This window comes from Chroicocephalus ridibundus, chromosome 11 (genome assembly GCF_963924245.1).
Source record: "Chroicocephalus ridibundus chromosome 11, bChrRid1.1, whole genome shotgun sequence".
Taxonomy (NCBI): Eukaryota; Metazoa; Chordata; class Aves; order Charadriiformes; family Laridae; genus Chroicocephalus; species Chroicocephalus ridibundus.
The window spans coordinates 3,956,414-4,205,795 of record NC_086294.1 but is presented as its reverse complement, the minus strand read 5'-3'; the positions used below and the strand labels follow the sequence as shown (position 1 = coordinate 4,205,795).

The 249,382-nt window shown below is 42.9% G+C and overlaps 4 protein-coding genes across 6 annotated transcripts; all 4 read left to right on the top strand.

The window, feature by feature from the left end:
* The first annotated feature begins 8,722 nt into the window (after positions 1 to 8,722).
* Positions 8,723 to 20,971, top strand: LOC134521922 (kazal-type serine protease inhibitor domain-containing protein 1-like). Of its 2 annotated transcripts, none has more exons than XM_063349039.1 (5): positions 8,723 to 9,342; positions 9,562 to 10,018; positions 15,634 to 15,794; positions 17,416 to 17,560; positions 18,555 to 20,971. In XM_063349039.1, exons 1-5 carry the CDS (start codon positions 9,190 to 9,192, stop codon positions 18,683 to 18,685), a joined length of 1,047 nt encoding a protein of 348 aa, XP_063205109.1. In that variant the 5' UTR covers positions 8,723 to 9,189; the 3' UTR covers positions 18,686 to 20,971. The 2 variants fall into 2 exon arrangements, with proteins under 2 accessions (XP_063205109.1, XP_063205111.1); XM_063349041.1 differs by having other exon boundaries at positions 9,215 to 9,342; positions 9,530 to 10,018.
* Positions 20,972 to 24,328: 3,357 nt separating this feature from the next.
* On the top strand, positions 24,329 to 184,290 carry RANBP17 (RAN binding protein 17). 2 transcript variants are annotated; one of them, XM_063349133.1, is made up of 28 exons: positions 24,329 to 24,416; positions 28,273 to 28,419; positions 29,472 to 29,562; positions 30,772 to 30,938; positions 34,376 to 34,441; positions 34,975 to 35,079; positions 37,743 to 37,908; positions 39,568 to 39,641; positions 40,101 to 40,220; positions 40,480 to 40,626; positions 41,727 to 41,899; positions 44,536 to 44,729; positions 48,794 to 48,899; positions 50,470 to 50,605; positions 106,619 to 106,692; positions 115,134 to 115,214; positions 120,257 to 120,314; positions 120,399 to 120,507; positions 125,686 to 125,789; positions 132,048 to 132,136; positions 138,413 to 138,520; positions 141,181 to 141,263; positions 151,365 to 151,579; positions 152,748 to 152,886; positions 159,548 to 159,714; positions 176,626 to 176,724; positions 180,528 to 180,655; positions 183,740 to 184,290. In XM_063349133.1, the coding sequence occupies exons 1-28, from the start codon at positions 24,399 to 24,401 to the stop codon at positions 183,834 to 183,836; spliced, it is 3,261 nt and encodes a 1,086-aa protein (XP_063205203.1). In that variant the 5' UTR covers positions 24,329 to 24,398; the 3' UTR covers positions 183,837 to 184,290. The 2 variants fall into 2 exon arrangements, with proteins under 2 accessions (XP_063205203.1, XP_063205204.1); XM_063349134.1 differs by lacking the exons at positions 24,329 to 24,416; positions 28,273 to 28,419; positions 30,772 to 30,938 and adding an exon at positions 30,939 to 31,113.
* Positions 184,291 to 194,344: 10,054 nt separating this feature from the next.
* TLX3 (T cell leukemia homeobox 3) lies at positions 194,345 to 196,451 on the top strand. The gene is made up of 3 exons (XM_063349330.1): positions 194,345 to 194,771; positions 195,154 to 195,397; positions 196,241 to 196,451. Exons 1-3 carry the CDS (start codon positions 194,345 to 194,347, stop codon positions 196,449 to 196,451), a joined length of 882 nt encoding a protein of 293 aa, XP_063205400.1.
* A 37,839-nt stretch (positions 196,452 to 234,290) lies between these two features.
* NPM1 (nucleophosmin 1) lies at positions 234,291 to 247,645 on the top strand. Its single transcript, XM_063349224.1, has 11 exons — positions 234,291 to 234,476; positions 235,108 to 235,187; positions 238,175 to 238,294; positions 239,084 to 239,177; positions 239,895 to 239,998; positions 240,530 to 240,591; positions 241,102 to 241,156; positions 242,719 to 242,805; positions 243,680 to 243,781; positions 246,224 to 246,298; positions 247,285 to 247,645. Exons 1-11 carry the CDS (start codon positions 234,311 to 234,313, stop codon positions 247,321 to 247,323), a joined length of 984 nt encoding a protein of 327 aa, XP_063205294.1. The 5' UTR covers positions 234,291 to 234,310; the 3' UTR covers positions 247,324 to 247,645.
* The last annotated feature ends 1,737 nt before the right edge of the window (positions 247,646 to 249,382 follow it).

Below are 249,382 nucleotides of genomic sequence, written 5' to 3'. Positions count from 1 at the left end.
GCACTGTAGAGGAGAGATAATGCAGGCTAACACATAATACATATATGTCTAAGAGCGTAGCAGTCAGTGATAGAGAAATATCACCTCTTAGTACATCACAACATCCTCCTGTTTCCTTCTGTGCCCCCCCGTCTTGTTTTTCCGATAATTCTTCTCGTGCCCACTTCACCCCAGCACAAGCAGGAGCTGCTCCTGCTGCAGCAGCCACCAGTCTGAGCTCGGAGAGCGTTATTTTTCATTTTCAGGAGGATGAAAGGTTCAGCTCAGGAATCCTATTGTTTCAGAGCATGTGGTTTACATTATGATTTCCGAGAGGTATTTGTAAATGCAAACACTACCATCTGCTGTAAGGAATACTTTGCATTTTTAAAAGGTTAATTCCATTTCAAACCTACTGATTGAACTGGTAGCAGAAACCACTCTCATTTGCTTACTGTATTTAGTGTCACAACATGCAGCCAGCCAGCAAGTCATGTCTTTACAAGGAAGGACTGTTTAGTGTGGGTAATTGGCAGAGGTTTTCTCCAAGTTCTCACTGAAATAACTTTTCTATTCATTAATGAATAAAAGCTGTTTTAAATTACAGCCTGTTGTTACACTTGGGATCAGACAAGGGGCTTCTTGTTAATCTGAGGTGAGTGTTAAGTCCAGAATGAATAATTTGATGCATATTATTTCTTTCTGCTTCCTCTTTTGAGATCTGTGTCTCAAACAGACTGCAGTTTTCCTTAAAGTTCCTGTGGTTTGAAACAATCTACCAGGAGAATTCAATATTGAACTACAAGCTGCTTTGGTTAGGCACAAAAATCTGTTTTATGTCTTCTTTTCTTCTTCAGATTCGTGTAGGTACTTAAGCCTGCAAACAAGAAATCCATATTTTGGGACCTGAGAAGAGGAAGCAAATTTAGTTTTAGATGCGGGTTTTTTTCTCCTCCAAAAACAAAGGCTTATGTACAATGTGAGTGTATTCTACAGGGGATCCCAGATCCTAAGCAGAGATGTGCGTATACTGGCACAGTTTTGAAACTGAAGAGATGTTCAGATTCAGGGTGTACCTGCACGATGAGGTCCTGACTCCTGCCTTTACAGGGAGAAGGCTTCAGCTGGGTCTGCTGGGCAGCCGCATCTGCTTTGCACTGAACTGCCTGCAGGCATGACCTGAGAACTTGGCCCTCTGGAAGCCTGTGAATCCTGAAGTCACCTCTATTTGGTTTTTCCAGTATGTTTCACGCTGCAGAGTCCCTTCATTTATCCTCTACCAGAAGAGGAGAGATTTGGATGGAAATGGCCTGTATTTGTTTCAATGTTTTTTAGTTCTACTGAATTACAAAAATGTAGATTTTTATTAATTTGGTACTCTATTATGTTTTTGTTGGATAGAGGCCCCTAGAAAACAAATCCTCAGACTTCAGAGAACGTGGAATTAAGCTCCATGGGTAGGGTCAGACCATGCAGATGGCTGTCATCACTGCTGTAGGATCAAGTCCTCCCACCACTCCAGAATGTCACGTTTATCCAGTTTGAGACATACGCCCACCTGCAGTGCCTTGTTTTAAATATAGAGATTATTTCCCCCCCTCCCCAGCTCCCCCAGGAGACAGTAAGTTTTGGCTTTATACTCTCAGTTTAGATTTTCCCAGAGATGTCCTGCCACATTCTTTCCCTGCAGTCCACAACCCCCGTCTCTAAAGCACAAACGTGAATGGCTCTACCTTGCAATGTGCTGTAGTACAGGAGAGCAGCAAGACAGCAGCATCCTTTTGACTCTGCTGATAAAATAAGAGCAACCCACTCCCGCAGCATCAATGGATACCACTTGACTGGTATTTTCGATAAGCTGAGGTAGTCGCTTAATAGAAAGCCTCTTTAGTGCAGATTTAGATTCGTGTCAGTTGTCTTGTATTTGTCACTACATTTCGTGACCAGACCAGCTCTTCAAGACAGCTTGTGCTTCCGGACAAGTAGGTCAGCATTTAATGCAAAAACATTACGACTTTCAGTGCATCATGCAAGATGTTTGTGCTTGGTGTCTCTAGCCACACTGTGGCTGGGATAGACTGAGACTTCTAAGAGTGTTTCATCAGCCTGGACAGAGAAACAATCTGAAGCACGCCCTGCTGGACGGGGACAAAGCCATTTGCCCTGCCAACTCAAACAGAAAGCTGGCTAAGCTAAAAGCGCTGGGTGAAATCCTGAGCCCATTTAAGATAATGGGAGTCCGGCTATTGATTTAAATGGACTTAGGCCTTTACTTAACTCGTGCTCATGCAGAGTTTTCATTCATATTCCCTCACTTAATGCTGTTTCCAGCTTCCATGCCTTTTATTAGGAACAAACATGCAAAGCTAAGAGCTATCACAGATGAACAACCCACGTTACTGTGACCCCCAGAAACAGCAGGATAGTAAAAGGGCCAGGACGAACGCTGGGCTTCTAGAAATTGGCAAATCCAACCCAGAGCCCTGCCCCATCCTGAGCCCAAAAGTGTAAGCATTAATGAGAGGTAAGATTAGCAAATATTCCTAGACAAGCCTCCTTTTCCCACAGGCACAATGTGGTCTTCAGCATTTGTGATAGAGCTCCACCAATGTTCTTTTGTTTGTTTTTTAATCTCCAAGTATTTAGATGTATGATCTTGTCTGAAGATTACTCCTCTGACTGGAGGCATGAGCCCGAAAGCCGAGGAGTGCCCATCTGCAGGATTCTTTGATGCAGTCCTGTTTGCAGACAACACACAAAGTCTGGAGAACATCAAGAAATGTAACAGCAAGAGGCACTGCTTGTGCTCTCAGCCATTCTCTTAGAGGTAAGCGCTGGCCCTCTGATCTTCTTGCAAGCATTTCTTTCTGTCCTTATTCACTCTGAATCCTCCTCCTGTCCTCTCTCACAGCTTCCACCTCCTACTGCTGCATAACTCATGGGTGCCCAAACCATCCCAGAATAAAATCAGCAAAGCCTCCCCTCCCCACACACAACCTGCATGTCACCTCCCCTGACAGCGCAGTGCACCTCTTTTCAAGCTCTCTCGTCACAGATAAACATAAATGTCTATGTTAAATTCTGCAACAATTCCAACCAAAGAGCAGTGGTGGGAAGCAGATTCCTGCTCTTTTCTTCAGCTTCTTTGCTGGGTCATTTTGATCTGACCACCTTTGTCCAGGCAATAGGCTCTTTGCAAGACTTATTTGGAAGCTGTATTACCAGAGCTCACAGCCTGAACCTGTGTCTGTTGCAGACTTGTTTCCCTTTGTAACAAGGGTCAGAGCTAATTGTGTCTTTGAAGGAGATATGGGAAGAAGGGCTGGAGTCTGGTTTATGGTTTAGCCCGAGGAAAGGGACGCTTCAGCCCTGCTGGCAGCTCCAGGAGCTCCTCCTCTGCCTTTTCAGACTGTTGCAGGACTACAGGGGCCCTACCAACATCATGCAGGCTGGGGGCCTCACTGACTGCAGCCTTAGCTCTGCATGCTCCAAAGGGGCAACTGAATCATTTCAGAATATCCCATTTATACCACTGCTCTGGCACAAGACAAGAAAGACTCGCACCTTAAAAAAAAACCTTGGACGTTTCAGTGGGGGTACGAGTACCTCTTCCTTAGCCCTTCTCCTGCACAGATCTCTGAGCAATGCTGGCCTGGGCGGAGGGTCTGGCACCAGGGGGTGAATCCCATTTCCCTCGAGATAAAAGTATTTTATGCAAGATCCATGTGCAGCAGAGACAAGCTGCTGCAAGAGAGAATAATTTTGCTTTATAGCAGAAGTTTGTTTCTAGTGGCTTTTCTGGAGGATCGTTACAGTTTATCTGTACATTTGCTTTAACAGAGAACACCTCTTTATTCAGTATTGCTGTGTGAGAGAAAGCAGGTGAAGCTGAAGGAAAATCCTCCAAGTTTCCTCTCTGTGCCTGATTTCCTGGCTGCGTTTAGGGACAGGTAGTTTTTGCTAATGAGACTTTCCATTATAAAGTTTCCGTTGCTTTGAAAAATATTAACTTTGCTGGGTAGATCAAACAGGCCCTGCAGTTATAGTTAGAATATCCTAAAGATTTAGTTCCCAGTAATAACAGGGCTAAACCACAGCACTGCCAGAGGCAAAAACTATATTATTTGAAATGAAACTTCTCATAAATATCCAGCTATGAAGTCATTTTATATCAGCTGCTCTTATATAAACTGGACAAGGCAAACTGTCCTATCCATCAACATTAAGGCTGCCAAGAAAAATGACTCCATATTCATCATCTGCAAGTTTCAGAGATTTCCCTCTCTGTTAGGCTCTCCCAGGAAACACTGTGGTTTTTTTCTTTTTAAGAACTTTGCTGGTACAGGTAACTACTAGCACCACAAGTGTCATCTTCGGGCTTAAGCCTCCTCTCTGCCTCTGATGCTGGCTATTGCTTCTATATTGCACTTGTGATTAAAGCGTATAGAGAAAGGTTAAGATGAGCAACTAAGATTTGTTGGGCTGGAAATGTGGGCAGGACACATAAGGGAAATGCCCTAGTGATACTTTGTGTGCAAGTTTCCTCATTGTAACTCTCACCTCTCAAAAGAATAGCTTCAGAGAAATGCTTGATGACCTACCACTGACTCCCTAAATGCTTCCAGGTATGGGACAGGAGGCTCGGGTGTTTCTGGGTAAAACTACAAAGCTTTCAGAAAATTAGGTCTACTTAAAGGATAGCAGAGACCCAAAGCAGGTTTGAAGAGAACCCTTGAAATATCTGGCCCCTTGGAAGGCGCCCGAGAAAACGAATCAGTAAGTCTTATATTAAAATCAAACCCAGGCATTGGTGCTAAAACAGTGCTAGCAGGCCCTTCTTTTGTCTTTGCCAGGTAAATTTGAATGCCTACAGTCACCAGCAATGACGATGCTGAAACGTGAAACAGAAGAAATCTGTAGTCAGCCCCTGCTGGAGATAGATTCAAGGCGAGTCACCAAAAGCCTAGCCAAAGCCTTACATGAAAACACTCAACTTTCAGGTGGGGACAAACATTAACTCTTTTTTTAAAGCTAAAAAAAAAAAAAAAGCAAATATAATGATCCTCCATTTTAACTTTACAAAGAAAATAATTAAAATGTATATGTTATTAAAATATGCAAAATTTATAATTTCATTATATAATTACACAGCCTTATAGTCTAATAGCCCCGCTGTATTTTGCATATTAGTGAACAATTGCTTTCTTAAAGCTCACAGCAGAATCATTTACTTGATGCTGGAGAATAAGTTAATTACGGATCTCCTGCCTTTGATTAATGGATTTAATAATCACGTTACAGTAGAATTAACTTATACTTCATGTGCTTACAGCACTAATGATAAGAGTCCTGAAAGCAACGTGTCAGCAAAGAGGACTGGCACCAAGAAAGGCAATGTTTGGAGATCCCAGGACTGCCGGTGCCTGCATTGCTGCTGGTCAGCAGCTCCGTTTGGAGCTCGCAAATGGCATCCAACCATTTTTGCCTCATCTGTCATTAATCTCCACCATTTGTCACTTATTTCTACAAAACCAAATACTGTTTTCAGGTGAGCTGAGAACCTCAACTGAAGCTCCGTTCTGGATACTGCAGGAGGAAAAATTATCCTAGGAGATTGGTACAGTATCAGGTAATGCACATACCCGATAAGCACTGCCACCTGTAGTCTGCTATTACCCACTGTAACAGACTAAATATTCATTTTCTTTAATGCTTCTTTTGTACACGTAACACAAGTATAAAGTTTCTTGTATGGAAACACATTGAGTCAACCAAGATCTACTCTAAAGGAATCTCAAGAATAGGTACTTAATGCAATCTAAGAGACAGAGCACTGTAGTTTCCAAACTTGACTTAACCTGTTCAAGGAGAGGAAACATTGCAGGACAGAGAAGGTAGAAAGGGACACTTAAAAACTTCATGGGTTTTGCCATTATTCCTCCTGTGTATTTCTGTGTAAGAATCAGATCTGTGAGTCTGGCAGGAACCAGATTCAGAAACTTGTACTTAAGTAAAACTACAGACACAATGAAGACCTGAACCACATTTTGTCTGAAAAAGCAGCACCTCAGGAATCACTAGCAATAGGATTTCAAATTGCATCAGACATGTACCTTAACTATTACCATGCAAAGTAGAACAATACAATACAAGTCAGCAGCTTAGCATAACACCGGGCCTCAAGAAGGCGGCAGGAAATGAATAGGAATACAATTTCCTTAACAATTTACTTACAGGAATTACTCTGAAAGACGTTGCCCATGTCCTGGTGGAAGATGCAGTCTGAGGGTACAGGAAGAGCTGGGCCATTTTGCCATGTCCCCTCACTGCCCACCATCCAACTCGGATACTGCCCCTTCCATGAGGTGTTGGCAGAACTCCTCACGCTGATCACACCACATGGAAATATCCAGAAAAAGTCAAGGAATTGCTGCATGGCCAGCACAACCCTTCCTGCTGAGACCAGGGGGACACTAACACTGTTCAACCTGCCTGTTAAAGAAATTATTCATCAAAACATTATTTCACAGCTGATGGTAGAAAGCTCCCCTCACGCTCTGCAGCTGTGTACCTCCTCCCCTCATTGGAGGGGTTGTGGAGGCCTCGTCTGTGCCACTTGTCAGCTCTCCAGGCAGCATTTGGGGGATGGTGTCTGAAAAGCAGACAGTGTACTTTGATGCCTGTCTTGCAGCTCCACCAATGACATTAATCCACTGGGGCGTGTGTTTTGTTCTGGGAGATGCTTAGGGTTACAATAATTCAAGGTTTGTGATGAAAATCAGTATTTTTTTCCTCCAAACCCACCAAAGCAAGCTTCAGGGATTAGAGACATACTGAAATAATGCATATTTTATTACTGAACCAGGTGGGACTATGCCTTTAGATGTGCTGCTTCAAACCCATCTGCACACCCCACTCTCTGTCCTTGCTCCCCCTTTCTCCGACCCTGCCACACATTCATCCAGTGTGGAGAGTTACAGCATCACTCTTCTCAGCTTGTCACAGCTGGCTTGCTAATGAAAGCCATCTTAGAGAGCCGTCAGGCCATGTCTCCACATCACACCACAGTGCTTTAACCTCTCCCCTCCCCAGTTTGTTCCAGGTGAGCTCAGGAATCAGTGGCCAAATAACCTTCAGCTGTAGATCACCTGCCAAGGGGCAGCTGTTCAAACGAGACCACAGGCATGGCCAGTTTTTAATTTAGAGGCTCAACCCACTAAGAACTCAGATTACAGTAGTCAGATAAATGCCAAAAATGCTTTCTCGGGTATTTATGATGGGTTTCCTCAGTGCCAGGGCACAGGAGGCACTTCCTTCTGTTTTATAGCTCTCAAATCACACCTTTTCTGGAAGATGACAGGCAAAGTTCAGCCTTAACAGGGGCACTGCTGGCCTGCAGCCCCTCCCCGCTTTGGTTCCACTTTGTATATATGGTTTCACCACTATAAACATTTTTTTACTTTATATGAGCCTAGCAAATCCTTGTCCTCTAGATACACAACCCTTACAGCTGTAGGCACAAATAATAGAATAGACAGTGATGAGAACACCCTATAATGCAAAACTAAATGTCCAATTCGAATTTGATGAGGAAGTGTGAAAAAAAACACATTAAGCAGAATAAGAAGGTGGGACAAGAAATCAATTTCCCATTACATTCAGTGGTTACTTTTTTTTCCTGACTCTCAATGTTAAAAGCATCAATTACACACATAATTTACTCCTTCACAGCCTGATTCCGTGTTCAAAGCAAAAACATGCATTACAGAATATGAATTAGCCCAGCCATGACATGGAAACAGGCAGTGCCCTGTAGGTCTCTCCAGGCTGGCTTTAAGAAGCATTCCACCAACGCAGGCCAGGGGGAAATCGCTTTATATGCAGTTCGGGAGAAGAAGGTGACTTTGAAGCAGCGTGCTACTTCACTCAAAGCGAGAGGTAATCTCAATTGGTGCAGAAGGTATGATGCTGAACTTGGGAAAAGCCATGGAGCTGTTTGGGATGGAAAGTAAACATACGTCCCCAAAAGATTTGCCTTTGTGGATGTGACCAGAGGATGTAAGGCTGGTACAACAAAACACATCCTTCACTGCCCTTATGTAAGCAGCTAAGCACCATGAATATAAAAACGGTAGAAAAAGCTGCTTGTGGATGATTTCTGGACAAGTAGGCACAAGCATGATTTCTCTTTTACTTCATCTTGTTAACAGTGTCTTAGTCCTACATCTTGAAAATGCGATGCACATAGAGTTATTTTAAGCTAACAAACACAGAGAGATGTTCTATTTGTAAGGAGTGGTGATCCTTGACCCATGCTATTGAGTCATACTTGCAGGGTCTGTAAGTCCATTATGCCAGTAAGACGCATCTCCGCTGAGCTGCACGTGGTTCGCGCAGTGGTAGCAGCAGCCTATGGTCTACAGACAAGAAATCTCCCTCGGCACTGCAAGGGAGGGGAGTTTTCTGGAATGAGGTAGGATGATACGGAGCATGCCTAAATCCTGAGATGTACAAAGGAAAGCGCAACGCCTGGCAAGAAATGACCCTGCAGACCCATCTCCCTGAACTGACAGAAATTTATGCACAGAAAAAGTGGGAAGAGAAATCAGAGTTACCTCTTTCATCCTCCTTCATAAGTCACAGTTTAAGTACCTCTTAAGAAACGATGACAGGACAGTGCTATGAAAAGACGAATGATGCATCTAATATTTTAGCAAAACCTCCTTCTGGTGTGTCTAGAGATGCTGTGGCGGCTTGCTCATGTTTGTCTGTGTCCTAAACCTTCTGCACGTGGACCACATTATTTTGAGTTGCAAACCAAACTGTAAAGAAGCTAAATGTAGAGAGAACAATGGGTTCTTTAATGGGTCTAGGCACCTCTCATCTTAAATCCAAGAGTCTAAAGTCAATTCCTGGTATCTTGGATTGTCCCTTGCTTGTAAAGAGCCTGTAAGCAAACTGTTAATTCAGAACCCCCTAGCTGCGATCTCTAATGGATGAAATCTAGTGTTAAACCTTGCTCCAGTCTCTAGAGCACTGGCTCAGCTCAAGGGTACTGGTATCCTGGGTGCCACCTTGTACCCACATTTATCTTTTTGTGACCCTTTTTTTTTTCGACTGATGAGGGGAAAAAAAGAAGCTCATTACAGTTAATTTATTCATTTTACACTAATTTAGCCCTGTTCCCTTTTCTACAATAGCTGCAATATAATGTCATTTCAGCAGAGCAACGCTTCGCAAATTTGGCTCAAGGAGACACTGAGCAAACAGCTTTTCAGAGAGCTTCAACTCAGCTGTCAGAAGGGGCAGTTTGGTTTCTGTGCAAGCAATACTTGCATTCCAAACTGCATTAGAGAAAAGCCGGTGGGTTTGTATGCATTTTTATTATCAGTTCCAGATTAGGAATCTGATGCTAATTTCTTCTTAAAGCCTGTGTTTTCAGTAGAATTTATATTCTAAAACAAAAAAAGGATTGTGATGTTTTTTTCTCACTAGGTCATTCTTTTTTTTCTTTTTTTTTTTTTTTCTCCCCCTCTGGCTTTACTCCAAGGACCTTTTCTGCTTGTTTGTTACATTCTCAAGATGAAGCACTCGATGGTTACAGCAGTGCTGGTAGTACTGGTGCAGGTTTCTGAGAATTTCCCTGCCTTGTACCATCGAGGTTGGTGGAAGCTGTTACGGGAAGGAGAGAGTTGTGGAAAATGCGATTTGGCACTTTGCTCTGAGCCTAAAGACTGTCCAGCTGGGACTGTATTAGACCGTTGCGGCTGCTGTCCTGAATGTGGAAATGTGGAAGGTCAGATCTGCGACTTGGATCAGGGCAACCATTTTTACGGGCAATGTGGGGACAACCTGGAATGCAGGTTGGATGCTGATGAAGCGAGGTTTGGGGAAGTCCCTGAGCCCCAGTGTGTGTGCAAGTCTCAAGAGAGTATCTGCGGACCTGAAGGGAAAACCTATGAGAACATCTGTCAGTTCAACAAGGCTTACGCTACGAAAAGAAATATCAGCATGAAACATAAAGGACCATGTGAATCAGGTAATACGTACAGAGGCGCTTCCAAACTGAAAAAAGATCTGATTCTTATTTTCAGATTTGTTACTAGACACAGTAGTCTAACTTTATTAAACTAATACTCCATTTCTGTTATAGTGATCATTATTTTGTTAAATATGCGGTTCGGCAGCTGGTACTTAATCTTGTATGTTATAAGCCTCTATATTAGACTAGTGGATTTAAATCACATGGTGACTAATAAGCTATAGATCTACAGACCAGTTCTGCTCTGAATGAGCAGAGCATGAGATATTTGTTACAAAAATTGTATGTGTAGTTGGGAGTAGGTAACAGACAGGATAGTCTGGGAGGACTGGATAAACAATTATTATTACATGAGGACTGGCTTGATATTAAAGTGGTGATAGCAAGGCAGATCTAATTCATGTATATATATACACACACACGTACACGTATGTATGTATGTATATAAATGTGTATGCATGTGTGTATCCACCTGTGTGTATATATGCTCATCAGTGAAGTTGAGGCAATAGAAGAAGATAGGGCTTAATTAACAGGTCTATTCTTGTCACAAAAAAGTCCAAAATAATCCAATTTCATAATCATCATAAAATCTAGCTAACCCATTAAGTAGAAATCCAACGATTAGAACAAAAGCAAACTGAAAGAATTTCCCTAAAGACACTTAGAGTGCATGAACAGTTCTCTGTGATGACTGTTAGTGGAAGGATTTTTAGCTGGGTTGTGCAGGGGAATCCTGCCTCCTGCTCATACGCTGTTCTCATTCTTCACATTATTACAAGTCTTTACTCCTGGGCACCTTTCACCTAAAGTCACATGAATATAAAATGAAAAGGAAAAAGTGAACAGGCTTTTGTTTCCTGAATGAGAATTATTTATTTTTTTTAAGTTAATGAAATATTTTCTCAAATGAAGTAAACAGAAGAGGTCTCTGGGTCACAAATGGGTCACAGTTCTGAGAATCCAAAAATGCATCTCTGTCAAAGGTTCATATATGAGAGTAACTTGGGTAGATTTTACCCACTCCTTGCTAGCAATCTGTTCCCTCCAATCCCTTTTATATTGAATGAACACTGTATATTGAATACTTAAAAGGAAAAGTGATGAACAGCTAATACCAGACTTCTTTCCTCTTTCTCTAGTTGCAAGAGAAACATCCATTAAAGAATCTCTTATTTGTCATTAGGGTATTAAGCTGGGAAAACGAGGCTTGTCAGTAAAGAGACATTCAGAAAACTCAATGCGTACCAGCCCACAGTATGATTGAAAGCCTGTTAGCCCTCGGGTAGGTGTTCTTATTTGGGATTAAAATAGCCCTAGTTCTTGCGGTGTAGCCCCTTCGCGAATATTTCAGTTAGAAGTGCCACTCAAGTAGCAACTGATGTTAACTTTGCAGCAGAGGCAGCTGTTCAGGAATACAGGATTAAAGCAATGGTCTCCTCTAATCAATTAAACAGAACTGGCCGCGTACAAAAAGCTTTAATTTGGAAGTACTCCCACTTTTAATTGGCCATCCACCAGGCCTTGCAGTCACCCCCGACGTGCACAACACCGCTCATCAAGCAGGAGGAAGCTGCTCTGCATGCAGGCATCACCCCCAGCGCTTTCCCACTGCTTCCCTGGGTCCCCAGAAAGGCTGGACCCTCTCTCCAGGAATGCAGAAAAATTTCCGAGGATGGCTCAGCTTACTGAATTGCACAGAAGCCTGGAGGCAAGTTCATAGCCGTGTCAGTGCGGTGCAGAGTTTAGTTAAGAAAAATGGGGGCCCGTCTCCTTGGCTCTCACAGAGGGAAGTGCCCAGCTTGTGTATGCACCCTGCTGCAGCAGAGCCCCTGATCCTGAGGCGGGTGCTGGGCTTGCGGGGAAGGGGAGCACCAGTGCCCCCCTTCTCACCCTCTCAGAGCAGCAGCTGGCCATCCTGCGTTTGTAGCTTCTGTTTCAGACCCTGGAAGGAGCCTGGGCCTTTCAGCAAGCAGTAGGGCACAGAGGTGCTACCAGGGGGTGCCATGCCTCTGTCCCCAGTAAGAGACAACCAGTAAGCCCCCTCTCTTCCACAGCAGCTATCTGAACCAGCACAGCGGGCATGTGAAAGCGCACGGTGATTTAGACTGGTTTTTCATGGCTGCAGCTGATGACAAAAGGCAACGGGGAGTCTGGCTCTAAGAGGAGCAACCTCAGTGTGGCACTAGCTTTCTGCTGACTCCAATTTGCATGAGAAACAAACACTGAACACTGTGGGGTTTTGGTACCAAGCTATAAATATAACCTTCACTCAACTCAAAGTACTTTGTTTTGTTATTTCTCCTTCAAAGCATCTGCTGTTTCCTATTGATGCCAAATGGATTAATTGTATACAGCAACCAATGAATAAATAAATAACAATAAACTCCTTTCATCAGAAGAGTACAGCCTTTTATCTTTCGTCTGTCACCAGAAAAAGGAGAAGAAAAAGGCCTAGCTCCCTAAAGAAACACTGAAAAAGCCCTTCTTTTCCTGAAAGCTAGTTTTGATCAGTTTATCTAATAATTTACCAAGGTTACTAAGTACATTGACTATATACAGATTCTCCACGCTTAATCCATCCCCATTCACATTCAAACCTCTCTTGCTGATGATTTAACAAAGTAACAGTACAATCTAGCAGTGATTCTCTTTAAATGTAGCATATAATTTATTTTAAATGTAAATTTTGGAGTAAAAAACAATCAATCAATTCACGAAGTTTTCTGCCATTTTCATCAAATCAGACATAGATTAGCAAAAATTAGCATGAGTTAAGGGGGTGTGGGGGAGGGCATATTATCTTATTCATTAGTCTGGAGTGATACTGGGTTAATGTTGATTGTGAAAGGTGAAGCAGTATTTTGACTTTTCCTGGCTTCTGGTTTATGTAACACAAGAGGATAATTCATGACTGGGACTGTAAAAGGAAAGGAGCAACTACTGTGCATTCACCTCCAGATACTGAGCCATGAGAATGCTTTCTGTAGCTATCAAAAAAAAATTTATCTACTCCAGGAATCAAAATGACATGTTATCATAACAGTAAAGATCTGTTTCTAAAGACAAGGTTGTGCAAAAATAGTACACACAGACATGCATGGGAGAAGTTGGCTGAACACAAAATCTGAAACACTGAAAAATGAAGTTTGTAGATTTTTGTTAAAATGATACATCATTATTTCAATTTTCTTCTGTAAAATACAGCAAAATGGTGTTGTGAGACAAGTATTATTTTATTTCTGAAGGCACTTCAAGTTTGAGTAGATAATGCAAGTATTTATTGTGTGTTCAGGCTCAGAAAAGGCAGTTTGGTTAAATCAAAACTGTGGTTCTTCCTACTTGCTGTGGGCGTGACCTCTCATGATGCCAGTCCTGGTCAGCCCTGGTCTGGCAAAGCCTTAACGACCTCTGTAAAAGTACTCATCTGGGTGGGACTCAGACCATGCCTAGGCATTTCCATCCAAGCTATCATCTGGATTCTCCTTACAGTTGATGGAGAAAGGGGTATTTCCAGTGTGGAATTGCTCTTGGTGTATGGTAGACAGTGCTAGACAAATTTCTCGTATGTGAACAGCTATAATGTAGATTTGTAATTCAGACTCCCACGTCCTGGAGTCTAAGGATGTGCTTACACGGCGTTGTGAAGCCAGAGCCCTCAGCCTTGCGCGGCTGAGCCCCGTCTGTGGACGGTCACGTAAGCAGGACTCGGTTCTTAGCAATACCTCAGTGTTTTCTGTGTATCCGTAGGACACCTGTGTTAACACCAGAACAAAAGCACTAACCACTCAACATCGGCCTATTTAAAAAGGTTTTCATGCTGCCTCTGTACAGCAATAATTTAAAGAACTCATGTGAGTCAACACAGACGTGGTTTCTTTTTTACACTTTAATCTTAACTATAGTGGATGCGTTATTAAAAGGAATGTGGTTGCACTGAGATTCAATATTTCAAAGTATGTTTTAATATCAGACCCTACACGATAAGTTCATAAGCAAAAAATTTCTCATCCAAGCTATTCAGTTAATGCTGATTTAATACATGATTTTTGAAATAATATACAGGTTCTGAATGTACAGTTCTTATGAAAGAACAAGCATTTAAGGGTTTAAGTATCCTACTTCGAAAATCTTACTTTTGAAGAGTACCAGGATTGCTTAATGAGGCATTCATAAATGGGGAAGTTGAAACTTTGCTGGTAGAATTTGTTTGCAATCAGTTTTAATCAGTGTACATTTGATATTTTCTGCGCAGATATCGATTCTGAAAAACTGACAAATATATTAGAAACTTTGCTCGAAAACCTGCAACAGGCTGTTACAATTTCAAATGCTGAACCATAAACACTGTACCTACATATTGATTCAAATATTGCAAGTAAAATATATTTATTATTTACTATCAGTTTCTATTTCCAAGCATCTGGGATCTGTACAAAAATAAAAGCAATAATTAAATAAAATTTTAATTGCCCAGAACATGCATTCATTTTTAAACACTGGCATGGAAATAGAAAGAAAAGAGACTTCAGAAGGAAAAACATTTCTTGCTGAGGCCAAATAGATCAGGAAAAAAGCAGAGATCTCCAAAACAGGAAAGCTATGCTAACAGTAAAGATGTTATTTCGCTCTCTGCTGATAAGTATTATCATCTCCTGTTAACATATAGTATGTTCTTAAGTACTTACAGAGGGATATGTATTTAAATTGTATACGAATGCATCAGGTGATAGTCTACTTTTTTTTAAGTCTTCAAATCCCTAAACTGGCTCCCTCTCGTGGTTAACGTCAGCTTTTTCTTTGGGAAAAAGTCGGAGAGGATAATTCAGAAGCAATAAAGAAACAGTGGAGGGGGATGAGGCTAAGAAAACAATAGGAAACAAGTAAGTGGAAATCTAATAATTATAAAAAAATAACACAAAACCTTATAAAAATAACTGGATTTCAATCAGTTTATCACTTGTCTCGTAACAAGACCGTCAGATGAAACTGATAGCAATTGAAGATAACTGTGAAACCTATTAATGGTGTCATTCTGTAACTTGCAGCAATGGGTAAGAGGTTCCATAGGTAAGAGAAGGGGACAAAATTTAGGAAGGTCAAGGCAATAACGCACTCAGAAAACAAATTTTGACAAGCTAGTAGTCTCAGTATTTTAGCTCTTAAGCGAAATGTAACACAAATTAAGAAGCACTATCATGTACAATCAAGTTAACTCTGTGATTGTCTGCTACAGAATTTCTTGTGCTTTCCTCTGAAGGTCTAGTCGAGCACTGGCTGCTTTACTGGCGGGCCCTGAGTCTAGTCCACGATGATAGCTCATGGGACACAAATTAAACTTGGAATTTCAGTTTAGGTTTCACAATTGTGTAAGGGAAAGATGGGTCCTTTGAAAGACGCGTTTTTAAAAAGCCTGTTCACCCTTTAACGAGACACAAGTTGTTCTGAGCTTTAAAAGCTGCTTGGAATCATGTGGCTCTTCATAATGTGTGAGATGGCAAAGGGCAATCTGGTTTTATCACCTAAATTAGGAATTTATGTTAAATGCTTTTGTGTTTGTGTCGTCTTTTGCTCACTGTCTTCTAAAGCACGGTTACATTGGTTCTTTGCAGCTCCTGTTATTGCTATGCCACCTCAGGATGTCCAGAATTTCACAGGCAATGATGTCATTTTTGGCTGTGAGGTGTCAGGCTATCCTATGCCACACCTCGAATGGAAAAAAAAGGGGAATAAAATGTTTCTGCCAGGAGATGACACCCACATCTCAGTACAGGTAAAACCTGAGTTTTCCATGTCATATGGGATTTGGGATGAGGAGTAGGGGAATTAGTCAGTGAAATCCTCCCACAGGATACAATACTGTTGCAATAAATAGATTCCCAACAGGGGCCCTCTGACTATGCAAAGGATTCTGATTTCAGTCAGTGCAAGGATCGTTATTTTGGCAGTCCAAGCAGAAGAAATTGCAGGGAGGGGACCAGCCAGCCCGCTTCAGGGAAAGAAAAGATGGAAGATTCTCCTTATGTAGGTATGATTCTGGAAAAACTACATGAACATATAAATGGAACCATTTAGGCTACTACCAAAAAGAAGGTGCATGCTGGGAAGGATGGCTGTTGGCAACCATTTTTCTACTCTTGATGGAGAAGTAAATTCTGGCAGGTATCTAAACTTCTTCTTTGCAAGATGCTGTTTCTGGATACCTGCCATTTGGGTTCAGTCCCTGAGGCGTTCAAAAGAAAAGCAAAGAAACTTGTTCATTTTATGGAGCACACTGTGTTTTAATCTGAGGGGAAAGAGGAGAATGACATTAGTATCGGTTCAAGCAAATCTAGATACAGCCTGAAAGTTTGAGCTAAAATTAAATAAATGAAAATGCAAATTCTTTTAAATGGAAATAATTTTCTGGGGAAATGAACTAATAAAGCCAGATGTACAGGCAGACTGCAGTAAGGCTGAAGCCTGCATCTGCATGCCTTCTCCAATGCACAAAGAATATGAACAGAGACCATGCAGAGAAATGCATGGAAAATCTAGCTTTCTGGATACACAACCCAAAAATGAGGCGATCCAATGGCCACAGGACGTAACCTGAAGAAAAAGGCAGACAGAAAAAGCACAGGAAAAGCTAGCTAAAGTACCAAAGTACTGAAATACTGAGAGTCTAAATTATTTAGAAATATTTCCAGAGACAGGATAAATGCAGGTGGGATTAGTAGACTTAAAAGTTCCTCAGAAAAAATGGTGCGAGAAGCCACATCCAAATGCTCGTCACCTCGGAGGCTAAACTGAACCCTGTTAACCTATCTCATTAACAGAGTCAGCATGAGAGCACCTCTGCTAACATTTGTTAATGGTTTTGTGTTATTTGTTTGGAAAAGAAAGCTCGCCCCTTCAAGAGGCTTTAGCCAGAGTAAGTTGAAACTGACTGTCACAGAAGCGTGAAAGCTCATGGTATCTCATGCCAATCCATTAAAACCAGGATAAGCGCCAGCTTGGTCAGGGCCCTGGGCCCTCAACAACTCACCCAGACTTGCCGCTGTCATCCTGCAGAAATTCATGAGCTTGAGAAGAGGTGGCAATGCTTTGAAGCAGCAGCAAAAAGCGGTGCTGGGACACAGGACAGGAGTACTGGGAAGCAGAAGCACCAAAAGGACAGGGAATCGGAGCACTGTGAGGTTTAAACAGCAGAGCAGGGGAAGCATGAACTTGGAGGCACAGAGACAACAGGGTGTTAAAATATAAGGCAGTAGAATCAAAGAGAACCAAAGCATGATGGCAATAAACAAAAAAGCAAAGACTGGAACGATGTTTAATTCAGCCACAACCATTTTGAGAAGTATCATGGTGTCTCCTAGCTACTTAATTTCAACTATTTCTTTCTCTTTTCAAAGGCAAGAGGTGGGCCTCAGAAGTATGGTGTGACAGGCTGGCTGCAGATTCAAGGCCTCAAAAAATCAGATGAAGGCGTTTACATCTGCCACACCAAAAATAAGTACGGTGCAACATATGCCTCTGCAAGATTGAAAGTCATTGATGGTAATTTTTTTTTTATTTGGATGTGAAGAATATAAAAATGCATACAAGCAGGCTGCAAAGGGTGGGTTTGTCAGAATGCAAATAAAGGATATGAGAAATTACCTAAAGATGTCCATATTTTAACTTTTCTGTGTGCTTTGCTTGTATTTTATCCCCTAACAGGAGATTTAGTCCTAGGTATTTAAAAGTCAGAAGTGCTTCTGAATTTTGGGGAAAAAAATACTTACACGTTAGTATTGTAATATTTTGATGCAAATTTTACCAGCTTTCAGAAAACAGAAAGTTGTGGATTACAGCCACACAGCCGAGACACATATTATTCCACTATCCTTACCCTACAGAATTCCTTTTATGTTAGTAGGGGCTCTGCACCCAGAACAACAACTGCTGTAGCTGAGGGAGTCTTTGAACCATGGCAGTTCTGCTTAGCTGTTTGTTTTTCATAAAGTAAGGAAGGAAACAGTTGTTGCTCCTTAATGAGAGTGTTTGCAAAGACCTAAGAAATAGCTTTACTATTGTTTTGCATTAGGCCCAGTCTTGCAAAATAACATCCTTCTTCCTCTGGGGAGGACTGGGTTTCCTGGCAAACGCAGGATAAAGATGCATTGTCTTAAATTTGCCTCCTCTTCTAGGGCAGTTTGTCACCAGTCTAGTTTGTCACTGACCTTGTTTCAGCAAGTGGTTTTCACAGCTGTATTAGCTCTGGTCATATTTTCAGGTGCATAGGATCTGCAGAGAACTGAACTCATAGTTTACTAGTATTGGGAATTAAATATATTTTCAACATCTTAAAATGTGAATGATACAGAAATTTGCTCATATACCAAGAGCTTTGATGGTATGAGGTCAAGTCATTGGATAAAAACCCTCTCCTTTTAATAGATAGCTTAACAAGGATTCAGAAACACTGAGCTTGTTGTACAGATCCAAACCCATACTTTCCTCTTGTTCCTATCTACAACTAATTTAATCTGGATGCAATTATGTCTTGCAGGCTCGTCTCCTGCATCTGCATTTACTGCTGGCAGTAGAAGTGCAAGCTACAGCGTTGAATATGGGGACTATTATGATGATTCTGATGATGAAGATGAGGAAGAATATGAATCCGGGGACTATGAGAATTGAAACAACTCTGAATAATAATTGTTATACATCTGTTGTCCAACACCTTTTAGACTCTATTATATTCACTAGTAGTCTCTATGCTGTAAATGTCTCCTCTGATAACACACATTCACCTGTGTATCCACCTTCTTGAAACTGAACTTTGGCTGAAGTGTATCATGCTACTTACCAGAAATAAGAACAGTTGTAAATTCATATATTTAGACTGTTAAATAAAATTCTTAAACATGCACCTGCCTACTAAGTATACTGAAGGGATCAAATTTAATATGCATTTTTAAATGTAAATTGTAATTTCTTTCAAGCATTCTAATTTGTCTACCAAAAATGTCCATAGTTAAACAGAATTTGTACCTTGTATCAATTTCCATGCTTCTATAATGTACTAAGAAATATCAAGAGATTGTTCACATGGCAACAAGCCTAAATATGAAGGTTGCAAAAGAGACTTTAATCTCCTTAGTTCATATTTTCTTGTAAGTTTCAGCAAGATTTCTCATCTCATTTGAAATTTTCCATGGTTAGTCTCATCAAGGGCAAATTATCTGTCTTTTGGGGGGTTGTTTACAATTAATATATACATGAAGCAATCACAGTCTAAAGCAAGTAAGCTGTTTTACTAGCAATATTCCAAAACGCCCAGAAAAGAATTCTTGTGCATTCAAACAGATGAGCACACCTTTTGGCCTCTTTTTGTAACTGTTCTTGCGCTACTCCTAAGAGTGTTGGCTCCTTTCCACCAGCCAAGGCAACGGTTCAAGATTTGGGATCATTATTTTTACTCCTAACAGCATCGTGTTTGGTGAGAATTGCTGCAGTTTAAAGAAGGTGGCTGATCTGTAGCTCAGTGCATGCCCTTCAAACACACCGAGATGTGCACAACAGAGCCAGTATCTGTCCTTTGTCTCAGACTGCCCAAGACTTGCTCCTATATGTCCAAGACTTGCTCCTGTATGTCCAAGACTTGCTCCTATGTCTGACCCATCTATACTATGTCCAACTAAAACATCTTCTGCATTGCCACACTTCTGGAAAGGGCAGACAGAAAAGCAGGCATTGTTTTTCTTCGTCAAACCACCAGAACACATGCACGTTTTTTCCAATTGTCTCAACCACTTCTTGATCAGCATGAATTAGACAGCAAATGAAATGCAATTCAAAACCACAAAACTTCCAAGTAATCACCCTGTAAAATGTCTCCAATTGCTTTTGTTAACTAATTACGTGAAGGCTGGCTCACCATTAATAGGTGATGGAAGAGACCAAACTATGAAAACCACCTTTGGGAGGCAGTTACACCTACGGGTTGCCATTGGCTGAGGACAGATGAATAACAGTAAATTACTGAACGACATTAATCACAGAACGACTAAGAAAGCAAAAGTTCAGGCATCTGAATGTAAAGCCTCAGTATTTGCAGTCGTCTTTATCCCATACACTGCACACACTGTGGTAACTTTAAGTTAAATTAATGGTATTATGGAAGCTTTAAGGGTAATCTTATTGTATGCATACGCATACTGTGTAGATTTTATTAATGTATATGCAGTGCATCACAAACTCCTCCTGTAATGTTGTGCCGCTTTGTGCTTTTTGCCATTAGGCAGATTTTTCCTTTCAATTTGAATTACATTAAGAGATTGGCTATAGACTGCGTTTGCCCTGAGGTATTATTGATCTGTGTCCAGGTAGCAAACAAGCAAAGAATAATTTATTTTGTCCCAGACTTCATGGAGTACTGTGAACTTGTAAGCAGAAAGCATGCCACTGTGTCATTGAAATGGCTTCTTATTTAACTACTGATTTTGTTGTTTTGGTCTCTTCCTGGTCTTCTTAGTGATATGTCTAATAATTTTTTCTTATTATCTACTATATATTAATTTGAACATAAAATTGTCTGGTAGAAATCACTGAATTTTTTTTTAAAGTGAGAATTTCTATGGAACTATTTAATCTGCAGACATATTCAAAATCAATTGTGATCTGCATTGCAAATGAGTGAATTACATTACTAAACCAGTCACTAAATTGTGGCAATATATTGGCATAGACTAGTACATGGCACAAAAAATGATCTTGAAATCATTAGCCATTGAAATAAATTAGAATTCTTGAGGGCCTTTTGCTGTTGTTAATAAAAAATGAAAAACAGAAAGAAAAGAATGTTTGAATGAGAAAATGTGTAGCAGAACCACATCCAATATCAGTCTGCGACTGTTTGGCCTGATGGACTATGTTGATTTAAATAAAGCTAACGTTCCCAGAACAAAGGGTTCTAAATTAAAGATATTGCATTTCTCTCTGTATTTTTTATATATATATATATTTAATAATTTGTTGTAAATTATCAGCCATTCCTTTCAGTAAGAAAACTGCATGTTAGGGAAAATCCTGATGTGATGTACCCTGATCTTTGCTACTTCTTTTTGGGGGAGGGACAGAAATGGCTGGTTTTGTTTATATGCTTTAATCACATCACTTAAATAAATTTAAAAAAAATGCATGGAGAAGATTCAGCCCTCTCTAAGCAGCGTGGCAAACAAATGGATCTAATTGTGAATGCATTGCCTGGGGCAACAGATCTATTCACATAATCCAAAGTAACATCAAATTCAGGAAGTTGATTTTATTTCACCTAGCAGAAAACAAGGCAGACTTGAGCTGGAAACTGTATAATAATACTGCAGGGAGGTCTCTTGTGAGGCAGACCTAAAATCCTCCTTTAATTCAGCTTCCCTGGAACATAGCAAGAATTTTGTCGTTATCTTCCAGGGAAGCAAGTCTGAATTGCATGGCACAACTTCCTCCTGTCAATGCCCATCACATAAGCACCTTCACTGGGTCACTTCCCCCTCCCATATAAAGATAACGGAATGGCATAAAAGTTCATTAATAAATTACAGTCCTTAATGCAGCTTTGTCCTTTGGACTAGGACTCTGACATAGTCTGGGGTAGTTTCACAGTCTAACATTCTTACTTGCTGTGTTAAATCTCAGGAGTTTTGTCAAGTATTAGTCTAGGAATCCATTAATTCTTTAGCTAGACCAATTTTTTTCCCCTTAAAATAATCAGGCTATAGTTGGCAGAAATCGGATATGGAAATGCAATTGCCTGCATCTGAGAGATTAAATGATTCAATTGATGATTAAATAAGGTACAGAGAGTCACATGGCTGCACTGTGTCGCTGAGCACACAGCAGAGCCTGTGCTCCCTGCCTCCCGCGTGGTACAAGCTCTGTGTTCTCACTTCTGTCCGTGCTTATCTGCCGACACAGAAAGGAGACCCAGGTCGGAGGGGAGAGGGTGTTTCTGGCTAAGAGAAAACACACTCCCATACGCTTAGCTACCTATGCTGTCCATAGATTACGCTCAGCTCTTGAACTATTTAACTTACTAACCTCATTTATGCATGCCTTTGCATAGCTTAGTGGCACCGCCTAGGCAACGGCCCATCACCTGCAGCAGGACACGGAGTCATTGCTAGAGCTGAAACTCAGCTCACAGGGTCAAGGTCTTTGAAGGATACGCAAGAACTTCCTCTTACCTTTTTGACCTGCATTGGCAAGCTGCTTCTGGCTCTTCCGACAGTTTATAATTGTATTGCATCAGAAAGTCTCACAAAGTTTCCACACTATAATTTATGGATGACTTTTCTTACCCCCAAGTCACCATTTCATTCCCTAGTCCTCATTTCACATTTTCTTTGGGGCTACCACACTTCACATAGGAATTTCTGCAATGTGGGCAATGGAGCGGTGGGGAAACACAAATAATTGTACACAAACTGCTCAGGCCCTGTATCATCTGTTAACCGGAAAAAAAATTACATGGACTACCATGGAGCTCAAAGCAGGGGAAGTCGAGGCAAAAATTCTTCCTACTGTGTTAAAACACCAAACAACAGCGTGCCCAACAAAAATTTCAAGCTTTTTGGGTGCAATATTCATAAATGCTTTCAGCTGGCTATAGCAGCAGGCCTCGCTGCCTCTCCTCCATCACACTTCGTTTCTTGATCTTGAATCCTCCTTCCTCCCCATGCCACTGACCCCAAAAGTGTCTCGTGATGCCTAAACTAATACGCATTGCTGAGTTTTACCCTGGGCACTGTGTGGCCCTATGCCGTACAGTACCACCGCTCACCTTTAGCAGGACAAGGAATACAGACATGCTCCTCTTGCTTTGGCCTTTTTTAGGTTTCTTCATTAGTGACAAAAGCTGGTTGCTCTCCGATTGCGTATGATGCAATGTTGCAGGTGCACGCAGTCTGTGACGGGCTCTGCAACCCACGCCAGACAACCTCACCAATTTCTGCCCGAGGCAGCAGCTCACGTACCTACAGCATCACCTTTTAGGAAAGCGACCACATGGTCTAGAGACAGGGAATACCCCATCCTTTGGTGCCAGTTATTCCGGCAGAGAGTTGCCAGCACTGCTTAGTTCTGTTCCAAAGTTGTCCAGCTTCACTTCATAGTGGTTAGAATCAATTACACCTTTTTCTTTGAAGTTAAGAATCTAGCTGCATTAAAAGACATTTTTTCACATGCAGATACTCGTAGACATTGTTCAAGTCACTTTATGTCCTTAACGTGGATAATCTCAATACTGACTTTTTTCTGTCTCCCACTTACATGGTGTGTTTCTTCACTAACACTGACTTATTCCTTTAACTCTAGAAAAAGGATGTATTGGATAAGATTCTCTCTTTGCAGTGCTTGAACTTAAGAAGTGAAATATCTATGTTAATTTTGATGTCACAGACCCCATGCGTTATCTGAACCAGCGCTTAGCAAAGATGGGATTCATCTCATCCAACTGCAGACTGAGACAACTCTATTCTCTCAATTTAGTTTCTGCTCTCCTTTCTAGGCACCTGTAGAGGGGGATTTTCCCCCTTATCTGGAGTAACTGAGGCACCCGTCCCTTCAGGCGCAGCTGCAACCACCTCAGCGTCCGCTCCTTGGCCTCCTGGATTGAAGCGGAGTTCAAGGATTTTTCCACTCTCAGCAACCTTCCAGCACTTCCCAAACTGGAATCAACATCCAAGATGCTGCCCTGGTTCAAAATCCACCTCAGCACCCCAGGCTTTGGTTTGCGTCTTTTAAGAAGCACAGACAGGGAGGCATTGTGCTGGCTTGGCCCATGTTTACTGAGCTATAAATGTAGGAAATTAACACTACATTGAATCACATCCATGCAACTCGTGAATTGCTGGCTATAAATTGGGAATATTCTTACAATCTCTCATGGACTGTGTTGACCTGAAGCTCCCACGTTCACTGAGGAAAGCTTTCCCTTCACTGGTGCTGTCACAATCGGAGAGTAAATTCTTTGGAAAGGTGTATCTTAATCTGCATTGTGCAAAGCAAAATATCAATTTTCATCAGCACCTAAATGCGGTAACTAGTTAAAAACATGCCCTTTTCAGTCAGGAGAGATGCCTCTGCTTGGCTGCGGGCAGCAGGAGGGGAAGGAAAGCCCGCCGACAGCCGCTCACCGCACACCACGGCGCCCAATGGGGGCTGCAGGGACAAGATGGCGCCGCCCGCGCCCGGCGCCCCTTCGCCCCGGCCCAGGCGGGGCCGCTGCCGCGCTCCGCCCGCGGGAGGCGGCCCCGCACCGCCCCAACGGCCGCCCCCGGCAGCCGGCCGGCCCCCAGCCCCGGCCGGGCACGCCGCCCCTCCCCGCGGCCCGCTCCCGCCGCCGCTCGGGAAGATGGCGCGGCGCCTCCAGGTCAGTGCAGCGGCCGCGGCGCGGCGGGTGGAGCGGCGGGGTACCTTGGGGCACGGCCGGGCTGTTGGGGCAGAACCACGGCAGAGGATAGGGAGGTCCTGAGGGGCGTGGGGGAGCCCTGGGCGTGCTGCGGGGCGGCTGCGGCCGCGGCGGCCGAACGGGGCAGGGGACCGCGGCGTGCGGAGCTTCGCCCTGGGCGGGGGTGGCCGGGAGCGGGCGGTGTTGAGGCGAGCGGGCTCCGTCGGAGTGCTGTGGACCGCGGTGGCGGTCTCGGGTGAGCTGTGGTGAGGCGGGGGGGGATGTCGGGTTGCGGGGGGGACGTGGGTGATGCTGGCCTCGCCGTGGGAGTTGGAGCCGCGATGTCCCAGCGTGGGGGGCGTGTGGCGCCGGCAGCTGCGGGGCTGGCCGGCCGTGCATGGCTTTTCCACACTTCCCATCGCGTTGGTGTCTGTTCGCTTGGGATGCTGGGTTCGTGGCTACTCCAGGCCTGTGGGAGCTAGCCGCACCTGCTCCCCTGCGGCCACCTCTTCCCGAAGGCGTTGGTGGGCCCACAGCTCGGCCCCAGCCCTGAGGGCCAGAGGCAGCCCCTCACCGGGAGTTGTCCGGGGGGGGCATTGTCCACCGAAACGGTGCCTCAGAAAATGGAGGTGGAAAGCGGGGGCGGGAAAGCGGCCCCAGAAGACACAGCATCCTGAGGTGTCAGGTATTCACCTGGAGTCCCTTGGGGTTCCACTGGAGTGGTGGCAGCAGCTTCCACAGTGGCTGTTTAAGGCCTTTATTTAAATACTTGGGCACCAGGTGCACTATGTAAAAGGACCACTAAAATACCTTTTGTTGTCACTTCATATGGTAGCGTTTCAACGGTTATGCCTGTCCTGTTGCTCTCACGTTGAGATGGTGGAACCCTCTTCATAGCATGTTTTCAGTCAGAAAAGGCTGATTAAAATCAGAATGTCTGTGGGAATTTGTCAGTGTCAGCAAAACTTTAAGCGTGAACTTACCTGGTTTCCTGCCAGTTCGCTTGGCTCCTTGGCCGCTTGCCTGGTGGGTTGCTGCCGAGCTGGGCCCCCGGCATTTCTGGACCTTGGCTCTTTCATGGGCTAGTAGGAGAGCTGCCAGGGACTCTTGAGAGCTGGGGAGGTGGGACCAGAAGTGTCTGCAGAGCTTTATTTAGCTTATTCTTGAACATTATGAAAGTGTGACAAGCTGAAAAAAAAAATAATTGCAGTATCTAAGCTTTTTCATTAGGATGTGAATCTGCTTCTTGGGAAAAGTTGCACTTTGTGATCAAAAATGCCACTTTTTATACAGGTCTGTCTCTACTCCTGACTTGCTAAAGCAGCCAGCGGCTCACTGCTACATCCTCTTCGTCGACAGTATTGTTGTTTTCTTAGGAATCACCTTTCAGCTATTGATAAGAACTTGAGTAAAGGAGGTCTCTGAAGGCATCAGTTTCACATGTTTTGTGTCACAATAAAAAGGGATTGTGACAGTCTTCTGTTTTCTCGAAGAAAATATACATCTAATATAGAGAGCTAGTGTTTGACTTCTCATTGGTTTCTCCAAATATTTTTTTCTTAATCAAGTTGAATAATATCTCTATTGCTCATCTGAGTTGCCGTCATATACAAGATGGTTGTATTTGCTGATTTCAGCTTGTATTTTTTGGTTTCGCTATCTGAATCACGGCACGTTTTCTTGGTGTACGACACATAAAATATAACCCAGAGAACATCTAACAAGTTCCTTGGCAGTCTGAGAATTCTGAGACATCTCTGGCCGTACCTCAAGCCTACCAATAAGAAACGTGTCATAACGTTCTCTTGAGACCAAATGTCCAGATAAAGCATTTCAAAGTGCTGAAGGCCATCCGTCTCAATAGACGATAAACCAGCTTTTCTTTGAAGATCATTATCTAGTTGTTGTTCGGGCTTGCTTTAAAAATCTGTGGTGGGATTCCCTCGTCCATCAGATAAAATGCTTCACAGTTTTAACTTGTCAACAAGAAGTTAACTCTAATCCTTAGCCTAAATTTCTAAATTTTGGTGTAACCTTAACATATTGATACCGTGCATTAAAGTTTACTTGTTTTTGAAATCCGCTATCAATTCTTTGTATATAAATTATTGCTTAGACAGCTTATAAATGGTTTGATATTTTAATGCTAGTTAGTATACAGATGATTTAGGCCTTGGTGATTGGGCCGTTATCCCAGTTTTATTCTGGACTTTCTCAAACTTGTTGCTGAGGTTGGCCCAACTTGGAAGTCAAATTTCAGGTCAAATATAGAAGGGTCTTTAATTTTTGCTGGTTATGGCATGATAATTTGGTTCATGCTTCTCAGATTATATTGGAATTGTTCCATTACGGAAAGATGCATTGTAATTTATGTCTGAAGACTATCTTTGCTAGATGTCCTTATTCCCATGTTTTATCCCAATTATGTGGGGTTTGTGTTGTATTATATGTTCTCTAACGTGTATGCTTGAATTTTATGAGTCTTAATTTTCACTTGGCGTGGATCGGGCTTCATTTAGAATTGTGTTACTGGGATTGTTACCTGTTCCTTATTTTTTCTCCACTCCTTTGAACATGGAAGGGAAACAAAGGATGTCTCTGTTGAGCTCTATTTGAGGTATTAGATGCGTTCATTCCAGAAGTCAAATGTGCTATTTCTTACAATTTCTTCAAAGCAACAAGTCATGGCTACTTTTTGACTGCAAATCAGGGACTCCTGAAGTGTCATTATTACTGAAATTCTGAAAAAGCTGAACAAACCCAAGAACTCCATCTGCACAACAAGAAGAAGGAAAAATATGGGAAAAAGACCATGATTTATTTTTTTAAGATAAGAAGTGCGTCTCAGAAATTACATGCTTTGATTGACAAAATCGCATGTACTTTGGTTGTCAAAGACACTGTTACTGTCTTGGATTTTTGAAAGGCATTTGAGCTACAGCATAAGTGATGCTAGATTGTGCTGAACCAAATCTTTTATTTCAAGTACGAAACATCTGTTTGGAAGGGCTGCTGAGCAGGATTTTGACTCAAACTTTTAAATGAGACTGGTCAAATTCTGCAGGTTTCTCTCTGCGTCTTCTTTCTAAGCCAAACTCAAGTCATGAAATATTTACTGGGTACCTTCTAATGGTGTGACCAGTTATTGACAAGAATTACGTAGGCTTTGGGATGGATGCTGAAACTTCTGTTTGTGTGATGATTGCGAAACGTGCTTAAAAAGGGTTTATCTCCTGTGAGACAGTGACTAGTAGAAATAAATCATATCCCTCACACAGGAGAGAGATATTCCCCCCACACACCTTCTTACCAGAGAGACCTTTTTTTCAACTTCTAGGTGGAGAGGAATTTTAGCTCTTTTTTTGCTACTATAGCTTCTGAATTGTCCCGTCTTTCACTGGTATTTGCATCAACAGATACAGATGATGCTGGTTTTTTCCAGGTGTAGGAATTTGACGAGTAATTGCAGCTTTTAAAATGAAATTTGCTGCAAGTTTTCCAAGTAGCATAGCTCAAACTGTTCACTGTTCTCCATCTTTTCATCTCTCTTTGGAAAAGCTGTGGACTTTGCATGTGAAGACTCAGAAAACCAGATGGATTGAACCATACTGAAAATGCTTCGGTAGCTGAGAGAATAAGAAATGCCAACTTAATTTTCAGAGTTATTTTTGGCTTTTTGTCACAGAAGGCCTCCTATTTAAATGTGAATCATCTGGAAAGCTTAGGATAGGTAACAGTTCATGTTACTGGTATAGTATCTAGGTTTATAAACGCTTAAAGAAATCTTACGTGGTTGAAAAGCCTTCATGGATGTTTCAATTGTGTTCTTTCCTGACAGAGTCTGGCAGAACTGGAAGTACTATGTAACCACCTATATGAAGGAACTGATCTAGCCCAGCGAATGCAAGCTGAGAAGGTACTCTTGGAGCTTATTGATAGCCCAGAATGTCTTAGTCAATGCCAGCTTCTATTAGAACAAGGAACGGTAAGTATCTGAAAGAAGTGTTACCCATAAATATAATCACGCTGATGGAACCTCACATAGGTTTCTCAGCTTTGGGCCATTACCATGTCAGTACAATAAAAGCAAAATGCTTTTCCCTTTTTTTTTCAAAAAAGGTTGGATCAGATGATCCTTGAGGTCCCTTCCAACCTGGTATTCTATGATTTTTTTGTACATACTCTGTTTCATAAATGATTCTAGAATCTTTTTCATTTGGAGGTGTTCTTTGTAGAAGTGACGATACCTTACATTAGAGATGTCACAGACAAAAAGGGGAAGCATCTTAGCTTTCAATTGTACTACTTTCAGAAGGGTTGTAATCGGGGATTGTGTCCTCTGTAGAGCAGTGTCTGAACACAGTGTGGTATAACGCAGTGTTTGAACATCACCTTGGTCTTATTTCCAGCTATGAGCTACAATGGGGAAAAAAATGATTTAAAAAAAAAATAATCCTTTAAACTGCTTATCTGTTGTCTGTTAGTTTAAACCTTAGCATTACTCAGTTTAGTTTTGTGTGTTTAATTTCATGGTTAACTCCAGATAAAGTGATAGGGGAGTTGATCTTGATTTAATAGTCCAAGCTGAGTCCGGTATAATTCTTGCTGTGTTTTTCAAATAATTCAAAAACAGAGAGAAAGAAAAAGAGGAAACACGTTTAAAAATATCTTTTATCCAGGGCTGGACCCATGGTAATCATCTCATAGTTCTAAACTTTTTAGTGATTTTAAAAACAGGTTTCAAAATTAAAGAACTCCACTGAATAGTGAATTACTTTTAGGTGAATGGTTTCCATCCAAAGGGATGATATTTTTTGGTCTCCAGTATTTTATTAGCGTTTTGTAATTTATGTTTGTTTTTAATGAAACAAAGATATTTCTGAAATACATCCTCAAATAAATTTTTGGTACACTTAACAAACATAACCAGAACCTGATAACCAATCTGGTTTATTGATTATTTATCAGGTTTTGACTTATTGTCACTGCCTTTAATTAGCCTATTTTTGAATAATATCTTTTGATGTGTTTTTGTAGACGTCCTATGCTCAGCTTCTAGCAGCAACATGCCTGTCTAAGCTTATAAGCAGGGCATCTCCATTACCTGTTGAACAAAGGATTGACATTCGTAAGTAGCGTTCGTGGTTAAAATGTCATTATATTAGCTGGATCTAAAACTTCATGTTAGCACAGTAACAATCCAGTGGATAGTTAGTGTTTTTCTCTATTTCTCCCCATTTACCAAGCGTGTTATTCATATGGTAGTCATTGTCAGACAGTGAATGTAAAGGTGCTTGTGAGATCTTTCATTATTTCTCTGCAATTAGCTCAAAAATAACACTTCCTAGTTTCAAAATTAAAACAAATAAATATGTTAGCTCAGATTACTTAATATTTTTTAAAAAATACTAATTTTTCAAGATAGACTATTTCTCTCACAAGATGCTAAAGAGATTTAGTTCACACTTGTAAAGGATAAAAGATGCAGGTATTCCTAGTAGGCCCACCAGTCACTTACATGTAGCATTGCTTATGATCAGCTCTTAACGTTTGTAAAAGTCACTCCAGGTCAGGTTCTTACTTGCAGGGTTAAGATCCTACAGAATTTTCCTTTCTTCTTAGCATCTACGTTCAAGTCATTGCTATATCCTAAAAGAGATAAGCAATATACGTTAGGTCTTTAATAGTGAAAGGCTTTGCACGAGGAATGTATGATTCGATTTGGATTTTTAGAAAATCTGCACTGTTTTATCGGTTCTATGGGTAGTAGTACTCTGAAATGCATGGCTGAGAATCCGATGCTTCTTATCAAAGATTTCAGTGTTCTTTTAGGTAAAAATTAGCTTTCATCAACTTTCATTTTATACATTTCAACAGCTTTTGGAGCAGATTGATTTCCTTCTGGTTAGAGAGGAATTTCTGCAGCTGCAATGGGCATTACCCAAAGGGATGTTCCAAATTGAATTGAGAGCATTCAATAGGGAACATCATCTGAAAAAACTTTTGTGTATTTTGAATTGTCTGTGAGAGCTGCTGTTACCTAGTGAAATAGTCAGTGCCCAATATATAGGACCAGAATGAAAAATTACTGTTTTACCTCTTCTCTGAATTCACAAACTATTGTCATATGTATCCCAGAATACTGATTGTATATGTCATGTGCTTTGTGTTACTAAATATTTAGCTGTATTTAATGATTTAATGTAACTCAGAGTTATTGTACTAACCATAAGAATACAGTTGTATTTTAAAATCCATGCCTTAAGTTTTTATTAAACCATTTAATTAATTTTCTTTATGGAAGATGTGTTGCTGATGTTAAAATGCTTCTTTACAGGAAATTACATTCTGAACTATGTAGCATCTCAACCCAAACTGGCTCCTTTTGTCATCCAAGCTCTCGTTCAAGTCATTGCAAAAATTACAAAATTAGGATGGTTTGAGGTACTAAAAGATCAGCTCATCTTCAGAGACATTATTGCTGATGTAAAAAAATTTTTGCAGGTAGGAAACAATTGTTCACTTCTGCCATTTTTTGCTGTTTGGACCTCTTCATTTTTAGCGATTGGCATGTTACGTCACTTAGTTGTTGTACACTTGGGTGGAAAAAGTTTGAAGAGCATTGCTTAAAACAGAAGATCGCCCTACAATGAAGAACCAGGGCAGGTTTGATACCTGTGTGAGTATGTGCGTTTTGATACCTCACAGTATTCTTATGCTGTCGTGTTGGTTTTTCTGTTGGTTTTCTTTTTCCAAAGCACTTTTTCATAATTTGTCTGTAAAAAGTGAGCCCCTGTTGTCAAGCCATTCTATTTAATGCCTTAATCCTTTTTTCAATGGATGCGGAGGTACGTTTCTGATAGCGTTAGCTCCAGTTACCTGGTTAGAAACACTGGGACTGCACCATCTGAAGAGTAGGAAAGTCAAATGTTTTAAAGCATTAATCTGATTGTGATTCTTCTAATAATGACAGCTAGAATCGTACTGAACTATTCAGTTCTGGAACTAGTTCAAATTATCTTTTTTTCAAGTGCCTGTCACGGAGGGTTGATCAAAAAGGTAGCTTTATAAACTATTTGTTGGAGTGTTCACTGTTACGGTCTTACCTTGTTGATTTTTTTGTATAAGCAGTGGGACTTCACCTGCACTTTAAATCTTAGCAGAATTCACTAGATAGCCCTGTTTCTGAAGTTTCTGAGGAAAGCTTGTGTAAAGATGGAACTATGGTATCCAAAATTGCAAGATACTGTATGTATTTGTTACATGGTTGTGGTTCTTGGTTGCCCCATTCCTTTTTCACTTTGTGAGAAATTGATGATTCATATTTGTGTGCATAGGTGCTTAGATACCTGCATATAATATGTTCTCTCTCCATACATGTAAAGAGACCTGACAGAAAAAAAGAAAAGGCGTTCTGTCTCTCCTAGGATTACGGTGTAAAATATAGGGAGATAGATAATAAATATAGAGTGTTTTTATAACTTTTATCTATTTTTGCATATGTATTTAAATCTAAGAAATCACAAAAAATATGCATTCCAGGTAGGGATAGGAGGAAGTTTGGGAGGAAAGATCGCTCGCCTTCCCTCTCCAGTAATTGGATGAAGCAGGAATGTTCTTGTTTTACACTTCCTTCCATATAATTTCCTGTTCCCCCACTGCCATGGTCACTGTTCCAGAGGAGAGGAGTTACAAGATAGGGAGGTGATCCTGGCACATAGTATTTGAAAATTGGAAATAATTCCTCCTAATGTCAGAGTGCAGCCATTCACTATGGACTGTTCACCATGCAAATTTACATGTCAAATGTAGAGTCAGTACTGTCAGACACAGTAGCTAAAGATAGAGGACATCCAGCATCTTCTGTGAAATAAGTTTGGAGAGTGTAATTGGATGTCATGGGTTATTAGCCAGGCTTGGTTATTTTATACATTTAACATGTATAAAAAGGTTCTTAAAAAGTTTTATGGGAGATAGCTAAGCTGCTTAAAAACTTATTTCATATTAATCTTTCTGAGTGTCTGTGTGAATGTAAAGCCTAGTACTTATTTAGAGAAAAAATAATCAGAAAACTTAAGCTATTTGGAGATTTACTTCCAAAATGAGCCATTTTGTGTGTATGTGTTGTGATCCTGGCAACTCAGCACAAGAAAATAGGAAGTTACTGTTTATTATATTTCTTGCCACTGAGTTTCTCATTTGTTTTTCAGTCTTACTTTGTTTATAATACTGTTCAAGTTAATGTACTTTTTTATTTACATTGGGAATGTCTAATAAAAGATAAGCTGCAATATCCTGTTTATTAAAAACAAGCTCAAGTATACTTCTCCACCATCTTGCAGTTATTTTTATGAATGTACTGTAATTGGATTTTGCATTTATTATTAAAATGATTGCAGTGTGACTCTTCAGTGTGTAGTTCATTAAAAGTAGGGATTTAAATACAAAATTTAGCTTCTTAAGAGATTTCTTTAGTTAAATTAAGAATTCCTGTAGAAAAGAAAATTAAGCCATAGATCTACTTGTGAATTAAATTTTATATAAATATTGAAAAAATAATCCCTAAGCAATGCTAATATGGTAATAATTAACATACGGTAGTTTCAGATACTTATGCTTCAGCATTCCAGGTTGAAGTTCATCCAGAGTGAATGTGAGTGTGATTTAATACGGAAGGGGTGAGTGGCTAGGTCTGCAGTTCTGTTCCCAGCTCCATAATTCCCCATGCAGCTTTTTACACCTGTGGGAAAGGGGAGGTTGCATTTTCCATTTTTGTAGGTCTGTGTGATCTAAGGAACATTCATATAGACTATTTTAAGAATGTGAAACACAGAAGAAAGTTCAGTTCCAATTACAGTATGAGATGTTTAATCTTACTGAATGCAGATAGGGTAACAATATAAATTTTGCTGGAGAGTTCTCCGAAATTTTCACTTTTGATTTGCTTTGGTGTAAGTGATAACACAAAATAGATGACAGTGAAAATTCAGGCCCTTTGGTAAGCAGGCAGATTCTTCATTAGTTGAGCTTTGGATGATCTTCAGAGTTGCGAAAATAATGAGTGTGGTTGTGACAAATATCAGGAACATTTTTGGCCAGGATGGCATTACTTTTTGGATGCCAGGAGAGCTAGGGTTGCAAACTGCAGCTGTGAAAGTAGGAGTAGAGATCTTCCCCCAACTCAATGGCAAGGCCTAATTGCAGTTGATTTTAGTTGGGTTTAAAAAAGCAGACTTAATTTTTCTATAAATGCTTTGTAATAGCTCAGTGAAGACAGCTAAATTTTATTAATTAAATGCAAAATTCTGCGCTGTATCTGAATTTTGAAACGTTCCAAGGAACTTAAATACTGATGATGAGATCATACCCTCAGGTGTGAATATTTGACGCCTACTGCTTCGCTTTTTAGATACAAGTTGTCAGAGATGGAATATATTATTCAGTTCAAGCCAGTGCATTGTATACTACTGTGGAGTGAAGAGAACTCGTTTCTTTTGGTAGAGAGCATTCCAAAACTTTTTTTTTCCTGTGTGCCCTGTCATCCATCCATGGCTTACTTTTTTTTTTTAATGATCTGAATTTCATGCAGCTTGCCTTACCAGTTCTAAAATACCGAACAGACCTTTGAGAAATGTGTAATAGTGAATTTCTAGATTGCAGTTACGTAGACTTTTATTTTGAGACGGGTTTTTATTATCAAACAATTCTTAGGATTTACGATGAGGGTTTTTTTTCAGAGCTAATCGATGAGGGTTTTTTTTTCAGAGCTAATTAGGGAGTTTGAAGGTCTAGTTCTATTACTATTGATAGAAATTGGCACGAAAGCCTTCTAAACAGCTTTGGATATCTCAGCCTAAGAATTCCTCTTGGTTCTAGAAGTGTTGGAAAATATTAAATACAAGGTGCGATGTTTGAGCAATCATATCTGTTTTTTTCTGTAGGGCACTGTGGACCATTGTACAATAGGAGTAATGATTCTCTCAGAACTGACTCAGGAAATGAATCTAGTAAGCACGTTTGGTTTTTCTTTCCTTCTGCGAGGGGTGTATGTGTTGCCGATCAAGCAGTGTGTTGAATGTTTCTGCCCTTTGTAAAAATGGTTGGAAAAACATTTATTGGCCGTGAAGGGATTAACACACCTTCCTCTCCCCACCAATATATAGAGAGACAAGAAATTCTTAGTGCAGGGACTCTACCTGTACCAGACACACCATATCTGCTATGGGTAAATTTTCTCCCATTGCCGTCACTAGAACTAGTAAAGCAAAGTGAATGATCAACTTTTTCAATTGTATTTCTGCTAATGATTTACTTTTGCGTACATCTTAACATGAGGAAGTGCCTCCAACCTTTCCATCCCGAAAGAGAGACAACCTTGAAGGAAAAAAAAGGAGGCGCTTCAGGAAGCTGTCAAGATCTATATTTAGTGCTGGACCATAATTTTCATTTCTAGTGTCAAATAATTAATCTGCCAGATATACCTATCATCTAGTTTTAGCAAAGAAGGGAGCGTTGTTTACTCTGTCCTAACTTTTCTTAGGTTGATTATTCAAGACCTTCAGCAAAACACCGTAAAATAGCTACCTCGTTCCGTGACACCTTTCTAAAGGACATACTGATGCTTGCGTGCTCTCTTTTAAAGGAGGTGAGGCTCTTTATAATTGAACCTAAACTGTTAACATCATGATTGTCCCAGTTTGAGTCCTTCATATGTTCTGAGTTGATGAATTCTGTGTTTAAATGGATTACGTGACACCCAATTAAGCTCAAGTGACCAAAAATGTTCAAAGACAAAAATTCCAATATTCCTTCCTCCATTTCTCTCTTGCTCGCTCTCTCAATCTTTGTCTCTCTGCCGTCTTTCTCTCTTTTTATCTTGCCTTAAAGGATGACCTGACTAAATTCTGAGCTAGTCTTCTTTTTTGATTTTTTTCATAATTTAATTGTATCTCAGTTTTGCTGGGCCTGCCATCTCAATATTTGTTAAAATAATTATTTATTAAACTAGCGGCAACCAAACAGAAAGACGAATTCTCTTGTGGTGTGGCAGCACAGTCGAATCTGGCCAAGGGTGTTCTCTCCTTCACTAGTTCCTTTATGCTGTCTGTAACACTTTGGGGTAATTCAGGCTGCAGCCTCTCAAGAGCCTTGACAGAGGTGGTGAAGAGCAGCGTGCTGGTCTCTCAGGACCAGGTAGGGTGAACTGAGATCAGAGCTGGAATTTGCGCTTCCCATTTTGTGCTGAAGAAGGCCTTCCGTAGCAGTGGAAGGGGCACCGTGAGGTACCATTTTACTTCTCCTGAGCTCAAGCAACTCTTTGCTTTTGGGAGCAGCTTATTTTTCAAATGTTGCCTGATTTCTGTTCTTTGACTTATTTGGGAGAGCTGGTTTGTGCAATTTTCATGAAAATCCAATGAATTAGGCATTGTAATTTGGACACAGGTGTTTAAGCTAAGGATTTAAACACAGATGCCATCACAGTGGGTCAGCAGAAAATGGTAGCGATTACTTTTTGGCGCAAGCTTTAATTCTCAGGGTTGAGGTATGAGATAAACTGTGTTTGCTTATATTTCTTTCACAGTATGTTTTTAGTCTAACTAGCATGTTTTACTTCACATTGGCAATATGTTTAAAGGACACGTGGTAAGCTACCAGTGCTCAGGTGACAGGCAGAGTATTTTTTTTTAATATATATATTGCAATAAAATAACGTGTAAGCCCTCACCTCTGAAGAGGGAATGCCCTGCTAATGTACACAGGATGTTTTAAAACAGTGTTGGAATTGTATATTAATAGTGACGACATATATAATTTAAAAGAAGAATTGGATATTTTTTGAAGAATCTTCTTAGGTATAGTAAATCCTATGACACATCAAAACAATAAATGTATTTGTGAGAACCTGTATCCTGCAGCAGCCACTTCCTAGGTACTTTTTTAGTCTCTCATATGTTGAAAGGTTTGTCTGAGTGACATCACACAGGTTTCCAGAGAGAAATATAAGAAAATTGTAATTGGTATCTTTATAATGCCAATTTTAGTATAAGAAGCTGGTTTTAGAAATATTTTGTTGTCTGTAATATACTGAAAAATACACTCGACTAACAAATGTCGAATCACTGAAATAATTCCAAGAGTTTGAAAGCGACACACAGGATTAGCGGCAAAACAGGTTATGTTTATAGAAGACATACAAAAATTCAATGTTGATTTCAAAGCCAAATTAATAATTTAGTGTCTATTCTAATGTGGTGCAACAGTTGTTATCAAGTTAATGAGGCATCTGATGACACACAGTTGATTTTAATTACCGTCATCTGAATTGAAAAACTTTTTGTTGATAAATTTGAGAGATGTGACTTTGAATCTAAATAAGGAGCAGATGAACTAGATAAAATGGTTGCATTTGCATTTATTTTATTTTTTTTCCTAGACAAAATTATGTCAGTTTTCTTTTTAATGTTCATGAACTGCATCAGCGACTAATGAATTTAAGGTTTGTTTTCAGTGCCTTTATATTCTATGTGTAATCTTGAGGTAGTACTTTCATTAAGACAAAATGTTATTTAAATTATCATAATTACAGAGAGGATCGATAAACATGTGTTCTTGCTCACAGTATGTTGAGTGTAGACTTCCAGATCCCAACAGCTTGTTTTGCTTACAAAGTACCTCTTTATTCTGACACTACAGGGGTTATAAAGCAGCAGAGACACTGACAGCTGTATTTGTACAGGTGTTGTAAATAGCTACATTCAGATTACAGCCTGTTCATTTCATTGTTTTTTAATGCCAGGTTTTTCTAGACATACCAAAGGAACAGTCTTTTGAGTATACATACTGTGAAACTCTTACTGTTTAGCAGCCTGGACATCAAACTGTGAAAAATACCCGATTGTTGAGATAGTTTTTAACTATATGATGTATATGGCATATATTCCACGCTGATCTGGAGCTGAAAAATATGAATGCTTACAGTTTAATTTTTGCAGTGAACATCAGCACTGTTTTAGCAGTCAGGATCAGTGACATGCTGAGTTTTACCTAGAAGTATTTTATGAAAAAGGATTAAAAATTGTTTAGAAGTCTGTGAGCTTTAGCTTGGTGTGGAAGATGTCTCTGAGGTGGTAATGATGATTTGCCCCTTGCCTTCACGGAAAGACTATACCTTTTACTGTTGCAGGATTTCTTTCTCTCTCAGTATGTGTTCTCTTGCTCTGAACTTACATCCAAACATTTTACTTTTTCAAAGTTGTTTTTAAAGCATGTTCTATGCAGACGACCTAATGGGATTTCTTTTCTCCTTAGCTCTTGGCAAAACCTTTAACCCTTCAGGACCAACGGCAACAGAATCTAGCAATGCATCTTTTGAAGCTTGTACTAAACTGTCTTAATTTTGATTTCATTGGAAATTCAGCTGATGAATCTGCAGATGACCTGTGCACTGTACAGATTCCAACAAACTGGAGAACAAGTAAGAATGGATCATAATTGTTAGTAGTCTGAAGTCTGTAGCCTGTGGATTGTGTTACTTCTTTCGTCACAGTACTTGCAAATATAAAGTAGTTTTTAATGTGGAGTTTTTTGCTGGTGGGTTATTTTTAAACCTCTTCTGCTACTTTTATCATACTTTTGCTATTTTTATTTTTATAGGCAGAAATAATAAATGTAGTCTATAACAAAGATATTCATAGTAGATCAAATTATTCTAATTAGACGCTAAATACTGTTCTCATCCCTGACGTATGAACAGCTTGAAAGAGCTACAGCATTTGTAGCATGTCTGTTTTCTCTTGTTTTCTTCCTGATGAGAAAACTGTGTGAATTTTTTCGTAGCGTGTTTGTTTCCTCTAGTGTGTGAGCTTCTTAATGGAGACAGCAGAAGGGTTGCATCTTGGCTCTTAGACTCCAGAGGTTTGACTTGCTGGGCTTATACAGTGCAGATGGCGGACTGGTATAAATATGTCCAAGCTAGCTTTGATGAAATTACCTTGGGTAATGGACACAGTTTAGCACTAGCAGCATGGAGCTCCTTGTAGGCTAATTTATCCAGCTTCTTGGCAAAATAATGAGCCTGATTGGAAGTCTGTTACTTCTAGCTAAAGCAACTACACAGTTTCCCACACCCGAGATGGGGGGTTTAGATCTGGCTTACCTGTATAGCGTGACACTCTGTAGCGTTTGATATTCTTCCTTATTTCAATGATGCTGTTCTTCATCAGTTTCCATGCATAACTCCATTCCATCTCCATTAATGTACAGTAGCCTCTAATTGCAGTGTGAGGGATGAAGAGCAATAATATATGGCAAGCAGGGGAATACTGACAAAAGGCTGAATTTGGGCAAGTCACAGTAATTTCTCAAGACCCCCTAGGAAGGAGAAGGGGACAGGTTTTCCCAAGATTTTAGTTTAGGTAGTTTAAATTGTCCATGGAGGGATCTCTCTTTAGTTGTTAAACACAAAGAGTGCCTAAGGAAATGAACCTTTGTTATGGGATGCTTTATTTTACACAAGTCTTCATATAAAATCATGCTTATAAATGGAACAACTTTGAAATGTTACTTAATTTGTGGGATTGCTTAATTATGAATTATTGGTGAACTCTTTGTACCCTGTTGTTACCCCTTCATAAAACAGGGTAATGTTATAGTTCACTTGATGTGATTCCACAATGAATAGGTAACTCGGTGTTTAAAAGTATGATTTTCTGTTTATCAGTCTGTAGACTTCAGGATAGGCCGTAGAACTTTTGTTAAAAACTTGTGTTTCTTTAAATATAGACTAAACTAATCCTTTGTACGTGGAACTTGTCGTGTCTTAGTGTACTACTGTAGTAACCTGAAGAAATCAGTTTACCTACATCTGTTACAGACCAGCAACTGTCAAAGTATTGCATCATCTGCAGTTTAAAGGAAGGATTCTTTATGAACTATAGGATAGATTAAATGTGATAAAAGAGAATAATGCTTTGTTTAATACTGTTCAATGAACTAATGCATCTACTCATAGTTGATACTACAGCGATATGTCACTCTTATTTGTTTTTGTTAAAAAGATGATGATACTAGTGAAATAAAGATACTTAATTACTGCTTGTAGAGAGTGGTAAAACCAACTTATCTTTTTCCGTAGTTTTCCTGGAGCCAGAGACCTTGGACCTGTTTTTTGATTTGTATCATTCTCTTCCACCAATGCTGTCTCAGTTAGTAAGTGACACGCAGTGATTTGCACTCAAGTAATTACGGAAAATAGTCTTTTTACATCTATACTTTGTCCTAAAGACCCTGTTTTACTCTGTGCATTAGCATGTTGTGAGACTCCTGGCTCAGTGCCCAGTCATGATGTCTTTTCTTTGAACTTCAGCCCCAGTTTTCATTTCTGAAACTCAAAGCATTTAAATCCTTCCTCTGCCCGTTTGGCACTACTCAGCCACATAGAAAACTTCCACCCAATTGTTCTGCTGAAGTCAGAAGCTGTTCTAGAATGGCATTTTAAAACTGAGCCATAATTGTGTTCAATGATCGTATAGACATTGCTGCAAAAATAATCTTCAGCCACAGAATGTACTACAGACAGCAATATGTTGGATTGCTGCAAACGTTGAGATGATTATTCTGAAAGTTTAACTTTTCTTAATCTTATGATTTTTTTTTTTTATTCTTCAGGCACTTTCTTGTTTAGTTCAGTTTGCTTCTACAAGGAGATCTTTGTTCAGCAATCCAGAACGTGCCAAATATCTTGGTAATCTCATCAAAGGAGTGAAACAAATACTTGAAAATCCACAGGTATCTTTTTTTTTTTATTATTTTATTTATTTGAAATGCTAAAACAGGTGTGGATTTGTTTTTTCCAGTTACAGTCTTCACTAATTTACTGAATCTATCTAAACCACTTTCAGCCAGACATCTGTTTGCTTTGATTTTCTATTCAAAACAAAGCAAAACCCCTATGCAAATAGAATTGTCACCCAATTAGCAATAATGCTCATAAAATTTCTATCAGATTAAGCTGTTAACTTGTAAAAATTTGCTTCTTCAAATTTAGGGTTTATCTGATCCGGGTAATTACCATGAATTCTGTCGGTTTTTGGCTCGGCTAAAGACAAACTATCAACTGGGAGAGCTAGTAGTGGTGAAAGATTACCCTGAAGTCATCCAACTTATAGCAAATTTTACTATTACTAGCCTACAGGTAAGAATATATACACAAGTATTCTCTTTTCTTCAACTCTTGAATGACAAAGAGGACTGACCCTGCTTCTCCGTGTTGGTGTTTTTTGAGGAGGTGGTGGGGCTTTTCTTTATGTAAAAATATTTTTTTTGTCAGTGATGAAACTCAGATTATTGAGTTCTTTAGAATTACCTCACGCTCTTCCTATGAAGTTTTGTAATGGGAGCAGATTTAAAGCGAAAATGACAACTGAACTTGGAGATTGATGGATGTTAATCCTCCAGCCTTAGTCTTCACCCTTAAAAAAAATTAAAAATCCAACAAATTAAACCCTTTATCCAACCCTAAAATACTTATACCTGTGCGCCCATGTAAACTTTGAAGTGCCTACAATGACTAGGTTCTTGAGTTCTGCTTTTGCGCGTATATATATGTACACACACGCAGTTGCCTGTATGCTGAGCTGCTGAGAGCAGAAGCTACCTGGAATAACGTCTAACTTTTTGGGGGACCGATATCTGTAGGAGAAGGACACGTATCACAGGATCGAGATTCTCACAGTGTTAAAAATCTTACAGATTAATTTTTTAAGCACAGCGAGGTAAAGGCATGCACACTGTTTGAGTAATACGATTGTTATTTCAGCATTTCCTCCAAAACCTTTCTCTGCTCTTCAGAGTAACAGCTGAAGGTAGTGACCTTAAGGAGAACATTTTGACCTTTGCGTTTCTGAGTTGCCAATGGCAGCTCCATGAGTTCTGAAGAGAAAATAACGTTGAGATGCATTTCTGTTCTTTGCGTTTCCTCTTGGGTGGCTCTAGACAGTTTTCCACTCAAGGTTTAGGATTTTTTAATGGCCCTTTTCTAGCATTTGAATCTCAGCATGCACTGTGTAAGAACCTAGGCCTAGCTCTGCGTTTCGAATCGTGGATTTCACTTGAAGGAGGCGAGAGTGTCTACAGGTAATTCTGCATCTACTCTATAATGTGTGTCTCAGTTCTGACTGGGTCCTTTAGTAGTTACGTGAATGAGTAAGACTACTTAAGGTAAAAGCATCACGTTTCGCAACTGAAATTTCACACTGGGATGCTTTAACAGAAGTATGTTTTGTTTTCTTGTAGCACTGGGAGTTTGCTCCAAATAGCGTTCATTATTTGCTAACTCTGTGGCAAAGAATGGTAGCGTCTGTACCTTTTGTGAAAACGGCAGAACCCCACCTCTTAGATACATATGCACCTGAGATAACAAAAGCTTATATTACTTCTAGACTGGAATGTGTTCCTGTCGTTGTAAGGTAAACTTGTAATTGCAACTTTAAAACTGTAATATGGAATGTTTAATTTTCTGATTTGTTGGCATATTATATTTTGATTATGTTTAAAATCTAAGTACGCTGGTTCTGGTTACCATGGTGATTTCTTTAGATTATCTTAATCGGCTGATACCATTTTTCTCCTTTTGCTTATTAAATCCAGGACAAAATCAAATGTAAATTCTAATTGTTTTTCCTCTCATGGGCTTTTGTGCTTTGAAAAAAGCCTATTTCCCCCCCCCCCTTTTTTTTTTTAAGACCATCTAAATTTAACTATATTGTTCAGCTGTGATGTGTTTTCTTGATGAGTCACTTTCTAGGGCCATGGAGGGTTGAGTAATGGGGGAAAGCAGAATGAACCCCATGCACAAGAAAGGATGAGACAGAATAGAACAAGATAGAGAGTGGCAAGATTGAAATTGGCCAATTTAAAATTTCTTAGTTCAAAACTTCTTTTTAACAGTCTAAGTAAATGGCTTTACAGTCTACACTATAATATAGCAAATAAGAAAAAAATGTTTAGATTGCTGAAAGGATTTAATTTTCTCCAAGGGCTTTTATGAATTCCTGCTGGAAGGATCTCCTGTCAGACTACAGGACTGCAGAACAAGCCACATCTGCTTTTCCTTTTCAATTTTACATTACTGGGATGATGTCACTTGTTCTGTTTGTGTGAGGAAGCGCATTCCACTTCACTATTGTTTTCCTTTTGTCTCAGGCAAAATCTCACGTCTGCAAATCTTACTGTTTAGAGACTGACCCATAGTTGGTGTTATTTGCCTTATGTTCTCACCATAGGTATGTTAAAAGCTGACTTGCTAATGGCTCAAAATCACGAGCTTCTCTATCATTGTCTCAGGAACAAGAATTAAGAGTACCTAGGGGAATTTCCAGAGCTACAACAGGGAAGGACAAGCAGGTGATTGCAGGTGCAGTCAGTTCTTCTGGGCCTCCTCTCAACCAGCCTACGCTTCTTTTGGCATTTTTAAGTTTTCTTCTCTGTTCAGCTTTTCTGTAGTGGTATCTCAGGGTTGAACCCTCATGTCTCGGCTTTCTTCTCTACTGAGTGGTACATTCCATATCAGCTTCCAGACTTGAAGCACTCAGTAAGTAGGGCTAAGCTTCTGGGTCAAACCATCTGGCATGACCAGCTCCATTGAAATGTGCTGTTGTCTTCCTCAGCATCACCATCAGCACTGAAAATTCAGTTTCTGTGTTTAGCACTGATGAGAGATTCTCCTGGATGTCCTTGTTACGTTGTGAAGGAGTAAGCCTTCTAATTTTTGAAAAAGTAGGGAGAAGGTGAGGAAAGTAGTTATCTTTTCTGCCAGCACGTATCATTCTTAAGACAGTCTTGGTCATGCTGTTGGCATGTATCTGTTCCTAGCTCTAAGTGATTTGTATACCTCTGGGGTATTGTCTTATTCTCTTACGTGATGAAGGCCCTTAGTTGTGGCATTTCTGTAGACAGCAATATCAAATGTAGACTTTAATATCAAATGTCCAGACTGTTCTTGAGAAACATGGGATGTCTGGGAGCTGATTTCATAAGACTTCTTCCGTTTGCTCCAAGGAGATTAATTGATATCTTTGCAAACAAATCCTGTTTTCTGGAATGACCATTTTTCTTGCAAACCAGTATAGTCGATAACGTCACCCTCCGTTCAGGAGCCATCCAGCTGGTCCTTCAGACAAAGAAGTAGCTTGGAACAATGGAAGGAAAATAACTTTTGCCATTTTCAGGCGTTTGAGTAGCTATTCTGCTGTTTGAATAAGGCTGAGTGAAGAACTAATTATTCTTCTACAAAGGGTCTACAAGAGAGTGGTCTTCTGCAAAATAGAAGGAGAACTGCTATTTCGTATATTTGTAAATACCTGAGAAAGAGGTCTGTTTCAGCCCATCTGGAACATCAGGATTTTCAGCTGCTGTGTATCTTTCAAAGTTCGAATGTTAGCACTGTTAGCTTTGTTAGCTTTTTTGATCTTGTCTTTTTCTATAGATTGATTGTTGCCTGTGCACCAAAAGGGTAACCTTCTGATGAATAAACCTTTCCTATTGGGATTTGTGTAATGAGTATAGTTACACTTCATGGCAAGAGCTATTGGTCTCTGTTACCGGCATTCCATAGGGTCACAGCTTGTTTACAGCAGAATAAAATAAAAATTTATAAAGCAGTTGCATGGAATTTTACTGAAGCTTGCTTGTTGGCTTAATTTGATGAATATGCAAAATCCATTTCTACTAAGTATTTCATTCTTTCCTCCAATCTGAGAAAGATTCTGCTCATTGATATTTTATTCAGGGACAGCGGACCTTAATCCTTCAGGATTTACCTTTCTGTGTTCATGCTGCCAACCTCATCTCCTCTCTTCTTTGCTTTTTAAACTATGTATTATTGAGAGGAAGGCACAAACAGAATACTGTTCTGTGCTTGTATGGATGTGTATGGGCGTGTGTGTAAATAAAATGAGATCGTATGTCTGTCTGTTGTGGTCACCAGCTGCTAAGGCTTTTATAGTTCAGCAGTTCAGTGACAGTGGTTCAAGATCTGGATGGTTAAACAGCATCAGCTTTTAAGCAATAGCGGCTAAGTGCTTACTTTTTATCTCTATTCCAGAGATGGCTTAGAAGATCCACTGGATGATACAGCTACCGTTTTCCAACAGCTGGAGCAACTGTGCACAGTCAGCAGGTGTGAATACGAAAAGACCTGTACGCTTCTTGTACAGCTGTTTGACCAAAATGCACAAAACTACCAGAAACTATTGCACTCTTCTAGTAGGAATCCACTAGAAATCACAGTTCAGGAAGGTTAGTATTTAATTTAATTTTTACTTTGTGTGTTGTTTTCCAGTACCCCTATACTTGCATATGAAAAAGAGTGGTGCTCTTACGGCAGATAGACCTTGTCTCAAACAGGAATTAATGATCAAGTCACCTTGCACCACATTTTCACTAGTTGTATTAAATATGATACATTGACAGTTGATACGTTTGTTTTAACATCTTGTTACGCCTTTAGAATATAGCCATGAGAGCTGTAAAAACATCTGATTTCTAAAAATCAACGTTTTAATGCCTCATGGGAACCAGCTGCAACTTGATGAGCATTTTTTTGGAAATGAGGATGTTAACTTTTGTTCTTTTTGCATTTATCTGTCTTTAAAGTTAATGCAACATTAAAAACCTTCATTTATTTGACAGCTCTGTTAAGATGAATTACTTAATTTTCAAGAAATTCAAGTTACTTATTGTAGTGTAAGCTGTAAAAATAATAAGTACTTCTTAAATATGTTTTTTTTCATATACCTATTTTGGGTCCTCTCTGTGTCACATTTATGTTGTCTTTATAACTACTGGCTCTTTCCTGATATAGTTATCTTATGGCTGTTGCATCTTTACATGGATAAAGGGTGTTGTTTTGAAAAGGTGAGACAGGTTACTGCATAATACAGCTGTTTCTTTGCATGCTATTAAATGTTTGTGATTTATTTTGCCGTTCTTTTGTCGACAGTTTGAATATACTGGTTTTCTTCTATATAGGAGCCATTTTTCACTAATTTACATAGGACCTTCTTATCTTTTTATTAATTCCACTTTCTTCTATGCATCTATCAACTTTTTATTTGGGAGAACTTTCACTAATGACCTGACTTCATTGACCAGCTGTGGTCTGAATTTATACTGGGGTCCCCAGTCATGGGGGGCCGAAGGGAAGCAGTCGGCTGGAGTCTTTCAGTGTCAGTGCTCTGGGGATTGCCGTTATGCGTCAGAAAACATTTGATGCAGGTTAAATATTGTGTTTCTTTTCTGCAAACTAAACACTTGTGCTCATATTGAACAATAACCATTGTATCCCCTAGATATACATAGTTAAATTTAGATGTTTAATGGCTTTTAATGTTACAAAATAAGTTAATGTAATATTAAGATCTCATTTTATTATACTGTCCTGCTCTCTGTATCAATAGTGATGCAGTCATGGTTTACTAAAACAATAATCCCCAAGAAATGGGTCATTAACAGTAGTTAATGATTACTTGTGATCTATGGTAATGACTGATTTCTTTGGGATTATTGCTGTTATAAACCATAATTACAGATTATTACAGCTATAATTATTTTCTAAAAGAAAAGATGTTGTCTGCCTCAGTAATTGCAAAAGCAAATGCACTGAAAATTTTAAATAGTGAAGGTATAAAAGAGGGAAGGAAGTCATACCTATTAATTGCTATTGTGCTGAGAGAAGAGGGCTATCGGCAGGAAAATAACTACGTGCTTAAAAATGAGTTACTGCAATTTGTAAAAAGGAAGACAGGTTTTTATTTTTATAAAGATTATTGGCCTAAATGTGGCTCGGCTCTTTGAACCAACTAGCACCACTTCACAGTTGCTTTTTGGTACGTCTTCAAATGGCCGTTCTTTAGTAGCTGTTAATGCTAAACTCATTTGAGCAATGTCTGTTCTCTTGGAGGCTTCAGTTCCTTGATGTTTTGCTAATGATGGTGCAATCTCTTAGTGTCCTAAATTAACTGCTGTTGCTACTGCAATGTGTAGTGTGTCCGATGGGGTTTGCCTTGGAAGAGTCTTGTTTGTGAAGAAGCACAGGTCTTGAAACAGGGAAATATGTTGGTTGTAGGACAGTTGATACTGTCCTTCCAGGTTATTAGGAGTGGAACAGGAACAATACGAGAAGATATTTGGTAGTCTTCTTCATGTGTCGTGTCTTGTCTTGTCTCAAAAGTCATTTGTTCCCTGTCACACAGTGTTTTCTGTTATAGATCTCAAACTGTATTACATAGAATCACAGAATGGTTTAGGTTGGAAGAGACCTTAAAGCTCATCCAGTTCCAACCCCCTTGCCCTGGGCAGAGACACCTCCCAATAGACCCGGCTGCTCCAAGCCCCGTCCAACCTGGACACGTACTCATGTGGTATCTTTTTAAAAATAAGACTGAGATTTAGGATAAACCGTAATGCTTTCCCGTACTTGTGTTGAAATCATCTGCATGTTATTCCATACTCTGCACTATCTTTTCATGTATATTTGACCACAGCATCTTTTTTATGTTTAGAACATACTGAACTATATACCTTTGACAGAAACAGAAGTACTGATGATCTGTAGTCACCAGATTCAGGCCATAAGGATACTGGAAGGATACTCAGAACTGTTAATCATGGCTCGTTGAAGGAGCTTGGAAGTAGAGCATTCAGTGCTCAGTTCTGGGTTTTTCAAAATACAGCAATGCAAAACATGAGGGAAGTGAAATTTAATGTTATGTAAATGAAGACTAGTTTATCAGAGATTTGAAACAAACATGAAATAAAACCTCAAGACTTTTGGTAGATACTGTGCATGTCGTCGTATGTAGAAATATCCAAAATCACAGGTCACATAGTGACCTCATTTGTTTTTCTGTAGTTTATCCTTTATGTTCAACTTCAAAATGTGTTCAGAAGACACTTTATTCATCAGGGTATTGTCTTCACTCTTGTGAGTTACACTGTTGTCACTTGGTAAAATGCTCACCATGAGGGCAAGACTTTTTCTAGTTTATGTAAGTATCTCACTTATTGAGAAGCCTTGTTTGTAACTTGATTTAACTTACATGGAAACTATTCCGAGTTGTCTTTGCTGGGTTGTTTTTTTCAAACAATTCGTGTTAATTTATTACAAAGTCTGTTTTGCCGAAGAAAGATGGAGTCTAAAAGTAGCTTTAATGTTCTATAGTCTCAGTGCATTTCAGTTGAGGGAGAAACCTTTATCAGTATCCTGAAGTTTTAACAGGTCTCTATGTTACTTTGCTATTCGGGTCTTGGTTTTGATTTTACTTTAGGGAAAAATAATGCATCTTTCCTGAGAAACAATTAGTTACTGGATTCACAACTAAAAAAGCTGAAGTAGGAATCTGTGTGGCTTGAGTAGGTATCAGTAGGTCCAATTTAAAATATTCCACCTTAATGTGTTAGAGATTAAAATAATCCAGGTTTTGCAACATGGCAATGATTTTCCAGCAGATAAAGGCAAAAAGAATTCCCCTGAGTTCAGTGTTTATAAACTTAAGAGTTCCATTTTCATAAAGTAGGATTTTGGTATTTGAAAGTCTATACAAAATACACTACGTACATGAACTCAAGGGGTTATTTATGGAACCTTACCTTTACAGAAATTATCATCCTGACATTGTACTTTACTTGATAAGGACTTTGCCAGTGGATCCTGTAAATGCTTTAGTGGAAACTGGCAGCTGAATAATCCCCGAGATCGGAAGGCATGACAGCAGGGCTTGAAAGGGATGAGCTCTGTCTTTCAAACCCTCTTGGAAAACAGCCCGCAGAGACTTTCAAAACTCTCTGGTAGTTCACAAACTTTTCTTGAAGAATATTTATGACATAAATACTGTCTTAGATGCAGATCACTTTAGATAGCAGTTTAACATTTCAAAGAATTCTTTATTTGAAATAGAACTAAGAAACAAGTAGATTTGTAGTGAGTCTCAATTACTATGATAAGTAGATGTAGCATCCCCACTGTAGGTAAAATTGTTCCATGCCTTGAAGTAACTTGTGGCAGGCAAGTGAGGATACTAGATTAATTGCGTATCTAATCTTACCAGGCTGAGTTTGCTTAATTTGCATTTTAGGTTAATTCTTTTGTGTTTTATTTATAAGCGTGTCCAGGTTAATAGGATGTTCTTGTTAGTTGATTTGTCTGGGTGGGTTTCAGTCTGGTAAAGGGAGAAACCAAACCATTCTCTTGGCAGCATTCTGCAATCTGATACCTTATAGAACTACTGATACCTTATGGAGATGTATTGTACTAGCATCATGGTTTATAATCATTAACTGTTCTTCTTTCTTTTTAATGTTAGGACGTCTGGCATGGCTTGTCTATTTTGTGGGTACTTTTGTGGGAGGACGATTAACGTACACTAGTACTGATGAACATGATGCCATGGATGGAGAATTATCCTGTCGGTAAGTAGTGCTTGTTTTGAATTCTTTATTTTGATTATTTTTTTAATGATGTTTAGTATCAGCAGATATTCTGAATTTAAATGTTGCAGTTTTTGTCCACTTCTTGGATGGTGGGTGCTCAAAGACTGTACTTACTTTCTGTGGATTAAGACAATTTTATTGGCTTCGATCTTTCCTGGCTCATCACTGTGAGCAGTGAAGGAGTCGTTAGGGGTATCATTTCAAAACTACGTTTCAGAGGAAGGGAAGAGAATTCAAGGCAAATATGTCTCTTACTGTAAGCAGCGTTTAGATATGCCCATGTAGCCACCTGTGTTCATTTGTGTGTTATGCTTGTATCAAGTTTTAGTTTAACTAGTTGTGAGTTATGGCTATTATTTTCTGTACAACTTCCTTTATATTAATTAATGCATGTAAAGTGCAGAGGAACTGCTGGGCAACCACTGAAAATTTAAACTTATTTTTACAGTAGAGCTTGGAATAAAAAAAGAAGGCTCTAGATTTAAAAAATACATGTGCTAGAGTCTTCTTAGTGCAAGCTTTAGGGCAAGGGATGAGTTAGGGACTATTGTGAATGGCATGTATTCCTTGTGGGAAACACTTTCTTATACTTGTGGGTGCAAACAATGATTGTTAAAAATGGCGTGCATATTTGATCCTGTTATTTACATCCACTAGCTAACACAGGAAAAACAGCATAGAACTCAGAATTGGATAAAAAGCTTTATGTTCCCTCCTCTGTTTCTTGCCTTCCTAATCTACCCTGGGGCTCTGTGGTGTTAGCAGTCTTCCACTATGTTTTTATTAAAAGTGAGAGGTTTTAATATACAGGCTTACAGATGAAGTAGCTACTGACTATATATTTCACAACTGGCAAAAGGTGAGAATAATTTTTTGAATTGCTAGTGAATTAGGATTTCAAGGAATAGATAGCAGAAGAACAGGGGAAATTAAATAAGGAAATATTTCTTTCTTTTTTTAAAAAAAAAAAGGCATTAAATTTTTCTTCGCTGGTGTAGGCCGAAATTGATTCTTCGAAATTAGTCCTGGTAATATGGAGATATATATACCAAGTAAGGATTTAGGTCAGAAAATACATGTTTGCTCAGATGTTTTTGGAGAGACAGAAATGGGAAGAAGCGAGGCAGACAGTGCGTTATATACTGCATAAACTTACTTATAAGGAGAATAGTTTAAATTTCCAGGGAACTCGAACAGCTCTTATCTTGCACTTGCAGTTTGGAACCCGTGCTTCTCAGATTTCTTTGTTTCTTTCATCATGGAATTGATGCTCTAAGAAAGAAAAAAACATTTTACAAACTCACCGCAGTATAACATACGTATCTGAGAAAATTTTAAGTCACAAAGTCATTAGAAAAGCATTATGTTTAGGTTTTTAGTGGTCAATTAGCATAATTAGCATCTAAACAAAACAAAATCCTAGAAGGAACTTAGGCAAACAAAAAATGGCTGATGGGTTCCTAAAGAAATTAGCTATGACAGTATAATTTAATTGGAGAACTCTTCCTGAAAATGTTGTCGTCTTTTTTTTTTTTTTCCTGTCATTAAGAGTTTTTCAGCTGATATCTTTGATGGATGCCCAGTTACCGCAGTCCAGTAATGAAAAAGTAGAACTGGCAATTCTGTGGTTCTTGGATCAGTTCCGTAAAACATATGTGGGAGACCAGCTTCAGCACACCTCAAAGGTAAATATTTGCTATAAACCACAACGTCTGAAATAAAAAAAGCCTGTGCAGAAATTGACCTGCCAATATATCTTACACATAAAAGGTCTTGAGCTTAGCTGGTGGCTGATGGGCTAGATGGATGGAGAGAGAGAGAACTTATTCCTGCGTTGTTCATCTGAGCGGGTTCCGTATCATGTATTCTTTTGAGTTTTGGCATGCAAGGAGTTAATATTTTAACAGCTATGTTCATTAAACCATTTTAGGTTACTTTGCATTTCAATTTTTTATTTCAAACATTTAGCTGAGTTCTGCTATATTGTGTTATATTTCACAGCTGGGTACACAAGATTTATTCTTTTAATAGTTCTGTTCTTTTGACAGTTACTCATTTATGTGGTTTCCACTGTATTTCTCACATTACTTGGCTTTTCTGCATTTTAAATAGGGAAGGGGGAAAAGTAAGATGCATTTTTGAAGAAGCAGCAGTTAATTCACCTTAACTGTAGGGGACAGTCATAATATAGATGTTATAAAGAGAATGTCAGTAAGATGAGATCAATTGATCTTGAGAAAGACTGAAAGAATTCTGTTGGAGCCCCAAGCAAATCTTTAGCAAGAATTGTGACAGTGACTGAGATTTGGTTTTACTTGTGTAGTACTCTGTCCTTGCTTTCTGGTGAGCGGTCCCAATCTCGAGAATTCTTTTATCCCTTCAGGTTTGAACTGTGCTTCGACTTTATCGAATGGTTCCTCACTTAATATTAAAAATGAAGTTTTACACTATACTGAATTACTTTTTCATGAAAGCAATGTGTTCCTTTCACTTCTCAAAGCTGATTTGTTATTTTTAAATATGATGCACTGCTCTCATGCTAAGTAATAGAAGGTACACAGTAAAACGTGCTCATGCTCCTGGTATTTTCATTAGCAAAACTCCTGCTGACGGCCCTGCAAAGGCAACATGGCTGTACAGTAGTTGTAATTCCCGGATTATTTTTTCTTTCTATCCAATTTTTGAGGGTTTTGATTTCACCTTATATTCTGACTGAGGTGTAACTGTATGGAGAAGCCCTATTGATGTATACTAGCCTATAATAGATTGTTACAGGAGATCGTATACCCAAGCTTTTTATGTCCATCCTTACAGAAAGCTGGAAGAAGCGTTCGTGTGGGGGTGATGCAGTGTGCAAAAAAGTACATTATTTATACCTAATCAGCTGGAGCTCCGTTGGTAGAAAAAATGTGAAACTTGAACGCTTGCCAGCTACACAAGAATTCAATACATATGGATTTATCCAGCTCAGCGATATGTTTTGAATAACCATAAGACTGCCTCTGCAATTGCATTGTGTGTGGAAGGTTAAATGGTTAATTATTGAGAAAAATGCTGGCTGATGTGTTCATTTGATATTGGAGAGCACTTTGAACAGAAAGAATTAGCTTTTACCAAAAGGACGAGGGGCAAAACTGTAGTATGAATTTGAGAAAATGGCTTTTTGTTGTCTTGTTTTGGTTTTTTTGTGTTTTTTTTTTTTTCCCCTCACCTGGTTAAGTGGACGTGAATGAAACTCTTAATACATCATTTTCCGTATACTGCCTTTGCTTATGATGTGTGTCTTGCGTGTAACCAGACTGGGAAAGTGGGAATTTAGCAAGGCTTTCATGGTGCATAACAGTTCGAGGGGGGCTGTCTCTAAATTCTAGCTGCAGTCTAGCCACTCTGTAGTTCATTGCAAATATATTTTCAAAGTGTGCCTTTTTTTTTTTTTTGTGGTTTGATTACATTATCTATCACTATAATTTAGTTTGCAGTCAAATTACACTTCCTTTTTGGTTTTGTTCTAGTAGGCCAGATACAACGGCCTCTATTTGCATTGATAGAATCCCATGGTCCAACATTATTTTACCAGATGTTGTTACAAAAGCTGTGTGTAAAGGCATCTGTGCTCACAGTTTTGGTGGGGTTTTTTAAACTTTTAATAAAACAAAAAGAGGCGTTTGTATACGTTTTGCAGTTAAGAGAAAGGCAGAAGGCAGCACTTGTGTGACTCTTCTGTTTTATCCTGCTGTAGCAGCAAATATAGCAGCAGATGGCATTCTACCCTCACAGTTGTAAATCCTCTGATACTGTGTGTCTTGCTGGCAGCTATCTACAAATATGCAATAAAAAGGCTCACACTTGGAAGCAGAAAAATGAGACATATATCAAATGACTAAGTTAATACACATTTATATAAATATTCAGGATTGCTTGAATTGTTTTATTTACAGACTGGATAATGGAAATTCTGCATGCTTCAGCCACGTTGAAATAATTTTTTGAGACTATTTCTCTATTTGATCATATGCTTACATACAGAAAAACAGTGTTAGAGGAGGCTGAATAGTCTTAATGAAATTGTAGAACAAGTCTATATAAATATAGAAGTTTTGTTCATTAATTAACTCATATTCTTAAGTATGTGTACATAACAAAAGCAAACTCATTATAGAAAAAGAAAATTGGCTAGGTAAATTAATGCATTCTTATTAAACACTCCACTGGGGCTTGCTGACTAAGGAAGACTAGCAAAACCCTCGGAGATCTCTTCCATGACACTGTAATATACTTTTAGTACAATTACACTTATGATACAAAAATAATACATCAAGATACTGTCTTTCGCGTCAGATAGACATTTGAATGAACATATTTATTATATTTCTGTTGAATACTAGACTGGATTCTCAGGTACTGCACAACACTATTAATATCTGTTTGTCTATCGATACACATTTTGTTTAAATGCTGGTATGACTTAGCCTTCATAGAGTCATCTTTTTGTTGCATATTGCTGATTTGGATGCTGGCAGGCTAGTAGGGAACAAATTGGCTGGAAAAGCACTGCAGCGTGCTTTACTGAAATTGTAGTCTCAGCTTCTATCTGTGGTAGCTTTAGCATTACTGTAGTGTGCCGCTGTTAGCCACTACTCTACGGAGTGTAATATTGCCTTGAAATCTGATTCCTGACGTCAAACACATGTTGTTTATTAGAGGAAACATTGCTGTTTTGAACGAGACTTCTCCTTTGCAATATTCTTAACATATCAACAACTATCCAATTATTTATTTATATTTGCAAGTGGCACTAGGCTGGGAGGCAATGTGATCGCAAAGGACGGGATTTGAATCCGGAAAGGTCTTCGTAAGCTGGAGAAATAACCTGAAAGTTTAAAATGCTGGTGAAACACCATGCGTAGGAATGAAGATTCCCGCTTACATCTACCAATGGGAAATCTCTGATCAGGCAGAAGATGCTGTGGAGATGTGTTCTAAGCAGGGGTAACTCAACAGTATGTGTTGGTTTTGCACACAAGAAAAATACAACATCTTTGTGGATGTAGTAGTAGGAATATTGTGTCGGGTGCTGGAATTTCTTACTCCATTCTGGATATTTGGTTCTGACTGGGCTTCAGCTGGAATACCGTGTCTGGTTTTGGGCACCGCACTTTTAAGTAAACTGTAGACACATGAGAGAGTGCAACAACACAAATAAACCAAAGCAGTGCCTTTGTGTCTTGCTTTAGCAAATAGAATATTGGGGTGGGACAAAAAAAAAGGATGCCAAGAGTTGTTTTCGAAAAGCTGGTGATTAGATGTTTTCAGTGCCCTTCAAGGGAAAGACAGGCTGTAACTGGCTTTATTTGTTGCAAGGAGGACTTAGGAAAAGCTCTTTAACTGTACCAGTAATGGACTACTGGCGTGTACTACCCAAGATGCGATGGGGGCTTTTGATTTATGTCCAGGTATGCTTAATTCATTCTTCCGTAAAGTGCAGAATAAACCAGAAGTCCTGCTGGTCTAATCTCATGCTTCCTACTAAGACTATTATGAATGGTCATGGTTGTTTGCTATGGCTTAGCCAGTGAAAGGCATGCTTAGGGGGGCAATGAGCCCTCCTGTTTGCGTTGTGTGTTACGTCGATCAACCACCGATAAAGACTTTTTCTTTTATTTCAGGCTTTTGTTTTAGCCTGGCATGTTTCAAGTAACTCATTTCAACCATTTTAAAAGGAAAATGGGTACTGAGATGACAGGAATGACGCTATCTTTGAATATGGAGAGTTGGCAGAGGAGACTGACTCCTTTTCCAGCTCAAAACATGAGTTTGCTCCTCACTTATCCATGTTAAGGAAGATCTTGTCTTAGTTATCCAGCCACAGGTGAGACGTTCATCGGGTAGCTTGTGATTTAGAGACGATCTGGTGACATCTCCGCTAAGTTGCTAACTTCCCATGGCAAGTGCAAAAAATAAGGTGGTGTTGCTAAGAATGTATTTTACTTGCCTTTTTTTTATTTAGAGCAGATGCTTCATGAGTAACAACGCAAGATCTTTCCTTGCTGTGGCAGGTAGACCAGACCTGGAGGTCTGCTCCTCGTGCTTGAATGCTGCTTGTGTTACTGCAGAGTTGATTTGTTAACACACATGATAGACTTCAGCATGTTTGCACTCGGGATGCCAGTTTAGGCTAAACAAGGATAAAATGGCAAGACTTATTAGCCAGGACCTTTCCCTGCTACCAGCCACATCAGGGATTTGAGCAACAGGAGGGGTTCGCAGCCTTCCCTGGGGTGGTCCAAGCTGCGTCTCTTCCAAACGGCCCCCGGAGAGGCTGGATGAGCAGCTGATGGCATGGGCGGCCGCGTTTGGCTCTCCCACTGTCTCTAATTGCTAGTGAGAGACTGCCAAGAGTAAATCAAACTGCAACTTGTTGGATAAGTTTTGCCGATTAATATATCATAGGAAATTCAACTTAGCTAAGTTAATTACTAAAATTTCTTAAGTTAACTTAGAATTGTGTCTTTGACTTGAAAGAAGTTTAAGGCATCTTCATAACTTGGAGTCCTGACACTTTCAACAGTGTTCAGTTCAGCTTTTCATGTCTGTACAGCTTAGAATTATTTTATTAAAAAGATGGTTTTCGCTGAAGACTTTTCTCTTGAGGTACAATTAAGAGTTATGCTAATAGTGTGCTCCTAAAAAATGTATGCTTCCAGAAGTAAAGTTGTTTTTATTGCTAGTTCCTCTGCATCTTCAGTTTTGGGGGGGAATGCTTTTGGTTACATATGTTGTCATTGGAAATAGAAGTATTTAGTGGGCGATTACAAGTGGTTTTATACGTGAGAAATAAATTACATTAATAATATGAGTGTATTTAATAAGTCATTTGTGGGGTTTAGCATTAGGGTATAGAACTGTCTATCATGTACTTACACTCTGGTTTTTTGGTGACGTTCTGCCTGAGATGAAGGATTTTATCTTAATTTTGCGCTTGTCATGTTTACTTTCTACAGCATGTGGCGCTATTTAACTAGAGTTATCCCTTTGGTTTACCATTGCCAGTCCTGAAACAGAGCTCAAAACTGGAACCTGTTCACACGTTAGGTAAGGGCAGTGTGGGGCAAACAACATTAGAATTAGCAAGTGTTTGAGTCAGCTGTGCTCTTTAACAGAGCATGATTACAGATTATGTTCTTTTTTCAGCTCTTATAGGCAGAGCAATTTTTAAGCAATCCCACCCATAGTCTTAACCAGCATAGTTATGCTTGCAAACTCCGTGTTTGTCTCGTATATTAAAAAGAATTTATTGGTTAAAATGCATTTAGGTAAATATTTTTGCTCCGCTGTGAAGCAGTTAATGGCTCCCTGTTCTGCTCTTTCCAATCAACCAGTAGCCCTGGATGTGTTTAGAGAGGTCTGGAGGTAATTGTAATCTGTACCAGGTGGCAGTCATTTGAGGGATCCCTCCAGGAGGGAAGCTAGTGTGCAGAGTGTTCTAGTGAGCCATGCTTCTGTTTTGCCCCAGTGAAAGTGGTAGGTACCCAAGGGAGAAAAGTGGGAGTTAGAATTCTGATTCTTCTGGGAAACAGCCCCGTGTGCAAATGAAAGGATACAGTTGTCACCTTCCCGAGGTGCATCAGCTCAGGAGTCTGGGGAACCCCCTCTGGTCTGCAGTCTCGGGCAGGTGAGGGTGAAGAAGGGTGTCGAGCATAGATTGGTGTATCGTCAAGAGCCTTTACAGATACAAGAAACATGATTAGAAACTGGGGTGAGGGGATGTACATGGGATTTCTTACTGTATCCTGTACATATTTTGTTTGCTTATGTGGTCAATATAAAGAAGTTACTGTGTTAACATTCAGAGATGCATCTATATATGTTTTTAAAGCTTTTAAATTATAGACTTGACATATGAGGTAGATCTACGTTATGATAAGAAAATATTTTGAGGGTTTAGAATTTAGACTACAGTGTGTTTAGAGGGGAGGAAAAAATATTATTTCCTTGCTGTATGTTGTTTGCAGTAGCTGAAAGCTAAAACCGCACGTAAGCAGGTATCACCTAGCCTCTGAACACAGGTTTGTCTTCTAATGTGTAATGTGTATTCTGTTGACTTATGTTAGTTTTGTATTATATTTATATTTCTTCAGCATATGTATGTTTCTTTGATTACATTGCCTGCAGACACAGAAGCATGACCTAGCCAAAAAAAAAAAGGGAAAAAAAATATACATAGCAGTGCAGAATATGACTACTTTTCACCCTGCCCAATTTAAGACCCAGAGATCTGCAGCAGTCCCACTGACTTTAATGGGGATCTTTGCAAGTAAAGCTGTTGATCTGGGCGTCTCATCAAAGATTCTGGGTCCTCGCATCTTCGTGATTAATGATATCTTAACACTTATGAATGATTATCCTTCTCTGAGCTGTAAAATATATATACTGTTTTATTTCATTACAACGAGGTGAAGATCACAACACTGACAGGTGCTGGAAATTAGCAGGCAGTTTTGAAATTGTTCTGTGCACTAGAAATTAGATCTCATTTTAATTCAGCTTTTCCAAACTAGTAAATGAGGTTAATGCCATACATATTCAGCTGATATAGATGAAGAAATTGATATAAAGTAGATCAACATAGCTACAGGGCTACTTTAATTTATAGGTAAAGAGGCAGTGATAAATGAAAGTAATGTAGTAGTGGTCACTAAACTCCTCAGCCATCAGGGATTCAATAGTGTTAGCTGCTCATTAAAGGCATTGCTGGGGTACATCAAATAGAAATTTGAAAAGAAATAGCCAACTAACCCTTAATTATCAAAACATAGAAAATACTAATTATGCCTTAATTAGCTTTTCTTTTAATGTACTGAAATTGTTACTTTTTGTGTAGCACAAATGGATAGTTATATCAACAATAAATAGGTTGTTTTAATAACTTTCTTTTACCTCTGGGAAAACCACACTCCAATTTTTAATATGCAATAATGCTTCTCTCTAGCCTGTAGGAGATGAAAATTATTAAGTAGCTTTATTTTTTGAAGATTTTACAGCAGCTTTGGGAAGAATTATTTCACCATGCATCAATTATTTTTAATTGAACTGAATATTTTTCAGATTGCATGAAATGCCTCTCATTTAAGTTTAACATTTAGAGTTTGTTAAGGAAGCATCATAGTGAGAATTGGGTACAACTTATTTCTAAGGCATATTCTAGGAAGAATAAAGAACGGTTGTTTCGGAAGAAAAATATTGGCAGTGGTATTTTTCACTTCCCTGGGCCAAATCTCATTTTTCCTCTGTTTCATAGCTACTGCACCGTGCTCAGCCAATCTCCGTGCAGTTCATATAGGAAAAGAAAGTAGGGATTGACTTCAGTGGGGCTGGGATCCATCTGCTACTGATGAAAGGCTTCAACAGCTGTTGCAAAATTCTTTGCCTTTTGAGGCAGCGCGTAGCCTTCCCTCTTTGGTTATATGTGCAGGAAAGGAATGTAACAAGCAGAACTGGGGTTGTTTTATCAAACACAACAGGTATGTGTCTTTTCCAGATAAATGATGGGAGGGAAACACTGCATAGTTCTGGTCATAAAAAGCCTCCAAATTCCTGTAGCAGTCCATGTTGAATTAAATAGAATATAATTGCCAGTACAGAAATCAAAATAAGTGAGTGTTATTGTGGTGGGTGATCAGATTGTTGCAGGATTTTTCCAAATCTGTAGAACTGATACAAATATCCTAAGAAATCTTATTAATGACTTTTTTGTAAACATTTTCTTTTAAACATTTTTAGCTTTAAAACAGAGCAAGTATGATATTATGCTTACCTACAGAACTTAAGAGGTTACAAGGCACCAACTTAAATTTCCAAGAGATTTCAAGCATTTTACGTACATTCAGCATTCAGTATGGTCAAAATGCTGGGAAAGGTAAGACTGAAATGGACAAATACAGTTGTATTATTTGACACCTTTTAAAGAAAAATCCTGTTTCCAAAGCTTTAAGGAGCAAAAATGAGATGAGAACATTTAATGTTTCTTGAACGAAATATCTATCTTCCAGCATGGAGACAACCACAAAACTAGTCAAATCTGTAGCTCAGACTTTTGCGGTGCAGGATCTTTTTGTGGGATTGGAGTTGCCAGTTTGGCTTGCAGCAGCTCATTGTTTGGAATTTATCAGCTTTTTTGGACAAAAGAATTGGCAGTGTGGGGTTTACTTGTTCTAGTTCTCAGAAAAAATGTTGCTTCGTGTGTATTGCATTGGTGTTCTCCTCTTTGAGACTCTGGCTTCTCGGCTGGCTTAGCAATTTCTAGCAAGTTGAGGAGCTAGAGAAGATTTACTCAAGTAAATATTACTCAGGCAGACCTGCTTTCATGTTTTCTGTCCTAGTTCCTGTCCTGCCATAAGCAGAAAGAACTTTCAGCAAACATTCCTGAACTAATATTTGAACTTTATTTAATTGTCTAAAGGTTGTACAAGATAAGTTAGTTGTGCCATTGCTTATAAAAATGTGTAGTTATTTTTAATTCTGGGTTGTGGATTGCACTGACGACCATCTTGCTTCATGTGAAAAATAATCGGATTTCTTTTGAAGAAATCTAATACTTTGAAGAATTCTTTAAGTACTTAGTGCAGAATTTTTGGTTTTTCTGTTTTTAAATTAAAAAAAAGACAAACCAATGAACAAAAAAGAAGTGAGCTAGAATCTGTGACATTTTAGTTCATGGGACTAGACAGCAATTCTTACTTACAATGCCTTGGCAAACTTTAAATCACAATACACCGTGCCTGTTCTTTAACTACTTTTAGACATTTCTTTATTGAATTTCTCCATTACTTGGAAATTTTGTGCAGCAAAGAACCTATCAGGACATAAAGACAAACGCTAAGAACTTTGCAGAGTCATAAACATTGGTTTCCTCATGAAGTTGAGTTGTAAAGTATTCTTCATTTTCACGTGTCGTTATTTCTGGCATTTTTTGCTTGGTTCTTTTATGCAGGAATCAATATATTTTTCTTCTTAGACCATACAGCACTTTCTCTTCTGCATTTGCTTGGGGAATTTTTGTTTTGCTTTCACTTTTCCCAAATTTTACGTTGCAATGCTGTTTAAAATCTTTAAATCCTTAAAATCTCCTTTTTTTTTTTTCTTTTTTGTTGTGCAGTGTATTTGCTCCTCGTTTACCTACACCTTTATCTTACTAACTTATTGTCTTTTAGCTCATTGCTTGTGACAACTAAAACCTGCGTGAATCTTCATATAGGTATTATTTAATCGCATGTTTGCAATTAAAGCACAGGTTTAAGTGCTGTGCTATTTTATTTTAGAATTTTCTAACACAAATCAGGCAATCTTAAAAATAAATAATGAGCATAGTTCAGCTCTGCACTTGGCTGTAACTGAGCTTTATTTTGTAGCTGCTAATAAAGGCACATTATCACGTTCAGGCATTGCAATTATCATTGAAATGTGTATGTCCATTAACTGCAACATTAGGCTGAGGATATAATTACTGTCTAGAGCCAATATCTTTGTGAAGTTACGTCTATGATGCTATTAAGCTATAAGCAATATTTGTAAACTAATATTTAAACGTTTCAGAATTGATATCATCACTTCCGGACTTAAAAACTAATCCTACTTCCACTCCAAATTATTGACGACTTAAGTGTTTGGCAAATATATTATTGGGTAATTTGGATGTGAGTATAATTCGTGATTTGAGAGAGACTACAATTTTTCTAATAGCAAGTGCCCAGAACAAATTGAACTGGTAGCAGGAGAAGAGAGAAACTGGTAACAGCAAAATGCTGATAAAACACTGGTACAGCGTGTCACACAATGCTGCAAACGTGATTAATTTTTCCTGTGGTAGCGTTACATTTCAGACAATTTAGTACAGCAATTTAACTACAAAAAAGCCTGTTGCATGCTAGGAAGAGAATAAGGAAAAGACTTTGCTAATAATGTTAGAAGTATATTTTAAAGAGGAATGAGAGTGAGTCTGTTCATTGATTTACTTTCTAAAAAATTCTAGTGTGTGTGCTGACAGAAGAACCTGAAATTTCCTATGAAGTTAGGTGGATAGTTCATTTGTAAAACTAGGCGAAGTCACCTCTATGTAATTCCACACACGTGGAGACGTTTGGGTCTGTAGTAAAATGCCCTTTCTTTTCACGTTTTGTTTTTATAAGCAAAATAAGTGTGGTGGTAGTTGACTTTTAAATATTTGCATCGATTAATTTTCTGTTCTGTTCCCTTGGTGTGTGACTGTTAGCCAATAGTTTGTTTAATTTCCTTACCTGTCTCAGAAATTGAGATTTAGGGAATGCTGATGTGGGGGATACATGCTAAAGAGAATCAGTCTTCAGGCATTTTTCATCTTAGTTTGAATGCAAGTGTAGTTAAAATTTTTCTAGCACAGGGGAACTATTACATAGCTCAGTGATTTTTATCTGATACAGCCTAATATACATCCTTTTTCTGTTTTACAAAAGTAGTTTCACATTTTGCATTCCTGCTCGTCTGCTTACCTGCCTCTGCTTTGTCTTTGATAACTGGACTCGGTTGTAATGACACTACGTAGGTTTTCTGTCCATGTCACTAAATGCTACTTTGTATTTATTATATTGTTTGGATTTATTACATTGATTATGTTCTTTGTTTAATAATTCAGTTATCATTGCACCTCAAGCAGATTCTCCAAGTAACTTCTAACTGCTGGACCTTTCCACTTGTGCTGTTTATCCCATGCCAACTTAGCAAGAAGGAATAAACAGCGGATAGGGAATCTTGGGGGGGGAGGTGGGAAACAGGAAATCTTGTGACTTACTCATCTAAAATATATTGGTTTTGTTGCTGTATGTTGGCCGCATAGCCTCATTATTTAAGTGGCTTAATGAATTAATTTCCCAGACCTTGCAGTAAGTAAATTAACCATCAGAGTTCACAGCAGAGTGAATAATTCTTTAATATTAGACTACGGCAATTTTTATGAGTCAAGTTAAACTTAATTATGAAAATGCTTATTGCATATTTGTGTAATTCAGAGAGGAAAAATATGCAAAATAACACATGATAAGTACATCTGTCAAAAAAGAACAAACCAGTAAAATCCTAGGAGGTTAGATTGCTCTTGTTGGTACTGGTTGAATTGCACATCACTCAGTTTAGGTCCTGTGTTCATCGTCTGCGCTGGTCAGCAATGCTGAAAGGCTTTTTGTTTGATTTTAGCCGACCAGCTGTTTAGCATCTCCTTCAAAATTACTTAGGAACTTAGTTTAGTTACCAGCAACTAGTATATTACTAAAACAGTCCTCTAGATGATCCTTTAAATTTTCCTTCAGAATAGTGTTGTCATTTTCAATTTATATGGGGAATATGTATTTGTATAGCAGTGTTCTTAAATAGGAATTGTTCTACAGCAGTAACTCAAGTTCATTTTAAAGATAATTTTTTTTTTTTTCTAAATGAGAAGATATTTTACTCAGGTAATAATCTTTCCAGGTAGCTTTATGCACTGACGTTTTCTGTTCTTACATGGGAAACAAACGCGATTATTGAGTAGATAAAGTACAGAATTCCACTCTTTGTGACCTCAAGGTCAGCTGGCTTTGAGCTTGTCCAGTTTCTGACCTGTGCTAAACGTTGCAGATACACTGTCAGTCTCTTGGAGTATTTTCTGCTTATTTAGTTATAGGCACAAGTTCTGCCATAATCCAGAATTGCAAAGAACATTCTGTTTCTCCTTTTACCATTTCCTTTCATATCACTACTCCTGTTTTTCTAATTAAACAGGATTGGGTAGTTTGCATTCCTATTATGGTGATTTATTCATATATTTTTTTTCACGCTTTTTAGACTTATTTACAAGTATTTGTATTGAAAGATCAATGTTGACCTGACCCTTTAAAAATGAAGAAGAAAAGCATTTGCGGAGGAGCATGTACAGAAAACTTGGTCTCTTTTCATCAAGCTGTTGTCACCTAACCACGCAGTCTAACCAGCAATACATCACTCCCACTCTAGAAGAGATAAAGTCAATGGAGCTGAATTGCTAAGGACTATTTCCTGCAGAGCAGCAGCAGTCAAATCCAGGATATAGTATAAGAAACCTTTTGGGGTTTGAGATATAAATGAGGCTTCAGCTACTTCCTCTATTTTGCAGTTCCTTTGATCTGGACACTTTCCAGGTTGATGAAGTCATTAGATTTCTGAATCAAGTGGTTGGTTTTTTTTTTTTTTTTATTATTTGGACTGCCCTTGGCTTCACATGCCTTACGTAAATGGCCTGATAGTGCTTTCTGAGATTAGTGTATCGAAGAAAACACCCACGTCATTGTAAAATGCTTCTTGATGAATTAAGTGAAAGGTTTCCTCCGGGGCAGATGAGTTGTCATACCTGTGTCCCTCTTTTTGCATCTGTCTGAAAATAACTTTTACCAAGAAAGGTTTGTACAGAAATCTCTGCAGAAACTGCATTTTGCTCAGACAAGGAAAGGGCTTCCAGCATGCACTCCTGTTCCTATTTGTGTGTCAGTTCATGGCTCATACAAGCATTTTGATAATGCCTGCACTCTGTTTTCCCCAGTTGTCGTGGTTTCGGCTGAGATAGATAGTGGTTGCTGTGCTTTCAGATTTGGTATGAAAGGAATGTCAATAATGCTTATTGTTTTAGTTGTTGCCAAGTGATGTTTGTATTAGTCAAGGACTTTTTTCAGCTTCCCATAGAAACTGAGAAGGAGCATAGACAGAACAATGGAATGGCCAACAGAATATTCCGTACCATAGATGTCATGCTCGGTATAGGAATGGGGGTTGGCTGGGGGAAGAGGGGTGCTCGGCTCGGGCAACCAATTCAGTGGGAGGTGAGTGTGACTTGTGCCTCGTATATTCTTTTACTATTATTATTATTATTTTCCTTTTCCATTATTGTCTAGTAAACTGTCTTTATCTCAACCCCTGAGTGTTTTTTCCTTTCCCCTCCTTTTCTCCCTCTTCTGCCTACCCTTCTGGTGAGGGTGAGTGAGAGGCTGCGTCGTTCGAGTTGCTGGCTGGGGTTAAACCACACCACCAGTGCTTTCAGCAACTTGTAGATATACTCTAGTGAATGGTCTGTATAACTACAACAGACACTCTTATCCTTCAAGTTGATTGAAGAGATGCAAGGACACTGAAGAAACAATAGTTGCTAATTCCTAATAGGAATAGGAGACAATAAATAAAGTTGTTTGATAGCTGGTGATCAGATGACCGGTAATTCTGTGCAGGGGAATTTCCCTTTCTCAGTTGAGATGTAAAGGTTCATGCTATACTTGGAGAATCTCTGTGACAGAAAGGTTTAACTTAATTCTAATTTTTCTGCCTACTGCACTTAGTCCCTCTTTTGATGACGTGGTGGACACATGAAATCCCTAAAAAAAGAGAGAATGGACTTCCTGGGTTAAGAAGGCATGAAACCAGCAGTTCAAAAGGTCCGTCCAAACATCAATTAAGCGCAGGTTCCTTCATTACACTAGTGGGATCTTTCATTTAAGTCACTGGCTTTGGTGAGTTTCTTCTTAGGTACTATTTTAAGCTTTACTTTTTCTATAGTAAGCCCAGGGAGTTTGGAAACTGAATTTCTTCTGTTCCTGTCATTAAAAGTAATCAATGAAATGATGAGGAAAAGAAAAGCGGACATCGCTGCGGAAAAATTGTGAGTGACTTTTATGGACACCTGAATTTTAATTGGGTATTTTCAACCTATTTTTCTCATCCTTTTTAGAGTTGTTCTTGCTTCAGTGCTCATTGGAAATATTTACTGAGATTTAAGAGCAGAGTCATTCACCAGAAAAGTAGGATAGGAATGAGGGGGTTTTTCCACAGCCTTAACCGTCATAAAAATGGGGATGAAAAGAAGATGCTGAATCATTCTTAAGTCAGTTTTTTTTTCCTTGTGATGAGATAATTTTGAGTGTAAAAAAACGTGTAGAGTGATTATTCATTAGAACAGAACTATTTCTTTTTCATAAGATGCTGAAGTATGTACTCAGAAATTATCGTTTCTTCAGCAAATATGTTTCCTTACAAGCAGGTAGGAAGAATTTTAGCAGTTCAGAGAAATTTTGTCAGCTTTTGCTGAGTTGCTATTTAAGACCTTATTTTCTATTCAGTTGACCTAGTGAGTTCAGAAACTAAGGCAACTGGCGTTATCTGAAGTTTCTGTATTAGGGCTCCTGGTATGAAAGTTTGAGAGAGATATGCTGCCTGTCCTTGAAAACTTGGAGCAAAAACCAAACTTTTGGAAAGAAAAAGGAAATTGAACCCATTGCTACTGTATTATTTAATTTTTTTTGTGTTGCACAGAAGACTAGCATCTTTCTGGGAGGTCTTGTGGCAAACCAACCTACCTTGGGTAGTTCTGCTCCTTAGAGAAGATTTCGCTTGTTGCCTTCAGATGCAGGACCACTCATAAAGGTCCAGGTGACACGTCGGTGTCTTTAAGTGTGCTTTCCATCCAAGTGAAATAATCCACTGAGGATTATTTTAAGCAATGAGAGATCAGCAACTTTAGGTATCTGTGGTAGGGTTGGTATAGATGTTTTGAAGAAGCCTGTTTCCTCAAAAGTTTTTCAAGGCGTTGACATGAGCTTATTTTTTCAAGGCCAAACTGCTTAGGCTGGAAACCCTTTCACATCTATTGTTAACCATTTTGAATACATTTTACAGTATGAACTTGTCAAAGTTTAGGAATTCCCATGGTCTTCCTTAAATATACAGGCTTTTGCTCTACCCTCAAATGGACTATTGGATTCTGTAGCTTTGACTAATGAGACTCTTTTGAAGGTGTTCATAGCACGCTCTGAAATCAATGATTTCAACTGAGATCAGGACTGAAAATGATAAATCTACTTTTTCTGGTTGTGCTGTCCATGAGCTTGGCTACACAAGGCACTGCATAATTTTCCAAGTAGAATCTATGGTGATTTGTAATTTTCTTGCAGAAACTGAGTTCACAGGTAAGTTTCCACGAACTAGAAATTCCGGCACTTGTAGTAGTTGCAGCGCACATACATCATTTTTTCACATAGGCTGATGCTCTGTGCTGAACACTTTTGAATTTGATTGATGATAAAAGCTGCCTATTCCCTCACAATTATCATCTTTTAGAGAACTTGCTTGCTGAAAGTATGGAGGTATGAGAGAACTGTTTGAACTACCCAGGCTTTGCAGCTGACTTCAGTTTATACAGCCCTTCTGTATAAATGATTCCTGAGTGTCATGGTCCTGTGGCCAAGTTTAATATAGTACCAGGCCTGCTTTGTAAAGCTGCCAGTACCCTTTGAAGGTAAGGAAAAAAAGTGTTCTCCTAAACAATGGGGATTTAAATGAAGTTTGTGTTTTGCAAAGTAAATATCTAGTATCAGAGACACACTTATGACTCGTATTTATTAGTACTTGTAATCCTTTTAAAAGTAGAGAGTTTTAATTGTACGCATCCTGAAATCCACCATTTTCTTTACAAATAAATAAATAAATAGCATCTATTGGGAAAGATAGTATGTCTTACAACTAGAAAGTCAGCAGAGGGAGCACAAGTTAACAACGGAATTGTATCTGGTGGAAAGGGCTGGTGGTGGTAATGGTTGTGGGGAACGAGCAGTGAATAATCAAATACTTGCTTGTTTTGTATTCTATAAAGATTTAATCACAGTAACACTTTCATACTGCCAGCTTGAATACGCTTAGACGGTAGACTATATAATGTTTTTTCTGGAGGCATATAGAACTGTCAGCTGGAACTGAGCTGTGATGTGTAGGGGTGTTTCGATCCATGGACCTGGGATTACTCTTAGCAGTTGATTACGAGGCGGTTTGACTTTGTTCTAGTTTGCCTTTTGCTTTCTTCATTTGCCAATAAGCAAGTACCTTGTGCAAATATTCCCCTTGTGTTCCTCTCCGGAGGGCCAGGGGAGGGAAGCAGGTGGATGGAGGCTCCTTGCTCTTCAGTGTCTTCACCTACAGGTTGGTGGCATTAAGCTTCCAACTTGCCTAGATACTACTTTGGCCTAAAACAAGTGAGAAAATACTTTTTGAGAACACATGCTTCATTTTTAAGCATGCTTAACCTTAATAGTTATGACAAGTTTTTAAAAATCTGTGCATTTGAGACAGCATTAATAATTAATGTATGTTTCATTAAAAAAAGAACAAACTGTCGTGTAGGGTCATTAAATTCTTACTTGGCTAAGATCATCAAAGTTTAGATGCCCTAAAATGGTACATTGTTGGGGTCGTAATATGCTGCTTGAAAAAAAAATACCCTGTGATTTAGTTTTGATTCTGACAATACTCAAAAGGATTTGTTATGTCTTACAGACCTTTCTGCAAACTACTAATGGGATGAACACAATATATCACTTTTATAATAGTGAGCTATTAAAGGCAAACATAAAGCAGTCTGAAGCCCATAAGTGCTGCCAACAGCTCCTGCTTTAATGAATTCCCTTTTAGATGTCCATTAAATGCTCATGGCAAATGTACTCATAATGGAAATGGCAAATCTAAATGGGTAGATATGAATAATCCATGGAGTTTAAATTCTGTTTATGATCATCTTCACATTTAGTTTTCAAGACAACGCAGTTTAGTTTTCATTACAGTTTGGAATAAAGAGGACAGGGAGTAATTGATTGCTTCAAGCAGATTAAAATCAATGGGTTGCTTTTCAAAGAACCCGTTCAATGCAGTAATTTCAACTTTAAACATTGATTTAGGAAACTCAACACAAAATGTTTTGTGCCGTGTGAACTTTTATGTGGAAAGACTAATACTAATTTTATTTCTATATATCTGTATATAGAAATATATAGAGGTTGTTATCAGTATGTGCATGAGTAAATAGTGATCTATATTAAGTCATTTTGATATTATTGCGCTCATATAATGAATCAATGAGATTCCCGTCATCATTGTGATACTGTTTGTAAACCATTAGCACACAGAAATTACAGCCCATCATACATCATTACTGTGATTGAGGCTTTATTACCATATTCTCAAATTGCTTGCTTGCTATAAAACTAAATAGACACCAGACAACTATAGGTAGACGATAGACTGTGCATTATTGTACTGGAATAATGAAGGATTATTGTAGCATAATGGGGCACAACTTATGAGGAAAATAAACTTGGCAGCAAAGGAGAACTTGAGTGTTTTTAATGTTTGTTGTTACTACTTTAAAGGTCAAATATATTTGTTATGATCAAGTTACTGTTTCCTCATTTCATGAGTCACGTCCTCTTCATATTTCAAATAGGCCTTCTTTTATATTTAAGCATTTAAAATCGGGGAACTGCGCTGCAACGTTCAACCCCAGAGACAGCTTGTCCGCTGTTGAAGTCCTGGTGTGGTTGTGGAGGTGGCGGGGTGGGCGGTAGGGCGTCCATGGCAATGCATGCTTCTCTTGGGTTGCACTGGGAAGAAACACAGAAGAAAAAGTGCATCAGCAGACATCAGCTGATAAGGAGTGATTACGCTCTCCAGACAGACAGATGCAAAGCGTAGATCAGGAATTTTAGGAGCTGCAGTGAAAGAGTTCATGATACCTTGATCTTAAAAGAGGAGAAAGCACACTGAATTTGGACTTTGGGAATTAAAAAATCTCTCGTGACAGAACTGGGGGTTTTCCTGTACAACACCAGCATTCGCAGGGTACGCTCAAGGTGTTACTTCAGCTACAAGAAAAATCGGGTTTACTTCAGTTTTCTAAAGTTTGGAGTGGATTTAGGCCCATAGGTCACCCAGAGTTAATCCCAAAGAGTCAGTGGAGAGAGAACCGCAGCTCCAGGAGAAGTTTTGTGTCGCTCTCTGCAGACGCCTCAAGCCCACTCGCATACTCGCTCTCTCCCCCTTGTGTTCCCATGTCCTTCCTCAGGCCTTTCTCTCCCCGCTTGCTCGCACTCACTTTTTCTTCGTCTTTCACAATGATTTCCAACTTTGATACGTCTCTTCAGTGAATTTGAAGTGACATTTGAGTTAACTCCTTCGTAATCCTAGAGCATTTTTTTTTTTTGGTGTAGAATTCAAGATATTCCATTACAGGATTTATTCTGACTAGGCCAGGTAGGCCCTGTTTGGCTGAGGGTTAATGGAAACATTCAGAGTTTCTGAATTGCTTCCAGGTTATTGCAGTGATCAATTACTTGTGTTTCAGTAGGACCTACAAGCTTTGGTTGTGTTCGGGTACCAAACTATCAGTGTACATTTGGAGAAGGTAGGTAGAAACATCCTTTGCTGTATGTTATCAGCCATAGTGAAAACGTAATTAGTGTTTCCGAGAGCTTGTAGGCAAGCGTACAGAGAGAGACAGCAGATCCTTACAACAAAGAGAAAGTAAAATAAGACTGTGACTGTGTACCCCCATACGGTCTAGGAGCGGCATTCAATGTCTAGGAGCATTATGTTGTTACAAGACTTGAGTGATTTGCCGCTGAGTGACCATAATTCTGCAGGTTTACCCTACAGTACCTCAGTTGTGTGCTCCCAACTCTTGTTTTTATTCTCAAGTAGCAGTAGGTGTGTTGATTCTAGCGTAACTCTTATTAAAAACAGACACCTAATGTATTTCTTTTGGAGGTATTATCTAAATATAAACATAAAAATCACTTCACTGGGCAGTGCTAATACTTGCTATCATACAAGAGCTTTATTATCATCTGTCCCATTAGCTACACAGCAGACAAAGAGAATCAATCAACTTTAATTTTTAAAAACTATACTGCTGGTATAATATGGATGTATAAAGTGTGCGAGAGAATAAATATGTGTAATTATTTCCAGTTTTCTTGTGTTGGATATTGTATTTGAAAAATAGTCTAACTTTTTGGTCAGAAGGCTTAGTTACAAATAAGTGTTGACTTTTTTTCGTACAGTTTTCTGTGTATAAAAACTACAGGACAGTATGAGCAAGAGTATTTAAATGGCAATGCAATTGTTTATGTAGATATTTAACCATTTTAAGTGTACTCCAATTAGCTTTGCCAACACCGTAATTGAGCAGAAAGCCAAAGTCAGATTAGTAAGTATATAAAATAATAGAGTCAAATATATCTTTAGAGCTTTCTTACCATACACGGCTGCTTGATTTCTCTTTTTTTGTCAGACTTATTTTTGATTTTAGCGTTGTCAATCCAACAGTTTTTCTAACAATCAAGCTCAGGTAGGTACATTTTGGAGATAAATGAGATTTCGTCGGGCTTTCAGCTAAGTTTCTTTAAATAAAATAACACTTAACCTGCCAATCGCTCTGTTGTGACTCATGACTCATTTTTATTAAAAGTCAGATTTAGCAAGTGTGAATAAGGCTTTGACTGTATAAGCAAGTCTTTTACAGAAGTAAATGTTTTCTTTGTTGTTTTTTTTTTTTTTCCCCAATAATGGGAAGTTCCTGTGTAGTTGTTACGAATGTATTTATGTGTAAGTGACTAACAGATGCTACAGTGTTTTCATTAGGAACGTTTGTTGTTAAAGGGGGAAAGTATAAATAGCCTTTTAACTTCTTGCATTTCTGCATGGGTTGCTATCCTGTAAACAAATAGTAGATTCTCACCAGAAGAGTTTGTGACAGTACCTCTGCCATTACAGTCCTACAGGCAGAACATCAGTGTAGGTGTTATCACACCCTGTGTGAGTGCAAAGGCAAAATACTCTTAGCTCTATTTAAGTGCTTATTTTATACCAAAGCTTTTCTTCATGCGTTCTTTCAATTCCACCCCTGGCTTTCCCTATCACTAAAGTGTTCCAGCTTGGTAACCTCTCCTGGACTGACAACCCAAGTGGAGGCAGTTACTGTCTGCCCGTTCTGTGGGAGGCATGGCCCTTGAAATGTAAGTGCATTTTCTTTAGCACTTTTGAGATCTGCATGTCCATTAAGCGATATTCTTGCTGTGAGCAGGAAGAGAATCTTCGGGATTTTCTTCTTAGAGAAGTATTGATAAACTTTACCGTAGATAAGTGAAAAATTGAGATTAACTCTGTACTTTCAGCTTACCCAATAATGACTGTCGATCTCCTACGGAGAGACCTTGCTATTTTCTAGAAGAATCTTTCCCCATCATGACTACAATGAAGGAATAGTATTCAGGACTGTCCAAACTGCAACATGGGTGTGATTCTCCACTCTTGACATCTCTGTCTGTGTGTGCGCTCATTTATAGCGCTTCAGGTGTGGACGTCCAGGTCTCGAACTTGTCTTCCTTTGGTTACTCTCTCAAATGTCAGGTTACATCATTATGTTTAATCAGAAAAGTTTTGCTAGCTGAGTCCTAAAGTTTGAAGTATCATACTGCTTCTCCTGAAAACTTCATGGCAGGGATAGTAAGTAGGTAGCTAAGCCCCAACAGAGCCAGTCTGGGCACTGCTGATGGCAGTAGGTGTTTTAGGATGGAGATGGATGTGTTTTCACCTCTCGGGCTTGGTATGACAAGGTCAAAAAGCAAAATTAATTTCAGTCCTCTTTATTCACTGGTGACTGGTACTTAGGCCTTCCAGCCATGAGACATTCGGAGAGGGAAGCTTCTCTTTGTACCCTGTTTGTTACCATGAGATTTCAAAGATCGTTTCTGAAAAAGGAAAAGGTATAATGGTCTGTCATGGTGACAAGAAGGTGTCAACATCCTTCAGTGATGTTGTGACATCATTTTTACTAGCCTCCTCAGAAGGATCCAAGTCTTCTCACCCTTCTAAATGTGTGCTATAGTTTATCCATCACTCATCAATAATTGATACTTCCCTTCTAAACTTTTTAGAGTATTACAGCAAAACGTGGTAACTGTTTCTCATTTTAGGCGGGTAGAAATATGTTACTTCTGGAAGTTAGGAGGAGCTGAATTTTTGCATGAGCAAGGGTTGTAGGCATTTGGATGCTGAGGAGTTGGGAGAGCCGGCTCCTGAGGGCTTGGTTATCTCCATGCAGAGGTTGCTGAAAAAGGTAACAGACAGTGTTAAAACTTCACAGAGGCTATCAAAATGAAGCCTTGTCCATTTATCCCAACGCTTTCTTCCAGAGATAAATCTACATTTGTGTCCACACAGAAAAGCTTCTTCGTTCTTCTCATCTGCTGAGTGGCTTCTTGGAGCCTTCTGTAACATAAACATGAATCTCTGCGTTACTACTTGTTTTATCTCCCTGTATGAATATCCATCTGAATTATTACTAAAACAAACCAAAAAAAAAAAGAATTATTTACCAGTAAAAGGAATCCTTTAGCTGCATAGTCCAAATAGACATTTCCTTCCTCTCTGTCTTCCCTTTCTAAGCTCACCTGTCTCTAGTGCTCAGTGAAGTGGGACTGGGCATGCTTTGCATGAAATTGTCTTGTCATGCATGTAAAAGTTGGGGTTTTAAGTTTAATCTTGTGGATATGATATGTTTACCAAAGGGGGAAGGCCCCTATCCTTAAGTAATAGGCTACGTTTGCAATAGCGGTAAGACACACAAGTGGACCTTACGCTGCAGGGAGTTCTGGGTACTGGTAAGTGGCCTCGTTTGGCAAAAAAGCTAATTTTGTGCTTGAAATGCATGTATGGTAGAAATCGGATCTGTTGGAAGAGGAATCAATGTAGATGTCACAGCTCCAGAAATCACACTTAATGAAGTTTGACAATACAGTTTCATGGTCCATTTAAGTTGATATAAAACCACTTTACTGCTGAAAAGGTAATTCTGCCCTTTGCCTGTCTGTCTTGCGTTGTCGTTGCCGCTTGCGTGGCTGTGTAGTTACTAGTTTCTTCGTTTCAGGATTGGCTTTTGGTCCTGACCGCGTAATTGCTGCTGTCCATGAAAGCAAGTGGGAGCTACCATGGATGCGACTGTCTTGCTAGCAAGCAGCCTCGTGAAAAACTATGTTGATTAATCATTCTTCTTTACTATTGATTTATATTGAACTACTGTTCTCAGGCACATGGGCAGCTGTCAGAAAGGAGTTCTTACAACACATTCACTCATTTTATAACTTTCTTTGTAATTTTAATTATAGGTTTCCAATTAAAGTAACAGATTTTGATTTGGGAGTTATATTGAAAGAACTTATGCAGTTCTTCCTGTTGAATGAGCAGCTATTCCTACAAAAAATTCTTGAAATGTCCGTTTTCTGTAAAGCGTGCTACAACACCGATGCATCAGAACTTTTGTGTTTATATGGAAGTAAAAGCCTGTAAGTACAGAGTCCCATTGAGTTCTGTAAAACTCTATATTTACTGTAAGTTAATGTTCTGCTATGTACCTGACAATTCAAGTTTCAGAACATAAAATAATAGCAATATTCCATATTTCTGCATGATAGCTTCTGGACTTCTTAATAGATACCAGTGAAACCATCAGTGGAGAGTGTGCCATTACTGAAAGGCAGCGAGCGACTTGATGTGAAATCACTTTTGCCAGGGTTTTTGGAAATACGTGCCTTTTAATGAAGTACATTTGGCCTTTCTTTTGCTTCCGTTTGGCATAAATTCACAATGTCATTTCAGGTCTTAAAACAAGTAGAGGCAGTGTCTCTAAACCACAATACATTATTATATACCAGTCCAAATTGAAGGAGGTAAGGATGGGGTAGGAAATTAGGGTTTTGTTGTATTTTATAGATGTTTGACCACAAAGATGTATTTAAGATATTTTTAACTGGAGACATACAGTAAGAGCATTCCATGTTAAGGAATGGTCGCAAGATATTGCTGATATGGAATCTACATATAAAACCATGTTTGCTTCTTAGGAATGGGGTGTGTTAGACCAGGAAAACCTGAAGAAGGGCTTTTGTCTGAGGTTCACGTGAGCACCTCTTTCTTTTATTCACTGTTAAGCAGTTTTTACTCTTCAGATGCTGACAGACAATAAACGCATGCTCCATTTTCATTATGTGGATACTTAGCTCTCAGATGTTCAGCTGCAGTACTTCTCCTTTGCAGCTGTAAACCTACTTACAGCCCACCTCATTATAAAAGCAACTTCCCCGTCTCAAGGAAAAATACTTTGAAGTAATAATGATGTTCTAATATATTGATAGAAGTTTGCGTAATTCCATTATCTCTTTAATGGACATTAGTTTCGATAGAGCTTTTCCATTGTCCTCTGGTCCTTTCATCATGAATTGGTTAGCTCAGTTGTAAATGCGTCAGTATCTTATTTCTTTAAAGAGAGCTGTCTGTCAGGAGGTTTGAATATTCTGGGAGTAATCTGTGTTCGGCAATATTCTTTTCTTGAGTTTAAGACAGCTGTAATTATAAACATCTCACAAATTGTTTTTTTTAATAGACATGCTTCCTAGCAGCAAATATCTTCACATTAGGCTTGGAGAATCTACTTCTATTAATGTTTAGGCAATTCCTTCGTGTAGTTGCAGAAAGAGTCTCTAACTTTATATTGTGGTGATACCATTTTTACACAATAATGCCTTTTGTCTTATAGAATGCTACATGAAGCCATTTATTTATATTCACAGAATCACAGAATGGTTCGGGTTGGAAGGCACCTTAAAGATCATCTAGTTCCAACCCCCCTGCTATGCATGTTTGGTAATATTCTTATGTTTGTGTTTTCATTTAGTCAGCTAGTGGAAATAAAATAACTTGTTTGCTTGTTTCTTAGAAACTGCAAGGTACATTTGATTTTATATTTTTTTTAATAATTTAAATTATTATGGTTTAAATATTTTCTTAAAACATTTCATTTGGAAGTATCACTCAGGTTTTGACTATTAGATTTAACACATGATTGCATTTGGTTTGCTCATCAAAAGTGGAGAACATTTAATATTTATTCATAACAAAAGTATTAGAGAAGCTGTCAATAAATTTTCTGTCATAATTGAATCATAGGATATCTAAATTGTTGATAATATGATCTGCTCGTTAAACAAAAGTGTCTGGAGAAAATGATGGATTAATTGACTGATGGCTAAGGTTTCTCTCAAATATAATGGTTTACCCAGTTTGATTTGATTTGTGTAAAATAACTTTCTCTAATAAACAATTTGCTCAGAGGCAATAGAAGAAATGAATGGTTATCAAACCAAACTTAATTAGTCTATCCTAGATTGATATTACTTGGGGAGTCTTCGTTTTAATTGTGGAGGGCTGGATACAAAGAGTTTGGTTCATTATATTTTTCCTGTATAAACACTATTGTGTAACTACCTATGGAATATAACATGTGAATTCATTTTAATAAATGCTTGTAAAGTGAATTAGCTAATTATGCCAGGCTAAAAATGATTCCTTTAATTATTTTAGATATTTAACTAGTACTTCAATTTTATTATTGTTAGTCTGTAAACGTAATTTGTATTAGCTCTGCCAAACTAATTAGAATATATAACTTAAACTGTTTCAGCAGTTTTGTAATGCTCATAGTGGACTCTTCCCTAAAAATCACATTTCTAGTTTCAAAATATTCAAATGATGAAGAAATTCTTGGCATAGAAAGATTTTTGAAATGTGAGGTAGAATAAGTTGGGTTTTTTTTCTGAAAAACACCCTTTTGGAAAAGTTGATGTGGTTCAAGACTCCTGAGTGTCGGTCACGTGAAGGAAAAATCACTTGCTTTTCGTCAGAGGTGGGGTCAAACTAAACAGAAATCATTGAGTAACATAATTCCCTGAGGTTCCAGACCAGTAGATTATCCATGTATAATGTAAAACACAAATATAGTCAAATTCTACTGTTTTCAAAGGTTAAGCACATGCTTAATTGCATTAGTAGATGAAAATCTGCACATTCAAAGTAAGAAGAATTGGTCTTAAAGGCTTCCGGTTAATTTAGTCTAAATAATTTCCTCTTTCCCTTAAAAAAAAAAAAAAGACTTTTCAAAACATCTGTAGAAGGTTTATAAGACTTTAATATAAAATGTACATGAGAGGGCTGTTGTTTGAAGCTGAGTAAGTGTGGAAAGCAAAACATTATCAGTGAGGAGTAATTTAGATGTTCTTAATTATATTCCTTCGTGATTAATCTCTGGCTTATAAAAGCGGAAATTAATCTGTTTCATTGTTTCTTCTCACACATGAAGTTTTCATTTTTACAGGCTGTTACCTTAGTTTTCTGTAGTAGTTTAGAAGCTCGGTTTTACAGATAACTGGAAATCCAGGGAGGAAATAAGGACCATCTTTTTTGTTTTGTCTGTGTGTAGTGTTTGAATATAGGTTTGTGTTCTGACTTTGAAAAGTGAGGATTTACGTGCATAAGTTTCTGCTGTGAAGATGACTGTCCTCTCTCATCTCTTTGAGTGACAGAAAACTGCTACAAAATAGCAAGTTAGGCCTATCTTGGGAGTGGAAACAGTATCAAACAACAACTTTGGTATTATCAATTAACGTACTTTTCATGAATTCTTTCTGATCTACGGCTGCTTGACTTTTCTTTCTCTCCTCATTATCTAACCATCTAGAGAATAGTTCTTCAGCAGGTACCTGTATACTCCTCACGAGCAGGACTTGCTGTGAGTCTCAAAGAGGATTTTGAGAGCAAGATATTGAGAATAAATAGTAGTCTTTAGAGTATTGTAGATTGATGAAAACAAAATTAAAAAGTAAAGTCTAGCAAGTCCCTGGATACTTCTTACGTGTCAAACTTTTATCAGTTAAGTCTCATTGAAGTGAGTGAGAGTCTCACAACTACCTTGAGATTGAGCTGGCATTTTTCACAGCAGGATTTTGGGACCTGCTGTTATCCAGTACGTCTCCTTGTGCATGACGGCAGGAGAATTTCGCACGTCCCAGGAACTACAGGAATTCTATTCTATATTCTATATTCAAATTCTAGTTTTGGAGGTCCAGAACTAAACCTTTCTCTTCTCCTCAGATCAACAGAATTTCTTCTTTGGAAAAAATTCGCCATTACCATTGTTAAAATTTTTATTTGGTTTGATTTCTTTATAATATTGACATCAAGTATCTGCTAATTAAGAAGCGCTGAACTTTGTTCCTTGTACCCACTTGGTGGACCTCCTGCTGTGACTCAGCGGTGCACTAGAGAGACTGTGTGGTCACTGAATGAAATCCAAAAGGCAAATTCTTGGGTATGTGAACATCTTTCTGCTGCAAATACTGTGTTATGTTGCCCTGTCATGCTGGGACATTAAACCTCTTGTTAGAAGACTTGACCAGGAGCTTGAGTCTTTCCAAAAAGATAAGACTTCTCAGCCTACAGTAGCAAAAGACTTGCAAACTTCAGGGACTCTGAGAGCCAGGAAAACAAAGGAAATAGGGTGTCTTACAGTGCAGCAGTTTATTTTCATAATGAGCAGGTAGTGTAAAAATTAAGGTTGCAGTTTGACTCCTTGATCCATCCTCAGTTGATGTTTCTTTTCATTGACATCCTTGGAATATGAATTTCTTCCACGACCTTGCAGCACGTTCTATACTTCCCCTTCTGTGTATAACAGATAAGCAGCTGGAATGTTTCCCCTGGGAAGAGGAAGGCAGCTCCTCGGTTTGTGTTAAGCTTTGAGGAGGCGAGAGGGGGGTCAGGTCTGCATCTCGTACCTGGGAGGTGGGTGCCGGAACTGCTGGACTGCGACCTGCGCCGTGCTGACGTGTCTTCTGCTCTCCTTGCTCAGTCAATGCCGTTGTGCGAACAAGAATGATGGACTGGAGGGAGAGCAAGAGGCCCCTCTGCGCATAGAGGTGGTTTGGAGTGGAGGGAGGTCATCTTTGTGCTGCAGATTGTTTATCCATCTCTATTTAACACTCATTGATTTACAAATAAAATGAAGTGATGCTGAGAGTAGGGATCATAACCAGTATCCTTAACCAATCATGGAAGGCAAGGACATCAAGGAAACGAGCGCAGCGAGATTTTATAGCAGTTCCAACTAATATTTGTCATTTTAAAGATTCTTAGCAATAATTTCTTTTGTTTAGTAAATTACAACATTTTTCTGTACACAAATCGTTATGTCATTAGGCAATTTTACTCATTCTAAAACAAACAAAAAACCCCCTTGTATACAGATTTGTGCCTTAAAGGCAGGAAATAAAGATTTTTTTTTTGACTTTTTAAAAGGCTTTAAGATTCACGATAGTTAGTGATTTTTAATAAAAAAGAGAACAAGTATAAATCATAGAAGTTGTAGTTGGATCAGAAATGCAAGATTTTTCCTAAAGCATTTAGGTGTTGATATCTGACATGAGTATTTAAGAAATAATAAACACTATAGCCATTAATATAGGAAGTGATCTTGAAATATCTGAAATACTTCAGATAAAGCATGAAAATTATTTTTGTTTGAGTTCTATTACATTTTTGTTTTCCAATGTTTAATCTTTAAACAGGGGTAAATACAATTTGCAGATCAAGTTCTAAAGTTGTGATAATGAAGAGATATGCGTAATATGCTGAACTGGGGTTCTACGCCCTTTGTTACCATACTGAGTACTCTGCATAAGCATGTTTCACTTCATTGACCGACAACTTCTTAAGGTGCGATATAGGCTAAATATCGGTAATTCATATGTTTATCTAACCCTACTGTGTATAATTAGATAGCCATGTATGAAATTTCATGTTCTGTTGGTGTTGCAGATACCATACCATCCATAATGTATCGCAAAAGTAATGGTGATTTTTTTCGTTGGTTTTTATTTTTTTATTCTGATAGTTTCAACTACAGAGTTTCAACACGCGCTTAAGTAGAGTTGTGGTTCTCATTGGGCTTCCCAAGGAGTATTTTATGGGAACGTATGTAATTTCTCGTTAAATATATCACAAAACTGATGCAGATCTTAAGGGTTCTTTCATTCTCTGTTTTCTCTGTTATATCGCTGCCAGGCCACTAATCTGTCCTTGGTTTCCTCTCCGCTAAACAAAGTGTACAAAGCGAACGTCTTGTGTTAGTGTTGTATTTTACAGTCAAGGATTGTGACCCTTCATGGACATCTCTTTTCACATCAGAGTCTTGTGGGAGCAAGGTAGCACCCAAAAAAAAAAAAAAAAAAAAAAAAAATTGGCATATAACAAACCTGAATTCCCTGTGTAGTTATTTTGATTTTAAAAGCTAACCAGTTGGTTATTAATTAGAAGAGTAGCAACTTTGGTTTTACTATGCTTTGTGATTATTTTTTTTTAATGATCTGTCGTGCAAACTGATTGCATTTAATTAATATTCCTAATCTGATATTAAAGTCTATCACAGAATCATCCTTCTTCTCCATTATGACGTCCTGTCGTCTCTCAGGTCAGTAGGATTGCAGGCAGCGTGAAGGAGCTTATCAGTATCCGCAGCATGACAGGAGCTGCTCGTAAATCAGTTGTTCTTGCTGATAAGCGAGCTAACTCTTCTAAGAGTCAAGCAAACCCACGGTACTTACGCAAACGCCTGCACAATACTCTTATTTTCCTCATCAGTTTCTAGGCAGGTGCACCAAATGCATGCATAGCTATGTAGGTAAGGAGCGTGCGTAAATAAACGGAGCTCTCTCCACTGCAGACTGGGAATACTGTGTAAGTGCTTGGTGCATCAGCTCAAAGACGAGGAGACAGAACAATTCTTACCGCTTACAGACAACATTACAAAACCAAAAATGGCTTCAGTTTGGTCATGCAGAACCCACTGAGTATAAAGAGTTTTTCTTTCCTCCTCCTAACACCTGTGAATATCTCATTTATCTTGTTAATGTATTTTAAACTAGAGCAATCTTTTGGAGTTAGATTGGCAAGCCGGACCAAAACTTTAAAGTGATCTGCTTAAATAAACTCCCAGTTAGTTATACAAAACTGGTATTTTCACCCTTAGCTGTCTTTGTACCTTATTTAAGATTTCCCTTCACAGTTTATTATGTAGTTACTTGCAGGCTTCCCTGTAAGTTGGGCTCTACACGGTTGGTTTCATGCTTTTCCTCAGGATACAAGTAACTGTTTAAAAGGTTGAAGAAAGTAATTAGTTTTGGGATTGAACTTGATAAGTTTATGAATGAAGTAATATGGTCTGTTTGCCTGAAGTAGCAGCAGCCTGGATAAAAAGCCACGGGAAGCCTCTTTCAGGGCCATGTTCCGTATTCCTCTGTTCATGTATGTACATATTCAAGCATACAATGGTTTCTGGTTTAAAATACTGTCTAGATAATTAGCAATTAATTTGGTTTAGTTTTCGGGGGACCTTTGGATGTCCTTTGGTTACCTGTATACTGGCTTCGTACTCAGCAGCAGCTGTAAAAATAATACCTGCTTCCTGGCTGAAGTTCAGAATAAAATAAAAACAATCCTTGCAATACTTGAGTCATATAGTAAATGGCATTTGGGGGTAAATAGAGGAGACGACTGCGAGCTTTAATGGAAAAAGGATTTTTAAAAGGATTGTGTCAAACATAGTACAATAACTCTAAAATAAGAAAGGGGGTTAAAGATGCAAAAGTGAAAGAATGTGCTCTTACCTGTTGCCAAATGTTTTCTCATGTATGCATTATAGCTCTTTTTTGTAATGGTCAGTATTACCCTTATTGTGTACTGTTTACATGTCTGACTTCTTGTTTGGATTTTACTTGGTGATTTGGTATTAATTTTTAATGTGAAAGCACTTAGCATTAGGAGTTTGACATTTTGTCTGACCTTAATCACCAAGAGGATCATGAGAGGTTTATTCAGTGGGAAGAGAACTGTTACAGCTCTGACAGAAATGATGGGAAATAAGTAAACAGCCTTTTAAATCTTCACCAGAAATCAATAGAGTTTAAAGATGATGGACGTTGGTGTTTTTTGCTGCTTAAGGACTTCAACCTTTTACGGGAAAATATCTTCTCAAAGTGTCAGCATTTTTTCCCTTAGCCCAATGAATCACCGCTGCAAATAGAACACTCTGCATAGAACTCTTCATCATTATTATAAAGATGATGTTAGATATGTCTCTCTCTGATCATGCAGATGTTTTGTGTTTTTTACGCATCGAAGTGTGGTGCCGCTTCGTAATATTGCTAATTAATGGATGGTGCAGGTCAGCAAAATAATTGCATGTGTATTTGATAATATTTAAACTGATGAACTCGTGTCTTTATTCTGTCATTCTAATGGCTGCTGTTTATAACTTTTTCCGTTTTAGCTCTTTTCCCCACGTCGATAGAAATAGCTTCATTTAAGTGAGAGTTCTCAACTTCTTTTAATAACCGAGAATAAAAGCTGCTCTAAAGTCATTGCCTCAGCAGTCGTTTAGAAAGGATGCAGGTTTGGAGCAGTTGCACAACAAATTGTATAGTTTTGCTTTTCATGAATGATTTATTAGACGCTAGGATGGTACAGTATTTAGCAATATATCCACAAACAGCACTATTCAGACCCAAGCGTTCATACATTTGCATCATCATCAATCATTTGTTGTGCCATTTGGGTTTTTATTATACAGTATTGGATTCCATTTTAAAACAGCTAAGTATACAGTAAATTATATTCAAATATAGTAAAGTTGTTGTTAAATAGTAATTGAGAACTTGACTTTCAAGCTTTCAGTTAATTTGTTTGCATCCTTATGCAGCCATTTACTCTGAATAAAGTGAAGGGGATTTAATTTTGATTTGTAGACAACCTTTTATATTGAAAATAACTGTAGCGACTGTAGTTTTATGCTAATATCTAAGCGTGCCACATATACTCTTAGACAAAATCGTCCCTTAAGACTTCCTGATATGAAGTGATCTTTGATTTAAGGTTGCAGTACTTTGGCTACAACCGTGTTCAATGATTATTAAACTGGAGTTATTACATACAGGCTGATGGAATATTTTCAGTAGTTTATCTCAATTGATTAGCCGTATTGAGTACAGAGTGGCGAAAAACATTTAAAGCAGTTCCTCCTTCTTTCTTGCCCTGCGTTTGGCGTTGTGCTTTCCCTTGTGTCGTGCAGTGGTGGGGCTGGAATAGAGCCGCATCCCATTAGCGCATCCGTTCGCCAGCACGGTGAGAAGTCTGCCCTCCGTCAGCAGGTGGCTTAAGCGTCTGCTTATTTTTAAGCGCAGCTGTAGCTTTCCTGAAACCTCCAGGATTATTTACCTACGTGAAGAGCATGGGTGTGCGATGAGGTTTTATGTTGTCTGCTTAGCCAGCGAACGCATTGCAGAGTACCCAAATTTGACACCAGTGCATGGAAAATAAGGAAGGTCTTCCTTACAGGACAGCTCTGTAGGCGTTTTCCTACATGTATTCCAGTAGGTGGGTTTTGATGGCAGTAGGCACTCTTGCTCTCCTTTAACATAAAACTAATCTCTAACAGAAATGGCAGTGATGTTTCAGGACTGGAACCTTATTTTCGGATGACTTTGATGTGTTTAAATATAAATACTGCTTTTTAATAGCTAACAACACACAGCAAAGAAGCATAGAAAAGGGAAATATGCATATAATCTGCCAGCTCTTTAGCTCATGTTAAGTAGTTTAGCTGATCATGTTCTAGATTTGCTGCTGTTAAGTAGATAATTTTGCTTACTTTGTAGTTGATTTTTATACATTCAGGGCATTCTTGCTCTGCAACAACAGGCTGAAGTTTTGCCTTTAGTTCTTTTTCATTATTATAAGAAGAAAGGCATGGATACCTGACTCTTTCAGGGCCAGAAGTTCGGGCTTCTTTGGAGATTTTCCCTGAATAGCAAGCACTTCTCTTAATGTTTTTCAGCCCTTCAGCATCATATACATTTTAGAGTTTTAATATCTGCAATATATTAATGTTAAATATGGGTTATCATTACTAGCCTTTATTTTGATGGTTTCATGGTGTTTTACTAAAGATGAATAAGCTTTATGTGGGTTGATTAACCATTGAATGCCTCAGTAGCATATTGCAAACTTTATATTTCTTTTTTTTTTTCCTTTCTACGTCCATTTATGAAGATTGTGTTATCTTAAAAAAAAAAAAAAAAACAAACACACCAAACTCCTGTGGCCTGGAGGTTCAGAATTTTTATTTGGCTTATCTTTATCATGGTGGGAGATGACGACAAAAGATTGTGTTGGAGTGGCTTAATTGCTCGGCACCTGAGGTATAGCAATCTATTATCTGAGACTTCCTGGCCCGTTGCAAACGTGACGCAAAAAAACATGTGCGCGTTCACCACCTTTGTATGGAACGTCAGAGATTCATTTAAAAGAGAAAAAAGGCCGTAAAGGGGAAACGGAGATGGAGACCTCGTCTTGAGGCATTGGTGAGCCCCGGGGATGAGTGCTGAGATGGGAGGGGATTGATGGATTGATGGCCATGAATACGGATGGAGAAGGGAAGGGCCGGGGCCAGAAATGCTGGGGAGGGAAAAGAGCTTTTTAAACTAAGGATGCTGTTGGCACAGGAACAAATGGATATGGCTATCAATAACCTTTGGCTAGAAATTCAGAAATGGTTTCTGCTCATCCAAGGATGGAGGTTCCAGAGCAGCCTCCCAAAGGGAGTGTTATGGAAGGAAAATTATTAACAGATTCTAAAATGAAGTTTGAGCAGTTTATAAAAGGATTAAGTGATGTGGTTGCCTGTATTGGTAAGAAACTACTCGGCATCCACAAGGTCCCTTCTAAATATTTTAGGTCTTTTTCTATACTTTAACTGTTCTTTCACAATTTAATCACTTAGAAGCTAATTTTAGGTTTCCCTTTTAAAAATCTTGTGTTAATACATGCGAATCTATGAATATGGAGTATAAATAATAAGATTTTTGTCTCCTTTTTTGGTCTGAAAGCGGAACTTGAAAATAATCTCCAACTCAAAGACTGTCAGGTTGGAGAGAAAAAGAAGGCAGGGCTTCTTCAGAAAGTAGTTGTGTTTCTGCAGATGGAACGCCCTCAGTGAGTTAGCTGGGAAAATACAACTGGCTGGCATTAATTGGTTTTTTTCACTGCCTATTTTACTTTCTGTCAATGGTTGCCTTTTGCATAAGGAGTACAATACAGTAGGTCAAAAGAGGATTTTTATTAATCGGTGCTGTGTACTATAAGTGAAGTTTGAAAATACTGTTAGTGTTCTCCAGTGCACCCTGACAGGTAATCGTGGTGCTAAGGATCTCAGTGAGATGGCTGCGTTGCCTCCTCTTCAGCTTCCAAGGACAGAAAGACTAAATAAAGCACACTGTGTATCTGCAGTAAATTTCTGCTTCCTTCTTTTTTTGAGTACCGGAATTGGCCGCGTGGCCGAAGTGTGCGTTTTGGTACAGTTGCAGGGTGTTTGGTGGTTTTTCTGCCCTAGCACCTTAGATTTTTGGGAAATTGTAAGCCCCTTTCTTCTGCGCTAGAAACCGTGGTTTATGTCTGGAGGGCGTAAGAGGGTCTTATTTTTGCAGGTCTTCTGGATGAATATCATTGCTTGCCGTGTAAGTGGTTCGTTGTGGTAATTCTCAGATGTTTTTAAGATTGTGTATGTGTTTCATTAAGACTCTGAGGCTACTTTGATGCACGGTTACATTCAGTGACTGAAAAAGTAGCAAAGTTGGTCGTTCCTCATTTTAATTTTGTTGGATATTAATCAGCAGCACATTTTGGATTGACACGCCCTTACTGAGCCCTGGATTTAACAGAATAAAAAAAGCGACGCAAAAAGTATCCGAAAGGCCAAAGAGAGGGCTATATTTTCTGAATGAGAGAGCCGACAGGGTTATAAACTCTGGCGTTGACAGCTGACGGGAGGGAGGGGATGTAAATGGTTGTTGGAGGCTGGAACCCGGGCAGTACATCTTCATTAAACAGGCGGCAGCAAACGGCCTCCCGTTCCCGCGTGAGCTGTGGCTGGGCCATAATTAACCTTTTGAACCGGGATTTGTAACAGAATGTAAAATCAGCTCAGGTTATCAATTACAGTCATACTCAATTGATAGTTGCCCAAAGAGGGTTTCTTATGAAGAGAAAAGACATTATAATTTGCTCATTTCCTCAGAAAGTAACAAAAGTACTTACGATTCATTAAATAGTAAATATAAGGAATACCTAATTCATAGCTTCAATATTTTGGTGCGTTATACACAGAAGGTCACAGGCTGTGTCTGTCATTAACAGCATTCACAAATAAATTTGTTATAAACCTGAATTAAGAAATGCTTTATAAAAAGAAATCCACGTTTTTTTAAAATGAGACAATTTTATCAGTGTTTCCATATTTTAATATAAATGTTTTGATCGATGTCGCAAATGCTTAACCCTTCAGTCTGTGGAAAATCAGTTTTACATTCTTTAGGGACTTCAGAGTCCATTTATGTGTTGTAGCTTTTAAACCAAATCATGAATTAAAAACAGTATTTGAGATTATTAACCTTCGAGTCTGTTAACTGTCCTCAGATAAACTGAATTTAAATATTTATTCCGATTAGTACTCAATGATAATGCTTTATAGCTACTTTGTTACATACAGAGCAAATTATATTCTAGTTAGATTTGATTTTTTTTATTGTTACACAGTACCGTATGAATATGCAGAGTATTTTTAAACAAACTTTTTACGTTTGTTTTCCCTGTAATGTACTTCATTCATCATAAGAATGAATGAGGCTATCAGTCAAGGAGTGACTGCTTTTTCTTAGGTTGATTGCTGCTGTCACCAGTGTTTTACAGATCTGGAAGGATTTCCCTTTAAGAGTAGTTTTTCATTATTATTCTATGAATACAGACAGTAATTTATCTGTCCACCCCTGCAATATCTTATGATAGAGAAAAAAATCCTATTACATGTCCATAATATATAGAAGATTTTTAGCACGTGCTTCAATAATTCTTATTCGCCCTTTTCTCTTGTTAGTACTGAAAATCTGATTTTTAAAACCCACTTAAACAAATAAACACAGAATTACTAGAATATGTCATATTTGAAAGGCAATAAATGTTATTTTCTGTAAGTACGGATTTGTGAACTGGTTTAAAGATATTTGGGTCATATTTTTAATTAAGGCTGTCAATCAGCAAACAAAGTGAAGGGCTTTTAGGAGACCATTTGTTCTCACAAGAAAGGAGCCTTATAAAGTTGGTTTGGTTGGTTTTTTTTTTACCAGACCACACACAGCCTTATGTAAAAAATAGTATGAACCTTGTGTAAGACTAGTCTAACCATGGTCCATGAATTCAAAATGTTACGTTTCCTTCCGTATCCTTACTTGTTAGATTTGGAAAAAATAAAATTGTATTTAATTCTCTTAAAAGAAATTATAGATTCCTGGGTAGAATGTAGGGAAAACACATGTTCTATAAAATACAAATAAAAATAATGTAAGTTTTTACTTAAAAAAAAAAAAAATTAATTTTGTTTTCAGTCAGGATTTAATGATGTAGATTTGCGTGCTCCGCTATCTGCGCAGAAATTCCCTGCCCACTGGGAGTGTTATTTTTCCAACTTCAGGTCTGTCCTCGACATGCACTGGTGTCCCCTGTCCTTGTTCCGAAGACAAGTGTCAGAGTTGGCGTGAGGTACTGCAGGGTTTCTGGAGCAAACCAAGGGATGTGTTGGGAATGAGATGACAGTGGTAAATTCGGGGGGGTTGTTTTGTTTTCTTTTTTAAAGCAAACGCATTGAGCTGTGACCACACGATATATCTTGCACAACTGCTGGTTTTGAAGTCTGTTGAGGAAAATCGGTATTTGTTAGTTTAGATTTTACATGTCCGGCAAGAATTCTGAAGGGCTGTACGCAAGCACTCAGGGAATATTGCCATTACCAATTACCAGTGCGTGAAATGTCACCCAAATTCAATTCTGAATCTTTGAAAGCAATTCAAAAATATTTTATTACCTATTGAATTTCTTTGTCTGTCATTCCATTCTCCGTCTTCTCCCTCTGCCTTTCCGGTAAATGAATGGCTTCATAATATGTTTACTAAAAGATATTTTGAAGAGTTGCTTGAATGATAGTATGAAACACAGTGTTAAAATAATTATCCCTCTCAAACGCATTTGCACATAGGCGATATCTGCGTTACACAAATAAAAACCTTCCAGTTTCTTTTTTAGTTTCTGCAGACACAAGCTCAAAATCTCAGATAAACAGGATTCCTTATTGTGCTTATTTATTTTTTTTCCCACATCTTAATTGGGAAAGGGGAAGAGTTTTTCCCACAAGAATAAATGTATTAAATACAAACTAGGCTTCCAATATCTGAACAATATTTTCTTTATCACGCTTCTGTTAATATTTAAGATCCATGAATGGAAAAGCCCCTTGGCCTAATTTTTGGAAGCAATCAGTATTATTAATGCCATGGAAATCAGCAGGAATTTGACACATCTGAAAATCAGGTTGCTTAATAATAGGATCTCTTCTCTTGCATTTGGGAACCTAAAATTTCTTTAATTCTCAGAATTTATCATTTCAGGCTCTCAAAGTTCATTTCTTCCCTCCATCTGAGGGTGATTTATGGTTGCTCTGTTATAGATCAAATAGTTTCATCTTTCAAACTTGCTGCACTTTCTCTAGCATTTCTATCACTTACGACTTTGCCTCTCAAAATAAGGCAAGGTAAGATGAATGTGTGTGTATAGAAGAACGCTCAATTGGACCCACCCACAGGTATCTGAAACTTTACAGTTCTCAAAGTTTAATGAATGCTTATTGTGCTCTGCGTAGCAAATCTGAAAGGTCAAAGGAAAAACAAAGGTATTATTTCACTCCTTTTTCACTGATTTTCATCACTGCCACTAGTGATAAAAAGGGGCGGGGAGGTGGGGAGAGAAAACAAAAAGAGAAATCCTTGTGTCCAAAAATTCGTGACTGATACTGTGGGTTTGTGTTGTGTGGAACAATCTGAAGCAAGCTTTTGTCCAAAGTGGCGTTACCTGATTAAAGGTGGGGGGGAAGAAAACCCTAACCTTCAACTCAAGCATCTGTACTGTGCGTGATGATTTACTCGGCCCCTGTAATTCTGCGGGGGCAAGAGGCTTTATCCGCAGCTCAGCTCGGGGGGCTGGGCTGGGTACAACAGAGCGGTGGTCGCTCCCACTGATGGTTGGTGCTTCACAAAATGTGAGCAGGGAGCGTTGGGTGCAGATGCTTTCGTTAGGAGAACTCTGCGCTGTATTTTTTCGTTATTTGCTCCTTCACAATGGACTCTTCAAGCCGAAGTTATAATTTTTGAAGATATTTGAAGTACGCTTACTAGTGAGGTTGAAAGAATTGTGTTCCGTTGTAGAAGATAGCTGTAGAAAAGTCCTGAGAGACAGTTCTGTGTAAATTGTCCCCTTCTGGTAGTACAGCTGACTTCAGCGTGTGTTTAGCAAAACATAAACTTGGTATAACTTAAACAAAACTTAGTAGAATCAGAAGTCATATTTGAGGGTTCGGTTAGTTCTGGAGATCAGATAAAACTCCATCAGGGAGAAGATTTTGACTGAATATGCAAGTTCTCGTGTTCACAAGGTCTGCTTTCTTGTGGTTTTTATGTTAGGTGTATGTCTTCAAAGGCTGTGTAGAAGGACTTATAAATTCTTTCCCTCTGATGTTCCTGCTGTCAAAGGTATGAGGTACTGGGAGCAAGAGGACCATACGTTCTCTTATTCTCGCCTTCTGTTTGCGTATCCTGAAGCTAGTGTCTGAGATTGAAGGTGGGATTTGGTGCCAGGCCCAGGGAGCTTCCCACACCAACCGGTAGTATCTCTTCTCATCGGCAGTTTGAGCTATGAATGTTAACTCTGCCTATCTCTTTGAGTGTAAAAAATATAAATCCTAAAGCATATTTTAACCTGCATGTGCTCAGGTACCAGTAGCCCAAGGTACTGTGTATCTTTTGTTTTTTTCTAGTGAATGTTGGGTCCACTTTAAGATGTTCTTTTGCTGTCCTCTAGCCTGGATGGTGGCTTCAGTGGCCGTGTGTGTTACCCAGAATGAAACGTGGGAGTAGCTGTGGAAGACATAAACACGTACCTGATTTCCCGATTTCATCCTTTCATTATATTTCCAGTGATGTAGTGAAGGGAAAAAAAAAAAAAATCTCTTTTGTAAGAAAATGAGCGTGCTATTTCCTACATTCGCGTAGTTGGCACACCTGGGGAATGCGTGCAGGCGGAGCTGACACACCTGCAGGCCTGGGTGTGCCATTCTACCGTGGTTGTTTCCTAATTTGTGTATCCCTTCGAAGATTCCGAGATACAAATACATGCAAGTAATTATCTTAATATAAAAGAAGTGGCTGTGTGTAGGAGAAAATATCGTTTCCTTTATTGTGGTTTGATGAATTTAGTTTGTTCTAAGCAAAAGGCGAGAATCTGCAGTATGATATTTTAGTCTATTATTGTGAAACTGAGTCTGAGGGTACAGGTAGATACTGGATGCTTTAGATTTCTGGATAAAAGTGTTCTCTCTCTGTTCTGAAGGATGCTGAAAGCAGCGCTGCGTTCATGTTATATGAGGGTGACTGTTTCTTGCCTGTCTGTGCTGAATTGTGCTGAGAACGGTGTATAAGAAAGCTGTGATAATGAGCAGGAGAGTGGAGAGCGGTGATTTATGATCCCTGTTTCTGACAGCTATAGTGCGGAGATTCCCAGGGTATCCGATCACTGCATTAGCATGCTGACAGCTCAGCATTTAGGACATTATGGTAATTTATCCTGCATATGCTGTCACCTGCACTGTCAGAGTTTCTTTTTAATGATGGTATAACTATTTTGTTTGTTTGTACTGCATTCTTTTCATTTGGCTAATGTCTTCTCATTAGATTGCACCTAGTAAATGAGAGTAATTAAGTGTTTCCTATAGCTCAGATGCAATGATTAAGTTGCAGAGTTGGTGCTGATTATGTTTTGTCATTTATCTCTATTAATCTGAGAATAATCCAGATGATAAACACATGTAATTTTTTAGCTAATGTTCAATAGATGGAATTTATAGCTTCTCAATGGAGCCAAACAGTAAGTGTGTATTTATATATGAATAGTAAGTTATTGTACTTGTATTTCTGTTAAATAAACATAGAATTATCTGTGCAACTAAGGAAAAAAGCGGAACATCTACTGAATATAGAGGTTTTCACCTTCTAAAAATGCATTTTTATGTGGGAAACTGCTATTCATAATTCACAGTTAAGTGACTGTTTCTTTTTTATTCTGCTTTCTCAAGTATCTACATAAAGAATCCTGTGGCAATATTTTTGAGGATTTTTCCTACAGTTGTTTGTATTTGTTACTATTAATTCTGGAATACAAAACTCGTCTCTGGTAGCAAAATGTAGTTTTCGTATAAACACTTCCAAATTAAAGTACTCCGTTTAAAAAAGATAAAATTACAGTCATGCATCAAATTAAGCAGCCCGCAACAATTTGTAAATCTTTATTTAACTTTCAACCTGCAGACAGAGAGAGAAAAAATGCTCCAGAGTTTTTTCTTCAACGTATGAAGTTGCGATAATAAAAGGTTGATACAAATAATAATGGCAGTGCTCAATTTCAGGAGCACCCTGAGTTGCTGGATTATGTTCCTTTGTTTTCCTGGTTCTGTGAGCTTCGTGGCACGTTACTGTTTTTTCTAAATATGTAACTTAAAGAAGGTAGACAGCATGGCCCCATAATTGTTTGGGGTTTCTACATCAAAATTCTGACTGGTTTCAAAAGTTACCAGTTGTCACCAGTTAATAAACTTCTTCAAAATGCAGAACTTGCAGTTATAATAGATGCTGAAGGAAAGACTCTAGATAGGTTTTGTGTTAAATATAGTGATATATAAATAAACGAGCTGATTTTTAACATACACATACTGTACTGTATTACTGCCTAAGATAGGAATGTTGTTTCTATTCTGTCCGTGTCCGTATGGTATCCGGAACTCTGTTACGTTTTGACAAGCGTCCTTTAATCATCTGGAGGTGCAACCAGTAGCCCTTTGTAGTGTGCTTCAGTCAGTTTTGTACTTTAAGGTAGGATTACCAAACATACGATTACATTTTGATTTGGAACAGTTCCTTTGATTTGGAGAACTTCGAACGGAAATAATTGCTGACTTTTTCTGTGGAATATGTTTCATTGTGGTTATTTAAGGCTGCGTGACTCGGGGCACTGCCTGGACAGCGTAGGCACATTTCAGACCAACCCGCTTCGGCTGCTCTGCAGCTAAATCTCAGAGTTGTTTTCTGTCCGGAACGACTCTTCTCAATCCTGTGAAGACCGCTCAGTAAAATCACTCGGATTTGTCATTTGTCCCTGTTTTGAGGTGCTGCCAGCCCGCCCCAGTTGAGGAGAGGGAGGTGGTGGGTTTGGAGCTGGAGGGAGGATGTGGGCACAGAAAGTTATGATGAAATCAGGCAGGCTTGAAAAGATAGCTGAAAACGTGCTGGGACACACTTTGTGTGTGTGTCTGTGTGTATATATATATATGTGTGTGTGTGTCTGTGTGTGTATATATATATATATATATATTTTTATATATATATATAAGGGGGTATTTTTCAGTCTATGTGTGTTTGTTAGACTCGCTCAGATTTTTCCAGCGTGTCTTCTAGATGAGTACACGATTATAGAAGGAGTCCATTTTCATTTTTTAATCCATAAAACTGCCCGTCATACAACTCAGTTGACTGCTAGCTTGAAATATATGTTAATTGGATCAAATTGTTGTTTGTTGACAATTCTTTTCTGCCTGTGAACATAAATTTTGGGGCATCAGCATTCTTTCTGGAAAAGCAAATACTCTGTTCCGTTTATGTGGGTCAGTTCTAGAGTAGCTGCGTAAAATCCCACGTACTGAATTCTGTTGTCTTTTCTCTTGGGTGGATCAGGAAAACAGTTGAAGCAGCCAGTGATGGCTGCTGGGCTTTCATTTCTTTGTGACTGGTAAATGAAACACATGCAGCCTCACCAAACTACATGACTAATGACAACCTCCAGTGGCTCCTGCAATCAAAGATTAATTTGCTTTATCAAGTTTAAAGAATAGTAGGCGATAAATCATGTCAAAAAGAAATAATCAGTGGCAGGCTGATGTTCTTTTGCACAGTGGAGGACAGGTGCAATAGAGGATTCATCTGCCATAGACCGTTAATTTTGTTCTCATGCTGCTGTGTTAATCTTAATTTTTATTTAGTTGATTTTTAAGTCAAACAGGATGCATTGTCGTCTAGTATTCTTGTCTAAAATGTATAGTATTGGTGTTTAGCTCTGAAATTAAACACTTGTTTAGAGCCTTATCACTTGGCATCAAAATATTTTCAACTTAATTCCTTTAATAATTGATTGATATATTTCATTCCCGGTTTCGCTGTCTTGGAGCACAGTGTAATGGGGACAGGAATAAAAATGCGTTGTCTGTATCTAGTGCATACATAATATATTTCTTTTCCTTCCTGTTGATTCCTGTTGAGCTAGATCTCCTCTCTTTATTCTTGCGGGAGAGGTATAAGGTTAGTCCTGGCAGTTACTCCACTGCTGCCCTTGGTTCGGGTGTTGGGCTCTGAAGTGGCAAACTGGTGATGCCGGGCAATTAAGGCCCCACCTGCCACGGGACTGGTACCACGGACTCTTATCACACTAAATAGTACGGGAAACGATTGTCATGTTGCGGGATGGAGTTCTATACGGCTCTCACTAAATGAAGCGATTCAGAGCCAGCATCTCTATCACCTTTGTAATTACTGAGTATAATCATTCCAATTAAATCTGCATTTAAGTCACCATTAAGTGTGTAAGGCTATCTATAGTGTCTCATTTTAGTATTGTATTACATAGTACGACACTGACACTGACCTGCATTGGATGGTAAATTGTGTTGCACAGAAAGCAAGAATTGTAACTGTTTATTTTTCATGGAAAATACAGATATATTTTGCTGACTTAACACTAGCTACACAATCAATTGTTGACCATTTTCAGTCTATTTCAGTTAAACCATGGCCCAATAACATATTTGGCAATGACAATTTTTTTTTTTTCTGGATTTAAAAGAATTTTACTAGTGGAATAACGTGGATTCTGTGAACTTCCATCCTGCATGGAAATGATGTGATATCTTTATAATATGTGAGCCCTCTAGTGGCATTCTCCGTGTTCAAAGTTGCGATGGGTAATTGTGTATGGGAAGGTGCAGCCATGCACGTGTTCGGATGGGAGATCTTGCAGCCGAACAGAATTTCCCCTGTGGAAAGCAATCCAAGGGGAAGACCAGCCTGCCGGCCTCGGAGCAGGGATAGCAGGGAACCAGCATTCCCCTGCTGCTCTCGGGGCCACTGGGATATTTGCAAGGAATGCTTTAATACTGAGGGAGTTGCATTTTTGCAAGGGGAAAATTTGTAAAACACCGACCCAGCTCCAGTGGTTGGGTCTTGTGTGTACAGTAAATGGGCTTATTAGGACCCATCTGTCCCAATTTGGTCATATTTGGATTGAAAGATGCAACACTTACCGTGCAGATAGTAAAAGTTACAGCGCAGAAAAATTAAAAGATTAAAAGAAAAAAAAAAAAACTTCTTGTGAATAAAAGAAAAAATCGTGCACGTAGGCTGAGCTTGACAAAAGTAGATTTTAAGTAAGCCGTTAGCAATTTAATGTAGCTTCTGGGTGTCCATAGGCTACAGGCAGTGCTGTTAAATGGGCTTTCATTAGAGTGTCAGAGTTAACTACCCACCTTCCTTCCCTGCCACTGTGTGCCATCCGTCTGGGGGTTGGAAAGCCTGAGTAGTAAGAGGGAGAGCAGTATGACGGGTTGGTTGTGTGTCGTGTTGTATTAATAGGGCTGTCCTTTCACTGTGCCATTTGAAGATTAGTACCTGCCTTCGTGGGCCCTGGCACTTGGACGGCTGCCTGCTGCCGATTCCTTCCTCCCGCTAACAGCGCCGGAAGAATTAAAGCAGGGACATACAGGGGAATGCTGAAAGTACAGCTATGGAAAAAAAGGCCTCCCTCACCCTGTATTTCATTTTAATTCTTAGTAACGCAGATTTCTGAAATGGTACGGCAATACTGCTTCAATTTCTTTGTGCCATTCTGCTGGAGCTAGAAAGATGAAAATGCAGGTTAGTCCTCCAGTAAAAGCGTTAATCCTTCAGTAAAAGCTTGCTGGTTGTGAACCCACATTTAAAAGTGGGAGGGAAAAGGCTTTTTACTTTTTTTTTTATATGTATCTTCAAAAAATCATATTGACATTTTTTTCTGGCTTTCTTAATTTTTAATATAAAGCTTTAACATCTGACTTGGTGATTAAAATGATTCTCAGAGCAAAAAGTTAAAATGCAATTAAATTTGAGTTAAGATTAGTGATTTAAATTGAAAATTCATAACGGTTAAAACAGAACTACCTTAAAAGTAAGTATCGTAAGAGAATACAAGCATGTCACTAGACCGCGATGCGTCTCGTCCGTGCTGAGCAGAGGGCAGGATCCCCCTCCCTTGACCTGCTGGGGATGCTCTGCCCGACGCCCCCCAGCGCCGTTTGCTTTCTGCCATGGGGCACAGGGCTGGCTCATGTGTGGTATGGCTCATTTAAAAGATGTTCAGATATTAAGGTGAGAAATGCCTATAAAGCCACCTTAAATTACATTGCCACGCTGATGGGAAGGAGAAAAGACTTAGAAATGTTTCTTAAAAAGCACAGTCCTTTTTTAGCTGAAGGCACCCGTGCTATTGGGCATCAGCTGTACCAGTGTGGAGTATGGCACCATACCACTGGTCATTTCCACCGCTTCATATTCCATAACTTGGTGTCTTTTCGTACTCTGGGGTTTAGAGTGCAATGCAAACTTGAACATCAGGCTGGAATTGAGATAATTGTAGTTACACCTGTTTTACTGTGCTGCTACTCATGCATAAGTCAAGTCTTGGCTCCTTTTTAATACAAGGGTGGCTCTGGGAATCGATTTGGGGAGCAAGGCGAGAGGAGTCTTTGTTTATTTTGGGCCAAAAAATATCCCCTTCTCAATTTTAATCTGTGGTTCTGTAACTAAAATGGTAGAATTAAGGTATTTCATAAATTTCTTTCAACAGTCCTTAAGAATATAATCCATCCTAGCAGCACTTTCACCCTGGAAAAAATCTCTAGCTGTCTTCAGGTTGATAACAGATGAGTGAAGATAGGTAATAAATAATAGTATGGAAACTCTTCTTGTTTGAACATATTTTGCCAAAAGCACTGAATATGAAGTTGGGTGAGAGAAAGGAGAAACGTTTTCTGAGTATTACTGACATACTTTACGATGACTTAGTGGAACACCTTACGGCCAGCTGTCTCCTGTATTCACAGATGTTCTGAAGCTGTCAGAGCTCCGCTTCTTTCATACAACAAAGTCAAGAGCTAATTCGCTGTTAATTGTTGGATGTTCTTTTTTATGGTATCTAGAGCCACCACAGGAGCCAGCTGGCTTCCTTAGCTTGTGTATAATGTGTTAAAAAAATGGGAGACTGACAGCCTTGATATTTAAAGCAGTATGACTTAGTTTTGTATGTGGAGTGCTTGAAGTAGGAAGGGTTTCTTTTTTCCCTTACGAAAACGTGCATTTCGGTTAAAATAAAAATGCAAATAAACATTTTCTCCGGAGTGTCTCGTTCAGGTTTGCGTTAGACTTGGTCAGTATCTTAAATACCAGCCTGTGATTTTCGTACCTAATTGGATTAGCAGACGGCAGAACAACTAGTTCATCTTCGTGCATCTGCCCAGTGGAAGAGCAGCGATGCCGGTGTCCCACCCCGACAGCACAAGGGCTGGCACGGGGGGGGCTGCTGGCTTGTGTATAAGCATTTTCCACATCCTGAAAGCAAATTTGCAAAACATACTGCATTTAGGCTATGCTTTGTTTTTCGTTAGATACGCAGATCCTCCCAAAATTTTATTTTTATCAGACTATTTAGAACTCTTTCTGATGTTTGCGTGCTTATAGAGTAATACAGAATTGTTAGTAACGTTGTCCTGTTTCACGTACAGGAACGGATTTGTAAAGTATCCTTGTCTGACTTAAACGCACTTTTGTTAAACAGGAAGGCAAACAGTTGGCTGTCTTCTGCCACTTGCCATTTTTCTGAAGCGAGGAGTGGGAAAAAAACCCCAGTATTTCCGTGATGTGTTCCACATGGGTTTCATCTGTATCCCCTTTGTTGGGAGAGTCGGTAGTTGGCGTCACTTTGGATCAAAAGAACCGCAGTTAGGAAGGCCATGAGGAAGGTTCCGTATTATTTCTCCAGAGCATTCTCGCCACTGACGAGTTGTTTCTTGAGGCATGTAGCTCTATTGAGAAAGAAGTCTTCTGGGAACAAAAGTTTTATTTCTGAAGCAAGGGGTTTTTTATATCAATTTAAGTATTAAATGATTTGTGTAGATATCATCTACACCATAATGTGGCTCATCGCAAGATATGTAGAAACTTTTGTATGTAAGTTGATTTAAAATCATACTATTATTTCAGATTTTGTAAGAATATGCACAGGAACGGATGATTTAAGTAGCATTAATGTAATAGACCAGCTTTGAATGAATAGACCATCTCTTAGCAGCACAAGTACATCTAATTTATGCATTTTCTTTAATAACCAATTTCATTCTAATCTGCTGAATGGCAGTAACATTTAGAATATTATTTAGATTTTTATATAATCACCTAAACGTGTGTGCTGTTGGAGCTAAAACATGAGTTTTGCAATATCCCTAAGATAAGCGTGAGTCAGCACTGGATGTGCCTTCCCTGCTCCAGTGTTTCAGATTCTTCCACTGGAGAGAGGAGCCGTGTCTGACGGCGGTCTGTTATCTGTCATGTTTGCATAGATTTGATTATCTTGTTTGCTTAAGAGCTCGGCAAAACGAACCAAAATATTGCTCTCTCTATTATTAAAGACCATTACTATCAGTCATGCTGTAAAAAGATGACATGAGACGAAGGACCAGCTGCACCATGTGGATGATGCGGCCACGTTCCCGAGTCCTGGAGGACCCGTGGAGGTGGCGTGGGACGTCTGCCTCTTGGGACAGCTGCTCTTGCCTCTTCCACGAGGCTTCTCTCTTCAGATCTAGTGTGGCTAATTTAAATGTTGGATGAGATGGCCTTATTTTTATGTTCTGTATTTTTCCCTCTTGGCCTGAATGCTAGCCTGTGTTTCTCCGGCCGGAGCCAAGGCAGTATGCTTTTCTGTGCACAACTTCACGGCGTTACTTTAACATCAGAGGCTGAAGTCTGAGACTTCCCACGTTGCTGAGAATACTTATTGATGAAGATTCATGACCAATTGTGATTGATCGGTTTCATTAGTTTTTATTAGTTTTGTAAGCCTTTCAATAAATACTCAATGTAACTATACTTCTCTTCCCTGCCGGTGGTCCGGAGTTGGACCTATTTCTGTGTTACCTGTATAGTACATTTGTGTTTGGAATTCCTTAACTTATAGTATGCTCCGTCAAATTTTGGCTACATTTATAGATGCTTAATTTCAACAAAAGCTTGATATTGACAACTTTCTCTTCAAAACACACCTCTCAAGACTTTCTCTGTTCATAGGTCAGACCACGTTGCTCCCTTCTCCTAAGCTCTTCCTTGATTTCAGTGTCCTGTGTTTTAGCTTAAATTCTTGGGTGAAATTAGGAGTTGTTGAATTTTCAGTGGCTGAGTATCACTATTTCTTTTTGCATTTAAATATATGTGTAAATATATATTTATTTATATTTTTATACATACACACATATATATATATATCTCTCTCTCTCTCTCGAAGCAAACCGTTGTTTTTATAAGAGTCCTGTTAAATACTCAGCACCCTGTTAGGCAAAGGACGCACCAGGCTCCAGTCACTCCTTATTCTCTACCATCTTAAAATTGCAGCTATATTTCATCCCCACAAGTAGTCGGACTAACCTTAATTAGGAAACCATGGGCTTGGCTTTGCTTGTTGGCTTGGCTGCTTGGTTTGTTAAGCCTCCTTTTTGTCTGCTTTAGATAATGAAGATCTTTGTCTTGATATTTTAAGCCCTGATGACATGTGCAAAATACAAGAAAATACGTATTACTGAAGTGTTACCATAGGGAAAGGTGGCCCTAGGATTAAGGGAGCAGAAAAGCATCTGAAAACTCTTTTCCATCTCATTTTGCATCGAGCAACGCTCAGTCAGAGTGAAAGATCTGCCCCACAGCATCTCCATTCGCCATGATTGATGGTCGTGGCGGTGGTGGGCTTGGGGAGGAATTCGGAATCGTGCAGCGTCTTTACTAACGTGTCAGGGGTTGTTATCTTAAAATTGAACAGCAGTATTTTAAATGTTTTCATTTATTTGTAGGGAGTTCAGGTTTGGTTTCATGCTTAATTAAAGAACTGCCGTTGTGGAACTTCAGCAGTGAGAAAAAGTTGTGTGAGCAGAGCAAAACCAAAGCCCCGGATGCTATAAAAGTAACAGGGAGCGGAGGAAATGAATATGAGAACTACACATCTCAAATGTAGACGCGTGATGATATAGAGACGATTTAAAAAGCATGCAGTGCTTACTTTAATGATTTATGAGACGATCAAATGGTAAGGAACAAAAGTATGAAAATAGTTTAGCACATCAGCCTAAAAATAATGCGGTACAACAGGAAAAGACAGGGCACCTCAGCGTTCTGCGCACATTAGCTCTCATTGCTCGGCCAGCCACGAAGGGGAAATATTTTAAGAGCAGTTCAATGAGTTTAATAGATACGTATAGATTTAAAGCGTTTCTTGGAGAGAGAGACGTGATGAAAGAAGACTGCAGGTTTTTTTCATTTTAAATCTGTTTTAACCAAAAAAAAAAAAAAATGCTTTCCCAAAGCTCTGATATTTAGTTTAATTAAAAATACAAAAACTGGCTTTCATGGTATACGATGGAGCATTATTGTTTTATATTGCCTTAATATGTTGCAATTTTTACTGAAAACCTTATGTAATTTTTAGATTCAGGAGTAAATCATTGTTATCATGCAATAATTGAAAAATTGGTGATCACCCTTTTTCCTGAAGGTAGCTTGAAGGGCATACTTAAAAATGTGTTTTATTTTTCAAACACTTTGCACCTGAACTGCTGAGGCCAATTTTTTGTTACACTTTGTGTTTAATTATGTAAATCTTTAAAAAAGCCGTAAAAAGTTACCCTTTGTTTAATCTCGCGTGTAGCCCCTGTTTTGTCCTCGGCTGTTTAATAAAGGGTCAGATTTTATTTATGTGGTTAAATAGAACATAAATATAGACATTTCAGAGGATGTACCATGTAAATGTAAGCCTTTGTAGTTACAAGTTTTTGTAGCTGGAGAATTGTTTTAAAAGGCATGTAATTTATTAGCTATCAGTAGCTGCTTTATTGCCTTGCCGCGCTGCAGTAATAAATAAAAGAAAGTGAGCTGATTTTACAAATGGCACACAAGGTGCACATTTTGTGAAAAAAGTCTTTTTTTAAAGAATTGGCATTAAATCCTTTTTTTGTGATGACAAAGAGGCTAAGAGTGCAAACTGTATTTTCTGTTTATCGAAAACAGAGTCTCTTTTTCTCGGGGGCATTTTTTCCTATGATCATCAAGGGATTTCAAAAGCAATAAAGTGTGGAATCATTGTTCGACTTGAACAGTATTAAAACTTAGGTTTTAATTTCAGTGAAGTAATAAGATTTGAACCTGTCTCACATTACAGCACTGTAAGGCATTTAGCAATTGTATTTTAAAGGAGGTTTTTAAAATGCAGCTCACTTGTAAGCTAACTGTCTGTCTAGTAATTAATAGTTTCTCTTCAGCAGAGGCTGTTGTGAATCATACTAAGAAATCTCAGTTTTGTTAATAACAAATTATGATAATTGTAAGGATGTTAATTCCTAATTAGTTTAAACCTACAATCTTTTTTTGACCCTTTCTGAGATTGTTTTTCCGACGGAGACAAAAAAGTAGAGATTGAGGGTTTCAGCATGATTTTCACCTTAGAATTAAAAAGAAAATATCCACGTTTATCTGTAAATTTCAAGAAACTTTATTCTTTGGTTAAGGGTATACGTCAGCTTCCTGCTAAGAACCGGGGAAGTATTTAATCTGTAAAGATACTTTATATCATTAATGCAATTCCTCTTTCAAAATTATCCATTGAAGATAATTCCGCAGAGCTCCTCTCGTTTCTCTACTGGCAGGGTGAGCGCTGGGATGCTGGAACTTATTGGGCACGTTTTTGCATTGATATTCTCAAGGTTGAAAATGCAAATATTTCTTTGGGTCAGTAGATGAAAATCTTGGCTGATGAGGGAAGAGCAATGACTATAGGTTGAGCAGGCGTGAGCCTGGAGGAGGGACGGTGGTTGACACCCAGGTGCGTGTTCCGAGCAGCCGTCGGTGTTGGGCGTTGGAGAGGTGGGCTGTGACCCTCCATGGTGGTTCTGAACCCTAACGGCCTCCATTAGCCATCAGGTTGGGTTCTTTCTTTTAGTGGATGGCCTAGACTGTAAATATTAGAGGATCTAAAATAAATCAACATATTATCCTAAGGATACAAAAACGTAAGAGCTATTTGTGGTTAGCAACCTTTGACAGATAGTTTGGATGAGGCAGATGATTGCCCGCCTCTCGTCTCTGGCTCCCATTGCTGTGCCTGCAGGCAGTTTAGTGTTATAGTTGTATATTGATGTCAGGGTTACTACTGAGTGGCTAGCAATGACAGATGTCTATAATTACAGGCAATGCTTCCAGTATTTCAGAAGAGCCAGCCTATGTTGAACAATTATCTTATTTCTGGCTTGCCAAAGAGGGTTGTTCAAATTGCTAGTATTAGCTGGGGTGGCTGTAACACCTCTCCTTATGCCGTGGGATAAATGTGCAAAAGCACTCTCGCGTACAGCCCGGGTGCAAAAAACCTTTTCAAAATAGGTAATAGCGCTAAAAGCCGTATGCTTAAGGCTTGATCCTGAGAGGTGGGGAGCACCTGCAGCTGCGTTAGTCACTACAACAAAATAGTTTTTGATAGAGAAATTTTAGAACTACAATAAGTAGCTATGGTTTTTATTACTTGTTTTTAAGTGCCAAACTAACGTCGATGCGTTAGGATTGAGGTTTATTGCACGTGAGCGTGCTGAGTGGGCCACTCGTCTAGATAGAATCAAGCGACTGAATAAAATTAAGCTGGACACTTTTAATAGTTACAGGGGCAAGTAAAGGTCTTGATTACTGCTACTGAAGTACCTTTAATATTTATCTTTTGGAATCTTCTGACTGGCACAGATCTACTCTTGTGATCTGTACAGTATTGGGTTCGTTTCCGTCATTAGAGGATTTTAAAACAGCATTTTGGCGTCTTGTTAAACAAATACCTGACGGCACCTATGACTTGAATCTCTGCAGTGCAGTGCATAGCTCTGGTGGAGAGCGCAGCACAGAACTGTGCTTCAAAAACTAAAAATCTTCCAGATGATGTTCAAAAAGTAATAGCTGTTAATAGTATTTTTCAGTTTTCACTGTACTTTAAGCCCTGGAGGAGAACAAAAGAGACGGTGGAATTAAAAATCTCTAACGGTGCTTTACAAAAATGAAAGTCTAAACAAGAATTGTAGAGCTAAGCGCCTTTTTAACAATTGGCTAACTGAAAAGCTAGTAGATAACCAATTTTCTTTCTTTTTTTTTTTTTTTTTCTCCTTCGGAAGAATGCCTCTCATGCCGCACCGGTAATAACCACAGTTAGTTCATAGTAGGTCTCCCATGGTAAGTTCACCAGAATTTTAAATCTTTCTTTCAAGATGTTTCAGAAAACGGGAGTTAAGAAAAGGAGAAATAAATAAATAAGTAAATAAAAGCAGAGAGAAGTCGTTGAAATAGAGATCAGTTTCCGTTTAAGGGAAGGTTTGTTGCTGGCATCTTACTTTCTGGAGCAGGAGGCAGGGAGTTAATCGCTCCCACTTCCCAGAGCCCGGTGAATTTGGGCAGGGACTGGGGAAGAGAGCCTGGAAAACAGCCTTTGCGGGAACTGTTAATACCTCTGACTACCTGAACTGGTGATGACAGAGAATTTCAACAGACCAGGGAGGAAATAACGGCTGTAACAACAACTCTGAGCCACGCGGCAGATTTACCCTTTCCCCTACAACATAACGCATAGTTGTAATAACAAGACCCTAATTTTTAAATGTTATTTTTTACTAGGTCTCTTAGAATTGAGGATAACTTTGTGCAGTATTTTAATTAAGCTAGGTTTATAGGTAAGACAGTAGACAGTATATAATGTCTGTAATCGGTGCAGTTCCTCTGGTTGCTTACAAACACGTGTAGCAGTGAACGGGAGCGTCGCCTACTTTTTACGTAGCCCAAAGCCCAACTTCATCTTCGGAGGTGCTGTCGGGAACTAACTGAGGCAAATTCTTATGGCCTGTTTTGGATTTTTTTTTTCATTAGGAAGCTAATTATAAAACATCAGATTAGCCCATTCTCTTGGTTCAGACTCAGAGTTAAGATGTTTTGTGATCTTTTTAAGACAGCTGGTCAGGAGTGGAGGTGACCGAGGTTTTCCTCTGTTCTGTAGAGGACAGAAAAGCCAAAGCTTTTTAACCCTTAGTTTGGTCAGGAGGTAAAGATGGTGATCTGGCACCCTGCTACACTGATCGGGGGATTCAGATCAGATTTTCTTAAACTGGCTGTGGGATTTGGAAGCTAGATGTCTGCTGCGTTGTAATGGAGCTTTTAAGTGCCAAAAATTCAAAATACCTGATTTGGATTTAAAAAGCAGTGGAAATTACTAAATGTGTCATGGCACTGGATGCCAAGCAAGTGTGGAGTTGTACTGGGTGATGTGCAGGGGTATTCGTCAGAAGGGTGGGACGGCGGCTTCAGAAACGTGCCGTGGTCGGCCAGCATCGCGTGGATTCCCAGGGACGGAGGTGTTCTCCTTGCCCGGCCATGGATGCTCCCCACACTCCGCTTCCCGCAGCCTGGGGTGAATATGGTTAAGGGCTGGTTTTGCCCTCAATGTTCCTGACAAAATACTTTAATGTTGCAGTGATAGTTCTCTGCAGCGAGGCCTGGAGAGCTTCAAGGAAGTTATAATATCTTACGCATTTATGCTGTGCCTACGGGTAATAACTTTACTGTAATTTTCTGAAGATTCATTATCCAAAATCTTAATTCATTATAATAGCCCTTATGAAACATATAGAAACCAACATTTTCTTGTGTTTTCTTATTTGCACAGTGTGAGAGATTCATTGCTCTGTTTTAATTTGTTTCATGGGGTGCGTTTGAGTACATTCCATACAGTGCTGTTATTGAATTTCTGTGACTGTCATTATATAGCCATACAACCTTTAGGAACTCATATTCTGAGCTTCCCAGTTCTGTAATCTGCTTCACATTTAAGAATTGACATAATTAGCTTCTTCAGAGTTATAATGGTAGTACCAAAAAGAGAAGACCTCAATAGACAAAGCAAAGTTAAGCATATCTGGGGTCAAAGAGTAGAGAAGATGGGGAAATAAAGTTGTACTGTGACTAGTGAATTATTTCTTCGTTTTCTTGAACTGTATTTACATAGAAGTGCTTTGCCTTATAAAACATTGCTTTCACAATTTTATTTTCTCATCCTTCTGAAATGCAGCAGGTACAGTGCAAGTAGTTGGGAAGTATTCGGCTATGTGATTTGAACCACTGAAAAATCTGCTAGATCGTAAAATATTCCCTGGCACTGGAGCTTGTCGACCTGCTGTCTTCCTCCCACTGAGGTGGCTTTAATGGGACAAACAGGGGAGGGGGAAAAAGGAGGCTTGGATCCCTTGCCTTCACGCTTACTTTAATATGTTTGCAATTGTTATTGATTATTATTGGAGGTGTTTTGCTGGTCTCTTCTTCCTCTTCACTGCCGTGGCCATTGCTGTCACCTTTGAAGGTAGCAGTGCCGGGGGTTATTGGTTGCGGTGGTGGTACCAGCCCGAGCTTGCTTTGGGGACCTCGCCTCTGCGCTTGGACCCGAGGAGCGAATCCAACCTTGTACCCTGACGTTAGCGCTTCTGACGATTATTTTTTTTTTTCTTTCACTGATATTCATAACTGTTGTAAGAATGAGATGGTGGTGGTGGGATATTTTATTAAGAAGCTTACATCTTTGGTGATGATCGTGTTGTCGGTGCAGGATTTGGTTTGGAACTTCGAAATCCTGCAGTAGTAAGGATTAGGGAATGATGGTGTAAAGGTTTTCCAGGAGTCTTGAAGTGGTTATTTCCTACTGAAAGTTGATTATCCTGCAGCTCCTTCCTTGAAATGTCTGGAGGGAACTAAAGCCTAAGCCTGGTTTTTCCCTTGTTGGAAGTCTCAGAGGGAGGAGGTCCCGAGGCCCCCCGGAGCCCGGCTGGATGTGGGAGCGCTTCCACACGCCTTTCAGCGCCCCTTTCAACAGCCCTTTTCTCTGCCTTTTGAATATGTAGCACGGGCTTTGTTGTGGAAGTGTGTTTTATTATTATACGCCCAAAATGCTTTATCATTAATTTTTTATAGCGCTTAAAAGTCTAAGGGCGTTTCATTGTTGCGGTTGGGGGTTGTTTGCTTTTCTATTTTTACATGCCAAGAGCGCATGTCGGTTTGGAAAATGATCTTGAGGAAGGTGTTTAAAATATCACATTTATTTCGGCGTACAATTTGTCACGTTGGGGAAGGGGCGGTAGTTTTTATTACAAGCGCTGTATTCACGCTGACTTGAAATGACCCTGTCACATGTGAAAACAAATCAGATTGTTGCTGTTAATGAGCTTTTCAATTTACTATTCAGTGGATCAGATAAGTGGATTTAAGAGGTAATGATCCTGCTTAGCACTCAAGCTTGGCTGTCAGATCCTGGTAGTTGTGGGAAATCCCCAGGGACAAAAGCGTTGACACAGTTCTTGATGGGATAATGGGAGTCAAAGCTAATGGATGATAAAAGGAGTAGTAAGAGTTACAAGGATAATTGTGGATTAAAGCACTGCTCTTTGTCAACACTGACTGCTGGTTTAGTATTTTATTTGTTAAACTGTGAGGTGGGGAGGGCCCAGTTTGACAACAGAGCCCGGCGCTGCTGCCGGCGCTGCTCCCGCTGCTTTCCCGGGGCGGAAGGGAGAGCTCTGCCCAGAGATGGGATTTTCCTGACATGCTTGTGTTCCTCGCTGTCTCTTTTTCCCTTTTCCTCAAATACAGACATTCTTAAACTTTGCTAAAATTTCACCTGCTGTAGCGTTTCAGCAGCGCGCTATTTAGCAAGGTGATTTTTTTGTTGTTTTAAATCAGAAGATATTCTTTTTATATTTGAATATATTATTGCTGCTACGTTTAATTACATGATAACTTCACGCTTACAGCATGAAAATATTTTGCAACGTTTGAAGGGTCGTATTGTGTATTACAGATGGCTTTTTTCATGTTTTGATTGTCCTTTCACTACTGATTTGGAACTAGATGATGTTTAAGGTCCCTTCTGACCTAAAGCAGTCTATGATTTTGTCACGATAAATTACATTCATACAATTATAAAAGGATAAGTTAGCTTAACTTGTTAAGTTATCCTTGATCTTGGTGGAATTTCTGGTTAGAGCTGCCAGTTTATTTCCTTGTGCCTTTGTTGTGCTTGGGTTTAAAACTAAAGTCTTTGGGACATGAAAATACGATTTTTATCGTATTATTTATATTATTATTACTGACCTCTGCAGAGGTAGAATACTGCCGGTTTGGTTTTTAAGCAAAGTCGTGGGATTAGATCACTAGCAGAAGGGAAGTTGGTAGGAGCAAGTTGAGGCAGAGTAACAGAAGTATTGAGTTATCTAAAGTTGGTTGGTATTTGCGTGGAATATGGGATGTCGGCGAGCAAAATTGACAGCTAGATGGCACCAGGCTTTCACCGCTGGGTAACGGGGCGGCGTGTGCTCTGCCTGCTGCTCGCATCTCAGACCTCGGTGACGCTTGACTTGATCACATCATATGGAAGACTTACAGCTAACCCCTAATACTTATTTTAGCGTCGCTAAAGGTTAAAATGTCTGAAATGAAACGTGCTGACTGGGAGATCTGCGTTTAGCCCAGTCGTAAGCAAATAGCAGAGTTGAGCTCAGCGTAAAGCGAGTTGGCAGAGGATTGTAAAGAAATTTTGCAATACATCTCCCTTCTGATTCTCGAGTTGACTTAACCCAACTAAATGGTTTTTATCCAAACTAAATGTTAAATTACTAAAATTACCAGAAAACTTGATGAAGATTGCACAGTAAGGAAAAAAAAAATCTACTGGCTGTATCCTGTGCGTTTGTTACTGCATCGTAACAGCGGTTTGAGCTGCTAGGCAGGGTGCTGGGAAAGCTCCCTCTGATGTATGTCTTGGATCTGAAATAAAGGGGAAAAGTATACAACTAAACTTAGTTGCTGCCAAGGCCTTGGTCCTCCCTTCGAGAACACAAACGTGAATGTCTGAAGGGTACCTAATTTACCAGATTTTATGACTGGCAGTGCAAGAACTTGCAAATGCAAGCTAAAGACAGTGTTGAATCACATCCTACTGGGGACAGACACCAAGTGAAGAATGTTTTCTCCATGCCTTTGCCATTTTTTATAACGGAACAGGTTTTTTTGAATAGGGACTGCATTGTTCTGTGCACAACAAAGTGAGCTTACTGGGTTACGTCTCCTTTGCAGGAAGAAATGGATGCAAGGGCAAGTAAAAGCCTATCAGCCCCAAATTCACAAAACAACGTCGCAGAGTGTATGAGCCGTTGCTTACAAGTGCTTCAGCTGGGTTGGGTGGACAGGCATTTGTGCCTGTACTTTTCTCATGGAAAATCAAAATAGGGAAGGTTTTATACAAAATGAAAAGGTTGGTGCTTGTAATTGTCTATAATATGTTACTGTTCAAATGTTTATTTCCAGGTGTATGCCCGAATGTCAGAAGTCTTAGGAATAACAGACGACAACCATGTTCTGGAAACATTTATGACCAAAATGTGAGTGTTTACTTTGGTTCCAGTCTGTATGTATTTTGTTTTCACTTCAGTGTTTGCATAAAATCTGAGTTTTATTTTATCATTAAGTTTGCTCTTTGCTAGAAAAATGTCTTCTGTAAATTTTAAACATCTGAAGTAAGGGATAAGCGTTTTCAGAAGCACCCGTATATTGTATTCTGAAGGTGCTGCAGGCCCCTAAATAAATACTTGCAGCTAGATACGTCCTCTGCGGTGCCTGCATCACCTCTGGAAAGGGCTTGTGGGAGACCGGAGCTGAGATTTCACAGACTCTTGCTCAGTGGCAGCCTGGTGTAAGCAGTCCCTGCCCTTCCCCGCTTCCCATTCCTGCCACCCTCAGGTGTCAGCGCAATTGCCTGGAAAGCTTCGTGAAAATTTACAGTGGGGAACGGACCAAGTTAAACTAATCTCGCTTTGGTTTGGGGAGGCTCCTTTGGATTGCTTTTTGGCAAGATCTGGAAAAATTTGCTCTCTTAAAAAATACAGATTCACAGAGGAGGATTTTAAGGCCTCATACTGAAGGAGACAAGGGGCGTTATTATGAGCTGTCTTCTCATCTCTGGTGTTTGGCAGAACAAGATGGCGTGTTATTCTGGCAGATGAGCATTGCAATACTTTCTCTTAAGAATAATCCTAGAAAATTACTCTGGAGCAGCTACCTTTTTCTCATGCCTCTGCTGCAGCCGCTTTCCTTGGGTGCCAGCAAAACTACTAGGATTTTGTCTTTTTATTACTTATGTCCTTCATGAGATTTGATAGTTTCTCCTGACTCAAAAAGAGTTTCATCTAAAATCCGTTTTGCTCTTGAAGCAAAACAAAATGGTCCCTCTGAAAAATTGTGAATATCCACTAAAAAAATCTGGGAGTCCCCAGGAGACAACGAATTCCTTGTGTGCCTGGAGAAAGAGAAAGCAGTACCTTACTTCTTTATTCTACGGCGAGGAAGATGCTGCATCCTGTCATTTACTTCATGTCTTTTAAATCTGACTTATAAGACCTGTAAATACTTGCAGTAGACTTTGACTTTTACTAGAGAAACGTCTCTGCCGATGTTGCCAGGTTAGCCGTGACCTCTTTGGACAGTATTAAACGTGGCTCGTCTTTTGCTGCCATGACTACCAACCTTGAGAAATAGTAGCAATTAAGACAAGGTCATTTTGTAATATGACTTAAGTTTTCTGCGGAAGACAAGGCAGAAACGCTTTGCTTGCTCGAAACTAGAAACTGAGTGTTGTATCTTGCCATAGGGTAAGAGCAGTACCCGTCAAACCTTGATATTTGTCTGGAGTGTGCTTTGAAGACAGGTAAATGGAGGTTGACGAGTGGAAAAATATTTATGGATGCTTCTTGTACAGTTTCTGGAAGCAGTCCATGTCTTGGTACTAGACGGCTGGGCTTCATTTTGTCCTTTCAAACTACGGTGGAACTTGAACAACTCTGGAAAAAGGGGGGAAGAGGACGTGTTTGGAGACCAGGTGCATCAGCTTGCTTCTCTTTTTCTACTTGTTGCTGCTGTTGAGAGGAAATCTCTGTTGCCTTTGCCAATTGAGGAAATAACAGTTTATCACTTAAGTTGTGTGATAATTACTACGTGTGTTTAGTTTGGATAGAGCTGTATTTGCACAAGCACTGTAGATTAAGAAAAAAATATAGTTAGGGTTTTAATGTTACGTGGAAGATTTTAAAAGAAAGCCAGGTATGTAAAAAGCAAAAATCAGTGCTGCTTTTTAGATTACACACTTTATATTTTTATTTTCTTGTTCCTCATGGCTTACTGTATTTTTCTAAAAACATGCAGCATCTTTGTGAATTGTTCATTGATTAGACTGAAGATCAATTTCATTTTGCAGAATGGATGGTGCAGCCTGAAATGGACAATTCAGCCAGTAGCTTTAGGACTTAGCTGTGAAACCGCTGGATAAACACATTCATGTTTGTCAATTAGAATAAACTAGCTTCTCCCCAGTGATAGCATGCCAGTTGGAAAACTGGGGTGGGAAACCGTAACATACCGATAGATAACCCAAAAACTCAGGTCAGATGGGGCAATCTGGTCTGGTGGCATTTCTGGTGCTCTGTAACCGAGAATAACCTTAGCACCTTGGTAGCAGCGGTGGGCAGGGTACATGGCTGTGAGACCGTTCACCTTTTTCTCTTGTTTATGTAGTCAATATTTTTAACCACACTGTTATTTTATAAGGCCACTAGTCTACTGTTCTGTCTTACCCTACAGATCCATTTTTTCCTTTAAGTAGGTGAAATTTGTCACGTGTTATTCCTTAACGTGAGGTTAAAAGGAAATGCCGGGGAAGTTTTAGTGTGCACTCTCTTGTTAAAGTGGTGGAATTCTCGTATAGTAACTGCACAAAACGTTTGAAAGTGTATAGTTTCTGTTTTGTTACTGCTGAGCGTTATGTGAAATAGAGGAGTTGTGCTTGAAAGGGTATTGTTGCCTGGCTAATGGCAGGCAAATCAGTCTTTCCAATCAGGAGGTGTTGGAGAAAGTACCTTCTTGTAATCTGCCATTAGCACTGTGGGATGATCAAAAGCCAAGGTCAGGTTATTTCCTTCTGCTTTGCCATTAAGAATCCAGTGAAGGATGCGTGCAGGAAGCATTTTATAATTGGTGTGAGGAGTAAACATAGCAATTGAGTTTATGGTAGTCAAACAAGTTGTAGTCTACCAGGACATGTTAATTATTTTTTTTGTTCTGCTGTTGGAGACTTAACTTCTTTGACACATGGAGTTTCTAGTTTCCTGAAGCCTGATGTGAGCTCAATGTTTAGATGTATAAATGACATTTTTCCTTTTCTATTGAGCTGTCTTTTCCCAGATCTCTGTGTTTTCAGTAGTTCGCTTTCACATATGTAGCTTTAATCAGTTCTTTTGAATTCATTAGTAGCAGCTTTGCAATGGGGGATAGGTGATCAAACTCAGCGAGTTCTTTCCTTAACAGAAAACAATTTGAAATACTTGTCATAGCTACTAGTAGCTGCAGTAGCCACTGCTCAGTTCATGGATTAAAGGCTCTATGAAAAAGATATTCTTCGAAGTACGGAAATATTTTGAGATTTGTCAATGTAGTAGGTGTTCTTTAGCCCTTCTGACTGGAGTTTAAAGTACTGCTGTCACATCACATCCTAGACCTTTTATCACCTTTTCATTGGAAGTTAATGAATGTGCCTTTTACTGAATTCCTGTTAAACCGTTTCTGAAGGGATGGAGTTTTATGTAGTCGGAATATCCATTAATGGCTGTATTTTCATCACAGTCTTACCAGAAATTTTATAGGATGGTTCTTTTAGCACCCACTGTCTTTGCTTGCTTTGACTGTCACCTTACAGGGTGTAAGTGTGGAAGGGGAAAGGCCAACTGAAAAGATACCTAACCTCCATTGAAATTTTTCTAATATGCAAGGCATCTTCAGTCTTCTCAGCTGCGTTCAGCATCGTAGCAAGAGCCGGGTAGGTTCAAGGACCTTTGTCACCTCTTTGAGCAGCAGCTACCTACCTGCTTTGTTCCTTCCCTGTAAAGGTAAGAGGCAGGGAAATATTTCAACTGGAGCAGTTTTAGTCCCATCTGCTCCCTGAGCCCGTCCTGGGCATTTGGCCGAAAGCGTCTTGTGTTTATTGTGGCTGCAAGCACCTTTCCTTTTCTTCACTTATTCTTTGTGAGCCTCTTCTGGTTCCTTTCGGTTAGTATCCAATTCATGTGGAAGTGATTTATTCTGAGTTAGATTCACAAAATATTTGCCCAAATATGTAGTATTTTTGATCATGATAAAACAACCGACACATAAATGAAAGATGCAAACCCAAACATTGCTGTTGGATGTTTTTTTGCCTTTTTTTTTTTTTAAATGCTGTAATGATTTTGCTATGGTGGATGCACATATACATACATACAGAGATATTCCATGTGACAATATTTAAGTAATACATACATATAGGATCTTCTGAACACTCATGCTGATACAACTCCATGAATCATAGCAAACTAAAACTTGGCCCTTTATTCATGGCAGAATGTGCATTTTTGTAACTACTCACTTTTGTCCAGCTCTAATGAAAAGTATATATCCAATCACTGTCATTCAGCCACAGAGAGCTTTCGTTGTAAATGACGATAATCCACAAGGAATAATTAAAATATTACAGAGCTTTCTTGCCAACAAATCGTCATCTTTGTTATTACTGAAATTTAAGTACCACATAAGGAAGAGATTTTCCAAGTCTTTTTAGGGGATTTGGATGCCCATTTTTCTTGCACTTTAATGGAAATTGGTTAGCAGATACCTTAAACAACCTAAGTTTTGTTTAAAATGTATGATTTTTTTTTTTAATCTTAATGATTTTATAATGCAAGTGTATTTGTAATATCCTTAAGTTGAGACCAAGATCATTCTAAATTTACATGGTTCGTAAACAAAGACACCGGCACACCCAAAGTTGCTGATTTGCAGCGGTTCTCATCTCTCCTGGCCAGTAGCAGCTTATCTCTTGCAACTGCTTCTTTGCCATATTACCAGATCTCCTGTGCAGGCGAGGTACAGCCACCTGTGCGTGTGCAGGTAGTACAGCATTCCTGGCTTTCCCCAGCTTTATTGTGACACACACCTCCCATTACACTTCAGAGAAGGAGTTCAAGGCCTCCTGGAAAGAGGATGGATGAATTCTTTGGGCGCTTACAAATGGTCTGTAAGCAATATTTGAGCACTTTGGCATACGTTGTAAGTAGAGAAGGTACCACCATCCGTGTGACCAAATGGATTTTCTCTCTTCGTACGGTATATACTCGCTCTTCAGCACTCCCTTTTCAGTGCCGACTACGCTTGGCTTTTGCTCTCCTACCTTACATCCCTGATTCCGTCTCCTCCTCTAAAATTTAATTATTTTAATTGCACCGCCTGTTTTTCTCTTCTAAGCTGGACGTTCCACTCCTATGCCCCAGCGGTATCATTTCCCATCCGATATCGCCCTAAGAACTGCTGCATCTTGTACAAAAGGTTGTCCTTTGCTGTGAACCACGCAGAACTCTTAAGAGCAGTGTGTCTGAAGAGGTCTTTCCCCAAATCATAAGCTGAGGACAGGGCGGGAAATTAAGGACAATAGAATACAAACAGAAAAGTAATGAAATGGATGTAAGAGGCTGGAAGTGGATATATCTTTTGCCTTAATTCTTTCCCTGGCCAAATACCGTGATGATGTGGAATGTGCAAAGAATTTTGATTATTCTGTGGATGATATGACAAGCCTTTTCCCAGAGAACTGTAAATTAAAGTATATAATCATTATTTACCTTCCCTTTCTAGATTTTAGGTTAAAAATACAAAGCCTTTTAAAATAATACTTTGAAGTCAGTGTCTTAAGGGGAGAGACGTTTGATGTGCTGCTGGAGCTGCATTACTACGCAGGCGTCGTGACAAAGTCCCGTAGCAAGCTGGGGGGTTCGGAGGTTGGGAAGCTTCTTTGGTGCAGCTATTAGAGGCTGAGGTTTTATTCTTGTCTTCTTATTAAAGGCAAACTAAAAGCAAATATTTGAAAGTCTACTGGATTCTTACTGCTGTTTCATTTGAATTTTTAAAATTTTCGTAGCTTTTCAGCATGGATCAGTGTTACCGGTGCTCTTTGGTTTTGTGTGTGTAGTTTGGTATTTTGATACCGGTATTGTTACCAAAACTGGGAATACTCTGCCACTTTTTATTTCCACTTTTTTTTTTTGTACTTGCCTTTAAAATGTGTTCAGTGCTCACCTACCGTAGGTGTTTTGGTGACTTCAGCATTGGCGTAGCTTTTGATGGAGCTCTTATTTTCCGTGCCTCATGTGGAACTTTATGATTGGTTCCTTTGACTCTGTTTCATTTAGTTCATATTTTAAATCAATAAGCCACTTGAGAGATGAAGAGGCAAGGACACTAGCGCTTGGATTTAAGGGCTGTCTTGCCATAATTTCTCTGAGAGCTGTAAATTTTTCTCCTCTTTCATTCCTTGGCTTCTCTTCCTTACATAGTGGAAAACTGCTTTTTGTATTATGAGATTCCTCTCTAGATCTTTACAAATTTTCTCAGATACTTACAATGTTTTGTAGATGTTTCTTAAAATATTGCATTTTATGTGTCTGTCATCTTGCCTGATATTGATAAGGCAGAAACAGAAGTGGGAATTGCTGCGATTATAATTGAAATTTTTCAGCCTCTGTTCACTTGCGAGTACTTTGTAGCTTTTTTTATTATTACTCCATCTTTCAGCATCCAAATACAACCATGAACTGAAAGAAGAGATGTGTACAACAGTACCCTGAATGTTGGATGAAGAGCCTTCCTTACACAGTTTTAATTTTCTCTTCAAGCTGTCACCATGACTTCTTGTTTTTCTTTAAATGTCGTACATCTGGCTACTGAAGGACAAAGATTTTGCTCTTTTGCAAAATAGCCTTTTTATGATTTTGATATTGATGTCAAATCTGGGTAGTCCAAATTCATTTTTATTGCTTTGTGTGGTATGTACTTGTTAAGGATTTAGTGCAACTATAAACATCTCCAGAACTCCCCATAGTAGGGATAAACTGTGAATTATGGACTTGCTGGAATGGGCTATTTCTTTAAGGCAATCTGAACCTCTGTAGCTCTTCATAGAGATTTTTATAAAGTAAATCAATGTTTGTTTGTGAATCTAAATTGAGGAATGCTGCTTTGGTAATTGCATTGTTATTTGCCTTTTCCTGAGCAAATAATGCTAAACAGTTAGATGCTTTAAACTGCGTTCTTGAGTTTATAACTTCCTGAAAAAGAGATTTAGTTTATGTGGTGTAGTACATTCCTTAGCCTGTGAATATGTAAAAGCAATAATCAGTGCTGATTTTAAGGCGTTTAACGTGTCTTCTTCAAGTTCTATATTCCCAAAATTGAAACCCTCCAGAGCCAGGAAGTCGTGCTGCCTTTTCATTTGAACGGGCTGTGTTTCAAAAGGCTTCGATGGCCTGAGTTTTATTTCTCCAGATGAATCCACTATCAGAAATGCGGCCGTGAATCTCTTACACGGCATTATCGCCCTGCTGGAGGATGGGGGCTTCTGAGCAGTTAAGGGGTGACGGTGGCTGCCCCAGAAGGGCAGGGCTCAATACTTGCCTTGAAAAAAGGCGGTCAGGAGGAAAACACTTGTTATAGGCTGATCAGCCCAACTTAGATCCTCAAAGGAGTACTAGAAAAAGTTATTAGTAGTCAGTATATAATTCAGTGATAAATATATTCGAGCTACTTTGGAGGTGTTAATTTCTTCTTGGACCCACTGGCTGAAGTTTGCAGTGGAACCAGTAAATATCGGACATTGATGCTTGAGTAAGATTGTTGTTACTGGCTTACATGACATTCCCCTAAGAAAGTGAGGAAACGGCGGGCTACAAAACCAGCGACTCTTAGCTTACTCCTCCTTTGAGAAAAGTTACGTTCTTCCGCTTTCCTGGCATCAGTTTACCCCTTTCATGTGAAGGCTACTGCCACCTCTTCAACTCCTAATAAATCTGGTAGGTGAGCGCAACAGATTCCATCTGCAGGTGTCCTTGCACTGACCTACACGCGGTACAGAAGGACCTGTAGAGGGTCCCGGCTCCGTGTCTCATGCTTAACCTAGGGAAGGTCGTAGAGCAAGTCGTCATCGCCTGGTGTTGGCAGCACGATTTCACTGAAAGGCTACCTGTAAGAGTTTGCTGTCAGAAATAGTAAGTTGTTTTACGTGATGGTCCCCAAGGATTGATAATAGGTCTAGTGTTATCCTATATCATAATTTATGCATTGGTTCGTTAATCAGAGTATGCTTCCTAAATGCCTGTGTCTGAGAGGGGTTGCAGTTAGGGAAATGCAGGATCATCCCTATCCAACTGTCTTGACTCTAGTTAAGTGTTTGGTGTAGGGAAGAGGAAAAATCGGGATGAGTACAAGAACTGCAAGGTAGAGTTTCACTGGGAATTGAGTATATCAGTAGCTCTGTGAATTGGCCCTTAGTTTTTCTGTGCCCCATTTCTCCTACGGAAATTTTCTTGGGGAATTTATAGCAATTTGGTTTTATCTTGTGAAGAATCGGGTAGATAAATACTACAGAAGTGGCCAGATATTGTGTTGAAAAGTGAGTGAGAAAGATATAAGTAGGGGTAAGCTTCAGATAATCTATTTCATTATGATAGATGGTGGATTTTTTTTAAAAAAATTAATGTATTTGTTACAACATTACAAAAATGTTTGAGTCCCATGTTCAGGAAAAAGACATGACATGCCTTTAATAGTATTTTCTGTCTCATAAATGGAAAATCCTAAGACGCATTACAGAAGTACATTTGTAGTATAATGCACTGCTACTCTGAGCTTTTGCACTGCACTTCTCAAAAAGAGGAAAATGTGTTATAAAATCTCACTCTTTTGTTTATTCTAGTGTTACAAACCTTAAATACCGGGGAAGATGTGAGCCCGTGATTTCAAGAACTCTTCAGTTTCTAAATGACCTTTCTGTTGGATATCCTTTTTATTAGATTTGACATAACATATTGCTTGAAAACAATAAGGTAAAAATTAATGTGAGATTTTTGTTGTTTTGTGTGACACATTTTTAAACCAATTAGGATATTAATATTTACTCATTTACTCAATTAGGGTATCAATATTTACTCAGTTTTCAAAAGGTGGGTTCTTTTCCACCTACTTCTTACCAACGAAAGAGAAATCACATAACTAGTTGCTCATGGTCACGTATCCCATTCCTAATCTTGACGTCCGTACCATCGATGAATTCTGCAGTATCAAGAAGAGGATTCATTCTGTTGGCGCTTGAGAACAGGATTGGTTCTACTTTGAGGAAGAGCCAACTAAGATACGAAGCACGAGTTAGATTTTAAACACGAGCCTCTTCACATGTTTTATTGTTGCCTGATTCTAAGTTCCTTAGAATCTTAGAATTCCTGCCAAGCTTGTGGATTTCTGTCTGGGTTCAAGTATTTTTGTGAAATTCTTACCCAAGTCATGGATGCTGACTTGCTACCTGTTGCAAACCTTTTGTATCTTGTTCTACAGTTCACTTATTGTAAGTTGGAGAAGAATGTTTGCTCTTTGAATTTGCAGTCAATTGAGCAAGAAGATTTGAAAAAAAGTAGTAGCTGGTTTTGGTGTGACACAATATTTAAAGGTATACGACAGGTAATAAACCACCAGAGCTCATGAAAACATTCAATATTGAAATCCTTTGCTATTTCAAAATAAAAACAACTTTTCAGTAATTTTCTAGGGGAGATTGCTAGACAAGCAGAGGGGAAGGCATCTGGAATGTGACAATTGGTATCATTTTATTTCTCTGTAGAACTCTAATCGTATAAGAAGAATTTTAATATATTTCCTTGGGTTGAAAGATGAGTGTGGGTTTCCACATTCCATAAGTGAATTTTGTTTAATGAAAATCATACAATGTGTACTTCTGTATGTTTACTTGAAATACCATTAAGCAGCTAACTTGATATTTTAAGTATGCATGTGTTTATGTTCTCGTGGCATCACAGAAATAGGACTGGAAAGGACTTGAAAGTGAAACATTACTAAGGAATTTGACAAAAATAGAAGGAGAGCCCTTTATTTCATTAATAAGATTTATGAAGAGACTAATGAGCTCTCTCCTCTTTGATACTATATACTTATTGCTTCAGTAGGGTTCAAAACACTTTCAAAATCACCAAGAAATGTAACATAGTGCACCTAAAAAAAAGTGCTTGCGTGTTTATTTTTGTGTGTGTACTTGCTGACATAATCAGCCTCGTATTACTGCGAAAGCCAACAAGCAGCTAGCGTTTCCTGTCGTCTTCTGGAGGCTTTCGAAGGCGGGTATTGGCATGGTAGCTCTCAAAAACGATGGTCAGCGTATAAACTGTTGGTGCAAATAATACTTTTCCAAGGCTGCAATGTCTGGATAGTTTCAGTTTTGAATTACTCAAATTATATTTGCAATAAATGAGTTTCTGCTTGTGAAATAGATACAATAATACCAGGGCCCTGAAAGGATGAAAAAGTAAATATTTAATAACCTAAGTTCTCCTGAAGAGTAGAATTGAGATGAAATTGTGATTATTTTTTTTTCTTTGCAGAAACTTGCGAACTGTTGCAAGGGCAGTTTCAGACTGCGGGATGTAAAGCAGCACTGTCTGCGTAAATACACATCTTAACCATCGATGTGAAATGTTTAAAGACTAGTAAAAAGAGGGATTAACTACAAACAGAAATACCAAAAAAATTCATTCAATTACTTTACAACGGCAATGCTTCAGACAAATTGTGAGAACAGTAGCTTTTCTGCTTAGATGGGTGGGGTCGTACAGAGAGAGCTCTAATGCTGCTTCACTTCGCCGTGATGTTGTATTAGTTAAGTTTAAAATTGTGTTCCCTGGCAAACCATAAAAGATTTCAAAAGTATTAGACACCCACTTTTGTGCTGGAATTTAATATGCAACTTTTTATTGGAAAATAATCGTCCTTGTCTGGCAAAATCCACCATGCAATATTTCTGTTAGTAGGCATAATGCAATAAAGACAGGGAGGGCTATTTATCACTACAAATTTTGAGGATTTCAGGATTCTTTTTATTATTTTAATATATTTCTTTGGTATTAAATCAGAAAAATGATAAATTACACCTGTCGAAGCTGTTTTTCCTTTTTCCCAGAAAATGATGTACAACCCAATTTCACTGGTCATTTTGGCTTTTAAAGATATGTATTTTTTTCCTATAAAAAACTCTACCAATAGGGGTTTTTTTAATAATAATACTGAAGTACTTTTTATTTCAAACATATGAAGTAGTTTATAACTACTTCCTGGCATTGCAAACTTTGGCCTTTTCACATTGTATTAGGGTTTTTTTAAAAGGCATTAAGTATATATTGCTTTGAAAGAAATAGTGTATTGTTAAGACGCTGGATCCAGTGGATCAATTTTCAGTATTTGATATAGATTAAATTGTGGCTAGCCCGAAAGGTTAAAATAATAATTTATTTAATTTCAGGACTTTTCGTGTGCGTCAATCGGCTTCTATACAGTCTTAGAAATGGCTATTTTTCTTTTTTTATGAGTATAACAGTCTTTTTCTAAAGGATAATCTGGAATTAAAAGCAACCGTAATTCCAGCAAATGTACTATGTAACAGGGGGGAAAAAAAGGAAGAAAAAACAGAAATCAGTATTAACAGTAGAGGCAACAAATGATTGGAGCTGGTGTCATGGTTTACATTACTTTCACAATTATTCCAGGTTTGCATATTTCGAAATATATTAGCCCAATTTGATTTCAAAGCTCAGTTATTTGAATTATAAATCATTATGTCCCTCCTAGCTGATCAGTCGTGAAATATCTTTGAATTCATTTACATAATGGAATATGTTAGTCATTCCTTTATGTCTTTGAAGCCATAGTGCTCCCTCATGCATGTTTAGCTTTTTCTAATAATTAACTTTTCCACTGTATATTTTTGTAGCAAAATAACTACAGTTTCATTGTTGTTTCATACAATAACTTGAGGCAAAATATTTAGTCTCAAAAAGTCTTGATCCATGTCTTTGTTACCTTATGAGAGGCTGTCCCTTGTAACACAGGGGGGAAAACCCAACTCTGTAGCTTTGCGATATAAAACAGGTAACGCTGTGTCAAATGTTAGAGATCGACAAAGGAGCATCATCTTAAAAACTAGATTAGGAGGTTTTCCAATAGCAGCTATAAAACGTATCCTTACGTTTTTAACTGCGTAAAAAGAATTTAATCCATTTAAAATGAAACGGGAAATTGTTTATTCCCATAAAAGTAATCAAAGTCTTCAGTCAATTATGTGCAGGAATGGCGGAGTCAAGCAAGCACCCAGAAAAAAACCCCAGTAACGATAAGAAGTGTTACGGGTATTTGTTTGTAAAATCTTCTGTGTTTGTCCCTGACTAGGCACTACTGAGCAGTCTAAATTATGCAGCCCTGCTGATTATTCCTTAAAGAACCTCATCAACACCAGGGATCAACAGTGTCCAGTAAACCAACGAGTCCTGGTTTTATAATTTTCCTTGTCACATGTACAAGCCCATAAGTCATTTCATTCATTTGATGCTTCAATGTGGATGTTTCTGGGGGTTGAATTTTTCCGTGGAATTCCTGAAAAAGTATGTTACTATACTCAGATATCATAAAGCCTTTTATATCCCCATTTTACAGATGCCGAACTGAAACAGTGCTATTTAACAGACTTGCCGAAAGTCGTACAGCAGTTTTATGCCAAATGAAGGAGAAACAAGAGTGGGAAAATCCAGACCATTGCTCTGGCCGTTCCCTCGCTCCGTGTTTGCGAGCATCCCTCCTGGCAGCGGTTGCCTCTGAGTAAAAGCTCATGCCGGCGTCGGCGTGGCAATTTTTGGAATACGCAGTGTTGTCTCAACCCCAAATGTTTGAACCATCTGGGACAGGGAATCGCTGTGTCCTCATGCTATTAGAGATGTCCGTAATTCACCCAGCTGGGAGAGGATTGAAGTTGGGAAACAAGTCTTGACCATCTGAGCTTTACGGCCTTCTATAACATAGTTCTTGCAAACTCAACTTTTGATTTAATACGATTTCTCCTGCTTTTTAATAGAAACCTTCGGAAAAATACTACGTTCCATCAGGTGTAGTTGCCTAGTAAGGGATGCTGGAATAGATGCTCTGCAGAATACGTGCAGTCCAGGAAACTCTGTCATTTGATGTGCGTCTCCCAGGGAGCCTTTGATAGAGGAGGTGCAGACAGAGCCGAGCTGACCCTGCTGGGCCAGGGGGAGCCTCAGCCGCGGGCTTTGCCGGAGGGACGCGGTGACCAATCTTCAATTCTATAAAGTTGACGGAACTGGGACTTCTGTGGAAGTATGTATAGATACATCCAAAATTCCCAGCTGTACTTTGCCACAGACTTTGCTCTGAGACTTTGTATGTTCTTAAGAAATTTCCATTTAATTCTTAGACGTCTGAAATTACTTGGTTAAATGTTTAACGTAGCTTAGTACATACAAGATGCATTTTCATCTGTCGTAACTGCAAAAAAAACCTCTGTGATTTCCACCCCATTACTTCAGTGCTGCTTAGGCCTGCCAAGCGCCGGTCATCTTCAACACGGTCACTTGCAAAACCACTTTTTTTCTTTTTTTTCTTCTTTTTTTCTTTTTTACATGCTGATAACATGGGCCTATCTGGGGAAAAAACAGCACCATTTATTAGCAGAAACTCTCCGTTTAATGATAAAAGTCATTTAGTTCATTTGTCTCTTTTGTGACTAGAATATATGCCATAAAAAGTAATTGCTTTAATTAATAATAGATTGTGGTCTTTAATGTTCTAAAGAACATCTCCGTGACATATATTTCTAGATGAAATTCAGATAATTTTTTTTAACTTGCATTCGTTGTTGTTTCAGTTGAGGGTTTTTTCTCACTAAAAATTCCTGAAAGTTTGTACAACCCAGTGACACAATCGTTAACACTGCGAGGCTGATTTTTCCTTAACGCCTGCTACTTATAGTCTCCTGAAAAAGCTTGTGAAAATCGAGGCTGTGAAATTCATGCTTCAGAATCACACAGTAAGTTTCCTTACGGCGTTAAAAACATTGTGTGTAGTAGATTTTGTAGAACGCTTAACTTTTTGTACTCTGCTGTTTCCACAGAGTAAGCATTTCCCTTTCTTGGGCGTCAGCGATAATTACAGCCTCAGTGACCTTCGGTGCCGGACGGTGTTCTACACTGCTCTCACGCGGCTCCTCATGGTGGATTTAGGTAAGGTCCTTCTCCCACATCCCCCAGACACCACTGTCTTGTGTAATACTGTGAACTTTTAAGGTTATTAAGCCCATCAAACAGCAGTGTAATTGTACAGTAAATATGTTATCATTGGTATTTAAATCACTGCCTGTCAACTTTGGAGATGAAGCAATACCAATGTATTTGTTTGCCTTCTGTTGCCGAAATAAGCAAGAGGAGTTATTTTTTGCACAGAAGCACTTTTTGCATTAAGTTTGAAGATTTACAGCATTAAGTGCTTGAGTAAGTGTTTTGCATTTCCAGGTGACATACCGATTATGCCAGAACCTTCCAGCTTCTAGTAGGTTTTCTTTAATTTCAGTTCTTTGTGCGCGTTTCCAATATACAAGACCATCCAAGTTTTAATAAAAAGATTGACGAGAGTTCTGCAGTTCAGCCAGAAATACTTAAACATGCATTTGGGGTTACCTTTTGAGTTGCCCTTTGGAAACGAGGGAGGCTGGACACATGTAAAACACGGTGCACTCTTTAATAGCTAGATGTGATAAAAGACCCGGTAAATTTGAATCCAGGCACTGCCCTTGGCCACCAGAGTAAGAGGCAGAACACTGTCTGCGTGGTTAGCGCTCTGTTGGCTAAATGGGGAAGGCTGGGCTTCTCAAAATGAGCACTGAAACAAGTCCCGTGTTAAAGAAGCTGACGGTGAAGAATGCAGCGCTTCTGCAATTGCCTCTTCTGAGCAGGCTTACGTCTGCTGAGGCTCTGCCTGCCCTGAGGATGGATGCCTGTAGGTGTCGCGAGGCGGGCCGCTGGTGAGGGGCCTTCCGAAAATAAGAGAAGTCTTCTGTCTCCTGATTTCTAGCCCTCATACAAGGAGGGCTGCACACCTAGGCAATATGTGTGCAGAAGAGATCGACACAGTCGTAAGCCAACAGTAGTTGTTCCTCCCCTGTACTGTCTGCTGCTGAACGGTGCTGAAAAGAGTTAACTTCGAGGCAAGACCGAACCGTATTTATCAGCTTTTTCTTAAAGGATGGCAACTGTGAGCTGGACCTGGATTTACTTGTGGTTAAACAGCTTTCGGTACTGGCTCGGTGTTGTATAACATAAGCAAGAGGTACATTTTCTAATATAAAATGGGTTACACATGCAGTTTCAGTGACTTTTCCTGCGGGTGGGGGGGAATTTGGTAAAACCAAGATCAGAGGTTTTAAAAACTACATCTCAAAGCAGAGATTGTGTAAATATATGTCAGACAAAATGCAGGCGCGTGGCTTATGACTGGCTACGAGCTGATAGAGGTCATCGTGGTTCCTCTGGATTAGCAGCTCCACAAGATCTGAAATGATTAAGGAACATCTGGAAAAAGCATACCTCAATATTTCCTTTGTGTTTCTACTGGAATTGTTTGGGTTTGAACTGATAGAAAAGCACATCTAGAGACACAAACAGGTGTAAGTTGCTTTTAGGATCCAAATTCAAAAAGTAAGGCATACACAAACTGTGTGCAAGCATTGAATGGCAGCATTCTTGTGAATCAGAAGATGTTTTCAAACTGTGCAAAATAGCTTTTTTAGACAAAAAAAGCAGTGTACCGATTGTCTTCTCTGAGGTTTTTTTTTTCCAAATTAAATCAGCTTTATATAAAATCCTTTTACGTGAATGATAAACAATTTGCGTGGAAACAAAATTAAGATGAACTTTTATCGGCGGGGGTTGTTTTTAGTAATTGTTTGACGTAGAAGTATTTTTCGGAGATTAGTTGAATACAGTAAATTCAGAATATTTACATTTTGAACAATGTGCTGTTGGAGTGACTGGCAAAATTTAATTGTAGGGAAGAACAGCAATATATTAAATGGTGTTTGCTTCAAAATGCACTTTGGTTTCTGTTGAATTACTTTAAGGTCACATGAGTATAATTAGACTTTGAATTCCTTACGTGGCCCAGGCTGTACGTTTAATAATTTATTTTTTTTGGTCATTTAGAATTGCATCATTTTGTCCAAGATTCTTAGTCCAAGATTTCTAAAGTAAACTGGATATTTGTGTGAAGTATATAGCAACCAAAACTAATCCAAGAACACCGGTAAAAGTTACGTTTAAATCAAAGGTTTTCCTAGGATTAATAAATTTTAATTTATATTTTTCTTCCGCGCTACCAAAAGGGGTAGATCCAAGCTGTAGAATATACCTTCAGGAGCTCTTGGGCGTGATTTGTCCGGGTGCTGTGCTTACAGGTATACGCACTCATGCTCGGCGCCAAACCGCCCCAAGTGAAGCAAGTTTAAAACACTATTGCCGTAAGCCACACGCTGAGCTACTATAACTTAACACGCGAGGCATCTCTTTTCTTTCAGATGACGTAATAAGGATGCGTACGTGTAGTTTGACGTACCAAAAATGAACAATTTACCGTGGCAGGTTTGTTTAGGATAGTTTCTTCCTTTCCTTATTAATATCGTACTCTTGATGGGATGTGAATGTGGCTTGTACAGGAATGCAAAAGAATTTATAGGTGGTAGTTTGTGTTGCTTTTCCAAAAGTTACAAGTTCTTCGATTAATAGGGCAATACTATGTAGGATCCTAATTGTATGTTCTTTCTTGACTGCCTACACTGAAATTTAAAACAGAAATAGTTTTCAGATTTCCAGAACTAACGAGTTTGTCATTAAAGTGTTGGTCCCAGTCAACATTGGACATTCTGGTAGTCCTTTGGACTGCTGTCCTGGTTTAACAAAGCACGCTTGAGATTCTACCTTCTGGGAGGGTTCATCTCGAATTTGGATGTGTGCATAGTATCCTCGTGGAGATTATCTTCTAATGACGCGCAGCAGCCTAGATGAGAGGGAGTATTATTTTTGCGATGTTGTGACAACTCCAGTTTCTCCTGAGAACTCTGCAAATGGCAATTGAGCGCCGATCCTGCGGAGAGCGGTACCCAAATAGCTTCTGTCAGCCTCTACGCTGGCATGGGACCATACCGGCACGGGACTCTTTCTGAATGCTTGGTCTTTATTTACTAATTTTTTTGCTCTGAGGAAAATCTAATGAGCAATTAAAAGGAGAAAAGCATCAGAATATGCAATGCCTATAGAAATAGTTTAGCTCCTAGGAGGGTGAGAGAAGCTGGTTGAGCAAAGAGATTGGGAGCACAGAAACTAATACTGTATTGGAACTGCCTGAGGAGCTGGAGTTGGCAAAGGAAGGAGATGGAAACAAAAAGCTGGAGGAACAGTCTGGGGTTACTGTGATCAGTCAGAAGGAGGACATAAGGGTCCAGAGAAGATAAATAAAAACACTGACTGGGGTTGAAAGGAGCAGAGGGAAGATGGCAGAGGAGACGGGCAAAGATGGACAGGATGGGATTTTCCCAAAGTCCACCAGACGCTGTTGCTGCCAGCAGTAGCTTTGAAATCTAGCACGAAGCATCTCGGCCTCCTTGGTTCAGCTCCAGGTGCAGGATGCACGTCGCGCGTTGGGTCAGTTACTTTGCTGGTTTAAGAAAGTTCTTGAGCATAGATTGCAACGTGAAGGGTCCATAACCGGGGCTGGCCAGTGCAATAGCAGTAAGTTATTGAAAGTATTTCCTTTGCTTTAAAGAAAAAAATCTGGAAAGCTGGGCACGAAAGCCACGTGTTAAAGGGAAGCGGTTCAGATCAGAGCCAAGTATTCAGAACTGCGGAAATGCCATAACTGGGATTGCCGCTGCTGCTTTCCTTTCCTCTCCACTGTAAATATCCACATTGTTGTGAGGCGGTTTTAATTGCAGGATCACAATTATTTCTCTCAGAGGATATTTGCCTCTTTCAGTTCAGAAGGTTTGTCATTCTGACTTAATGAGAAGCTACTGAGTATTTTGATTTTCTTTTTTTCTGTGCGGTGTGAGGAGCAGAAAAGGCCTTGACTGCTTAGCAACAACCAAAACCAATAGTGTCCTATCAACACTATTCCCATCCCAAACCCAGAACGCAGGACTACACCAGCTGCTAGCAAGAAAGACAATTCCATCCCAACCAAAACCATGATGGTTGTCCTCTGGGTTTATGTCTTAGTCCATGCTTTGCTTTCTGTCGTGACTATTTTTCTGCTTGGCCTTTTCTCTCACTCTTACTGTTGTACTGGGAGGAGTGCTTTGGTCTTTGCAACGTTCCTAGAGATCAGAGGCTGGAATTAGGCCCATTTTACAGATGGGTATATGAAAGTGTAGAAACTAACACTAACTGACACTAAGCTGACACCAACTTTGCACAACCGGTTTGACACACAAAAGACTGCTCGTAACTTCAGTTGCAGCTTAGTTTGCCAGACTTGCCAGTGCAGAGAGAAGAGAGAGAAGCCCTATAGCAAAGAGCTCTTTAAAGAACATAAATTAAATTCCTACTCTGAATTACTCTCGAGGGGACTCTGCATGCGAGAGGCAAGCTACCCTCATTAAGGGCCTAAAGATAAGTAGCGTAAGTACCAATCCTCGTGCAAATGGCCATTTCTAAAAAGTTGTTTATAGGTCCTCGTTCAGTGTTATGTCAAAACAGAACCAGTCCAGACTTCCAGGTTCTCTTTCACCTGTCTAACCAAGACAATCTCTTTTTTCCCTACCCACAACATCTTGTTTCTTTTACTTTAAATTCACACCTTCTGAAACAAAAATTCACACCTTCTGAAACAATTGAGGGAATAGTGTCACATGAATAACCCCAGTGCAGTCCAGATTTATTTCCACGGCAGCTTCATTCCGTATACTAAATAGGTAGGAGGTAGAAAAAATAGCCTATGATCATTTAAACACGACACTAAAAAGTACACATGTGAAAGGGTCTAATTTGTTGTTGCCATTTTAAATTTAACGTTTTCTAACTGCTGACCCTTCACTTTCTTCTGTGAATATTCTTCCAGGGTACTGAGCAAACGCTGTCAGATTAACAGAGAAAGCAGAAATACGAAAAAGAGAAAGCTGGGAAACGCAGAGACGTGCCAGCCTCAGATACACGTTGTTTGCGATCAACAATCCGTCTTCTTTGTTTATAACTCAGTAAAAATATGTCAGACCTCAGGTTTTTGTTTCTGTAGGTCATATTGAAAGTTCCCATGATGTCAGTGAGATTTTTCTATAAAAGCCGAAGAGACTGACCCCTCCGAACGACAGGCTGAATATGGTGTGATGCTTTTTGTTGTGATTTCTTTTCCTGTAGGTGAAGACGAGGATGAGTTTGAGAATTTCATGCTCCCCCTCACAGTTTCGTTTGAAAGCGTGACTCGGATATTCAACGGTAGCTTTGAACAAGAAGAAGCAAAGGTAGGTTTGTTTCAATGGTAGGGGAAGAAATTCTCCATGGGAAGAACTAATAGTGGGGCGAGCATTTAGCAGCAAGCTTGTCATCTCTCCTCTCTGTCTCTCTTGGTGTGTATATACCTGTATGCTTAGATGTATATTTATACCTGTGTATTTATACCTTATATATATTATATATTCTATATAATTAGAAATGTAGACAGTCGAGATACAAAGGCTACGACTGACTATCCTAAATAAACTTTGTACAAAGATTTTTATAGAGGCCCTGGGATTTTTCAGCCCTTTGCAAATCAAGTTGACCTCATTTGATCCCCATTTATAATCAAAGGGACAGATTTGTCTTCGGTGATAGCTTACCCCTTTCATATGTCATATTCCCCTCTGCCATGCAAGTGTCCCGCTTGCGTATATTAACATATTTATTTGGGGGCATGAGGAGACATGTTGTACACTTGATAAAACACCGCGGCTTTAAAGTATTTTTTCAAACAAGAATTTATTATATAAATCAAGACTTTATTAAATGGCTGGGCATATATGTATAAATAGGAACTGGTCTTGAAGTATTGCACCCTTAAACTGAACAAAGTGATTAGGATAACTGATAGCTAAATAAGGTTTTTATGTGCCTGTGGGAGCCATATTAGGATTGATTTGACAAGTCAGTTCAGCTGTGGCAACAGTCATAATATCTAGCACAACATTATGTTTTATTAGTAAAATCCTTAAGTGTAGCAAGCTGTTTGTGTCAAAACAACAGTATATTTTAGGGAAGGAAAAGACTTGCTCGATACAAGCTGCATCATCAGGAATGATAATGTATTAGAGCGGTGTCGCATTAAAGAGATCCCCTTGTACCCTCACTGCATAAATAGTTGACGATGCGCACTGGAGCGCGCCTTTCAGCTACACGGGGTCATTTGGAAGAAACCCACGCTGTAATTTTTAATTTGCCGTTTTAAAATACGATGGAAACTTAAATATTACATCATCGTATTTACCCGCTTCCTTTCGTAAGAAAATAAGCAGATACGCTAGAAATATTTAGTAAATAGTTTGTCTACAGTACATGTCTGACAGTACCAGAAGATGCACAGTTAACAATAATCGCTTGAATTAGGCTGATTTTTTTTTTTAAAAAAAAGTACTTAAGGTTATTTCAACAATTAATTACTTCTGGTTTCCTCATTTGTTGTTGCTTTAGGTATTTAATTTTAATACGTTTTCATTTATTAGATGCAGTTTATCTGTCTTGGATTCATTTCTTATATTTCCAAGTTATAAATCCCAAAAATCAGAACGAAAAGGTCATTTGATAGCATCACCCTTTCTGTAGGGAACGCTATTTATCTCATGTGAGGATTGAGTTTATTAAAATAATTTTGCCGTTGTCCTGTCTGGTTTGCTTGAAACCATCTTAGTAGAGAAATTTTAATGGAGTGCCAGTGATATATTCCTAAACTAGCAAGTTCTTAACGACCCTGGAAAGTGACTGCTTGATTACACTTTAACGGTATTTGCAAATAAAATCACAAGTAATTAAGGGGAAATCTCCAGGCTTTTGAGCAAGTTTGATGCATGATAACTGCCTGATTCAGCTTCATCTAGAGTAATGCTGTGTAGACAAGAGCTACTGAGATCAATAGCAACATAATGATAGTGGCAGAATTAAGTGAGTAACCTGAGAACTGTGTCTTCAAAATGCATGCAGCTGCCACGAGCCAGGGCCACACAGTGCACTCCCCGCTTCCGTCCTAAATGTTCATCAAAAGACGCCCTGCAGGAAAATGGAGTTAGATGCTCTTTATTGCTGATCGTGTCTCTTGCCACATTTATCAGGGAAATTGGATTAGCAGTTGGCAGCTGCAGGTAGACAAGGTTCTGCAGTGATTAAATATGCAGCTTGGCTGCATTTGTTGTGACAGACCTTTAGTAAATTCTACTGTAAGCACCATCTGTCTAATTTGTATACAGAAAACTTGGTGCTTTAAGCTACTGATAAAGAACTAAATCTGTTGCTTTATCATAAACAAAACTTTTGCTCTAAATTCTCTTAAATGTAATTTATTAGGTTAAAGCTATTTTTCTATCACGATGAATAAATAATACATGCAAAAGTGCTTTCAGGTACTTCATTTTGCGAGTACTGAAAACAAAACCAGTTCGGTTCTTCAATAAAATGCTTAGTATTCCCATCCACGGGGAGATGACACTGTTAAAATATCACTATGAAAATGGTCCAGGACTGCCAAATTCATTTAATTTGTGGTTTTTACTAGGACTTTCTAACTGGCCGGGGTTTGTTTGAGTTTTTTAATATTTCTGAAATACACCGTTGAAAAACAGTCACAACAAGGGAGCTCTTTCTTTTTAAAATACATTTGTAATCATTAAATCCGCCTACAAAACATATGTTTAGGTTTCTTTTCCAGGGAGATCAAATATAATCGAAGATGGCTTAAGTAATTATATGCTTTGCTTTCCTTTTTTCTTCTTTTTGGCTACTTCCCTTCTTCACATTTTTATATTAATAGGAAAAATGTCCAGTATTAAAACAGTGGCTGATTTTCTCCTAAGATTTTTCAAGGTTTCTCTTGACGGTCGGGTTAAGTAATATATCGACTGGGCAGCCGGAATCTCAGTAGTACTTTGTTTATCGTTGTGACATCATCAGATTTGCTAGAAACGCGTGGAGAAAAAAAAAAAAAAAAAAGGATCTGAGGAAAAAGCAGTTAAATAGCAACGTGCTATCTTTAGCTGGTTTGTAGAAACTCCATGCTGTTAAATTATTTAAAATCCTTGATTTTCAGCTTGCACACATTAAAAGTTTTCACACTAAGTGCCAAATGTTGCAAACAGCACTTTAACAGAATGATTTTGCTTTGATCCCTGTAGCAGTTCCTGAATAATTTATCACAGGTTATTGCCTTAATTCTGGAGAGGGATAGAGCAATAAAGGCAGATGAAAACACTCCAGTTGAAACACCTTGGGGCCTGCTCATTCCTCTGACACGGCTCTTTTGTTGGAACTATTTAGAGGTTATTAAGACGTGTCTCCAGAATTAAGAGTATGCTGTAAGGATGAAGACAGCCATCTTAATTCTAAAGACAAAGCGCAATGACCCTTCACCTTTTTTTTCCTTTGTTGTTATTATATAGTAGAATTATGAGGGTAATATTATAGCTGCACCCAGTAGTGCCACTATAGTTAAGGGTCTGTCAGACTTTCCATTACAAGCCCCGTTTTGGGGGTGGGTGGCGTGAGTAGTCTCGTCTGTTTTAAATTGCGTTAGTCAGACACTTGGCACGCGTCGGCGACTCACAGGGTGGGTTTTTTTCCTGTGGATACTGAAATCTTCAGCTCCTTTCCTTTGAAAAATCTTCTTTGGGACTTGGAAACAAAATACTTGAATTTATTTTAAAAATTGCTTTGTCTTCATTCATCTTAAGTAAACCTACTGCTGACATTCAGGGAAGAGTAGTTCAAAACCAAAATTTGAACAAAATTGTTCCGTTAGCAAGAAAAGCAAAGAAACCCACATCCCGCTGACAAGCTTTTGCTCTGTTTCTTGTATTCACTGTCCTTCGCTTCTCGTCTTCCTCGTCTCACAGTTGCCAGGGGCGTTATTACCTGTCACTTTGCCCCAGAAGTGGCCGGTGTTCACTTGTGAATGGAGCAGTGGCTCCGTGTTTTCTTCAAATTACTCTGTTAAGTTTGCAGGGCACTTCCAGTCCCACAGGGCGACAGACAGAAAGTAGATGTAAAAGTGGTTAACATCGTTTGTCATTAATAAATTTTATGCACGTAAGCGCATAAATGGACTAAAACTAGGTTGTCTTGGGATTTTGGGATGTTGGTGGGTTTTTTTCTTACTAAATGTGACTTAAGCGAGCGTGGAATCGAGGGTGATTTTTGCTCCTATGAGAGTTTAAAGATATTTTCACCAGTGACTTAAATGGATGAGGATTTATCTCAGGATTCCGTAGGCTATTATATGGGCTGTTCGGACATTGCCAACCGTAGGCAGTGTTAGTTTATAAAGTTGAGTTCCGATGGATAATACCTAAACCGCTCAGTTTGCTGGGATTTCACAGGCCAAGAATATTATGGTGCCTTGTAGATTGAGGTCATTTCTTAAGAGTAGTGTGGTTGATGCTATGGGCTTTTTAATAACAATACCTGCATTTAAAGAATAGAAAAGCAAGAAATGTAGTTTATGTAGTAGTTGTTCTCCTTTCTTTGGAATTCAAGGCCAAATGATGTCCGAAGTTGCCTGGTGTTGGTGTAAATTCCCAGAAATCTGGGACCATGGTTTAAAGAAAAGTCGCACATCTACTTTTATTAATAGTTTTTAAGGTCTTACAACCAAACTGTTTCTCAAATAATTTTGCAAAAGAGTATTTTCTTAGAACCGTTTTTGTGTTTTGGTTTGTTTTGTTTTTTATAAAGGCAGAGTAAGTGTGACGGAGGGATATGGGTTTGGCTGGTTGTCCTTCTCTAATCCATGTTCCAAGCCCCAGTAAGATGGTGAGCTCTTTCCCTCCCAGCACATCCTCAAACAAAGGCAAGTTCCCGACTTGCCAGGGGCTGGAATTCCCCTTCTTTCCTGCTCCAGCCTGTCCTTTGTGCTGGCTTGTTCATCTCCCTTTTGTGCCCGGAATGGACAAAGGAACCAAAATCAATCGGGAAGATTTCCGCTTCCTTGTACATATTGTTGCATCTCTGTATCCCTTCAGAAAGAACTATAAAGTGTTACTGCCGAGTTCCTTTCGTTCTCTTTTGGCCACCATGTCTGCTAACCCGTTATTTTCTGCATGGACAAAACAGCACACAAAGTGTGAAAATACAGATGCATATAAAGTTACAATTTCATATTGCATCTTCTCAGTATTGAACACTTCCTCTCCAGTGATTTCAGAGTCCCATTAAAGTTAATGAGAGTTGAGACCTCTCGGCATCTTGCAAGTTCAGGCCTTTTCGACGCGCAACAGAAAGGAAATGCGAATATTAAAATACTCCTGGCAACCTCACCGACAGTTCGTAGAGACCTCGGTTTACGCTTGGATAAATCTCTGTGCGTGTGCCACCCAGGTCAGCTGGACTGCCGGGGCCGTATGCGAAAAGTAGAAATCAGCCCGTGTGTAAGGTGACATTTAGCGGTTTAACAGGGCATCAGCCGTAATTTGCTCTTTATATCAGCAAGTAAAAATTAATATGTGAATCTTACCTCTTGTATTTCTCAACGCTGTAAGTATTACAGTGTTAGCACCAAGTGGTACGTTATTATAAACTCTGGTTTTAAAGAGAGAAATCCTTACTGGGTTTTTTTGCCATGCTTCTATGATTATTTTTTTTTTTTACCAGACTTTGCAGTACTGTGGTCTTTTATTATGAAAAAAAAAAAAAGTACAAACCCCATCTGCAACACTTGGATAAAATTTATTAAAACTACTTAATTATTGAAAAATATTATTTATGTCTAAGTAAATTGCAAAGTTTGTTTCTATTGTTAAAATATTTTTTCATTCACTAGGGTTTCTTATTGATGTCTATTAATTATCTTGAAAACATCCCCTAAGTAGGGGCTAATTATCTATGCATAAAATGTGGTCTGCATTTCGGCTGGAAGGATTCTGAAGCCACGCTTCAGTCATTAAAGGGGGAAAAAAAAAAATGCTGCTCAGAACTAATGTTAATACAGGTATAGAGATTTGTGTGGTCTTCCGTAAACACAAAAGTTGCTTTCTGAAGAAATCTAACTTGGAAAAATACTTTTTTTTAAAAAAAGAACAAAAAATACGTTAAAATAACAGTACAGTGAGAATCTCAGTGCAACCTTAATTGTAGCTGGTTACGAGTATCACTTAGTCTTATGCCTCATTCAAAGTATTACAAGCTTAAATTAACATTTTATTGTTATTGTTACTTTAAATATATTAATACAGGAAGCACTTTTAAACTTCAATACACAGGATTCATATATTATATTTTAATTTGCATTATTTATTCGGGTAGCGTATAGAATAATCAAAAGCATTTCCTAGTGTTATCACTATAAAACTTGTGGAAAATCTTGTTTGTTCAAAGAATCTTTGTGGGTTTTGATTAAAAAAAAAAAAAGAGAGAAAGAAAGATCTGAGCGAGACATTTAAACTAATGAATCAAAATCAGATATGTGGTCATTATTGGCTGATTATTACTCCATCTGCTCTGCGCTAACGTGAAAATCAATTACTGTGTCTCTTTCCCACTGGCAGCGTATGTTGATGGGGCTGGCGAGGGATCTTCGCGGGATCGCCTTTGCGCTGAACACAAAGACCAGCTACACCATGCTGTTCCACTGGATGTATCCTTATTACGCTGTGACAATACCAGCTCTGTGCACAGAGGGGTACCAGGCCCCTTGCATTAGTTTAATAGTGCGGCACAGTGGGGAAGAGGAAACAAAGCTAAATGAACTAATGTGTAATCAGCTAAAATTACAGCACAATGGCAACCATGCAGTTAACTGGGAAGGACCAGGGAGAGAGAGGTCACTTTTTTGTTGTGTCACACTACTCGGCGAGAAAACCTATCCAAGTGCTTTTCTTCCCTTCATAAATCCCTAATGTTTTCATAAAAAAAAAAAAAAAAAAGCTGCGTCTTTAACTGCAAACACAATGTACCTACATTTGGTTTAACATCGAAAGTGCTTAAAAAATACTATACAAGTGCTGTCTGGGGAGATTTCTCTCTCTGGTATGAATCATGTCTTTAATTTAGTCAGTTACTTTCTATTTATGTCAACTCTATTAATATCGCAACACCTGCAGTCTTCTTGATCCAGAAGAAAATGGACATCTGCAAACAAAATTATCATCTTTAGGCTGTAGTTTCCTTCAATAAGTGATGATAATGGAACTCTATTTGCTTTAAATATTGTATACATTTTTATGCCGACAAACACAATAATACTCATGGGTATTTTCTTAATACTATAGAAAAATGTTTTGTATTTCTATAAATACAGTAGCTGTAATTCTCTCTTCACAATCATATTAGTAACAGACTGCTGAAATACGCAGTGAAGCAGCTATGAAAATATTTGGTTTATAATTTAGATCCCTCGAAGCTATGGAAGTTAATTATGGATTTGTTTTGTGGACAGAAAAAAATTAACATTCAAATACAATCGCATGCTTTACTAGAAATCAAGCTTTTTAAAAATATTTTTATTTTAAGTAAATAATAAAACCCTACTGCTCACTAATAACCTTCCTGGTTAAGAAAGAGGGATGCGTCGATGTAGAATTGCAACGAGGAAATGAGCCTTTGAGGATTGAAAAGCTGTACGGCAGAGCCTGGTGGGATCTGGTAGATGTCCTTGTGTGGGGTGGGCAGTAGGGGCCTGGTGCCCATGCAGATAAAAACCCTATTTGAGACCTTCACAGGCCTGCAGTGATTCTGGCCGCGTGCAGGGTCAGCGTGCAGAAAGTAAGCCCAAAACATAAAGCAGTATAATCTTTATTTCTCTTAAAATCAGTGGAAAGCATCCCTTCATTTCATTTTTAGAGGACTGGAGGAAAAAAAAAAACCAACAAAAAAAAACCCCCACAAACTGCTGAAGCCAGACTGTGAATTAGCATCTCATTTTCTAGTGGGCACCATTGGGTACGTTTAACTTCGTTAGTACTGTTTGTGCTTGTGTTCCCCTGAAACTTAATAATAAAAGCAGAAAGATATGTAAAAGCAGCTCAGCGCTGCTTCCATTTCAGATTGTTTTAACTTGGTTTTTCCTGGTGCGGTGTCGTGCTCTTCTCCTGTGCAGAACTGCAAATCTCCAGCTGTAAGAGGAGGGAGAAGAGAGATTTACTCCTCTCCATTTGAAAGAGATGGATTCATCCGTGGAGGTGTTTCTTTATACAAGGATCCAGGATATATAATCCTGGGGACCCTTTCCTGATTATTTTTTTTTTTTTTAACTAATTTATTCCTTCCAGTTTACGAATTAAGTTTATTTCAAATCAATAAAAACAGCCTCCAACTTTTGGATTTTGTTATTCTGCATGAACAATAAAAATAGACTGAAACGTAGCTTTGCGTGGGATTCAGAGCTCAGGCCTTCTCGGTTTCTTTTCCCTTGCACAGGTTCAAATTTTTATTTTTCCTCCTCACCCTTGGCTGTGAAGGATAAGTGCGTGCTTCGGTTCAGGGGATTTCACCTCCTTTGGCTGAGCCCGGCTTCATCCAGGTATCGATCCCAAGCATTAGAGCAGAATAAGCTGCTGTTATCACAACTCCTGGTTACCGTATATAAAGACAGAAATGTAAACGGGAGGAAAAGGGAGGGTCAAATGCCAGTTTTGTCACAAAAGTTTAAATATCTTCGGATCAACACGTTTCTTTTGTAATTTGAAATATAGCATCAGAAAACGGTTTTAATAGCAAAGAAAAGCTGTTTTTCAAACAGATTTTATTCTGTTACGTTTGAAGCCCTATGATTTCAATATTGAAAATGGCACATACAGAATATCAGCCAAAATAAATCTGAGTTACTTGCATTTCTTCAATAAATAAACGATACAAAGAGGCAAGGGATAAAAGGCTAAGCTTTTCATATACCATAAGCTGATGTTTATTCTCTATTGAAAACTGTCAGATATAGTCACTTGTATATTGCTGGTAGGAGAATGTATTGATGAACTTTCCAAGGGATTGTGGGAAATATTTTGGTTCTAAGCCCTGTCCGTAACACAACAAATGACGCTTGGTAATCTCTCACCTGAGAGATTCTTCTGGTTTTTTCTGATCGCAACATTTAGGATTTAAGTTTTGTCCAGTAGATGGCAAAAATGAGCAGAAATAATTTCTTTTAAGTCCTTTTGGTCCAGGGAGGGGAGAAGCGGGGGGGGGGGCACGGGGGACACCGTCGTATCTTGTATTTTACCATTACGCTTGAGTCATTAGGATACTGGTTTAGAGGTGAATCGTCAGGTATGCTGAAGCTGCGCTGGATTGCCAAATAGGGCTGTTTTGTAGCAGGCTTGCTTATACTAATTGAGTTTCTCGAGCAAATCAGGCTCCTTGGAAAAAGGCCAAAGGCTTTTCATAATTGTATTGACAAGAAAATGAATATGATAAATGGTGTTCATTCAGCTGAGACAAGATTTATAGTTTTCCTCTGGCAAGGGATGAAGAGAAAATACTTATAATAATAGTAAAATTTGTTTTAAAGTTGCATTAGGTGATCTCTCAAAAGACTTCATTAAAATATTTCCAAATATTTTAAGCAGCTCCAAGTGTTATGTATAGCATCTTCCCAAAGCATCCGGTAATGGAAGATGAAGAAAAACATCGCGCAAACAAACAAAACAAAACAAAAACCTAAAACCCTGGATATGAAAGTCATTTATTCTTCCTGAAATATTGATATGTCAAGCTGTCAATGACGATTCCAGTACCAGAGCTTTGGAAAGTTTATTTGCCTTTTGTATTCCGAACGTGTGGCCTCTGTAATTTGTAGGTCAGTCCTGGACGCACAGGTGCGGCCTGAAAAAAAAAAAAAATGGTATGCCAATAGGAGCAGCATCAAAACCTGGTTTTTCTTACCAGTGACGGTTCTCCTTAGGTATTTCATTCTGCTGTTTACTTGAAGACTGCCTGGGTAAGACACTGAATGTTTAATCTGTTTTCCCCCGTAGTAATATCAGGCTGTAGTCTCCGGCCCTTGGTCTCGCAGTCGGCTACGTCCACGGAGATTCAGTTGTGAGTTCAGGGCAATACCCACTTTTTTCGTACTTTCATTTAGTGTTTCTTACAGTTAGGTGGTAACCCATAGGCAGTTTCTCCTGTGTTCCTCCCAGTTGATTCTCAGTAGTTAATGACTTCTGTTGTCAGCAAAAGAAAAAGGTTGCAATAAGGAAATGGGTTGCAAGAATAAAATTATTAGGTTGTCTCAGAGCTGCAGTCAGCTAGATAGCATGTAGAGAGTATATGCGTGAGTGCATGGAATGGGCTGCCTATATAAAAATATCTATGTGTCTAGAGACGTAGACGCTAAGTTTATGGAAAAGTGTTGTGCCATTGAGATGTTTTATCTAATGGTCATTTAAAAGTTCCAATTCACCGAGATATTCAGATATGGGATTGTATGCAGCTTCCGATGTGGATGACTAGAACAAGCAAAACAACCTTTTCACCACACTAGCATTGTTACGTATTTATCCAAATTCGCATCGCATTTCTTAACAAAGTAATACCACATGCAGCAATAAGATGGCTGTTAAAAATGATTCTATTTTTGAAGAATTAGATTTTGAAGTTTATATGTTTTAAGGGTTCGCAATTAGGGACAAACTTGAGAGAGCCAAAGAAACAGCTGTAGAGACTGAAATTTCCTGATCACAAGAGAAGAGGAGAATGCATTTTCTCATGAAACAAGGCTGCCTGATTGGTAATCTGCTTGTAGTAGCTGTTATTGCCAGTTGCATTGATTCAAACCCCACTGTCATTTTTTGCAGTTTGAATTCCTTTGAGCTTGAATTGACTGGTCCGGTTAAGTTCATGACTTCAGATTCCTTGAAGCTTGTGGTTAAAAACACTTAAAAATAAATTTAAAACCAATTTATTCCAGTTTATTGGATTTAGAAAAGAAATAATAAATTGGCGAAGCCTTTCTGTTGACCCTAGCTTTTATAAAATTTGCCTATAGTTTCCAGTCTTTCCTTGTCAATGAATATGGACTCAGTGCTTAAGGTTTTGAATGAAGATAGATAATCAGATTGGATGTATTAGCAGCCTTCGACACTGATGACTTGCATTTGGCTGTCAAGTTACTTTCTTCTCCATGAAATCTGAAAAGGCAATTGTTTTCTACCCCATGGAATTCCACCGTGGGGCTTTGCAGCCTTGCACAATCTCCCATATGTGGGGCTATGAGGAAGGCTAAGGAAGAGACTTGACTTAGGGTTGTTGATAACCCTAGGGTAATTAATAGCCCGGCTCAGTTCTGTACCTTGTGTGACATCTGCTGCATCTGGGGAATAGTGACCACCTCTGTTGGGAGTGAGCTGGGTTGGAAGTCCACCTCGGAAAAAATGGAACTGGCATCAGTGAGTTGTTACGGGTATGAGATGGCATGAACCATCTATGCCCTTTGAGGATATTTAAGATAAGCGAGACTTCAGTTTAAATCCCAGTTTATTACTGGATAACTCTTCATGGTACGCTTAACTCTAGTTTGTTGGATTTAAAATGTAAGGAATGCCACACAGGAGCATGAAGCAAGGCCTAAAAGTGTATTTCCCATGTCAGCTGCTGTATATATTTAATGCCTGCAGTGCCTCAAGCAGCTGGCAGCAAAAATGCACAAGTTTTTAGGTGCCTCTGACAGACAGCAGTAGCCAGAGCGCATTCCGTCGGTCTGCTCAGTGCTGTCGTCCCGCAGCGGGGCTAGGGCTGATGGCTTCAGCCTCCACCAGAGCTATAGCCAACCGAGCCATCACTCTGGCTACGTGTCCTAGAAGCACGTACACCTTCATGTATTCCAGGCTTCTTTTTCACGATCCCATGTTGAGTGCTTGGCCTGGATTCTGCTTTGTAAGATTCACGGCGGTTGCCTTTATTGTCTGAGTAGGCAATAGTATTTTCCTAAGAACAGTTGCTATTTCTCGCGTGGTTAAATAAAGCAGAATTATATGACATGAAACAAAGTTAAAAATGAAAAATACTATTAAACAAGACCATTGATGAGATTAACTAGATCATGTTTTAATAGCAAATTGTACAGTTAAAATCCCTTGATTCAATATAAAAAAAACCTGTTTAATTCTTTGCCATTCAAGCTGTGCTACCTCATTTCCATTTACCAATGCGCATTCTTATCCAAATAAACTCTTTTTTTCCAGCATATTGGGAAAACTGTGGGTCAGCTTTCTATCACGTTGTTGCATAAAATACCTTGATACAGTCAGTGACTCAAGATTATTTTTTTTTTAAGTTACCTAGCAGAGTCTGCTAAACTTATTTTTCTCTCTGTATTGCGTTCTTTTAAACCCTGCTTTAAAAGCCTGGATCTCTCTTGGGTGCTGCTGAGCACACAGCTCTCCTGAAGGAGTTCTCAGAAATCGTAACTTTGCTGGTCTCCCCCGCACACAGTTTGCCTGAATTCTCTTCTTGAGTGCTCTGGAAACAACTTCATACAATCAAATTGTTCTCAACCATTTATGTTTCAAATATATTATATATGAGGCGGCACTGAAATTTGAGGGCCAGATTTTGCTAATCTGTAAATTTGTGTTGTTTTTAAATTAAATTACCATTTGCGACTTAGGCCATTCATTAAAAATCCGAGATAACTTTATATATGTGCTTACAGGTTAGCTTCACATATACAAGCCTCTTTCCTTTTCCTTCATTACAGCTCTGGTATGTTGTTTCCCACTTAACCATTAATGTTTCCAAAGGATTTTGGATTCTAAGTGGAGACTTGCTTAAACGTACAGGTTCAGGCAGTGCCTCTGTCAGGATGAGCTGTGGGGTCTCTGTCTGGCCCACCCCTCTAACGCTGCAGCACGGTTTTAGGGGAAGTTGTTTCCCAAGATGTTGTTTGATGAGTGCACTCTCTTTAACTGCTTTGGTGAAGATACCCTGCCTACATTTCCGTTCTGCAACGAGCCGTGGAACTGTGGTACCGCGAACCTGCCTGTACAACCCCCATCTTGAAGCTGATGGCAGAATTCATGCAAAACAGGTAAGAAGCACATGAAATCTATGTAAGTGATGAATACTGCCATGGTGCGCGTTCTGTGTTCCGTCTTTCTATGTTTTGCTTGTCCTCACGACGGCTGACCTTGACTTCAAGACAGCTACTTTTGTATTTCGGAACAAAATTCGCAAGCAGGACCCAGCTTTCACTGTCATTGTGTTGTTTTACCAAAATGGTAGATGTTACAAAATTAAGGTAAGGATTAATTACAGGAATGTATATGAGAGACTACTGTGGTTTTATATTCAATGTTAGTGGAAGTATATGCTTTAACTAGGGATAAATTACTGACTATAATTAAATATTGGAAAATTGTCTGCTGTCAAGATTTGCTGCAGGCTGAATTTTTGCCTTAAGCCAAGCAGCACACACATGTGCCTGTAAAACTCCCTTTGCAGTTTCTTCTGCAACTCAGCTCTTCCAGCCAAAATAGGGCAGAATGGTATCTAATACGGCAATATTTATAATCAGCACGTAGGTAACTTCTCCCACATCTAAAATCTTCTCTGCGGGCTAACTAAAAAAAGGCCTCACAATGATTCCGGGAGGTGATTTCAATACTTGACATTGCAGTAGTTAGGTTTTACCACCAGTAACAGAACAATTTATTTGGGGAAATTATCATTACACTTGGAAATATTTAGTGTACTGCCCAAAGGAAAAAAAGATTTTTAAATGAAAAATTGATAGTTAAAGTCTCTGTGCTGAGTATCTTCAAAGTAATTAAAAGTTTTCAGCAAAGCAGTGTGTGTTCTCATCGCTTCTCGTCTTGCCTTGCAAATCAAACTTTCAAGGAAAAAAGCTGAAATGTTTGAAGTTCGAAAAAAAAAAAAAATACTTAGTTTAATCTAGTGAGAGGAAATTGGCGCCTTAAAGTTCAGACGTGGCTCCCGGTCAGACGCTGGTGTGTACGATGGGCGCTTAGTTCCTGGATGGCTGCACAAGCCTTATGGCAGGGTTCCCCCTTTCTTGGTTGTGTTGACTTAATGTGACTCCCTCTTTGGTTAGCGTAGGCTAATTACATCATTGATCCTGGTAGCAGTATAATAAATTGCTGGAAAAGTTTAACCTATTTTTTATTCATGGTGCAATGCACAAGCAGTATGCTCTCATAGTGCCGCAACTTTACTTCAAGGAGGAGATTGTTAAAGCGTAAGCACAGCACTCTAATAGCAGTAAACAAAAGCAAAGAGGAACTGGAACAATAAATCTTATGCAAGAGGCAGCTCTTCAAGCTACTTTCCATATTCATGTTATGCTTCTACCTATTGGTATTCAGAAAATCTGCCGTGTTCCCTTTAGAAAACATCACCTGGGATGGTGTTTTTTCCGGAGTTGTGTACTGCATTAGCTTTTACAGGTTGGAAGGCATCGTACAATATACTTTGACATGGTTAAAATGTGTTACAGGGTATCAGATTGTGCATTATGCTACTCTGGTGGCGTTGATCAGATGACGTGCTGGGTTTGGGTGTTTTACTTCTGCCAGCCGTTACCATTTTTTGCATATGAAAAGCACAGATGTTTTATACGAGGCACGTTTCATTCATTTATAAACACCCAGATTTACTCCAGAGTTTGCAGCGAAGGACCCTGCAAAGGGAGACTCGGACAACAAAAAATTGGACTTGCAGCAGAGAAGGATACCTCTGCTATCTGTGATAGGGGTGATACAAGGGCTCCACGCTTGATCAGAAATGGCCCAGGGGATACTCTGGTTCACGTCACTCAGCGATGGCTCGGTAACCTCCCCAGGGAAGTGCTGGATTCACCACCATTGGACACTTTTGAGATTCAGCTGGGCAGGGGGCTGGGCCATCTTGTCTAGACCATGCGTTTGCCGAGAAAGGTTGTACCAGATGATCCTTGAGGTCCCTTCCAACCTGGGATTCCGTGATTCTGTGGAATCATTACATGACTCCTTTCCCTTTCAGTCCAAATAAACACTAAGGGTAAGTTTTGCTAAAGTTACTTAGAAGCTTAAGACCTATATTGGAAGTTAACTTTTAGGCCTGAACTGGAAGTTAGGTTTCTTTATCCCAAAGACAAATGGAAAAGATGCAGCGTGGACTTTGGCAAGGGCTTTCTTGGGTTTCCAGATTGGGAACACACTGGTTCGTGTTGGTTTTGGTAATACTGTGCATCGGGGAGCCAACTTGGCGCAGTCGTCTTCAGGTCTGAATGTTCATAAAAAGCGTGTGTTGCAATTCGCACTCAGAGGACTGGCGTGCAGTTGCCACAGATCTGACGTAGCAGAATAACCAGTGGGGGATTCGTTTGGTTTTAAAAGCTATACAGATGCAAAAGCAGGGTAAAAGTTAGCCAAAGCACTGGGATTATGGAGCCTTTGTAGCCGCCTTCTGAACTGTGTATGGGCACAAGATGTTCACGGGTCACCGAAAGGTCTGTGTGTATTGTCCGGTCACCTTTTTTGGTTAAAATTGTTCTCTCTTTTGTCAAAGGATTGTTTCTTCGGCAACATATGGAGATAACTAGAGATAACATATCATTGGACTGAAAGCTAGAATTAGTTTGTCAAATAATTGTCCCTTGTAATCAGGCAATGTTTTTTTTGTTTTAGGAATGAATCCATTGCAGTTTTCAGCTTCGATGACCATCTGAATATTTTTGCTGTTATTTTTTAGATCGCAACGTTTAAATTTTGATGTATCATCTCCAAATGGAATTCTTCTCTTCAGAGAAGCTAGTAAAATGATTTGTACCTATGGTAGGTATTCATTCACGTTTCCTCTGCAGTGTAATCCTTTGCCTGGCTGGTGAAATGCAAATCCCGTTAGTTCATATTGCTGAGCACCGATGGGTTTGTGGAGTCGGTAGCGGGACGGTAATGCGGCACGGCCAGTGCCAGCCCTCTGCAAAGCGCAGAGCTTACGTGGCAGATGTGTGGAGCTCATCGACTTTCAGAGATGAGGGTCCGTTCAGGTAGCGTGGTCGCTTGTATCGCTTTTTTAACTCGAACGCCAGTCTTCTGGCAACTAAATATATTTCAGCAAAGATAGAAATACTCATGAGGTGTTTGATCGAGGCTACTGATTGATAGGTGTGGGTTGGTTTTATGGATTCAAATTATATTCCGGCAGTTCCAAAACATAATAGGACCATAACAGCTTTACCCTAGAGCGCTGTTAAAAGTGTTTATAATAAGTTGCTCCATTTTACTACTCCCACTCCTGCATGCAACTGCAACAGGTCTTTGACACCGGCAGTTTATATTACACTGCAACTAATTTTGTAGCTTACAATTTTGCTTTCTAAATATTTTGAAAGGAACATTACCAAGTTTTTGTAGAGCAACCTCATTTGTACGTTGCGTAAACAGGAAGAGCCATAAATGTCCTGTTACTTTTAAAGAAATAAAACTGGTGCATTTAACTGCCTTCAAGTTGCTTTTCGGATCTGGAGACTGTGTGTTACATGACTGTATAAAAAAAAATTCAAATGTAATTTTGCATTTGATCTGTAGGGCATGGAAACAGTATATGCAGATTGAATATAGCGTTTACTTATGATGGAAAAAATTGCATCCAAGTAACTCTCGCTTCTTGTAAAGTCATTTTTCTGTTTCTTTTTCAAATACGGAAAGTACACAGTAAGCTAGCACGTTTTTTCGGCTGTGTTCTTAAGTAAACTTGTTAGAAAAATTAACAAAAGGGAAATAAGGTTTTCCATTTATGAAAAGATACAAGGTAAATTTTTAGATTTTCCTACTCAATTTCTGTTAGCCTTTGTACTTAGCTGCTGTAAGCTTTCTTTTGATGATTTAAAAAAAATAAAGTGTAGTCATGATGCTGCTTCAACCCTACTTATCTTATGGTACCGATTCCATTGCAGTTATATTTTCCCGTTTAATTTTTTAGATCGAATTTTTAATTTAATCAGCCTTTACCGTCCTCTCTGCATTTATGAAAAACATACCGTATTATTGGGCATCCATCCATCTCAGTTGTTGGCATCAAGTTTCTGAACCTTGCTGGGTGAACCACACTAGCTGGTTTCACCCTGCTTCGTTCCTAATTCATGCCTGAAAAACACTTTATGAAGAAACCTTTTCTTTCAAGTGCAGCTTTCGTGGTGTGTGTGTGATGTTGATAAAATTCTCAGCCCTAAAATATTGGTAGCTCTTGCACATAAGGACCAGACAACGTTTTCTGTCTCGTGCTAGAATTGAATTGTGCAACGTAAAAGGAAATTTCAGGACAGTGTGGATTTAAGATTTAAAACTAAGCAGTGGAGCTGTAGTGCCTGTTGAAGCCTGTGCTCAAACACATGTTGCCCTCTTTGTTAAATTATGTGGAAGATACTTAAGGATGTGTGGCATCTGTCTGGAGACGCGTGCCATAGAAAGAAGTGAAATGACCGTAAGAGCTTTCTCTCACGCTTCTCTTTTGTGTCTTTCATAACTGTTTTCCTATGGAGGGATGAGATTTTACTCGGCACAGGTTTAAGAGGAGGACTGTTCTTAATGTCCTCCAAAAGAAAAGTTTAAAATCACCTAGCAACTAAAAGTGGAGGAAAGACGTAGATGTGGGAGGAAGCCTCCACTCTATGTATGTATGTATTTTTTTTTCATTTTGATTTTAAAACACATTCATATTATCATCAGTGTCTGAAAGGGTCCCATCAGTGATCTTTCCACTACGTAGGTGTGACATTTAGAGGAATTATTTAAGTTTTCTTTTCCGTGAGTGATTGCTAGCATTTATTCCGGGACTGGACTCAGTGCGAAGTCAACGTGAAAGACCTCCCAGTACAGTGGGCTAAATTGGCCGCTTGGAGCGGAGATGTCAAATAACCCAGCTGGCTCCACGCTGGCACAGATGGGCAGCACTGGCGGGCCCATCGCCAGGGCTCAGCTGCGGGCGCTCTGATGTGAACAGCCCACATTAGCCCTGTTGCAAACCGCTACAGCTATTGCTGAAGCGGTCACTAGCTTACACTCTGGGAGGGTTTTACTGCCCACTGTAAGTATTTGAAGTTACTACAATTAACCAGTTTTGGATAATTGCGGTTAACATTTTTAGCTTTTATCACCAATTACTAGTTTGTGAGATTTCCTTTCCGGTGTACAGAAAGACATAACTCTTCTGGAAATATGTTGTAAGGATTCATTACTTTAGTTATGTGTGATCTTTTGAACATACAAATTCCTATAAAAATATTGATATTAAAGGATTTTACATCAGTTCCAAGCTCCTTCCTGAAAATCTTAATAATTGTGCTTTTAAGGAAAACTTTAATGCATAATACTCTATGACTTTTCTTTTAAGCCTGTTTGTCGTTTAAGCGTAAGTAATCTTGGCAGACATCTGGGTAAAAATACAGAAGTAAACCAAGTGATGATGGTAAGATTCACTTTGGTGTTCTTGAGCAATGTTTCCAGCCCCACATTCTGAAAAACTGTGTGATTCAGTTAAAAGAATGAATACGTACATGCCTTGTAATCCTTGGGTTCAGTTCTCAAGTTTTCTGCTCTACCGTTACTGCAAGTAACTTAAAATTCTGAACGTGGTTGAGATTCTCACATTCAGCGTGATTTTATGGCTGAAGCGTTAGAGAAGAAAATAGAAGATACCCAGTAAATGTCAAGAGATGACAACAGACAGTATATGCTCATTTATGTTGCCAACTTGGCCAAACCTCTTGTCTATGCCCGTAGCTTGTAGTTGGCTCCTCTAAGTTGATCAAAAAGACACTTGAAACTGAAGACAGATTTAATTGAAATCCCTACTATAATAGCTGCCTTTTTTTAAACTTGAGAGAAATACAAATTGCTGATGTGAGACGGGGGAAAAGTAGAACCAAACATCTTTCTTTCATCACGCTGTCCTGGTGGGAGGATCCTTCCTTTCAGTCTGGGCTTTGGTTAATCCATTGGCCGAGGGGGTTGCCATAAACTCCACCCAAACTCCTCTCATCCCTGAGATGTTCTTCTTTCCGTCACCTGGAGACCCGGCCATGTTGGTTCCTCTTGGCAATCCCTGTCTGAACAGCAGGCTCCCAGCTCTGCTCGCTGCCTCTTGCCTCTCCTCCTTGCCCTGCCCTGGGCAGAGAGAGGTTCCATCCATGGCTCAGTAGCCCTCCAGGGAAAGGCTCGGTCCCTCTCCTACAGACCGTGTAGCCTGGCCTGGTTGCTCTTCTTACAAGGATATAACGTACAAACAATAAATGAAAATATGTCTAAATTGCATTGTACTTCCATTGTTAAGTGAAATTTAAATTTATCATAGAATTGCCTAGGTTGGAAGGGAACTTTCAGATCACCGAGTCCAACCATCAGCCTAACTCAGACAAAACCCACCACTAACCCATGTCCCTCAGCACCACGTCTGCCTGTCTTTTAAACACCTTCAGGGATGGTGACTCAACCACTTCCCTGGGCAGCCTGTTCCAATGCTTGATAACCCTTTCAGTGTAAAAAAACCTTCCTGAAAGCCAATCTAAACCTCCCCTGGCACACCTTGAGGCCATTTGTTTTAGAACAGGATTTTTCCTTCTTTTCTCTCACACGTAACAATATATAGAAAATGCTCGTATAAGTATTATTTTCAGAAATTTCACCTGCACCAAATTAAATGCGAAAATTTTCACTTATGGCTTAGGTCCACTGGGAATCTTCTTGCTATATAAGTCTATAGGTACATGAAAACGTGATCTGAAATATATCTCTGGCCTGTCAACACTTAGGCAAGGAATTAGTACCTGAAACGAGGTGGCATCAGGTGATCCTTCTCACCAACATCAGAGCACAGCGCACTGGTGATTATTGACATAATGTTGATTTTTCCAAAGTCCTGCACTGACCAAAGCAGTTTGGGGTAACACACGCTTTGCAGATCTGGCCTTCTTCAGGCGATGAAAATCATCTGGACTTTATATGGGGATTTGTTTTTTGTAAACCCTGTGTGGTTGTTCACATGGGAATGACTTTGAAACAAGCATTTGGTAACCCAGCAGGTCGCGTTCTTTCCATCTTCAATTTTGCCAACGTTTGTGATGCCCGTTTATGTCCGAGCGGTACCCACACTTCCTAGCTGTATGTACTGCAAGGTCTGTGCTTGGGCTGAAAACAAACGGGGGAAGGAGAGGGTTGAACTGTGTTACTGGGATGTGAAGGTATGGGAACACTTGTGAGTCTGGATGCGGAAATCTCTTTAATTCTAGACTAAAGCATATACTCTCTTCTCCTCTAGACTGGCATATAGTGATTTCCTATGTTTGAGTGCAAAGCGGAGAAAAAATCCCAAATAGCTATTTTTAACATAAGCTAAACACCTTCAGTTGTCAGTGAATAAAATTAAAAGTAGGAATTCTTTGTAGTTTTGAAAAGTAGCGCATCAGCGAGTGTTTAATTCGGCTTAACAGCTCCAGCTTTGCGATTAGGGTAGTACTGGTGCGTCCTGTCCTGCTCATTTATCACTGATACTGATCCAGTGCTGAAGACAATTCGGAGATGTCTTTACAAATGCTATATGTTCAAAAGATGTAAAGCCTGGCGTAGGATGCAAAAAGCACTTAAATAGTCAATTATCCTCGTTAGGGCTCTGCAGCTGCTTGGCAAGGGGTGTTGTGTCTTGTCCATTATGGCTAGAGCCAGTCTGAGTGAGCGAGTGATTTAAAATAAACAACTGAGAGGAGAAAATTGAAAGGAGTTGGAATAGTATCGTTCGCCATTCTTCATCCCCAATATATTTCACTTTTAATTCTGTATGTACAAGTCTCCTTACTATGTGTTTTTGAACTCCCAGTTGTACAGGAATGATGTTTCAGTGCATCTTGGGACCATCTATTTTTGTTCTGTGGTTTCTTTACATTTTAGTAAACCTCTTCTCTTTCATTATAGGAGACTGACATAAAAATGATATTTTCAATATGCTGTTTTTATTTATCTACATTCTGTCATGATATACTTTGATGTAAGTTTTTAATTTTGCTTCAGCTTTCAGCTGTTGTAGCAGTTACTGCTCAAGGTCAGGGATGAGGTTAGCCACAGTAGCACAAAACAATTTCCTCTTCTCACAGCCCAGGTAGCATTTGGATGTGGATTAAATTTTACCACATTTTCCAGTAGCCAGACACAATTATTTCTAATGAGCTTTAAATTGCTTCCAGAACATGTATGTCAAAACTTAGCGTGGTAATCCATTCGGTGCCGGCAACTTCATAAGATAACGGTTCTTCCTCAAAATTTTGGAGAAAGCGATTCTTGCTGTATAACAGGTATTTCTAGTCAGCAGCTTGGCTTAAAAGCGACGAGCTGACTGCTCTCGGTTGCCGTTGCTCTGCCCTCCTCTCTTTTGCAATAGCGGTTCCAAAATATATTGCTCTTCATTACTGACTCAGATTTCATAATCAGGTTTTTTTGGCAATTTTTTTCTTGGTGCTGTGCATGCTCGTTGTGCTGATTCGAGAGGTTTTATGCATGGTTTGTTGTTGTGGAAGCTTTTAAAAAAAAATAAAATAAAAGATCAGGTTTTGAAGCGAACTCTCATCTTTATGATTCATGTTTGCCTTTCTTTTTCTATATATGGCCACTTCTTTATACTGCCCTAGCATTCCGAATGCCTGGAAAGCATACATTCAAAACCATCTTTATGGGGCAGTGGTGAATAATAAAAATAGGAAAGGGGAAAAGGCAAAAAACACTTTTTCTCTATAAATGTGATAAATTTTCACGACCTTTGTTTAATCTCACCGAAGTCTTTTTTTATCTCCATCTAATTCACACACGTTAGAATATGATTTATTTGTATTATTATAGGTAGCGCTTATTGGACTGAAATCTAGAACAAGCCCTGCTTAAATGAAACGCAGCCATAAGGAAATCATTTTTGTATTATAGCTTCTACTGTAAAAGCAATTAAGGAGGAGAGCTGAAAGGGAAGCTGCCTGTCCTGACGTGCTCCCGCATCCAGGAGGGAGCAAGGGAACGAGCTGCACACAGAGCTCCGGTGCCTATTGCCGGCGGGATTCCGAGGCACGGTTCTGCTATCCTCGGTCACCGCATCCCGGTTTGGGTTTTTAACTCGCCTTGTGTCCCCCCTCTGCATACACACACGTCTGTCTTCCAGCTCCTTTGTTTACGTACCTAAGGAATCTGTGGGTAATGAAATTCTTACATTTTCAGGCTTCAATTAAAGCCCTTATTTCCTAGCTAACAGTTTTGCCCAGTGTCTTTAAAAATCCTTTTCTTATTCCCGTCGGAATTTTGTATCCGCCTCTGAGGCTCAGAGGGTTTGTAATTTTCGTAAGTGACGTTGCTGTCAAATGCAGGGCAAAAAGTTGTATTGCAGGAAATTATTGAGAATTTTCAAAGTCGGTATATTTTAAGATTGTGTGATCCAGTTTGTCCCGCATTAAGCAGAAATTTGTGCAAGTTGGATTTTTTCATTTGTTTTTTTTTTGTTTTTTTTTTTTAACTCAGCAGGAACACTGATTAGTCTACACAGAATTTTCATTTTGACAGGAGCCGTGAATTTTAAGCACAATTTTGAAATTCAGCATGTCGAAGGTCACTTTTATGTTGATTTAATTTCTTTAAAATTGTTTCTTTTAACAATAGGAGTTTATAAAATTGTATTTTGGTCCTCCACTACAGGGATTATAAATGTAAGCGTATCCTCAGTAGCTGAGGAGTTGTTCTTGACCTGATTCCAAGTACCTCGGTAAATTAGTTTATGTTCAGTAGTATCCATGGTGTGTAAAAATATTCCCCTGAAGCTCCTGCTAAATGTTACAAGTAGATCATTCTTTTTTTATCTAGTCAGGCATAGCACCATACTTCATATTTTTTTCAGTAACTAATGCTAAAACACTGGTCTTTGTTCTAGCATCCCCTGAATCATAGGCTGATGGCTTGGGGCGTTGGTAACAGGCGCTGCGTGGTCTTTCACCTCGGCTGCTAATTTGAAATCAGCGGTTCCCACTCTTAGGCCCTTTTAAAATGAGTCCATGAACACACAGCGGTTCTCTGTGGACTCTGCCCACTTGCAAAAAGCAGCTTTTAATCTTGCGCTGGACCCAGATTCTTCTCGGGGTTTTCATTAGAAGGGATAGTACTGAACGCCTCTTCTGCCGTGCCCACCCAGGGGGAGGCGACAGGGCTTGTGCCTTCCTGCAGTGAATGCTTTATGCTGTCAATGGATGGAAAGTTTTAATTATAAGGGAGATTTTTTTTTTTTTTTTTTGTTAAGTAATAAAAATGATAGATCGACACTAGTGGATACCTCCTAGAACTCATGTTCCCAGGCTAAGGGATTCCTAGGGTTTTTTCAGCTTCTCTGCTCATCATTCCGGTTTTTTCCATCGGCTTCCAATTAATTTCCATATTAAGTACATAATTGCCATGTTGACAACTACTAAGCTCTTTTCCATCTGTTGTTGCGTATTACACCAAGTACGTCAAGGAGCTAGGATTTCACCAGGTTGTGCTCGGAGAGCTCAGCTATAAACTCAGGGCTGTTACTTTCTGGGATCCAGAACTTTGTCTTTGCTTATTTCTGATATATATTTCTGTTGTTATTTCAGCAGAGAATTTAATAGTGGAGGAGACCAGATGAGGTTAACTTACAGCACGCTTTAGCCCTAAGAGTTGTACACTGTTTACAAAGCGGCTTTCAAAAATGGTGTGCACCTTCCCACTTGATCTCACAGACAGAATTTTGTATTATTTTTTTTTTTCTCTTCCCCACCCCCTACCCTGAATTTGAAATTCACTGGTCTTCTCAGGAATTGGTCAGATCGGTAATCTTGTCAGGAAGATTAATGTTAATGAAGATGACCTGGCTGGGATATCTTAAATGGGGCACTGTAGTAAGCTAAGTGGAGTTTACCTTGAATTTTATGTAAATGCAAATTCTCAGTAGTGTAAAGTATTACAATAAATTAATATCCAGGTACACTAGAAGACATTATTCTGACTTGTTTTGGTTTTTGAAGAGGATCTTTCGGATACTGGTTGTTTTTAGCATAACAGAGATTTAACAACGTTTGGAATGAATTTCTATGCAGTAGCAGTCACTGGAATTGTACCTTCTTCCGCAGTTACGCTGTGTTCCTGACTACAGCGTTTGGGGTAGTAGAGGTGCTCGTGTGACTGTTTACGGTATCAAAACCATTCTGTAGTTTCATTGATAAATTGTTAATGTTTTTAATTAAGAGGGCTTGATTTTGATTGTAAGTGACCGTCTTTCCTAGCTAAATATTCGATTCTTCTCCTACCTTCCATAATTCTAGGGATGACATTCCCACCTCTTACAGACCCCAGTTACTACTTCTAAGCAATCCCTGATCGTACTCACAGTCTTTTTTTGTAAATCTACTTTTCCTTTACAACCTGATGGATAAATTGCTTTGTACTTGCAAGAAGTGGTAAACAACATCAATGTTTTAAACGATTAACTTAGGTCTTTTTCCCTCTTTGCATTAAGTGATATCAAGTGGGTGATCCTTTGATGCGTTGGGTGTTTAGAAACAAAAAACATGTTTTCCCCCTCATTTTTCTAATTATATGCTGTAAATCATATCAACTGATAACATCAAGAGAAAGAATTAAAATAAGGCAGGTATATGATCCGCAGGTGGAAATTTGCATGGGTAGAAAGGAGAGCTGCGTGGAGACAGACGCAGTTTAATCTTAGGCCTCAATGCGTATTGAACAATACTACACAATCTGTGAGGTCAGGCAAGTTTTTAGGGGCATTTTTTAATTGCCTATTATAAAAGCAAAAATTAGTTGTCATAACTACCTCTCTCAACTGGCAATATTTGGAATTTTGAGTAGTTAATGTCCAGTTTGCTTGTTGCTCCTTGGTCCAAGTTGTCGTCATAGCCATGACAGGTAGCTCAGACACTGAAAGCAAACAATCCAAGCGTCTCTCTGTGGACTATTGTGCTTTTCTTTGTAGGAAAACTTAAAAAAAATGTACAGTTTTGTGTTATTTTCCTCTAGTTAAAATGACCAAGTTACAATGATGAGTAGTAACAGAGTGAAGAGCTGGGTTTTGTGCAGGCCGAGGACAACATCAGATGGGGTCTTAATCTTGGCTGTGTTCGTTCTACTGTTCTATCTCACTTTCATTAATTACTTGGGGTTAAAAAAAATTTGTCATGAAGACTAACTAACTCTGGGGTGCTGTGAAGACAAGCATTAAATTATTACAAGATACTTAGAAAACTTGGTAATGAGGCCTTTGAATAATTAGGTTTGTACAGAGGATTGCAGCGGGATCTGTGCTGCTGCGCAGTGGATCCGAAAGTCGCTATTATCTGTTAATAGCAACAGCAAATATTTACAGTTAGCTGTTACTTTTACATTATAAACATGGATTTTAATTAAAAAGTCATTCCCATCTGTGACTGGCAAAATAGAGGCTTTTGTAATGGACATATTTGTTTTCTGAGGGATATATTTAGTGTGTGTGTACATCAGCAACCATCCCAAGAGACCGTCGTGGTAATGGATCAAAACCAGGTTTCGCTGCAGCACGAAAAACTGTAAAACCATGTGTTGCGGCTCCGTTCAGATTAAGGAATTCGTGCTGGTAGACCCAGTCGTGGTCTGGCTGTACATCGATGATGGGAATTCCGTAGCTTATATTTTAAATTTTGCATACTAATTCCTTGGTGGCTTTTAAGCTGCAGTCATGCTTACTTAACAGATCTTTTACATCAGATGCAGAAACAAATTTTCTTCCAAATAGTAATGACAATAAAGACAAAAAATAAGTTTAGATAGTGCCATCAAAATATTTTAGATTTGCAGCTGCTCATGTAAGTTTCTTTCTCTCTCTCTCTCTTTTTATGAAAACAGGTAATCAGATCCTCTCTCTTGGGACTTTGTCAAAAGATCAGGTTTATCCGTTGAAACTCAAGGGCATTTCCATCTGTTACTCTGCACTCAAATCTGCCTTATGTGGAAATTATGTCAGCTTTGGCGTCTTCAAGTTGTACGGGGACAACCACTTTGACAATGTACTTCAGGCCTTTGTCAAAATGCTGCTTTCAGTATCCCACAGTGACTTGCTAGTAAGCAATTACTCATCTTGGGAGTCTTTACGTGAAATATGAAATAACACCACCACAGGCTTTGTATTGTTATAATGAGACAGAGGGATCTAGAACAGCTCAGATGCAGTTTTCAGTTCGATTACTTGAATGTGTTTATATAGTAACATCTCAAATACAGGTAAGCCCTGTGAAACAGGAGCTTTTCCAGAATTTTCACGAGGCTTGCCGTGAAAGAGAGAAATGCAAAATTCTGCTCCATTCTGTCCTTGCGAACCCAGTTAAGTTGCCTGCATGCCCTGTAAAACATCCTCACGTATCCAGACACTCTGCAATTAGTTTCAGTCTGTAAATTGTCACTGTGCATTCCCCATAAAATTTAACAATTTTGTTTTAAAGTACACCGTGTTCCCACTTCTCTGTGGGAAGACAACAGATCTTGTGCAATATCAGCCTAAATTTGAACTGTGACATTTTCTTCCAGAACTGTCATTTTCTTGCAGGAAGGGACAAATTTGGAGTAGTTGAAGATGGTTAATACCCAGATTTATGCCTGCCACATAAATAAAGTCCTCGGAACTGAAAAGTTGCTCTCAATTAAAATTGGTGTATTGGTTGTATAGTGCAGTGTGCATATTTTAGCATGTTCCTAGCCATCCAATAATAAGTGTCCTACATAAGGGTCCTTAAGAGTAAGACGCTGATTGGGCCAATGGGTTGAAGCAAGTGCCTTTACCTGTGCACAGCCTGAGACAGGACCTCACTTAAGCCCCCAAAAAGTCCATCTCTGAGATGATTTTGGGGAAATCTGTGCTAACTCTTAATAAGATTTCCTGCAGAAGGTAAGATACAGGCCGTAATCCTGCCAAACTAACACCCCGGGCAGGACGCTATACTGCTTTTACTAGACTGATAGCTGCGTAGAATGTCAAAGCTCGATAGCACTATTGTATTAGCCTGAGCTTATTTTAAACTAATAGTGAGTTTATATCCTATGGTAAAATTGAAAAGTTGAAATCTACCAAAGACAGGAAATATTTTGTCTCTCTAAATATTTTGATTTAGTGGCTGAATTAGAATTTATCACATCATAAAACCTGTAGGATCATTCTTCTGTCATCTGTTAATGTTGTTAATATTAGTCGATGGTAATATCTATATTTACTGCAAACGTGTACTCTTTTTTCAGCAATATCGAAAACTAAGCCAGTCTTACTACCCGCTTTTGGAGTGTCTGACCCAAGATCACATGAGTTTCATCACCAGTTTAGAACCTCACGTCCTAATCTATATTCTTACTTCGATATCTGAAGGACTTACTGCAGTAGGTAAGAATCACTTAAACGTGCCTAAAGAAAAAGTTCAAGTATTTAGGTATCTAGGATTTTCAAAGCAGCACATTCATTTATATCTTAAAAAAATGAGTATCAAGCGACAGTGGAAGATGCTGGCTTTTGAACGTTTTAAGAATGTGACTGTTTTGGTTAATGGAGCTAAGTTCTTTTCAACATCCAACCTGTAAGTTTTTACAGATAATATTTTAAAATTATCTTTTCTTACAAGCCAGAGCCGTTAAAATTATTAACGTGCCTTCACTAAGATTGTACTGAAAATTAATGCATTTGTTACTCAGAACTAACACGTATTAAAATGTGTACGGGAATCTGTGGGGTTTTGTTTTTATTGGATCAACATCGCTGCTGTATAAATCGTGCTTGTTCTGCACAGCTGCGATATGATTTGAGAAACGGAAACGTATCTTCATCCATGGAAAAAAGAAACTGGTTGCTCAGTACTTGCTGAAGGTACTTCAGAGGAGAATCAGTGCAACAGAAGCATGCTTAGAGTAATGACAAAAATAAAAATAACGATAAATATACAGGATTGCAGTTCCTTTCAGTCTCTTGAATGGTTTACTTTATGCTTTTTAAACAGATCACTGTCCAAAATTTGGGTGCTGGGGTGGGAATGGTAACCTAAAGTCATTTGGAATACGGAGGAGGAGACCGGGCATTTGGGGGAAGGAAAAATAAATCACGCAGTTACATTCTGATCAGCTGGGAATGCCATGCATTTATCTAGTTTTTGACTGAGAAGCTGTTCAAACCTTACAGTAGTATTTATTGATTAGGGCGGTTACTAAGGAGAAAAAAAAAAGGCCATATAACATTAGTGTGTATAGATGTTACTCTGTAATAGCTGGTGTTTCTCATTACCACCAAGTGTCAGTCAAGCCCCATAGGAATGTGTGAATGCACCGAGACTCGGAAAGCATTTGCGATGTTAAACACATTCAGCAGTTTTTGCTGCAAGAGGCAGCCTCCTCTCAGAGAGAAAATAGGTAGTGAACAGCTAAGCAACAGCGCTAAAGAAATATTCAGGTCATTTTATTATATAATGCTGAAATCCATCTTCTGGATATTTTGAGTGCTTTGTCACCTGTAATGATGGTGCAGCACTTTCTGCCCGTAGGCTGGTTGTGCTGGGAGTCTGCCTGGGGGTGGGTTGCCGGTGGGTACGTTGTACTGAACGTGAGCTCGGCTGACAGCTACCCGTTTAGCCAGCCCTGCTCCTGATCCCCATTAGCGCTTCGCGTTACGTCTCTTCCGTTTGAGATGTTGGTAATAATCATTTAGAGAATTCACTAGCATACCAGGTTTGCTTTAACCGTCTTTTTGAAACCCAATTTGAATTCATGTAAAAGAGAGGGTCACCTGCTCTAGGTGACCCTGCTCTGGCAGGGGGGTTGGACTAGATGATCTCCAGAGGTCCCTTCCAACCCTATGATTCTATGATTCTATGAAAAGGTCAAAGCTACGTAAGCTCTCACTCAAGGTGGGGAAGAGGGGTAAGAAAAGTATGTAAGTTAAGTAGCTTGGAGTTTAGTCATGAAGAATTATTAATTTTTAGGAGCATAGATGTTATCTTAGAAAACTATTTGGTGGAATTGCTGATATTCTGCTGAGAAAAGTATCAACAAAAATGTTAACAGCTCGCTTTGGTTTTTTGTTTGTTTTTTTTTTTTTTTTACGTTTCATAAACCATAGATCTGCTTAGCCAAAGCTCTCCTTCAGTTCATCTTAAGGTTCTTAAAGTACCTAAAATAAATACAAACATATGAGACTAAAACAAAGTGTGTAAGAATTTTTAACTTGGCGTGACCTCACTGAAGGCTTGATGCAGTCCATCAGAAGCTATTCTGCTCGCTTTCGTGTTCGTTTTTTTCTTTGTTTACTCTGATTCCTCCAAACTCAAGTAGTTTCTCAGTCTTAGAGAATTGCCGGGTCTATTTGCCTGTCAGGAAGACCTGGCTGTTTCCGTGTTGCCCAGACTGGATGTGGAATCTCTGTCCTTGGAGATATTCCCCAATACTGGACAAGGTCCTGAGGAACCTCTCTGATGAGGAACCTGTTTTGGGGAGGAGGGTTGGATGTGGAATCTCCATCCTTGGGAGATATTCCCAGGTACTGGGCAAGGTCCTAAGACACCTCTCTGATGTTGACCCTGTTTTGGGCAGGAGGTTGGACTTGGAGGATGGTCGCATTTGGTTTCTGCCAACACCCGTAGGATCCCACTGATAATTTTCTTACATTTTCCACTTGCATTGTCTCGCTTTCTAAAACAAATTTTTATCCTGTCCAAAGGCCTGTGCATCCCCTAATCTCTCTGGCACATAAAAAGCAATACTTACTTTTGTAATAATAAAATAATTTACCTCTTACTTCCAGGATGAGTCAGATGGAAGATGCCCTTTTTTTTTTTTTTAACCTTTCATGTTGAAGTGATAAAGTGATTATTTGTCCTTAATATCATGTTTCTTAATACTACATGCATCAAGAACTGATATCGATGTCAGCATTTAAATTCCTCAGTTGTGTTCAGGAGGGTTTATTTTTGTAGTGAACGGAATAATTTTCCATACTCTCCTGATGACGTGTCCTGATGAACTACTCTTTGGTCACTTCATAGCTCTTGGTGTTCGTTTATTTATTTTTAATCACCTCAAGAGTTAGCTACCTGTCACTGCGTTTTCTTAAGAGTCATTCTGCGAAGTAATTTATCCCTTTTCAAATTTTGATATTTGAGGCATTTCCAATTGTCAGACAGTGAAATACAAATTTATTTCTCATGCGTTACTTGGTCACATACATCCTTCTGCCCTTGGAAAAGGGGTAAGCAGATCCAAGCGTTGCCTTTTCACTGAATTATATCAGTGCCACAAGAACATCTCAGAATAGTAGGGCTCAGGGCTATAAGCCATCTGAGGGGGAATTGTGTTTTAAACTGATGAGAACATACCAGTTGCTTTCAGAAATGTTTCTAAAAATGAAATAGCTGTCTTTTTATTTTAAAAATTAAATACCAGGAGATCACTTCTCTTTCACGGGGAAAAAAAAGTATCTGACTTTTTTTCCTCTACTCCCTTTTACGTAGGCGAAGCCTTTGAGACTCTCATTGTTGTCAGCTGTAGGGTAAACATTCCCCAAATCCTTATTTCTGAGGAGCGTTCATTCTGTTGCTGAGTAAATACCTTGCTTGATTCCACGCTTTCTAAACACGGGGAAAGAATAGGTATTCCTTCAGAAGCCTCTAGCTGTAAATCAGCTATAATGGAAGCCCTCATCTAAGCTTTTACTGCGAGGATAAACACTCCAATAGTTCTCTTCTAAAGTGTTTACCTGGCTTTTTCACAGCTGACTCAGTGGATCAGAGCCTTTTAATGTAGTCTGCCTGGCATGTTGTCACTAATAGCTGCGAAGCTTTTCTAATTCTCATATGATTAATAGTATAGCGTGCTATTCATTGAGGAAAAAGCAAAACATTTTTTCTGTCTTGCTGCCTAATTTAGATGTTAAATTGCTAAATCCATTTACTTTCCAGGTTTAGTCTCAAAGGCAAATAATGCCAGTATTGAACTGTAAGCAATTGATGGACAGGGAAAATACCACTTAACTCCCTCTCCTTGCCTTTATGTGAAAACCAGAACAAAATCTTTTAATTTGCAGGGATTCAGCAATGTCATTAAACTGTTGAAAAATAATTCCCCTCCAGCATGCTGTTGTCATATTGTTGAGACCAAAAGGCATCCTCGAGTTGTTTGGAAGGGTTGTTGGCTTTTTGAAAATAATACAACCCATTCTAACATACACGCTCAGCTTCTAGTTACTTGAGCTAATGTCTGATTGGAATTCCCTGCATCAGGGAAAAACACAGAGAGAATAAAAACGGGCGTGTAAAGTTGGCACCCAAAAAATGAAATGAATGCATACTGGCGAAGAAGAAATCAAAAGGTCTAGCTGAACATTGGTGGTGACTGGTGCCGGAGTCGTCAGCCTTGTGCCCTGCCCACCACCAGCACCAGCCTTGCTGGCAGGTACGTCCAGAGAGCTCAGTTTTGTTTGACCGAACTTCAGAACTGTTACTGGATCCGTGCTGGATCCATGCAGATCCCATGGAGCTGGGTTTGGCGTTTTCTGTAACCATGGCCTGCTTGCTTCATGACCCAAAGGGTTAGTTCACAGGAGACAGAGCTGAGTCAACCAGAAATGAGAAATGTGGTTTGGCTGCATTTAGAATCGTAGAATCGTAGAATGTGTTGGATTGGAAGGGACCTCTAAAGGCCATCTAGTCCAACCCCCCGGCAGTCAGCAGGGACATCTTCAACTAGGTCAGGTTGCTCAGAGCCTCATCCAGCCTGGCCTTGGATGTCTCCAGGGATGGGGCCTCCACCCCCTCTCTGGGCAACCTGGGCCAGTGTCTCACCACCCTCAGTGTAAAGAACTTCTTCCTAATGTCTCATCTAACCCTGCCCTGCTCTAGTTTAAACCATTGCCCCTCGGCCTGTCGTTACATGCCCTTGCCAACAGCCCCTCTCCAGGCTGAACAACCCCAGCTCTCTCAGCCTGTCTCTTTTTCCCAATTTCCCGATTTCTCAGTTTCTTTTATTATTCTGCTTTTACTCTGTCTTCTCCATCCATTTCTTCTGTCCATAGCTCAGAAGTGGTAGCTTCTCGTTGCTCCTTGTGTATGTTCTGTTGGCTGGCTTGTCTCGCTGCCGTTTAGTGAGAACACCGTTGTGCTCCAGCACAAGGTTCCACATGCCCAGAAGAGTCATTCAAGGGAGTTTGCTTGACGCTCCCTGTCTATTATATCCTTGCAATCAAAAGGAAAAATGAGCATAGGGAAGCATATTTGATATATAGTTATAGGCAAATTTAAGTAGCTCTTAACACTCATATCAGATTCTCGTGAGCAAATGATAGCAGAGACCTGTCTGCTGTCCTGCTAAAATCACTTACTGTCGAATGTAAAATATCTACTTGTACAGTATCAGCATGTTTAGAACTACTGCTGTTTTGTAAACTGATGATAGTGATTTACTTTGTATTATTCAATTTAAAAAGAAATAGAGTTAAGCACGGGTTTAGAAATACAGCAGAGCCCTCCTATGAAATATGTATTTTCAAATCTCTCACTTGTTGTTATTGATGGTGATTCAATTCCACCACGAATTGCATTTCTAGTTTATAAGCAGGACTGTTTTGGTTGAGAAGATGATGAGTGCCCGATTCTGCAGTCTGTCCTTTGGCAAGACTCGTAACTTTGCACTCAGCTTTGTTCCGGCAACGCGTCCTCAGATGCTGCCCCGTGGAATCCGGTCCCGGGAAACCCGCTGGTCCAGGGAAGGCAGAGTGGGGATGCTCCGGCTCCTTTCTGTGAGCTGTTAGATGGCTCTGACGTCTGCTGCCAAGTCAGCTGGTTGCTTGGAAGATCGAGTCTTAGGAGACCATTTGTATCTTCTCTGCCTGTAAATGTAAACACTCTTAGCAAAATACAATTAGTTTTGAGATGGCAAAGGGTTAATAGTGTCAGTGCCGAGCTTAAGGAGTTAAACAGCCACGGATCAAAATACTTCAGTGTCTAGAGGGATGTGTTTAAATGAACACCGCAAGGTTGGCAGGCCTCCAAATTAGCGTAGTTTAAAGAATTCAAGGTACACTTAATTGGATCCTTCTAATCCCTTTTCCCGCAGAATGAGCATTTTAACAGTTTAATTCCTTTTGCAGCCCCCACACATCCCTTACTCCGGCGGCCCACCTGAAATAAACACTCTGAACTGTAGAAGGCCCGGGCAGGTTCCAGTTGAAGCCAGTGGCGAGAGGACGGAGTCCTAAACGCTCCGCTGGGTTGGGTCTGGTGGTTGAGGTCGCAGAGAGCGTCAGGCAGACATATTTACGCTGCAAATAGGTTCAAGCTTTTAATCTCCCTTACTTAGAGAAACAGTAAGTAAAGATGGAAAGTGGCTTTTGCTTTTGCTTTTCAACAGCGTCCTCTTTTACCGCCATGGCTTTCAGTTTTGGGGACATTTGTGAAGTATTTGTTAGTGACTGTTGTTTTGTTGTTGCCAGCCATATTTAATGTACTTTAACCTGCTCGAATTATTAGCAAAATGACTGACTGGCTGTTCTTTGATGGCCCCTGTTCATTCTTTGCCACCTGACTTGACTGGAAGCTATTTGGGGCAGAGAAACATTGTGAAATACTGCTTGAGAAAAACCTGGGCAGCAGCAGCTCTACTCGATTGAGCCTTGCCTTTTCAGTAAGCAGATCAACACAGAATTTTAGTTTCCAGGAATCTGGAGCCTTCGCAATGTGAAACGGAGTATCGGTAAAATATCCGCCCTCATCCTGCACTGCCCGCTACGCAGAGGGGCAGCAGCATTCATGCAGGAGTGAATGAAATTCACTGGAGTTCATCAGATTTTTAGTACACGCTACGCAGTTACTCAAAAGCAAAGGTTTAATACCTCTGCGTGTTAATAAAAACAGTCTTTAGCACTAGTCAACTCATGTATCAAAAATAGACGTATCGATTAGCCTAATGTCAAAGAGATTATTAAAGTTGAGCTCTCCAAGTGCTATAAAATGTCATTATTAATTATTCTTTTATGGAAACAATTTCAAAACGGTTTCATTTTTTTCACACAGATACAATTGTCTCCTCCAGCTGTTGCGCTAGTTTAGACTACATTGTCACCTACCTCTTCAAGCACCTGGCTAAAGAAGGCAAGAAGACTCTAAGGTGTAGAGAGATTTCCCAGGACGGACAGAGATTGCTTCATTTCATGCAGCAGAACCCCGAAGTTCTACAGCAGGTGAATTAGCGGGCTTTTCCGTGGGGTATCATGACACTTGTAATTTTTTGTGGTGCTGAACACCAGGGTAGCATGGGCTATTCAGTAACAGGACCGACCTCCCTATGCTGGTACGCAACCCTGAGTAGCGTCAGCCGTGTTCTCATGACAACCAACGGCTGGAGGTATTTTTTGTCATACTGCAAAGCATAGGTACTATATTTGGCTGTACAGTGTCTTAAAACTTGGTGTTTCATTTTTGCTCGTAAAAGGAGGTAAGATCATCAACACATTTCTATAGACAAATGGGAATGAAAGCCCTCTGAAGGATTTGAAGAGGAAGAAGAACAAATTCTGGCATCGAACCACACATTTTGGTAATGAAATGTGTAAATTGAATGTCTGTATGCTATTGCGTTTGAGTATTTTGTTTTGCAGTGGGTGACTCAGTGGGATTTTTTCTGCTAAAGGTAAATACAATAGAAATTAAATCTCATGCTTCTGAAAAGGAAGTGGCCGCCGCAGTGCTTAGGAGAGATTTCCCCTTCCCCACTCCATCTGGTCTCTCACAGCCCAAGTACATCATGGGGAGATCAGGGCTACTTATCTCCACTTTTGCTCTGTGCCACGGTCCCTTAAAATCTCATTAAACTATTTGAAAATGCGTATTTATAAGAATCTCCGGGTTCCTAATGCCATCGCAAAGATGCCGTTTCAGGAAACGTGTTTCATGGGTCTGGAGGCTTTCGATGAAAACGGAAGTTGTTAACAAAATGCAGATGACTGGTGTGGTTGTCTTTGTGTTTGCCTAATAGGTACGCCCTCATTTGGAAAAAAGCTGGCATGCGGTCACCACAGTTATTTGTTTACTGTTCTAATTGAAGGTGAAAAGTAGCTAATGGTAGCTCGTATCTTCCTGGCAGAATATAGCATATTGCGAGAATATTAATGAGGTTTATTATTGACATCGTTACCAGAATATGATGATTCCCTTGTCACGTTACGAGTTCTCCTGTTTTACTTGCCTAATAGGGGTTTCGTGGGAACCTAGCAATGAAGAAGTCGGCCTTTGGGTGCGTCAGATGGCTCGGTGGCGTACCGTGCGTGCAGTGATTTGAGGGTAAAGGACAGAACGGCAGCCTGGGCTCTGGACTTCCCCGCGTTTGCGGCAATCTTGATGTAATACTTCGGCTGTTAATATGCAGTAATCTTCGGCTTCACGGCATGTGACTAGGCGGCGATCTGTCTTTATTAACTTCAGATTCTGCGGAATAAGTTATATTTATTTTGAATGCAGGCTTTCACATACTCTTTTAAATATTAATGGCTGGTCTCCAGTAGTCAGCATAAATATGATTTGCATTAGCACTAGTCATATCGTATTGAGTGCCTCTGATGTCAACTACTCAGTGTACTAATATCTGACATCATCTCCCGAGGTCACTGACAACTTTGACCTTTATTCTCATGCACAGTTTCTGTAGTCTCAGAAGCTCTTTTGAATTGATTTGAAATTTTGACTCTTCCCTTTATGAGGCTGTAAAATTGATAATTATTCAGATGGGAACTGAGCACTGAGTGAAAAATCAATTCCACCCGCTCTCTGCTGCGTATAAAATTACTTCTGAGTCTGCTGGACTGAACGGATGGCCAAGGTAAAAGCAGCAGGCAGAAATAGTAGAGAGGATTAGCTGGACGAAACTAATAGCCTAAAGGGATGGCTTTTGAGATGAGGGAGTGGGCCGGTTGGGGGTTATTATCAGCAATGATGGGACTCATTGATCATATGTTTACATCAGGTTTCCATTGGGTGATAAATCAGCCCTGAATAGAAACGGAACCCAAGGCCTCGCGTTTTACCAGGGGGACGGTGTATTAGATTATTCTCACTTTCACACTCAGATGAAAAGTGAGACATTGATTATTCATCGGCTGGCCATTAAACACTGGTTTTATAGATGATTTGACTATCATGGAAGCTAATGAACAAGGTTGCTGCTTCATAACCAGCGGTTTCAGTTTTCAAGACATCTGTGTCGGTTAAGTAATGCATAACCCTATTAAAAGGAATGGGTTACAAATTGCTTAACAGTGCTGAAAAACTAGACCCTAATGACTAATTGTGCTTTGAGTTTAGAGAGGTTTGTCAGCTCTTTAAACTAAACTGATGCAATGATAACTGCAATTATTTACTAGTTGGAACCTTTCTTCCAAGTTGGATCTCTGGAAGTACCTGGATAATTAAAATTGCCAGCAGCACTGGAGGAACAGCCCGCTCTCTGGGAGGAGGGCTCTCCACGGGATGGTTCCCAGCCTGCTGGGATGGGGCAGGGGATCGGGCAGGTCTCTGGGGATGGGGGTCCCTGCCATGCCCCATGCCGTCCCACTGGCCGAGGCTGCCCGGTGCGGGAGCAGTGGCCCCCCTGGGGAGGGATAGCGGGGTTGTGCTGGTGATGGGTGTACAAGGTGCGTTGCTGGTTCTCAGCAGCACTGGAACAGCCACGGAGGCGTTTCAGGGGTTTTCTGCCCGAGCGCTCCCAGCTGGGCGCTCGCCCGCCATTCAGTGCGGTGGTTCAGCACCCTGCTGCGGTTCCGTCAGCGGGTGTTCACCCAGGAGTGGGGCTTTCATCTCCTTCAGCCTCCAGAGTACCAGAGTTGTGTAATTAAAGTCTAATAATTCTTATTTTATTTGCTAACAGGAGTCCCATAGCAGCTCTTTTTTTAATACACAGATGTGGCTGTGCAAAGACAGGAGGAACATGGAAGTGAAACTTCCATGTTTGAATGAAAAGATTTAGGTGCAAGTTACAGCAATGTCCTGGTTTGAGCAACACAGGACTAGTTTCTCATCTAATGCTTGGGAAAAGTGCATTTTTAGAAGACTCTAGTGTCCGAATTTGTGAAAATATTTACTTTCTAGCCAGCTCTGGGGTGCGGGTTTCAAGGTCTCGGTGTTTTCGAGCTCCCCAGGTGCGGGGACGAGGAGCAGCGAGACCCGGGCACTTGACCCAAGCTGCCAACAGGGTTATTTCATACCAGGAACCGCACATTCGGTAGAGATTAGAAAGTTTGCTGAAGAGCTCCCTCCCTCCCTGGCTGCCATCCTGAGCACTCCTCGCCCCGGTGCCGGAGCCCTGAGCCCTTCCCTTCCTCCCGCAGCCGCAGCGCTCGCAGGGTCCCACATTGGGTGTCCCTGCGGGGAGTGCACGGCTCCTGCTGATATAATATATATAAAATATATCAGTATACTGATATATCAGTATATAATGAATATAATCCTTGCATATTTTGTATTGGTATCAGGATCAGTACTGGTTCTTTGGTATTATTGATGTTAATTATTTAGTCTTATCCTATTAAATCTATTTATATTTCAACCCTCAGGTTTCCTTGATTTTTTTCCCCGTTCCCCTTCCCGGGTCATCAGGTGAGAGAATAATTGTCTAAACGACAAGAAATTGTTGTGGGTTTCTCAAACCATAACAGGCTTCCTTTTCAAGCGTAACTGCCTGTTGGCTTTGGCCCTACGTTTTGCCACGCCACGGGCTTTGTTGCCCCGGGCGAGCTGCTTAGGCTGAGCTTAATCTGCAAACAACTGCTTCTTGATGGTGTCTTACAAGTAAACTGAATTAACATGTGTAAAGTAATTTGAGATAAATGGATGGAAAGCGGTATTAAGTTTATTACATTCAACTATTGCTGTTACATTACGTTGTGTTATAAGCACTTTAATAAATAATTTTAAAAGGCTCCTACTTTCCTATCCCGTTATTGCAGGATTGACAGGTGAAGCCAGTGTTTGCTCCACTTAATAAATGAAGGTGTAATTTTTGGTGTTAAGATGCTGCCTTTATCTTCTGTTAATGCTTATCTTGCTGAACTGTAGACATTAGGCTCTTAGTTCAATTTTGGTGCGGTAAAGTGCTGTTCGTGTTAGTTCTTTCCAAAAATCAATCAGTTTTGTAGCATCTTTCGCCCGTAGTTCTGACAGATGTCAGGATGGTTCTGGTGGACAGTTGTTGTTGGAGGAGGTCGTGCCAGTGCCGGAGCCCTTCGGGGGGGGTTCAGCGTTTCTGGGGACAAAGGGTGGGGAAAAGGGGCAGGAATGTGGGAAGCGCTGGGGGTTCCTGCCATAGGGAAATGCGGTGGAGTACGTGGGCTGGAGAGGGGTCTCTATAGCAAAGGAGTGTTGCAGTAGGTGCGTGGGAAGGTACGTGGGTGACCAAAGAACTTTGAGGGCGTTGGGTGATGGTGGCCGTGCTGGAAAAGGGAGCAGGGACAGGGTGGGCAGCGCCGCGGTAACAGGGGGACGTGGGGCTTAACGGCGACAGGTAAAACCTTGCCAGGCTGCGCACTGGAGTCGCCTAGAACGTCCCCGAGTGACAGAGGTGCGCTAAGGGAAGCAGCACTGCGTAGCAAATGTCAAACAGAAAGCAAAGACGCCAGTTGCAAGGAAAAACCAAGTGGCGTTATTATATAAATAAATACCGGTTATAAATTGCTGCTCTCCTTTTTTCCCTTTTATGTAGTAAAATCAGTGATGGTTTCGCTTTTCAGATAAACCTCAGTGCCATATAGAGCTAGTGTGGAGTTATGCACAGTAATTGAAATAAAAACACGGAGAGGAGATGTGTTTATAATGCATGTTTCATGGCCCGTGCAGCGGCACTTGCATGTAAGCACATCGCAAAAAGAAATGCGAATTGTACTGACAGAGGGCAGTTGTGCAAGACGCTGAGCACCTTGAGCCACGTATGCGAACATATGCTTAATTTTAAGAGCGGATCAAACCCACAGGTGCGATTATTCCGATGCTTAAAATTAAATGTGTGGAAAAGCTCAGCTGAATGGGGACCAGAGTGCTCGGCTTTTGCCAGCTCGAGCCTTGAAAGCTTTGATACAGCAGCGAGAGGGATTTTTCATTGGGACATCTGTTTTCAGCCTCTTAGCACAATTTAAAAATGTTATCCAATACTATCATAACTTTCTGTATTAATTGAAAGGGATGGAGATATACCAGCTGTAGCCCAAGCCAGCAGAGACTTGGGTGGCTAAGCAACAGAAAAGGCACCATATTGAGTGAGCCAAAATTCAGTCTCAGAGTCATTTATTTTAACCGGTGACAATACGTTTAGACTCTAGTGTTTTGATTTGATTGATGGTTTAATATCATATATAATTTTTTTAATGAAGGGAACCCATTTAAATATGTTAACATTTGCACTAGTAGTCTCCCATGTACATAACTGCATTTAATCATTACTCTGATTGTTTTTGTGGTTGTGTAATTTGTATCAGCAAAATAACTATGTCAAACCATCTTATCTTAATGAAAAATACGGTTACTTCTCTTTTACGCGTGCTTCTTACTGCACGTGTATAAAGACGGTGGCAGCCTTAGTCTCAAGTATATTGCTGAACGTATAGCTATCGCTACACGAGTGCCGTCAATTAAGAAATCAAAAAATATTAATGAGCTTAGTGTCTTCTCTAATTCTGCTTTGTTTAAAGCCTTGTTGTGATTCGTTGTCGTGTGAATGGAGTAATTTAATTTTAAGACTTTTAATGTTAAAATACATCATCATTAGCGATGCATCTGAAGATTTCACGCTCTTAATAACGGCGCTAAATCAAATCGGGAAGCTCCTCTTAATCACCCGCGACTGCGCTATCGTTTACACGCCACGGCTTTGGGGAGGGAGAGAAGTTTGGTTCCGCGAGGTTAAGAAGTATTGTCCAGAATTCATGGTCGGAGACACAAAAAAAAAAAAAAAACGTCGTTGTCGGGGCTGGCGGCCCGCTGGAGGTGCGGGTGTTGGATGGGCGCCCTCGGGCGAGGCAGCTGGTGCGTGCGTGTGTGTGTGCGCGTGTGTATGCTTTTTTGTTGTTGTTGTTTCTCTCGCTTACTGGGTTATGTAGCCTTTAGGGCGGCGCGGGGAACAATCCTTCCTGCAGGGTCAGCTGCTGGTCAGGAGCGCGGCGAGAAAAGGCAGTGCCGGGGAGGGCCTGGGCCGTCCTTTGGGTACAGCTGGCACCTGCTGCTGGTGCACAGCGGGAGCCCGAGGGGTCAAAGAGGCGGTTGTTCTCAGCTCAGCCGTGGCTTAAAGCGACTTGTAGATTAATCTGCTTTATTAACTTCCGTATATTAGATAACTATCGCCGTGAATGACAGTCCGTCTTTCTGAATAAGTCCCTTCACCTCTTTTCTCTTTTAAATTGGCTTTTGAGTAATGAATATTAAATAGAATACGTTTCAGGGTAATTAAATGAAAACATTAGGGTGATGTTGTTTTACAATCGTATCTATAAGTTTCTTGTATATTTATCTTGCGTTATTACTGTTCATTGCTTTTTGCTAGCAGAACAAAAAGCGTAAATGTTTCAATTAAAGAAGAGGAACTGGCTGTATTTCTCAATAACCTCCCGCCTCCTACGCTGCATAAATATTTTCAAAAAGCAAATAAGTTTAAGGAGAAGTATAAAAATGTTTTATTCCTTGTTTACTCAGCGCAATGTAATACTTTACATTACTTGGAAATGTTTTGATTTCTGCTGGCCTTGGTTGTTTGATATAAAACACTAAGAGGTGCTGGTTTGGGGAAGGGCAAAAAAATATTGCTGTTCCGTAGAATCTAACTAGCGATATGAATAGCACCAATAATTTTGTAAAGTTCACATTATAATTCAAAATCCAGTTAGAAGTGATGCTTGCAGTCTAGAAAGAAAGCAATATCTTTACAAAATGGATAGGGAAAGGTAACAATCCATTCCATGATCTGCTACTGGCAGACTTGCCACGTGAATAATGAAACTCGCTCTCGGTGAACAAACACCTTCCCCGATTTAAAAGGAAAAATAAATAAAAAAATCAAATTTAAAATTCCAGAATAGCAGCGGCTTACAGGGGCGCTTAATTGCGGTTGGCTATGATAGCGGTGGCCTGTCGAAGCTGGCACCGAAGGCGAGATGATGCGCGTCTAGAGATGTGCGGTGTTTGGCGAGGCAGTGGCTGGGGCGTTCTGAGCGGGTCGGTGCTGGCTGTGAGCTGAGGAAAGGTACGTCTCAGGTGAAATGGGCCGGGTCGCTGCTGAAAACTTTGTAATGACTGGCATACATTAAATACACGTGCCGCTTAATCTTGACAGATTGACGATTTTCAAGACTCTGGAATTGAGGAAAAACATCAAAATCCATGTTTTTCCTAGGCTAATGAATCGCAGTCATTTTATTTTGTTTCTGAGCCTGAGAGGTAGTTGTGTGCTCAGGGTGTCTTCTGAAATCGTGAGATCCAGAAACTTAGTTAGTTGGGGTTTTTTTCCCTCGTGTTCACTTCTCTGGGGTTTTTCTTACTGAAAATCGAGATTTTTTGTGTATTTGGCTATCTCCAGGAACCTACACAGTTTAAAAATAAAGTAAAATACGTTTCTAAAAAATCCCAATATCATAACAGGTTGATGAGATTTGGGAACGCTGTTAGTTTCTCTCAGCTTCTCTTGGCATAGTTTAGGTTAGCTTAGTTTAACTCGAGCACGTCCTCCCAGTGCTTTGCTGGGCGCGTCAGAGACGAGGGCGTTTAGCTCTTGAAAGAACACTACACACAAAGGACTACGACACAACATGGGATTTGACCTTTCAGCATAACCGTGTTTCTGAATTCGTGATTCGTTTCCCCTTTAAAAAAAAAAAAAAGAAAGAAAGAAAGAAAAAAAAATTAAAAATGAAGTGTGTGCAACCATTCTTTAAAATCTTTTTAGCCTGACAAGTAAAGTAATCTTCCATTGATACTTAAAAGTCCATCTGCAGAAATTCAGGCAGAATGTTAGAGAGACGCAATATCTATTGAAATGTTGAGTGTCAAACTGCCAGGGTAATGTATTTAGTATGAAATATAATATTCAGTGCATTTTGTTTGGATGACTGCATGAAATAGCCTTGTGCTCTTACCCTTTGTTGTTGTTGTGAAAGATGATATTTGCTAAGAAGTGTCGGTGACTATTCAGGACACAGCAGCAATATGCTTATTACCATCTTTATCATCTGTCTTTTATGTTTATTTGCAAGAGCTTTGGTTGCGGTTCAGTTTATCAGAATAACCAAAATACTTTTAATTGTTCCACAGAAGAGATTAGAATTAATGCGTGAACAGTTTGAAAACAGAAGAGGTTTGAAATCTGGTAGGCAATAGGTGATTAATACTTCGATTAGTCTTTTTAAGTGCCACGCTAGTGCGTTGCTCTGTTCCAGCAGAGCGGGTCGCTTTGTTGTATGGATGGTCCTTGAACAGTGGTTAGAGCCAAGTTCTGGGTGTCTTATACTCTGGTTTCCTTCAAGGTGTGGCTTAAAAGCCCAGCCTGTCCCCCTGTCCCTGCTGATTGTCTCCTCCTCGGCGCTAAACTAAGGTAAATATGGGTAAAATAATTATCCTGGTTCTAATTTTCTCTACTACCGGTTGCTGTTGCTGTGTGGTGGCTGCCTCTGGCTCTGCTGCTGGCAAACGTCCACCGGGTTTGTGCCTACGCTCGAGCTGCCGGCAAATCCGAGCTGGCGACATCGGGGCTCTTCGAAGAGAGCTCCACACGTGTCCCGGTGCTGCTGCCGGGACGGGTGGGTTACGGGTAGACGCCAGGCTGGGCTTGACTTGCAGGTGAGCACAAGCTGAATCCCAGCTTAAGGACCTGCTGCATGGCGTGTGGGGTGTGCGTCCCCCAGGTTGCGCTGAGCACACCTCCACCCAGTGTCGGCACAGGGCTGGCTCAAGCTCGGGGATAAACGCCCGCTCGAGATACCTTGAGGTTCCTTGGAAGAAGGATTTAGAGCTGATCTCACGCTCAGCCTTTCCCCCCATATGCAGCTTCTTACATTTTTGGAACATTTCTGTCGACTAAGTTTGAGATTAGCCTCAGATTGGTTTTAGACTAAATGATTTTATTTTTCCAGGAATAGCATTTTCTGACCTTGTCTTCCCTGGCCATTTTGGAAGGCCTTCCTGTAACTGAGCCTTCAGAAATCCAGCAGGTACAACCCCAGTTCCTGTGCTGAAATCCTGGTGCAACATTGCAAATCCCCAGCCGCGTTTGTGCATCAGCTCCTGGCACTTGGTGCAAGGGAAGGGGCGGGTGAATTTCTCCGGAGCTGGAGACGAGGAGAGCGACGGCCCGCGTTTGAGGAATTTAAAGATGATGCACACTGCGAGTCTCAGTGTCAGTTAAGGCGAAGAATGAGAGATTTAGACATGGGACCATTCACGTTCCTGAGGACAGGCTTGCTGGAAGACGTTGGTGTAGGTGAAGCTGCTGTTCTCCCCTCCCAACAGGATTAAATAACTAGTCATTTGGTCAGAGATGCTGGTAGGAGACACCGACTTCATCCTGTGTCACCTCTCAGATACGACTGCTGGCTGTACAAGCGACCACGCGGACTAGAAAAAGCACTTAAGGATTTTCTTCTGAGATGAGACTAACTGGGTTTACAAAGACCTGAGCCTGGCTCCTTCCTCACAGGCTGCTAAAAGCAGAGGGGGAATGGGAATTAATACTTTTATAAGGTTTTTAAAGAGCTCAGCCTTTTCCTACACCAAAGCAACCTGTATTTTGCGTTACAGATTATGACAAATTGTACATTCCAAAAGTCCCGGTTAATCACAGTTCTGTCATCTTTAAAAACGACTGTGGCGCTGTACAGTCACAGCCACTTGTTTAGAAATGGCTGAATCTTAAATAATCATCTTAGGTTAATTTAAAATGGTACTCTAGTGTCTGTAACTGAAAATCTCTGAATGCCACCAGCTCAAAAATGCAGATCGAGGGCTGATGTCACAATCTTAAATTATTCCAGCCTGAGGTGGAATAATTTGCTGTCTATCGGGGAGCACAGATGGATAGGCAAAAAGGAGCTGTGCAGATACGCGAGTTTGTAAACATCTGTCAGCTACACCAGATACCCAAATACAAAATCTAGCACTTGAGGCAGCATCGGAGTACGTGACGTTCAACAGAGGGTTTACATGAAATTCAGCGCAGACGGAAGCAAGTCAGCACACCCTGGAAGGTAATAATTAATGAAATGTATCCCCTCCTCCCTGCAGAAAGAGGAGGCATTTCATTCATCAGGCATCTTCAGCGTTGCTGCAGTTAACCGTTCTGCTTCCAGCATTTAGTGTAGCCAACCCTTAGACTAGGCAAAACTGCTCCATCCCGTGGGACTTACTGCTTTTCTGTAGGTGAGTCTGTAGCAGGCGGCTGGCGTCTCTTCTCCATCCCTCATGGACGACAGCGCACCCAGGAGCACCATCTCCCTTAGGACAGATGGACCTGGGTCTGATGGGCGAGACTGGACCCAGTAGCACAGTCCTTCAGGTAAAAAATTCCGATGCAACCGTCATTTGAAAAGAACCTGTTCTGTCGTGTTAGAATATGCCCTCAAATTAGAGGGAAAATATTAAAATTACTGTTTGAAAACATGCTAGTGTAGGGCAGAATGGTTTGCTGTGAGCAGCTGGTGCGCGGGATGGAGCTGCTGCTCCTGCTCCAGCTGTGCTGCGGTGGCTCCCGAGCCCAGCGCCAACATCTGCTTTGCCATCCTCTCGGCTGCTGGAAAGGCACTTTGCTGCTGGCTGGAGGTAGGAAACGGTGAGTGGGAGTAAGGCTGAGCTTGGAAAAGCCCACTCTGCACTACTGCTCTGTGTTATTGTACTGTTGACATAGGACGGTTTATTTTGGCAGTGAAGAAAATAGAAACTGCAGTGGATCTGGTGGAGTCAGTTTGATGGGTCCATTGCAGGTGCTTGTCGTTAGCGTTAAACTATTGGCCTAAGTGTATCCTTTTGAGTTTAAAAGCCAGATAGACGTAGTGCTTAGCGATATGGTTTAGTGATGGGTTTTGTCAGCGTTAGGTCAATGGTTGGACTCGGTGATCTGAAAGGTCCCTTCCAACCTAGGCAATTCTGTGACTCTGTGATGGTCAGATACAAAGTGAGGTTTGACGTGAGTTAGTACAATCTGATTCTATTATTATTTCTTCTGGCTTATGATTCGGACCTACCTCAAGTGAAATCCCCCATGCTCGTGGCCCTTTGGGCAGTTCTGAAGACCTATCCAGGGAAATGCCAAGCTCCACTCTCTCTTTCCCATCTACAGCCAGCTTTTCCATCCCTGCTCAGCATCAGGAGGAGACTCTCCTGGCAGGATGTAGCATGTAACCGATAGGCATACCCTGGGAACGATACGGACACTTAAATCATACGCAGGCATATACTGGTTCATGGTATGCAGGGTGTCACCCAGGTGCCTTGTCCCGACATCAGGATTGGGTTTTTCCAGCCATTTTTCATAAAAGGAAACAAAAAGGCCAGACCCAATTGAACAAGTTCAAATTGACAGAGGAGATTGGGTCCCTCACAATTTTTTTTTTAAGCCTTGGTAATTGCTGCAGCTTCTTTAAGCTTCATGAGCCATGAAATGTTAGTTATTAATGTTTATGTACATATATGTATATATCCCACAGCGGGATGGGAGAGGCGGGAGGGTGTCCAGAAGGAAAGCTGCGCATCCCAACTCATCTGCTGTTTCTGACGCTTAAATATTTTTAGTTCATGAATAACGGGCCGGTTCTCACTTCCATCATAAATAAAGGCTTTAGTTTTCTTATTTCATCTGGAAATTTTAACTTTGAACACAGAAAAAAATCAATCTGAAACTTAGGCTTTCTAGTAAAATAAATATTTTAAAACAACAGATTAAAATTTAAGGTATTTAATAATCTTGGAGCATTTAAATCTTCCTAATGTTATTAGTAAATGATGATCCATTTATTGATATAGGAAGAATTGATGATGAAAGAACTGAGAACTCCAAAGGACATTTAAATTAGTAATCACAGCTCCTAAATTAAGAGCGGACTGTCTGAAGGCAAAGCTGTGAAAACCTACCAAGTTTTGGGCGCTAAACAATGAAAATCTGAATCTTTTTCAGATCTGTGTAGAAAAAAGGGGTGTTCTGAGCAGGCGAGCGTTTGGTTAATGTCTCTGTGTGTTCTTAGACCATTCTCAGCCTTTTGTAACGGCATACATGCTGCTGTCTCTGGTGTTAACATAATGTTCTTTCTGTTAAAATGCGATTAGATGCAGCAAAATAAAATCTTCATCTCAAATATGGGAGAGAGAAATGAGTTACAGGACTTGCGGTGATGCAAGCGCTCTTTTGATAAAACGGAGCAGCAAAAAAAGGCTTTTTAGTGGAAAGGCAGCTTCTTTCCCAGCTTCTTTAGAAAAAGTTTTTATAATGAGGGTTATCTTGACCAACATTTTCCTCCTCCACCTAAGAAAGGAAGAGGCTCTGAAGGAAGAGAGGCTCTGAAGAATTAATTTATTGGAAGAACAGTTCTTTATTCTGGCCTGTTCTGTCAATAGTTCCTTTTGTAAAGAACAAATGTGTCAGGAGAAGCATTATTGAACCGGATAAAGTGATGCCCTATGCGTAAGAGAAGAGAACAGAGGCAAGGTTGCTGTTTTGAACTAAGTGGAAAATAGATTATCTGCTCCCCCACCCTCCGCCTTTTTTAATGTCTGTCTCCCACCTTGAGACCTTGTTTTCTGCCTGAGTCCGTGCGAGGGCTGGAGTGCCACCACGCTGCAGGGGCTCTGGGGCAGGGTCCCACGAGTCATTTTCCTCAAATAAAGCGTTTCAGTTCCTACCAGTGGGGTATTTTCCACCTAGAAAACAAAAAACCCATATGTTTGATCAATTCTGCATCGGAGCTCTGTGCTTTGTTTCGCCATGGAGTTGCTTTGTGATCTCCAATTAGATGGTGAGACTCCTGCCAAAGGTGGAACAAGGACGGTGGACCATAGCAAAGGTTTCTCTCTGACACCTGCATGCCACGGACATGCCAGTCCCCCTGAACCCCACCAGCTGCTTCTGCTGCCCAGTAAGAGGGACTGCAGGTCTCCAGCAACAGCATGAGCAAGGTTGGGTGATGGTGGAAGGAGCTGAGGGGGGTGCCCCAGGCTCAGTCTGTATCACTGTGGCTTCGCAGACTTTGTTCCTCAGTCGGCCCCTCTGTGAAATGTGATGGTAATGCTGGTATATCTCAGTGGCACACTTTTGAAGGTAACTAACGTCTGGGAAATGCTCTGCAGTTCTCCAAAGAAGTGAAATAAAAATGCGGACGGTGCCGCTGCTGTTGGCTGCTGAGTGCTTGCTCCTGTACTGGGGTCCAGCTGGTGGCCCGGGGGCAAGTGGGGCTGTGGTGGGACAGCCGTGCCGGCCGGGTAACGGCACCTCACCCCCTCGTTAGTAGGTATTTCTTGGAGGTTGGTAGATGATCATGAACATGATCGTGTCAGTAGATGGTCCCTGGAGGTATTTAAAAGACGGGTAGACGTGGTGCTTAGGGATATGGTTTAGCGGTGGTTTTGGCAGTGTTTGGTTAATGGTTGGGCTTGACGTAAAGTCCAAGTCAGATCAAGTCTTGGACTTGATCTTCGAACCTAGACGATTCTATGATTCTAAGATCTCCTCTTCAGAAAATTGCAGTTATCATTTCTGTACGTGTTGCCATCATGAACACAAATACATGTAAATGCATGTCAGCAAATGAAATACAAAGAAGGAGCCTCCTTCAGAAGCTTAAAGAGTTTCAGTTCCTTCATGGCCTGAACATCGCAGGGGAGAAACAGAAACGGGCACGTATATGGAGCTAGAAAATCTTTCCTGCATGGGTCAGCCTGTTTCTCCTGATTACAACAGTCAAAACACTGATCAGACGAGGTCTGAAGGAGGAAGCGGAGGTTGACACTTGTCAGCGTAGGAAGAAGCTGTTGTATATTACGCGAAAGAGGGAATTAGTAAAATTAAATGAAAGCCTGATACCTCTGCCCAAGAAAGAGTTAAAGCCTGGTACATCACCAGTAAATGCGCTGTTTGCTGAGGCAAAGCTTCATTATAAAGTAGCATGAGCCTTGTCTAGAGGAGCTCTGCTGCCCTGCAGATGACTCCAGGCAGGCTGCCTCCCTTGGACAGAAGTTCTTTCCAGCAGGGCTGGTCTCCAAGCACTTGTTCCGTGGGTACAACCTCTCTTGTAAGACAAAGAAGGGTCTGGGGTGCAAACAGCTTGCTGTAGGCTCACGCAGAAATAGCACGGGGAACCAAAGGTGCGGAGTAAACCAAAGCAGCGGCAATAGTTGTGATAGAGAAACATGGAAAACAGGAAAAGGAGGTTGAAGGCTGTTACCATGGATTTTGGTGGCCTTCATCTTGGTGGAATTAGCTCAGTAATTGCTGATTGTCTTCTGCCTGTGCCATCATGCGCTCCTGACAACCTCCAGCAGAGGTCTGGATAGGATATATTTGCCCTCATTTTACGCGTGCAACTCCTAATCCTAAAACATACACCTTGATTTTATTTTTTTTTTTAATCTTTGCAAGAAGTGGGATGTCTTAAGGTATCTGGCAGAGGCAACAGGATTGCAAATGGTCCAGCTCTGCGAGTAATAAACGTACGTAACTTCATGAGAGGCATTAATCACTGTTCCAGAGAGCTCACGGGCAGATGCTACATATCAGTGCAGTGGTACCGCTATTCCCAGCAGCTCCTTGAAGCAGAGGCACCTTTGCGTGACAGCATTAGCGCTTGCGGTGTTGTAACGGTCTCGTTTGACTGAAAGGAATGGGTTGGCCCACGGAGGAAACGCACGTCCAGGTATGAGACCTAGCTAAGTCCTGAATGCGGTGTTCCCTGCACGGCTAATGATTCCTAAAACGGTTCTCTTTCATTAATCCTTAGAGTCAGAAGTGGAATTAAAAGTGTTTGTCAGTAGGATCTCATCAGAGGAAAAGCTCGGAAGTGGGAGGGAGGCTTTCACTGTTTCGCGTCCTCGTTGGCCAATATCGAAACACACAATTAATAGTTACTGTTACCTAGATTGCTTCATATTGGCTTTGGTTTTATGAATTGTAACATTCATCATATTCCTTGCTTCGGTCAGTAATGTCCGTACTACTTACGCTTGGAGACAAGTGTTCCCCTGGTGAATTTTGGACACTTCAGTCTTCTTCCATATTTAGGCCAAAAACTTTACTAAAATAATTGCTTTGCTCATTTGCGATTTAGTAGCCATTCTGGGCTGGAGACCTTAAAGACATCCTCAGGGAGCTGGTTGATAAAGCTGGAGTTTGAAGAGGTGGCGCTTCTCCCTCTGGGTCAGTTGTGCTCTTTTTAGATTAGATTAAACGTCACATTGAAAGTCTTTCTACATGTGTAGCACTGCTTCTAAGAAATATGGGTATGTCAGTGGTGGTGCTCTGACTAAATCACAGCTTGAATGAGTTTGTTTAATTACTTTAAAAAATGCTTCTGTCCTAACAGCCAGCCTTGTTGCAAGCTATGGAGATGAAAACCTTGGCGATGAATGAATTACAAGAGGTTGTAATTATTCTTCATGTCTGGAAAACAAGCCCCTATTAGTGCTCGTGCAGAGATTTTGAATTGTTTGCATTAGTTCCAAAGCCGTATAGAACTGGTTTTGTCCTATGAACAATGAAAAATAGCTTGCCTGCTGTATAAACTGCGAAGTCAGGTGAAGAATTGGCCTTTCCCACGCCAGACCGTATGTTCCTAACTTGAAAGCTCAAATAATTTGTGGATATCTCTGTTCCAGGTGATTTGTAGTGCTCGGATTCATCTTTTTCATTTAGTGAAACATGCTGTTTGACTTCGCCTTGGTCAGTTATTACAGGCTAGTTTGCAGTGTGGCAGCTCTCTGGAGACCCGGCTCATAGCTACTCATTGGCCTAGAAGAAAGGATTTAATGATTTTCTACTTCCTCTATGTTTGGTTTTAGGGTGTAGATGTTTTATAAATGTGAGTCAAACTATTTACTGGTGACATTTTACAAATTTTCCCCCTGTTTAATCTCTGAGTAATGTTTTTAGGTTCGCATATGTTGTGGCCTTTGGCATTTTGGACTAACATAACTTGAGGATATCTTAGAGCATTTTATCTTTAAGTGGATTCTATAGTTATTTTGTAATTTCTTTTTACGAAAGTTGTGCCAATCCTTAAATAAGTCCTACCCCTCCTAGCTGCACACAGGAGAGGTACAGGAGCACAGCAAGACCAGAAGAGGCCTTGGAGGGAGAACGCTCCACATGGCATTAGCTGAAGGCTCTGGTTACGTGCCAGCCAACGAGCAAAATAAATTATCTACCTTCACTTTGGGTGCCAGTGGAACTTAATTGTAGGAGCTGATAGATCTCAGTGCTTTATAAAGTTGATGAAGTGGCTTTATCCCTGCTGTAGAGCTGCGTAAAGTCAGTCACAGAAGTAAAGTAAAATGTCTAAAATCAGAGGCTGGGTTTGTAACTGCGATGGAAATGGCGTAGATTCACAGGCTTCTTGCTGGAGTCAGGATTGCCTTCATTGAAACAGGGAGTGCTGCCTTCAAACACCTTGCGGTGTCCTGCACGAAGAAAGGTGGATGTGAGAAAAGCAGAATCTTGAAGAGCCGCTAGGGATTAATGTGAAACTAATACAGATTACTGGTCGCACGTGTATTGCTCTCCCAGAAGTAGTGTGATGTTGTGGTCCTCAAACCAGGACGTGGGGCAACGGGGCGAATCCCTGTAGTAAAGGCAAAGCCTGTACCTTAAATTAACGCAGCTCTAAATCTCAATTCAGATTTGTTTTAACTTCAGCTTTTCCTTTAGGGCCAAGTTTGACATTCGTTTCCTTTAACTTTCTTCACCTGGTAGTTTTGGTTATGGAAATATTTGTTTGGAAGAATGGCTTTTGTAATTCCATGCTCATATGTGAAATGTCAGTGATTCCGGCATGGTTAGGAAAGGTTTCACTGATTTTTTTTTTTTCCTTCTCGCCACATCACGCAGTATAACACGAGTATCCATATTCATGTAAACTGTCTGACTTTTCTTGCAGATGATGTCGATCCTAATGAACACCATCATTTTTGAAGACTGCAGAAACCAATGGTCTGTGTCAAGACCGCTGCTCGGACTTATACTTCTCAATGAGAAAGTGAGTATTTCAGAAATCCCACCAGATTCACTCTTCACGTGCCCAAATAGTTGAAGCAATATTTCACATAGAACAAAGCCGCTGTTGCCCTTCGAATCCCCCAGCTCTTCCCTTGGGACCTGGCTCCCTCGTGCTCACGTTCCGGGTGGAGCGTGGGGTTCAGCTCATGTACTCTACAGGCATTTTGCAGATATGTCGCAGAGTGGCTTCGTTTTGATGAAAAATCCTCTCAAACCTTCACCCCAGCTTTTACACCCAACCTTAGATCACGCAAGTATGTAATTAGCCTTTTTTTTTTTAATAAATTCTGTGCCTTCGCTTTTCCAGAATTAAGCAGGAATAGAAGCTCTGCAAGCTCGCCTGGCTTTTAGATAGAAATATGAAACAACACCACGGTGGAAATCGCATCAGAAAAAATGCTTCCTAGAAAAATAGTTAACCAATTTATTTTGCTGAAAGGTTTCACAGGAACAACTAGCTTTAGAGGGGGCGGGGGGGGGGGGATATTATCTGAGTGCTTACACTTAAGCACTCGCATTGATTGCAATTTGGATTGTGTGCGTCTGTGGCAGATTCTGTAAACCAGGAAATACTCTGCAATTTGCCCTTTCAATAAAATCCGAAACTATGAATTTGGATATACCCATCATGTTTCCCTGGTGACTTAATAGAGACAATATTGTCTGAAATGGAAACCGTCTGAGTAAATGAATGGGAGGGGATCTAAATGTGTGCATGTTTGGTATGGCAAGGCGTTGTTTCCGCAGATATTGACCTGTTGTATTCGCCATACTTCAGAGCTAGCTCTAACTTTATTCTGAATTGCTTTATCTCCTGGGCAGTCACAAGCCTCAGTGTATTACTGCTTTGGAGAATGAATTGTCTATACAATAAGAGGGTGCTGGAAAAAAATAAGACACTAAGATTAGCAGCAACCGCATACATTAAAATTCAAACTGAAATCCCAGCCACGGAAGGAAACTAATAGAAGAAGAAAATATATCAAGAAGAGAAGCGCTGTCTCATCATTCACCTGTGCTGAAGGATCCAATTTTAGCCATATCCAATAGCACTGTCATTCATCTTCTTGGTGTGTTATTGTGATTTAAATCCAAGCTCTATAAGAGAGAGCAGTTCTTTTAAAATGATTGAGAGGGAATAAGGGCAAATTCAGTGTTTAGGAAAACTTTATGACATCACAATATTATACTTTACAGATGGAAGCAATATTTCCTACTTTGGAAGGAAAACTAATCATTTTCTATCTGCTCTGAGTCACTGCATCATTATAAAAGTGGGAAATAAGTAGTTTTGTGCATTCCCAATCTTGTTCGAGACGACACTTTTGTTTATATAATGCTTCTGATTTATAGCGTTTAAGTATTAGCCTGACTACATATTAATTATGTGGTTTTGATGCTTCGGTATAAGAAGAAATTAAATATTTCACTTGAAGATAAAACCACGGAGCTGTAAATCATGAGGAATAAATTTGTGACTGGCAGAATATTCTTTTTACTGAAATTAGACTAGTTCTAATGATTGTGTGTTTTGCTTAGCAGACATGGATATGTACAAGCGCCTTTACTTACGAACAAGCCTTACATTTCTTTTGGAAGGGTGGAGAACAGGAAATACAATTTACGATATTTGTATTGCCCCTTTTGCATCAAGGTTATTTATTTCGTGTTTGGAAAAAGTAGGACACGGACTTACGTGTGGCTGTAAAAGTCATCTTTTCTTGGCTCGTTGCAGTGCACTGGTGGTTTATTTATTGGAAATGGGTTCCTTTATTTCAGACAGGGGCTCTGTCTCTACAGTTCCCGAGACGGCAAGCGCGCATCTACCGTGTTTTACCGCTTGTTCACTTCTTTTGTTTTAATGAGATCTTCTTTGCCTGTAATTCATCTCAAAGGGGAGGCGTCGGGTTTACTTAGGAACTCAGAAGAATTGGGATTTATACCTCCTTGCACCAATCGGAATAATTAGGCCCAAATGAGTACTCAGCGTCTACCCTAAACCAGCACTACATCTTTTGAGACAGCATCAGCTTAGTGTGAAATGGAGTGGTTCAGGTGGCTCCGGACGCAGTTCCCGTACTGAGGTGCAGCAGCAAGTTTAGTTTAAATCCTGGTGGCAAGAGGTTGGCAGAAAAAGCCCTCTGTACGGTGATAACATCGCGACAGCCTCTCCTCCTTGCTGTTGTCCTTCAGCCGAAGAACGCAGGCATTCACAAAAGCGATGTCACAGAGAAGCCCTGGCAACTCCAGCTCCGCGGCGTTGAAACAGGGATGCCGGGGGAGTCTTCAGGGGGATGCTGCGCTCAGTCGTGGTAGGCAGCGATGTTACGCCTTGCTGTTAATGCTTCCCATTATGGGGTTGACTGAAGAAGTTTCGGAATGCCTCTTTTCTAAAAACAACTTGTGGAGGCCGGGCAAGATCTGGGGGTTGTGGCCTTCTCTACGTTGAACTCTGCGTTTGTCACCTTGAGAGGGGGCTCCTGGGAGCGTGTTTGTTGCAGGCGGGTATTTCGTCTTTCCCGCCGGCTCCCAGGTGGTTCCCAGTTTTGAGTTTTAGTCTGGGACCCAGCTATTTGATCAGCTGCTGCCTTCACTTCCAGAGCTGCCACGGTGGTCAGCGGAGATGCGTAATACAGGATGTTCCTGGGTTGAGAGGAACTGGACGGAGTGCAAGCGATTTGCCCTGCAGACATTAAAGCAAACACTTCCGATAACCCTCTTGAGTTGTCAGAGCTTAGTGTTAGTGCTATGGTTTTACTGCATTTGCTTTCGATGTCCCGTATTTTTTCAGTGTACAGGAGAGCTGTAGTTTTGATGGCAAAGTTGTGTGTTTAATTTGAGATTTTTTTTTAAGGTTTAAACAGCTTTAAACCTGTTAAAGGTTTTAAAAAAAATCTAGCGAACAAATCACAGACTTCTGTGCTTTCTGTACGACACCCAACAAGTTACATCAACTTCAAAAGTCTACTAAATTTTGCGTACTAAGAACTGATTTTCATCCTACCTTGAACAAGTTCTCTTGTTTTACGCCTGAAATTTGGAGAATACCAGCAATAATATTCTTGGCTGCGGTATCAGACTGTTCAGAAACTCTGCCAAGTACTTGGGCACGGGTTCATCCTCCTCTGAATAATTGTATATATCAGTGCTTATGCCATGGATGTGCTTATGCCCAAGGCCATAAGACTTTGACTGACACAGCCAATATAACAAAGGCTAAACAGGATTATGTGACTTGCTTGGCTGTAGTAGTAGGGTGGTGGATAACACTGGAGGTCCCCTTCGGTTCTGCGTTCCTAGACTAAACCTAGATTTTTCTAAGGTGATAAAAAGTTCTACTTGAACCAGCCTATAAATCTGCCAGAATATAACGGGGATGGTATATAGGGATGTATATAGAAAGTCAAAAGAAGCCAAGGGGAGTCTGTCTCATCACAGCACTGAAGTGATTAGAGCCCACAGCGAAGTGCACAGTCTGAAAAGACTTGAGAAGTAGTCGAGGGTGTTTCTGCCACCCCTCCTGGGTGGCTTTCTGTATTGGAACTGGTTAGGTGGCCAACACCCGCTGGTAAAGTGGCACGGCACCTCTTAGCACTAAACTTCGGTGGTAGTGTATGGCTGACGCTGGTGCATGTCAGCACCTCTTTGTGCTTGTTTGCCAAACTCCTCTCCCAGAGGGCAACGTGTGACACTCTTGCTCAAGGTGCTCCAGATGTAGATGAGTAACTCTGAGTTTGTATTTCCAGACCTCATTTTTAATATTCTCTGCTTTTGCTCCCATAGTACTTCAGTGAACTAAGGGCCACCTTGATAACCAGCCAGCCTGACAACAAACGTGAGGTCCTTGACCAGTGCTTCAGGAATCTTATGGAAGGGGTCGAGCAAAACCTTTTGGTAAAGAACAGGGACAGGTAAGTTCATAACACATAAGTCAGCTGAAAGAATAAAAGACAAATGGAAACTTTAACCAGGAAAAAAATTTAGGAAGTATTCCAGGTAGCCTTAAACTGCGGTTCCTCTTGAAAGGAAGACAATGTCCTGTCACAGAATTCATCCCTAGACTTAACGGTTAGAGCCGGAACATATGATAATTGTGTCATTTCTTGGTCAGAAACGTATTTCCTAATTGAATCCCAAAGTCAAGGTTTGCCAGGCCGCAACTGTTGTTTTTTCACCTGGGAAAAACTGCCTTATTTCAGCGGGTGAGCCTCAGAGATTCCTTTTCCCAACCTTAAACCCCTCTGCTAAAGCACTTGCCGCCGCCTCCGGCGCTGCTGTTGCCCCGACTGAGCCTTTCCTAGCCGGGGTTGGAGTTGGGCGACTGCTTGGGAAATGCCAGAATGAGAAAGGACCCAGCGGGGCTACTTCCACGTTGTAGATAAATGAGGCAAGGATATTTTTTTTGTTTTTAACATGAGTCACAAATTCACCCGGTCTTCCCTCATTTGAAAAACAGAATAGAAGCCTTCAGAAAAGGAATGGCGAGTTTATGTTCACGCTAACGTTTTGTTACTAGCTCGCTGCATTTTCTCTTCCATGTCCATTATTCAACCAAAGCAAACCTTGACAGTATTGGGGCAGAATTGAAGTCCAGACGGTGGAACTTCTTGGAAAGCTTGAAACAAACTGGAAAGGGCCTTGGAGAGAAGCGATGGCTAAAACCATTTGGTGATTTTACTTCTCTGACTTCTTCTCTGTTTGTTGATGTGAAAACTATGTTGAACTTGTCTAATTCTTAAATAATTTACCGTTAGGATGTCCACAATTTTGTTGCATTTTCCTATTAAATTCCCGTTTAAGTTCCTTATGGCCTGACTGTGGATGACAGCCAGAGAAGGGGGAATTTGGAAGCAAATCCAGAGAAGCACAGAGCTCACATCCGTGGCACTAATAAATCAGACGGGCTTTGTGTGTAACTTGTATTCTGGATCAGCAGAAAACCTGGGGAGAAGGCAGAGAGCCACCGGGAAGGGGGGCAATGCCTGTTAAAACAAAGGAAAACTGAGCCGCCAGGGGCGGGCGGTGGGACGTAGTCTGACCTTAGAGCTGTCAGTGCCAAGGGGATTCGTTTGACTCAACAGTCCTTCAGGATTTAGACAAAAAAAACCAGAAGAAATAAAAAAAAAGGAAAAAAATTAAAAACCGAGTAAAACTCGTTCTTATAACTGGATAGTTTCTTAGTTCTGTATCTTCATTTAACTATTATAATTTATTTTTATTTTTGTATTTCTTGAAGGCAAGAAGTCCTTAAGATAACGTTGTTTTCTGCGAAAAAAACATACTTTGATGTGCATTTTCTCTTATTTGGAGAACGACAGACCTGAAGGGCAGAAAGGGGGGTGGTTGGATGCGTCGGCCAGGCTGGGGGGAGCGGGCTGGGCAGGAGCCCGAGGTCGTTGGGCAGCGTGGAGGATCCGGCTCTGCTGGCTTGGCTCTCCCCGTCCAGGGCATGGGCAGAGGCACCCGTCACCGGGGCTGCCAGCAAATAGTAGATTTGGCGAGCGTTAGGTTCAAATATCCGCGGATTTAAAGGGGATTTTCACCTGGAGGACTCTCGGGTAGGCAGTGGCGCGGAAGCTCTGGGAGAGCTTTTCTGTGGAAGGGCAGGCGGGGAGGGATGGGTGCAGGTGCGAGGGGGAGAGAGATAATTCGGTGGAACGAGCAGCTCGTCTGTCTCGGTAGCATCCGCCTGTCTAACTTGGGAAGACTTTTAAGCCATCACTCCCCCGACGAGCAGCATGAGTTAATACGATGGCTTTTCTGTTTTCAGCTCTTGATTTGTAATCCTTCTCCGATTTATTCTGTGGAACCGGGAGGCTTCTTTTAGCTGCGATTGTTTAAAAATCGAGCAGAAATCAATTTCCATTAGTAAGGAAATAAGCACAAACGTTAAAAAAAAAAATTAAAAAAAAAAAAGAATAGAATAAAGAATGAACTCGTAATTGCATCCTGTGTTTCCACACGCAGCGAGCCCCGCGTACCGCGCTGCTGCTGGAGCTGCCCATAAAGTCGAGTGCAGCGGGGGCAGGCGGGGGTGGTTATTGCCCCTGGTCCTGCACAGAGACCTTTGCTGAGATCCCATCAGTTCCGCGAGCACCTGCCCAGCCGTCCTTTGCAGGAAGGAGCCCTAAGGAGCCGTTCCTGGGGAAACTTTATTAGCTTCGCTACGGCGAGCCAGCAAAGTCTGACACAATCAAAGTGAAGAGAGTTGAGCCAACAAACAAAAGAATGTTTGGGGAAAAAAAAAAAAAAAAAAAAAAACTAAATGCAGGGGGCGATATATGTTTCTGGCTTTTAAAATCTTTTTTTTTTTTGGTGTGGTTTTTGGTTATTTCTTTTTACATACATACCTGAGATGTGATAAATGGCAATTAAACTCTTCATTTCGGGTAAGGATGGGCCAAGGGAGTAGATCAGGTTTGGGCTGTCACGCAAGCTGAGTCCAGGTTGTCGTTCAGTCTCGGGTGCGATGCCACCGGACGCACTTCGCGTCCTACACCTGCCAGGTGAGAACTGTCGGGGAATATTTTTGTGAATTCATCCTGTGCCAGATGGGTGACGGTACTGCGTTTCACTGAGAGACGGGTTGAACTCTGACACCACTCAGGAGGGAGGAAGGTGGGTCCGAGAGCGCCTTGATGACCATCTGGCCGTGTCCCACAGAGCCCTTTGCTGGAGGTTTGGAGAAAGGACACGTTCTGAGCGACGGGAGATGGAAAGGTTTCTCCTTGCAGTCGTTTCCCGGCTGAGTTTTGAAATGTTTCCCAGCGTTGGTAGGCTGAGTTTATAATGCTGCCCGTACATGTCTGCGTGCTCATTGTTACTTTATAGGACTGGTTTTTGAGGGCACCTAATGGTTTTGTGAGTCTTCCTCTTGTTTTTCTTTCAATTTAAAATTTACATGCCGGTTAACTCTTTTTACCGAGCCTTCAAACACACCTCTCAGCATCAGGTCACCTTTAACCAAACATCTGGGTTCTCTTTCTTGCCCCCAGGTTCACTCAGAACATGTCCGTCTTTCGAAGAGACGTGGCCGAAGCTCTGCGCAGCGAAGGGGCCTCCGATCCCAGCACTTTAGATATGATGAGTTGACGAGGACTGGAAACGGAGCACTGATTAATTCACCGACTCGGAAAGTTTCGGGACCCTGTTATATCGTTAGATAGATTTTTCACCCTTGTGAAAACTATTTTTTTTAAAATATCTTCTGCCTTTTTATAACTCTGGCCTAAACGTAAGGATTTATAATAGTGAAAGCAATGGAAAATCAGCCCTAGTTTGAAGAACGTTTTCAGCCTTTCTTATCAGAATTTATTATCCTGTTGTTTTATCTTTATGAAACGGTTTAGAAACAGTACTTAACCAAAGAGCAAAATAAATATGCATTCCTTCTAAACTTGTATCAGTTAATGATTCTCAGTTCTACACATAATAGGAAATAATATCTCATCAACGAAAGACTCCAGGCCATATTTGTTTGAAAATGAGATGGAAGACAGTACAAATTTTATATGACATCTTTTTGAAATAATAAAATTGCTATTTTTCTACGAAATGTTATATATTTCTTTTCAGCACTGGCGCTTAATGACAATGTGGACAATGAAGTAGAAGACTAAAAATGAACATTTTGGGGTATAAGTCTAGCAAGAAAATTGAGGATGTCGCACGTAATAAAATAGGAGATGATGGAGGAAGCCTTAATGAAGTACTGATGATATTTTAATTTCACAAGTACACATTTTCCAGGTCTTTAGAAATGGGGGGGGGGACGACCCACAGAAGAAAATAAAGTTGTTAAAACACTGTTTAAAAAGAATAGAATTACTCAGCGCTACAAAAAAGAAAGCAGGTCGTTACGGGGACTCACTGCCCGTCTTTAAAGGGCGTGTGGCACAATGGAGACGGAACGGCAAATTCAGCAGATGCGTCTTCACCTCTCGGAGATGCTGAAGAGTCCGGTGGGTACCAGAACCCCCATCCCTCCCCCAGCCCAAACCACTCGGATTTTGTGGGGAACAATTAATACCGGCCTGTGGTGGGCCAAGGAAGTACGCAAATGAATTTGAGCAAGATCTGACAAAAAGTAAAACTTAAGCAATAAGCCAATTAGTTTATGATGTAGCAAAGCTATTATGTGCCATTACAAGCTATCGGCACTGGCTTTGAATTGGGTTGGGAGTTTTTTTCTTATGGAAATAATAGATTTCGTGTGCTTTTCATGCTTGCTTACATTTGCATAGTTAGTAGAAAGTCACAACTGCTTAGTTAAGAATGGGAATTTTTAATTGTGGCCAACAGAGAGGAAAAGTTCATACCTGTATTTCTTACAGCTTTTTTTCCCCCCCTTTTTTTTTTTTTCTTTGCAACTGTTATTTTCCTGCACATTTTTAAATTGCAGGAACTAAATCGGAAAGGAAGTCATTTTGTTCCGCAGTTTTCTGTTTCCGTTTGAGCTCAGCTGGAAGAAAGTCTTTAATCCGCAGCCAGAGGCTCTGGTGTCCAAGAGCGCCGAGGACCCGAGGAAAGAATCGGTTGGGGTCACTGAAGAGCTGCGGGTTTGGGGGGTCGCTACCTGAGCCCCGATGCCGAGGTCTGATTTTGTGTGTGATCATTATCAGCACATCAAACCTGTTCGAATTTGTACCGTCCTTCGCTTCTCATTTCCATCCTGAACGGGAACCGGGATCTGCGCTGCTGGCTCAGGCGTCGGAAGCGGCAAAGCTGAACCCCCGGTGGTGGGTGCAGGTCTCGGTGTGAGCAGGGGCTTGGGGACAGGACCCCCGTGTCCCCGTTGGGCGCGGGGTGCCCGGCAGTGCCGCCTCCTTCGGGCAGTTCCTCTGGGCAGCCCCTGCCCAAGCCGCGCAGCTCCACGCGCCGGCGTTACAGGCTCCGGTGGGAGCTGGTGGGTTCTGTGACTCCGGTTTTCTTTGTCGTACGGTGGAAGTGAATAGTGGTTGCAAACCATCGGCCTGTGCTCCCGGACGCACTCGGACTTGAGGGCTGGCTTTAAGATACAGCTGCTGGCTCCCCAAGTACGATTCCGAAACCTGCCTTCGAACACGTCCCTTGTTACAGCTCCAGGGAGGTTCTAGAGAGCGTCTCACAAACAGGGCCAACTCGAGATGCGTATTTAGGCACTGGCCCAGGGTGCCCAGAGAATTGTGGCTGCCCCATCCCTGGAGGGGTTCAAGGCCAGGTTGGACGGGGCTTGGAGCAACCTGGGCTGGTGGGAGGTGTCCCTGCCCAGGGCAGGGGGTGGCACTGGCTGGGCTTTAAGGTCCCTTCCAACCCAAACCAGTCTGTGATTTGAACAGCGTTTCAGCCCTGGTTAACAATTGCCGACAGGAATATTTAGAGTAGCTGGTCATACAGCTGCGCTTGCTTTTAGGTCAGGAGACAGATCGCAGGGCAAACAGCGCCTGGTTTATGGCTCCAGGTTCTTTGTCGAGACTCTTTGCTGTCGGCTTTTGAAAAGGGCGCTGTCAAAGGGGGTACAGCCCAGAATTCCCTCGTGTTTACAAAGCACGTGTAATGCCTTATGGTTGGCTTTTTTAAAATACATAATTGCCTGAAGCGGGGGGTGGATTTTTTGTTCTTTTTAAAAAAAAGTGGAAAGAATGGAATGGGAAATGTCAGAAGGGAGACGCCGCTCAGCCCCCGAGTGATTCCATCTCGAGAACCCGACACGAGCCTGCCCCGGGATGTGAACAACTTGGGACCATAAAAGAGGTCTGATTCTCCCCAAAAGGCGTTTCATATTGTTACAGTGAAAAGCGCCGACCGCCCAACCTCAGGGAAGCGTCTGCCCCGCCGCGAGGGAGAGCAAACCGCCCGAGAGCTGCCTCCGCACGGCGGGGCGGCTTTCGGGGGGAAAACGCCGAGTTTGAACACCCGGCCCTGCTTGCACAAGGCTTTGAGGAAACTCAGCCACCAGGCCCTGCACACCTTTCAAAATAATTCCTTAGACTTGTTACTGTTTTATTGTAGTAGGAGTTTATGATGACAGCCAACCTTTCAAACTGTAGAGGGATAACGCGCTTCCTTGCCATATTAAAAAATAATGTTAGTGTAGATTTTATGTCCCGTAGTTTAGACTGCTGTTAAGAGGCGCTGCTTTGACAACATTCTTTTTTGAGGTTTACAGAAAGCATAATAAAATATGTAAGTTACATTTCTACAAACAAAAGCCATAACATAAGTTATTTATAAGCGTGAGATCCAAACAGTATCACGATAAATAAACCTTAATGGATACCTGCGGCATCCATCCTAATGTAATTTGCCCAACAAAAGTCACATTTCGTAGAGAAATCTGGCAGCGGCTGCGTGTCGGTATATAAAATAAGAATAAAGGAGAGACGGAAGCCACGTTGAAGCACCGGCTGCTTTCCCAGGTTTGTGCCTGGACCCCCGGTACCTCCCCGCCGGGGCTGGGGCTGCTGCCCACCGTCTTTCCATCTTTCAGGGTTTGCCCACAGTACCGGGACCTTCCCCGTCCCCATTGCCACAGCCCGATTTTATCAGAGATGGCAGCGAGAAATGGAACCCCATCTGCCCGCCCTCCTCCGTCCTGGCCGTGGTTCCCTCCCCTCGTACCCTGCTCCGGTTCAGCTTGTTTCAGGCATTCCTGGACCCACGCGTGGATTCTGAACCAAAACGAAGTTTCAGCATTTTTAACGTAACGGTTAAGGTTACCAACCCCGTAAAGATGTGCTTTGAAATGTGAACTGAAACCCCGTCTGCCAGGGGCTGTGAGAGCCGCCTTTAACTGGCTGCTCCGTGAGGAGCCTTTCACCGTTTCCACCCCTTTCACCGTTTCCACCCGCTTCATGGTTTGTCGGTGGTCAGCCTCCGCTCAGGGGGCTGGCACCTCACGGAGGGGGAGAGGGAATAGTCCCTGGCTGGTGAGGGTGGTCCTTGGCTGCCCCCAGCCCCCTGGTGTGAAGCTCTCCCAGGCTGGAGCCGGGGGACGCACCCTCCCGAGCTTAAGGGAAGGGGCAGAGGGGACTGACCTTCAGACTCGGCAGCACCAGGGCTCTTGCCTCGGAAAAAGAGCAGCTGATTTAACCCCTGTGGGCCGAGAAAACGCTGGCTCCGCTCTGCTGAGCACAGTGAGCCCAGTGCCCAACCCCGGCCTCGCTCCCCGGGCAGCGAGCTGCCTGCCCGCGAAAGCTCCGCACCCCGGCCCGACTGTAACGGGGTCCCTTTCTGTCACTGGAACGTGGCAGTGAGGACGCTGCTTTGTCCTGGGGCCCGTTGGCCACAGTGGCTCCCTGTCCGCACACCCCACCCTGCCCACCCAGCGTCCCCCCGGCTGGGTGCTGCTGCTGGCAGTGGGGTTTGGGCTGAGAGCTCAGTTTTCGGAGCATAAACTGCTTTCAACCTTCAACCATCCCCTCCACCTTCCCCTTCCCGTGCCAGGACGCGGAGTAGCCCTGTCCCTCTCCAGCCCCAACACCGGCATCACCCCGCCGGCCCCACAAGGATGCTACTTCCAGGGCTACAGCGGAACAACTTCTTTGTGTCCTCTGTCGCGCTGCCTTCCACGTGAATTGTATGTAATCGGTGATGTGCTAAACACTCAAAACCCCGTTGGGTTTCTGCAGCGACATCCATCCAGCGAAGGCTGCGGGGAACAGGGCCGGCCTTGCCCGCTCCCAGATCCTCTGCCAAAGCCAGGAGCTACAGCGAAAACCATCTCGGCATCTGCTGCTGCTTTCTCACGCAGCGAGACGTCGCCGCTCCCCGTCACCCGAAGGGAAGGGACAAAATCTGAAGCAACGGGCGATGCCTTTAGGGGATGGCACGTCCCCGCAGCTGCCGGAGCCTCCCGCAGCCCTGTGCCGGGGGCTGGCACTGGTGGTGGGCTGGGGCTCGAGGGGCTTCCCAGCTGCCGGGGACAGAGATCAGCGCCCAACCTGCCAGCTCCTGCGTGCTAAAGCGGGGGCTGAGGACAGCAGAGGAGTTTGATACGTGAAAGCTGACATGGCCTTTAAAGAAAAAGGGCCAGCGAGGCAGCACAGAGACACTGCTGAAGACGCGAGCTGTGGGTCGGACACTGCTCAAACCCCTCTTCCTCTCGGCACCGGCTTCCAGCCGCCAGGCAGTACCTCGGGTGAGGGTCACCGCCACCATCGCCAATCCTGGGCCCCAGAGGAAGGAGCTTTCAGAGGAATTGGAGCTTCTGGAGCCCCAGGCGTGCAGGACGGGGGGCACGCCGGGGTGGGCAGTGCAAGCGGAGCTGGAAATGCGGGAAGCAGCTGAGCCGACACAGCTCTGAGGAGCTCCTCGAGGCGGGACGAGGGCCAGCACGCGGCTGGACTAAACCCCAGCTCAGCAGCGATGGAAGCACGCGCTCAGCCCTTTCGGGTGTGATCCAGCCCCTGAGCTGCCTGGGCCCACAGAAGCCCCTCAGCCTGTATTTCCACAGCGTTGCCGCGGGCCAATTCGCCACTGCCATCTCCCGGGATGAGCTCTGCGGGCGCTGCTGGGCACCGTAGCCCCGGGGACGGTGGTGGCACGGCCACGACTGGCCATGTGTGCCCCCGGCACTTGCACCTCTACCCCTACAGCCTCTGCAGGCTGTACGGGGTGTTTAAAGCCTGTGGGGTGGAAGTGTCCCCAGCTCCGGGGCGGTTTCTCCACTCCATCCCACCGCAGCGTCCCATCCCTCATGCGAGCAGCCTCGGCGGGCACTGGGGGGGCCATTGGCAGCCCACCGGTCCGGAACCCCATTGTGCATCCGGAGGGGCCTCCCTGCCCCTGTGTTTCCTGCGTGAGCATCCGTCACGCCGCGGCCCCGTGTGCTCGGGCGGCTGCGCGAGGCGGCGCGGTAGGAACTGCGCAGAAATGCAACCATCAATTAACGGCCCATTATTATAAAACGCTGCCTCCTGGTTTGAAAAGGCTGGAGGAGCCCCGCAGTGGTTTCTCTTGGTCTCGTGCCCAGAAACCTGTCCCTCTCACCTTAGAAACAAAATGCCTCATTTTAAAAATAATTAATGGTAAACATTAAAAAAAAAAAAAAAGAAAGAAAAAAAAAAAAGGTGTAATGGATCATTTGGCCCACGCTAAATTTTGACAGTAAACATTTAACCAAGGCTCCTTCGCAGCAGAGCGGCTGAGCTGCATGGAGGGATGGAGGGATGCTGCGTGTGCCAGGCAGGGCTGCGTATCCCCCCCGCCACCCATGGGGCTGAGCCCGTCCCTGGGGGGGCCCTGCGTTGCGCCGGGGCTGGCACGGGTGGCACGAGACCCTCTTGGGGTGCAGCCATCTTTAGATCTGTGGGCTGCTCTGGGTCCCTCTTGTGCCGTCCGTCACTGGCCCCAAGGCGATGGCAGGGGGAGGGGGCCGGGGGGGCTCGAGGCTGCCCTGGGGAATGGTCCTTCTCTGCCTGGTCTCCAGCTGCCCCGTGCTGGGACTGGTCCTAACAGGGACCGCTCGTCCCCGCTCTCACGGGCTGTGCTCGTCCTTGGGGAACCTCCAGGTGCCCTTGGTGGGAAGGAGCTGAAGTCCCTCTGCACGCCCCCAGCCCATGCCACCTCCCTGTCCTCACGACCCCCAGGCACTAAATAGCGTCCTGGCACTTCCAATCTCCTCCCAATGGGGATTTCATTTTCCCTGGGAAGTGCCCAGGAGAGGGACCATCCCCATCGCTCCTCTGCTTTCCAGGAGCAGCCATGGCTGCCGGAGCTGCAGCCCTGTTCCCTTCCCTTCGTGGTGCAGCCGAGGGCCCGGCAAATGCGTGCCAAATGCAGATACCGACGGGCTGGTGGCACAGTGGAAGAAGGTGCTGGAGCTGCCTCGCTCCTGAAAGGCATTTGGGGTTGGATCAGTGTGTAATTCATCCCGTGTTTTTATTACCTCATCCTACAGGAAGCCCTTGAAAAGCTGAACGGTGGCATTTGCTGCTGCCGGGCACATGGGGGTCCTGCGAGGACGCGGGTGCCGCAAGGACATCCTCCTCATGGGGCCCTCCGTGTTTCGAGCCCAAAGACGTTCCCGGGGCTGAGGAGCACATGTGCACACCATAACCAAACCCGGAGACCGTGGCGGGCTGTGGCACGTCCCCCTCTGTGTCCCCCCATGGCAGCCAGGCCTGGGGCCAGCTCTGGGCTTTGGGGACGGGGGAGGTGGACACTGCTTTTCTTCCCCCAGTGACTCCCAGTGACAAACCGGGCAGGGGTCCCTTCTGCCCAGTGGTTCCGGGAAGGTGGTCACTCTTCTTACATAGCGCTACTTATTTTCTGCCTCTTAATTATGCTCCCCCCCCGCCATGCCTTTGCAGGTGGCTGGGTGCAGCATTCTCTTGCCCAGCGCTGCCCAACCCGGGCCCCCCCAGCCCAGCCACGCACCCTGCCGGGGCCGAAGGAGCTGTGCCACAGCGGGGCCACGCCGTGCTGCTTCTGCCGGCACCGCGGGTTCGGCTTATTATCTCAGTTAATACCTGTACAGCGTGCTGCCCGAGTTCTACCGGGAATGGCAGCGCTTCACCCCACACCCCCCCCGGGCTCTCCCTCCCCAGCCTCCCCCTGCCCACGTGGCTCTGGGGGCTGCCCCACTGGCGCCGTGGGGCTGCCTGGCCGGGGGGTGCTGGCCACGCACCCCCCCACAGCCGGGCACCGTCCTGCTGGGCTGCACCCCTTCAGCCTCCCTGTGCCGGGGTGAGAGGTGACCCTGCGGCCGGCTGCCCGGCTGGGGCACTCGCAGCTGGCTGCGTGCCGTGCCATGCAGAGGGTGTGCCGTGCCGTGCCGTGCCGTGCCGTGCCATGCCGTGCCATGCCATGCAATGGCCATGCCATGCTGTGCCACGTCATGCTATGCCGTGCTGTACCGTGCCAAGCTGTGCCATGCCACGCCACGTCATACAAAGGCCATGCCATGCTGTGCCATGCAAAGATGATGCCATGCTGTGCCGTGCCACGCTGTGCTGTGCCGTGCCATGTCATGCAAAGGCCACGCCGTGCCACGCTCTGCCATGCAAAGACTCCCCGTGCCGTGCTGTACCACGCCGCGCTCTGCCTGGTGTCTGCCGGAGCCCCGCTGGCTGCAGGGCTATTTGCACCCAGCTCCCCCCTGTGATGGGGGGCTGCCTTGGCGCAGGGCGCTGGGGACACGCTGCGGGTGCCCCGTCCCTGCCCGGGGGTCCCGCTCCTTCCCCCCACCCAGCGGGGCCGGCCCTGAGCTGGCTCCGGCTCCCCGATGGCACGGAGGGTTTGGGCGGGCGAGTCCGTCCCCGCACCACGGTCACCCCAGCCGGCCCCCGCCGCGCTAGGGGGGGCAGCCCTGAGCGGGGCCGCGGGGGCGGGGGGGACCCGGCTCCGACCCGGGCCGCGCCGTCGGGGCCGCAGCTCCGCTCGCTCCGCGCCGGGCGCACGGAAGCGGGGGTGAGTCCCGGGGACGGCGGGGGGGGGGGGGGGGGCGGCGGAGCCCGGCGCGGAGCCACCAAAGGCGGCACTTGGCGAAGCGCAGGCGGGTTCGGGGTGCGGAGCGGGGCCGCGGGGCTGCGCGGGGCTGCGCGGGGCTGCGCGCCCCCCCCGGCCCGCCGAGGGGCGAGGGAGCCGAGGCGGCTGCGGGAGAGCCGCATTTAAGGATACCATACGTCCCGGGTTATTAATTATAAAACATAATTAAAGTAAAACTGCAGAACGTCAACATATTAAATTTAAAAGCTAATATTAAAATAGAGTTAATATTTAATAAGGTAGCCGAGCGTTACAAAGCTGTACGCTGATACTCTATATTTAACTGTGTAAAACCAGGAGAGTTTTCCCAAAGAAAAATGTATTGTTTAGCTGATTATCAAAGACTCTGTGATATATTATCCATTTCACAAAAATAATATAGATATCTTTTTAAATATAGTAATAAAAACATACTAGCGCCTTTTAAATATACTATTACTTACCACCCCTTTTCATATTGTACTATCACAGACACTTTGGAATTGGTTTAAAAGCACATCATTCATTATTCAAAGCTCATCTTTGCATATTATTCCAGCTCAAGTCTGCCAGGCTCCCTGTGAAATCGTTCACAAAATTGATAACAGCAGACACACATGCAATAAAAAGATAGCCTTGGGCAGCCCGAGTTCCCATTATGCAGATCAAGCTGCAATTTTCTCTAACAAAGCCTGCCCTGATTCAGGACTGGGTGTCACTTTATTTATTTATTTATCCACCCACCGTTGCCTTTTTTTTTTTTTTTCTCCCCCCCCCCCCCCTTTTTTCCCCCCCTTCCTTTTCTCCCTTTCCCGCCGCCGGGCCGGTCGGAGCGGGGTCCGTCCCCCCCCTCCACACCCCCGGGGACCGTTCCCGGTGGGGCCGGGCGGCCCCGCACCATCTTGCGGGGACCGTGTCAATCCGATTAGCTCCGCTCCGGAGAGGAAGGGGGGGACACACAACTGATGGTGGCACCGAGCGGGGACAATCCGATTAGGCTGCTCGGGGGTGGCACCGGGCGGTCCCCGGTGTTTAATAGCCGTGTTAATGACCGCCGGGCGGGGCGGGGCGGGGCGGGGGTCGCTCCGTGCGCTGAGCCGGGGAAGCCCCCCCCTCCCCGACGGCCGCCGATCGGGAGCCGGCAGCTCGGCGGCGGCCGTCGGGGCCAGCGCCCGGCCGGACCGGGGAAGGGCCCCCGCTCCGGGCCCGCGTTGGCCGTGGGGCGGCGGCGGCGGGGGCAGAGCCGTCGGGGCGGGGAGCGGAGCCGGTGGCTCGGGCGGGTCGGGCCGCGCTCGCCGCCGTCGGAAGGAAGGGGCGCGTCGCCGTAATTGAATCCCGAGGTTTAAAAACTAATCAAGTCCCTCCTGTCACCGCTCCGGCGTCCCGGGATGGCCCTGCCAGGTGCTGATCAAATGCCATTACATTCTATTAACGGGGAAATTCTATTCCCTGTTTTCATTTCCCTTTATAAGCGGGAAACTAAGTAAATGCGGCTGAACGTTATTTAATTTTTAACGCCTTTAGTCCAATTTGGACGTTAGGGAGCGTCTGCAAACTCGCTCGCCGGGCGGCGCCGGGCCCCGGCTGCCGGGGCGCGAACGGAATCCGTCCCCGCGGGGGCTCCGCGTGTGTGTGTGTCCCCTCCGGGGCCGGCCGCGGGTCGCGTCCCCCCCTCCCCGTCGGGGCGACCGCCCGGCCTGTCCCTGCGAGCCCGGGGCGGCCGCGGGGCGCCGGGCCCGATCCGTTGTTGGGGGGGCGGGCGCCCGTCGGGGGGGCGCCGTGGCGCGGGACGGCGGCCCCGCCGAACAATGGGGGCCGCGCGCCCCGGTGATGTCACCGCGGCGGCGGGTCCCCCCCCGCCTCCACCGCCGCCCCCCGCCCCACCCCGCCCCGCCCCCCGCGCCGGGGGAGCCAATGGGAGCGCAGAGGCCGGGCGGCGGCGGCCAATGGCGGCGGGGGTGTGGCGCGGGGGGCGCGCGGGGCGGCGCGGGGCGCGCCCGCGGAGGTGACGGGGCGGCGCGCGGCGGGGCGGCGCGCGCTCAGGCAAAGTTTCGGCGCGGCGGGGCCGGCCGGGCCGCGGAGCGCGGCGGAGCGCAGCGCTTATAGCGGGGCGGCGGCGGCCGGGGAGGAGGCGGCGGCGGCGGCGGAGGAGGATGGATCCGCCGTCGGGCGCGCAGGGCCAGCACCAGCACGAACCCATCAGCTTCGGCATCGACCAGATCCTCAACAGCCCCGAGCAGGAGAGCGCTCCCCCGCCGCCGCCGCCGCCGCCCCCCCGGGGCCCCGACGGCGCGACCTTCCTGGGCGGCCCCGGCGGCCGCGGCGGCGCGCCTTACCCGGGCCTGCCGGCCCCTTTCCCGGCCATCGCCGCGCCCTTCGAGGACTCGGGATCTTACAGTGTCAACCTCAGCCTGGCCCCCGCCGGCGTGATCCGGGTGCCGGCGCACAGGCCCATCCCCGGGGCCGTGCCGCCGCCCATCTCCAGCGCCATCCCGGCCATGCCCGCCGTGCCCAGCCTGGGCAGCCTCAACTTCCCCTGGATGGAGAGCAGCCGGCGCTTCGTCAAGGACCGGTTCACAGGTAAGGCGCCGGGGCGGAGAGGGAGAGCCCTCCCCGGCAACGAACGGGAGGGCAAATAAAAAATAGAAAACGAAATAACCCTAGTAATAGCAGTAAGAATAAAAGCAAAGGCGGCCCGCCGGATGTTTCCCTTCCCCGCGCTCGCCGCGATCCGAAAAACCGCTCTCCTGCCGGCGCGGACAGCGCGGGCGCCCCGGGGGGGCGGCCGGGCCCCCGCTCGTCTCCGCATCCCTCCGGCGAAAGGTGGAAGCGGCACCTCGGGGAGACACGGTCCCTTCGGGGGGCGGCCGTCGGGCAGAGCCGCGGCCCCGGGGGAGGGGAGGGGGGAGCGGCCGGCACCGTGCGGGCGCGGGGCTGACCCCTCTGCTTCCCACCCGGGCAGCGGCGGCGGCGCTGACGCCCTTCACGGTGACACGGCGGATCGGGCATCCCTACCAGAACCGGACCCCGCCGAAGCGCAAGAAGCCGCGGACGTCCTTCTCCCGGGTCCAGATCTGCGAGCTGGAGAAGCGCTTCCACCGGCAGAAGTACCTGGCCTCGGCCGAGCGCGCTGCTCTCGCCAAGTCCCTCAAGATGACGGACGCCCAGGTGAAGACCTGGTTCCAGAACCGGCGCACCAAGTGGCGGTGAGTCCCGCGCCCCCGGGGCCGCCCCGTCCCGCCGCCGCCGCTCCCGGCCGAGCCCCGGCTCCGGCCGGCAGCGCACTCCTCGCCGGCGGCCAAACGGGTGGGGGGGGAGCGGGATTATTATTATTATTATTATAATAGTAGTGTTATGTTTACTTATATTTTTTTTTTCTTTTTTATAGTCCCCCATTCGTAAAAACGGGGGTTATTCGTAAAAACGGGGGTTATTCGTAAAAACGGGGAGGTATTCGTAAAAACGGGGGTTATTCGTAAAAACGGGGAGGTATTCGTAAAACCGGAGTTATTCGTACAAACGAGGGACTGTTCGTACAAGCGAGGGATTGTTCATAAAAACGGGGGTTATTCGTACAAACGGGAGTTTATTCGTACAAACCAGGGATTGCTCGTAAAAACGGGGGTTATTCGTACAAACGGCATCTTAATTGTACAAACGAGGGATTAGTCGTAAAAACCGTGAGTTATTCGTAAAAACGAGGGAGTATTAAAAAAAAAAAAAAAAGGAATTATTCGTAAAAACGAGGGAGTATTCGAAAAAAGGGGAATTATTCGAAAAAAAACCGGGGGTATACTGGGAAATCGGGGGAACACCGGGAAAGGGGGGATTATTGGGGAATGGGGGGGGGGGATTTCCAGGCGTTTCCCGCCGCCCGCGATCCCTCCGTTCCAGGCCTCGCGGCCCGGCGGTGCCCGGCCCCGGGATGCGCCGATTCCCGCGGCCGGTTCCCGCGGCGGCCCCGGAGCATCCCGGGGAGGGGGGTGGTCGGTCGGCGGGGCGCGGGCTGAGCGTGTCTCCCCCCCACCCCCCCCCACCCCCCCCGGCAGGCGGCAGACGGCGGAGGAGCGGGAGGCCGAGCGGCAGCAGGCGAGCCGGCTGATGCTGCAGCTGCAGCACGACGCCTTCCAGAAGTCGCTGAACGAGTCGATCCAGCCCGACCCGCTGTGCCTGCACAACTCGTCGCTGTTCGCGCTGCAGAACCTGCAGCCCTGGGAGGAGGAGAGCGCCAAGATCCCCCCGGTCACCTCCCTCGTCTGAGCCCGGTAGCCCGGGCACGCAGCGGACTCGCTCCCGGAGCTCGCCCGGCGGTTCCCCCTCGCCCCCGGGGCCGCGGCTCGGCGCAGACGGGGCGGACCGGGCCCGCGGGGCCGGGGAGCGGGAGCGGGAGCGGAGCCGGGGCCGGAGCCGCCGCGGCGCTTCCCCGAGGCCGGCGCGGAGCGGAGCCGCCGGGCGCTGCCGTGGCGGGGCCCCGCGCTCCGCTTGTATATTCGTGTCGATGTTCCACTAGGAAGGGAAAAATGTCACTTTTTGTAAGAAGTGTTAATAATTTAATTTATTTATGCATCGAGATTTTGGGCACTATTAATATGGAGTTATATAAAACCTCGATTATTTATATCGAAATCTGAACATAGGTATTTTGTGTTGGCTTTGGAACAAAAGGCTATTTTTTTTTTCCTGTTCTGAGGATAGTCTAAAGAAAAAAAAAATACCTACCTATCACTTAGCGGAGGGGACTAAGTGGAGCCGGTGATGACTCATTAGCTTAGGAAACCCTATTAAGCTGAAAAGCGGTCGCTTCCATCTGTCCCAGGTGAAGTTAATGTCAGCTGTAATTTATTCACCGTAGTAATAAGGGCTCCTTTCAGGCACCACGCACTCGGTTTTGTCCTCACTTTTCCAGCCGACAAGCTTTAGCGCACCGAAACAGCATCCGCACCCTCTCCTTTCGCCACCGGCTCTAGAGAAAGCGCCTTATGTTTCATAATAAAGAAGATTTGGGGTTGACACAGACCATGTATAATACTTTGTACTTGCCGAGACGTGTAAATAAACGTTTTCTTTAAAAACGCCTCTCCGCTCCCTGCCTGCCGCCGCGCCGGGGACGGGTCGCTGCGGAGCGGGCGGCGCCCGGGAGACTCTCGTCGTTCGGCGGAGACGGAGGTGAGGAGCCGGCCGGGAGCGGGAGTGGGGCCGGGGGCGGCGGGCGGGCTCGCAGCGGGGCTCCGGTAACGCACCCGGGGGGGCCGTACGCGGTGCTGCCGCCCGCTCCGCCGGGGGACGGCGGCCGGGAGCAGCCCCGGGCTGGGGACGACGTCGGAGCCGTCCCGGTGCAGGGCCCCGCCGGTCCCCGGTAACGGTCCCAGCCCGGCCCCGCGCTACCGAGCCGCCTCCCGGCCGGCACCCAACGGTTTTCGTTTGCCCCGCCGCTGCTCGGCGGCGTGGGCGACAGCACGGCGTGTTGCCGTGGCCGTGGGCCACCGGGGTGCCGGTTCCCGGGGCGCCCGCCGGCACCGGAGCTCGTTTAACAGCCCGGGGAGGCGCGGGGTGGGGAGCGGTATTTTTAAGAACAAACTCCCGTAATTCTGCGGGTCCAGGGCGGGGGGAAGCCGCAAAATTTTACATTTTTTTTAGAACCCAGCGCTGGTCCGGGTGGGTTCCCCCCAGCCACGGGCGGGACCCCGCGGGGCGGTGGGCTCTGCCTCTCCCGCGGCGGGCGAGTGCGGCCACCGGCAGCCCGTAGAAGTCGAAAGGCGTTGCCGGTGCTGGGCTCGCTGTTCCGCCGGCCCGGCTACGGCAAAAGGCGTTTTAGGGGCGGCGAGTCGCCCAGGGCGAGGGAATAAGGAAATGATTTCCTCAGCCAGCCCTTTCCGCAGCGGGAGCGGGGCAGGGGCTCGGGTCGCAGCCGGGGTTTGGTTTGTCGGGGGAAGGTTGTGGAGGTCCAAAGGCAGGGCCGGATCCTGTCACGCCGGGGGTGATGGCGCTGGGACCGTGCGGCTGCTCGGCTGGTGTCGGAAAGCACCCATGGAGGGGAGGTGTCTGGCAGCGAAGTCAAAAAAAAAAAAAAAAAAAATATAAATCAAAGACACAACGGGGAAATCTATACCTGGGTGCGGGGTGTGGGGAAACGCGGCGCTGCTGCCGTGCGTGGCCCTGGCCCTGTCCCCCCGCACCGCCCCGCTCCTCCTCCGCGCCAGCCCCGACCTTTCCCCGTTTGTGTCGCCCGTTCCCCCCCCGCGGCGCGGTGCGGTGCTGCCGGTCGGGCGCCGGCCCCGCGGAGGGGGCTCACACCGCATCCCGGCGACGGGTCCCGCCCTGGGCTTGTCACCCGCCCTGGGCTTGTCACCCGCCGCCGCTCGGGCACAGGGGCAGGGGATGGGGCTGCGTTCGGAGAGGGGAGAAACCCCCGGCACCGAGCGCAGAGCAGCCAGGAGAAACCCGCGCCTTGGCGAAAATGTTGGAAGAGTCAAGCTCTGAATAACGCGAGGGGGTTGGAATAAACGGGTACTCGTATTCACGTGTGTATTCGATGTTCTGTTTTTACCCGTAGCCTCTAACATCTATAAACTGCATTGTTTTCAAGACAGCCTTTAACTGTTTGGGCGTCCCATGATCATAAACTTCTGTATTCCTGATTTCCCTGCAGTTTTTCCCGAACTGCTGTACGCCAGAAGCCGTGGATTTGCAGAGAGCATAATGATGCTGCAGATTGCAGTAATCAGCTTTGTGGCGGGCGAGGATCTAGTGCAAAGCCGGGGAGCCTTTACAGCCCTGTTATTAAAAGCAGCGCAAGTGGGTCTGAGCTCGGCGGTGACAGCCCAGGCTGGGCTCGGGCTCTCCTTGCCACTGTTGCCCATGGGCTGTGCCAAAGGCAGCCAGATCAAGCCTTGGGATTGCCAACTTTCCAAAAGACTTCAGAAACCAGTCGCTTCCGTTTCAGCCGTCTGAACAGCTACCAAATAGCGGGGCTTATGCGCTGGTTGCAGCGTGCTTGGGCTCACTGGGGTTATGGCTGGTGTCTTTGTTTCGGAGGAGCTGGTCTCGGGGTTTTGAGCTGCGCTGAGTACGAGGGAGACAGGCTGCCTCGTCTGCCCGTGTCATGTAAAACAAGATTGCACGGGCGGTGTGGGGGTGCTGCTGCGAGTGGTCGTGCTGAAGGGGACAGAAGTGGGGGTTACCTCCGATCACTCTGCCTGGTAAACCCACCCCGGTGTTTATAGCAGCCCCGGGGAAACACCAATACACAATATTTCCCTCTTTGTGGATGAAAGCCGTGTTCCTGCCAGCCCGCTTCAGGTGCGACAGGGTTGTCCGATGGTCCCCGCCGTGTATCTCTGAAGGTCCATCAATAGACAAAGCCACCCACGGGGATTTGCACGGACTTTAGACCCTACCAGCTTGAGCCTCTCCGACCAAGGGATGTAATTTTGGCGGGTGTGGATGCCCCGTGGAGGAGACGGCATCTTTTGGGGGTGGGCTGGCTGCTGGCCTGATCCTTCCGATTGTCCTGCCGGTATCCTGCCACTTGGGCTGTGTGGTGGACAACTTGAGTCGGGCTGTCTTGTAGGGGCAGCAGTTTGACCACCCAATTTCTGATACAGCCTTCTTGCAGCATGGGTTCTGGCTAGTTGTGGGGCAGCGTGGCTTATCCCCTACCCTCCCGCTCATTACTGAAGGGTCCTTTACCCCCATGGGAGACTTCTTAAAACACTCCATTTAGCAGAGGATGAAGCGCGGTGGTGTGCAGGCAGCGTGAGGGCAGCAGCGGCTCTTCCAACTGTATTGCAGCACGGTTAAGTCAGGGGCAGTCATCTGAGCGTGGGCAGCGTAAGTCCCGTGATAAAAGATGTGGTCTGAGAGTGCTGAAGATGCCGCGCGTCCCATCGAGCTGAGTTTTGATATGTTGATGTTTGATTCCGCTAGGAAATTGATAATTCTTGCTGTTTGGATGATTTTCCCGAAGCAGGCTTAAATCCGCAAGCGAAATGTTGTGCCTGTGCGCGTGCGCTCCGGGAAGCCCACGCTGTGTGCTCACATTCCCTCCTGTTTGGAAGTTTTAATCTCAGGAAAACTGGTGTTTGCTGGACGGGGGTGGAAAAAGGCAGGGAGAGTTAAGGATTATCGAATTATCAGTGGGACTTGGGCAGATCGCTTTCGGAACTTGGTTAAATCCCGTGTGTAAGTGATTTCCCGCGTGGAGCTGAGCGGGTGGATGCAGAAGGCAGAGCTCAGGGTAACGAGACCCACGGGGAGGAACATGGGCCGTTTCCTCGGGGTCCCTCCTGGCTTTGCCGTAAGCCCGAACCCAAAGCACCCCCCGTACCGTGCTCACCTGCACAGGCACAGCCCCTCTCCGGATAAAAATGGCTCTGTAATCTGCCTCTCTCAGCATTATTTTGTGCCCAGGGTATTAGATGATACGCAGTAATGCAGGGTGATCAGATCTGTATAGGCAATTCTTTTCCTAAATGGGCCCTAAAATCAATGGGTTATTAGCTCTCCTTCTCCGCTCCCTGATGAAAGCCCGGGCCTGTTAAACATGCAAACTACACAATATTCAAAGCCTTGGTTTAGAAAAGTGTTTCGCTCAGCTAGGTCATAATTTAGCTCATTTACAGCTAACATAAATAATGCTGAGATTTACACCTCCCTTACGCCTATCAATTTTCCTTGAAGCACGGATCTCTCCACCGCAGCCATCCCCATCGCTGACGAGGAATAATGTAAGGGCCGCGGCTCGCTCAGGTGGGCGCTTGCTGGTGTGGATGCTCCCGCTCCGTTGGTAGAATCCCTCCTCACGTGTTGCCTGAGCAGCTTGGACCGGGTGGCCAAAGGTGTTTGCCTTCTCTGCAGGTGGGCATTTTTGGGAGAAGGGGGTACACACCCCGTCTGCTTTAGGCCATTTAGGGCACTTCCCTTCAACGCCGCGTGTTTCCCTTGCCCACCCTCTCGAGTCCATTAACCTCCTAACTTTTTCCTGACTCACAGCAGCGGAATAAATATTTCTACTTGGCGCACCCTTGTTTTTGAGGGTCTGAGTTTGCCTCCTGGAGGCACCCGGTTAGATTCGATGGGGCAGGGCTACAGCACAGTTGGCGGCAGTTTGGCACCTATGTGCTTTTTTCCCCCCCTTCTTGGGGGGGGTTTCTCTGCGTTTTTAGGCATTTCAGTACTCTTGAACATCTGCTGCTAAGGTTAGAACTGCAACGGTGTTTAGATATTTTAATTCTGTCAATTTTCTTTAAGGGTAAGAGGTAAAATGCTATTTCCAAGTCATATAGAAGAGAAGAGCTAGCTGCCTAAAGGCTTCTCGGCATCGTGCGTTCAGAAGTGTCCACACGTCCTTTGTAGGACATGCCCAGAGCTGGAAAAGCTGGGGAGCACGGAGCAGAGGTGTTTGAGATGGCTCTCACTCTCTTTAGGATGTTTCGGCACTTCTTTAGGAGCGATGCGTTGTTCTCTGGGCTGGGCGGTGGAGCCCAGGGAACGGCTGCGATGTTGGACGTCCAGGCACCGTGCTCCGCTGGAGAGTGGCCTGAGCTCACCGGTGCAAGGAGCAGAGCGGCTTCTAAACACCCTCGCAAATCCAGACCTCAGCCCGTTCTTCAAAATACCTTCAAGATTGAAAAAAAAAAAAAAAAGAAAATTATTAATAATAATAAAAAGGTTAAATCCTCTTCTGGATTGTGGAGTCCCGCAGCAGATCTCCCGGTAACATCCGGAGTATCTGTACAGACATCAAGGGTACCGTGTTGATCCTCAGTGAACTTCCCAACCTCCGCCTGCCTGTATTCACCTCCCGGGAGCCCAGCTGAGCGTTGCTGCTTCGCTGTGGAGCATCACAGACGTTCGCGTGTAAGAGTCAGTGGGAGCGGGACCTCCGCTATTACCAGCGCGTGGCGTTTGCTGGGTCCTTCCTTGCCGCTCTGCCCCGTGGCAGCACCGCAGGGATTAGAGCCAGCGGTTTCTGTCCCCTCTGAACGAATCCCTGCGCCTCTTCAGGTATGTGTGCCATATCTAGCCGTGAGATGCGTTTCCCTCCGTGCTATGACCGGCTTCCTTTGGGACCTAAGCCAGGGAGGAAGAGGACACCGTGGAAAATGTGCGTGAGCCCCACGGCCCAGCGAAGGTCCTCGAGCTTGGCAGGAAGGTCGGGCTGCACGTGAACGCCTGGCGGTGTCTGCTCCGTCCTCTGTGCGCCTGAACATCCAGCTGCCTGTCCAGGTGAAACTGTAGTTTTATATACTTTTTTTATTAGGGACGCCAGCCATGGGCTCATTGTCTTGGGTTTATTGTCTTTCGGCTTTGGACTAAACGGCAGCTGGATGGAGGGGATACAATTCATTGCCGTGTTTTGCCTGTGGTATTACCGGCCGCCTTCAGTCTTTTGAAAATGGAAGGTCGTCAACCCTTGCCAGGCTCCTTAAATGACTTAAGCTCAATGCCACAAGTGTTCCAGAATGCCCAAATGATCCCATTAATTTGGCATCCAGTGGATGCTGCATTATACATTCCGACTTCCATTGGCACATGCCACATCCAATCCATTAGTTGTGCGCAAAGGCACTTAAGTGGTTTTTTTTTTGTTTTGGTGTTGTGTTTTTTTTTTTTATTGCTCTTAGTTTTGTGTCATCAGCAAAGAAAGGTAAAGTTGATCTTCATCTAAATCACTGACATGGATTATTGCAATTGATTACAACGAAGAAAGAGCTTTTCAAGTTTCAAAGTTATGTTGTCTTTTATTTCCCCAAGTAGTAATCTGTACTGTTTAAGTTATTGCGCGAGAACTGTCTCTGGAAGAGCTGTCCATATTACGTTCCTCGTTGAGAACATTTGTGTGAGCAGGCTGTCGTGATTCCTGCCCCCCCCCCCCCCGCCCCAGTTCCGTACGGCACGCTCCTTTTATTCCTTCTGGTGGCAGAAACGCACTAAATGCTCTTTATTCAACCCGGTCGCAGGAGGGAAGAAAAGGAGCAAAGCCGCGTGCCTGCTGAAGCTGACATATACCGGTTCGGGAAGTTGTGTTTTAAAGTGAGAGTAAATTATCTATCGTTGGAAAAATATTTTTATTGATAACTTCCTCCAGCGTTCTTCTCAAGCTTAGGCCCTTTTTTTTGGGTTAGTGTGTTTAAGGCGCCCGAGCACCCCGAGGCAGCAGCCTGCCAGGGAAGGAGGTGGCCCAGCGTCGCACCGCTTTTCTGCTCAATGATTAGTTACGTGCAACCGGAAAAATAAAATTAGGGAAGGCGTTAGTGTGTCCTTCCAAATCACCCTGCTCGCCCTGGGCCAGAAATGCTCTGTGTGTTCAGGTACTACTTCACCCCTGAATTACACCACGTTGCATGCGTATATTAGCTGAATTTACACTACTTTACACCTCAGCGTTTATACTGTGCCCTTCTCGGGCAGATGCTGGTGCCCAGTTCCCTTTGCACAGCTCGGGACCCTTGCTGAAATCCAGGAGGCCGGTGGTGCGGTTAAAATCCGCTCTGTGTTTGCGAAAGAAACGTCTCGGCTTGAATTCGAGGCGTTTAACTCCCGGGTACGGTCGCGGGGCGGTAGGTGAGGACGCGTTTGTGGAAAAGACCCTCTGCGTCTTCAGGGTCTGAAGATCCCACCTCCGTCGGTCCCTTCCAACCTCCCCGCCTGACCCCAGGGCGGCAGCTCTTAAAACCCGCCCGTGAAACTTAACTCGGAAAAACTAATTATTAGTTAATAAAGCTTGTGGTTTATGGACTGGAGTGGTAGCACAGCCTGGCTAGAGTACGGAGCTGTTAAACACGAAGGCTGCTGGAACGGTTTTGCCTGTTTTAATACGAGCGAGGGAGGGCCAGCTCCGCCTTTGGTGTAAATCAGCAGAGATCCATTAAGCTCAGTGGATCTCTTCTACTTTACATCAGCCGAGGACATGACCCCCAGTACTTAATTGGTGGCGTAATATAAAGGCATTAGGCTCTCTCCTCTCGCTCCTCGGCACGCGTCGTTCCCATTAATGGTAATGGGAGCAGCCTGGGAGGGAAGGAGCGGCCGCGGGTGGGAACGGCTGGTGCCGGCCCCATGGCCGGTCCCGCCAGGGCTGGCGCTCCGTAAAGCCGCTCTCCGGCCTCCGAAGAGCCGGTGCGCTCAAGCGGAGAGGGAAAACAAAGCAAAACGCTTAATAATTAAAGAAGCCTCCAAATCTTTCCCTGGGACTGAGGGGAAGGAGAGCTGCGAGGGCGCCGGGGTTCGGCGTGTGCCACAGCCCGGGATGGGGCTGGCTGGGGGAGCAGCATCGCTTCCCTTCCACCTTTCCATCGCTGCGGGCAGCCATGCGGCCAGCCGCGGCGTGAGCTGTTTTCCTTGGAAATCTGGAGAACAGGGAGTTTTGCCACAGCAGAAAATGTTTCTGAGTCCAGACAAAAGGGCGTCCCAGGAGCGGGCGGGGGCGAAGCCTCCTGTCTGCAGCCCATGGGCTCTGCTCATCCTTCCCCTCCTCCTCCAACCCAGCGCCGGCTCCGGGAGCAGAGGTGAAGCGGAGAGGAGGACAGGGATGCTTTGGCTGTCACCGAGCCGCAGGTGTGGGAGCTGACGGCAGCGCTCCTTCCAGCCTTTTTTGTCAAATCTCCACTTTTATGCCTTTTCTACCCTTGAGGTTCACACGTGGGCAGGCACCAGCAGAACGTGGCTGTTTGCGGGGCTGATGCGTAGGAGCCGATTCCTCCACGGGCGGCGGAGACCTATGAATTACCAGTGGTAATTTATCTCCTTTTGGTTCTGGCATCTAAAAATAGGTCTGGGGAGCTCCAGTCCTGCACCCTGCTTCGTGGATTCTCCCGACCTGTGCCCCTGAACAGTGCTTCCGAGCGGTACTTGGCCGCGCTTTTCCTGGGGCGTCTTAAAATATTCCTTCTCCTCCTCGTGGCGTCTGTGTCTTTCTGGTCTTGTGCCGTTCCTCAGCCTTCATTTCGGCTTCGGGAGCACCCTGCTCCCAGCTTCCCTCTCTGCCTGGGCACGCGTTTGCTCTCCGCCTGGAGCCAAGACCCCCCCTCTTATAGCATTTTACAGCTAAAATGGCATCCTGGCGTCGCTCTGTCGTCTTGTTGTAGGGTGGCGGAGCGGAGGCGGGGGGGGACACCCCCAAACAAGCGGGATGTTGCCTCTTGCCCAGGAGAGGCTGAGATGGGTAATTGATTCTGAAAGCAGTTTGCACAGTCGGGGACTCGCTCGCTGAAGCTGTTGCCGTGCGCCGGGGAGCTCTGCCGTTTGGGCGCTCCAGCGGAGCAGCTGTCGCACCCGGCAGCGCTTCCAGCTTGTCACCAGCAGCGGAGGTTCCCGTGTCCTGGGACTGTTCGTCGGGAGTGCTTGGAAACTTGAATGCGACCCCTTTATCCGGCAGGAGGAGGCCCCCGGCGAGCGTGGGGCCGGTGGGGAAGGAGGCTTTTCCGTGCCGGATTTGGCACGTCAGGGTTAGCGGCTTCACTTCGAAACACCGTCTCAGAGCCACCCGGGCCAGGGCACACACACCTCGTGTGGCAAGAGGAGATCGTTTCTGAAAGCCCAACCAGGGAAAAAGCCTTTTCTGCCCCTCCCAGGCTGAAATATTTTGGAGTACCTGGAATAAGTGACACGTTCAGGAGAAAAACAACACTTGCACGACCTTTTTGGAGATCCGAAACGTGATCCTCCTCTAAACTCGTCAAGGGTAGAAATCCTAGGGTTTTAGGGTTGGGGTTTTTTTTACTGCCTTGTCATGCTTGTGGCTTTCCTACATTGATCTCTATGAAGTTGCCTTTCTCCATTTCGATCCCTGCCAAGTGCTCAGAGGGGAAAGGGAATAGTTCTGCTGCATGCGGGGGGGCGGGGGTAAAAATCACTACGCTCTTTTCGCTTGCCGTACTGAATAAGGCAGGGGAAATAAAGGCCCTTCTTCATGTCAGGACTCTCTTTCAAACCGCAGGCGGTTGTCCAAAAACCTTCTGAGATGGAGCTTCCAACGCCCTCCGCGTGGCTGACTCTCAAACCGCTCCTAGGGAGGGAAGCTCCCGTCCGACGCAAACCTCCCGCTCCCCAGTTCAAGCTTTTTCTCTTCCCGTGCTGTTCAAAATTCACATGGACAAGCGATTTTCCCCGGTGACCCTGCCAGATCCGCGAAGGCGGCTGTCTTCCCTTCTCTGGGCTACGTGCGGCAGATTCTGTCAGTCCTGTGTCCAGATCCAGGCTGTGGTCCTGCAGCTCGGGTGGGACCGCCACGAGTGGGACCTAAACCAGAGGAAACGGGGTCGATGTGCACAACGCACGTCACTCTTCACTATTTCAGATGCGGGGGGAGAAAAAAAAAGAGAACCTGCCTCCGTCTTGTCCATCTCGCTTTCCTTCTGCCTCCCTGCCTGCTTTTGGTGCCAGTCTGCAGCTTCCCAACTGCAAACCGACCACCTCCCCGTAGCGTTGGCTCCTCTTCATGAGTGTGGTCTTTGTCTTCTCTGGCCAAGACTCTTCCTTCTTATTACTTAAAATGAAGAGAGGCAGAGCTGCAGGTGTCCGGTGTGATTCACACCGGCCGTGTTGGCCGTGGCGCGGTGAGGGACACGGGAGAGCTCTGGTGGATGGAGCTGGTGGGGCCGGAGGGGAGGGAATGGTGGAAGTGCAGCGAGTGGGAGAGATGCAGGGGAAGATCAGCAGGAGGAGACGTCCCAGACCTCTGTCCATGCATGGAAACCAGAGATGGAAGGAAGGAAGAAGCCAGGAATGGAAACAAAGAGCAAAGCTGGAGGTGGGAGAGATGGGAACGGCTGGGAGAGAGCAGGGGAAGGCCCCAGTAGGCAGCGGTGGGGAAGGGACACGGAGCTGCCCGGAGCGGTGGGAAGCTCTGCTGTGAGACTCTGCTGGAAAAGACATCATTTTGCGTTTGACACCGCAGCGCAGTGGGGCCGTGTGTGAGCAAGCAACCAGGCACTGCCCTGGAGATGGAGCGGGTTTGGTGCGAGTCCACGCGGAGGGGCGGGAGGCAGGGATTTCCGTGCATAGATCCCATGGGATGGCGAGCGCTGGGACAGCTGCGTGGTGAAACCACCAGATCACCGAGCAAGCCAGAAGCCAGCAAACAGACTACAACAGGGCAAGAAGGGCCCAAAAATCCTGCAGAGGGGAGAAAGCGGCGGCGACGACACGAAGGCGGCGGGTGGAAGGAAGAAGAACGGGTGGGTGAGGGAACCCGGGCGAACGCCCCACGGAACAACGGGGTGATCCGGGATGCAGCTCGGCCGGCGCCTCGCGGCGAGGGGCTGGAGCCCGGCCGGGGGAAGCGGGGCGCGGGGGACGGCTGCCCAGCCGACATCTGTGTTCGGTGACAGTAGCAGGGCCTGACAAGCTGACTGCAGCTCGGCACGGGGCAGCAGGTGGGAGAGGCAGCGTGCGCAGCCACCTGCTCGGCCGCCTGCGCGCCCGGGCCCCCCCGGGGACATCCCCGATGCTCCGCTGCATCCCGGGCCCCGGGCAGGGGCATCCGGTGCGCGGCCCCCAGGTAGGGGCTGACACCCGCCGCCGGGGGTTTATATCGGAGGGGGGGGGATCTTAAAGTAGCTGTGGAAGGGGCTGTGCTTGTATCTTTTATAGCTGTCACTTGGTTAGAGTGCAGTACGTTACTATTTTTTTTAATTCTTTAAAAAAAATAATATCTGTTTTTAAGGTAATTTTTGTGTCTGGAATTTAGCGACGTGTCACGGAAGGCTCAAACGTGTATGAAAATAGCCGGGGGGGTAAAAAAAAAAACAACCCCAAAGCAGCCAAAGCCAAATCCTACACCTGTAACTCTTCCTGAACCCGCCAGGCAGTGGGAGAGCTCAGCTGCTCCCGGCGCTTGGCTTGTGCTCTCCGAATGTCGTTATGGTACAACAGGGCTTGATCTGAATTGGCATCGTCCGTGCAGGGGCTGCGAGCAGCCGAGGATCCAGCCTCCCCTGCTCAGTGAGTACCCGTCCGCTCTGGCTGAGAGGCCGCCGTCAATTCAGAATATCGCCAATAAACGGGGGCCGTTCACTCCCCAGCGCTCAGGGAGAGCCGACGGGGGATTTTTCCTCCTCTCCCTCTGCGAGCGCCTGCCAGGAGCGACGGGGTGCATCCGACTCGGGGCGGCCGGAGGGAACTCGCCGCCTCCCGATGTTTGCGGCACAAGTCTGTTTGCTGCGCTCTTCGGGAACGACGCCTGCGCTGGGACGGGCCATCCATAGAGCTGTTCTGATTTACTGAAAATCTGGCTCGCGGGGACCGTTTAACAATCCTGTCGGCTGCCAAATGCTTCGGCGCACGTTTCTGCTTCGAGTTTCCATCTTCATAACTGCATGCATTTAGTTTTCCTGATTGCGTGTACAAACGCCTGCTTAGACCCATGGCCGTACGTGGGGAGGGACGGCGGATTTTGCAAAGAGATCGGACGGAGCTGTATATTTTTGGCTGGCGAGGCTGGCACCAAACCCCCCTGTCCGCCTCCCGTCCCCCCCCACCCCATGAGCCCCCACTCTCAAACCGGCCTTAAAAAAGGGCTGCAAAACTCAACCCCTTCAGCTGGGCTTTCCCAGCTCGCGGAGCGCAGCGCTCCAGTTCTCTAATTAAAAACATGTTGCCAGATTTCAAGGAATCTCAGTGTTAGGATTTTTTTGGTACCTACCTCCGGTGTTTTAAGGCGTCCGCTTAGAACACCGGGAAGAGGTAAACGGATGCTTAAAAAAAAAAAATCAGCCTAACGTATTCAGAGATTTGCTTTTAATTATGAAGGCTAAATTAAAATATGGTTGTTGCATGGCAAGTTCATCTCAATTCAGTGCCTAATACCACAGGTATCGCCTTTATCCTGAATAAAGCCTGATTTGAGCTAAGACATGGCATGTGGAAAATAATCCAGGCTTGAATGAAACATCCCTCATGATGGCGAGTCGATTTGGAATTCAAGTGCCTAGTCACAGTCACAGTAAAAAGGGATCCCTTGCTCCTGTTTGTTGGGATTTTTTTTTTTTGCCTGAATTTGTATAATTTTAGCTTCCAGCCACCGGGACCGGTGGCGCGCTTGTTTGCTCGACGCTGCCATGTCAGAGTCCTACGTAGGAAACTCAGTTTTGCTTCGCCTCCTGGTTTTCCCTTTGTTTACCCCTCTCTTCACCTCCAGAGGGATCTCTCCCGCTGGAAATGTGCTTCGCTGGAGGCGAAGTCCTGGAGCAGGGGATGCTCTCAGGAATCAGTAGGACGCTTCCCCCCGCCTCTTACTTATTCTGCTGTACGGCTTCAGTTCCTGGGCTGAGGCTCCTCTTTTAGTGGCTGAATTAACCTTCCCAGCACTGACACAACACCAGCAACGGGCCGTTACCAGTACGGCTTGAATTTGTTTCCCCAGGAAATAATACAAGTGACCTTATTCTTATTTTCTCTTGGGGATGGTGCCTCACCACGTCACGTCCCAGGAGCTGCTGGGGGACAAACTGGAGAGCCGAGGCTCCCAGCAGCTCGGAAAGCGTGGAGGAGTCGGTTTGGCAATGCGGGATAGCGCCTGTAGTTAGATCTTGATTACGCTAAAGTGGCCAGGAGTGAAATAATTAAAATATAGATATTTGCTTTCTCCTGAGGTTCGGAGTTAACAACCCGTTCTGCCAAGCAGGGCTACTCCATGTGTCAAGGATCTGGGATGCTTCAGGCACGGGGAGTCTCAAGAATATTAATCTCTTTTATTCGCCGGTCACAGGATGAGTCGGAAAACAATTCAAATAAATTTTAATTCTCGAGCTCGGCTTGTTTGCTCGTTCCGCAAGCGTGTGGGGACGGCACTGCCGGGGTAAAGCCCGTGTTCGCGTCGATCCTGCGGGTGCCCACCGGCGCTGGGGGGGTGGGTGGGTACCGGAGGCAGATAGTGCAGGGAGACACCTCGGGGGGCTCCCGGGGGCCGGGCTGGGATGCGGCATCCCCCACGGCACAGCAGCTGGCCACCCGCCCCCCCTCGCCCTCCAAATAACGCTCAAAGGGGCTCTTGTCCCAAACTGGTTGGCGCGAGGGACGATAATTGGTAGCCCTGAAAGCCGCGTTGTCGGCCGCCCTGCCGGCGGGGAAGGCGGCGCATTAATGGGGTATTGTAGGGACCGCGGGGACCCCTGCCTCACGGCTTTGTCGGTCCCGAAAAGTTGGCATGGAGAAGCCTTTTTCCACCCCCCGCCCCCCCCCCCCCCCCGATTTACCGCTGCTCTCCTCCGCTTCGGAAGTGCCGCGACGTTCCCCAGTAAATAGGGATGCACGGACGATTTTCCCTCCCTCCTTTTCCTCCTCTCATCTGCTTTTGCCAAATATGTAAACTCGGAGAAAGCTTTATTCTCCTTCAACGATCATTCAATTGTCTCCGGACTGCATCTTTTGGTAAATTTATTGCTGGCTATTTAAAAAAAAACAAAACAACAAACCCCCCCCCAAAAAAAAACCCCCCCAAACAACAAAAAAACCCCCAACTCAAATGCATTTTGCATATTAACACGTAACTCTTGTTCCTGTCTGCTCAGTTTGGAAATGGTTGGATTGCTTTTATAAAGAAAAAAATGGCTAATAAAATTGGCCTCAGCACCGTTGCTTTGCAATTCTTATGAACAGTAAAGTGCTACTTACAGTCATTGATGTTAAAAGCTATTTCTAAATTATGGTGCCATTTATTATCTCTAGTGTCCAAAGTAAGTTTAAATGATGCTTATAATTCATGTTTTACCAAATTTCCTTTTCCCCCCGAGGATACCTCTGATTAACTTATGCACATTTAAGCGCTTTTTAAATTCTTCTTTTATTGCCATTATGCTCTGAAAATCTCAGCGATTCTCAAAAATGGGTAATAAACTTGAGATAAAATGCTGCAGTTTTAGATCAATGCTGACATATCACTGTGGTGATTTCTTCAGAGCTAAAGTGATAATGCTTCATATTTACAGAATATATACTAGGTTATTACTACAGTATTACCATTTTGTTCTAAGATGAAATGAGTAATTTACCAATTTATTAAACAGTTACATTTAAGTATTGCTTAGGACATTACCACACCAATCTGTTTACTTAGCTTGAAGAGTTACCATTAAGAAACCCTGTTTATTTAGGTAAAATTTGTAATGATCGTGCCCTCCATTAAGAAACTTATTTTTCTGCAAGCCTAATTGCCTGGAAATGAGTTTCTCCTTATTTACTACGGTGCATTCTGCTAAGCCAGCTAAAAACGTCACCCTTGCAAGAAGTGCTGGAGAAATTAATAATACATATATGGAACAGTTTTAATTAGTATAATACCAAACGTTAATAAAAGATTTATGATCCAGTTAAAAGTCCTAACGATCACAACAGGAAAAGGTCTGAAATGTGGCGGGGGCGGTCCGTTAAAAATAAACAAATGCTGCCAAAACTCTCCAAATTGAGCATAGAGGAGATTTTGTTTTTTTTTTTTTTTTTCCCCGCTCCTGTCCTTAACGCAAGTCGTAGCTGTAAGGTCAGGCTCCGGCCCCATGGAAACTGGAGTAAATCCAGAACGGCAAGAGGACAGTGGTGGGGGTCGCCCTGGTACCATGGGAGGGGGTGGAGAAGGCCACCGGGGTGGAAGAGGCTGCGTTTAATTCACGGTGATGCTGGGGTGTGAGTGGGCAGCTCCTGCCTGGGAGGCGCAAACCACAGCTTTGGGTCTAGCAGGAGCTTCAGCATTTGCTGGCACAAGCTTTTAGCCCAGCTCTAGGGAAAAAAACCCATATTTTGAGTAGCTTAGAAGGCCAGCGGTGGAGGACAGAGACAGAACCAGCTTGGCTCGGGCCAAAGGTAGAAGTAATGAGCAATTAGCTGGGTTTCCAGAGGTTAATCCCCCTGGAGGAGCACATGAAATGGTATCTCAGGTCACAGCTATCTCAGGTTCACCTTCCACCTTGGTCCCCTGCGGCACAGGGACAGCGTCTGCCAAAGGCTGAGCCTACGGCCGACCAGAAGCCAGGATGGACGAGTCCTCATGGAGTTGTGCCGGTCGCTTCTGGTTGGGTGAGTGTTGGTGAGGGAAGGCACCGAACGGTCCATCTCAAAGAGAGATCTTCTCATGTTGGAAGGAGGTTTTTAAATGAGCCGAGCCCCTGTAGCCAGGTGGGCAGGAGGTGTGCTGGGCGACGTCGAGGGACGCCGGTCACTGCCGAGCCCCGCTCTGAGTGTCTTTAGTCAGATGAGATAAGTTAAGACCCTGCCTTAAACTCCCTGGCTAGGAGTCTCACTGGGGTCTTCAAGACAAAGCCCTTAAGCGGTGTCGGAAACATTAGCCTTAAGCGTTGGAGCTCGAGCCATTTTCGGTGCCGTTAGAGAAGGCTGAACTGCAAGCCGCTCCCCAGCGCTGTTCCTTTAGACCAGCGTCGCTCTGTGTCCATCTCGTTAGATCCTGGAGGGTAGATCACGAGTAAGGGAAAGTGCTAAATACTCTGCTCCACCCAGAAGTGCCACCATTCTTGGAAGCCCTAGTAGTAATACATACTCCTTGCTTGGATTTGGGGGATTTTGGGGCAGGAAGAAGAGCTGTGATCTTTCTTCTCAGACGCTGCCGGGATTTGGCTCCCAGCAGTGCTGATAGCAGTGGGCTTCTCTCTCCTGGTGCCGTTTGAGGATACTCCAAGAAACATCAGAAGCCGTTCTTGTCCCGCATCCCATCAAGGTGCTCAAACTCAGTTTGCACGTGGTGGATCTCACCCCCTGCGTCAGTCCCTCAGGGGCAAGGTGAGGTGGCACTGCACCGTGCACGGATAGCTGGTGGTCCGGGATATGTACCCAAGGAGAAGCCAGGAGCGTGACTCCGACCCAGGGGCAGCAAGGGCAGAGAGGAGCTGGGGATGCGCTTTCCCCGCAGGTTTGCTCCAGGCAAAGGCCTGCCACTGTAGGATGGATATGTAGGATGCGTAGGATCAACATCTTGCTGGTGGGACTGGGCTTCTTTCTGCTGTGCTGGGTGAAGCCGGTGCCCTGGAACAAATAATAAGTGGAAAAGTTTCTGTTCCACAATAAAAATGGGCGTCCTATGCCTGTCACAACCTGTAGTTTTCGCGGCAGTGAATGGGTTGAGATGTACCAAATCACCTTCTCGTTGGTAAAACCCTTCCTCCAGCTTGAGGTTCGGGATGCTGAAGTGGACCTCCGCTCTCTGCTGGGGCCTGTTGCCTTTTTTAAAATTCCTCTTGGGAAGCTGTCTGTAAAATACTTGAAGCAGGGGCCCAGGCTGAGTCCGCGGGTGCCGCCTGCCCCAGGGAGGTACCTGCTCTGCTCCGGAGAGCAAATGAATGTCAGAGATTTCCTGAATTGTCTGGGAAACGCGGAGTTTTTATTCATTCCTAAACTTGATAATGTGACTTTCCTTATTTGTTCCTTCCAGGGCCAGAAAAGGAAACACCGTATTTATTCTTGCTAATGTAGCATTATTGATTAAGTCATAAAGCACATATAAATACATATTGACTCATATTACATTAAAGTATCTATCACTTACTACTTGTTCCTCAATAATACTATAGTTATGTAAAAAAAATGCATTAAAATTGGCATTACCTCAAGGAAAGTAGGATCTGTCATCATTATTAATATCAGGTTTTGGCGAATAAAAGCTTTAAAAAGGACGCAGGTGTTAAAAATGGAAAACCACCTCCCTTCTCCCCGAGCAGGGACCGGATATTTCTGGCTGTACTGGTCATTCAGGCACGGGTCCCGACCTCTGCGTATTGGGCCAGTACTTTAATTTTGTCGGAAAACTTTGCTGTGGGTGATGTCCTGACTTGTGGCAGGAGGGGACGGGTATCCCTTCAGCATCGGCGCATCCCTGCAGAGCTGGGGATGTCCCTGGCTGTGGCTGGAGGGCGAGCACAGCTCTGTGCTTAGCTGGGTGTTGGAGCAAGGTGGGCAGGCGCCTGCTCCCGCAAAACTAAGCTTTTAAGCCTAAATTCAAAATGGAGATCCTCACAACCTCCAGTTAATTCTGGGGGTTCTTCCCAGAACCAGGCACCCAGCTTTCTGCCTCTCCGAAGCCTCTCAAGTGCCAAGACCGTTGTGGATTTCTAACGCCGGACAGGGAGCTGCTGGAGAGGGGACAGCAGAGGGCTACCAAGATGCTGAGGGGACTGGAACACCTCTCTGATGAAGAAAGGCTGAGGGATTTGGGTCTCTTCATTCTGGAAAAAAGGCGACTGAGGGGGGACCTTATCAACACTTATCAATACTTCAAGGGTGGGTGTCAGGAGGATGGGGCCAGGCTCTTTTCAGTGGTGCCCGGGGACAGGACAAGAGGTAACGGGCACAAACGTGACCATAGGAAGTTCCATCTCAACATGAGGAGGAACTTCTTTCCTGTGAGGGTGGCAGAGCCCTGGCACAGGCTGCCCAGAGAGGTGGTGGAGTCTCCGTCTCTGGAGACATTCCAAACCCGCATGGAGGCGTTCCTGTGCCACCTGCTGTGGGTGACCCTGCTCTGGCAGGGGGTGGGACTGGATGATCTCCAGAGGTCCCTTCCAACCCCTGCCATCCTGTGATTCTGTGGTCCTGTGTGATAGCTGTGCTCTGGCCGCACAGTGTCCCCGCGGCAGGTGCGCTGCCACGTTCAGGATGGCATCGATGGGCGGCTCCTGCTCCGGGATCCGCTGGTGCTCGGTGCCCGTGTCCCGACAAAGCTGACCGGACCTTGCAGGTCGTGTGGGCACAGAGCAAGGACTTTCCGTATTCACTGGGTGAAAGTACTGGGTCTATATGGCAACGGGTGTTTCGTGCATCCTTCAGAAAACAGGGCCAACCATCTTTTGTAATTTGAGCAGAAGAGGGACACTAATGCGGGCTTTCGGTGTCCTAAGGACAGCATCACTTCTCTGTGTTTTGAGTGAGAGAAGACCCATGTGGTTTACAAACCTGGGAGGAGGGAGGGCAGCCACAGCCATCACCCCCCGTAGGAGCAGACTCTTCTCTCCAGCCAGGACCCGAGAGCTTTGGTGCTTTCTGCTGCACCTTCTTCCTCTTGGGCACCTTCTGGCTTGGTATATTGGATTTTCGTCTCCTGGCCTTAGAAGCTGAGCTTTTTCCCCAAGTATAACCTGGGATTAAAATGCTTAAGGTGTCGGGACAGCCGGCCCGTGAATCTTGTTCAAGGATGGCGTGGTTGCTGCAGAACCGATGCTCAGTTCCTGCACTGGAAGCCACGGTGGGAGAGGGGAGATGCAGGTAGAACCCATCCAGCTGGTGGCTAGCAGCGGGAGGGCAAACCTCATTTCTAGGAGCGTAAACAGGATAGAAATTGCAGGAAGGGTGCTGAGCTTCTTACTGATGAAAACCAAGCATCTTTGGACTTTGGGGCTGGGCACGGTGGCTCCGGTGACCATTAGCAAGAAACTGAGTGTACCCAATCTCCAAAAACGCCAAGGAGCTTCTGTGGCTGCGCAGGAGGAAGGTGGCCACGGCGAGGGGCCGAGCAGGCGGTGTGCGGGACGGGCACCTTCTGCTCTGCAAAGGTTCTCCAAGGGCTGGGGTTGTGCTGCAGCTGGATCGGGCAGAGGTTTAAGGATTTCTCTTGGGTTTCAGAACCTTGGTCCTGACCAGGATTTGGCCACTGCTTCACCCAACCTGGCAGGCTGCATGCATGTGCGCTGCCTGCTTACGTACCCTACTAAATGAATAAAAACCAGAAGAGGAATTTTTTTTTTAATACGCAAATTTCTCTTTTGCAGAATGCGTTTAGCCTTTTCCGTGCAAAGAAAAAAATCCAGCAAAATACTGTCCACATGGCTATTTTATGCTTCTGCTTGTCTTTTCTTCTCTTTATAATTAGCCTAATGTGATATCTGATCCCTGCTCTTTTTAGCGTTTGTGTGCCAGTCTGACAGCACGAGCGCTGTTATTCCTTAGATAAGCTAATCACTTCTTAATGACTGGACAAGGTATCTTTATTTAACTGCATAAAGAGATTTAACTTTTCCCGTTAAGATGTGACCGCTGGTTTATGTTTTGTTAATGACATGTAACGTTGGTGTAAGGCTCAGGTGGAACACACGTGTGGAAGCGGGTTGGGGCGGCTGGTTGTAGAGAGGCTGGGGAAGGGGCAGGGAGAGGAGGAACTTGTTCGCTATTAATCAGAATTTATTAAGGAAGCCCTCTTGTGAGCCCGGCTAAATGCTGCTGCTCCACTGCCCGGCGGGTGGCCGCGGGGCTGGTGCTGCCAAAGGGGAGGTGGATTTAAGTCCCGTCACCTCCCTGGTGCTGCTGGTTGAGCACGTCCAGAAGTGCTAATTTGTAAGATTATTTGAAGTGCCGGCTGTAAGGTTATTGTAAGGGCTTAATTCTAAGATAAACACATCCCTAAACCAGGACAAGGGGCAGCGCTCGGTTAGATCCGTCCGTGAGCCGTGCATATGTAAGCCCGTCTTTCCTCATCAACCTGCTGTGTCCCCCTTTACTCTCGGAGGACAAAGCCAAGCTCAGACGCGCAGAGCTCTGCCCCCTGTCACCCCCGGCGCTGGCTGAGGGGTGCACCCTCCTGGTGCACAGGAAAGTCCAAATGCCCCCAAAGTCCAAAGGACCCCAAACCACATCGCGCAAGGCGGGGGAGAGGTTGTCCCCGCCGGCACGGTGCTGGCGGGCGGTGGGTCTGTAAGCTGGGGCCTCGGCGTGCGCTGCTGGTCGCAGGGTTGGGAACAAGGCGGCCGAATTTAAAGGCTCTGCCCTCTGTGCCCTACGATAAAGGACGCGGATGCGGAACGGACCCTTCACCCTGTCGTGCAAAAAAACCCGTGCTTTCTGGGCAAGGTTTTCTCTGTGTAAAAATGAAAGAGGAGAATGAGGCCGGTGAGACTAAATCAGAGCGTTTATCTGAGCTCGGAAATGCGAGACGTGGCCGGGAACAGCTCGGCGTTTGTGATACCTCCCGCCCCAGCTCCCTGAGCCTGCAGACGTCAAGAGGAACTGGTGTTGAACTGGTTTTCTCTCTCGTCACCCCACGCACGTGGCCTCTCAAGCTCTGGCCTCACGAGCTCACCGTGGTGCTTCGAGGCCTGCTTTCTCTAGCATCGTTTAGCCCAAAGTTCTTTTTGGAAGGCTGCAGAAGCACAGGATGGTTCCAGCGCCGAGCCCACGGCTGCCGGCACCTCCCTGGGATGGGTCTTTTTCGGGGGCAGGAGGGCAAGTGCTCAAGGGGACAGCCAGCCCCTTCATAGCATCCGAAATTGTTCTGCCGCAACTGAAGGCAACAAAAATCCTTCCTTTCTTTATTTGAAAGTTTTGTCCCTAACACTTACGAGTATCTGAAAGTGTTGGTTCGGCAGAGAATCTGTATTCCTGCCTGACAAGAAAAGGGCCAAGCCAGTCCTTGGGGTTTTAATTTTACTGGCTGACTCTAATGTCAGTCTTATCAATGATATCTTTTCTTTCCCAGTAGCATGTTCTAATAAGAAACTAAATCACGAAGACAAAAAGCTCCTGGCATCTCCATTTTGTTGGCTCCTACCTCCATCTATGGCATGTTTACAAGAAAACATTTATCGCTGGAGCACTTGCCTGCAATAAGGAAAGAGCTGATAGCAACATCTTTTAATGGGGGGGTCCTCCCCGCTCGGCTGGGCGGGCTGGAGTGCCCTCTGCCGTGCTGCACGGCCCCGTCTCCTTGGGACCAAAATCCCGACCAGCCCTAAAAACCATCCCTGGGCCGTTGGCAAGAAGGAGAAGCCGCCCGGTGGACGGCTTTGGAGGAGGGGGGGGGTCGGCTGGCTGTAGATTTGCGAGTGGGTCGTGTGAGCAGGGAGCAGAAATGGGCTTTCTGGGTGGGATTTTTAAGGGCTTTGCACCCGGATCGAGGAGCCGTCTGAGCGGGAGCGATGGCAAACGCGGTGCGTTTCAGCAATGTAGAGTTAGATTGTGGCTGATCCTCACTGAGGGCAGCAGAAAAGGGAAAAAAAAAAAAAAAAAGATATTTGGTAGTGTTGTGTATCTTCAAGAGCTCTCCGACCCCTGCACAATGACTGGGGTCTCTGACGGTGTACCGAAGCTGTGCGCAGGGCTCGTCGAACCCGAGTCCCCTCGGCTGCCTGCCTGTCAGGGGGGTTAATACCCTCTTTTGGGCACGGGAGAATGGGGGGAGCAAGAGGTCAAGTGGCTGCATGAGGCCCCGGAGGGTTTCGCTGTCGGAGCTGAAAGCCGGAGCGTGGCGTGGCGGGGAGCGCTTTGTCCGGGGCTTCAAAGACCCGTCCCTTGTAAATCCTCGCGCGCTTTCATCTCCCACTTAAAACTTGCAGTTCACTTTGTCCCTTGCGGTTTTGGCCGCTGGCGTTCCGTGAAAAGGGTCAGGAGGCTTCGGCCTCCCTCGCCCCGGGGGGGGGGAGCGTCTCCGCCGAGGAAACCCCTCCGGCCCTGGTGGGATTCAACACCCTTCCTGAATCCCACAGGGATGCGAGCAGCAAGAGGCATCTCTGGGCAATTCTGGCATCAACTGCAATAGTAATAACAATTAGCAATTATGCAGAGTTATATGCCTTTGGTGCCTATTACAGGCATCAACGAGGAGTTCTGTTTCTGTTTTCTACTTGTAGCTTGGCCTGATGCTTGCATTTTAATAGCAGATGCTGTAAGATAATTAGAGCCACTGCAGATAATACCGGGGGCGATTTGCTGCCGCACGCGGTGTGGCATGGCCAGTCGACCTTCCCGACCCCCCGCCCCCTGCCCCGGTGCGTGCCAAGGTCTTCGATGGTTGAAAGCCACGTGCCACGTAGCGTGTATTTTGGGGAAGGAGGGGAAAGAACGGGAAATGGTTTCGGCTGCCCACAGCGGGGTTGTCCTGGGATGCATCTCCGGGCGATGTGCTGGGGATGGGGTGGTGGGTACCACCGTGGAGCCGTGGGGCCCACGGGGATCGGCGCTACCCTCTCCTTACCTGCCGCGCTCTCCGGAGTTGGAGCTGCTAGAAACAAACTCGGAAACGAGGGCTGGGAGGTTGCAAAGGCTCCCCCCGGGCTCCGCCGAGCCGCAGCGCTCCCTCTTCGCCGGCGCCGGGGAGCAAACGCGCATTTCCCGAGGAGACGAAATGCGGATCTGCGCTTCGGCTTCTCCTCCCTTCCTCCAATTCCCCCAGAAAAAAAAATTTAAAAAAAAAAAAAAATGGTTAATGTAATATTACATCAGATTGTACTCCAAGGAGCAGAAAGCCAATTTTGGGGGAATGTGAGCCAACCTACATTTAACCGGGATGCTGATATTTACTGTTGCAGTGATCCGGGCCCGTAGCATGGGTGAAGTCACTGGCTGGGGATTCAAAGTCCAATTAGGCAGTGTTAATAGAGGAGGCGGCGATGCTTCATTGAGAGAAATTACTAAAATTGTACTTTTAGGACAGTCAATTAGCTGTGTTTTGACAAAGCAACAAAAAGATGAAACCGAAGCCCTTGAAAAAAAAAAAAGAATGAGAGAATTCAGAGGGAACATGTCTGTTTGGGGAATCCTAATATTTTTTGTTGAAATCATTAAGTGAAATTAAATACTATTTTAAACCAAAGGGATAGAATATCTAATTAAGATAGAAAAAAGGTTTGGGGAAGGGTATTGCTGAGGGGATTAGAGGAATGGTTTACAATTCATGTTGACTGAGGCGGGGCCCCCTGAATATATTAGGGATATTAGTAACGGGGATGGGAAAAATCTCTCGACAAGCTGAAGTTGAGGGAGGGTTTCTTTAGGGTGACTCCAAGGCTCCTGGACTCCAGAGGGAAGTGTGGGAATGAAGCCAGGGAAATGAGGGAGATGGAGGATGAGGCATCGGAGCCGTGCCGGGGCTTGCACGGCCCCGGGATGGCCAAGCAGAAAGGGGCAGGAGGATCCGGAGTGTCCAGGGTAACCTGGGTGGTGGGAGCAGGGAAGCCGGTGGGACCGTGGACCCCATGGGGCACGCCCCGTGTCCCTGGTGGATGCGGGATGCTGCGGGAGCCCATCCCCGAGCCCCGGCCGAGCTGGTGGCAGATTCCCCCTGGACGGTGGGTGGCAGGATGCTCGAGTGCCTTCATTTGCTCTCTGTCGATCTGGTCGTGTTTCTCCTAAGGCTTGAATTTCTGCTCTGTGCTTATGTTTATAGAATAGAATCATGGAATCGTTTTGGTTAGACGAGACCTTTAATATCATCAAGTCCAACCGTTAACCTGGCACTGCCAAACCCACCGCTAACCCAGGTCCCTCAGCACCACGTCTACACGTCTTTTAAACACCTTCAGGGATGGTGACTCCGCCACTTCCCCGGGCAGCCTGTTCTCATGCTTGGCAACCCTTTTGGTGAAGAAATTTTTCCTAATATCCATCCCAAACCTCCCCCTGGCACAACTTGAGGCCGTTTCCTCTTGTCCTATTGCCAGTTATTTAGGAGAAGAGACTGACCCCAGGAGCTGGTCTTAGACCGGCGTGTTCCTCGGGAACAGAGGCCGGGGTGATGGGCTGGGGGTCCCTCCCGGCCATTTCTGTGATGGTTTGCGAGACTCTTGCCACCATCAACCCCTCGAGCAAAGCCCCAGTGCATGGGGAAGGCTGGCCGGGAAGGGCAGGAGGTTTCTCTGGCAATTTCTTTCTAACTTAGGATGATGTCCCCATGTTCTGCATCCAGCGCTCCAGAGGCTCCCACTCTTAACACACAGCTCCGGTAAAACTCTTCCGCCTAAAGGCCTCTCCTAAAGAACTCCGTTTTTTGACCTATATCATCATATTGTTTAATTCATTTCATATACAGAGACAGTTAGTGAAATATGCATGCTATATTATATTAAAGAGAAATGTAACCTTCAATTGGTATCTGATGTGCACTTTGCAATAACTGCTATTAGTTGTCTATAAAACTCCTAGACATCATTTGATTTTATTGCCATTATATTATTTTACTTGGGAACATATAGAAGGAGTGGTGATTGCAGGTCTTCAAGTGCTTACTGGGAAATATTTAACACGGAATGTTTTATTTATTAGCATAAAGAGACACAATGGATTGTTGGTGATTAAAGTGATGATACTGCTGCCATACTTGTCAAAAATATAGACCTAATTCAATAGAAAGGCGACAGTCAGTCTCCGTGTTGATCTATGCTGAAGCAAACTGCCTCTGAAAGCAGTACAAAGCCTGAATTGGCCTCTTAATTTTATGCTCTAGGGCATAGTATAAAAAAAGGGAATTCTTTCTAAGTGCCTGTAATTGCATGTTACCAGAACCTAAAATATAAGCCAAATTTTTGAAATTATAAGTGTTAAGCTTTCCATTTCAATTCCTTCCCCTCCTCCTCCGAAAAAAAAAAAAATATCATCAAAACAAAAGAGAGCTTTAAAATGCCTCGCTATCCCGCATCATTAATAAAATATACAGCGTACTTAGCCTTTAATTGCAAATGTACATTTTGAAAGAAAAGACTTTTTAAAAAAAAAAAAAAAAATCGTTTTCCTTCTCTCCCAGCCGTCCAGTGCCGGAGCCGGGGACCCGCTCGTCCCAGCCAGCCGTGCCACCCTCTATTTTGAAACGGTGTTTTTCCAACAGCAGCAACCTCCTGCGTGTTTCGGGTCTGCCGGCGTGGGCTGGAGTATTGTTTCCCTCCCTTAAATGGGTAAGGCTTTAAAGTCGGTAAGTCGTGCAGGTGAGACGGGCCTTGCTAAGCCCCCTGTATCAACAGGAGGGAGCCAGCCCAGCGGAAAAAAAAAGTCAAATACCCGCCTCGCACACGGCTCTGTGTTTACAACTTCACTCCTCCGAGCAGACAGCAGGAGGAAAAAAAAAAAAAAAAAAGATTAACCATTTTGTACACTTGATGGCTTCATTGGACAGGCAATAAATCAATACAATTGAATTGGAGAAGATAGTGTTCAAATGCTATTATCTGTCTCGCTGTTATTGAGCTGGGATCCTCGGACTGACTTACAGAGATCCCTCCACCACCTCCAGGATTCCCTTCCCCGGGAAACCTGCGGGTTTCGACCTGCTCCAGGGCTCGCCCCAACCCTGCGGGCAGTCCTGCGCTTTCCTGCAGATGTCGTGTTTTTGGGGTTCGTTACCCAAAACCCCATCCTTTTGGGGTTTGTCACCCAAACCCCATCGCTTTTGGGTTTGCTGTGACATGGTTAGGTTGTTACGGGTGCAGGCAGGGAATCATCTTAAATGCTAACGCTGGTGAAAGAAACCGGACTTTTAACGCTGGAGGAGAAACCTGTTGGCAGAGCCGAGGGTGGCAGTGCCGTGTGCCCCAGGGGGATGTTTCCAGGGCTGGAAGCAGGGGCTTTGGAGAGCTAATCTGGTCCTCTGCGTCTTTGCTTTTGCCTTCCAGCGGCGAGATGGCCAGCCAAGGTCCGGCTGGCACAGTCCCTCCAGCCGTCGGCATTTATTTATTCAGCGATTTTATCCAAAGGAATGTCGGTGCCCGTATTTCCATAGCTTTCCAGGAAAGATGATGGCACTGTGAAGTTTTTTTTTTTGCAGAACAGTCATTCGTAACAGCTTCAGATAAGCAAAAGGCCGGATTTAATGTTGATTAAATGGGTCTGATTGCAGCAAAGTTGCTGCTAAGTTGTACTTCCGTCAACGAAAGGTAAATCAAGCCAAAACTTAAACGCTGCAAGGACCGTTTTAAACACCGCTGATTCCAAGGCTTCACAAATGTGTTGTTAGCAAAATGTTCTGTTTCTCTAATATTTAATATTTTAAAGTCGCCCTTACGTGGTGGCATAAAGGTTAAAAAGTCTTTTGTTTACAGGTGAAATCCCCGCTCCTCCTGCTCTCCTAGATCTTTTCCCAGCCCCGATAATTTGATCTATTTTCCCTTCGCCATATGCAATTTCAGAGTGCCCTCTGGTGTACAGACATCCCCAACGCATCGCCCTGGCTCACGCCTCTTCCCTCTGACAAATCCACTCGCTCGTAGCACTTCGATTTATTTCCCCCCATTGCTTCACCCTTCCTACGAGGGGGAATCAGACCCACGTGCGAGTCCCCATCCTGTAAAGGCACTGACATGAGCCTAGCTTGGGTACCCTGGGAGCTCCCCGACGTCTCGTTAGTTAACGAAGGGCTCTGCCTACCTGATGGCACAACCAGAGCCCAAAACTGTGATGGAAACGGTCTGATGTTGCCACTGAGGAGAAAAATACCTGGACCGTGGGCCCTTGATTGAGTCGGAGAAGGAGCTTGTCTCAGCGGTGACACTCCTCTGGGGCTGGTGCCACCAGGGGAGGTGAGCCTCGCTGCTCGAGCGTGGCTGCAGAACTGATCCCTGTTTCCCAATGTATTAACAAGAAATAAGTGAGCCAAGATAATCCTTGCTCTGTCTCCTGTGGACTGAACATACCTAAAGGATGAGGTTCTTACGCCGACTAATGACATTTCTATCTAATCCCTTTTTTCATGACATGCAGTGACTTTTTTTTTTTTTTTTTTTTTTAGGATCTATTCCTGTTGGAAACATCTCTATAACGATGCTACGTCTTGTAAAACAAAACCAGTGGAGCCTCTGTGGACCAGAGGCTACGCACCCTTCAGCGGTATAGGGAGGAGCAGGCGCGTTATGGGATGGTGTTGGGAGGACCAGTGGAGGTACCATGGCTCTGCAAGGACCTTGCATGCTGGTGGCAGGTAACAATAATGCCAGGTCTAACAAGTGGGTGTCTGGGACCCCCTCAGTTGACCTTTGCTTCCTTACGGCCCACATACACATTGTGGGCTTGCACCTGATTGGAACTGCTTCTGTTCAGGTTGGGTTTGATGGGACCTGTTGATGGACGCCACAATGGCCATGACAGAGCACAGAGGGACGCCATGGTGGACCTCAGGGAGCTTGTGGCGCTCATCCGTCTGCTCTCCTGCTCAGCTCCAGCACAGCCACGTGCTGCTTGTTCCGAGGGATGCCCCGGGCACACGGGAGGTGTCCCTGCCACGTGCCAGGACTGTTTGCTAGACAGGAACGTACAAGAGTGATGAACTATCCTGCAAGCAAGCGCAACACAATGACAGCACGTGGGTGACACTAACTTTAGGAGTGCCAAGCGCTAATTGACCTGTCAACAGCTAGCTAGTAAAGGTGTTCCTGGGACAGACCTTCCCACCTCAACGCTCCGCTGGCCAAAGAAGCTGGAAGGATTCTGGGCTCTTGCTGAGGTGACAGAAATGGCAGATGATAAGTAAAGTGACTGACGAGTGCTGCTTTGTAATTAAATGTTAAAAGGCACCACAACCAAGGTAAATTAAATTGACGAGCCCAACCTGGCAGCAGCAGGAAGCTGCCAAGATGTGAGCAGTACATCTGGTTGTACCAGACCAGTTAGTGTTTTGACTTAACAAAACAAAGTGAAGATCTTGGCAAAGAGGCAAAGAGTTCCACAGAAGCATTGCCAAATAGATTTGCAAAAAGAGAGCAAAGCCTGAAAAAGCGCGGTACAAGACAGATGGGAACTCTTATTTTGAGGTCGCTGCTAGCACTCAGACTTCCAAATTTCAGATGAAATTGAAGAAGTGTTGGAAAATCATCTCTTTCTTCCTGAGGAAGCTAGAAACCCTCTTTCTCGTAAAGGAAGTTCGATGTTCTTTTGAGAACTAACATCCCATTGGACCACCCCAACCACCGGTAAACCCATCACCTGCTTTTCAAAAGTCCGAGTCACACAGACATGCACCGTTCGTGACCAACTGGTTACCAGCCAGCTCCCAACTGGTGTGGGAAATGCAGAGAATTAAACAGGAGGTCCACATGGTTTTCCTTTGTGTCATCCAGGAGTCAAGAGAGTTGGGTAACTTGGCCGCTGTATGTAACTGCTCTGGGGATTAGTTTTCCTCACTGTAGGATGAAGCTGTGAGATGAGCATCAAGATGGTCATGTGATATTCCGTCACCTTTCGGTCTCGACCTGCTGCAAATTATCACCAGCAGTAAAACCTAGAGACTTCATTTGAAGTCGGGTTTCCAATGTAGGTGACAGTACAAGGATGTAGGAGCCCCTGCCATAACTGAACCGTCTTCCACTGTGGGACTGTCAGAGATGGCTACGCCTGGATGAAATGGCCGGCCAAAATATCCTAAACCTCTGATGCCAGACCTGGGACCCCACTGCAGTGTGTGACCAGCCTCGAAACTGAACTTGATTCTGTATCTGGGTCTCGTAACCAGCACTGCAGTGCGTATTGGGCTGCAGTCAAGCCCGGGCCGAAGGGCTCTTGAGCTGCAGGTCTGCTTGGAACATCTGTCATGGAGCCTGGGCTGAGGAGCCCCTCGCCTCCTCCCTCTTTGGAGCAGATGAAATGCTCAGCCAGCCCGCTGCCTGGTCCCCAACAGTGGCTGGAAGAAATGTTTAGGAGCAGGTGAAGGTTACAGCGATGTTTTCCCTAGAATATCTTCCCAAGCTGTTCAAGGACTTCTTGAGCCACAGCATGTTGTCTTTTGTCTACCTGACCCTCCCCCCCACCCCCTTGACTGATTTTTCTTTGACGCGTGTACCCAATGCACGTGACGTTTTGGTGTCCCCAGCGTCCTGTGGCAGTGACTTCTACAGTTCTGCAACGTGGTGGGTGAGGATCTGCCGCCTCTTTTTTTTTTTTTTATTTAATCTGCCACCTACAAGTTTCATTTGATGCCCTCTATTTCTCGTATTAGGAGAGACAGCAGACAGTTATTTCTCGTTCTCCATGCTTCTTGTTATTGAATAGCCCTTTATTTTGTGTTTTTCCACAACAGGACTATTGCTACCTATAGTAGTAGACGAGTTGTAGTTGTACCCTGCATTCATACACTGACCTAATGATATTTTCTGATTCTCCCCCAGTGATTCCTAACATGCAGTTTGATTTTTTTGACCTTTGCAATGCTTCAGACCGATCGTAGAGCTGTGTGTTACATCTCTAAAGTCACATTTGTGACCAGAGATCAGACCAGAGCCCATTGTTTCATCCGGAAAATTTTCACAAACTGTAGTTTGAAAATGTGATAAATGTTCATTTTTTCAGTAAATATCTTTGTCCAAAAGCCTCTGGAAGCCTATAAGCATACAAGCATCTATATGTATAAGGATATAAGGTGAACTGAGGATATTTTATGTGCAGGAGCCAGTAAACCACCCTGGAATGCTGCTGCGATGCTTAAAAATTTCATGCCGCTACCCCAGCTGGGCAAATATAACCCAGAATGCGGAATGGCTTATTACTGTTGCCTACATTAGAGAAGCTCAGTAAAGTCCAGGAAAGAAAGTGATTTACGGGGATGGCTTTAAACATCCGTCTTGCTCTTTTTCAAGATTCTGAAGGGGTTTCTTTTGAAAGACCTTTCCCAAGCTGAGAGCTGCGATCCAGATCTTGGTGTATAACCACATGGCTCCAGGCTGGGAACGCGGACCTGTTTTAGCCTCACGAGCAAATAGAAATATAAGAGCTCGCCACGCGTATCTCACGTAGTATGGTTTTCCTGGCCATGACTTTGACACTGGAGGAGGTGCCTGCTGCGTCAAAATTCCTTACCATGAGCAGTCAAAAACGTGATGTCCTTTCGTTTCCTTCCCTGCAGCATCCTCAGCTTGCAAGGTGCCCTGATGAAGAGTCAAGGAACCGAGAGAATGCAGTAGTGAAGTAGAGAGGGTTGCAATTGCCCTGGTTGGGAAAAAAAAAAAGACATAAAATGATACTGCCAGCGACGTGACGTCCTTCTGTCTTTATACCTGGCATGGGGGCCCTGGAGAGTGTTGTGGGTGAAACGCAGCACTGCAGGAGGTGGGATGATAAGAAAACATCGTCCTCTCCAGGTTAGTGTGCAGATTCTGCAGATTTATATTTTTGTGGGGTTTTTTTTTGCGGGTAGGGGCGATGGGGAAAGGAGCAGAAGGGCTCGCTGCATGCTGGAGATGTGGAGCTGCCCGTCTGCCTGCTGCTCTAAGTTGGGAGACGAGAAATAATGTTGGCCGTGCTTTTGACCCTCTTGACATCTGTATTATCAGCTACATACACCAGTGGGATCTGGGGGACAAAACGTGACCTTTGACTGGTGTGCTTGGGGTCCTTACACAACGTGTGAGCAAGGTCAAACACAGCAGAGAACCAAGGGAAGGATAAGGGAGGATTATTTTCTTTCCCGGAACAGCTTTCTTCTGAATGTGGAAGCTGTGAGAGGTGCCCAGCAAGGCAGAAAAGATTCTCGCTGAGCCAAACGGGGTCTGGCACGCAACTCAGTGCTGTTTATTGACCTGCGAGTTAATTTGGATCACCCCATCCCCGCTCAGAGGTCTGCGACCGTGGCTGGGTGCCCTCAGCCTCCACCATGCAAGACCTTCTAGTAAGCGACCTTCTAGCAGGAAAAGTGTAGCTAAGCACAGACAAACCTCATCTGGGAGACCCGAAGGAACGTATGGTATGTGGGAGATAAGGCAGCCAGGGCTGTGGGAAGCTGATTTGGGGTCACTAGATGGTGCTGTTGATCTTGGTATGAGAACAGGCAGCTCAGAAGAGCGAATCTTGTACCCAGAGCATCTACCCAAAATTACAGTTGACCGACAGTGTCTTACATGCCTCCCAAACATTGAATGGAGCCGCACTTCAGGCTCTGACAGCGAAGCTATAGAGATGGAGGAGTACAACAAACACAGGAAAATCAGGAATTGGACAAGCGCGTGCTGCGGTCCCACCCCATGGCCTTCGCTCTGCCCTACCCAGAGCTTGCAGGAACCATGGGGGAGAATATTTTGAAGTCTGTACTGTAAAAGAAGTAGATGTGAAAAGTGACCAGAACAGGCTCTTTTACGTGGAGTACCATGTATTCTCCCCTCTCTCCATGGCCTTGGTCGCCTCTAGGTGGTCATCAGAACTCATGCATGTCGGCAGTGATGCAGAGCATTATTTTGGAATTAAGTTGATTGGGTTTAACAAGCAGAGAAATGCCGTGGGCTGGCCGCAGGTATAGTAGGAGTGTAGAGCGGCAAATGATATTCCAGGGGGAGACATTGTAGACAAGCTCAAGGGGCAAGGGCGTCCGGCATCATTGGAGCAGGGTAACTGAAACGGTGACGTGTAGTCTGCCTTGCCAGCGGTACACATCCATGGCTTGTGGGGCTCTTCACTGACATACTCCTGCCTGAGACATCTCAGCACCACCAACTCCAAACTTTTACTGCTCTTTCTACTGGGAGGTGGTCTCGCCTTTGGGACCAACAGGGCACGGAAAGTTTCAAAGTGTGTTGATTTTTAGGGCAAATTTTTTTCCAGGAAAAAAAAAATAATCCAGAAAACAGCGCAGGAGAAGCAATCTGTGCATAAGACACGCCCTGGAGTCACGGTTCCTGCCCTGGAGTCACGGTTCCCAGGGAAGAAACAGCACCTGGGAGCGCCCATAGGATCCTTGACCTAAAACGTTGCTTGCTGCGAAGCAGTGTATGTGCACAATACAGAGAAATTGGTGGCATTCAGTTTATCTGCTGATTATGTCCTGTTTAAGGACCAGAGACCTTCATTTGGTAAGGACTGTCCTGAATATTGGCAAGGGGTAGTGAAAATGTTCAGGATACTGTTTCCCCTTGAATTGTACCTGGTAGACAGTTTTTCCCTCTTCTCTTTAAAGGTATGGCTCTAGCGCACGTCCAGCGTGAAGCCAGGCAAGCAGAGACAGCTCATTCCTGCATCAGGTCATATAACTCGATGGGAGAAGCATCCTTCTTATACCCTCCCTCCCTTCCCAAAGTGTGGCCGTGCCAACCCAGATACTCCAACATCTAGCTCCCGTGACACTCAGAGCCCTGACCTGGTCCATCAAGTGTTGATATGGTCCAAGTCACTACAAAAATCCAACTTAGACTGTTTATTATTGCAAATACTTGGCTGACATCCAGGCTACTACCACCATTGGGGCTTGAGTAGAGCCATATCTGAACCTCAGCTGCACGCAAAAAGACCAAGTGTACAATTCCGATCTCTTTTTGTTAAGGGACCTATATTCAGATACATGTTGCAGTATCTCTAAATTAGAACTAATTTTCCCATACTCAAGGCTTGATCATTCATACCAAATTTTTAAAACCCTATGTCTGTTGGTATGACTTTCAGAGTATTTAAGAAATTAAAAAAAAAAAAAAAAAGAAGAAGCAAACAAGATAAATTTCAGGCTACCTCAAGTTTTATTGTTGTGACGCTTACGCCTGGTGTCATCTAGCTGCGTAACCCGAGTGCCTTCCTTGTGAGCATCCTGGCTGGTCTGTCGTTCCTCCCTTTTAGGGAAGAATGTCTGAAATCAGGCCCTAACATTGAGAAGGATGCCTTGAAAGCTCTATGCAAGAACATAGCAGAGATGGAGCTGCACCAGCACGTGCTGTCACGAGCACGTAGGGCAGGTCGTCGGCCTGCCTTGGCTCCCCTTCCAGTATGCAGCTTTCTCCAGTGCTGAAGGATCTTCCGGTGCAGACCTTCATGCTGCTCTGCATAAATAAAATGTTACAGGCAAAGCCGGGGGTGGAACAGACAGTACATTAAGGAAGGATGATGAAGAAAAGTTCTAGCGTCCACCCATGGCAGGATCAGCAGTCAAAAGCAGACTGCAGGCAAGAAAGAAGGCAACCAACGAAGGATGGTCTTCCATCACATCTCCCTGTCCTCAGCTGGCTGGAAACCCACCTGGAAGTGGAGGGAAATTATAATCATAGAATGAATCAGAATGGTTAGAGTTGGAAGGGACCTTAAAGCCCAGCCAGTGCCACCCCCTGCCCTGGGCAGGGACACCTCCCACCAGCCCAGGTTGCTCCAAGCCCCGTCCAACCTGGCCTTGAACCCCTCCAGGGATGGGGCAGCCACAGCTTCTCTGGGCAACCTGGGCCAGGGGCTCACCACCCTCACAGCAAAGAACTTCTTCCTCAGATCTCAGCTAAATCTCCCCTCTTCCGGTTTAAAACTGTTCCCCCTTGTTGTATCGCTCCACTCCCTGTTAAAGAGGCTTTCTGCACCTCTCCTGTAGGCTCCTGGAAGGGGCTCTAAGGTCTCCCCGGAGCTTTCTCTTCGCCAGGCTGAACCCCCCCAGCTCTCTCAGCCTGTCCCCACAGCAGAGGGGCTCCAGCCCTCCCAGCATCTCCAGGGCCTCCTCCGGCCCCGCTCCAACAGCTCCATGTCCTTCTGCTGTTGGTGCCCCAGAGCTGGAGGCAGCACTGCAGGGGGGTCTCACAGAGCGGAGCAGAGGGGCAGAATCCCCCCCGCCTCGCCCTGCTGCCCACGCTGCTGGGGATGCAGCCCAGGCTGCGGGGGGTGGTGGTTTCTGGGCTGCCTGCGCACATTGCCGGGGTGTGTCGAGCTTCTCATCCATCAACACCCCCAACTCCTTCTCCTCAGGGCTGCTCTCCACCTTGAGGACAACTCTTCTCAAAGCCACCCCACAAGGCAGAGCAGCTCTCAGCTGTGCCGCACCTCCGCGTTTAGGGCACAGGATGGTCTGGGAGCCTGGGATGATCTAACGGCTACAGGAGAGCTCTGCCCTTGCTGCCATGCTGGGACGGCGTCCTGCTCCTGATGCCAGGTACCGCTAATGGTACACCAATGATAATAGCTCGTGCCTCCCTTGTGCTGCCCCGTCCGATGCTCGGCATCTGCAGTTATTTCAGGTTAAATTGAAATATCTGGATTTTCAGGTTTGACAGTAGACTTTTTGATGTCAAGGAAGGCTAAGCATTTTGATGCCTTTTAAGATTTTTGGCCCGGAGTTCATTAGGGAAGAAATTATTGACCGGTGAAAGGAGGAGGAGCCCGGTGAAGATGTTATGTGACAGCTATGTGGCAACGCAGCTGAAGATTATGTCATTATGCCAGCGTGTAAATTAAGATTGCATAGGAAATCTTTATTGTATCTGTAGCTTCTGATTGCTTGACTGCAACTGTGCTGCGGCTTTAACCGTGTTTAAAATGCAATTTCCTAACTTTTGTAAAAGCTTACTAAAAAGAGAATTCCATTAAGGGAAACCATGTTGACTCCGATTTCTTCCTCAATTCTCCCTGTACAGCTATTTCGAAATCACTTGTAAGCTTTTTCAGCTACGCTGAGTATTACATTGCGTGGAGTTGAGCATAGTAACATGATCGATATTGTAATGGACTTCTCATCCTAGTACATGGCAGAAATAATAAATGTCATGATATATGACAGCCCTTCTAAAGCCCTGTGGAGCCAAACAAGACGCAGTAAGCATATATCTCCTACTTCTACCCCTGTTTTGCTTCTCTGTGTCTGTCCTTTGTTTCCTCCCACATTTATTTCCTCAGTAATGGAAGACTGTAATTGAATTAAAAGCGACTCAGTACGCACAAGAACACGCTGCGGCTGCACCGCTCCCCGCCCTGACAGCGCTGGACGGACTTCTGTAACGGCAGTCTGCCCTGTGAGCCGCTCAGCGCCGCGTGGGGCAGGTTTTTGGGCGGTTTTGACCAGTAGCCATGTACTCCTGTGGGCGTTACACCAGGTAAATGTACGTGCAAGCAGCCGCAGCCTTTCGCCATTACCATTCACCTTCCCGCTCCAGCCTGTCTCTCGCCGGGGTGATGCCAACACTTCGTTTTAAATCTTGATACTAGTTCCCATTTTCAAGCCAAATCAAACAAACGGCTTGTCTGCATCCGTACAGCTCCTCTTGGTTGAGATGTCCCATTAATTAGTGATGCCGTTCTGTCGGTGACACCAGCCGCCACACTCAGCGGGTTTCCCTGCCTCTGCCGCTTCACCACTCCCGGTGCACGTCTTCTCCTCGCCAAACTGCCACGCTTCCCACTTTAAGGACCACCCTTAGAAGTAATTGCTCCTTAAAGATAAAAAGAAATGACCGAAACCAAAGGTTAGAAAATGAAATAAACACTGTTCCTTCCCTGGTTTCCTAGGGAGATTTGAAGTGGGGTAAACGGGAAGGGTGGTTCGTGATGCTGAAGGGACGGCCCTGCTCTCCTCTTGTTTGACTTTGACACCCGTCAGGGTGTTATTTCTATACCTGCAAACGGTGCACAGGCTGCAAATTAACAATGTTTCTACTAGAGGATGTAAAGGAAGACAAAAAAAAATAATTGTTAGTTTTTCTGGTTTTGCTTACATACTCTTGTCGCACGCTACAAGCGTGTTGCCTCACATTTAAGCAAAGGGAAGGGCTGGTAAGAAGATGAGAAGAGGAAAAAAACCTCACTAATTTTAACCCATATCAGCATTTCCAAATCAGATGTAATTAGTATCGGTTACTGCGCTGCTGTAGTAAACTGGCTCAGACAAACTGCAGGGACGGTGCCCTCGCAGTGTCACCCGTGTGGGTGTCATGGTGAGCAGGGTGCCGGACCGGGTGACCTCCAGGCAAAATTTTGCCTTCCGGGCAAAATTATCCTGTGACTCCGAAAGGGGGTTCTCACAGCAGCCCAAAGCCCCGTCCTCACTCAGCTGCTCTACTATTTATTCCTATACCTTGTTCTCACACACAAGTCAATTTTATTATTATTGTATTTTAGTCAGCCCGTGGCGATCCACTCGACAACACCTCGGCAGACGATCTGCTTTAATGTTAACAGGATCGTAGGGGGACGTATCCTGGCGAGCCCATGGCTCAGGTAACCTCCTATTCGGAAAAAAATAATCGTATCTTGCAAACAGGAGACTTTACATTTGAAAAGAAGCTGAATATATACGTATCGTGGAACTGGATTTGCTGTTTTTCAAAGAGGTGAGCTTTGTGGGAGATTGAGAAAGAAGGTGAATGCCACCTTTTGACAGGTAAGATTCTTTTACCACTGCGTCGGTTCTTTTTTGTTTCCATTTGTCTCATTTTCAGCAACAGAATTTCTTACTTTATGAATATGAATGCAGATGCTGTGAATACAAACCACGCCTTTCAAATTAATGGCGAGCCATGAGCACTAAGAGGCTGTATACTTTTGTTTTTTGAAGAGTGTGTGTTCAGGTAAAAGTAATTTTGAGATGAGCTAATTTACAGCGCCTGACACATCAGACTTTTACAGATCAGCCTCCGGACACGAGGACAGCCTGGAACAGCGACTCGAAGGTGTGCCCTGCCCAGGGCCAGTGATGTATGTGTGGTAATGTGTAAGCGAGCGTTTTCGGAGCTTGTGGCTCTTACTACAAAAAAAAAAAAACCAACCTGATTTTTGTGTTATGACACGCAGCTGTCCCCATGTGCCAATTCACACGGAAAAATTCCGCCCCACCACATACCAGCTGAAAAGGGGTTCCTAAAATATCGTTGCTGCCTGGTCCTCAGAGCCCAGTGGCATGGGGAGCAATAACTCAGAACGGCAGCTCATCCTAACAGGTACGGAGACCAGGAGTGCTTTTTTGTTTGTTTTTTTTTTTTTTTTATCAAAGCTGACGGGAGCCGTCAGCTCGTGGCACAGGCAATAGAGCAATACGGAGGGTACCTCTCGCTGCAACAGGGCCTTGCTCTGTGCGGAGGAGCAGGGGCAGACGCAGCTCATCGCCTTGCTCAAGCTCCGTGGCTCGGGTGTGGAAGCCCCGGGCTGTGCTTACGCACCCTGCCTCTCAGCGGAGTTTGTCACTTTGGCCACAGCGTGAAGCCTTTTGGTTCTCTGCTACCGCGGCGAGGCCCTAGAGCCATGCCAGCCGCAGAGGCTCTTGAGGGAGGCTGTCCGTGCAGGCTGGCCACCGCGCGGGGCGGCTTGCCCTTGCCAGCTCCTTCCCCTCAGCCGGCTGGGCCAGCACCTGAGGAGAACAGGCAAGCACCGAGCGCCCATCGTGCGCCTGCCCCGGTCCGCTGCACCCCGGGGCGTCGGGCCCTTCGCGCCGCCGCGGACAGCCATTTCACGCCGCCTCCCGGCCGCTCCCTTCAGGCTGTAGCGGGCACCTGCCTGGGCGGCGCTCACCGCCCCGTCCCGGCGAGGCCACGCCGGCCGCACGCCTGAGAGAGCGGCCCGCCGGGGGCGCTGCGTTCCGCCCCGGCCCGCCGATCCCGGTGCCGGTGCGGCCGCCTCCATTTTGCGATCGCCTCAGCGGCCCCACGCGCGCGGCGGGGCGGCGCGGGCCGCGCTCGCGACCCCCCTCCCATCCTCCGCGTGAGAGCGCGGGGGCGGGACGGCGCATGCGCGGGGGCGGGGCGCGGGGGCGGGACCGGGTCTCGCGGGTCTCGCGAGAGCGGCCGGGCTATATGAGGGGAGCGGTCGGGCGCGGGGCTTCCTTTAGTGCGCGTCCGCCCACCGTGCAGCATCCCGTCTCGCTGCCCCGCCGCTCTCCCCTGCAGGCCCAGACGATGGAGGACAGCGCCATGGACATGGAGAGCATGGGGCCCCTGCGCCCGCAGACGTTCCTCTTCGGTAACGGACCGCCGCTCCCTTGCCGGCTCCTCTGGGCAGGCCGCGGGGCCCAGCGGGAGGCGGCGGGGCCGGCGTGGGGGGCCGCGGCCTGGTGCCGCGCCTCGGCGGGGCGGGGAGGGCCTCGGGGGGTGTGCGTGTGGGGGGGGGGGGGACGCGCGGAGGCCGCGGTCGTTACCGCCGCGCGCGGCCCCCACGTGGCGCGCCGCTGGCACGTGGCGGCGGCGCGGCCCGCTTTTGTTCGCCGCGCCCGCCCGCCCGTTTCTATGGGAGGCGGGCGGGCGCGGAGCGGGCGGGCGGGCGCGGAGCACATGGCAGCGCGGACGGGGGGCGGAGCACGTGGAGGGGGGCAGCGGGCCGGGGCAGGCTGGGGGGCCGGTGCGGGATGAGATGGCATCCCCCATCCCCGCGCAGCGCGGAGGAGCCTGGAGGCGGATGGTGTTGCAGGGGATGGGCTTGAGAGGCGCAGGCGAGGAGCTGCGCGTAGGCCGCGGGCTCGGCCGGGGCTTTCCCCGCCCCACGTGTTTCTCCGGCGTGCCCGCGGTGCCGTGGTTTCTTTTGCGCAAATTTGTAAATTGCCGATACCGGCGTCTAAATTACAGAGCGCGTTTATGATTTAACGGTCTTTTCGCAGGCTGCGAGCTTAAAGCAGATAAGGAGTACCAGTTCAAAGTAGATGATGAAGAAAATGAGCATCAGTTGTCTCTGAGAACGGCAAGTATTGTTTCGTTTTTATTTCTTAAGTAGTGCTGTGCGATACTGTGAGAAGTGTTTTTTAACATGTACTCTTATCTCCGTAACCTTGGGTTTTTTTCTTTGATGGTAAGTGCTTTTATGTGAATCTATTAAATAATAAGCTCTTATTGGCAGTGGGGCATACCACGTCTGTGCGTGTATTTGCTGTATTGGAAAAAAAACCCAACAGTTTAAAATAACTACTGATGCAACAAGCAATTTACAGCAAGCAGTACAAATCTGGAAAAGTTTAAAAATGAATTCACAGTAGGTTAATAGAGGTACACTGAATGGAATTTAAGGCCAGAATATACACACTGACATCTCTAATGCAATAGTTCAGATGCTACAGGAGCCCGGGGGAGGACAGGTTTATAAGAATCATGTATGGGAACTTCATTAGAAATTTTGGCTTGAAAAGCTTTTCTGTATACTCCCCAAACGTAATTCCAGTGCTGATAACTAATTCTAAATGGGGGAGCGGTTATGTTTTGTTTTACTGTTCTCAGTGTTGCCCTTTCCAAGGACGTAGCTGAGAAATGCTCTTTTTCGTTCAGATAATTCATCTAACAGCCTGTTGCCCGAGCAGGATATTCTTAGATGTGTCCTTGGATCTTTCTACTGCCACAGCAAGCAAGGCACAACATTTCAAGGCTTTTGCTCTGGGCTGAAGATGTTACTTTTGGTTAGCAAAAAGATAATATGCCACAACTTCACAGGCAAGGAATTAAAGAGTTGTAGCATCTCTCTGTTTTATGGTTTATTACTGTGTTTATTTAAATACAAAGATACCTTGATGACACCTGGAAACACAAGAGTCTTATAATCGTGGATTACTTCGTACAGCAGAATTGCTTCCTGCGGGAGACTTGCATAGTAACGCTCTCCAAACTTGTTCACAGTGGTACTTGCAACACTTTAAAGTAGGCATTATGGTTTTGTGAATCATATGTCTTCAGTCCTTGCATACGATGAAAATTACAGCCTGGACTTGACAATGACTAATTTGATCTTAATTAGACTTCTTTTGAGGGAAGAATGTAACAGTAAAGTGCGTATAGGACAAACTCATGCGGATAGTTCTTACAGCTGAATGTTTGTCATGCAGAATGAAATTAGTCACTGAGTGATACTTGAGTTATACAGCTTTATCCAAAGATCCCATTTTTGGAAAATTACCTATAGCATTTCTTTTGATGCCATGCACTCTTCAGGGGGAGTAAAGTAGACTGGATGCATACAAATTTTTGGGGTTATGGGGAAAAAAGTCTAATCTGATAACCTGCCTTTTTAAAGACAAAAAAATGATGCGCAGGTGGAATGGAGGTTGAAATACTAATGTCAATCTGGAAATGTCTAAGAGGCTTGGAAGATCTTAGACGTAGCTACAAACAGAAAATGCCTTGGCAAGCAGAGGAAGGAGCTGATGGAAGATAAAGTGTGAAGGTAGCAAATACCTGGTGACTGATCTGCGCACCTGATAAAAGGCTAGATGTATAAAGACTGACTGACATCTGTCAGCTAAGATGCAGATGTGGCGATGGACTTGGGTATGAGGCACAGAAAGAAGTGGGGAGGCAAAAGGAAAAAAGTGAAAAGGGGAGGATTGGTGCATGTAGAGGTAGAAAGTGGCACGAGGGTTTGTGTAGATGTCTTACAAATGATAGCTGAGAACATACAGAGGGTTGATCACTGCTTCATTACCTATTTATTGCCATTGTGCATTCCTTCAGTGCAGAAATTAAAGCACATGAATGGATACTTTCCAGACACAGTAAATAAATGCAGTGCTGCAGGATTGCTTCAGCTGGTGGAAATGACAGCAGTGACTGGGGGTGGAGGGCATGCTCTTAAATTCTTGCCCTGGTGGGTAGTCCCACCAGCTGAATGATTCAGTGTTGTTGCTAACCCATTTGAGAGGTGAGATCAGAGCAGCAATTTCACCTCTTTAAACTTAAGAGTAACAAAACTTGCTGGGAGGAGTGAATCCTATATCCTGTTCCTCAGTCTTCAGGCTGATGCTTCTTGTGTGGATCATTATAGCCTGCCTAAAACCTGGCTCTTGGAAAGTGGAAATTTGAGTTATATGCCTCTGCCTGAAGTGTTTACACCCACATGTTCCACAGAGGGTGAAAAGCTTTCTCTTCATGGGCATTGGGAAAGGAAACAAGAGTCTTGTTCACTTGTCTTGAGAATAATTGTAGTACTCAAGCAGATTCTTGGGTTTTCACATCTCTTGCATGGTAATCCTGACTCAGATGCCAGAGGTTCAGAGAACTGGAATTTCAGGCCTGTCCCATGTCTGTCACTTGTTTGCTTCCCTGCAGCGATGATTTTTGAATCTTCAGAAAGTGCCAGACTTGTACTCAGTGTAAGGAATCCAGGCATTTCAAGGAATCCAGCATTTGAAAATTGAGTTTTGAAATGCTCTAGGGCAGCAACTCTCAATTAATTGGTGAATTAATGCAGAAGGCATATACATAAATTGACAGTACTGAACTGAGCAGTTGTTAAGACTTCTCATTGAATATCAAGTAAGCAAAAAGTTTGTAGTGTGGTAAAGTGAAACAATCGGCAGATGAAACATGGCAGGAAGGAGAAGGATAAAGGCTGTGATTCTGTAGTAGTGATGGCAGTTGTTTCCCTTCCTTAGGCACGCGCTTGTACTTCTTCCGTTGGGCCAGCTTTGCTGCTGACCGGACTTGTCACTGGCCCGTTTAAATGCAATAATCCAGTAGCAAAAGGTCTGCTTTTCACTCTCATCAAAACACATGCCTTGGGTTGCACCTTGGAAGTGCCAGTGTTATAGGGAAACCAGGATACTGGCTTGGGGAGGAGTGCAGCTTGAATCGTTAGCAGTCAGAAATGCAAACTTCAGTTTTAAGCGCTACGAAACAGCGAATGGAGTTTAAAAAGACCTCTGAATATTTTTGGAAGGTGCTTAGAATGTGCACTGCTCTTCACAGGTTACTTTAGGGGCTGGAGCCAAAGACGAATTACACGTTGTAGAAGCAGAAGCATTGGACTATGAAGGCAACCCTATTAAAGTAGTACTGGCATCTCTGAAAATGTCAGTGCAGCCTACGGTAAGTACAGGAACTTGGAAAACTACTATAAATTGGTCACAGGTGGGAAAGACAAGTTGGAAAGGGTTTTGGTTGACTGAATTCTAGTGCAACTGCATAGTGGTGGGTGGGTTCAGACAAGTGCCAGTTTTGGCATTTGTAAGCAAATACAAGCTAAATATGAATGTATTTTTTTTGCCTAGTGGATTTACTCTCGTCATCTGGAGATGATAGGCTTGTTCAAATTATGCTTTTTTTTTTTTTAAAGAAGTGGTAGTAATTATGCATATCATCTCTACATAGACAAATGGGTGTTCGCAAGCAGATGCAATCTATAGCACGTGTTGCTTGCTTTGAGCCTGGGATGAGGAAAATCTAGTTTTTCTGCAGGTCCCAAGCTCTTAAGAGATTTTAAAGGTGACTGCTACCCTTTCTTGATTAAAGGGCACCCTAGTTGTCATTCCTGCCATCCGGAATGTAATTTGAATCGGTGTTGTACAAGTGGAATTGCACAGTGCTGGGGGCGGGTGTGATGGATAATGTTCAAACAGATTTGTGGATTGGTCTGGCTTTGAAAATTGTGTTTTAATTACGATAAGCAATGAGAGTGTAGTAAACCCTGTAGTGGCTTTTTGACCGTAATTTGACTCTTAAACAGTTCTGGAATATTCTATCGGATGGAAATGTGGAGTAACTGTGTTAGCTTTGGAGTCTACAGATGTTAGTGCTCTTGGTTTCGTTTGAATGGGTTGTCTGCTAAGCACACTTTGCCTTTAAAATTTGAATAAATAACAATCCTGTTTTCCTTAGGTTTCATTAGGTGGCTTCGAGATCACACCGCCGGTGGTCTTGAGGTTGAAATGTGGTTCAGGGCCTGTTTACGTCAGCGGTCAACATCTCGTAGGTATGTGTTACTCTGGTTACTAACCTGTGATCTTGCTACCTGTCAGCACCAACAGAACTGGAGTGATGTATCCAGTATCTCAAGCAGTATTTCCTCTAATGCTGACCCTCTGAATCTTGAATTCGCTGTCCTTGGAGGTGTGAGGTGACCGTAGGTCAAAAGAGTTCAGAGAAGTGCTTGCGTACCTTTTCTTGCCTCTTGGTTTGTATGGGTAAGGGGAGTTTGTCATCCTTGCAATTTGAATTCTCACTTCTCTCTTTAAAAATGGGTGTTAGGTTCCTGGTGTTAGTGTCTCACTGCGTATCAGTTGAGAGTGAGAAGACTGCCCAGGAAACAGTTTTGAGTTTGCACCAAAATCTGAGCCACAACTAGTCTTCTCCTTTGTGGAATTGTCTTTTGAGGCTGATCTTTCTCCCTGGAAGTTCTCTTAAGTGTGTCTCCTTGATGTTATTCTTGACTTTCTATGGCTTCTTTTCTGTGAGCAGTGTTACAGGCAGCGTATGGGTGATTATTCACTCGTTCTGGGTTTCAGTGTCGTACAGTCAACTCAAAAAGTTTCTGATCTCAGTGGTTAGATTGCTAGTAGGAAGCTTCCTCCTATCATTTCAGCACCTCAGTAAGACTTTACCTATTTAGTTGTGGGTTTCTTACTAGCAGTCTTGTTTTAAGTAGTGTTAAACGAGACGGATTTTTTACACGTTGCCATCATTTTATCAGCATTAGAGGAAGAACCAGAATCAGACGATGAGGAAGACGATGCAAAAATTGTGAACACTTCAACAAAGAGACCAGCGAGTGGAGGAGGAGCTAAAACACCACAGGTATATAAAACCCCAGCAGGCAGCTTGCCTGCTGAATTTTCTTTGGTGTTAACGCCGCCTCTAGGAGTAAGCAGTTAGGTGGCTTGTGGTGATTTACTTGATATGTAGTTGCTTGACATCTGTGGGGAAGGATTGTTTTGTACTTGGGTCTTGACAAGTACTAAATTACGGAAGTGTAGTTAAGTACAGATGGCTTCCAAAGCTTTGCTGGAGGGGCGAATATAAAGGCTGCTTTTAGGTGGAAGTTTTGTCCACTGCAGTAACTGGGTGCGTGCAGATTCTAGTATTAATCATCGGCGTACTGCGAGAGTTTAAATGCTGTTAAAACTGTAGTGTGGAAGGAAAGTTTCGTATGCTCAGAGCGGAGCGTAAATTTGTCAATAGCTTCTGACTTGTCAGCTGTAACTTGTTGATTTTAGCTAAATTAAAGAAAGATAGTCTTGTCATTATGCCACAATTTGTTTTGGACAAAGTTGGTGTTTATTAAGACAAAATGGTATTGGCGCTTAACATACTTGATCTTTTTTTAAGAAAAAAGCAAAATTATCAGAAGATGACGAGGATGATGATGAAGATGAGGATGATGATGATGAGTATGTACTCTTGTTTTGATAATGTGTTTTGAAATACAGGGTAAACTTCCAGAATATGAATTGTGTGACATAACTGGATGTTAAGTAAACGAGCTACTTTATCTTGGCTACAAAAAGGCAGAATTACCTCATTTATCTCTGTGCTAATCTATCAATCTAAATTAGTGTTATTCAGATATGTCATACTGGGTTATAAGACTTGGTTTTGTGTTATTCATTAACTTAGAATAAAAGTAGAATTTCTTTCTTAGTAGTGGAAGCCTTAAGATACGTGCGTTGAGTATTAAAGCAGAAGGCAGCGCCTTTAATCGCTTTAACTTCAGTTTAGTAAGTAGAGTATTTGACCTAACACCCTGCCATGTGTTAAAACAAGGTATAAGGTAGACTTGGGAAGGTGACTTGCTTCCTTCATGAATAACACATTTTATTGCGGGGAGAAGACTAATTCCTAGTGTGGTTAAAGCTACAGGTATGAATCTTGAGTTACATTGGCTACCTTTCTAATTGTAGGGATGAGGATGACTTAGAGGATGATGAGGAAGAAATGAAAACACCAATGAAGAAAGTAAGTGGTATATACACACACACATTGTGATGCTCTTCGCCCATGAAGGATTAAACAGCCTGTTTAATGCACTTGAAAGGAAGTGAGTGATGACACAGCTGGACTTAATGTATGCAGCTGAGTTCATTCAAATGGGGAGCAAGTGCTAACACCTCTTAACTTACAAATAGGTGTTAACTGTCCTAATTTTGAGTCATCTTTGGGGATTCATATGAAGACCCCTAAAACAGAAGCAGGGGGAAGCTGTGTTTGCATCAGTGAGGTAGCTACTTAGGTGTCAACCTTGGATTTATCGTAATGCAGAAGCTAATTGAAGCGTCGTCTTTGTGCAGTATTCTGTTCTATAATAGACTAGATAGCAATACAAGGGATGGCAGTAGTTGGGCTGATAGTCGCTTAAATCAATGAGTTAAAGCGCAGCTGTTTGGAATGTGTGAACAGGATCCTTTTGATTTAGCTTAGTCTGTATAAAGAAATGATAATGAGACAGTAAGAGTGCCGAGGTGTGGATGTGCATCCAGTCCACGTTGCAGAGGGGTGGCTGTGTTCTCAACAGCGTGCATATGTGCGTGTGCAGTTGTAAGACTGGTGTGATTTGGTGTAGGGTACAGCAAGCAAAATCCTGCTCAAAGATGCGAGTTGTCGGTCCTGTGCGCTGTAAAAAAGGCCACTTTAGCAACCTAACTTGGGAGTAAAAGGAGGGTCTAAATGTGTGAGCCCGCTGGAAAAGGTTCACTTCAGGCAGCCCAGTGCTCGAATGTGAAATCACATCAGCCCTTGAGTGCCGTCTGGTGGTAAAATAAGCTAAGACAGCTTGGCAACTGCAGAGGTAGAAGGTAGTAATCTTTTTGAACACGAGTAGTTTGGCTTGAATTTAAATCTGCATAGCTGCTGTTTAGAAACAAACACTTAATGTTTTACTTCACTATATGCTGCTCTGTCCTAATGAATTTCTATAGGTGGTAGTGCGCAATAGTTTAAGGCCTGGTGAAGAAATCTGAACTGCAGATTTCCTGCTATCTAATTAAATCTAGCGTGGTTGAACGAAGTGGTCCCGTGATCTATACATAGATATATAAAAATCCAATTCTTAAATGTACATGTGGCATTGCCCACACTCAATCCCAGATAATATTTCTGTATGAAATGCCAAACAAGAGGTTGTGTTACAAAAAACAAGTAGCACCAAGTCAGATCTTGGAATTGCAGTGCCATCTAGAATTAGTCTTATGCAATATCTGCCCCCAGAAGTCTGTACGGTAATACATAGGAAAGAGGTAATATGTAAGGAGAAGATAGTGGTGGTTCCATGTAGTTGTAAGGCATCATAACAAAACTTGGTTATGTTTTGTGCTGCACCAACATTTGTGAGTTCCTGTAGTGTAATTCTTTTTTCTTAAATAATGGACGCTGTTCATGTTGCATGGGCAGTGAGATTGCTTTTTTTTTTTTTGCAGGTTAAATAGAATGTATTTGTCAGTAAGTCTTGAGTATTATGTTAATGAGCTTAACATTTACTAGCCGTTTTTCATTGCAAATGAACTTAAATGTTTTCTTTTCAGCCTGTTCCTGTTTCAGGAAAAAATATGCAGAAAGCAAAGCAAAATGGAAAAGACTCTAAGCCGTCCACACCAGCATCTAAATCAAAAGTGAGTAAAACAAATGCTTATTCTAGGGTGGAAAGTAGTTTCCTTGCCTAACAGTAACTTTCAATAGCGTACTAACCATTAAGTTAGGTTTTTGAATCTTTATATGAAGCATGCTGGCGATACTGTTTGTTGCTTTGTGCTCTTCTGTGAAATGCTTTAGAGATCAATACGTAACTACAACAGCCGAGAGTCAAAGTCAGACATGCTGTTCCTTGGGAGTATTGATGATCCCATGGTTTAAAATACAAGTCTATTTCTTTGCGTAGCTTCTTATACAAGAGGACAAGTGCCAGCTGTGTTGCGGCTGCTGCTGTTAAGGAAGTCTCACTTAACTGATCCATTTGAGAACAGACAGTTTTCTTGTTCATTTGTGTTCTAGTTGTCAGGCTTCCTTATGCAGCTTTTCCTTGCTGCATGCGTTGAACACGCATGCCGGGAAGGCTGATACACAAATAAGTGTGGTCTGGATGGCAGGATAGCATCTGAAAAGCAGTACGGAGGTGTGCCTTTTAAAGCATGACCTAATCTGGCTGCGGTTGTGGAGTAAACTCTAGAACACTGAATGTTGGGGTTATTTTCACTTCCATTTCTGTTGGGAGAAGGAGCTGTGCCCGGAAGCAGAAGATATTAGGTACGCTAACTATAGTAACTCCAAACTTAAATGTTCTTCTCCTTCTCTATGAGGAATGTGTTAGAAGCACAAATTTAACTTCTGTGACTTTTTGGAAACTATCTGAAGTATCTATGTGACAGCTGGTTCCTTTATTCTGTATAAATTCTACAGTAGGTTTTAACAAGTTTTTAGAAAACTTGATACTATATACTAAGCAGCTTTATGTATGTGCAGGTTTTTAATGAAACGAATACTTTTCAGACTCCAGATTCCAAGAAGGATAAATCCCTAACTCCCAAAACACCAAAAGTCCCTCTGTCGGTAGAGGAGATTAAAGCAAAAATGCAAGCGTCCATAGATAAGGTGAGTTTTTGGAATTTTAAGAAATGGGTACGTGTCAATGATTGCTGTGCTATTACCAGAGCATGTTGATACTGAAGCTCAGAGAAATGGAAACTCATTTGGGCCAAAAAGAAGCCTCTGTACTCATGAGAAGCAAAACCACCTACTTTGTTTTTGTGTTCCTCCGGTAGTGGTTAGTAGTAATTTGGGATTTCTTAGTGAACTGTCTCAGTTAAAATTAAAACAAACAAACAAACAAAAAAAAAACCAACAAAAAACCCAACCAAAAAAACCCCAAACAAAAAACCAAAGCAACAAACCTTAAGTGACATTTATCCTAAAGTTGTTTTAACTAGTGTACACATTTTATTTTAGACAATTAGAGTGAAGCAGAGTTCTTCACGTGCTTGGAATTGCTTGGTATTAGAGCAGAATCCAGCTTTGGTACCCAGATGGCTTGTAAGGCGTTGTAACTTCCAGAAGGGGGAGATAGCTGCCTGTGATACGCATTAACGCATCAGCAAAGACCTGGAGGCGTTTGCTTTCTGAAATGGAGATCTGGGGTTAATTGAGTCTCCCTGCAATGGATGCTTATGCATATGAGTATTATTCTTTGCTGGTATTTAAATATAAAAAAGAAAACGGTGTTTCAGTTCTCGGCTGGATGGGTAAAAATGTAGCTGATAATAGCAATTCTTTACCCTTTAGCCAGGTTTGGAAACCTGTGTGCTAGCCGGGGTGCTTCAGTGCACACCTGTGCTGCGGAATAGGTGGTGGTGACGACCTGACATCGAGGTGATGCCAGTTCTGGTTTTACTTCACTGTCTCTCCGGAGTGTGCTTGTACATCATTTGTGACTGAACCAGATTCTTTATTGGAGAGTTATTTTTGACTAAAGCCTACACTGACGTAGATGTTATGAAGAATTATAGGGTTTTTTTAGTTTGATCTGAGATGGTAAACTTTCCCTCTTATGCTGGCCATCAAGTCATCTAAAGAATTAGAATTATCTTCTACTTAGATTCTTGATGTTTCGAGGCAGTTTTGTCCCAGGAATGCAAAGTAAGAAAAAGTGTTTCGATATAGAGTGGATGCAGAGTGAGCAATGACAGGTTGTGATCAGGATCAAAATGCATATCCCTAAATGGTGAACTTGACAGCGACGGATGGTATCGTTCTACTAGGTCAGATTAACCTCTTGGATCCGGTGGGTGCTCGGTGGTTTTTTGCCTGACTCAGAGGAGCCACAATCAGTGGTGTTGCTGCAGTGTCAGCAGAAGTGGCCGAGCCGCTCGCGGACAGATGTCCCTATGGAGGGAAGCGTGCAGACCAGGTTAACTGGCAAGCAGCCTTAGCATATACTTTCTGTTGCTGAAGAGTTTTTACTGCGAAATGCTGTCTGAGCACAATTGTGTGGAAGCAATAGCAGGCACCTTAATTCAGTGTTTGCCAAGGTGGTGCTAGACCGTACCTGAGTAAGGCAAAAGGTTTGTGAGTTGCCATATACAATAGTACTCCTAGCTGACAGCCAGCAAGTTACTGCGGTGGCGGAAAGTGGAACCGCTGTATTGTGTAGTAAGTAGGTGTCAGCGAGCCAACAGAAAAGCATCTCTGCCTCACAGAATCGAGGGGTAAGACATTGTCCAAATCCCAGCTTTTTGGTTGCAGTTCTGCAGTTTCAGATATTCCTAATGTAGCTTTGTTTCCTTTGAACATGAAATTGCTGTCTTCTGCGATGTGCCCAGTAGCAGCTAAGTGTACCGTCATAATTGGCAAGGTAGATTTCAGCTGATGTACCTGAAAAACGAGAAAAATATTACTCACGAGGCATGTGAAAGTAAATCAATGTCTCTTTAAAATAGCATGCTGTATTATTTTGCCTGGAGATAGAAGACATGAAGATAAACCTAGATCCATGAATTGCTGAATCTGCTTTGTACGTTTGAGTACGTATCAAATACAATTCCAGAGATACAAGCAAACATCTCTAGAACAGCTCGTTAAATTCCTAGATCTGGTGTACTAGAATGAGTTTTAAAGGGTAGGTGGGAGATCAGGTTGGTTTTTTCGCTTTAAAAAGATGAAGTCAAAAAACCTACCTACAAAGGTAACGTCTCGAGCTGCACGCTGTAGTAAGAATCCATAAATGTGGAATTAGTTTGTTTATCTGAATAGCCTGTGAATGTTGAGTACAAACAAGGTTATCTTACGTGGTGAGCGCTTGCGGTTATCTTTTTGAGCATGAGCAGATATGCTTGTACAGCCGTTTCGGTGTGGAGGCACTTCTGGAAGAAATACCTGGGTACTGTAGAGAAGCAAATTTTTAAAAATGGTTTAAAAGCAGATTGGTTTGGGATGTTGCAAGGTAAGTTCAGTAAATCTCCGTGTGTGTTGCAAAGGGTTTAAGTTTAATAAGTAATTTATTGGAGTCATTAAATGACCTGCTTGCTTTTTTCAAAATAGGGTTCTTCCCTTCCTAAGCTGGAACCCAAATTTGCCAACTATGTTAAGAATTGCTTCAGGACGGAGGACCAGAAGGTAACTGAATTTATTGGAACTTGATAAGGTCCAAAAACTTTTATAACCTGACTTAGGGATTCTTTTCCACTTCTTAATCTTTACAAGCTTTGGACTGTTTCAAAGGGTTACAAACCACGAACAATACTTCAAATTAAATAAATGGGAACGGTTTTAAGGGTTTAGTTGGCTAAGATGGGAAAGCTAATATTTTATTACATTTTTCCAGCTTTTATATGGTTGGTAAATTATCTCTTGCTTACTAAACCCACAGAATTTTCCTTTTGGCACCATATTGGCTAAGGAAATGAGCTGTGGTTTTCCTTGCTGCTGAATTTGGCCACCTAGGCCAGTCTGCTGTTCAGCCTTTTGTTGGGGAGGGTGTCTGGGAGGGGGAACTGTTTTGCGATTGAGATTATGGCTTTCATGCTACATTTTCTCCCAAAGTCAACTGAACTCTTACAAGAGGGCAAGCCAAAAGGTGGTATCAGGAAGCGAGTTTCTGAGTTAGTTATTACTCGACGTATACTAGGCTAAAATGCGTCTTAGATTTCCCTATCAAAATTCCTCTAAGTTAGAACTTTCTTCCAGTGACAGAATTCCTTACGCTTTCCTGCTTCCTTCAGCGGTTCAGAGTAAACTTGTCTGATAGACAAATTGATAGGTTCTTGAAAGAATGTTTAAAAGCAGTTAGCCTCAGCTACTGGAGTTGGTCTGACATTAGCCAGGGTAGGCAGAGTTCAGCCAATATTTGCCTAGCTGGTCCACACCCATCCTCTCGCTTACCTTCACTGAATTCTTACTCTTGTGACTTACAGCGAATAAGTCTTCTAGCAGAAAGGACCTAAATGTCTTGCTTTCGACTTGATTTTCTCGGAAAGAAATGCATTTATTTTTTTTTTTGGTTGTAATTTAAGGTCAATATTTTGTGGAGTAAGTGGAGATAGTAAACTGAAAATAATTAGAAAAATGGATCGCAATTTCTAACTTTTTGTGTACACTTCCAGGTCATTCAAGCTCTCTGGCAGTGGAGACAGACTCTGTAAGAAAAGAAAACAGTTTAAGCAGTTCATTAAAATCTGCAGTCTTACTTCTGTAACCATTATTTGGCTGTCCTTTTTACAAATGCTGAAAGAGCTTTCCCTACCATGTCTGATAAATGTCATCCAGATTACTTTGCCAAGAATGTGTTGTCCAAAATGCCTGTTTAGTTTTTAAAGACAGGACTCCACCCTCAGCTTCATTTTAAGTATGTATGGAATGTTTTGATAAGGCATGGTGGTGGTGGTGGTGGTCAGACAAATGGAAATGGTGGGGAGACTAAATGTACGTGGAAAAAAAAATAAAATTTAGTATTTTAATAAAGTACTATCGTTTCTTTTTTTTTCATGGGGTTGGGGGGTAGTCTGCGTACTGAACCCGGAAGATAACAGGGCTTGAAAGTTCTCATAGGAACGACTGCTGAGTATTTTAGCTGCTCCTCTCTACCAGGTACACATCAGATCGTCTCATTTATGTTGTCAGCTTTAGTCCAGTTCCATGGGCGTTACAGCTACGGAGCAGATGAGTGGTGAGAAGACTTAAGTGGTGAGCGGGGCTTTAGTCTTGCCTGGAAGTGACCACTAATGATATAATTGCCTAAAACAGCCTTTCCTGCATCTCGATTCCTGACCTGCTTCGCTGCTCTTTGGTTTATGGTTTCTCTCTTCACAACTGAGTTTGTAGGGCTTGTGACTCCGCTTGTAAAATGTAATACTTTTGATTTGGGAATTGCTGGCTGTGCTTTTGCTTCTGAGGGGCTGCAGTCTCTGAGGTTGTCTCGCGTTAATGACTCCCGTGAGGGTTTTGTGGAGAAGAGAATTCGCTTGAACGCCTGAAGGGTGTGCCTGGAGAGTTTACAGAGGGAGATCGATGCCAGCGGATACATTCCTGGGAATGATGAGGAGCTAATCTCCAGCAAATCCCAAAAGCTCAGACAAGCAGGTAGTCCTTAGCACAGTTCCCTGGGTCTTTTCTGGTTGTCGGGTATTGATGATACTAAGGGGCTGAGTTAAAATAACTTTTTTGGACCACTGTTAGTTGTCATACAAAGTAGAAATGGCCAGGTGTAAGGGCTCTTTCAGGTGGAGGGGAAGGAAAAGATGGATATCACGCCTGGCACTGAACTCTTCGCAAAGCTCTTGTCTCAATGCTGTTATCGCTTCAAATGCTTGAATGCTGTATCTGTGTCGTCACTGCAGTAATGGTATGAAGACGGAAAGGATGCTTAAAACATTTAAGCGGTTGTATGGTAACTATTAAACTGATTTAATCCTTGCTATGTGTGAGAGTTAATGCAACTGGTTTCTGTTTTTCACAGCCGAAAAATCTCACTTTGAGAACAGAAGGGCATTAAAGCAGCCTTTTACCAGGTCGAGGGTTTTTTCCCCCTTGGGCAGCTGAGGTCCTACAGCAGTTACCTTCGCAAGACATGGTAAAAAACTTTGCGTTGTGCTAATTGGGCACGGGGTCTCTTAGTTTTTACTGGAGGTTCCTTTTTTCCAAGTTGTTCTAGAAGCAGAATGTATAATTTGGTTTCTAAGACTGTCACAGGAAATATTTTTCAAGGTTTGCTGGTATAAAAACCTTCGTTTCTATAGTGGAGATTCTGGGCACGGTGGAAATCAATACAAAGTCTCCAGAAGCAAATATTTCGTTTTGGAAAAACAAAGCTAAGCAAAGCGCATAGTAGAGAAGCAAAACACAGTGCAAGCCTAGTGTCAAAAATTCATTTAAGCTTGAGCGTAATTGCAGCACGTGAAATGGCAGGGTATAAGGGTTTGAAATGCCTGTTTCAGTGGGGTTATGTCAATAGATGATGTCATGTGCACAAGTGAGAGCAAATTTCCCTGGTGAAATAGAGCTAATGGCACAGACAGGCTTATTTAAGCAAAATTGCCCTCAATTTTGGCTGAAACAAGTGAAAATTGTACAGTAATTTCAGTAAGAAGCTATCCAGCCAATAAAACATTCGGAGTATTAAACGTTTAAGAAAGGCCAGGGTGTTGTCTGCCGATAGGTCACGGGGGGAAGCGGGTCTGCGGGGCGCAGCCGCGCTGGGCAGAA

Coding starts and splice junctions, on each gene's coding strand:
- LOC134521922 (XM_063349039.1), top strand. CDS start 9,190: ATGTCATTTCAGCAGAGCAACGCTTCGCAAATTTGGCTCAAGGAGACA. Junction 10,019..15,633: donor TAAAGGACCATGTGAATCAG/GTAATACGTACA, acceptor GGTTCTTTGCAG/CTCCTGTTATTGCTATGCCA. Junction 17,561..18,554: donor AAGATTGAAAGTCATTGATG/GTAATTTTTTTT, acceptor TATGTCTTGCAG/GCTCGTCTCCTGCATCTGCA.
- RANBP17 (XM_063349133.1), top strand. Junction 39,642..40,100: donor CACCAATGCTGTCTCAGTTA/GTAAGTGACACG, acceptor TTTATTCTTCAG/GCACTTTCTTGTTTAGTTCA. Junction 138,521..141,180: donor GCAGAATTCATGCAAAACAG/GTAAGAAGCACA, acceptor GTTATTTTTTAG/ATCGCAACGTTTAAATTTTG.
- TLX3 (XM_063349330.1), top strand. CDS start 194,345: ATGGATCCGCCGTCGGGCGCGCAGGGCCAGCACCAGCACGAACCCATC. Junction 194,772..195,153: donor CGTCAAGGACCGGTTCACAG/GTAAGGCGCCGG, acceptor CCACCCGGGCAG/CGGCGGCGGCGCTGACGCCC. Junction 195,398..196,240: donor AACCGGCGCACCAAGTGGCG/GTGAGTCCCGCG, acceptor CCCCCCCGGCAG/GCGGCAGACGGCGGAGGAGC.
- NPM1 (XM_063349224.1), top strand. CDS start 234,311: ATGAGGGGAGCGGTCGGGCGCGGGGCTTCCTTTAGTGCGCGTCCGCCC. Junction 238,295..239,083: donor AAATGTCAGTGCAGCCTACG/GTAAGTACAGGA, acceptor TGTTTTCCTTAG/GTTTCATTAGGTGGCTTCGA. Junction 239,999..240,529: donor GAGGAGCTAAAACACCACAG/GTATATAAAACC, acceptor TCTTTTTTTAAG/AAAAAAGCAAAATTATCAGA.